Source organism: Camelus dromedarius, chromosome 1, assembly GCF_036321535.1.
Source record: "Camelus dromedarius isolate mCamDro1 chromosome 1, mCamDro1.pat, whole genome shotgun sequence".
NCBI lineage: Eukaryota > Metazoa > Chordata > Mammalia > Artiodactyla > Camelidae > Camelus > Camelus dromedarius.
In genome coordinates, this window is record NC_087436.1 from 97,094,807 (window position 1) to 97,383,164 (window position 288,358).

The window sequence follows — 288,358 nt, forward strand, 5'->3', positions numbered from 1 at the left end:
ATTGCAATATAAAAGTATATCAGATTGTATAACACTGTATACATTAAACTTACACAATGTTATATGTCAATCATTTCAATAAAACTGAAAAGAAAAAGAATAAGACATTATTTTTAAAAGTGTGCAGAGGAAGAAAGGACATTTTCAGGTATGCAAATATCAAAAAATTTGCCTCCTGTGTACCTTCTCTTGGGAAGCTACCAAGGAATGTAGTTTGCCAAAAGCAACGGACTAACAAAAGAAAAACGTCAGAAAATAGAAAACCCCAGCAAAGGAAGGAAGTAAATTAATGCCTAAAGTGACGTCCCAGGGTAGCAGCAGTATTGTGGGCCTAGAGCGCTCCTAGTCCAGACCACAGCCATCCTCTGAGGTGACCAAGAGGCTGCCCACAGGAGAGAAAGTGGAACTGAGGAACTATCTGATGTTTTAACCATTTTAAGAGAAATTGTGCAACTCTTAGAAAATTAGGGGGAAGAATTATTGGTAGATGAGCAAATGAAAAAAAAATGAGACAACTGATAAAACTAAATTCTAAAGGAAAAGATACGTCCCCACAGTGAACTGTTCAGCTCTTCTATGGAGGATATTTACACGGCCATGATAATGAAAATATCCATGATTAATGTAAGTAAAGCTGGTGATAGAAATCCATTACCAGGATAGGTGCAGAAAGCATGTGTGGGAAGAATGAGTTAGAGTTGGGTGGGTATGCGAGCAAAAGCCTTATTCCTATAGGAGGAAGTCAATATTTAAAAATGAAAATTAACAGTTAGGAATTGGGAGGTAAGTTCTAGAAGAAACTGCTAAAAGATGGAGTGTGAGTGCCTCTGGGGAAAGATGTGGGAAAGAGCAGAGCAACTCCTGACCTCTAGGAGCTAGTCCAGGACTATCAGCGAGGTCTTGCTGTTGCTGTGAGCTTGCCTGACACTCACAGCTACGTCTTGGTGTTCTCCTGTTTAACATAAACAATTTCACAGAAAATCAGTACCAGACAAGGCCGCCCTGTGACTGTGATGGATCAAGGCAAAATAAAGACCATCCTATAATCAGGTCTAAACACAGATAAGACATGAGCATGATGCAAGCCACCAAATATGAAACATCTCCTGATTCCAGCTAACAGGAGTGAGGGTTACCTTTTAACCAACAGTAACTTGAACATCTTTCTAGTCTTCCCTCCCTAGGGATAAGATTGATTGAGATACCCAATCCTGGCATCGTCCCCACTTTTAAACAGCATCCAATCTAGAGCAGAAAACTTGCCCCAGATCCCACAAAAGCCCAATCCTCAGTTCCTTTTAACATCCTTTAACGGAGACACCCCATGGCTCCCTATGGTGCAAGTTTCTCCCTCACTGAAATGAGTAATAAGCCCTACCTGTTCAATTACAGGTCTCTTCCTGGTGGCCTTCGGCTGGAGGGCACTGACAGATCCTTGGGTACTTGGGTTAGAAGGAGAGCAAGGGGCACTCATCTGTTGCTTCTCCAGAGTGTTGTCATGCTATTTTATTTTCAAAAACTATATATATATACAATATATATTACATTGAGATAAACTAAATTCACATATTAAAAAAAGAATTAAGGCAGAATGTTGCATTTACTACTGGTCCTTTGACAATGGTATTGAAGTTGATGTAACATATTCATATCGAATGGGTTACTTCAGAACAGCTAACACATATTCTATTAACTTTATAATGAGTAATTTATCATTGAAAATGCCTGGAATTCAGTGGCAAGTGTTCAAGAATAAACTAAAGTTAGAAGCAGTCAAAGAGGCTGGGCATGATCTTCAGAGGTAGAATAATTTCTACCTGGTCATGGCCCAATATGAAATACTTCATCAGGAGCATGGAGCTCTAGGTACAGCAAAAGGTCAAGAAAAGTTTGATGACTAAGATAATGATGAAATCTAATAAACAACTCACAGGTTCTTTTAAAAAATTCATCATCAAAGTCTCCTAAAAATGTAATAAAAAAATTCCGTACCATCATCAAACGCTTGATCAGGGTTCAAATTTCTAATTGTCTCATAAAAGTTTCAAATGCTTTCTTATTTTTTACATAAGTTTAAAAAATTGGACTCCAAATAAGTTCCACGTAGGTAAGTAACTTCTTGTTAATGATTTTCATGTAAATTAAGACAACTGTAAAATTCACTTGAAAAGTATGCCAACAAAAATGGGGATGGAGCCATTTAATTATAGATTTGAAAATGATTTTTTTCTTTTTTGTCATTTTTATGTGTTGATGAGAAGTAGAAGTAAAGGAGTTGATTCAAACTAAGTCACCAGATTTGAAAACTAGAGCAGACATATTTGCAGAGATGATTTCATTCCTTTGTGTTTAAGTAAATTCTCAAGTCTCTACCATTCGAGTACTGTAATTACTGTTTTTGATATGTTTTGTCATACCCGGAAGTTTAGCATTAGACTTTCTTACTGGCAAATTCTACAGTCACTGTAAAACAAAAATGGTTTGTTCAGGGTGTCAGGAACCGTATTATTCAATTATTTGGTTAGCAAAAGCTCTCTTTTTAACAGCATTAATGGCCTCTGAAATTTCTCTCAGTGTTGGATTATAGTTTACAACCCATCTCTGTTGAGTCATTGTGTGAAAACCATGACTCCGTACACAGTCATGGGCTGACGATATGAAACCGATGCAGTACATTTTCACGTGAAATGAAAACTAGACTGTCTTCTTTTCTGCCAGAATTTTCAGAGACAGATTTTCCAGTGAGGGTGTGTCAGATGCATGGCTACAGCAGACTGTATGGTATCCCAGTATTTAGAATGTGTTTCTGTACCTTTGTCACGGCTTACTTCTCCCTGGGCGAGATTAGACATTTGAGGTGTAGTTCTGGCAAAGAGAAAGAAAAACTAACCGAAAGAAGAAAAAGAATTTTTTTTAAAAAAGAAAGAAGTCAGAGAAAAGAGAAAGAGTGTGATATGTTTTGACATGATACATATCTTTAAATTCACCTCCAGTTTCCCTCCTCTCCTCTGGACAGTCATAAGGAGATCCAGCAACGGACAGGACTGTACTGTGGGAGACCTCACCTCCACAGAATGTCCCTCCTACCCACACTCTATGACATTTCTTAGAGAATTTATTCCTAGACATATCATAGAAGCACTCATCTCTTTGAAAGTTGAATTTGTCATCAGAAGTCTTATTCCTTGCACTGCAAAAATAAATTTGCAAGAAACAAATTCTTCAGCATGAACCTCACCCTCCATGTCATGGACACTCTTTTATAAACTGGGGAAAGGAAGCTGAGAGGTGTCCAATGTGCTGCTTTACAGAAATAATTGAACTCTTCCAACTAAATCTGGATGAGCTGAGACTGCCTCAGGACCCCCTCCACCAATGTCCGTTATCACTCGGAGAACAATATTGTACACATTGAATCCTCAAGTGTCTTTGTTGCTCAGAAATAAAATTCATTATAAATGGAAAGTATTAAGTTCCTTAGAACCACAGCTTTCTCCCCTCTTTCACCCTTGTTATCGTGATACATTTGATCTTATGCCATCAACCGCTGGGTTAAATTACTTACATTCACTACAGATATTAACCAGGTCTGAAATCAGAAAGTTGCTATCAACCTGTCTTATTTGTTCACTGCCCCTCCTCTCTGCTCTTATCACCAGGTTCAGGGCGCCTCAGGATCTCAGTGAGTGGCAATGGTGGGAGGAACAGCCCTAGGCAAGCGGTTTTGTTATGAAATAATCACTGGCATCTCCTTTTTGGCCCTGTTTCCCACCCACCTCTTCCTTTCAGCATATCTTCCATGCTATTCTTTTTCTTTTGCTGCCTTGCATCATCTGCCAAAAATCACTTGGGTAAACCCATTTGCACCAGAGTCTTGGCAGGTCTGTGAGTTTCCTCACCAACATTACTTGAATTTTTAAAAAATGAATCTGTGATGGTAAAATTGAAGCTTCTCTGGGATGCCCTTCCAGGTCCTTCTCAGCCCACACGTTAGGTCTGCGCAGTGAAGTGCTGTCATCGGGAGGAGGTTTTTTCTGATATTTAAAGTACTATGAGAAATGCATCATTTTTTACTGGTTGATTTCTTAATTCAAGACTAGCTATACACTGTATAGCACAGGGAAATAGACACAAAATGTTATGATAACTCACAGAGAAAAAAATGTGACAATGAGTGTGTATATGTCCATGAATGACTGAAAAATTGTGCTGAACACTGGAATTTGACACATTGTAAAATGATTATAAATCAATAAAAAATGTTTAAAAAAAAGAAAAAAAAAGACTAGCTATAAAATTTTAAGGACACTTCATTTGATTTAAAAAATTTGAGAAAAGACTCAGTCTTTGCTAGGACACAGACGATCCAAGATTGTGCCACCTTTAAAAGATGCTGTTACAGTTACTGGTAGACCCAGATAACAGCTCCAATGTAATCCCAGGTTCCCATATTGAATTAAACCTGCTTTGGGTTATTTAGGTCACACACTCCATAAATGCCCTCTCTGTGTCATTTCTCTGTAAAGAGTGAGTGTGCTTCAGTTTTCTCTATAATATACATTTATTTTTGGAGCTCATTAAACAGGTTAGGAAATTTAAATAGATCTAGTCAGTAGACAGAAGCTAACGCTGAAGTTAGAAATACTCTGTGGTATTATCTAACACAAGATGAGGGTTGTTTTTTAACTCTTGGCTGCTACTTTCAAAGACACTAAGAATGCTATTTGAAAATCAAGTCTAAAAATCAGGTCTACTTTTTTTATATGTGTAACTATTGCCTAAGAATATTTGTTTTGTTTTAAAAGCAGAACTCCTAATAAATAATGGATGCTATATGCCACTTTGTCCAGGTGGAGGCAGACGAAAGAAAGTTCTGGTTTAGATAGTATCATCCAATTTGTCTTCACCACTGCCTCTCTCATATTCTCTTTTGCTGCAAATACCTGGTTGTGATCTCTCCTTAGTCTTAAATTGGTTTGTATTTTCCTAAAGTCCAAGTTCACTCCTGGAAAATAAACTAGGTGCTTGGGGATTAATATTTAATTGCATTTCAGTAAGGGTGCCATATGAATTCATTTGATCATACAGGACGGTACAGTCAGTCAGTGTCTCTATATGGGACGCGGCTTCCTTGTGTTTTGAAGGAATGCCTTATTCATGTCCTGAGAGGGGCTGATAGTACTAGGAGAAATATGCCAGAATGCTCAAGACCAGAGGACTTCTTTTATTTCAGTGTACAAGAGAAGTGATGTATTCATCCAAGGAAGAACCAACTCTTCTGTTTGGGTAATTTTAAAAACTGCAGTTTCATCTGTGAAGTCTTCAAAATGTTGATGATAGCTTAGAATAGGCAAAAGGAGCAATTTCTAAAGAATCAATCATTACTAATCCAGAAACTGAAAGTACAAGGAGTCTTCAGAATTTAGCTTGTGGGATAAGCTGGAGGATTTTTAAATATGCATTTTTCACATATTCAAAATATTCTCATTAAGAAATTCAAGGGTTTATTTTAAAGCACTAGACTCCCAAATATTTCCTTGTACTTCACTTGCTCTCATTTCAGCAACAAGCTGTAAACTTAATACCTGGAAAACAATCTCAGCATTCCTAAGAACCCAGAGAGTGAGCGGGAGACAGGTTAGGAATTTAAAACACAAGAAACTATCTTTAATATGCTTTTTGAGAGGAAGAGGTGATCCAGGGGAGGGCCATTTATGAGTTTATGGGGGATTTTTATAGGAAGTTGAAATCTTTATCCATATCCAAAGGAAGAAACAGCAGTGTGCGTGACCTTGAAGACTGGTATTTTGAGCCATTGCTTAATCCGGCAGCTGTGGCAATGCCCTTTTGTATGATACAAAATAAACAAAGAAGCAGAATATAGTAGGGCAAGTGTATTCTTGAAGAAGTTTGCTATGTGGTTACAGCTTCAGCTTCCATACAGTGTTAACTGGTTCAACACAACAGTGATGTCTTCCCTACAGTTTCACAATTAGCTGGGAAATCTGGGCCAATAATATATATTGTGGACAGTTAACAACTTTAATCAACATCACCTGTGAGCCATGACTCACACAAGCAGCAGGATAAGGTCAAGGCTAATCTACTGAAGAGAAGCCAGGTATTTATCACCAAATCTCTGCCGAATAGATGCGAGGACAATTGGTCCATCTACATATTACAGAGAAAGGAGCCCTTATGTGAAACATTTGCCCACTCATCAATAAATATTACGGGCTTATTGTTTGCTAAGCATTGTCTTAATCCTCCGGGTGGCTTAAAAGACAGAGCTCTTGTTCCTGGGGGGTCTTAAAAATCTAGTAGGAGTGACTAAACATTGCACTTGATAAGGATCAAAGGAAACCAAAAATGTAAAGAGCAAAGTAGCCATGTATTAAGCAGGGTTTCAAAAGCCTGAGTGCTATGGATTAGACAAGGAGAGCAAAGGGACAGAACAGCAAATAACACAGGCAGGCAAGTCAAATGGTGGATGTGAAATACAAATAATTTGCTTGAGACATCCTCAGATGCAGGGTAAAACCTGTTGCAAGGTCCCCGACTTGTAGAAAGAACAGTGGGACCACAGAGGAGCCAAGAGTGCAGCAGTCAGGAGAACTTCCTAGTGAAACCATCCCCAAGGATGCAGCTGCAGCAGTGAGGGAGGTGGCTGTTTCACTCATCACCTAGTTCGACCGAGCACATCCTGTTACCGTGGGGACAAGAATTGTGAAGCTGGCAACATATTGAACTTAAAAATAAAAAGTCCTCTAGGTTGTATACCAATTTATTTTTAACAACGACATTTTTCTGCTTAGTCCTTGAACCTGTCAGGCTGGTGGCTAATTGAATTTTGTTGGTCCAGAGAAAACTTTGTGGATGTGAGTTTGGATGAAGATGTAAGCATTCTGACCTACAACATGCAGGGCACCTGCTTCTTCTCTGGGGGATCCTGGGATTTCTCACACTACTCTGTGTTAATTGCCAATGTGTCTTTTTTCCCACATGTTTACTCTCGAGTGATTTTCTGGGATGCAAAGATGGTAAAGCAGTGGAAGTATACAATATCAGGTAGCTGCTTCTAGTCCCTTTCAGCTGAATCTGCAGATTCAAAGTTTTTGGATCTCATGAAATTTCAGAAAATTGCTGTTTTTGTGCTGTGACTGATTGCATCTGCTACATAAAATATAGTCTCCATTTGTGGTTTTGAGAGATGTGTTCTTTGGAGAGCCTCAATACCAAGATAAAATAGAGCTTATAGCACTTTGTAAGATCAGACCCAAGGGATTTCCCACAAGTTGAGAGTTCATTTTCAGTATTTGAGAATAAAACAACAGCAACCAACTCAACTATACACTAGACTGGAAATATATCAGTGGCCTCTAAATATACATATATAATTACACACACATTTTAAAATGTAGTCCATAAGTTTTGCAGAAATAAAATCCATCCATTTTGGTGAGTGCTAATTAATTCAATTCTAAACCCTAAATTGAGCAAGACAACTTACAAACATGTTCATTCATTTAACAAATGTTTACTGAGCATCTATTGTGTGTTATGTCTTCTTTTAGCACTGGGGGACACACGTCCCATTCCTCACGTGGCTGATATTAAAGTGGGCTACTTACGTCCTTTTCGTATAGTTTAGATTACTAGGAGAGGCTAGCTAGCCAACTTTTTAAGATGGACTTAAATAAACAATTTCTAATGCTTAAAACTTGCCCTTATTATATATTTTTGTTTGGAGTTTTTCTTAGTGCTACAGGTAAAAGATCAGTTCCCAACCTGTTGCAGCCTGGAGAAACTATCTGATATTTCACAATAAAGTTAATGCCAAATTCTTTCAGATCTGACTGCTTTGTTTATCTTGATGGCTAGAACAAAGCAATTGTTAACAGTTATGCTTGAAACAAAACAAATGACTCTAGTTCTAAATAGTAACTCAGAGTATTCTCCATTGTTGATAGTATCTGTTTTTCACAATGTGTAAGAAAAAAAGGTGTGTTTTTTAAATGGTTATAGTTTCAAAAAAAACTACTGTAATAAAGATGTACATTTTTTTGGTATCAATTTTTCCCCAAAATGAATTAGTTCTTTTGACATGTGAAGGATCTGTTTTGATGATGTCAGATCATTGGATGGAATTTTGAGTTCTTGAAACTTCAGGAGGCTCATATGTGATATAACATTCAAATCTAATTTGAGAGGAAATGCTTCACTAAGGTCTATTTCCTGAGCATGTCTTTGTAAACAGATGCGAGTATGGAAACTTCCTTTTGCCAATGCCACCCCTCCTTGTCATTCCTGAACATGTTCTCTTAGGATAATTAAATGTTGAAGTGTCAAAATCGAATAACCTTAAACTCTAAAGAATCATACAATTCCAGAGCTGGAAGTGATCCTTTAGGCCCCACTGGTCCTCCTTTTATAAATGAGGACACTGAGAGGGAAAAGTAGGTGAAGAGCACGAGGTTTTACTACAGAGCTGCCTCTGCAGCTGGTGAGTTCCATGTTCCAGTTCCGGCACCTGCTGCAGGTGAAAGAGAGAGAATCATTCTTTTAAGTAGAAAAGCTGAGATACAAGCTTCACACACTTATTTGAATTGGAACTGTTAAAGTATTTACAACTCCCTTAAGTATTATTTCTTTCTAAAAGTTAGTCAGGAATTTGTAATCATGGTTTGAGTGGAGTCAACATTTATATATAAAAACATATATAATATATGCACATATATAGGCATATATAGTAGTTATAACCTGTGTATTTCCCACCCCCACAAATCCAAATATTTTGAGGTACTTAAACTCATAAATATATGATCATTACAAATAAAATCAGAAAAATCAGAAATTATTCAGAAAAAAAAAAAAAGAAAAGAAATTACTGAAATAGAGCTAAGATTGCTCTTAAGCATTGAACCTAACAGTGAGCTCCCTGGTCATCAAGGCAACAGCAGGATGAAGTCTACTGGTCTCATGTTTAGATGAAAGAAGGTATAACACATTTCTAATACTGAATCCTAGATGATTTTAATGTAGAGATCTTGATGTAAAAAGCACTAAAATAATAAACAAGTTCTCCAAAAGAGGCTTTGAAAAAGCATCAAACTCTCTTCATGGTTCTTGTATCAAATTTCAGTGAGAGTAGTTGAACATTAAATTGTATTACGGGAAAAGAATTGTCTTTAGGACAATAGAATATTTACTTAGATGTGCTAATTACTGATAACCTCAACTGATGCAGGAATAGAAGTTAAAGCAGGCAAAGAAATGAGGATTAGTTTATCTCTGTTGAATTAAACAAGGAGGCCAACAGACTGAGAAGGCTCCAATGCCATGGCAGCCACACAAGCCAATCCAAATTTAAGTCTGTAAAGGCCTCAAGATTATGAAAGTAAAGTGCTAAGGACAACCAATCACAAATAGCCAGCTAGGTTTTAAACTATAGCCAATCAGATCATTTCCTTTCTTTGCTTCTGCACTTTCTTTATATAAGTCTTTCCCCGGCTCTTGTTGGTGGAGTGCTTCTAACCACTTCTAACTTGACACTGCCTGAGTTGAGTCGATTTTTGCCCACATGAACTCTTAAAATGCTTAATATGCCTCAGTTTATCTTTTAACATCCCTAACAGTCTTATTTAACTATTACATTAACTACGCTTTAGGCTGGAATAGATGCGTGTCCACTCAATACTGCATTGTAAACAGCAGGATCAAGTGTCTCTCTACCTACTTGGACTCCTGGGACCTGGAAAGGTTGATACTCTTCCCAGGATACTCTCCCAGCCATAACTTCATTCCAGCCAAAAAGCCCAGTGGCTGTGGACAAGAAGGAAGGGAGGTAGGAAATGGGAGTGGCTTCCATGAGTCTGCACCAGTGTGGTCTCAGGAGAATAGGATTTTCCCCTTCTAACTGAGGGACTCCCCAGTCACAGCCTGGCTTCTGAGAGAGAAGGTAGGGTGTATAAAATATGTAAATGCTATGTAAAAATAAATAAATAAACAAATAAAACTTTTATCTTGAAACTCTCTGTAAAGAAAGAAGTTGAGAATTAATACCCAGGCAGCTATTCTTGGTGGTCTAATAAAATTATAAAGGTCAACTCTTCTGAATTAATCATCTGTTTCTTAATTTTTCCTTTTTTCACTTTTTGGTGCTAGACTTTATTTTTTTAGGGTACTGACATTTTTCCTTTACACTGAAGTTAGTCCATGTCCTCTAAAAAACAAACACCAGTACCAGATTAAACATGCTAGAAACTTATTCAGGGGAACTGCCAGTGAGAGAAAAGGGGAGAGAGCTGGGAGAAGCTTGGTCTGACCTTGGGTGAAGAAAAGAGACAGGGAAGGAAGGAAGGAAGGAGAGAAAGTATTGATTCTAGATGCACCTTGCAGCTCTAAAGAAAGTTCATCATGGTCATCTAGTAGGTCTTGAGCCAAAATCTCTACTGCCAGAGGAATTTCTGGTCTCCAGGAGCATGCTTGCCTTAGTATTGCTGCCACACCCAGTCATTGGCTGGAGGCCAACGGGAAGGCATGGCCCTAACAGCATTGAGGTGATGGGTTTCAAAGCTTAAAAGCTGGGTCCATTAGTTACACACTCAGCAGTCAGAGATCCAAGAGACACCATCTCATGGCCACCAAAACAATATACTGGGCATATAATGAGTACATAGAATGTCCTTAATTTACTTTGAGCAGAGTTAATCACACTACTTTCCATTTTTATTTATCTCTTTAATATATTATAATAATAATAATAATAATAATAATAACAACAACAACAACAACAACAATAATAATAATATTTTGAATATTCACCATGTGGCAGACACTGCTAAAATCTTTATGTGCATTATGTCATTTCATTGTCACAAACTCCCTGTTATTATTCCCATTTTACAGAGGATTACTTAATGAGTTTCTTGCATGGGCAGGCTGTGATGTACTATTACATCATTCTCATTAAATTGAGAACTATGTTTCCCAGAATCCCCTCACCTAGATGGTCCCCCTACCTATAGAGGTAGCCAAAAGAAGCACTTGCAAGAGGTTTGAAAATTGGAAGTGATGCAGCAGACATTATTCTTTGAAAGTTGTTTTGCAGCCAGATGAGATGATGGGCAGATGAAGCTGTGATCAGTGGGTTCCAGTGTGTCTTAGTTCTCCCCTTCTCTGCCAGTTGGTCTTGTAGCTTACCGGCCCTGAAGATCAACAGTGGCCTCATGTATACTCCTAAACACTTGGCTGTGGACCCAGAGCTCGTTGGTCTCCACAGAAAGAACAACTCTCCATGGAGAGAAAGCTCCCCATGGAATACCCTTTTATGGTTCTAATTTAGCAACAGGATGTACTTGGCTTCTCAGATTGGCTGCTTGCTAACTTCTCTGATGTTCTAAATGCTGCCTTCCAGATTTTCACTTCCTCAGCTCCTCCCACATTTGTAAAGTCTGTTTCTTATAATAAATTCCTTTTCTCAGAACACATAGTGACTCTCCTCCCCTGCCTGAACCCTGACTGATAAAGTAAGTGCAATAAACATCTGTTGAATGAATGGGCAAGTTAGCCTAGAACAGGGATTGAGATCTACACAGCCAGGCTTCAGAGTCCAATATTGAGCCTGTGTTTGGATTAGAGCAAGCATAATCCATTTGTTTCAAGTACCAAATATACAGAAGAAAGTGTGACCAGAAGTTATTGAGATTAAAGTAACTCCTTTGTAGTTTAAAGTTCCTCACTTGCAGTTTTCCAAGTGGTTTAACAGTTTCTGCCACATGGTGAATATTCAAAAAGTGATTATTACTATATATTAAATAGATAAACATCCTACAGTTATACAATGTGTGATATATGGAGCAAAAATTTTATTCAAAAAATTAAATAAGTATGAACACCTATAGATGTATCTGGTTGGGACCCCAGAATTTTGAGTTCTAAAAAGCAGAGGATAACACTTTAGTCAAGAAAATTTTAAGAGCAGGCATTATCACTCAAGCCCCTAATATTAAATGATTTCTAATGTGTGTAAAATTGCCCATAATATATATTTTCATGACACTGAATGGTGCAAATTTAATATTACTACCTCAGTATATAAAATTGAATGTCAAAAATATCTTTCAAAAATTATGGCTTTGCCATAATTTATATAAAACTTTTTTTCTGAGAGTAATTTTACAAGACATTTTCTATCTTTTATGCTTTTCCACTTTAATTTTGAACAATAGAGAATCAAATAAGGAAAAAGTGTCACCAAATGGTGCTGTCACATCAATCTGGGAAAAAAAAATATAGGGCCATAATTAGTCGTACACAGTTCTTTTCTGTCCTTCTCTGTTTAGCTATTGTGGTTTTGCCCCAAATGTATTCTTCCTTATGCTTCTGTATGGTACAGCTTTACCGGCTGTTGTCCTATTTGGTTCTGCCAATAGGGGTCACTAGAGGGGATGGCGGATAGGGTGGGAAGGGCATAGAGGACCTCCCTCTCTTTCTTGTTTTTTTCTTAGCACTGCCTGGAAGCAGTAATCCAGAGCCAAAGTGACTGTTTCTTCCCACTCCTTTTGGTACTTCCAGAATATCTCATCACATGCCTTAGAGAAACCAGCACCAGCCAAGGGGGACTCCCTGTCAGAGGTCTGAGCCTCCACTCTATGAGGCCCCCACCTCTAAGCTGCTACTCTGGCAACTTCCATCTTTTCCCTTTGGGTCCCAGAGCCCTTGGGGCACGTGAGTTGCTTGTCCTCATTAGCTCTGGGTTTGCCCAGTGTTCTGTTTTAGCTCTCAAGGTCTCCAAAGCTTACACCACCATTCCTTATATTAAGTCTTCCTTGTTGAAACTCTTGATGTGAATTCTCTTTTTCTCATTGCACTCTGTCTGATACAGTCACTGTTATATGGCTTCTAGCAAGTAAAGGGGGGCTAGATTTTCTTCCTTGCCTTTTTCATCCCCTCAATTATTTATGAGTGTTTCTAAGGTATGTTGTAAATTTCCTCAAGAAATGTCCTATCAGCTACCATGGGCATCTGCAGTTTTTCTCTTCTTCCTGGTTCCTAATGATGTCTGCTGCTAAGGCCTTGAAAGCTGTGAAACTTAGGTCCTGCTGATAGGCATCAAAGGTGAGGTCTTCCCTGAAGATCCAGATATGGGAAGCTACTCATTCTGCTGCTCAATCAGCTGTGCCCACCTCTTGATCCAAAATTATCCCTCATAATATAGCCTCCACTCTCCAGGACTGCTTTCTTTAACATACATTACAAGTTACTTCTGTGTTGGGCTCAGTGTCTTTTATCATGTAGGGAACAGCTCTCACTTTTACAGACTATTTTGTTGCAAGTCCTTCCCAACAGCAGAGGCCCGAGTCACGAGGCTCAGTTGCAGAGCAGTCTGTGTCACTGATAGAAGGAACTGCTTAGAATTAGCCACGTTCCCACAGAGGGGAAGAGGTCCCACCCCCACCCCCGCCTGACTTCAACCAGAGTATCATCGGTTTTATCTGTTTTATTTTCATTTCCTCTGAAGATTTCATTTGAACAGAGGAGCCTTCTGCTGCAAAAGATTTTCAAAACTGCCAGCATAGAACCTCCAGATGCACCCAGACTTAACTAAATCCAGTGATGAAAATGCCTGTTTCCATCTAGGACCACTACCATAAATGAAAAAAATAGATGCGTGGCCTATGATTCTTAGGATTCAATATAAAATTTTCTCCCAGGTTTTAGAACATTCAAAAAGCATAAATGTCTCCCTTATTTGTTGAAAATTTGTTGAAAAATACTGCTATATGTACATGATCTGCAAGAAAACTCAAGGCCTGCATTCCTTGAAACTGTGTTTGTGGGACCCATGAACTTACTAGAAAAAATGTAGTTACACTTCGTGCTTTAGAGGCTCCAGAGTATGAGAACTGCCATCGATTAAAAAGATCATATAAATCAGAAGCCCTGGATTTCACTAGTCAAACAAAAGAAAATTAAGAAAGGTGTTGAGCTTCAGAAATCTCTAAGAAAACAGTGTATTTTACATTCATATGCATTAGTTCCAAGGAGTAAACGAAAATTGCATATAAAATGGATTTGAAAGCTGTAAAGTACTAACACAAGTAAGGTGTAGACATTTGCAATGCTCTTCTCAATAAAAGTGAATTCTTGGGAAAACATCTGAAAAGGTAAAAAAGAAAAGAAAGGGAAATGAAAATACAAAAATTTAAAAGAAATCAGAACTCTGTGTAGGTGGAAGTCATATGAAAACTGGATTTTGAAAAACTGGCTTATTTCTGTCAAAGTGATAAATTCACTAAATGTTAGTGTTTATTAGTTAAAACAAACAAAATGCAGGAAAATATTAGTCTTCAAACGCTAAGCCAACTACTCATATTTGCAATAATTTCGGTGTGGTTCCATCGATTTTTCATGTATTTTTTTCCAAAGGAAAATGATTCTTAACAGACATTTCTATAGAATTTTTGGTTGTGTCCTACCCTCATGTATTTTGGAATGGATTGCTCTAATGTAGATTTTTCTCTCATTTGGTGTCCAAGTTAATCTCAGAGGTAGCTTGATGGCTTTCACATATGTGTTTATTTAGAATAAATATACTTTATTGCTTATGACGTGATTTTTAATTGGTGAATAACACTTTACTCATATTTAGTTTTCTTATTTATAATCCATTTAATCCAGTAGGAATAAATGAGACTGTGAATAGCTTTAGTGACTACTCCTTGACCCTTGTAGACATGTATTATTCATGGACTTTTCTGCATGAATTTAATGTTGATCTTTTATGCTTTAACACAGTCTACATCTTAATAGCATTGTAGAGACATGGTGAGTATTTTTGACCTCTAGATTAATAAGACAATAATTTCCAATGAATTTACAATATTTTTGGAGTTGTTGGATGTATTTTCTGTCATGATAACAGAAAGATCAACTCTTTCCCATCCTTGTGAAGAATTTTTTTTGACTCAGACTTCATATCATTCCTTTCAACTGGCCCTGCTAATTCATTTTCTAGCAGAAACGACTGCCTAATATAAATAATTCTAAGGTTAAAACACAATTTTTGAAGGGCTCTGTAATTAACTGGCTTGTAGCTAATGCCTCTGTGACAAAAACTGTTGGTATTCCCCAAGTAGGCATTCTCCCCTTATTGTTTTAATAGTAGTAACTAGAATTTTAAGTAATCACATGGATGCCCAGAATAAAGATTTCATTTCTCAGCCTCCCTTGGAGCTAAGTATAGCCATTTAGTTAACTTCTAGTCCATAGGATATGAGTAAAGTAATGGACAACTTCTAGGTCTGGCCTATAAATGGGTACATTGTGAACTTTCTTCTTCTTCCCTGCCCACCAGCTGGGATGTGGATGTGATGGTGAGTGCTATAGCAGCCATCTTCAGCCACAATATATGTATTCTACATGTTGATAAAGATGGAAAGTGCTTTATCCAGTTCTGAGCTACTTTTATGTGAACTGAGAGGAATAAGCTTCTATCTTATTTAGTCGACTGTTATTTTGGTCTTTGTTACCACATCCAAACAAGTATTCTAACTAATAAAGCCCCAATTACATAAAAATCCTGTACTGGGCTATTGAATATAGGGGGTAATTCTGGCTCAACTATTTATTACCAATATAAATTTGAGCAAATTACTTAAAGTCTCTTATCCTCAGGTTCCCTTCCCTTCTATACAATGTGGGTCCCTATGAGGATTAACATCCACATAAGTGCTCAGTTCTGTACTTTGACACAAAGTAAGCCTTCAAAAATGTTACCTAGTCTTATTATTAGAGCACTATGTCTATCCATTCTGTTGTATGTATGTATTTTTAGCATATGACTATTTCAAGAGTTTCTCTGGAAGATATGTCACAAGTTAAACTAATTAAATTAGTGATATGTCATAAGTACACTTCAGTGAGATCTTTCAGAGTTTATATCAGCATTTGTTACCATCCACTCACAAATTTTCAGTTAGATTTTTTTCTGTCATCTAGAACTTAGTGATCTTTATTACTTTTTGGTTGTTAGTTGAATCGGATTCTAGAATTGATTTTTAAGTAAAAACCCTAAACTTTATCCATAGGGACAGCTTTCATTTCCATGAAAAAGTAGACAAACCTCCTATTGAGGCCCATATCCTAGAGGCTCTGTAATTTTCATTCAAGTTTGTCAACCCTCTTTCCAGCTTGAAGTCTATGGACTTGGATCAGATGTCTAGAATAAATGCATGCTGGTAAAATTTTAAAGATTTTGTCTTTCTAGCATAGCCATCAAAACTCTCAATAGCTCTACTGCAAGAAGTAATAATCAGTAATCTTTGAGCAGTACCTATAGGACATGGGGTTCCCTAATTCCACTGGATCAGCTTAGTTCTGAAAGTGGTTCCATAAACAACTAAGGTGTTGCACAAAAAGAGTTTCCTGATCAAATTAATTTAGGAAATGCTAAATTAAGCAAGGTTAAAAAGGTTTTTTTCCTGCAGGACTCCCATGAAGACTTTAATATGATAATGTATGTCATCAGTGTCTAGGCGAGAGTATGACTGAAGCCCAGACTTACTTGATCAAGTAGCTCTTGTTTTCACAAAGCATTATACAGACCTTTTATGAAGCCCTAGTTTGGAAGTGCTAATGCTACCATTGGCTCATACAGGCCTTGGGAAAACTGAATGGGTTGTCTGTTGGCATAACCATCCCATCAGATTAAACTGTTGCTCAAACGTTTTCTTGTACCTATACTTTGCTTCTTTAACCCCTTTAGATTCTATGCATTAAAATGATGACTATTTCCAGGGCCTGTCCTCAGGCCTGATTTCAACTTTCTCTTTCAACATTGATTCGTGCCACTGAGATCCCTGTAGGCCTAATAGCCAAGGACTTTTTTTTTTTTTTTTCAGGACTTCAGTATTCTGTCTGCGTATAAAGAAAATCCACTTGCTCTGAACTCATCATGTTACTGAAGTGGCTTGTGGATGACCTGCCTGGTACTTTTATTGACTGAACCCATTTTTTTTCCACAAGTTATCATGAGTAGTAAGACTATCTGCAATGTTCAGAGATGTCACAGGGAACCTCAAAACTGGAATTCAAAATTCATAACATCCCGAAATCATAACTAAATAGACTATAAATTTCATTAACCATCAGAGGAAATTTGAATCAGGACACTGTTGACTGTATTAGTGGCACAGTATGCAAGAAGTTGTGTGAGGGAGTGGGTGGACTCCTTTGAAGACTTGGGTTGTTATTGTTTTGTATTGTTTAATCAGACGATTGCAGTCATGTTTAGGCCTGTCTCTAAGACACACCTCGCTCAATGAAAGATTTCCATCAATAACACAGAGATGAAAGCTGCCATTGAAGTCTGTTATCTGGGCAAACCTTTGGCTAAGGATGCAAGAATCCATTTTAATAGCTTCACATCAGTCACTACTTAAGCTAATAACACTCTGGACCCAAGGGGAGGTGGCCTGATGTAGTAATTAGTGAGCGAGGCCCACGTATCTGACAGTGGTGCTAAGCTTGATTTCCAGCTCTACCATTTACAGGGTGTGTAACCTGAGAAAGTTGCTTCAACTCTTAAACTTTTAAGTACCCTCATCTATAAAATGAGGCTAATAATGGAATTTAATTCATAGAGTTGGTATGAGGATTAAGAAGGATAGTTTACGTACTGAGCTTACCTGTGGGTCATTAATAAATATGACCCCAATGTTAATACATAGATTTAGTATTTCACATGACCACACATGCACGCACTCCTGCAGAAATGAAAGCCCTCAGCCTTGTTGATGTAGTGGCGTGGGCTTTTGGTCATTTGTGTCTATCAGATGGTATACTTGGCCACAGGCTCTTGTCTATTATTCTTAGTTACGTTAGCTGTAAGATGTAAATTAGTTTGAGTTTCAGCTTTGGAGAAGTAAATGCTGGTGGTGGATCTGGAACCTAGCTGAAGGCTGTGGAGCATCTGAGAGAAGTCTGAAGTAGATGATCAGTCTGTTCAAAGAAAGAAACTTAATGTACCCAAAAGGGGCTGAGGATGGTTGTCCAAAGCTGCTGGCTGAGAGGAAGAATTTCTAACATCTCAGGAGCAGCAGGTAGAGACCAGACTCCAGCAGTGGTTAGGCGGTGAGGAGGGGAGGAGGGATGGCCTTGGGGAGAACTAGCAGGGAAAGAGCTAGAAAATTACAGCTGCACCTCCCATTCAAGAGACTGCCCTTCCTCTCAATCTCCTCTTCCCATTGATGTGACCCTTGAGGGGTCTGATGCAGCAGCTAGTGAAATGAGGAGGGAAAAGTCTACCCCTTCACTCCTCTCCAGCACCCCAAGGAAAGCTTCCAGACCTGAAGCAGGCTTGTGGGAAAGGGAGTGGTGACTAAGGACAGTATGTTTTATGCTGAACAAACAACACTGGCATTAGTCTGTTACTCTAGATCAGCCTGGACATTTTTATTACATATACTAAACTGTTCTCATCGTTGACAATTCATTCATTCAAGGGCAGGAGTTAGAGTAAGTCCAAAAGCACAGTTTGGACGGGGCAATAGAAAAAAGACTAAAGTTCTTTACATTTAATTGTTCCCTATTGAATTCAGCTTGTTCAACAAAACATTTAACTATCTGATGATTGTATAACTGTTTTGCTTTTTATTTAAAAGTACACTCTGCATTTATGAAGATAATCTAATGAATTAAATCGGTGTCTTTTTTTAATATTACTTTTGTAAAAATTGTTCCTACCCAGGGCATAAAGGCAAGTAACTGCTTCCAGTGCTATTTTATTTTCTTGTTTTTCTGAAGATGAATGGAAAAAAAAAAAACCTTCCTTTTTTAGTGTCCTGGTAACTGGAATGAAAAAGCCAAGCATTCATGGCTGAATGAATGCATAAGCAGTTGTTCCTTTACAAGTGGAAGAAAGAAAAGTTCAGTCAAGCATGACTGCCATGGTCTCCTTAATATGCTTGCAAAACGGACTGGGCAGACATCATGTATTCCGACTGCTAAACCAGACCAGAGTTGCAGTAGTGTGGGTACGAGTGTTTCCACAGGAAAAAATACAAAACCATTACACAGGATGCTACAGAAGCCATGTGGAGTGAAGGAAATGCAAACTTGAGAGTTGGGTCTTTGAAGGTCTGTGCACCTGCTGTTCAGCATAACTGAGAGGGTATGTCATCTTTCACACATAGAAAATGATCAAATGGCAGATAGATATCTATTCTTTAAACGTGTTTTAAAGAAACTGAGAACACTACCTTTTCAGACAAACAGGATATATGGACGTTTGTTTCCTAAAGTAAGAACAACAGACACTGACGGCACAAAAGTCATCAATAGCCACTGTACATACTGCACATGAGGTCAGTGGTGAATGAGCTTTTAACCATGTGTCCTTGTCGGCCACCCTTAGAGACAGAGAGAGTAACTTGGTTAGCATCTTCACTGTCAGATCTACCAACACTTTTTCATGAAGTGCTGGGACATTCTTAACCTCTGTTCCCCTTCTGCCGATCTGTTTTTAATTACCTGGTTTGGGGGGGGGGTTATTAAATCTGTTTATATAATACAAAAGAGGCACTTTGTAGTTAAAAAACTAAATTTTCCCTAACATTAGAATCCAGTAGAAACTGGAAGGATGAATTGATCCGATTGTCCATTTTATTTCCTTAAGTGCAGAGATACCAAATTATAAGTATCAAATAATTTTTATAAATCCCTCAAAAAGCTGTGAATTAGTCATATCTATTATTTGTAAGTTATAGCCTACATATGGACATATACCCTGAAATCTCTACAGATTAGACTGTGTACTTCTTTCGGAAGGGAATAGAAGATGGACTAGAAAAGTGATTAAAAGGTTGGTCTTGGGAGCCTCTAAATGTGCCATCAAATAATACATTTGCAATTTAACCTCTCTGTATCTCAGTTTATTCAGCTGACATATGGGCATAATAATACCTTCCAATACCTCCCATGAAGGGTTATTTTGAAAATTATGTAAGATAAGGAAATAATTATGTTTCCCCTGCGTCAACCTTTTTGATCTTCTTATCATCCTTCCAGTAAAATCCCCAAACCTAGCCATGGCCTGGACAGTGGTACGTAACGTACCTGCTGGTCCCTCCAACTTGGTCTTGTCCTGCTTTACACACTGTCTAGCCAAAAGACCTTCTTTCAGTTCCTCCAAAGTTCCTGATTTTTGCTGCCTCTGAGGTTTTAGAAATGTTCTTCTTTGCCTGGAACATACCTCAGTCCTCCCACACACACGCACAACACACGAGCTCACTCCCACTCAGCCCCTGCTTCTCAGTTTATACATCCTTGTAAAGAGGAATCTTCAGATTTACCCATCAAAAACCATTCCTTCCTTTTATTATTCTCTTGCATAGAATTTTGTTCATTCATCCTACCTCATATGTTGGGGTACTTTGTGTGAAATGAATGAAAAGACAGAAATCAGGCAGACAGGAATCAAATATTACTTACATTACCTTTTGACAACAGGCCAGGATCTGGAAGCTATGGATACGTTCATACCTCCCACAGGTTTTACAACTCGGAAGAGCAACACGGAGTTCTGACTCCCTGAGAGAGAGGGATTGAAAGGGCAGGGCTCTTGTGACCAGTTCCCCCTTACAAAAACACCAAGTAGGTAAGTTACCACCCAATCACAGGGCAGAGTGCCCCCTCTCTGAGGGAGAGGGGAGGGGGCAAAGAGAGGCCAGGAGGGTTAGACTCACTACACAAGAAGGAAAAATTGGGACTAGGGGAAAAGCATTTCCTACATCCTCAATTAAAATGTGTTTGAACCATATTCAGTGACCATTTTTGAGGTTAAATATAGACAAATGTCAGCAAATTCACATAGTTTAAATAAAGTCATTCTTGTATGTATTCTATACACATGTACTATATAAATACAGTGTACACATCCATAAATATACTATGTAGTATATATTATCTGTACCTAAGTATGTGTATACTGTACCTATAGATATACTGTACTGTATGTTTTATGTATAGATGAGTATGTATTCGTAATACTATACATATATCACATATACATCTGTGTGATTCATTGGGTAATGGCCATCTCTGTTAGCATACTGTAACCTCCAAAAAGATAGTGACGTAGGTCTGCTTTGTTTACCTCTGCATGTCTGTGACTCATCACATCTTATAATAAATACAAAAATTAGTTGAGTGAATAATAGCTGTAAGTGTTTAATATGTTATTGACTTATTTTAAGAACTCAGTAGATGATGACACTGGCTGATGCTTTTACTGATGAAACATTCTTAACGTGCTGGGTATTAACTTTTGATCTGGGCTATATATTTCTAAGACTTCACTTCAGAAATCCACAAGGTTGCCACAAGGGTCACTCGTATAGCTTGTCTTTGAGTGATCATGATTTCAGGCAACATCTCATGGTTGCAACTTCCACAATTCCTAAGCTATACCCAAGGAGAAGTAGAGTGAGGAGAGACTATGGCAAACTAGAAGGTGTATGTCCTGTCCCAAAAGGGTAGCCAGTTTTCCAACCTTTCAGATTTGCTTTGTAGGAATGTGAATTTAATGTTATTAGACATTTTGATTTTTCAAGAGATGCTGAAAATCCATATTTTAATGTAAAATCCTCTCAATTTGAGAAACTATTTAAAAATTGCTAAACTCTGTGTGGTCTGAAAGATTCTCGGACTTCATGCTACCCATAGCCACCTAGTTTGTGACCTCTGCTTTTGTGGCAGTTATGAGATTTTATTAATCCTTTTTTTGTTGTTGTTTTCCCTTTACCTTCTTACATGGATATTAGTCTGTGCTTTTTAAATTGGTTTTGTAAAGTTTAATTTCATTGTTTTATAAGGGATCTACTTCAAGCTATTGCTTGTGTATTTCTACCTCTCCACTTTGCTTCTCTGAATCCCTCCCCACTTTTTTTTTTCTTGATGTCAGAAGAAATTTCAAGGTTAACTATCTATTATATGGGCAGCATTTTTAGGACAAAGGAAAAAAATGGAGCTAAACAGTATGTTCAAGCTACAGCACAAAGAAATGGAATTTTGTGATGTTTGTAGTAAAATCAATTTCAGAAATACAAGAGAAAAATTGATGCAACAAGGTGAAAGCAATGATTTTACACTCAGTTGATGTATTTTGTCTGCTAATCCACTGGATTTCTCTTAACATTGATTCTTCCTTAAGGAACTTTTTTCAATATAAAAATAAAATTGGATTTTTATGTTAGCAGTAGTAGAAACTACTAGATGTCCACAACTCTAAAACACAATCTATTTGGGGGTACATTAATATTTTCTATGCCATGAGAAAAAAATCACTATTAAACTATGACATAACATATTCATTTAGAATTTTATTGTGTATATATAGGAAAATGCTCTTTGAGAATTATTTACACATAAATTTTTATCTAATATCACATGGCTCTCTTGCTTTGCCTTCTGCAAAGAAACCTAGTATACTCTTTTTGCAGACATTTCAAGTGACAATTAAAGTCAATATGTGTAGCACTGCCAATGCAAGTTACTTCAATGAAGTGATGACAGCATGAACAGTTATATCAAGTTCATAACCATGTAGGCAATGACAACTATGCTACGATTGCTGCCTGGCCCACAGCAGTTCATTTTAGGATGAATCCCCACTGAAGAAGTAGTAAAGTGTTAAAATATGTATATCAGTATCAATGAAACACTCTAATCCCTAGAGCCTAAATGAGTTTCTGAGATATTAGTTCTATAGAAGAATTTATCTTCACTTTTTCCTTGATATTATTTAATGGTTTCTGAAAAAAAACTTACATTTTAAAATATTTCCATAATACCATCAACTTTTGGTCAGTAACTGAATTGAGTAAGTATTTACACAGCTCTTTTGTCCACCTTACAATAGATAGCCACTAAGATACTCCCTTGGGGTGAGAATTTTTTTAAAAAACTTTCAAAGCAACTCTTAAAACTTGTAACACTGTACCAAAAAGAGTCGACTTACTGAATGTAAGCATTTCAGTTTAATAAAACAAGCATTTATTTAAAGCTTTATGATAAGTAGTTCAGAGAATTCAAATAGGAAGATTCCAAGTATCCATTATGCAAAGCAGACTGACAAGAGAACTCCAGTAGAGGGAAGGGTACTTCAGGAATACAAATAGAAATAAGAAAAATTTCTCAATATCCATAATTCAAAGCCCGCTGACAGATTTACTCCAATAGCAGTGAGAAAACAAAATAAAAGGGGGGCAATGGGAAAATCCAAGAGAGAGTATTGTATATGCCTGAATATAAGGTATATCCTTTTCCTCCCAAAATTAAGCATCAGAAAAAAAGTTCCTTGTGGTCAAAACTTTAAAAGTCTTCTCGGACGTGTCACAGCAGAATGCTTTAGGCATAGGCTTTGAATCCACATTAGTTGGGTTCAGATCCTTTCTTCCTTATTTACTACTTGTGAATTTTATATGGGATAATTTTTTTATGTCTCAGTTTCTTCACTGGCTTAAAAAAGAGATAATGATTGTAACTACCCCCCAGCCCTGTTGAGAGAATTGAGTTCGTAATGTGTCACAATGCCTGGTACATAGAATCTATGTATCACAGAACCCCTGCCTTCCTTCAGTACGTGCATTAATCTGAGCTGCTGCCAGCTGAGCTGCGGGGATGGGACGTCAGGGTGGCGGCGTAGCCTAAAACATCCCCAGTCAGTCTTAGCTTAGGATACAGACACAGACCATCTGATGAGATTGGTTTAAAAGAAGGTGAAGATATTTAAAACAGATTAAGCAATTATTTATAGGGATGTCACCTCACAATTTTAAGTACCCCATGTTAGGACAAGCGTCCTTTTAAAAACCATTCTAAAAACCAAAAACTGGTGGAGACTATTAATGTACATGTTTGAGGTGAATGAGGAAAATCAACTTCTTAATATAAAGGAAGTGGGAACTTGTGATTTGTAATAAAATTCCCAGTGACAGAATTATAAATGGTTTCAGAAAATTAAGTACCTTCAAAAATTTAGACAGAAATGAAAATAATATGCTCTGAAAACCAAACCAAACCAAACATTGATGATTCAAAATGCGGCTCTAGTGATGAACTCATTGATGTCAAACTTGCATGTTAAAATTTGAATAAAATTATTTTTAAAATATGAGTGGAAAAGGAAGTATTTATATATTAATAAATGAGTTTACTTTTCTGAGTATCTGTTTATCTAAAATGATGAATTAAATATTATTAGTAGACATATGCCTATTTTATCTGCATCCCTAAAATTTTATGTTTGGTAAAGGTAATACTGGGTTTTCCTTTATAGAAAAATGGAGAGAGTACCTTAAATTCTGTTGTATAGATAACCCAGGTTACGAAAGATTTGGAAAGGCTTGAGAGGGAGATGTGATTTGAACCTAGTTTTGAACAATAATTAGAGAAAAGAGAATAGAATTAAATGTAATAAGAGACTACTATTTTCTGAGTGTCTTAGACATGTAATTACATTAAATGCTCATAGGTATTACTATTCCTTGTTTACAGATGGGGGAAATTGAGGCTCAGATAAGTTAACGACTTTGTTCAAAATGCCACGGCTTACACTGATCATTCATTTTGAGCACAGGCCTTTGCAATTCCAGCACTGTGAGCTTTCCCTAATAGTCAAACTGCAGAGGATGGGTCCTGGAGAAGACTGGGTTGGAATTCTCTCTGCCTTATGGAATATCTGGTATAAATTAATTAACCTCTTTAAGTTTCTTCTAGTGGGGATAATAACACTTTCTGTTCAAGGAGCTGTTGAGATAATTAAATGAGCTTTCGCAAGTAAAGTGCTGGGAATAGCAACTGGCACAAAAATTCTTTATGGGTGTTAGCCTGGATGATGTAAGGAAAAGGGGAAGGAGGCAAAGGAGGGAGGGGAGGAGGAGGGAAGGATGGCTTTCACTCTCAAATTGCATGGTCCATAAGCAGAGTGCATTCTGGGTAGGAGAGATGGGAGGAGCAAACGTTAAGTCTGGCAGGGACAGAGCTATCTCTGCTCTCCTACAAAAAAATGGAGGAAATGGGGTGGGAGTGGGTCATTTTGGAATAAATCTAAATATATATTTGGAGTAAATCATATATGGAAAATAACTGGGAATGCATACTTTAATAGACTTGGCAGTAAACAGATTTTCATACGTCAATTCTTAAAACTATTTTTCCTGTCTACTTTTCTCCCTGAATGCCTCACTCTGAGTGATGCTAAATAATGTGTAGCCTATGAATACAGCCAAGATGTGTTCAATTTATCCACTATTTGCAACTTAATCTCTTTTAGTCTCAGTTAAGCCTATGTTTATAAAATTGGGGAAAAAAATTCCACCTCAGAGTTGCTGTATATATACAACATATAATACATGTTAGGTGTTTGGCTAGAACTTGGTATGATTAATGAACAATTAATAAAAGGTAGTCTTTGCCATATTTCCTCAGAATCTTTTATTTTCCTTCATATGTTAAGGTACTTAAAACCGGAATACATTTTATAACCAATGTATAGTTTCAATGAGGGAGCATTGTTTTTCTTTTGTTTCTCAGAGCTATTTTATTAAATCATCGGTATGTCTTACAGCTCTTAACATTATTTCCCCTCAGAGAAGACTGAAAATTCTGGGGTTGTATTGTATTTGCTAACCACTGTATTTTCAAACTATCAAAAAATAAATTTTCAATACACTTTTAAACAATAAATGAATAATAATCAATGAACTAAGATATTGTTGCAAAGAGGCACAAAGCCCAATTATTTTATAACATCTACCAAGAGAAGTAACTTGAGGACTTAGTGTTCAAGTAACAATGCTTGGCGTTCTGAGGCAGACCATAACTGATGTAAGAATTTTTTGTTTATTTATAACCCACCTTGTTCAGAAAAGGATTTAAGATGGCTTACAAAGATAAAAATAAATGACAAGTATGTGAGAACTTTGAGGGAGAGGGGAAAAAAAAACCCCACAAAGAGTATGGGCTTAATATGAAACCAAGAAAGAGCCACATAAATACAATTCTACAGGAATCCAAAGAAAAGATCATTCTTGAGGTCCGGGAAATATCAAGAAAACTTTCCTGGTGGAAACAGGGCTTGCTATAAAGTATTTAGCTCAAAAAAAACTGGAAATTTGGTGTCTCTGGAGAGTGCCAGCCACAGCTGTCACAGAGTCTGCCCGGGGCTGGAGGGTGCTTTTTCACGGGCAGGTTTTTTGGTGAAGATGATACCTCCCAAGGGCCTGGGATCCTGGGAAGCCTCCCACACTCTGGACTTCACCAATTACCTCATTTTCATAATAAGCTCAGCAGTTTCCCTAATTGCTTTACTTCTATCAACAGGTACTGGGGAAAGATAAGGACGTTTCATCTTTCAAGGGAGAGAATTCCAAATACAGTCGGTAAAAAGATGTTAATTAAAAAAATAAAAATAAGGAGTTGGTCCTTGAATTCTCTTGCAAACAAGTCGGTTTTCTGGACACTTAGGTATATGGGGGCGCACTAGGGCTTTTCTTTATGGATCCCCGTATTTTCTTGCTGCCTTACTGTTACCTGTCAAGGTGCAAGTCCAAGAGGAGATGTCTTTCCCAGATCTAACAATCTCCGGTGCCCAGAGGACTAGAGCAGGGTTAGCCCTCCTCTCCGAGGGGTGGGGGCGGGGTGGGGGCGGAGACAAGAAAAGGGAATTTAAAAAAATCTGTGAGGAGGTTGTATTGCTCAGGGGAGAGAGTTAAGATCTAAATTGAAAACCACCTCCATCCCTTAAAGCTGTGTCCCCTTGGGCAAGTTGCTGTACCCCACGGACTCCTCAACTGGAAAGTGCGAATATTAATCCCTTCTTCAAAGAGACTACATAAAGGAGGATTCGATATAATGGGTTCAGCCTAATCAGCACGGGGCTTGATAAATAGATTTCCGAGTTCATTGAATGCAACTTTACGCAGAAGCAGCCTGGGAAAACCAGCGTCCTAGATGAGTCTTAAGTTTGGGAAACGCTGAGGTAACAGGGAAAGTACTTAGTAGAGTAATACTAATCATCAGTGGTGGTGAGGTTCCGCCCATTTGACACCCCCCCCCCCCCCCAATCAGAGCGCACCGACCGACCAACTGGCCAGTGGGAGTCGGGGAAGGGTCACGGGCATCTCGGTCCCGGGAGGGCCATGCCCTCGCCGCTCAGGCCTTCGGGACGCGCCCTCTCAGCTCCTCCAACCCCGCCGGCCAGGGAGCCCCGGGGCCGAGGTGCGCCAGGTGGCGAGGGTGCCAGGCGCGGCCGAGTCGCGGCAGACTGAGTCAGCCGCCCAACTATGCTGCGGAACCAGGGCGGCCGGCCCGGCTGCCCCCGCAGCTGAGCGGCGCTGCCCCCGAGCCGGGCGCCTCTCCCCGCCCCCGCAGGCCGGGAGGAAGCGGCCGAGGCGCCTCGCGGGAGCACCTGGGGTGGGCGCGGGTCGCGGGCGCGGCGCTTCCGGAGCTGCGCGCCGGCCCGCGCTCCCCGCCTCCAGGTGCGGCGGCCGCGGCGCGCCGCCCGAGTGACAGCGCCGCCAGCGCGGCCGCCGCCTGGCAGCAGACGCGGTGCGGGCAGCCGGCGGGGACCGGGCAGCAGAGGCCCCGCGCCTGGAACGGACGCGTGAGGACCGAGCGAGCCGGGCCAGGGGAGACGCCGGCGCCCGGGATCCCCTGCACGCCTTGCCGCGCCTCTCCAGCTCCGCTGCCCGCGCGTGGGGCGAGTCCCGGAGGCCGCGGTGGGCTGGGCGGCGGGGCCGGGCGGGAGGACCGTCTGAGGCCGGGCCGGGGCTTTCCGGCACCTTTCCGGGTACATTTCCAGCGCGCAAAGTGTTCGGCTCCTGTTTCTGCCCCTTGGATTTCGCTCTCGCGTGTGGGCGTCTAAAAGGAAACCAGAAGGGGGTAAGTAATACAAAAACTCCAATTACTAATGGGATTTGGCTTAGCGGGTGACAATCCGGGTAGACAACTAGACTCTCCTCCTGGAAAAGGAGCTGCCCTTTAGGGAGTTTCAGGCACCAAGTTATTTATTCTGTAGTGATAATGAGTTTGCTGGGGTTTCTGTGCTCCCCCGCACCCTGCTCGTTATACACTTTGAGACGGCAGGCCTGTTAATTAACTTTAATTACAATCATTTGGCCTCCGCCTGCCCGAACCCAACCTCATACTCCTGGACCTGTCGACAGTGAGTTTACCAGATTGATCTTTTGGAGACAGGTCTCCAGGGAGAAAGGATACCCATATCATTAAGTAAAGTAAGTTCATCCTGGCTTGTTTTCTTAAACGTTTCCCTGACCTCCTTGCGGCCATCTGGGGTAATTTTGATTTGGGGGAAGGCATCGTGAAATTATATTGTGAACTATATAACCTTTGATAATTAGAGGGAAATTAGAAACTAGTTTGTGTGGAATGACATTTTCGACTTTTGAACGTTTGTATGGTGATAACAACATTTTTCTTTGTGCAAGGTTGTCCTTGAAGTAGGCTTATATCCTTTTAGTTAAGAAAAATGTATTGAAAAATAAGCTATTTTTAAGAGTACATTTAATCGGATGTCATTGTGATTACCAATAATAGTGTTGTACTTACAAGCTCAGTATTGATTTCTCCCGCACTTAAGCGCTAGTTTATGGAACATTGCCCGAAAGTAATTGGAAGATGAAATTATGGCTGTTTTAAAAAGGAAGCTAACTTTTTCAAGGGGGGAAAAATAGACAAATACTTTTAAACTCTTAGTTGTAACTTTAATGCACTTATAGAGAAATATTGAGGGGGAAATTCTCATGACATTACACTATTTAGCAATGTTTAAAAAAAAGAGGAAAAAGTAAAACGGGTCATGGAACTAGGCTAGAGCCTCAAGTGGAAATATCTCCCTGGCTCCTTTTCAAACATATATTTAACACATAAACACTCAAGGTGGGTCTTAACACCAAGGGTGTTTTATATAGACTTGACTTGTCAGTACCGTCAGATTTATTTAAATGGAAATGTACCTAGAGGGAAAGTCAAATGACTTGTTAAAACTTATTTATGTGGGCGTGCATGTGTTTGTAGTTTTTCCTTCCTCTGGAAGCCTGTCAGATTTTATATGGATTGTCCATGGAAGGGGAAGGTGAGGGTACATTTAAAAACAAGCATATATATATTTTTTCATTTTTCCTGTGTCTTTTGAATATGAAAAAAATTGATTGAATGAAAGATTTATTAAATTCTAGTGGTTTACAATTTTCAAAAGTTTCACACATTTGATTTCATATAATCCCACGAGTCTTTTCACACCCCTTACCGATATACTGCCCCTTCCCCCTTCCCACTGGTAACCACTAGTTCTCTGTATCTGTGAGTCTGCTTCTAAAAACAAATTCTTTTTTTTTAATACAAATTCTTAATCATCTAATTTCACTACAAGTTTCTAGCAGTGTGAGGCTCATAGATACTCAGTGAGTACTTTACAATTCAACTACTTAGTTACTGTGGTTAAGTATAGGGCTCAGATTATAAAGAATTGCAATGTTCTTGGAAACTCTTAACATTAGTGTCATAAGACTGTAAAAATTTTAAAATTCTCTTAGGACTCTGGGTTATAAACTTCATGGTATTCAAGAAGTTATTTCTTTTTGTTTTGTTACTTTCTACCCCACCTCCTTGCAACTTTGAGAAAGGCTGGTGAAAGATAATATAAAAATGCTACCTCTAAATGACAGCCATTGCTTTTAACAAGTGGTTCTTTTAACAAGTTTTTCCCCCCTTCACTTGTTGACTCATTGAGTCCAATCTTTGTACTTTCTAAAATGAGGGATTTCTGGAGTTTTCTGTAAAATTAAGTTAAGAACTTCTTCTTAATATTGGAAATAATTCTTAGCTTAGACCAAATGTGACTGATGAGAGATTAGAGGCTATAAGATGTCTTCTTAATCTTTTCTGTGAAGGCCTGGACCACTGTAGTTTATCATTTTAAGTTGAAGTATTATAAGTCAGACTAAATTCATATTGTAGTGGCACCATTTTGCCTACTTATTTCCTTAATTGAGATAATAGTTGATGGTACTTTCTTTATATGATCCTTGCTAGTTAGAAATTTGACCTGTGAAATTTTGTTGAAGTTTCGACTCAGCATAACTTACTTCCTTACCCAGCCTATGGAGGGAACAGAGGAGCCCTGACTAGGGTGGAGTAGTCATTTTGAGCAACTTCAGGGTAACAACTACTAGTGAAGAGTGGGGAGAATTATTTTTCTGCCTCATATCATTTGTGCACAAGGGGGCTGGGCGCTGAGGGGATACTCAGGGAAGGACTCAGAAGACTGTGTGTCTTCCCACATGGTTCTCACAAAGTAGAATGCAAAAACAAAAAAGACTTCTGGTTCCATCACGTAGCTTTAGGAAGAGGACAGAATGGTTCAATCAGTTTGGAGTTGGAGAGGTGATCAGGGGAAAGTACAAGAGAAATGTGATCTCCCTGTCTCCATGCTGTTTATCGGGTGATGGGCTCCTGGGGGTGGTCATGGTGAGAGTAGTTGCTAAGACACTTGCATAGCATCTGATGAGAGTATCTTAAGTTCAGAATCCTTAGCCTGGCCCCTCCATAGCCAATTCCAGCTTCCTTTTTTGTCATCACCTTTTGTTACCCATCTAGCCCGAGGTCCATCCCAGCTCTTCTCATCTCCTTGATTGCCTGGAGACGTCTTCTCCCTCGTTGCCCCCTGAGTGGCATTCCTTCGACTTTAGGTGCAGCTGTCAGTGCTTGCTGCATTCTTTCCTATACATCGTGAAACTCCCCTCCACACTCCTTCACCGCTCTCTCCATCCTCAGAGGTCTCAATTTCTGCATGTTTCACTTATATTCATGGAGTTGATTTGAGATACTTAAGAGTTCCTTGGCACTCATGAAAGATGATGGTGCTACTTCTCTATGTGAGTAAGTGTAAAACAGTACTTCAAGTGTGAATTATGTGAAAGTCAAGGTCACAAAACTTGGTTTGTCTCATCATTACTCTTTCAGTGCTTTTATTGGGTACATTTGAGTCTTCCAGCTTTGGTATTCCTCTTTATTGGCACTTACTGACTAGTGAAGAACTGACCATATGCATGTCATTGTCCCTTGCTTACAGTCATGTCTAACCTGCCCCTTCAGATTTTAAACTCAGAGGACATTGCGTGTTCACTTTCTTTATAGCACTTAGCACTGTTCTCAAATAAGATAATAGGTGTTATCTTGACTTGCAAATATTTCTCAGTGTTATCGTGGGGAGAGTAGTTAGTGTTCCTTAAATATTTACTGAATGAATAAATGTAAATAAATGAGTCAATAAGTTGGGAGACATTTGCTGAGATACCCTCCATCTAAGGAAAGGAGACTTTAATGATTACAGAACCAATAGGAATAAGCCCTCAAATTCAGTTGGAAAAGAGGTCAGGGTGCTATTTATAAGTGCAGAGAGAGGAAACCATTCACAGTGGGCTATTTTGAAACATCTGGTTGTCAGTCTAAAAATGTGGCTCAAAGTCAAAGAAATAGTGGAGTATACATTTGTATTAAAAATTTAAAATCGATAGATATATATAAATGCACATATCATAAGTGTACATTTTAAAATCTTATTGTTGAAGTGTAGTATCATGCTAATTTTGACCTCAGTCAATTAAACATTAAAACTGTTCAGTGTAGCATGAAATGGAACAGAATTCTATTGTATCAAGAATTCTAAAGGGCCTGGTTTTCTTTTCAGCTGTCAGAATACAGATGTGGCTAAATGGTGGGGAGGACTAGGAGGGGGCTGGCCCAGAGGGAGGGAGCAGAAGCAGCCGCCCAGGTTTTAGGGGCTCCCCAGCAGGAGTCCCCCATGGTGATGCAGGCTGTGGCTTGTGATGCCATTTCATTATCCCCACTCCTGCTCTTGTAGGAATCCGGGAAGATGGAATCTTTCTCTGGTTGCCCAAGAATTATGGCTCCACTTGAAAGGTCTCTGAATTAGAACTGAAAATGAGTCCCAAACATTAGCCACTTAACTTAAAATCTGGATGGACAGTTTGAAAGAGAAAAGACTAACTGAAGCTAAGGCGATTTTTCAAGCCACATAACTGTTGGGGTGTCATCCAAGACACCTAACCCAGCTGTAACACTAGTAATAACTTCTCATAATAAGTAAAGGAATGATCACTACTGGCCTTCACTGGACCTGGAGGTGGATAGCAAGTTCTAGATTTTGAAAGAGTTGTGTTTTTCAGATTGCACAGCAAGTAAAATAATCAAAACATAACTTAGAATGATCTTCTCTCCTTGATCCGAGGGGTGGAATGCTTTTGCCCAGAGCCTGTCTATTTTCAGCTCAAACTTCAGTTATTCTTCATCCAGCAGACATTAATTAAATGCTTATTGCTTGCCAAGAACTAAGATCTTTATGCATATTTACTCATTTCATCTTCTAAACAGTCCTGTGAGGTAGGCATTCTTGCCATCACTGCTTACAGATGGCAGTGGTGCAGCTCAGAAAAATGAAAGAACTCTCCCAGGTTTATGCAGGTACAATACAGCAGAGCTGGGATGACTGGTACTCACTGTGCTGTGTCCCAGGTCTAAAGTCTTCAGGTAAAAAATCATTCTTGCTACTCTAACCACATCTAAATTTTACTAAGCTGCTAAAACTATGTTTACTGCTGCGTTTGGTGCTTTGTAGGTTTATGAGAAGAATAATTTACATCGCCTGTTTAAAGGAATGTAACTTTATTAGGCAGTCAGGAGAATGCCAGTCACACCAAGTGCAGTAATACAGTATGAATGGGACCAAGTACAACATGGTATGCAGCAGACGAATTAATAATCAGCAAGTGTTTTTTTACACTTCAGTTCATGTCAGGTACATGCATATTTATTCATTTCATCCTCCAAGCAGTCCTGTGAGGTAGGCATTCTAAATACCTTATATATTTTACTTGTTTAATTCGAACAGAAATCTTATCAGATATGTTATCCTCATTTTACAGAGTTGGAAACTGAGCTTCAGGGAAGTTAACGTCAGGTACACAGTGAACAGGTGGGAAAGGATGGGTTGGAATTCAGGCAGCCTGGCTCTAGAGCACTGTGCTTTGTGTACTGCTGCCTGGGTAGGAAGTAATGAGGTGTGGAAGAGGGGGAGACTCAGGGATGTGGTGGTAGACATCTGTAGGACTAGAATTGGCCCCTCAAGGAGAGAAAAAGTTCAGGTATATACAGGAATTCAGTTCTAATAAAAGCCTAGAAGCCAGCCCAAATCTTCTAGTCTATCCTGTCTCCTCCTTAGTGCAGGAAAAATGCACATAGCATAAACTTGCTGTCTTTACTATTTTTAAGTGTACAGTTCGGTGGTGTTGAGTGTATGTACATTGTTGTGAAACAGATCTCCAGAACTTTTTCATCTTGCAGAACTGAAATTCTGTACCGGTTAAATAACTGTCCCCTGTCCCTCTATTCCCTGTCCCCTGCCCCTCACAACCATCATCCTATGTTCTATTTCTGTGAATTTGATGACTTTAGATAGCTCATATAAGCAGAGTCAGACAGTATTTGCTCTTTTGTGAGTGGCTCATTTCATTTAGCATAATGTCCTCAAGGTTCATCCCTGTTGCAGCATATTACAGTAAGTCCTTCCTTTTGAAGGCTGCATGGTAGTCAGTTTTGTGAATATATTACCTTTTTTAATCCCTTCATTCATCAATGAACATTTGGGTTGCTGTTACTCTGTTTCCTTTTGTGTCACATTTAAACTTAAACCTTTAAGACCATGATCAAGTACCTTTTGAAGCAATACATCAATACCATCTATTCTAATCAAGCTGTGTTTTTGTTTGTTTGTTTGCTTTAAACCATCACCATTGACTGCTCTGGTGGGCAATAAATACTTTCATCGTATATGACTCTGGTTTCATACTGTTGTAGTATATCAGTTGTTTTAAGAAACTAAATTCTGTATTACCATTCTTTATACAGGAATTTCACTAATGTTCTCCTTTAATTTATCATTGGCTCTTAAATCTCAAGCAAATAAATGTAAATGACTGTAGGCTTCCGAATTTACCCACATGCATGGACACATAGACTCACAGACTGAAAAGGTTTGTAGACTCTAGTTGGCAAGGCACAGGATACTTAAGCAGCATTTCCCTAGTGACTCTAAGTGCTTGTGCCCAGCTCGGCAGTCAAATGAGAGGGAGAGTGTGAGACCCTTGATGCCCTTCTACTGTTAAATCAGTTGGGTAGCTAGTAGGAGGCGTCACAGTTAACAGCACCAACTGCGGAGTCCTACTCTTAGAATTACGGAATTTATCCACTGTTTATCTGCTGTGTGACTTTGGGCATGGGGCTTGCTTCCCTCCCAAGACAGCTGTGAGGATTAAATGAGATCCTACACAGATGGTTTGTGAACACTTTGCAAATATAGGCTATTACTATTAGCAATATAAGTCTGAGGGTGCATAAGAAAGGACGGATGTGTTTTGATGGGTGGGAGAGAGAGTGGCCAAGGTAGAGGGCATGAGGGAGAGGAGGGCAGAGCCTGTGGGTGACTGTGGCTCTGGGAGATGGCCAGGTTGAGGGAACTGGGCTTCCTGTGTGGGGTTTGATGGGGGGAGTGTTGCCACAAGCTAAGGTAGGTGACTGATGGTAGAGGAGAGAGGTGCTAAATTACCAATTTCACCCCGTTCTGGGGCAGTAGGGTTCTTGACCTCTGACCTTCGGTAGTCTGCTCTACCCTATGGGATGGGCTATTATGACAGCAAGCATGTTTTCTCAAAACCACTTCCTCTTCTGCATGGTTGTGGGGTGTAAAGTGAAACTATTTGTCTTCATGAATGTGTGGAGTTAATATCTTGGTGTTTAACAGCGAGTTTGCTTGATATGCAAATACAGTGATACCGATTTCTCGTGACTATTCTGTACTGAAGCAAAGGTGGAATTCTCTAAGACCTGTAGCCTAAACTAACTGGTTTGGCATGTCATTTACATGGAGCTCTCTGAGTTTTTAAGAGATTAGCTATTTCTCCACATTAGTAACGTGAAGTCGAGGACACTTCTTTTAGTCACCTATGGTGCCAGGTGTCCTATGGGGATAGCGGATTAGTTGTAGAGATTTGGAGGGATAAAAATTGTACCTGAGGTTTCTACTTTGGGTGATACTGTAGGATGTTATAATGGTGCCACTCAGTCATTATGACCAGCAAAAGCAGTTTCTCACACATTTCTGGGTTTCCCCCTAGGAGATCCACTCAGTTGGGGGGCTCCTGTTCTGGAACACAATAAATTTTCCTTGTTAGAGTCTGTAAGACTTGTACTGATAACATTGAAAAGTTTCACTCCTCATGTGCAGCCTAACTTCTTTCTATTTGGTACATACTTGTCTAAGGTTCCTTTCAGTCCTGTGATCCTGTGATTGTTAAGCCTATTATTTCGACACATTCGCAGGTTTCTAAAAACTCTAAGGTTATTATGTTTCTGATTTTAAAATGGTGTGCTTTAAAAAAAAAATGGGTTAGACTGGCGAGTGAGTTCAATTGTACTATGCTACTTTTCCCTCCCATAAGATATTAAAATCAAGCAAAGGTAATTCCAGAAGTTGCCTGCACTGAATACTTAATAACCTTATGGTTTAATGAAGTGACTCCAGGTTTTCGGTTGTTTTCTTTCCTAGTTCAACTAGTGAGTAAGACAGAGTTCTGCTAGTAATGGGTGGAGGGTGGGTGTTTTTTTGTTTTTTTGTTTAACTTGAGGCATTAGGAGGAGGAAGGCTGTCCCAACTCGTATTTTTTTTTAATTAAAGTTGACTTACAATATTATATTAGTTTCAGGTGTACAATATAGTGATTCAGTATTTTATAGGTTATATTCCATTTAAAGTTATTACAGAATAAAGGCTATACTTGCCTGTGTGGTACACTGTATCCTTCCTGCTTATTTTATACATAAGAGTTTGTAGTTCTTAATCTCCTTCCCTGTCTTGCCCCTCTTTCCTTCCCTCTCTCCATTGGTAACTACTAGTTTGTTCTCTATATCCATGGGTCTGTTTCTGTTTTGTTATATTCATTTTTTAGAGTCCTAATATAAGTGATAACAGAGTATTTTTCTTTCTCTGCCTGACTTATTTCACTAAGCATGATACCCTCTGGCTTCATCCATGTTGCTGCAAATGGCAGAATTTCATTCTTTTTTATGGCTGAGCAATATTCCATGTGTATGTATATCACATTTTTTTGTCTGTTCATTTGTTAATGGACACTTAGGTTGCTTCCATATCTTGGCTATTGTGAATAATGCTGCTATGAACATTTGGGGGCTTGTATCTTTTTGAATTAGTGTTTTTATTTTTACTGGATATATGCCCAGGAGTGAAATTGCTGGATCATATGGTAGTTTTGTTTTTAGTTTTTTTGAGAAACCTCCATACTGTTCTCTACAATGACTGCACCAATTTACATTCCTGCCAACAGTGCACACAGGTTCCCTTTTCTCTACATCTTCACCAGCATTTGTTATCTGGGTTCTTTTTGATGATAGCCATTCTGACAGGTGTGAGGTGATGTCTCATTGTGGTTTCAATTTGCATTTCTCTGATGATTAGCGATGTTGAGCATCTTTTCACGTGCCTGTTGGCCATCTGTATGCCTTCTTTGGTAAAATGCCTATTCAGGTCTTCTACTCATTTTTTGACTGAGTCATTGGCTTTTTGATATTGAATGTATGAGCTATTTATATATTTTGACTATTAATCCCTTATCGATCATATCATTTGCAAATATTTTCTCCCATTCAATAGGTTTTTTTTTTTTGTGGATGGTTTTCTTTGCTGTGCAAAAGGTTAATTAAGTTTAATGTAGTCCTGTTTGTTTAATTTTGCTTTTGTTTCATTTGCTTTAGGAGACAGATCCAAAAAAAATACTGCTACAGTTTATGTCAAAGAGTGTTCTGCTTATGTTATTTTCAAGAATCTTATGGTTTCTGGTTTTACGTTTAGGTCTTACTTCTATTTTGAGCTTATTTTTGTAAATGGTGTGGGAAAATGTTCTCATTTCATTGATTTACATGTGGCTGTCCAGTTTTCCCAGCACCTCTTATTAAAGAAGAAAATATCTTTTCTCCATTGTAAATTCTTATCTCCTTTGTCATAGATTGACCATAGTGCATGGGTTTACTTCTGGGCGCTCTATTCCGTTCCTTTGACCTATGTGTCTGTTTTTGTGCCAGTCATTCAGCAAGCATTTACTGAGCATCTTTTATATGCCCGAGAGTGTCCTAACTCAAGGCCTAGAGCAGTGAACAGGAGACAGGATCCCTGCCCTCTTGTAAAAGTTCACAGATACCAGGTAGTACCATGCCATGAAGACAGAGGAAGCGAGGGTGGGGAGGAATGAGGCACAAGGCATGCTTATCTGCATAGCACCATGAGGGAAGGCCCCTCTGAAGAGGACACATTGGAGCAGAGACCTACTAAGTGATGGAGTGAGCTGTTAGCCACGGGTATATTGACGAAGGAGATGGAAGTGTGGGAGGTCAGGTCATGAGGTGGACAGGCCAGCTTGGTGCTGACTGAGTGATGGGGGTGGGGAAAGCCGGGGAAAATGCGGTTGAGAAGTTGCAAGGAGTGATGTGGTGTGACGTCTGTTATGAAATGAATCATTCTTGCTGCTCTATTGGAAATATACTGCTTGTGGGGGCAGCGGGCCAGGACAGAAGCAAGAATATCAGGCAAGAGGCTGTTACAGAGATCTGAAATAGATGAGACGGTGGCCTGGACTTGGATGTGAGCAGGAGAGGTGGTGAGAAGCAGCTGGTGGTGCTTTCAAGGTAGAGCTCCATAAAATAATAAGACTATGGTTATTAAGTGATATTGAAAACCAGGCAGGTAGCAGGTGCTCCCGAATGCTTCTTCCCTTCTACTTTTACTTTCTCTTAGAAATGGGTCAGGATAGCACAGGCGGATGCGCATTCACGTCTGCCAGGCCGGCTGTTTGTTCCTTCTCTAAACATGCACTGCATATACGTCACATATGATGTTTCCAAACGAGTAAGTTGACTGGCAGTAATTGGGCAGCTTATGTGGGCTGGTCATCATCTTGGCAGATTTATTATTTTATTGTGGGATAATCGAAATAATTATAATGGCAGATATTTATTTAACATTTGTTGTGTGCAGTTGGTGCTCTAAATGTGTTACAACAGTCCTGTGAGGTAGGTACTGTTATCACTCCTGCTTTCCTGATGAGGAAACTGAGGCACAGAAAGGTTACATCCTGGGATTTGACCCATGTTGTTGGCTTCAAAATCTCAGCTTTTACGTTGCGCTGTCCCACTTCTGTAGGTGACTCTGGAATGAGTGGACTGTGATTAAATGCTGTAGGAATGCAGAGAAGAGAGTTTATTTCTTGTCCTGTAGGGAGCTTGTAAGGGAAACAGCATTTGAGTTAGGCGTCAAGACTAGGAAAGATTGCAGTTGTGGGAAGATAATGACTTAGTGATGAAAATAAATAATTATAATGATGGAAATGAACATATCCTAAGCCTTCACCACGGACTAAGCACCATTTTAACACTTAGGATGGATTATCTCGGTGAATCTTCACCAGCACTGAGGTACCTGTGAGTGTTTCCGTTTTGTGGGTAGGGAAACAGACACATGGACGTGTGCTGGGGTTCGCCCTGCTGGAAAGTGGAGGACGTAGGGTCTGAGTCTGACTCCAGGCTCGTGGGCGCTGTGTTGGGAAGCACATCCCTCCTGAGGGCGGAGAGCGGTGGCCTTAGGCTGAGGTGGGATGGCATAAAGCATCTGTGGGGAGTGTGAGGAATTTACAACTGTAATTACTGAATTTTGTTGCATATCCCAGTCTTCTTTGGAGTACGTTACAAAAGCAGATTCCTGCATCTGCTCTCAGCAGCTGCTGCTGAACAGTCCGACCACTGACCGGTGCCCAGAGAGCCACTAACCTAGAGCACGGCGTGTGCACCAGGTGCCCAAGTGGAGGTCAGAACGTGGAGGCTTCGATTTCATGTTGAGTTTGCACCTGGTAGACTTGTATAGAGTTGGGCATCCCAATCTCTTCGCGTCTGATGATGGACTTGGGGCCAGAAGCCTCTAAGGAAGTGGATCTGTGAACACTCATGGACAGTCAGATGGTTAAAAAGTCTGGAGATGGAGCCAACATGAAAGCGCAGAGAGCATTGTAGGGCCCGTGGGAGGGAGCCTTTCTGGGCCATGAGAAGGAATCTGGTTCATTAGCATGTTCACTGACAGTGGAAAGAGGTGGCTTGGTCAGAACATTTGGTATATCCATCCTTGAGTCAGCCGCTCTGGAGGTTTATGTGTAACGGAAGGAAAGGGCTTCTGTGTTAAAACACAAAGGCTCACACAGGCACACACACACCAAAAAAAATGAACAGAATGGGCCTCTCAACCTCTTCTACCGTCCCTGCTGGCCGATCTCCTATCTTGTCAACATGTCCCATGCCCTTTGCAGATTTCTAGAATCCTAGCTTTAGATGTATTTGGAGAAAGCAGTGATCCATTCTGCTTCAAGGGTTTGATAGGAAGCCTTCAGAGAAGTCATACCTGCCTATTCATAATTTTAAATAGCGAATAGGATTTTGCAAAATGTGTAGATTTGCCAGCAGATACAGCATATGCAAAATATTTAACAGTTTGTTGTCTGGGGAAATAAATGCTAATTAACAAAAGGAGCTAAAGTCAATGTTGTGGCACAGGTTAAACCTGAGCCTGAAGTCAGTACATGGGAACACTGCGCTGCAGGAAATACGTATGAGGCGTGGAATCTGGTGCATTATTGCCATTTACATTAATAGTAGCTGCTCTAGTTTTTATTGGTGGACTGGGACCAGACTGCGGGGGTTCACCATGAGGAGCTTGGACTGTCTTGTTCAGGATGTGGAGTGACAGGCCAAATTTGGATTTTCAGTTGTCCAGTAGTACATGGAGACTGGGTTAATGGATTTGTTCAGAGGTGGCTGCAGTAATTCAGGCAGGAGATGTAATGAGGGTCTGAGCTGTGGCAAAGGCAGGGAGGAAGGAGAAAAGCATTAGTTCAAGATTTTCTCATGGTTCTGGAGGCTGAGAAGTCCAAAATCAGAGTTCCAGCCAATCTGGCAATAATCATTTTCATTTTGTGATGTGCAAAAAAATTAGATAATGAGAGTTTTTTCTTTCTTTCTTTCGTTCTTTCTTTCTTTCTTTTTTTTTTTTTTTACAAAATAATTATGTAGAACAAGAATAGTATATCTGAGAATTAGTTGTATGTGGTGTTGAGGTTTAACTTTCTCCTTTTTTTTCCCCTGACATTTTGTGATTTTGAATGACGGAGGGATACCTTACTGACAAAAGCATTTCCTGTCTTTCATCTCTTGCTCGTACTTTGCTTCTGCAGTGCTGCCTTGAATACGATCTTTTCCCCTTTTTCACACACTTGCTTGTCAGTGTTGGCAGATGTTTTTGAATAGTGCAGGCAAGAGCTTCAGGGCGGGTGGCGTGTAACACAGGGAGACCCTGAGTTGTATCTTTCCAAGATCTACTCTGAGATGTGATTTCCAGAAATGTTGCATCAGTGCTTGTTCAGATAAATATACCTTGTTTGGGTATGTCTCATTTTATTACTTCAGTGCATGGTCCTTATGCACGTTCTCTACTTTTTTCTTTTTCTTGACGCATAACATACAGATTTTTGCACACGTTGTTCATTTTCACAGACTGAACACAGCCATGTAAACAGCACCGTGGTACATCAACTTTTAAAATACTTGAATGATGTTGTTTGTGAGAAAAATAAACCTATGTGAATCTGCTGTGTGTAAAGACAATGTGACCTTTAAACTTTTTCCTTTTACTTTCATATTCACTTACTTCCTGTTACCTAATGTATAGTTAGTTAACTAGTCTTTTCTTATGTAATGATACTGCGCATGTAATGCTGCTGCATTTTTGAAATGAAAGTTATTGACCTAAGAAATATGTTCTAACTGCTTTTTGAGAGAGTCTCTGAAGAAAGTGGTGTAAAGAGGTGAGTTATTCATATCTAGCTCTAGGTACTGTTAAGAAGAATTATCTAAAATTTGCAAGTCAGAAAGAATGTACAGTGTGTTCTTTCAGTGCCTTGTCGGGGCTGTGGTTTAAGGCTCACCAATGGGGTATTTAACTCTAAGTCTTGCGCTCCGCTTTCTGTTTACCATTTGGTTAGAGCCCAGAATGGGGAAGTGCCCTGTTAGCTTATAAATTTTTGTCCAGTAGAAAGATATCCCCAAAGGTTATGGTTTTATTGCCCTGTAGGACCCTAACCAGTTTTTTTTGTTGTTGTTGTTTTAAATCTAACCTATCTGTCTTATTCTCACACACACACACACACACACACACAAAAACCTTTTATAATGGACTGTATAAGCCTGTTGCACAGATGCTCTTGAAAGTAGCCTTACCACATTACTGGTTCCTTCATTAATCATGAATACATTTTTTTGACACGTGCTCATTTTACATTTGAGAATTATTTTTCACCTTTTTGAAAATCACAGCCTTTCTGTCCCGCTCCTTCCCCTGCTAGCCAGGCACTGACTGTGCAAAGTAACGCACAAAGATTCCAAACGCTCAGTGAGCGCAAGGAATCATCCTCATTTCTATTGTGTTTCTTCAGAGAACATTTATCATATAAAACCAGTTTTAATAACCAAAAGTCCTAAGACATTGCTTTTCTTTTTTTTCCAGGCTCAAGCACATAAAGCATTCACTGAGGAGAAAAGAACATTTTGAGATAAGCGATAGAGGAAAAGCCAGTACAGACGTGCATCCTCCTATGTGTGTTTCATTGCACTGCCTCTTTTAACTCTGCTTAGTAATGAAGCCACCATTATGTCCTCAGTCAGTGAAGTAAATGTCGATATCAAAGATTTCCTCATGAGCATCAATTTGGAGCAATACCTCTTGCGTTTCCGCGAATTTGGCTTCAACAACGTGAAGGACTGTGCGGCGATAAATGACAGCGTGCTGCTCAAAGTTGGCATATCACCCACGGGACACCGGAGGCGGATACTTAAACAGTTACAGATAGTCTTGTCAAAAATGCAAGATATCCCAGTATATGCAAATGTCCATAAAACAAAGAAGAATGATGAGATTCCAAAGGACCACCCTGCTCCATCTTCTGATCAGAACACCTGCATAGAGCTTTCAGATTCCCCTAGTGTTCAGACATCTAGCCCAGTGCAGTTGGAGACTGTTACAAACACTCTTGATCCAGATGAGGCTAGTGTGGGAAATAGCCAGCCTCTTAAATCAGAGGATAAGCTGACTCTTCCTAAACACAACTTCCCCATTCCAGAAGAAGAACCACACCTGAATTCAGATTCTTTATTTGGTAGCAAAATTACTAAAATAGAATCTTTGATTGCAAAAGGGACTCTAGACTGTACAACTGAAGAAGAACAAACAGAAAAAGTTGATTTGAGCTCAGAGAATGTGAGCAGGCTTCCTAATGCGGACCCTGAACTCATTTCTGCCCCTGGCTGCTCAGTATCAGAAGCAAATGCTGGAAATGGGACGAATGGTGTATTAGACAGACCACCACCATCCCCATTCTTTCAGTTTCAAGGAGAAATGGTTGTCAATGAGTTGTATGTTCCATCCTCACCAGCCCTGACACCTATGAGAAGTCGTAGCAAGCTGGTTTCAAGACCATCTCGATCGTTTATGCTAAGACATCGGCCTGTACCAGAGATTCCAGGATCAACAAAAGGAATGTCAGGGAGGTAAGGATTTTTACCGTGGGCCATATATATTTAATTGGGGGAATTTAGTTATTTTTAACAATTTTATTTTCACTGTTCTCTTCTAAATTTGACATATTCATGTGCCTATTCAACCAACCTTGTCTTTCTTCTAAAGCTTTTTTTTGTCATGCTGTCTCTCTGTACACCACTTCCCGGCATCTGTTTCCAACTTATAACTGCCTGGGACTCTCCTGTTTAACTGAGGGAGTTCCTTTTCCCTCATTCTACCTGGATATTCCTTCCCCAGACCTTCCTCCATGCCTGGTATTCTGTACTTCCATGAGTGCACTTCTTATATTTGAATTGTGGACTCTGAATCCCCACTAGGTTTTTTGTCTTTTGGCAGGAGCCACATTCCTAGTGATTACATCTACTGCCCGACACAATGCCTGGCATGAATTAATAATTCAGCACGCAGCTAGTGAGCACCTGCTCGGTACTGGCCACTGTGCTCGGCACCAAGGCGGTAGAGAGGTGTCAAGGGACTTGGAGTGTAGTGTAGAGGACGTGTGAAAAGCTACCGCTGAACAGTGTGAAGCCAGATCCACGGGAGACTGGGACTCTAAAGAGGGGCCCTACCAGCGGGTAGCGTCACTGGTACCCAAAGGTAACTGTGGAGTCTGAGAGGAGCTGCCTTACAGCACAGAGAGCTTTCAGCCATTTCTCAAGGTTACACCTAACATGTGGTTTTCTCCAGGGTTGTGGGGATTCTTTTTTCCCCACTGAAAGCTGACACTTGTCTGTCTGCTGGAAGTCATGAAGTGGTTTAAGTTTGACCGTTACTGCTGTGGCACTAAATTCAAGTACAGATTCCTGCCCGGGCTCTAGACTGGCATTTCTGCAAGTTTCCCCCTCACCCTTGTATCCTGCTGCTGGCTCTCTTGCCCATGAACCCTGTTGGTAATGGCAGTACAAGATCTTGGTTGTATTTACAAGAGACAATGTGGAAGTTTAGTATTTGCAAGGCAAAATGTGGCAATTTACAAGACCATGTTAAGTACCTCCCATTAGAGCATAAACTCTTTGAGGACAGAAACCCTAATTAATTTGTCTTAATCTTGGCATCATAAATATTGAGTATTTATTGGGAACTCAGTAGTGGTGTTGTTACTTATTAAAACACCCAGAAGCTGCCTTGATTTATAATTTTTCTTGGGTTATCTAATTCTCACACTGGTCCTCCGAAGTAGGTATTTTTCATCCATTTTCTTATGAGGTAACTGAGCTTTAGGTTAATTTTTCTAGGGTCACATGTGTTGTAAACTGGGGTTTCATTTCAGTATATCTGACTCCAAAAGCCACGTTCTTAACCACTCATTTAGTAAATATTCTTTAAAATGTAAATTACATATATAAGATCTGGAATATTTCTTAGGAATGTAGAAGATGACCAGTTTTTGTACGACACTGTAGCTTTAGCATATTTTACCAATTTTAAACAATTAGAGTACATGAGAAGGATCTGCCGTGAGTACACACATTAAAACTGTGTCTTTGCCAGAGCAGAGTCCTTTTGGGAGCCATAAAGATAACTTCAGATCAGAAATCCTTGGCTCATGTTTTAAACAAGATGTGCTTTTTTTTTTTTGGTAAATTTTTGAGCGTCTTTTGGTGTTCATTTAGTTGTAAGAGTAAGCTTTGTGTCATATGGAAGGCTTGTTATTCACGTTGTGACTCTGAGTCCTTGAAAATTAGAATTGAAATAATGTGAAAATTAGTAGTAAATTACGTAGCACTCACCAGTATCATAGCACTGCCAGGGAACCCAGTGTCACCTCTCTTTTCTTCTTTGATTATGGCAGTAAATGGTAACTATGTATTTATGGTGCTCAAATTATAAAATGAGAGCATAAATAATTATTTTCAGACTTCACTGTCTGTTTTTCTTTATGATCCTGGCCTGAATTGCAAATAGTAATTGCCAGATTTTACAGTTATAATGTAACTTTAAGAATAAAACTGGGGATTATATAATCTGAGAGTCCCTCTAGTCAAATATCTAAATGATACTTTAGTGCATTTCTTCTTGTATCGAATAAAGCTTTCTTTGAGGCCGGTGCTTTTAACATAATTTCTTTCTTTTTTTTAAACATTTTTTATTGAGTTATAGTCAATTTACAATGTTGTGTCAAATTCCAGTGTAGAGCACAATTTTTCAATTATACGTGAACATACATATTAACGTAATTTCTTGTTAAACACTTCATATAGCTGTTGAAAGGAACAAGATGCTAGATGCATATTTCTGATGTGAGGAGCTTTGTTTCTGTCTCCCTGGACCTGTACCCCACCCCCCACCCCCTGGCAGTTTATCTGATGCAGCTGACTCTCCAGTTTAGTGGGTTATCTTTGTCCTTGCCTTGGGCTTCATCCCTGAATTCCTGCCTACTCCTTTTCTTGGGGAGGCTGGGCTGGGTGGGGCTACACTGGACCTTGGACTTCAGGATCTCTTTTTAACTCCTGTCTCTTGAGGGCTGGGTCCGAACTAGGCTTGACGAGCCTGCTCCTTCCTTACCTCCTCAGCTGGAGGTCTCCCGTAGAGGTCTCCAAGCAGAAAGCCAGCTCCCCCACAGCTGCCCTTCCCTGGGAGTCATAGATGGGTCTTGTGATCCTTCCAAGAGCATCCTTAGTGCTCGAGGCAGGAAGGAACAGGTCTCACTCAGCTACTGAAGAGGTACTTATTCTCCTCCCCAGTTTCATGATTTTCATGCATCTTTCATGTAACTGTTTTATCCTTGGCACAAGTCACAAAGCCCTGTCTTTTAGGTGTCATGCCTTTGAATGTTTCAGGAGAAGGAAAAATAAGGAAGCAGAGGTAAAGGAGAGGAGGGTGGTCGGCAAGGCAGCACTTGATTGGAGTCCACCTCTTATAACTTATTATAAAACCCATGTGCTGTATTGACTGAGGGCTGTTCCCCAGTTTGAAATTGAAACCTGATGTCTCAGGCCTTTTGTGAACTTTTTATTTAAAGTAAGAATCTTAGATATTTTTCTCTAGATGTACATAGACATGATATAGACATTAAAAAAGGACTAATGCTATTTTAGACTTTAATGTTGAAATATATGTAAGCAGAAAATTACAGAAAATCATAACCGGTTGTTTGCTACATTGAATAAGAAAAATACAGAAATTCATCCCATCGTTTTCATGTTTAAGAAAAACTGCATTTCATGTTACAGCGGAAAAATGCTTAGCATTCTAAAGTTCAGATTTTTTTCCCTTTAAAATGGCTTTCTATAAGTTCTATGAAAAAATGGGTTCATCATTTCAATATTTGCAAAATTTTGACTTGAACATCTAAATGCTGAATCAAAATTAATAATCATTTGATGTATTGTTAGAGGATAAAAGTATCTATCTGCTTGATACTTTTCACAAGTAAAAAGGAATTACATTTGTACTCATTTTTCATAATTAAAGAAGCTCCACTTTGAAAAAAATTTATTTTTAACGGCAACTCCTGCTAGTTGATGAAAAATTGTTTCATGATAATGAGGTAGACTTTTGTGTTGTAATCCATCTGTAATTATTTATTCTTATCCCAAGGACATTTTTTGAAACATTGAAGATTGAGGTTTAATTATCTGTGCATTGTAAATCTCACATTCTTGGTCCGTGCTGTAGTTAATGCCCTCTCATGTTTTCTGACTTTGTATTTGTGTGTTCTAGTTAGACGTTATGTAACCTCAAGGCAGTTTTCTACTGCTGCCTAATGACTGTGGTGTTTTTCTTTTGAATTCAATTCTGTAATGACCTGTAGTTAGTCTGTTATGAATTTTAAGAACTGCATTTTTAAACAAGCATTCTGTGTAATGATGTGGTCCATTTATGGAGTGTTATTAATGATTTTTTGGGCATGGCTGCCTTGCCTGAGTAATGGGTGTGCATCGATCCTAAAGAGAAATCTTTAACGTTAATTAACCTTTATGCCACTGCTTTTCTTAGCAATTTTAATAGTTAAAAAAAATGTGAAAAAATAACATCTTGTAGGTATGTTGAAGATTCACTGTAATCAGAGTTATTTTTTGCAACTTGGTGTTTCATTTAATATTTTTGAGATTTGTTCACATCCATTCATGTATGTATTTTCTTTTTCATTATGAATGAAGAGTGTTGATACTTTTAAGGACTTGGAGACCATTGTGTCTACTCACTTTACGAGGAGAACCAATCATTCTTTTCTCTAATAAAAAACAAAAACAGTTGGCTGGTTGTAGCTGACTCTTGACATGGTGTAGGGCACACCTTATTCTCTCTAAAAGCATCATCTCGTTAATCCTCATAATGTTCCCAGGCTGCAGGCCCTATTTTTATTCCCCTTCAATAAATGAGGAAACTAGACTCAGGACAGTTGGGTAACTTGACCAAGATCACCAAAGCATAATAACAAAAGAAGATGATAACTACTGCTTTTCTTTAAGAGATTTTAATTTTTGCACGTCAACCATGCTTTATAGTTGAAAATTAAAAGCAATCTGCAACCTTTAGGATAATTGGTGTGAAAATAAAAGGGCAGAAAAAGGCAGAGAGGAAAGAACTTGGGCTTTTGCACTCAGGACAGAACTGACCATGAATGCTGGCTTTGCCTCCTATTAGCTGTGGGACGTGGGCTGCCACAGCCTCCTTTTCCTTACTGATAGGATTAGGACACCTGGTGCTACCTCCAAGGGCGCTTAGGAGGATGAAATATGAGATGTAGATATATAAACTTATGCTTTGGGCATAATAGGTATTAGAATAGAAAATAGCTGGTGATAATTTATTCATAGATAAATGAGAATATAAATTGCTAATCACCAGTTTTCCAAACAACTTGTTTCTTGTATGGAGCTAATCTTTCATCGACAGTAGATCAAATGAACTTGGCTGATACATTTGGTAATTGCTTGCAGGTGAATATTGAATGCCACAATCAGTAAAAATCATTGCAAACTTTTTTCTTTACATTTGTAAGACTAAGAGTAAAAACCAACAAAATATGCTTTAAAATACTGCTAATGGGTGTACTTAAGAGTTCAAAATCTTTATTTTTAAAATTTGCCTGTTTTAATCTTTTCCTTCAGTAAGGTTGAATATTGTATTAAGTGTTGTGGTTTAGAACAGGGGCTATGGAGCTAGACTGCCTGGGTTTGAGTCTCAGGCTAGTTACTGACAAGCTGTGTGCCTGTGGGAACATGAACTAACTGCTTTGTGTGCCAATTTTCTTCTTAAAAAATGCAGATAATAATAGATTTTACTTCTTAGGGTGTTTGTGACTATACACACGCACACGCATTTATATTATGACTGTGTGTAGATTTATAAAATTTTGTCTGACATATAGTAAATGCTGAATAAGAATTCACAATATTTATTATTAGCACAAGTTACTGAAAAGGTAGAAAATTTGAGTGCTGCTCTACTTGGGGTTGAAATTATTACTATGTACTTGTGTCAGTGACATGCAGACTTGAGGAAACAATTATAGCTATATAACAATGCCCAGAACCTGAAAATAATGAACAAGTAAAGGGTGAGTTATTTTGCAACCCCTTGGTAAACTTGTACTCCCTCCCCTGCCAAAGATGACTTCTATCCCGACTTTAAATAATGATTATTACATTCTTGCCTTTAAAAAATGTTTTACCTCTTAAGTATGTCCCAAACAATGTACTCTCTTGTGGACTTAAAAGTGCAATCATATAGTAAATATTCTTTTACTTAAGCTCATTTTGCTAAACTTTGAGACTCATCTATGTTGGTGTCTGTTTGTTTTCACTGCTGTATAATATTTCATTGTATGGATATACCACCATATCCATTCTCCTATTGTTATATTTCATATTCTCAACATCATCTGGTATTTTTACATATAAATGATATATGTGTAAATACATATGTAAATCAGCTTTATTTATGACTAGTTTACATATAATAAAATAGACTAAAGTTAAGTATTAAGATTTGAGTTTTGCCAAATATATGCACCCATGTGACCACTACCACAATCAAGTTACAGAACATTTCTATTCCCCCTCCAAAATCACCTTTGCACATTTGCAGTAAATTGTCCTGTCACCTGCATTGGGCAACCAGTGATCCTACTGTAAATTAGTTTTCTCTGTTCTAGAATTTCATATAAATGGAATCATACAGCAAGTGATGTTCCATGTCTGACATCTTTTATTCAGCATGATGTTTCTGAGGTGCATTCATGTGGCTGCATGTCCGTTTGTGGTTTTGGTTATTGAAGAGTGTTCTTTAGCGTGCTTCTCCCACAACGTCTTTAATGTCTTGCATGTGGACATACATTTGCGTGGTTTTGCTTGCAGCATAGCTTTGTCCATGTCTGTTGAATATACTCCTAGGAGTACAATTGCTGTCATAGGAGATTCTTGTCTTCCACATTCATAGGTAGTGCAGAATGGTTCTTACCATCCTGCTCAGTTGTGTCAACACCAGCAGTGCATGTGCGTTCCTTCTGTTTCACACACAGCAGCATTTGGTTATTTAAAAAAATTTTAGCCATATCAGTGGGTGGATAGTTCATTGTGATTTTAATTTGTATTTTCTGATAACTAGCAAAATTGAGCATATTTTGATGCATTTATTGGTCATTGACCATGTTTCTATCTTGTTTTCTTTTATGTGGTGCCTTTTAAAGTCATTTACCCATTTTTTTTTTTTAGGGGGGAGTAGGTAGGTTGTTGTTTTGAATTGCATTTTCTGTTTTTTATAGTGATTTTTAAGAGTTACTGATGCACCATGGGTATAAGCCCTTTGTGGAATAAATAGATCTTTTCTCTTTCTGCATTAGTGCTTTTTATTCCTTGATGGTGACTTTTAATGAATAAAAGTTCTTAACTTTAATTTAGTCAAAATTACCATTATTTTCCTCTAGAGTTAGAACTTTTTGTGTCTTAAGACATATAAAGATAGTCTGTTTTACCTTCTAGCTTTATTATCTGGCCTGTCAGATTGGGATTTATAATCCACCTTGAACTGATTTCTATGTATAGTTTGAGATAGGAGTGAAGTTTTTTAATACCAGTTGGGTATCTAAGTGATCTTATTAAGAACATGCTTTGCTCATTGCTCAAGACTGACATCTTTGTCTTAAGTTAAATAGAAATTGAGTTCCTTTATGTATGCTTCATTCTACTTCACTGATCTCTTATTTGTCCTTTTATCAGTAATGTAGTGTCTTTGTTACCATAGCTTTAAAAATAAATCCTCATACCTGGTGGAGCAAGTCTTCTCACTTTGTTCTTCAAAAGTGTCTTAGTTATTGTTCATCTTTCGCTTTTGTATACGAATTTTAAAATCAGCTTGTTAAATTCCACCTACACACCCACCCCTGTAACTCTGTTGATTGGGATTGCATTGATTCTACAGGTTCATACAAGTGGTATTGACATCTTTGCAGTATTTAGTCTTTCATATGTTCCTCCGTTTAATTAGATTTTCTTTAATTTTCTTGGTAATAATTTCTAGTTCTTACAAATCTTTGTTAGATTTAATCCTGGGTTTTGATATTTTTTGCTACTCTTGTATGTGGTATCACTTTTAATATTTCATTTTGTTAACTGATATTTGGGGATATAGTTTATATTTTATGTATTGACCTTATAAACAGTAACTGTGCTAAATTCATTTTTAAGTATTTTGAAGTATAATATTTGCATAATAAATGGTACCAATTCAAAACATATAATTTGATGACTTTTAAAAGACATGTAAACCTATAAAATTATCACCACAGTCAAGAAACAGCAGCTCTATCACCCTTAAGAATTTCTCAGTGTCTTTTTAGAGTCCATCCCTCTTTCAGACCCCTTATAGAATCGTGTAGGATGTACTTCTGTGTGCCTGGCTTTTTTTGCTCAGCATGATGATTTTGAGATTTATTCATATTACCGTGTTTCGTATTAGTTTGTTTCTTTTTAGTAGTTTATTATTTCCCTTACTCCAAGCTTGATAGTAATCCTTTGGGTCCCTATACCACCTTCTGTTTGTCATTCACCTGTTGATGTACATTTTGTTTGTTTTAAGTTATTGATTATTGAGGATAAAGTGCTATGAAGAAAACTACAAAAAATTTTTCCACGGGCCTACATATGTTTTCAATTCTTCTGAGTTTCTTGAGTTGGATAGCTGGAAGCTTAAGTTAACTTTACCAGAAAATGTCAAGCAGTATTCCAAAGTGGATGTATCCTTTTACCTTCCTGCTGGCAATATTTAAACATTCTAGTTACTCAGCATACTCTCTAACACTTGGTATTTATAACCTTAAATTTAGCCATTCTAATGACTATGTGGTTAGTATCACATTCGTGTATCCTCTTGTAAAGTGTCTGTTTAAACTTTTGTCCATTTTTAAATTGAGTTATTCCTGTTACTAGATTGTAAGGGTTTTTGTTTGTTTGTTTGTTTGTTTTGTTGTTTTTAATTCTGGAAACAGGTCATTTGTCAGAAATGTAACACCATAAAGTCCAACTTTTTCTTTTTCCTTTTTCTGGTTTTGGTTTTGGTTTTGGTTTTTGTATCTTATTTAAGAAATCTTTGCATACTGAAAGGTTGCAAAGATTTTCTTCTATTGTTTTCCAGAAGTTTTAGAGTTTTAGCATGAACATTTAGGCCTAAACTCCGTTTTAAGTTAATTTTTGTGTGTGGTATGAGGTAGGTTGATCCTCATGTCTCTTTTTCATTGAGCTGTCCAGTTGTTCCAGCAACACTTGCTGAAGAGGCTATCCTTCCCCCACTGACTTGCCTTGACATGTTTTTTCAGAAATCAGTGGAACATAGATGTGTGGGCATTTATGTAGACTTTTTGTTTGATTCCATTGATTTACGTGTCTATACTTTCACCAATACCACACTAATCTGATTGTTGTAGTTACTCATAAAGTATAAAGCTTCCAATTTTGTCCTTTTAAATATTCTGACCATTCCAGGTTGTTTGTATTTGCATGTAAATTTTAGACTCACCTTATTAATTTCTCCAAAGAAGCCCACTGGAATTTTGTTTAGGATTATGTTGACTCTATGTATCAATATGTGGAGAATTGACATTTCAACAGTATTGAGTCTTCTAATCCGTGAACATGGAATATCTATCTATTTAGATCTTTACATTTTTTTCTCAACAATGTTTTATAGTTTTCAGTGTGTAGATCTTGTCCATATTTTTATAAGTTTACACCCTAATATTTCGTGTTTCTGTATGCTATTGTAAAAGTTGTGCTTTCAAACTATTTTTCCAGTTGTTCATTGCTAGTATTTAGAAAGACTTAATTTTTAAATATATTTCTCCCTATCCTGGGACCTTGCTAGATTGACTTAATAGTTTGAGAAGCTTTTTGGTAGACTTTTTTTTAGGATTTTGTATTGATTAGATACAGACTTCTTATAAGAGACCTTCCTTTCCAATCTGCATGCTTTTTATTTCTTTCACTTGTCTTACTGCACTGACTGCAACCTCTGAAATAAGGTGAATAAAATTTGTGAATCCCACTTACTTGCCTTACTTCCAGTCTTAGGCAACGTGATTGTCTTTAATTGTTAATTATGATGTTAGTTTTTCATAAATGCCCTTTATTAGGTTGAGGAAGTATTTTTCTGTTCCTAGTTTGCTGAGAGGTTTTGTCATGAATGGATGTTGAATTTTGTCAGTTGGTTTTTCTGAATCTATTTTCATGAGAATGTGATTTTTCTCTTTTATTTTCTTAATTTGGTGAATTACATTGATTTTTCTGTGTTAAATCAACTTTGCTTTCCTGGGGTAAATCTCACCTAGTCATAATATATTATCCTTTTTAGATATTGTTGGATTTGACTTGCTAATATTTTGTTAATGATTTTTGCACCTCAAGTTCATTAGGAGTATTTGTCTAACATTTATCTATTGTTTTATTTTTGACTGGTTGGATATCAATACTGGCCTTACAGAATGAATTAGGAAGTGGTCCCTCCTTCCCTATTTTCTGAAAAAATTTGTGTAGAATTGGTATGATTTCTTTCTTAAATGTTTGGTAGGATTCACCAGTGAAATATTTGGGCCTGGAGCTTTCTGTGGATGGGTAGGTGATTAATTACTAAATTGAATTTTTCTAATAGATACAGGGATATTAAGATTTTCTGTTTATTCTTGTGTCATATTTGATAATTTGTACCTAAAGGAATTTTTCCATTTTATCTGTTATTGAATTAACATGTGACATAAAGTTTTTCTTTTCTTTATTTTTAAAAATAAATTTTATTTTAATTTTTAGTGGAGATACTGGGGATTGAACCTAGGACCTCTTGCACACTAAGCATGCACTCTACCACTGAGCTGTTTCTGTCCCCCCAGGGTTTCTCTTAATCATCTATAATTTAGCCCCTTTAACGTTCATAGAAATTGTTTTGACATTGTGTCTTTGTCCTGATATTGGCAATTTGTCTCTTCTGTCTCTCACTTTTATTTCCCTTCCATGAGGTTTATCAGTTTTATCAATCTTTTCAAAGAACCATCTTTTAGTTACAGTGATTTTTGAATTTTGTCCATATTCTAGTTCATTGGTTTCTATTCTTTTTAAAATATTCTTTCTTATAGTTACGTAGGTGTATGTATATATGTGTGTATGTATATGTATATACATATACATACACACACACATATATATATTTTTTAAGAAAGGTTAAGGACACTGTTCTGATCCTTACATTTAGATAGAAAAATAGAACTCGTTCATGTAGTAGTAGATTCATTACCCTCTGTTTCCACAGTGTTTTTCTCTGTCACTGCTGTTATGTTGTATTCTAATTAATTACCTGTAGTGTCTCCCTCCCAAGGCTGTAGGATCTTTGAGAAAAAGTCTTGTTTTATTTTCAAATTATGCTCATGGAGCCAGACAAATTTTTGACTCAATATTACAAACCTAATGACCAAAAAAAAAAAAAAAACTATACAAATTCTTGGGCAAATATGATCATTTACTTTTGTGAATTATAAATTATAAATTACAAGTGAGGAACAAACACTAGTGGGATCCAGTAAAACCACTTCCTTTAAGACTATTTAGAAAAACACATTTATGGAATTTGGCCATTATATTTAATTAAAATTAAACTTATTTTTGAATATTGGTTTTTTTTACCCAAAAGAATATATGTGTCTCTAATTCTTTATTCAAGCTGGTAACATCTGTTTTTATGTATGTACTTTAACTTACCTATTTTTCCCTTTACTTTAAGCTATTTCCGTGAGAGAAGAAATGTTGCTACCTCAACTGGAAGATCTGTGACACAGCAAAGTGAGTCTCAGCATTTAAAGTCTGTAAATTAGTTAGTACTTTTTTGATAGCCTTACATGTGTTAAAATCACAGTCAAGAGGGCAGCCCCCCCGAGGAGGAGTGGGAATAACAGTCTGCTAGGGTTTATAGTACTACAGACTTTCAAAGGTGAGTAAATGAAAGACAGAAATGTACACAGAGACTCCTGGAAATTTGTGCATGCCTATGGAAAAAGATTTTTTTCTACAGCCTTCATTTATCATTAGCTACAGTCGAAGGCATTTTAACTAAATTACGTGGTTTCTGACAGTCTGAGCTACAGGACGTAGATTTATGGAAAGTAATCTTGCCATGGTAACAGCAAAGGGCTTACATGGCTCTGATCAGTTGATTATTGACAGAGGCTGTTTGTTCTTTCTGAAAATTCTGCTTGTACAAGTTCAGGAATGTTCTTCCCAATGATAAGATGACAACACTTGGCTACTGAACCTTTAAAAAAATTTACCACAGCAGAAAATGCAAGTGTTGAGAGTTCTTTCTTGTAGATTGGTGTAGCTCAGGGATGGTGGTAATTCTCTTGAAGTGATTTGTTTACAGGTGCTTTAGTATTTATGGAAATAGAGGGATTATATTAAGTGGATTCTGGCATTTTGAGTGCTATTAACATCTGATTATTATTCTAGTGAGCTTTAAATGGTCATTTGTTGGAAATTATAGTAGAATTAAGATTAATTTTCTGCCGTTAATACTATCCTCTTATTTAGGGACGAACATTATAAATGTGATATGACAGTTTCCACTCTGTGTGCGCAATGTGCTTAGTTATGTTAACATGGCTCTTAGAGGTTAGCGAGGACATTTTTGACACATCAAAAATGTGACTTTGAGAAACAGTGAGTAATATGTCTTGGTTGGGAGGTGAGAGGTGTAGAGAGTGAGAAAACCATGGTAAGAGTTAGTTTGGGGGTAAGAATTAGCATATTTGGACACTCAGAGAATAAAGCTTTAAGTTGTCATATTGCTATAAAATAATTAAACACATGCTTTTTTTCTTTGAACAAAATTTCACATTATTCACATCTTTCCATTCTCATCCTATAATTCCCCCAAAAAGATTCAAATGAGGAGAATTCATCTTTCATTTTACCTTATGGAGAGACCTTTCTCTTCCAGAGACTAGAAAATTCCAAGGTTAGTCCCATACATTTTAATTTTTTTCCATATTCAGTTCTTTGCTTTTCTGCCTATATATGCCTCTTCATTTTCCTTTAAGCTGTTTGAAGAATGTGTTATATTGAAGAAAGAAATTTCCAGTCAGTGAAATTCTGTTCAATAAAATAGTAAATTTATATCTTTAAAAATATATCATCAAAACACATTTCAGTTTGGATTTCAGACGTATAGGTTGGTGGGTTTGCAAAATTTTCCACAAGATATGTTACTTTTTTTTTTTAAAGAAAAACCCCCATAAAAAGCAAAAGCAAATTAACAAAAACCCCTAGATTTTACTTTGCCTTATGCCCAAATATAGACAGACTTGTAACTCTTTGCAATCTTTGGAAACTGTAAATTATTCAACTTATTACTGAGTTTTTCCTCTCCAATACTTGTGCTATTTTGATATATTTTTTTTCTTGATCATGATGAGAGAGAAGTTGAAAGACAAAAAGTAAGTGGGAAAGTAAAAGTAAATTTTATTCTTAGTATCATCTCTGTGCTTCTTAGCTGAAATGATATTATTAGTGATTTCAATAAAATATTGAAAAAGGACACCAAAAGGCTATATTTAATACAGTCTCCCCAGTTGTTTTTATTGACAATTGACCTAAACAATTAGACATGTATTTAATAAAACTAAGCTCAGATATTGTAGATCTTTGTAGAATATTACTACCCTAAAAAAAGTATATTTTTTTTATAGAAGAAATCTATAAGGAATGAATTTTGGACTCATGAAGAAACACTCAAAAGGGAAACAACTACTGAAAGAAACTCATTTTTTGTCAAATCAAGGTACGAGGACATGATTGATGGTAATTGATTCTTTTGAATAAAACATTATGCAATGTTGAATTCTTGGTCATATTATATTTCTAAGAAAATAGTTTACATTGGTAAGTTCCAAATCCCTTCTTTCTATCACAGCACTCATTTTAATAATTGAATTTAGAGTCTGTAAACTGATCATATGTTCTATAGCAGATTATTTTTGTCTTTTCCTAGTTGAAACCACACTCTCCTCCCCAAAGTGGCAAACATGTGATGACCACGATTGCACCTTAAAAATGGAAGGTTATGTTAATATGAAGAAAGGGACAATGCACAAAATGTCAGATTTTTTTACAAATGTAACACATTCTTCTTATTAGAACTTCAGCATTGACGAGCAGCTTGAAAATTAGTTATTTGTATCACACATGAAATTAAACAGAATTCATAAGGCAGCAACTTAAATTTTATTTTTCCTCAGCTGTATTAAGACTTGGCATACTGCATCATTACCTGACATTCATCTTCTATTTTGTCCCTCATTTTTCCATGGCTAATGCTGTTGAGGGTTTCTTTAAGTTGAGACTAAATAATAGAATATCTTCAGTAAGCATTTGATATGAAGCTATTACAATGCAAAATGTGGAGGAGACAAGGGTAAATCCTTCTTTAAGGAAGCATGGTTTTTAGAACACTGTGTCCAGAAGGATGTAATCTGATGCCTAGGCATAGGCATATCTGTTTCATGGATTAGCAAAAACTTCTTTGTAATGATTTTTATTATACATTAATACATGGCTGAACGAATCTATTTTGTCATCCCTTAAATCTATATACGTAGACTTAGCGATGCCGTGTTCCAGTAAATGTTACATATTACACAGCTTTTACCTTCTGAATGTACCCTGGCCCTTTCTTGTTTTATAATTAGCAATGTGGGGCAGTTTTTCGTCATCATTGTTGCAAAATAATACTAAAGCTCTCACATGTCAGACGTACTCTTTTTTTCGTCATGTTATGCTGGAGCATAGGGTCCTTGGAGTCAGTGGGGAGCCAGAGATGGGGCAAACATGTGGAAATAAGGTCTCCAAATAGACCAGGTAGTGTTCATGATGTTGCCTATTAAGTGGCTGGCCACTTAGTGGTACGGGTGAAGATGTTTAAATTGTCATGCAAAAATATGGCCATCTCCATCCTACCACTGTACCAACCACTAGAATAAACAGATCAGATTAAATGATACATAAGAAAAAAACACACTAGTTCTAGTAGTAGTCAAATATGTCTTAGGATAATGAGAGACTTCTATTTTTCTGGTCAAGAAGAGTTTTGAAAATTATCAGATGGGTTAATTGAACTCGTTAAGATTTTTCCTGGCCTTAAATTTCTGTGATCGATTGTTTAATAAACAACAAAAGTAACCGACAGCTTAAGTCACATACAGCGCTGGGAAATACCAACACCATTCTTTTCTGTTTAGCATATATGATAACAGGACGGAGAATATAAGTGAAGACAAGGTGGAAGATATTTGGATACCTCGAGAGGACAAAAGCAAACTTCCTGTAGACTCTGCTTCAGAATCAGAATATTCAACAGTAGAAGAATGCTTTCAGAGTTTAAGAAGAAAAAACTCAAAGCCATCTAAATCTAGGACTCAAAAAGCATCGAATTTGGACCCTGTTAATAGGCACAGTTATCCTCTAAGCTCAACAAGTGGAAATACTGACTCATCAATCATTTCCTCAAATGTGATATCTCCCTATGCCTGTTTTTACGGCTCATCTGCAAGGAAGGTTAAATCAGGATGGCTCGACAAACTCTGTCCCCAAGGGTATGTATTTATTCTTTTTTTTTTCTTAAGTGGCAATTTTTTTTCAGGGGGAGGTAATTGAGTTTTTATTTTATTTTTTTATTTTTAGAGGAGGTACTGGGGATTAAACACAGGACCTTATGCATGCTAAGCATGTACTCTGTTAAGTGGCATATTTTTAAAAATTCAGATGTATCCATTTCTAAGCCTGCTAGGTTGCTGCTGCTCCTCCCCACCTCCTACACATACAGATAGAGTTTTTAGGGATTTTCAATACACTTTTGCAAATGCCATTGTTGGGACAGTGAGGGACATGCACAGTGGCTGCATGGAATGCTGGGTTAAGGTTCTAAAGAGCAAATTAAAACCAAGAGTTACAATTTCACATCTAGATCCTTAATGTTAGTTTCTAACTTTACACCAAAATGCTCTATCCTGTGTCTCAATTTGTAGCAAAGAAAAACAACACAGATGGAGTTAGTATTACTCAGTCCACACTGTTTGGCTTTTGCTCCTCTTATAACAGTGTTCTGTTTGGGAATACAAGGCTTATTGTAGTTGGGGGAAAGTACGTCATTGTTAGATTTTAGCCTTCACTGTTATTGATATATTGTTTTGATTTTTGAATGTTGCACAAAAGGTCAGAGTCCCTTGAATATTATACTTTTAAAACAGATTTATCACTTCAGATGTGTACAAAGAAACTTCTGTCCTTAAGCATTTTATAGTACTGAGAAGTCTTTGGGGAGGCATTATATTTAATTAGAATTGTTTTCTGGCATCCTGAATTTTGAATGTCCCTTTGAAATATTTACTGGAAATGTTTCTCATGAATTATTAAATTATTTGGGGATTAAATCTCTCATGTTCAAGTAGTTGGTGTGGTGAGTCCCCGTAAGGTGCTGGTTTTCTCTACTCTTCCCCAGAAAAGGTGCATCATTTTTAGAAGCCTTGTTTTCACCTAAAATAATTTTTATTAGCAAAAAAATTACCAGAAGAAGCACCAGTTGACTAGTGGGAGCAGGAATTATATTTCGTAAGAAATCAAGAAAAAAAAAAAGCCCAACACTTTTGTGGTTAGTAATTGTATGGTTAATACTTTATAGAATTGCATCCCTTTGGCAAACTGAACCAGAGTTCTTCTTAGTATCACGTATTTTGTCTCTCTGCTTTCTGCTTTCTGGTTTCATTAGGACGACAAAATAGTCAGCTGTGTCTAGTTTTCATCAGTCATCAGTGTTATTGGTAAATGCATAGTCAGATTGCAAAGGGATGTGTCAGCCCTGAATATATACACTGTTGGAATGAAACAGTGAGCTGGAATAGTCTCAAACCTTTTGTTCCTGTAGGATTTAAATGTTTAGGGAGGTCCCAGTGCTCTTGCAAAGTACCACTGGAAGGCGGAACAGACTCTGGGTACAGAGCCCCCAGCAGCTGCGGTTTCCTATGTGATTTCTGGTGGTACCTCGCTCTCGACAGAGTTAGTATGTTTATGCTTCAGGCTCACTGAGAAAGCTTCTCCATTACTGGCCTCCTCTGGGACAGTTAGAACATTTTCCCTCTCTCTTTATCACAACTCTGACTTTCCATCCTTTCTATTTTAAGCCTGCCTCAGGTTAGAGGCTGTAAGTTTTCTAGATTTATAGTTTTCCATTTGAGGGAAAATAATTGAATTTTCTGGCTTCACAGTCTCTTTCCAAGATACCAGGATGCAGATGGGAAGGTAAACAAAGGAGCTTGTTATATCACCAAAAAGTTTAAAGGCTCTTCTCTATGATTCTATTAACTACAACTTGAAAGAAGTATGTGCACCTGCCTCAGAAGCACGTATTTATTAAAGCACAAGTAGCACCTGCATCTTTCCTTTCCCTAATGAGACTCCGTAGGCCATGGTGAGAGTGTTTAAGATGCTTAGTAATTAGACAACTTGATGCCTACCCATTCCTTATGCAGAGATTGCTGAGCTTTGTATAATTCACGGTTGTACATCTCTTTGGTGCAGGTAGCACTGCTTTTGATCGCGTTCTAAATTCCACAGAGAAGGTATTAGCAAACTTTTTCTGCAAAGGGTCAGACATGAAATCCTTTGATCTGTACAGCCTTATGGTGTCTGTAGGAGATCAGCAACTCAGCAGTTGTAGCATGAAAACAGCCACAGAGAATATGTGCACTGATGAATAAGGCTGTGTTTCAATAAAACTTTATTTATCAATACATTTAAGAGGCCAGGTTTGGCTGATGGGCTGTAGTAGCATAAAACAGATTAAAGGGTTGGCTAAAATCTTACACCAGCTTCCTCCATGTCCCTTGGGCCCCAGATTGAAAATTATAACTGATTGAATACAAAACAGTAAAGCTACTTTATTCTTCTATCAAATCTAGACATCATAAGAAGCAGGGTCCCTCTTTGGGGACCTCTACACTTGTTCTTTCTGCCTTGAATACTCTTACCCGGAGAGCAACATGACTTGTACCTTACCTCCCTCAGGTTCTTACTCTAAAGTCTCTTTTGCATTGAGGCTCTGAACTCCAAATTCAGTATTATCACTGCCCCTCTCCCCCATCCCTGCAACACTCCCTTAATTGTTTTTCTCATAGCTCACACATTGGGTGACTGACTGACTTTATATCTGATCCATGGAACAGTCATGTCTATTGGCTCTTGTTTACTACAGCATCCTAAACAGCTGAAAGGTCGCCTGGCATGTGGTAGATGCTCTTAGTGTTTGTTCTTGAATGAATTTGTTAAAAATAACCCTAGCATTAGACATAGTACTTTCTTTAAATTTTTGTAAAACAGGTTGTTTTTTTAAAAAATTATAGGGATTTTGTAATAAAAACTAATTCTAAACACTGTACTGGTTAGAAATCTGCAGGTACCGTTGGTAGCACTGGTAAATATGAACAGAGCAGTGGACTCTCAGGGTCCTTATTGAAATTCTGTTTCTGTCCTAAAGACATGTCCAAGTATTGTCAAAACAGAGTTTAAAAACAAATAATAGCTGTACTCAGTTATTCTTCCTATCTTTCTCCAAATAGTGTTTGAAACTGTCCTCAGTCATGAGTGACATTAAACAAAATAATCAGATTCATAATCTGGATTTATTTCACATGACTGAGTGTCTATTTGCTTTTGAAATGGAAATGCCAATTCTGAATCAGTGCACAGTATGTAAAAACTGCCCACTATTTAGTAAGAAAATAATTTTTAACACCATGCAACTAGAGAAATGTGGAAACATTTCCAATTGAGCTTAAAGTATGAAAATTTATGTAACTGTTAGAATGATCTAATTATAATATAGCCTGATACTATTGGTTTAAAAAATTGTATGGAAAAAACTTGATAAAATGTTGGAACTCGGGTCTGTTGTTAGTGTTTCAAACAGCCCAGGCAGATATAAAACTTAATAAATGATACTTATTTTAGAGAATTCTCTGGGTTTTGCAGATTAATAAAACAAGATTCTCCCCTTTCCTACATGTAACTAAAAACCTCAAGCTCTTCAGCAAGTCTGAGTAGATGCAAATATGAAAGACTGGATAGAATTTATTCCAGCATTTCTTGACTATGTAACTCAGAGGACAAATCCTGTGAGTCGCTGTAAAGGAAAGAGAACATGGTTGATTGTGCCACATCCCTTCTAGGAGAAGCACATATTGAATATCCAAGAGTATCTGCAACTCGGAAACCCTTTCGACTTTTTAACCTGTTTTCTAAAGATGTTTGTGTGTTCAGTATTAACACACAGAGCGTAGTTACAAAAACTGCACTGTATCTTGAGGAGTTCCTGTTTTACTTGACAAGATGATTTAGAACTTCTTTCTTACTCAGTTAAATTCTTTTTTAAAAAAAGTATTACTAATTTTTTTTTAACCATAGAGAAGCGTTGTGTGCCCATGTGAGCCTGGGACAGCAGAAGCTGTTTGTATATATAATACATTTAAGAATTTATGAAAGAATATAAAGATGAGCAGGATGTGTTCCATGTCTTTTTTGTATCTTCCACTTAGGGCAGAAAAAAATACAAATAAAAATACACTCAAAGACAAAGTATGGTAATTGATACAGAAGGGTCCACAGAGTACAGAATCATGACGTTACAGAGAGGTTGAGAAAACATTTCTTCTAAGATCTTCTAGGGAGGAGAAAGCAGTTGGAAAATGGGTACCATTTTAACTGGCGGTTTTAGATGAAATACTTTTCAGGCGAGAGGGAGTGAAAGGGCATGGGTGTCGTGATATCTGAATGTCCTAAAGTCTGTGAGATATATAGAAGGGTAAGTTGAGGTTGTTTTATGGAAGATGCAGATCGGGCTGTAGGACCTGGAGGGAGAAACTGCCAGTGAATTGCATGTGCAGGTTGAAAGCCAGTGATCAAATCTCCAAAGAAAGGCTAAATCCCAAACAGTGGTTGAGAGAGCACTCTGAAGCCAGTCCTGGGACTTGGTGGGACATCAGAGCTTCTGCTGTTGGTACCTTTGTCAGAGGCTGACTTTCCAGCCAGTGCCCAGAGTCTCCAAGGCTACCACAGTGGAGCGACTCCCCATCTGCACAGAAGCGTGCAAGTGCCTCAGATCTCCTGGGAATGCTGTCCTATGGCCAGGCTTTCAGTGCAAAGCAAATGTAGTGGAAACTTAACAAGTCTTTATCTGACCAAGGTGTTGTGTATCAATCACCTTGTGGAATTTAAACATTGACTCTTAAATCTCTGATAAAGAGTGTCTTTTTGCCCATTTCTCAAATCACACATAACTTGTAAAGACTGTGTCAAGTGAATAAAAGTTTTGATATTTTATTTGCAATTTGAGGAAAAAAATTCTTAGTTTTAGTATTTATTAAAATAATATGGCTAATTTCCTTCAGTCAGTCTAGCTACAGAGAAGTGAATGAGGATTTCGAAATCAGACAGAAATTAGAATTGTTCATCTATCACTCATTCTCTCTGTGACTTAACGTCTCAGAACCTCTGTTTCCCACACGTAAAAGTGTAAGGGCAAGACTTTCTCCATGGGATCAGTTGGAAAAGTAGGTAACATTGGGCCTGGCCACAGATCCCCCTAATTGGAGCTCAGTAAACCTCAATTTTCTTTCTTTTCAGAAGAGCACCATTTCATTTCAGGTGATCTTTGATAACATTACTGAAAGTGAGTTCTAGTCAATTCTTACCGTGGCAACCATAAAGTAAAGAAATCATGTGTTTACATTGAATATTTAAAGTTTAGTTTTTTTGGTGGTTATAAAACCACGTGGTTTTAAGTGTCTGAAAGTTCTGCCTGACTTATTTTTAAAAAAATAGCTGGGGGGAGGGGAAATTGGATGAAGGCAGTCAAAAGGTATAGACTTCCAGTTCACAGGATAAATAAGTGCACGTAAACAACATGACAAATAAAATTAACACGGCTATAATATATGAACGTGGCTAAGAGGAAGTATTAAGAGTTCTTATCACAAGGAAAAAATTATTTTTCCACTTCTTCAATTTTGTGTCTATGTGAGAAGATGGATGTTCACTAAACTTACTGTAGTAATCATTTCGTGAGGAATGTAAGTCAAATCATTATGCTGTGTACCTTAAACTGATACAGTGCTGTATGTTGGTTATGTCTCAATAAAACTGGAAGAAAAAAAAAGGGCAATGTTTCCTCTCATCCCACTTCATCACAAGAGGCAGCCACTTGCTAATTTTTTAGTAGTTTCTTTCGGTATTTACTTTATCTTAATAATTCCATACTGATGCTTCCTGACTTTTCAGTGATCGGAATTAACTGCGGAAAGATTAGCCTAGAATATAATGTTTATTCATTTTCACTGCTGTTCACCCGCCTACACACAGTTCCCATCTAATCATATTTTAAAGTAGGTGTATAAAATGAGTTTTATCTATATTTACTTTAATATTCTTAGGACTGTGTAAAGGCTACTCATATTTGAGCTTTGCAACATAGAATGATGGCTTTTTCTTTCATTTGCCACCTTTTAATTTCCTTGGAATTAATAATTACTGATTTTTTTTGTTTGCTTAGTTTTTTTATGTACTTATCGCTCATTTATCCACAAATTCTTCCTCAGGACTATAAATCTGTGAAGTAACCAAAATACACACACATGTCAATTTTATCATCCTACAGCCGCCTAAGAAAGCTTATTTAGTTTATGTATTGTAACCCACTTTTGCTTTTTGTTATCTTACGTTTAATGTAGAAAGCACTTTCTTACTTTTGACCTTCTTATAACGTACTATTGTTTCACAGACACCCTATGTTCTCTTATCTCTCTGTGGCTATTCATAAGTGTTTTGAAGCTTTCTTTTCCTGTAGACTTTGTTTCTTTCAATTTTTTGGAGGGGGTTTCTTCCCCATCTTTTATCTTTGAGATGCTTTCCTCAGATATTTCTTAATCTTGGGCATTTTTTTTAATTAAAACAAACCACTTTATTAGCTAAAAAATAGAAACCATTGTCTGAGCCTTCAGCAGGTCATAATCTTTTTTGCCGGTGGAGGGTCTTGCCTTGATGTTGACGGCTCCTGACTGATCAGGGTGGTGGCTTCCGAAGGTTGAGGCCCTGTGGCAGTTACTTAACATAAGACAGCAATGAAGTTTGCCGCATCAGTTGAGTCTTCCTGTCATAACTGATTCTCTGTTTGGGCTGTTCATCTTTAAGGAGACGCCGCAAAGCTGGTGGGATCGTGCTCTGATGGACCTTGCTGTCTATTTCTTGCAAGATGATCTCGTTAGGCCTTTCCTAATATGTTTCCTTGGAGACTCCTCATGCCAGCATCTTTAAAATGAGCCTCTTTATTGAGGGTGGTAAGGCTGATTTGGGGAGCTTAGTAGGGAAAGTGGACTTTGAGAATAAATATTTATGATGTGGACTTGATTCTACTGTAATACTGTCCCCTACCTTCAGCCATATCTGAGTCTCCCAGTCTAGAGACCTGGGTTTGACCTTCTCTAGTGAATAAAACTCTGCGGTCCTGCTGAGGAGGAGGAGGTGCCGTTTTCCAGCTGTGGAGTAAGGGATGCATTCTGGGGTGGAGTGGTGAGGGGTGCAAGTTTATCTCTTCAGTAGCCTTTCAGTCAGTCTTCCTGTTCTCAGCACCCCCTCTCCTTCATATTCACTTCCAGAGTTGCTTGGTACTTGTATCTCCTGAGACTTTCTGAGATTTTGTGAGTAAATTGGTTTTCCTCTCAATTTGAACTCTTGTAGGCTTAGCAATCAGCTCTGTGAAACCTCCTGAGACAGCCCCTCTCCCTCCTTGTGCTTTCCTGGTTTCCTAATACTGTCATTTCCTTCTCTCATCAGTGTTGGTTTGTAGGTATTTATTCATTTTCATTTATTTTTTAATCTCTTGAGGTTTTGTGAGGAGTAAAGATAAATACAAGCTTTTAATTGATCATCTTAACTATAAGCTGGTTTCATGTTAAATTTTTATTTTTTTATAGAGTGTGACTGTAAAATAAAGAGGTGTCATCTTTTAACGTGGCTTTTCATCTATTATGTCGTGTAAGCACTAAGCTCTTTGTAAATAGTGCAATGATTAGTAGTCACACGTTAAATGCTTTATCATTGACTTCTAAAACTTTTTAGCACGTGGGATTTTGTGGTAAATAACATTTGTGTTTTTCTCATTTAAAACAGAGACGGAAGCTGGGATTTCAGAGAAATTTTGTTTTATTTTTTTCTGGCCCCAACTCATTTTGCTTCATAGAATCTTGGAAACTATCATTTTGGTTTGCTTAAAAGTAAGGAAATACACTTTAGAATAGAAACATGCTGACATTTTATAGAAACATTATAATAATTCCTTGGATGTGTATCTGTAAAATGCTTCATAACTAATGCTGCAGTATTTAAAAGCCTCATACTTAAGAGTAATTAAATAAATAAAGAAATAAAAAATTCATTATTAGATATATAAACAAAAATCTATACTTTTGGAAATTGTAGTAGTTCTAAAAAATATTGAGGCTAGTTAAGGTTGGAGCAGAAAATAAGAGAAAATACGCATATAATTCTTCAGGATTATGTAAACAAGGCACATGAGTCTGAAACAGCATGTTTATGACACCTTTTTTTAGATACTTCTGTTTAGAATGATAAGTATGTTTGTCATGATTAAAATACCATGATTAATAAAAGTCATAAATTTGACTTCATCACTTTGAGGTTCATTCTGGTTATGTGATATTTGAAGTTGACAGTTTGGTAACCTCTGCCTCCCTAAATTAATATTGTTGGTTAGCATGCTTGTCCAATTTTGCAGTTTTTTAAAGCTAAAAGATACAATCTTTAAAAAAAAAAAAAACCTACTGGCACTTAGGAATGAAATTAAACAGAGGTGCCTTCATATAAATACTTCATAAATAGATAATTAATTGTTTGTAATACACTGTACTTAAAAAAGAAATTTTAAGATACACAATTTTGAGACAGCAAAAACTGACACCAGGTGGTGAGGCTGTATTTATAATAGTGGTCGAAATATTACATCACCTGCCCGGCCAGAGCTCAGGGAGAGAGCTGATAGAAATCCGTTCAATAACACTGCACATGCCTTATAAAATGTTCTAAGAAAGCTTCTTAAAGAAATGTTTCCCTTTGACACCCTAAAAACAAAATAGGGTAAAACCAAGGCTAATTTTTTTCCTGTCTACTTTACCTTTTCTTGAAGGAATTCTGAAGCACTTTGCAAAGTTGAACTCACATATTAAATGCATAGAGGTCAAATGTTATCGCTACCTAACGGGATATCCAAGATGCTTTGCTATAAAATATACCAGAGTCTGTTTTGTACAGTGGTTAAGAGCACACACTTTGGACCACAATGCCTAGATTTGACTCACTGGAAAGCTCTTTATTAGTCGTGTGGCTTGGGCCAATTATTTAACCTAATGATTCCATTGTGCCTTCATCTGTAAAATGGGAGTAATAATATTACTTGCCTCATATGGTTGTTTGGAGGATTAAATGAATTAATATTTGTATATGCTTGCAACAATGCCTAGAACAAAGCACTCTATAAGTGGTGGCTGTTTTTATTACGAAGATTATTGTGCCAAAGAAGTTCTTTATTGACTGAGGCTTTAAAATCTCTTCTCTGGCTGATAATTCTTTATTATTTCAGGTCTAATTTGTGTCACGTGATAGTAGGAATAGAGGCTAGAGTGACATTGTATTTTATACTTGGTCCTTTTTTTGTAACATTTACTAAATACATCAATTTTAATTGGATTAGGGGAAGTTAATTGAAATTTAAGGAAAAGGCATCATTTATGTCAGAGAAAACTTAAAAACCATATTTACTGAAGTATAGTTGATTTACAATGTTTCAGGTGTAAAGCAAGGTGATTCAGTTACATACACACACATATATATATTCTTTTTCAGGTTCTTTTTCCTTATAGGTTATTACAAATATTGAATATAGTTTCTGTGCTATACGGTAGGCCCTTGTTGTTTATTTTATATATAGTAGTGTGTATCCATTAATGCCAAATTCCTAATTTATCCCCCTCATCAGAGAGAACTTAAAGTACTTTAGCAATCTCTTATTGAATGTTAAAGATTAATTTTACATAATTACACTGGAATTAGTTGCCTGATGTTGAGTAGACTTTCATAAATATATGAGAAAAATATTTAACTCTTGCACAGAAAAGATAACTCTTAAAAATTTATTATTCACCAACATTTTTTAATTTAAAATTGTATTGATGTTTAGAAACCAAGTACTTCTCAAGCTCTCCCTTTTATGTAGTTGAATTTTTGATTAATTTATAGAGTTTACCAATATTGAATCCAAGTTTCCATTTGCTAGAAAGGAGGACTATATTGTGAGGAAGTATCTAAGTTATCTTAAAATAACCAGTTAGTAGAATTCAGTATTGAAGTTTACATGCAGAAAATAGCTAGTTGAATACTGACACATTTAATGAGTTAAATAGATTCAAAAATGTTTATGTAAATTTAGTTCTAGAAACAATTTATTAATTTGCATTTTTAAATAGGAAAGTACAAAATATACACATCTTAAAAATGTATTTTAAAACTGGTTAACTCTAAAATGTATTTTAAAATTACATGGAAACTAATGATGAATTTTTCAAGTTTTCTGTAGACTCTACTTTTGCTTTAATAACAAGATATTTTACAAGGCTTTTATTTTGTCATATAAAAATTCTGATCTTTAGTATTTGATAAAAGCAAAAAATGAAATTAAGGGTGAAGTAGTTAAGTTAGTAGTGTTTGTATTCTCCATACATAAAATGAAAATTTGAGGAAGCATTTTTCAATGAGAAATATATATTCACTCATCACTCACTGAGTATTCAGTTTTATAAGTTAGGAATTGTGGCAGTCACTGGTTTTACCTTGATAAAAAACATAAATGGTTTTTGCACTCAAGGATCTCAATACCTAGTATGGGAGATGGAGGACACAAGACAAATATATGATTGCAAGTTCTGCTGAGTGCCATGAAGCAAAGAGATGGGGCAAGAGGCCCAGGGAACCTGGAGGACCAATGTGTTATTCAACGGTGGCCACTTGGGGGAATGACTTTTGAACTGATGTCTCAAGGATAAAGAAGCCAGCCTCATCAAGAGCAGGCAGGGAGCATTCCAAGTGGAGAAAATGGCATGTGGGAAGGCCAGGAGGCAAGAAGGAGTTTAGAGAAAGGAGGCAGGATGGCTGGAGAGTAGTGTCCGCAGAGCAGGTACCCACAGATTTGATGGTGGCTGAGTGAATAGCAACAGAAGTAACGTGTTAATGATGGGAGTGCACAGTGGCTCTCTCCAACTACGAAACAATTGATTTGTCACCTGCTACACTCACTCCGTTTTATCGTGGACTGGGATTTGTCTCATTTCCTGGTCCTTCAGTCGATCATTAGACAGACTTAATCTTTAAAAACATTGGGTTGAAGTGGCTGAACACATCAGATAATCACCTCGTGGTTGAGAAAATGAAAATGGTTGGGGGGAGTATCTTAGGAGTTGAGCCGCTCAAGAGGCTGAGGTTTTGGTGGCTTTCCTGAGTGTGTCCTTTGTAGTCAGTGCCTGAGAAAAGAAATGTAACTAGTCACATGGGAGCATCTTTGACTGATCTCTGAGCTGTCTGCCCACCCTCCTCCCCTTCTCATTTTTCTGTGGACACAAATGTTAAAACTCTTCGATGATGTCTCAGACCTCAAACTGTCTATCCAGATGGTGATGGAATTCTAAGAAAGCTTTATGAGTCCAAATTGCTACAACCAAACAATCTAAGACATGTTAAAGTGGGTTTGACAAGTTTTCAAACTTTGAATTTAATTCTGACTTTTTAGAAGTTTTTCCTGCCTTCTGCCAACCTTTCTTTTAAAAGATGCTCATTATTTGAGTGCCGGTCGTTTGAGGTTTTCTCTGTCATCTTGTCCATGTTGCTAAGGGACATGTGCATAATCTTGTCACTCATTCATTTAACAGATTCGTTTTTAGTGCCATATTTGTCTCTGTGTTAGTTGCTTATCATATAGGGGAGAATGAAACCTCCTTGGACTTTTTCCTTGTAAAGCATGAGGGTTGGTGTGGGAGACAGACATTAAGCAACTAAGCAAACATATGTAATCAGAGATTGTGTTAAGCGCTATGAGGAAAAGGAGAGGGTGCTTTGAGGGAGAATAACTTTGTTATTCTCCAGGAGAGGAATTGCAGAAAAGGAATGTCTGTGTAGGTGGCTGAGGTGGAACTCTGAAAGATAAGGAGAAGTTAGCAAAGGAAACAGAGGGATAATGGAAGGTCCTAAGAGCTTTATCGCCTACAGATGTTGCTAATTTTTATTCTGAAATGGAAGATTATAGGTACTGAGCTCAAGCTTACCACTCTTAACCATGTAAGGTAGGTGGGGGCCCAGAACAAAATCTTGATTTATAGAATTACAGTTGGGATTGTGTGGGAAGATGTCTGTTTACCTGCCTTTAAGTATTACATGAAATGAGTGCTATGTGCTTTTGTTCAATGTATAATTATTGTGTGTTTGGTTGGTACTTCTTTGCCTTTTAACTTTTAACGCTGGCAACTTGAAGAACGCTTAGGTCAGTGAAGGAAGTAAGAACCGACACTGTCGGATGTTGCAAGGTTAAGAAAACACATTGCAGACCAAGAGAAGTTAAGCAGAAGCAGAAGGATGAGGGATAAGATGTGAAGAGGGCTGGGAAGTTCGTTGTGGTTATATAATTAGAAAGTCTTGACATGTTCGTATTACTTAATGATTTATTAAATGCTTATATGTGAAAATGTGGTCCACACTAATGAATTTCAAACCTTTTCTCCATTTGATCAGATTTATTCTAAGTTTATCTTAAGCAGAATCACTTGGCTGATGATCGGTTTGGGAGGCTCATGGTGTTTCACTGGAGTCATAGGTGTGTGGCGCTCAGGAAACAGCCTGGAAGACCGGTTCTCCACACTTCCTGAAGTGCTTTTTCTATCTTTAAATCTGAAAACCACAGAAAGTTCTACCATTTTCTTATCTTAACCATGTTAGGAAACTGTGCAAAAGGAAAAGGCAGACATGGTCATTTACCTGTTGGTTTAGAAATGACTGTTTTTTCAGACCAGAAGTTAGTTTTCGCATATTATCTGTGTTCAAGGCTGAGCGTGTCTAGATGGTGTCCGTTCACACTGAGAGTCATGTAGAGAATAAGATATTCCAAACCGTTAGGATTGTCTGACTTCAGGGAAGGGGACTGAAACTAAATAAAAACAAGCCCAAGGGGAAGTGGTTTTTCACCTTTCCCTTACAGAGTCAGAACATGTTTTCTTCTCCTTTATGCCTAAATAAGGAACATGGGATACTGTCGTGTTTTGTTTTTCATGTCAGTAACCATTTTAAACTGCATTGGCCTTTCATGTGGATCTTTGTTCCAAATTGTTAATGTTTCAGTGAATTTTGGATGATTGCAAATGATTCTCTAGATTTAGACAGCTTTTTCAGCTTATTTGATCAGAATTAAAATATATAACTATGTAAATCCGATTGACAAAGCTGTTTGTTTGTTATGTTAGCAAAATATTATTCATGCTCCAAAGCAAAAAATTAAGAAAAAAATAGGATAAAATGTTATAAGCTTAATGTAGGGTAAAACTTCATGTTATCTTCATTAAGGGATTAGCCCCTTTAAGGGATATGGGTGAATGATTGTGTTTCTGACCACACTTTGTTTTCCACTCAGCCTTATAAATGTGGGTGATGACACCATTAGCAGCTACATTAAAAAAAAATACCTAGGTCACCTGATTAAAAATTGTCATTGTATGTATTTTTTCTTTCCTATGTACTGTTGTCAAAAGTGTACATTTTCATGCCTGTTGTTTTCTTTGCTTTTTAACAGCAAATGGGAACATACTCAACAGTTATATTACAAATGTATCTAAAATCCAAGTTTATGGTTATTAAATATAAAATGACGATTTCATATATTTTACAGAAAACGCATGTTTCAGAAAAGATGGGTGAAATTTGACGGCCTTAGCATTTCTTATTACAATAACGATAAGGTAAGTACATTTCACACTTTCCAAAGATTGCCCTGGGCTTGCTAAGTGAACATCAGTAAACTAAGCACGTGGCTTGGTCTTTAAGAACAGGAGTTGGACTATCAGTGTGAAAAGAATTTGCATAGGATAAAACACCTAACTCTTTCCATAGTTTAACTTCTCCCTGACAGATTAAAATTGGGATTTTTAAAAAATTTGTATATCTAAAAATTATTTGTGGAATATCTCTGACCAACTGCAGGAAATTGCCATGAGGGACAGACACCTAAACGAGAAACTGCCTTTATCCTAGACGACACTAAAACATGTTCACAGGATGACACCATAAATGAGAAATGGTGAAGTGAGGGGAAGTTATTTTGTACTTTGGACGGGCTGTGGAAAAACCCAGGAGCACTTCTTGGACAGATTTCAGTGGTCATGGATTTTAAAGAAAGAGGAATGTTTGTACCTAGAGAAACTTAGAAAGAACAGCACTTGGTAGAGAGAAAACAGTGAGAGGCCCCGATTGTCTGATTGGACGGCAGAGCGTATGGAGGAGACAAGTGGGAGAGGAGGCTGAGAAGCTTGTGTCTGGAGTTAGAGCTCATGGAATATCTGGATTGCAAGGGGTTATAATACATTCTTTAGGCAGCTGAGTTCTTGATGTGATACTGTTTTGATCACATCCTTCTCATTAGGTATGAAAATGTCTTTATTCTTAGGAGATGTATACTGAAATATTTAGGAGTGAAATGCCATTATATCTGCAAATGTCTTTCAGATGTTCCCTATCTATATATATATTGTGTTTACATACATATATTTGCACACATGCATAGTTAGATAAAACAAAAACTGACTATGCGAGCAGTTGAGTTAGAGGGTGTGAGTCAAATTGAGGTAGAGGATGGGAGTGTTCATTGTACTCATCTTTCAACTTCCATGTGCTTGAAAATTTCCTTAATTAAAAAGTTGGAGCTGGTAAATTTAGCCTAGTTTTTGTTAGTTAAAATCAGATAACTTTATAGTCTTAACCATATACATTCGTTCAATATACTCATTTAATCATGTTCTCTTACATTTGGTTTATAATCTAACATTATCTTCTCATTATGTAGAGGTTTCCATTACCTAATATTGGTGATAATTGTGGCTTGAATAGAGATTTAGACTTCCTTTCATATATCGATTCTTTAGTGCTACAAGGAAGAAGAGTATATTCTTTTAGACAGACAGTACTACACACTACATGCCACAGCACTAAGAATAATAAAAAGCTTACGAAAGTGTTAATTGTTTGATTTCACTTTGCAGTGGTCCTGGTAAAGCATCAAATAGGTTTAAAAACTCACCTTTGACATTTGCAAGACAATAGGATGAACATTTTTAAAAGCTGGTTTTCTGCCTCAGCTACTGTCTTTAGTTTGCTTGCTCATTTGAATGTTGAGGCAGTTTCTACGCCTAGGGTGGGTACAAGGTAATCTCTATCAGATGCAATCTGACCTCTGGTTTTCTTCAGCACCTGTGCCCGCCTCTGGTTTGATTGAAATGAGGAGGAGAACTATTCAGAAGGGAGACAGGCTTCCATGCCATCAGGCTCTATTGCTATTGGTGTCATTATCCACATTTCTAGTATCTCTGCCCAGCTGGACTCACTCTGTCCTTTAAAAAGCTCATCTAAATTGTAGTGAGTTGATGAATGCCTATCCACAGTAATACAGTAAAAATGATGCAGCCTTGGTTGGAAACTGAGATAAAAGTTTATCTTAAAATGAATTATTACAAATCCTTTAGCTTGACATGAAAAATTTTTTTTTAAAAATCAGATTTCCTATGGCATTTTATTCCTTTACTATTCTGTGATTGGTTTTGTGTTGGCAAAAGAACAAAAACACTGGGATGAGTATTTCCTGAAAGGAAACATGGCTTCTGTTGTGACTCTTCTGGCAAAAGGGATGGATTAGTGGACTGGGAAGGTGGCATTTCAAGACCAGGGAACAGAAGGCGTGGGTGTGGCCGTAGCTGCCGTCTCAGCTGGATGTGCAGTTTTCCTGGTCACGTGCAGTGAGTAGTCAGGTCTTTCCGTGTGTAAATGTGCACTTGAGGAACATGTGGTCGGGCTCTCGGGAAGTAGTTTGCAGGGTTGCCTGTTTCCCTCGTTTTCTTCTGCTTTCTTCAGTGTTACTCTTTGATGTCTCAGCAAGGCCTTGTCATTGTATTGCTGAAAACGGCATCCTCCCACCAGCCTTGATATCTTGTCACCCGCCAAGAAATCTAACTCACCCCCATTCTCACTCAGCTGTGGGCAACGTTGCCCCGTGGTCGCTTCATTGTCTGCAAGTGGTAGATAAGTGACAAACTTGACCTAGATATCTGTGTGTTAGGGGCTCAAAATTTCTTCCTGTAAGGAAAATTTTACACTCTGAAGAACGCAGCCATTTTGAGCCTGGTGTCATTTAGGTTTTTTACTTCTTTTCCCTGTATTGTCTTTACTGTGTGTTAGAAGAGAAATGTAAAATCAACTCTACGGTGTTAAAAATGTCGATATTTGTCTTGGAATCTCAAAATAGATTATAAATGAGCCGTTAGAGAAACTGCAACTTCCTGAGGTTAAGGTGACATCATATCTCGCCCCTTTAAGTACGTTTTGATCACTTCTGGGGTATTTATTTATTTTTCTGTTACTCTTCCATAAGTACTTACTTTTCAAACACCATTATTGTAGGCATTCAGGTGAGTTGTAATTTTTTAAGAAATTTTTTTTTAATCTCTTTGAAGAGAGCTAAAGGAAGGAAAATCTCATTTTAAAAATTCCCCTCTCTTTCCCTACAGCACTGTTTGATTTTTCTCTGCTGAAAAATGGGTTAGTGGTAACACTTCATTCCACAAATAGTTGATTATCTCACTAGAGATATATTTTTATAAGCTCCTCTAATTCGTAGGCAAACTACAATTGAGAATGGATCACCTTGGGGGTAAAGTGTAAAGAAACGTTTTTGGCTGTTCTGGACCTTTCACCTTCTGGTGTCAACCACTGCACATTTACAGCCAGAGAGGCCCTTTTGTGGTCCCCAAGGGCGCTGTGCCCCTCCCGTCCCTTGGGTGCCCAACTGTGGGGAGAAGACCTCTCCCTCCTGAAAATTCCTAGCACCCTTTGTGTCGAGCATTGCTCAGCATCGCCTTGTAACTCACCTGCATTTATTGGGTTTTCTTTTTAAGCCAATCGTGTCGTGTATTTCTTTGCAGTGACCTTTTTCAACTCTGTCTGGGTACACACCGTGGAAACCTTGAGTGTGTCTTTTCTCGTGTTTTCACTTCTTTGGTTTTGCTCTTCCATCTGAATCTCATTAGCCATTGCCATCCATGAAAACCCTGTGCAAACTTCAAAACCCATCTTGTTCTCCTCCTCCACAAATCTTGCCTTTATTAACTCCAGCTATGACATTTGAATGATAATATGCAGGAAAGGTTAGAAGGAAAACAAGCTGAAAGCAGGGAGGTAAATCAGGAGCGTGTGCGATAAATCAGACATTAATTTGTTAGGGTGTGGGCTGCACAGGCCAGCGGAAGTGTTAAAAAGTAAATTTAGAAAAATACTGAAAATGAGCTGTCAGAGTTTGTGTAATTATGATTGATTGGACATAGGATTCATTCATTCAGAAAATATGCATACAATACTGATTCTGTGAAAGCTGATGAAGAAAATACATGTAGGTCACACAGTCAATTGGGAAAGATTGTAATCCAATGATTACATGGTAAATATAAAAAAAAAATCACCATTTCAATTAGAGTTAGTAATTTCGATAGAGGAAAAGTACAGGTTACTGTTAGCTCAAATGAGGGTTATCTGCCCAGGTGAGGATGAGGAGCCCGAGAGAAGAGACTAGTCAGAAGGGCTTTTTTCAGGAGCAATATATGCTGAAATATGAAAGACGGAGAGCCAGTAAGTATGTGAAGATGGGTACAAAAAACTGGTCCTTGCAGAACAGACAGAGAACGCAGAGTCACTGGATTGAGAAGAACCATGATATGTTCAGGGAACCTCAAGAAGATGTGCCTAAAGAGCCAGGAAGTAGCGGGAAGCAAGTTGACGTTGTGGACGGGAGGAGAGTCCCACGTTGTGTGGGTGAGAAAGATCAGCACCAGTAGACGTCTCTCCTGCTTGAGGCTGATTGACTGGAAGAGTGAGTTTAAAGGGCGGATAGAGAGGGAAGGTGTGTTTTCAGGAGATAATTCAGTTTTAAAGTTTGAGGTGCTTATGGGACAGTTATATGCACTCTTGATGATTCAAAATATGGAAGTGGAGTTTATAGAAATGGACAGAGAAGGACGAAAGGGACAGATTTTAGGACTCTGCACACAAAGTTGGTAGTTGTAATAGTAAGAAGAGATTTTCTTAGAGAAGATAAAGCCAAAAAAATGGAAAATAAGGAGAAGAAAAAGTTATTTTGTAAGTACTTATTCTTTGACGTCTGTCTTCTTTGTCTATGAAGTTGCCCCCTCTTCTCCCCGAAGATTCTCGCATGATTTTGGCTGCTTGAGAGGACAAAAGAAAGCCTTCACTGGGTTGTTATTTAAGGTGGCATTAAAGAGTGAATAGGATTTTGATGGACTCATAAAGTCAGGGATGAGAGATTGGAGCAGAGCAGTGGAGGAGAAGAAACTGTCAAATAACTAAGAGGGAGTACCATGATGGTACAGTGTATCTCTTCAACTAGCAGAGGAGAAAGCTCCCAGGAGACCGCCATGTTGCTCAGAGTGACTGACTTGTACCTGTTTGCTATGTAGGGCTGGAGTTTGCTGCCGGGAGGAATATGGACTTGGCATTTGTGCTCTGCATGGGATGATTTAGTACGTTCTTCTCCTAACCAGTTGTTTCAAATTCTTGGGACCTGCTTAAAAGTGATGGCTCCATGGATGATGCTATGGAAGGGAATCTTGGAAGAAACCCCATGAAGTTGTATCCAAACTTTTTTTGACACTCAAGGTCTTCCATAATGTGGCTTTGATGTGTGTTTTCAGACTTAGCTCTTTTGACTCTACACTACAAATCCTCTTCTTTCTTTACTTTATGCTTTTATTATTCAATCTTGCCAGCCAGGAGCCCCTCCACTCCTTCACTTATCTATTTGGTTAAACTTAAGGTTTCTTCAAGTCAGGCTCAAATGTCATGATTTCTGTGAAAATAACCTCTGACCTCTTGTAAGCAGAATTGACAATCCTCATCTTTGTACTCTTATTTCCCATGGTTTGTCCTCAGTTTTAAACTTTTCTCTCCCTAGATTCATTGGTTTTTCATTTTGAGGCAACTTGAATGTATAAATACTCTGAATTTTCCTTTCAGCACAGGGCCCAGTAAATATTACACTCTTGGTAAATAGTTGAAATTGTTGGGTGATTGTTGTGCCAAATGGTTTAGGAGGGTCCAGGAAAATGAAGACTGAGAAAGTTATCAAGAGTCTTCAGAATGACTTTCTTGAGCAAAATTGTTAACATGTATATGCCAATTGCAAACAGCTGAATCCACATTTTTTCACTCTTTCACCATTGGAGTATAAAACATAAAGTAATGCAGTGAGATTAAGATCTTTATCATCAGAGCGTTGGGTAATGTGGTTAATTGATATAATCCAGCAGTCTGGTTTCTGAGATAATATTCTTGTTCACAGTGTATAGCTGTGCTTTTGAAATGGATTAGTTACAGTACCTGTTATGGCCAGCAGATGCCTGCAAACACCGTAAAATCACTTGGACCAGATTGTTTAAAAGAACACACTGCTGTTTTTTGGAACCATGGATTGCTAGTCTAGTATAATTTTTCTTATGTGATTCATTACCTCTTAATGCCAGATGAAGAGAAAATTGAAATGATATCCCACTTAAAAGGGGCACTTAATATTTTCCTTTCTGGCATATTAAGTGTATTTGAGGATATATGCTATTGGCATGTGATTTATAAAATTTAGACTGAAATGAGGAAAGAGAAAGCACTTGTAAATACTGTGCCATTCTGTTTTTGATAAAGGGGATTTTATTTTAATGTCTTCTGTTATCTTTTTCTCTAACCAATGCAGGAGAAGTATTCAAAAGGAATAATTCCCCTTTCTGCTATATCTACAGTACGAGTTCAAGGCGACAACAAATTTGAAGTTGTTACAACACAAAGAACTTTTGTTTTTAGAGTAGAAAAAGAAGGTAAGATTATTTCTTTATCCCTATGAAAATACAGACACTAATTTTTGACACATCAGAAGATTTAATAAACCAGTTAAGCTAGAAATGTCAGGCAGTCTTTAAATATGTTATTTTTTAAACATTTTATGATAATTTTTTGAATGCCCTAATATTAAAACAATCCACTTGACAAGTCATTGTTCAGTATTCTCTCATGCAACAAGTATTTAGTGAGAATCTACTACATGCCAAGGATGCCTCTAAATTGGGAGCATGTAGCAGTGAAAAAAAGTAGACAAACATCTCTGCTCTTATGGAGCTCACCTTTAGCTGTTATTTTGATGGTGCAAAAAGTTTAACGTGGAGAAATGATTTTTCTAACAATGAAAAGATTGGTTTTATCAAAGCTTATGTATGACAGGTTTTAACTGAAAACACAGGCATAATAATCATTCTAGTATTGACTTTGGAGCATCATTTATGTTTCTTGAAATTTTTCGCCTGTGTCATCTGCTGTGGGTCACTAGATGGTGAATATTGATCTAAAGATGGCATGTGGTTTATGGATGGAGCCTAAACCTTTAAATTTTCTCTGATATTTTGGGGGTGGGCAGGGAAGGGAGGCAGAGGAGTTAAAAGTTATTATAACTGTGATCGACTATCAACATATCAGAACGATAAACCTCACTACTTCTAAGTAATGTAGGTAAGGCCATCTTCATTTAGTAAAGAACTAGAGTTTTACCCTATTTTAAAGCCTACTTTTATTTTAGTATCGATTATAACGAAACTTGATTTTTAAAAGTACTTCTTGGTAGTTAATTATTTAAATAACGGTGATATGAAAAAAACTACTGAATACTTGATATCCGCTAAATGGTTCATTTTCACAATAGTCTTATGAGGCATGTAGGTATTACAGTTACTCTGTTTTACACATGTAAGTATTTACCTTTTATAAATGATGATCGTATTAGCTGTTATGGGGCAATATTTGTCTTTTTTAAACTGCTCGGTTCCTAGAACTTATACCAATGCATCATGCCACATAGAAAGCATCTAATAAATCTTACGTATCACTGACAAGCTTCCATTATTGCTTGGGATAATCAGTAAATGGATACATTCCAGCTGCTGTACCCACTGGAGCAGCTTTTTTCCAGACTAGGAGTCACTCACTAGCCATTAGTGAGATCAATTTAGTGGTTTCTGATGGTCCCCCACAAAATCCCCCAAAGCAAAAAACAAACATGAAGTAGAGTAAGAAATATCAAAGTGCATTGCTTACAGTAAGTGTAAGTAACATAGTGTGAAACATACCTATGTATATACCACCCTGGTGTAACGTAAAACGTGTTTCTTACTTCACTTGCTGTTAAAAAAAAATGTCGAGAGCTATAGCCTAGAATTGGGGTTGGCAAAGTGTGGCCTGTAACCTAAACCTGGCCCACTGCTTGTTTTTGTAAATGCGGTCTTGTTCACCCCAGCCTCTCTCATTCATTTACATTTTGCCTCAGGGCTGTTTGTGTGCATCAGGGCAGCCTTGAGTCCTGGCAGCGCAGACTGTATGGCCGGGAAGCCTAGGATATTTACTGTCTAGCCCTTTGCAGAAAAAGTTTGCCAACCCCTGTCTTAGAGTATTTTATATAGAAATATGTATTGTGAATGATTGCCTGAAATTCAGAAAGTTACCCATAGTGTATCTGAAATCACAAATTCTCTCTTCCTGTACTTCTTAAAACACATGGCATTGCCTAAAACCCTGGCTATCGGGATGGTCTTCCTAATGCTTTGGCCTCCACTGCCCCGAGGTGATTGAGGTGATTGCTTGTTTCTTTGAGGTGTTAGCTCTTCCTCTTGGCTCCTCCTAGTGAATTTCACATATGCCACATAGTCTTCATTTTAATATAGACGTACTAAATAAAGCTTCCAACTTGTGTGAAAATCTGTTTAGCCATATTTACTTGTAACAGTGAAAAATTAAACAGACACGTTTTATTTAAATAAAATGTATCAACCCACACATGTTTAAAAGTTACAATGTTTACAATTGACCAGTAAGTCCTTTTGTGGTGTGTAGTTCATCTTTATGATGTAAACTGAGTATAAGAATTTCATGAACCTTGGTTTGAATTATTGTTTGTTAAATAAAGTCTTACGTCTTTAATTTTTGAAACCTTAGAAATACTGCTTCAGTGAAAACTGAAGTTTATCCACATGGAATTACTGAATATGCTATTTTCATTGAAAGTCATTTTTACATAGTAACAACTCACATCTTTAAAGATGAGTGTAGAGGTGTGTGTGTGTGTGTGTGTGCGTGTGTGTATGTATATGAAAGTAAGTGGCATATGTGTCTATGTATTTAGTATGGAGTCTTTAACAGGATACTAAATATGTTTTCAGTGTATTTTTTTCCTCCTTCCATATATACAAATGGTTGATTATTTTTTATTTGGTGGGAACTGAGAAATCAACCACATTTGCTTATAAAAATTTTGATTTAATGAACTTAAGCCAAATTAAACTTTGCTTCAGTTTAATTAAGAAGCAAAATCAAAGTTTAGAACAGAAAGGACAATAGATTGACATCTCAACAGAGATGAATTCTTCACTTTTGGTGAAAGGTTTTGAATGACCTATATACGCAGCTGTCCTTGGTCTCCCAGAAACCAGCATCACTCTTTCTAAACTGCCGCTTCACCCGCTGGCATTGCTTAGAGAGGATGGCAATCTGGCATCTTTTCCCCACAAATTCTCTAAGGCTTCAATTCCTCTGGGTTTCCCAGTGAAATACTGTTATTTTCTTAGTTGAAAGTTAATTATATGGAAATGATAACATCTTTCAAATTCTCCTCCTCCAAAAGAAAATTTAGTCTGATTCCTTTTGTCCTCAAGCAGACCCGCTGGAATTGCTCAGAGGGTCATAAGAGCTAATGACCCATGTTCCCTTAGCACCTGTGGTCACACAGGCAGATATGTACAAAAAACAGGTGATATTTTGAGTGGGCAGTTCTCATAGTTAGAAGAAGGCTTAAGAAGTCTAAGTGGTCATTCCCTTTCCAGGACCATTTTCAGTCCCAGCCCTCGGCTGCAGGCCCTGTGTTCATGTCCATCAGCTGGCTGCAGCCCCCGGGAGACAGGCAGGTGTGTCACCCTTTCAAATCTGTTTCTGTGCAACATTGTACAGCCCTCCAGTGGCAGCTCAGAAACTGCAAAGCTTGTGTGTGTGTGTGTGTGTGTGTGTGTGTGTGTGTGTGTGTGTGTGTGTGAAAAACACTTAGGGATTTGGGATAAGAAACATATAAATTTCCCTTAGTTGTTTTGGGTGAATAGACTTACCTGTTTAGAAATCTTCCTTGTTTCTAAAAGCAGAGCATGGGACATTTGATGTCTGGAGGGAGAGCAATGAGAGTTAAAAGTTCTCTGCTGTGTACTTTGAGTGACTCCTATGAAAAAATAGGCTGCAAACTGTGCAGCCATCGTTAAATCTTCTCTCGCTTGCATCTAGCACAACAACAGATCTTACCAGTGTAACTTTGGAAATTTGTCTAGATTCTGACCAATTCTCAGTGTCTCCACCACTTTCCCTCTGGCACAGGCCACCGCTTCGTCTACCTGGATGATTGCCATAACCTCCCTGGATCGACTGTGGTCATATTTTGAGTAGAGTTATCAGAGCAGTCGTTCAGCAAGGAAGTCAGATCCCGTCTGTCCGTTTCCGATGTCCTGTAGTCTTTCCATCTCGCTGAGTAAAGTACTTGTGATGTCCAGAAGCCCCTGCATCATCTGGCCCTGGTCTCTCTGTCCTGTTTCCTTCTGTGCTCTCCCTCCTCGCTGCACCGCAGCCTCTGGTCCCGTGAACGTGCCAAACCTGCTGCTGCCTTGGCCTCAACGCCTGCTGCTTTCTGCGTCCTGGAGCGCTCTTCCTTCAGCCACCCTTCTGACTTGCTACATCACTTCCTCTTCTAAGCTGTTGCTTAACCATTGCCTTCTTTCTGAGGCTACTTGTATTACGCTACATAGAATAGCGCTTCCTGTGCCCCTCATCTTGTGCTTTAATTTATTCCCTTGCATTTGTCACCATGTAACATAGAACTACATTTTATTGCCTTCCTCCTTTCACAAGAGTGTGAACTTCCGGAGAGGAAGGCCATGATCTGTCTTGTTCACTGCTTCATTCCTGGTATTGAGGACAGGGCTTAGAACCTAGTGGGCCCTCAGTAGACATTTGTATCAATGAGTCATTATCAATTTCAAGAACAACCCTGGTGTGTAGTAATGCCTTCTGTAATATTGATCGTGGGTTACACTACACTGAGAGATCTTTAGTTCGATTATATTACATCAAAAGTAAGAGTCTATCCAAACTTTGTTAGAATCGTTTACTAATGTTTTACACGGCCCTCGTGTAGTAATCCCTCATATAGTCAATCCTCTGTTGCTAATGAAAATGCCTCCTGTTAAATCCTGTGGTCCAGAGCATAGTGAGTCTTTCCTGTCAATGATTTTTTAACAGCTGTTTTGATTTGCGCACTGTAAGTTGGCATTCCTGAAAACCTCAAGAGCTAAGCTGAGGCTGAGGGTAAGGCTGCTGTCTTTTATTTACATTCTAGCATAATCACAAGAAAGTGGCGATTTTGTTTCCCCTCTTCCCTTTTTTCTTTTTCCAACCTGGAAAGCTCTACTCTGAGCAAAGGCATATCTAGGTCAGAGCACATTCTCTGAAGGAACAGTGCTTAGATCAAGACAGGTGCTCAATAAATATTTGTTATTGGAAGGAATAAAAGTACCTTGGCATGAAGAGCAGGCAGAAGCCAGCCTAGTATCTGGCTTTGCCTTTGCCCAGGGGAAAGTCACTATTTGCTTTGGAATATTGTGACTTACCAAAGTGTGTTCCCCGTGGCCAATGTGCGCACTTGGCACAGCCAAATACCAATGACACTTGTAATCTCTTTTATTGTGTTTGAATTGTCTGTATCACTGTTTATCTCCTCTGGCTTGGGTAATTAAATATAAACTGAGTGTTACTGTACAGTCCTGTTCTTCTGCATGACTGTTTACTTCCTATTAGTAAATGAGGCCCTCAGGAGCTAGACAATTCTTTTAGGCGATAAGGGAACCATTTGTTGAGATGCAGCCATTATACACCTGAGTCCAACAATTAATGCAATTGCCAGTTTCAAATTATTTCCTGGGAAACTGATACCTACGCTAATAGTAGTCTGGAAACCACAATCACTTTGGCCCAGTTCATTAAATTATGACCTACTTTTCAAAGTCAGTGATTTATGTGGATTAACATAAGCAAACAAACAAAAAACATCGTGTACCATTTCCTTGGCAGGAATATCGTGTGTGTATTTAATGATCACAAGCAATCATCAAGTGAAGTGGAAGGTCTGTTGCTGTTACTGAAAGTAATGAGTTACCACAGCGCAGTCTGTCTATGCAGATGCGAAATGTAGGGTTGCTGCTGTGCATCGACATTGGCTTATTTACCTGAATATTTCACCTTTTAGCTCATAACGATGCTGGGGAAGTTGGAGAAATATTTCGTTCTGATATAGAGGAACAAGCACTGTTATTTGGGGATCACGTAATACCTGCCATCAAATGTTGTTGAATGAGTTTTTAGTGAATACTTGTGGTCGTTAAAGACACAACTAACTGATTTTAGTAGTTTTGAAGGTGAACAAGAGTGAAGATAATTTAAAAATTAAGACTTGTACTATAACATAACTCTGGATCCATCTTTGAATGTAAGCAAGTCTAGTCTGGAGACTTATGTCCGTCCACAATGACATGACCTCTGAGCAGACCTGTCTTAGAAGGATCTGAGATACTGGCCAGTTTCCCAAGCTTGAGGCCTGCTTACTCTCTCCTTCTCAAAAAATTCTCCTCCCTGGAATTCAGTCTGTTTTATTGGTTTTTACCTTGATAACTGTGTCTCCATTTTTCTTTTTTCTGGCCCATCTTCAAGCCTCCTAGAATTGGTTATACCTCCAGCAGGCACCGCGTCTTCTCCTTTTACGTTAAACGTTTATCCACTATCAAGAGTCTTGTGTAGACGACCTTCATTCACATACTGCTACCAGTCTGCCTAGATGCTCGCACCAGGGCACCGAAAACCCAAGGTGGTTCTGTAACTAAAATAGAGACCCTCCTGCCTTCTGTGGTCAGTTCATGATTCCAAGCTACCTTTTCTTCTGAGTAATTTTTTTTTTTTTTTTTTTTTGAGAACAGCGGTCAAACATATTTAAAACCTCAGCTATTTTACTCTGCTGAATGTCTTAACCCCTCGGAGGTTCTTTTCTTTCCATTTTCATTGTACTTTAAGTCTCTGTTGCCTTTGTGCTGACCCCGAAGCTTCCGGTTTGGTCTGTCATCATCCTAATCATGCCCTTTTCTTGCTCAGAATTGTCAGATGCTTCTCCTCGGCCTCCGTAATGACGACCAGACTCCTTACTAGGGCCCTGTAGGTTCCGTAGCTGTATTTTCCCACTATTTCTCTGAGTTCAAAATTATAAATATATTCACCTATAAATTCGTCCCTGAGCAGACGTTGGCTGTCTCTGCGTTTGTTCTTGTGTTTCCCCTGCGTAGACACTGTTTTATACCTCCTTCCCCCAGACTCCAGTTTTGTCTTTGAAATTGCTCCTCATTGTCAAGACCTAGCACAGACGCCCTTGTTTTCCCTCAAAGTGCCGAGAGTTAAAACATTTGTTTCCCCTAATTTTAATACTAACTTGCTATATGACCTTCAGCAAACCACTTCAGCAAACCTCCACTGAATTGACTCATATATTATTGGACACCATTTATATGACATTTATAGTATTCTGTGTTCCCTTATGTGTTCACATCTAACTTGACTTACAGCTTTGATTGCTCTCTGGGGACTAGATCGAATACCAAGGCCCGTAACACGGTGTGTTGTATATAGTTGAAGGTCACTTAGTTTTTGTGGAAGGAGTGAGAGAACTGAGTTTTAATTTAATAGATGAGATGCTGCTGTCAGTGACGGGTGAGTGACTCGCACGGCAAGCACCTCCTTGAGTAGGTTCCAAGTACCTGTAGAAAGTAAGCTTTTCTGGGTATTTTAGTAACTGCATTGCTGGGTACGATCTGTTAGCTGTTCCGTAGCCATATTACTCTCATATATTAAGAGAGACAATCCAGTGTCATGAATAATGTAAAAGAATGCTGCTTAGATGTTAACATGGATACGCATCATCTGGAGAAGATTCTGATTCGTTAGGTCTGGAGCGGGGCCTGGGATTGTATGTTTCTGCTCAGCTCTCAGGTGAAGCCAGTGGTACTGGTTGCAGGACAACGGAGTCCTGTAACCAGTACATACCTTCTGGTTCTGCACACAAGGGTATTTTTAACCCATGGTGGGTAGAACCCATGGTTGGTGAATCTGGGGGTGCAGAGGGCTGACTGTAAGGGACTTGAGCATCTGGAGATTCTGGCATCCACGACAGCCCTGGAACTAGTCTCCTGTGGATACTGAGGGAGGACTAGTAAGAGTGAGTTCTTTTCCCTAACAGAACTAGGCCATTAGCCCTGCTGACAGTAGCATTTAGGTTGTGGTTCTGGGAAAGAATCTATAAATTATCTGTTGCGAAGAAAGTTGATCTCTTTCCACATGGCTGTGTCTTTATAACTTACTAACTATGGATCTCTGTGCCTTCTCTTGTCTTTATTTTCAGAGGAGAGAAATGACTGGATCAGCCTACTGTTAAATGCCCTGAAATTACAGTCCCTTTCCTCCCAGTCTCCAGCAGTTGCTGCGCCTGAGAAATGTGGATATCTTGAACTGAGAGGCTATAAAGCTAAAATTTTTACTGTATTAAGTGGAAACAGCGTGTGGCTTTGCAAAAACGAACAGGTGATCTATGCTGGACTAATTGCAGATTGTGGTTCCTTGTATTACAAACCTTACAAACTACATGAGCAGCTATGCTTTGTTTGTTAGGCTTGTTAATGTTTTCACTCATGGAGTCTGGCTTTTGCCTTGTATACTCCAAATGCGACAGAGTTGCTTTGTTGCATTGGCTCCGTTCCACCTGCAGCAGGTAGGTAATCTACATCAAATTGGAGACTGGACATCACCTTCTTTAAGGAACTAAGGAAATAGAATCAATGGAAATTAAGTTTTGAAAAGTATCCTTTAGATGAAGGAACGTTGCAAAACTACACGAGAGCATAATTAAGAACCAATTAACTGTTAAGCTGTTGATGAAATAGGTCTAGTTCTGCACCTGTTGCATTTCTTTTGCTTTTGTGATGAAACTAGAGTAGGCACAAGTCCCATTTCTTGAGTTTACTGGGTTTGGGGCGAGGTGGGGGGTCCTGTTTTTTTTATTTGATTTTGGTTTCTTGGGTATTTTGTTTTTTGTTTTTGTTTTTGAGCAGGTATGTTGACTGCAAAGGAGATCATTTACTAGAGGCAAATGATTGGTGTACACACATACGCACATATGCACATGCATACATGCACATATCACATATATAAATAAGAAGGACTTGTTGGGACGTTGAATTCGGTTGATATCAGAGGATTCAGTAGAGAATTTAAATGGTTTGAGGAGACTGACGTTAAAGTTTTTAACAAATCCTGTAACTTCATGTGATTCTGTAGGCTTCTTTTTCTCTACCGTATCTGGCTTTTAATATGTATAAGAAAATTATTTTCTTATCCCCTTTTAGGAATGAATTCTTGCTTAATCTGTCAGCCTAGAATACATTAGATGCTTAGTCATTATTTGTGGAATTAAGCAGTGTGTTTTGGACATCTGATCTAAGATGAACTCATTTGTTTTTAAATTATAATGGATTACGATAAGGTGAAATGGAAATGCCGGCTGTTTTCATAACAAAAAATAGAGATAGCAACTCGAAACAAACAGGAGTTTCCAAAAAATTAACCGTAGATCTTTATCCAAGGCATCCAGTGAACTTCAGTGTGAACTTACTCATTACATTTTGGGGATAAGATTTCTTGGCCAATTAACTATGGGAGGCGTCATTGAGCACTGTTGGCATATTAATAACTTGGATAGTTAGCATCTTCCTCAAGAAGAGTAGTGATTTACAGCTTAATCATGTGTCTGAGCTGAATATGAACATTTTCAGTCTCTGAAGCAAGGTGATTAAAACTTTCTTTTAATTGGAATAAGGTTAAAAATGCATAATTTGCATGTATCAGAATGGAAGTTACTCTGCCAGATTAATTGAGGTATTCATTTTTTACTTAGGCAGACCTGATGAACTTCAAATTATTAGGTTCATTGCTTACATTAGCTGGATTGTCTGAGTTTATGTTATTCCCTAAAAGTGAAGTAGAAATTTTTAAAGTTTTATTTATACGTTCTGGCTAGCAAAAAGTTACATGAAATTCTTGCTTTAATATTAATAATTGAGCATAAAAAGCATAGTAATGACTACCGTTTGTTGAGTACCAGGTACTGTGCTGATGAATTTATAAACATTCCCTTTTAATCTTTCCCACAAATGTAAGAGGAAGATATTCTCATCCATGTTTCATAGACGGGGAGAATGAGGATTAAGTAACTTGTTTAAGGATTATAGTTCATCATGCAGAGTTTACTTTAAAACCAGAACTTTATAAGCTTAAGCCTAGCTTCTTAGCTGCTACAGCAAACTGTCTTTTTAAAGTCTATGTTGAAAAGAAAATTTCTGACTTGTGACCTTTTAGAAATAGCCTAAGAAATCTTCCCTTGAATAAGTTAGTTTCCTAGGAGGCTGGAGTGTGCCTTCAGTAAACACTGTATCCCATGTCAGACCTTCTAAAAATGATGTGCTTGCAGAGGAGGATGCAAGTTTTACCTTCCAGGAGGAAAAGTCAGGCAGCACCAGCATTTATGCTGCCTGGTGAGCTCAGTGCTTTATTAGACTTGTGCAGAAGTTACTGAGAAGGGCAAAACAGGGCATCTAATGAAGTCTGGGAATTTGAAACACTTCCATATACAAGGAATGAGTATCACCTCCTTAAAAATTAAAGCATTCATGCTGGACCCCTTTTGAGAGGTCAGCCTATTTTTGATAAATATATATTTCAAGTTTTTTTTTAATGCATTAGCACTCCTGTATATATTCTTAAAAAGTGCATTCTATTGTTTGTATATGCGGTCTTTAAAAAAAAAAAATTAAATCATAGTATATGGAGCCAGGTCTTAAGGGACTTGGTCTTGAGTCAAACCTTAAGGAACTAGTTGGCCTAAGACTGGGTGGGTAAATTAAGGAAGACCCTTTATACGTAGGCCCTGACATACCATTCCAGTTTCATCTGTTTTTACATCCTGGTGTACGTCTTTCTTTCCAGAGCAAGGTTGCTCGTTCTCACGTGCCTGACCAGATTGTGTGGAGAACTTGGGTAACAAGCACAGTGAGTCCCTTCTCCTGAATGCAGAGGGCTTTAAGCTAGTGTTTTAGGAAAAGCACTCAAAGATAGTAAAATAGTTAGATGTAACTTCTAAAAATTTTATATACACAATACATGGAGTAATCTTATGTTTTTTTTAACTGACAGAAGTGTTAGATTTGAATCTCTATATCTTAATTTGTATTGGACCTAATTTAAGTCCATGCATCAAACTTTAATTAAAAAATATTTAAAACAGCAATGTTATTGCCTATATAACTTACAGTATACATAGAATGAAAAATAAAATTGACCTACAATCCCCCTCGACATATAAACTATTTTCTTTTTTTTTTTTTTGCTTCTATTTATATATAGTTAAATACTAATTTATTTTGGAAGTCACTCCAGAGAGAGTAGACAGTGGATAGTGTTGGTTCTAAACTATAGCTACTGATTTGTTTTTATTTTTATTTTTTGGCTATAAGCTCAATTTTTGTATAAAACTTTAATTTTTCAGCTTATAAATTATATGAAAACTGTTTAATTCTTTTTTCTTAATACAGACTTTTATTACCAGAGTATGATCTATTGGAGAAATTAAAACTCTATCTGCAAAGTCAGCATAAAAGAAAGTGTTTGAAAAACAATTTGAAACCATCGTTATTTCCCATAAGTTCCTTTAACTCTGTGCCTATGTCTGGAAATTTATTCTAATTTTGTGGATTATTATTAATCTTTCCTAGAGCTTTTCCTCTGCTTCCAATAGGTATCCTTAAGATTCCATGTCAAACATGCGTACAGATATATTTTCAGTGATTCTTTCACGTTTTCTGGATCTACCTCTTCTGAGTCAAGAGCCTATACATTTCTTTAAATTAAAATAGGTATTAGAATAGACTGTCATAACAAAGCCAATAACTTCTTTATTTCTTAAGGGAAGTGGCATGATGTTAGCCAGGAGAACGCCAGTCTGCACATTCCCTCCAGAGTTCACTGCCAGCTCCACGCTCTATGCAATTAACATGGACTTTTCGTTTTGTTAGTTGCTCAGTTCAAAGATTCACTTTTATTTATCCATGTTATAAGTGTTTGTTGGGCATCTCTTCATTCGTGAGCACTGCTCTAGGCATTTGGGGCACAGTGGTAACGCAAAGGGTTACTGTTCTTTAAGATGTTACCTTCCATTGGGGGTAACACACAGTGATAAATAAATGAGAGAGATTTCTGATAGCCTTCTGTTTGTAGCCTTCGCTTTCATTTTGATGATCTTTTTGGACAAGAGTTCTTGTAACCCATTTCTAAAGAATTGTTTACATTGAAAGTTCTGTTAGGTACATGAATAGACATCAGTTTCATTTTAACCTTAAAAGCATTATAATTTTTATATTCCCAAATTAAGGCTGTGGTGATTTACTTTATTCACTGCTCTGCCATTCGGAGTTCGAGGAAAGTAGCTGACACTCAGTAAACATTTCTAGAATGAAATTGTTGAATTAATGGTCATTTATAGCTGTTTTCATGAGTAGAGAGTTTATATATGAATAAAAATTCTTTTAATACTGCTTTCTCTTTATGGAGTCTATCTTCATTTTTTTCGTATTTATTTACTGGGATTTTATTGTCATTTCTGACAATTTCTTTAAGCTTTTCACGTAATATAGATGTTAATCTTCATGTCATATTTTCTACAGCTGGTTTTCTAAGCTGTCACTTATTTTTCATTTTTCTGTTAATTTTTGTCACATAGAAATTTGTTTATAGAAATAACTTTTTAAATCAGTTCAAAGCTTATAGACTTTCTGCATTCTAGAAAAATAATGATTTTATACATTTATTTTTCTCAAAATGATGTGGCTATGGTATAAGCTAGTATTTTAAAAATTTTATTGGAGGTTATAAAATATGAACACACACCAAAGTATATGCAGTGTTTTGTATATACAGTATTGCTACTGGAATGGACTTTCTGCAAAGAGATACGAGGCAAATTTAAGATAATTGACTTTGGTTTCCATTTGTTATATTGTCCTGACAGCCCGTCTCACATCTTTTCCTGATGAGTTTTTGAATATCATGTTAATATTAGGGAATTCATTACAACCAGATGTCTTGCTTGGTAGGTTTGTGTATCCATTTAATGATAATTGAGGCTTTGAGGTTTTAACTGCATTCACTTGATTAAACATTTCTCAAATCAGCGTACAACAAGAGACTCATTCCCCCAGCATAATGTTCCCTGGTGTCTGGCATGGGAATGAGACTCTAATAGAATGTAAATAGACCTCATAGAGCTCTGGGTTGTGTGGTGCAGAAAGAAGCAGCAGGATGTAGGTGGTGGCCTCAGATTCTCTGGGTTCTGTATCTGGCCAAACTCTGCATCTGGTGTTGCCCCGGAAATCTGGTGCCAATGTCATACAATGCCACATCTGTTTTCCACAAATGTCTAAGCACCAAGTTCTTAAAATCCTGGCATGGAAACCTGGCATCTGGTATTTCCAAAAATAGGTTTGAGATTGCAGCAAATTTGTGGTTAACAAACCCTTCTTTAATTTTTCTTCTTAGGAATCAAACTTTGATTTTGTTCCTTCACTTTCTAGTTCTAAACTGTGGCTTTTGCCAGGCTCTGTTGCTCCAAATTCGTACAAATAACCCATTTCAGTGTCTTGGTAAATATTTGCCATTAATTCCAATCTGAATGTTGAGTATGGAATCATTGGTGTGACTACTTTCAGTCACTGTAAATAAAATGAAAATATCCTCATTGAAGACAAATTCTGTATTTGGAACCCTCAAATGAGAGGATTGTCTGAATGTATTAGACCCTCCCTCAACTTGTATTTGTTTGTTTAGTTTTTATAGCAGTGTTATATTTCTGCCGTTTCATCAGTGAGGTCCAGATGAATTAAGGAACTTGTCAGTAGTCATACAGCCAGTAAACGGGTCAGCCAAGATTCCCGCCTCGTTCTGACTCCCAGTGCCCACGTCTTCATTACCACCTTTGCAGGATCAAGTCTGTTCTGCCACGCGTGGCCATTGATGCTCTTTGAGAGCCCACCCTGTGTGACAGCAGACCAACTGTAAAATATAGTTTACTCCAGAATCTGTTTTTAGCTTTATGCTTTCTATAATATATTTCTACCCACTGAATTTCTATGCTCATTGTTTTTTCAGTCCAGTTTATAGCATTTTAAATGTTGAAGTTGGGCATGTCCCTGACTTGTGCCTATTTTTCAAAATGAGAATAATGCTCACAATCAGACTGTGGTTAATAGGTGGTTATTTTAAATTTTCTTGAAAGTCTAACATTCACATTCCATTCCGTTGTTAAAAATGTCTATGTGCCTGCAGGTTATTTTTTAAGCACGCATTTTCTTGTAATTAACCTTTTAGTAGGTAATAACGTTCGGTTGGCTTCAAGTTCAAGAGGTACAAAATAATAGTAATAACAAAAGCTGCGGGGCCGATGCAGTGCTTACTGCGCCAGGCATTCCTCTAAGTGTATTTTAGGTATTAACTTAATTCACACACACTGATGCAGTCCGTACTACTGTTACCCTCATTCTGCAGACAGGTGAACTGAAGCCAGAGAGAGAGGTAGTCCTGATCAGGCTGGTCTGGGTTTTGTTGTCTGTCCGGTCAAGTGTCCCTTGCGTTCTTCGCAAAGTGGCACATGAACACAAGTCTCCGGGTTGTTTCGGTGCTTACCCTACACCATGCATTTTCCTTCTGTTGCACTTATTACAGTCCTGTCTCATTCCCTACTTAGACTGTACGCTTCCCCAAGGTGAGTGCCCTGCTTCTGTGCAGACCCAGGACCTAGCATAATTTGGGGCACTTGCTTCGTACTTACTAAACATGGTTTTCTCCAGGACAAATTTTCTCATTTTGAAAATGGCTGTATCTGCTCTGCCTTCTTCAAAGAATTGTTCTGAGAATCAAATGAGAGATCATGGCTGTTTGTAAGCTTCAGAGCACTACACAGATATTAAATCAGTTACACAGTGTATATGCTTGAGGAAGAACGGTGGTTTTAAAGCCTCTGGACGCTGGCACAAGGGTTGGCACCTAGGACAGATAGTTTCTTGACAGCCCGGTGTGTCACTGTGTTCTGACCAGCCAGTCTTAGCCAGCAGTCCTAATAATTTCACGTGGTTCTTGCATAATCTGATTACGTGCTTGTTTTGCTCTGCAGAAGGCAGAGGGAAATGTTTATATCCCGATATTTAAACGCTGCAGACTCATACTGTTTAGAGCCTGCAGCTGGTTCTCCTATCTAATTCAGTGTTTCTCAGTATTTGCTACATATGAGAATCATAGGGTTGCAGTTGTTTTTAACTGAAAATTCCTAGGCTCTGCCCTCTGATTCATGGAATCGGAGTCTCGGGGTGGCAGGGTGAGATTAACACAGGTGACTTTGATGGGCATCTAGGACTAAGCTGTATTCTACATCTGTTCTAAATGCTGTCTGGAAAGATGGCGTACTGTCACCACAAATATTTTCAATCAGAAATGCAGTTGTTTCATATTTGATAGCTCTCGAGAGCACTGACGTTTATTTTGTTACTCTGCTGTACATTTTACAGTCCATTTGTGCCGGTGAGTTCAGTGGCTACTCTAATTACCCAAAACCACATGGCCATGGCAAGCAGCTGATGAATGGGTTAAAGTTTTCTCTTTCCAGGCTGAAAAATCATCCTTGCCTTGCTTGGGAGAAATCTGGGGCCTTGAGCCAACCCTGACTTATTTTATTTTTAACGGAAGTTGCAGCTTTTAAGTAGATTTTGCACACCTTCTTGTAGAAGTGAAGCACCATCTTTTCGGGCCGGAGCCATGATGAGGGTCATAAGTTTCCATAAAGGTTGTCAGTCCACCCCCCTGCTAGTCTGATGGTCTGAGCATGTGTCTCCGCCCGGAGTAACACACAGCATCTGCAGGCCAGGCCCCATCAGAGAGCAACAACCGGGCGTAATCCAATACCCAGCTCTTGTCAGAAGCTTCGCCCCGGAGGGTTGTTTGAAGGAGATGCAGGGTAACTGTTTTATTCTCCAGGTACCCTTGTATCAAGCTGGGCCATCAGAAAGTTGTTTTTAAAAAATCTTACCTTGCTACCCCTGCTTTATTTCCTCATTTTTAAGGGAGAATTTGAGTTTCCAATGACATGCTTTCGGAGTTTCTCCAACAGTTGCGTTATCCAGCAGGAGCATTGGTATGGATAATGGAGAATTTATTTAATTTAATTTAATAATTATAAGTCTAACACTATACCACTGCTAAAACTTAATAAAATGGGGTGGATTGGAATATAGAGCACCCTAAGTACTATTTTTTGTTAAGTGGGGCTTATGATACAACGTGAAAGTGTATCACATTCTTCTAAGTATTTCACACCACTTAGCATGTCTCTGTATCTTTTCTATCACTGACTCAGTTTCTGGCTTGTTCCTTCTAACAAAATGAGCCATTTGTCCTTTCATCAGAAAAAAATCGTATTCAATTGATGATTTATTTTATATATGGATCATTTCCTCATCTCAACAAAAACCTTGCACATTTTTAAAAAAATTAAGTGAACTTTTTCTGCAATTTGTGCCCGGAAACTCTTTACAAGTGGGGGAAATTTGTTATAACATTGTTTTATTCCACTTATTTTATCAGTCAGAAATACACTAGTATCAAATGACAAAAACCTGAAGGCTAACTTACATAGATAGGGAGTTATTTGTTTTAACAAGATCTCTTGGTATCACTCATGGGGAGTTGATACCACCATGGAACAAGATTCTTCTTTTTTTTTTTTTTCTCACTCTGGCATCCTTAGAGTGCAAGAATTTGTCCTCAGGCTTTTCGTCTCAAGGATCCTTATGTTCTAAAATGGCTTCTGTGTTTCTAGATGTGATGTCCCAGGAAGATGGAAAGGCCAAGGGTGGAAGTGTCTTTCTCCCCAGATTTGTCCCTCCATAGCCTCCCACCAACCTCCTGACCCCTAGGCTGGGAACTGTCTATATTTTATTGACCAAAACTATGACATATGGCCCCTCCTAGCTACAAGGGAGATGGGAAAATAGAACTTGTACTTTTAGCCTCTACAACAGGGGAGACAAAGAGAAGAAGGCCTGTGAATTGTTTTTGCCTGAAGGGTCCTTACCAAAAGTGGACCGATATTTTGTGCAATGATCTGTAGTATGGCTACTTTTTCCCAATCATAATTTAGGAATTCAGAGCACACTGAACTTGTTCACCTACATAATTCATTTTTTGAGCTACAAAATAGGTATACTTTAAGGTGTGAGATTGATAAATCAAATTCCAAAACCGTTATGACTAGATAATACATTGCAAACTTTAGTGCTTTCCGAAGGCAGGCTTTGTAGCCTTCGGAACAGTCTCTAATTTTGGTGACACAAGCTGAACACGGTGGCTGTTGAACAATTTTCATACGAAAATAGCATTAGAGGAGCTTCCTATGAATCTAATTGAAGGAAGAGGAAAGTAACAAAATGGTGGCAATGAGATAAAATTGTAAAACAAGTAAGGCTTTTGTTTGAGAGCAAATGAGAAAAATCACGTGACAGCAGAGGTGACACCGCGTACTAAGACAAAGAGCGAGCGGTCTGCCGGCTTGCGTCTCAGCCCCTTCCTCCCCTGTACGGCCAGCTGTTCTTTCCACGCTACTGTACTCCTTTGAGCCTTGGTTTCCCCTTCTTTTCATATAAATAGCAACTATGCCAACCTCGCAGTGTCATTTGGCTCCACCACCTAGAAACCTGCTGTGCACATGGTAAGGGTTAGTTCACTATTAGTTCCCTTTACTGAGTGGCTAAAGGTGAAAACGTGCCTAACTTTTAAACACAAGGCATGTGGAGTTCACGATCTCGTCCTAGTCAGCCTGTGTTTCATGTGAAAAAAAAACTCATCCCTTATTAATAGCCTGACTGTCAGGCTTCAAATGCTACCGTGTTATCATATGTTGAAAATGACTACCTAAAATAAGAAAGTCACTCTCAATTCATTTTTTAATGAATGAATTCCATAAATACAGTAGAAAATTTAATAGGATTTATTAGATTTTAGAGAATGTAATTGTACTTTCAAAATCCATATTTTTGTTTCTTCATAATTCTTTTTTCTCCAAACTAGGATTTTAAGAGTGGACTTGGTATTACCATAATTCCTATGAATGTAGCAAATGTAAAGCAAGTGGACCGAACCGTGAAACAGTCTTTTGAAATAATCACTCCCTACAGGAGTTTTAGGTAAGTTATGTTTAAACGTTTTGTGTTTGTATTACTGCAGGAAAGCTCGGGTGATCCACTCCTACATTGCCAGTGGTGATGTTATTTCTTATAGGACACTTAATAAAATTATGTTCTTTTTTATGTCCTGTAATTTATTAGCCAGTACGTAAAAGCTCCTTGTAAAAGTGACTTGAATAATCATGCAGTCTGTAAAGATACTAATTTCATGAGATCTGAGGTTTCTTTTTGTAGTATTTCTTTTTCTTAGTGGGCTTGGTGAGTATGTTAATTTTTTGATCTACAAATATATGGAAAAATGCTTCATTTTGAAGGAATAAAATGAAAAGGGATATTACATTGTCTTTAAGCTGTGTTGTTATTTTACCCACTTTTAGCCTAATCAAATACAGTGTCTCCTTTAAGATCACAATGACCTAATTACAGTTGCTCCATGGTTTCCTAAAAGGAACTCCAGCTTAAAATGATGCTGAATTTAGCTGATCTCACAGAACTTAATGATACATATTTTGTATTACGGGCATCCTAGTCATTGCTTTATTATGATGCTGAAACACAAAACTTACGGTATGTTCTTCACACATGTTAATAATCTACAATGACTCCATAGCTTTAGTGTACACAGGAGCCATAATCAGTGTCTGTTGAGTTCAACCACATTAATTCATTTGCCACAAATAATCAGCATGCCATCAGCTGGTCAGAGGCAATTGTCAGAGGGCTTTGGAAGGACCAAGAAGTACTTAGCAATTTCAGAAATACTACCAAATCTGGTACTTATTTTATCTGTTAAAACAGGCTTACTGGCTCAAATTTTAAGAAAGAAAACAAGCTTTGTTTACACAGATGGAGATTCAAGCCTCAGTAGAAAATGTAGACATTGCCTAAGCTGTTTTTATTTATAATGCTTCATATTGCTCCAGATATGTGCCGTTTTTCTTCATACCAGCAATTCTCCAACTGTCCGGGCACCAACTGGGTGTCTTAAATTCACTGTTATTCCACCACCCAGAGGGAGTAGCAGACCCCACAGGTTTAAAGGCTAGGTCCCACAAGGTTGTACTCATTTCATGCACCAGTCACACCTGTTGGGTCCTCAGGTTACCCATCCTTCTGTCCAGCTTAGATACAAATTGGGGTGCCCATTACCCTCTCTCCCCCAGGTTTGATGATTTACTAGGATGGCTCACAGAACTCAGGAAAGCAGTTCAGTTATTACTACCAGCTTGTTATAAGAGGGACTCGTGGTACAGGGCTTCCAAGTTCTCCCTGGGTGCACCACCCTGCCAGCCCCTCAGTGTGTTCATCAACTTGAAAGCTTTTTGAACCCTGTTGTATAGGGGGTTTTATGGAAGTTTCATTTCATAGGCAAGGCTGATGACATTCTTGGCGATTGGTAATTAACTTAGTCACCAGCCTTTCTCCCTTTCCCAGGGTAGGGCTGGTTGAAAGTTCCAACTCTAATCACATCTTGGTCTCAGGGTGACCAGCTCCCATCCTGAAGCTGTGTAGCCTTCAGCCACAAGCTATCTCATCAGCATACAAAAGGCTTTTATCACTCAGGGGATTGCAAGAGCTTTAGGGAACTGTATACCATGGAGCAGGGACTAAAATCAAATATCTATCTTGCATTGTACCATATGGGCTCTGACCAGTCTCTATGGAGAGGCAGGAAACCACTAAGGAATTTGTAAATATTACAGTGATGGAACATAGAGTGCTTCCAGAAATATAACCCATGTAGGCCACTCAGTTTCTTTATAGATAATGTAGAATTGTTAGTCCTCTGTTATTTTCATTATTTCTCCACGCATTGTCATCTTCAGAACAGAAAATTTCAATGTGAAGCATCATTTTGTGGTTCACTGAGTTTGGAAGCCCTAACTGTAGTGCACTTCCTGCTACATTTGTAGGTACTCAGTAAATATTTCTTGAAGGAGTGAACTGATGTTTTAATGTTTTATTCCTTTTCTCAGGCACCCAGTAAACACTAAGAATTAGAATAAATCAGAACATGGCTAAAAATGAGTTAGAATTCTGTTAGCATAGTAATCACTTAAAACTTTCTTGATTTCTCAGTTTCTTAAAGCCATCTGGACATTCTGCTAATTAAAAAATAAAGAATCTATTTTTAAGACTGAAAAAACCCCACAATTTCTAGTGGGTGTTTTTAATAATGTAGCTTCAGACTATGGCATACTTTCTTGGCAGAATAATCTAAGAGTCCTGAAGCTCTGCCAGTGTCTTAACGATTATCATGTAACTATGGCTTAGGAAACACGGCCTCTCTTAAGTTTTTGACCTAACAAGGCAATTTTTATATCCTGGTCAGAAAAATGTTTATGTTAATTTTGGTTCAAGATAATGTAAACAAAGTCATAAGCAGTGTAGAAAGTTAAAGGAAAAAAACCCAGCTTTTTCAACGAGATGATTTTTAGCAGGAAAGACTATCCAACTGCCTGGAAGGCATATTTTTCAGCTGCTATTTAATTTGTGAGTGAAATGAATATGCAAACTGAACAGGCTGCTTAATTGGCCTTTACGAGGGAGATCGATAATGCAGAAACGTTAATTGTTTCAGCTTTACAGCCGAGTCTGAAAAAGAGAAACAAGAGTGGATTGAAGCTGTGCAGCAATCGATAGCAGAAACTCTCTCTGATTATGAAGTAGCCGAGAAGATTTGGTTCAATGAGTCCAACAGGAGCTGTGCAGATTGTAAAGCCCCAGATCCCGACTGGGCGTCCATCAATCTCTGTGTTGTCATCTGTAAGAAATGTGCAGGTAATTAGTGATAAGTTTTATGCTCATCACTGTTGGGTGGCCGATTGGCACTGAATGCTCTTTATTGTCACGTATAATGTGTCCCAGCTAATGGCTGGGAAAAAGAGAAACAGAGAAAGCTTATTACATTTAAATCAAACTTAGAAATACCATTCTAAACTTCTCTTATGCATGACTTAGATATAAAAATTGATTTTTAAGCATGTAATCATTTTTGTGTGTGTGCCTACTGGTCTATGTATGGATTTTAAAAAGACATGTTGAAGTTTTTAGAACTGAGGTGAATGTGTTTCAGGAAGCACCCTGAAAACACTGGCTGTTTGTATGATTTAGCCCTTTTTCCCCAATCGTGTTTTGTAAGACCTATTTTTTACATCAAGGCTGCTCTGTGTTCTAATCTTGTTACACAAAGTCTGGTATCTCTTATGATGAGAATTTTTATACAGAAACATTTTCTAGGTATATTGAAGTTGATGAAAGTAACCAGCACTATGACTACTTTTCTTATTATTACCTTACACCTTACAGACAGTTGTCCACGTGAGTTGGGGGAGTGGACCCCAGCTTAGGTATGTGATTTTGGGCATCTTGGAGGAAGTTAGCTACAATCTAAACTTTACTTCAGCTTTGCAGCACTATCTGGTACTGTGGTGGCCCTGGGAATTAAAAAAGATCTATAAGACAAGACGAAAAGATCTATAAGACAGGATATGGTAAAGGCAAGAACAGAGTTGAGCGCAGGCTTCATTGAGAGAATACAGAGGATGAGCTCCTGCCTCAGAGCAAAGACAAGACAGTTGCTTCAAACCCTTAAGACTCTTCTAGAGCTCTGTGCTACCCCATTTCTCATCGTAAGAAAGATGTCCTCATGAGCTAATTAACAACATCAGCAGCATCAGTAACAACTCGAAGCATCAGTTAGTCCTCCCCAACTTTGTATTTTTCCCTAACCTTTTCTCCTCTTCGCTCTCATTGGAAGAGAGAGCCTTTGTGTTGCCCAAGGCTATTCTTTCTACTTAAGCTCCCTTTCTTTCCTCTCTTACGATCCTCACCCCATCACTTACTCACTCTTTATGTGAGTATAGTTGGTCCTTCATATCCACGGGTTCCCCATCCTTGGATTCAACCAACTGTGGGTCAAAAATATTTGGAAAAAACATTTCTGAAAGTTCCAAGAAGCAAAACTTGAATTTGCCTCACAATGGCAACTATTTACATAATATTTACATTGTTTAATTAGGTGTTTTAAGTAATCTAGGAATAATTAAAAATATCTGGAGGATGTGTGTAAATTATATGCAATTATTATGGCTATTTTATACAAGAAACTTGAGCATCCATAAATGCAAACCTATTCAAATTCCAGGGCTTTGTGCTCTGAGTAGTTTCTGTCTCAAAGAAGGGAGGTAAGGAACCTACCTAATGTAGAGAGAGGAATGAGCTTTCTCATGTTTATCAGGCAAAAGGTCCTTAAGATTGATGGTGATGTCTTTTATATCTTGTTTCCTTCTCAGCTTAGAGAAAAGGAGTCTGACATATGCCTGGGTGCCCAGTAATGGCTGAATGATGATCTATACAGCAGAATTAAATTGATGATCATAGGTTGCTGGGCTGTTACTCTCTTCCAAGCATAACAGTACAATAAAGAATATACTTCAGATTTTTAAGTACACATTGATTAGAGTTGAAGCTAGTTTTTGTTTAAGAGTAAAGGGATAATATCTGTATTCATATATATATGTAACTTACATAGTCCCATTATAAAATGTCTTCAGTTAACTACAATTTCTAGTTAGTTACCAAACAATGAAAAAATTCTCTCTCTATATATATATGTATGTATATACACGAGCATACCCACACACGCATGCATACACACTTTTAAAAGCGTAGTTCATCATCAACACGTGGTGATGAAGGCGGTTACTGTTGTCTTCATGATGGTTGGTTACAATTTTTGTATGATTACTACCACTGCTGTAAGGTGGAAAGTAGGTATTGGTTTAAGTGGAAAAGATACATTAATCCACACATACATGTACACATACATATACACCTTTTTTTAAGGTAAAATACATCTATATACAAAGTAAAATAGAAATACAACTGTTTTTTTACTTCAGGGCAACACAGATCTTTAGGACCAAAAGATTCCAAGGTTAGGAGTCTGAAAATGGATGCCAGCATTTGGAGCAACGAACTCATTGAGGTACGTCCAACCTGACTGGTGGTCAGCAGAGGCCCGGGAGGGGGTGTGCAGTGGGGTGATGTGGATACTATAGGAGCTCTCTGATCAAGTTCTCACCACATTATAAAAATGGCTTATAGCCTGTTTAATAGTAGTAACTTTCTGCTTTAACAATGCTTCCTAAATGAGATAGTTATTTTAAAAATAAAAAAATAAAATAAAAGAAGCTTTCATAGTAATAACTACTTTTAAAGGCTTGGCAGCTCTTTTTAAAGCCAGAATTTACTTTCTTTTTTAAGCCAGCATGGATAAAATATCAGAAAAGTGAATGAAAACTTTTGGCAAAATCGACTGTTCTCTATCACGGCCACACTCTGTCATTAACTGCGATCATGTCTAACTTGCTGTCTCCTGCATCCATTCTCTGCTAAGATTTCGATGCCACTATCAACCACATTAGCCCACCTACTAAGTCATTTTAAATTACTCTGTCTCAATGTGAGCTAGCTTTGAAAAGTAATAATGCCTTTGCTGCAATTTGCGTTGCTTGCAATTTCTTTCCTAGCTAATCTTTTACCCATTATTAAGAGCATCTAGACTATATTTAAAATAGAAATAGTATCTGCTTTCACACTCCATCTTCCTAAAAGAGTTGGGTCTTTCTTGTCTTTTTGCATATATTCTACTAGCTACATTTTAATTTGTAATGTGAGTCAGTTTCCTGCAGATTCAAACGCATTTTATGAGCTGATGTGTTTTATAATTTTTGATAATTCAGCTTTTTATTGTCATTGGAAACAAAAGAGCAAATGACTTTTGGGCTGGTAATCTTCAGAAAGATGAAGAATTACACATGGACTCACCAGTAGAAAAGAGAAAAACCTTTATCACTCAGAAGTACAAAGAAGGAAGATTCAGAAAAACATTTTTGGCATCTCTCACCAAAGAAGAATTAAATAAGGTAACCAGTGAAACATAACATATGTGGAATCTGAAAAGCCAAACTTGTAGAAACAGAGAGTAGAATGATGGGTACCAGGGGCTGGGAGGTGGGAGAATTGGGGAGATATTGTTTAAGGATACAAACTTACAACTAGTAGATAAATAAGTTCTGGAGATCTAATGCACGATAGAGTGATTATAGTCAACAATACTGTATTATATACTTCAAATTGCTAAGAGACTAGATCTGAAATGTTCTTGCCACAAAAAAGAAATGATACTTATGTAATGTGATAGAGGTGTTAGCTAAAACTACAGTGGTGTTCATATTGTAATATATAAATGTATCAAATCAGCAGGATGAACACCTTAAACTTACACAGTGTTATATGTAAATTATACATATGTTGTTGCAAATGGTAGGATTCCTTTCTGAAGGCTGAGTGATACTCCATTGTATCACACACACACACACACACACACACACACACACACACACACATACATATACACCACATCTTTATCTTTTCTCTCACTGATGGACTCTTAGGTTGTTTCCATGTCTTGGCTATGGTGAATAATGCTGTAATAAATATGAGAATACAGATGCCTTTTCGATATCCTGTTTTCATTTCCTTTGTACATATACCAGAAGTGGGATTGCTGGATCGTATGATAGTTGTATTTTTATTTTTTTGTGGAACCTTTACACTGTTTTTGATAGTGGCTGAATCAATTTATATTCCCACTAACAGTTCAACAAGGGTTCCCTTTTCTCCATGTCCTTATCAGCACTTGTTAAATCTTGTCTTCTTGATGACAGCCATTCTAACAAGTGGAAACAGTATCTTTCTGTGGTTTTTATTTGCATTTTTCTGATGATTAGTGATGTTAAACATCTTTCCATGTACCCATTGTACACTTGGATGTCTTCTTTGGAAAACAGATATTTATTTAGTTTCTCTGCCTGTTCTTTAATTGGATTGTTTATTTGTTTTTAATTGAGTTATATGAGTGTACATATTTTGGTTGTTAGCCCTTTATTCAATGTACCATGTGCAGGGATTTTCCCTTATGCTGTAGGTTGCCTTTTCATTGTGTTTACTGTTTCGTTCTGCAGAAGCTTTTTAGTTTGATGAAGTTCCACTTACTGATTTTTGCTTTTGTTGCTTGTGCTTCTCGTGTCATATCCAAAAAATCACTGCCAAGACTGATGTCAGAGAGCTTACCACTTACGTTTTCTTCTAAAGTTTTACGGTATCCGGTCTTATGTTTAAGTCTTTAATACATTTCCAGTTAATTTCTGCGATTGGTGTAAGAGGGCACCAGTTTCATTTTCTGCACTTACTTACTCAGTTTCCCAACATCATTTGTTGAAGAGCCTGTCCTTTCCCCATTGAGTGTTCTTGGTGAATAGACATTTATTGCATACTTACTAAGTGCTGAATTCATTTTAGGTGCTAAGGATATACTTGCAGTAAAAAGTAGATGTCCTTCTTTTATTCATTAGAGTGATCTCTTGTGTAGGGGAGACTGACCATAAACAGCTAAGTGCCAATAAATATAGCAAGTGCGGCATGCTGTGAAGAAAAACAATAGAGTAATGAGAGAGAAAATACCAGGAAACACATATGATTAGATTGTGAGGGCAGTCAAAGGCTATCACAATGGATGGATGTTAGCTGTTACATTTTCCAACATCCTCATTTTGCAGATGTGGAAAAAATAAGATCCAGGGAGAAGGGATGGCCCAAGATCACCTAGCAAATTAGCACAAAGTCAGGTACAAGAATTCAGGCTTATTCATTCTAATGTGAAGGAAATGCTAGAGGTCATCTTGACCATGGAGAAAAGATAAGTACTTTTTTAAATAGTATCCCCTCCAGGCTAGAGCTGTGATTGTGTCCTGGGACTTCTTGGTTGTACACTGCTCTGAGCTGCCCTTTGGGATCATCAGTGAGTGATTGTCCAGAGGTTGTATTACAGAGAGCAAATTAGCTAGTGATCACTCCAAGTGCACCATGTCAGGAAGGAGGTAAAAGGTGAACCCAAGGCTAAGAATTCAGATGGAATCAGGGTATGAAATCGGAGTTTAGAAGCAAGTGGGAAGCCAATAAAGTGAGGAAGCAGGAGGACGGGATGGGAAGAGATGAAAAGGTATGTTATTATTTCAAGACAAAACAAACAAACAAATCAGGTACAAGGAGTGTCACTGTTGGTACAGCTCTGCTGTGTAACGTGTCAGGCATGTTCTAGTGTGTCTCGCTTGCTGTTTCTCCCCTACCCATACCCTCTCCCAAAAGGAAAGATCCTGAATTTATAATCATTTTTCAAGCCCCAAATAACAGCAATAATTTAAAGATTCCTCTGAAGCTGATAAGGCTGGAAAATAGATACAGACATACATGCATATACCATTCATATGGCAAAACAAAACATAGAGTGGGTATTTCGTTACTACATCTGAAATATTTTGAATTTTCTGAGCATCAGGCATTATCATAGTATGCGAGCACCAGAATCCCTTCCATGGCAAATAAGATGGATTTGAAGATTGGGAACATCACAGCAGCAAAACAACAAATTGAGCCTTGGAGATCCTGGGTTGTAATTTAAATTCATACACAGTAGGCCTTCTGTGTCTGTTGCTTTAATTCAGAGCATAATTAGTATTAGATTTCTTTGTTCAAAAGGAATACAAACATCTCATAAATGGATTGGCAGACTCTCACTCATTTTAGTAGCTAGGATCGTATTTTCTTCCTTTAAAAGTTGCATTTTCTGTTGATGGCCAGGCTCTGTGTGCTGCTGTGGTCAAACCAGATGTTCTGGAAACAATGGCTTTGCTGTTCAGTGGAGCAGATGTCATGTGTGCAACAGGTGACCCTGAGTACAGCACTCCCTATCTGCTGGCCAAGAAGGCGGGGCAGAGTCTGCAGATGGAATTTCTCTATCATAACAAATTCTCAGGTGAGTCCCTATTCCTTTGCCTTCCTGGTCTTTCCTGATACATCCCTAAAAGGACTGAAGCATAAATCTGTTTATTTCTTAAATCACAAAAATCATCAGAGTGAAAAAATAGTATGATTACCAAAAAGATGGAAGATGCTTAAGACCTATGTTTTGTCTCCTTTCAAGGAAGACTTTAGGAAATAAATCTTTTATGTGTCTTTGATCTTATAAATGGAAGATGAAAATAGTTAATCCCATGTAATCACTTTCTCTGAAATTAAATCCAGTTTTCACATAGGAGCAGTAAACACAACTGAAGTGCCTATTTGCAAGTTTTATGCGAAGTAAAATAAATACTTCTGTATATTTAATGCATGGTATACTTGACGTAGTTTTTCTTCAACCTCAACTCACCTGCATATTCATAAGCAAAGGGGAAATTGTTCACATTTTTGATTTCAGATGTATTGTTTTTGTCCTTTTTCTAGATTTCCCTCAACATGACATTCATTCCGAAGGTGGATTAAATCAGGAATCCTCCCAGTCCACGTTCCTCTGTGACTTTTTATATCAGGCCCCTGCTGCTGCTTCTAAACTCTCTTCAGAGAAAAAACTGCTTGAAGGTATCCTTTCCGCTCCTTTGAGATTTTGTTATCTGATGAAACTTTATTTCATTATCAAAACAATTAGGGTTAAATGTTGATTTTTTTTTCCCTTAAGATGTTAGATTTAATCTTGCAGTAGAGAAATTTTTTTTGAGGATTATAAATACTCCCAGGCATAGATAGGATTTCGTGGACTGCAGCAAAGATTTACCACCTGGCTGGAATGCTCAGTGAGTTCTCAGCAGAATTCATTGACATCTACCTTAGGGCCAACCAATTCTCTTTCAGGATTTAAGGGTTATTCCAAAGAAATGTGAAACCCAGCCGCTTTCCTTTGGGGACAGACACTTTAACTGGGGAGACAGTACAGAAAAATGTCAACACATAGGAAGAACTGGCAGGTTTTCAGTACGTGTTCTGTCAGCGTACTAAGTGGTATTGAGTGGTTCAGTTTGTTTTGGTGATAGGGGTGTGTTTCTGTGTAAGGAAAATAAACCTGATGTATGGTGTCAAAAAATGATGGGAATTCACTTGATTTAATGACCTGTTCTAGGTTTACGGCAGTAATCTGAGCAGAGTCCTCGTAGGCGTTTATCCCTCTGTCTGTCTAGCTCCTTGTGTCAGACACGTGCCAGGCATTAGGAATGCAAAAATGAGTAAGACACGGGCCTCATGCTTGTGACACATACATTTGAACTAATTTTAGAAACACAGGCAGAGAATAATGAGATCTGTCTTCCCAGAACAAAGAGTTTAAGAGAGATTGAGCTGTTGATGACCAATTGGTGGTGGGTGCTCAGAGGCTCAGGGGCCTGGTGTTAATTCCCTAGGTGGTATAGTCCAGCTACCTTACTCGATTAAAGGATGAAAATCTCACGTTAGAGTCTTAATCCTGGTCCTTGTGCATTTGAAGTGATTATTTCAGTTGAAGACTTTATTTCCCCCAAAATTATATCCCTAAGCAGAATTATACTGGGATTAACTATACTTTATTAGATTTTCATATAACCTGTAGCTGTCCTTTAATGAGCATGTACTATGTGTAAGGCATTGCTTTAGGTATTTTATGTTTATTAATTGTAATCCTCATAAAAGCTCTGTGAGGTAGTTAGTATTTTGCTTATTTCATGTGAACACCTGGGAGGAAGGTGGCATGAAGCGGAGTTTTACATCTGATTTGTGTGATAATGATTATTGCAAAACTTTGGCTTTAGTCATAGTGTGATGTCCTGGTCCAGTGACACTAGATGGCAGAGCACTTTTATTCTTTGAGTTTAGATGTTTTTGGTTCTTTCGGCAAATGGTTTTTAATGTCTTCCTTTACTCAGTCTCACCAATATTAAGTGATGAATTTTACAGAGATTTTCTTATCTTCCGTTGCGCCTTAACAGTATTTAACCCTTAAGCAGTCAAAATTTGAGGGTTCATGAGGAAAAAAATAGGGGAGAGGGATACAGCTCAGTGGTAGAGTGTGTACAAGGTCCTGGGTTCAGAACCCAGTACCTTCACTTAAAAAAAGGGGGGGGGGAATAATAGAATGATCTGTGAATTGACTATAGCAGTTATTAAAATAATTAGATAATAAGGAAAGTAATGTACTTGTTAGTAAGTTTTCTGAAATGTACAAGTTTTCTAGACTGTTTCTTCTAAATTGTGGAGTAGCTTAGACCCACCCTTCAAACCACTTATACAAAGATGAAATAAGAAATTTGAAATAAAAGCTTTTCTTCTTCAAGCTTCTTAATGTATCATAAGTACTCTGCAGGCTAAAATAAGCTTTTATTTACTTTTTTGGCAATTCTGTTTATATTTATAGACTTAACCAGTTTGCTTTAATATTTCCTTAAATAGATTGTTTTTCTTAATCACCTGAGGACTGAGTTAATGTTTTAAACTTGTAACTAAATCATTCTTTCCTTTTTATCTTCTATAAATTGACTATGGATTGTTTTCATTGTTGTTAAAATTTATTTCAAAAAACAGAAACTAGTGCATTCTCTGTATATCTAATTTAACCAGGGATGTTTTCTCATTTTGGAACATTCTGTTTTAAGTAAGATGAAATTGAACTTTTGTACTTTGGCTGTGCAGTGCACAGAAATGGTTTAATTGGAAAATTATCTCCTGGCAAGGTATTATTGGATGGCAGAAATGAAGACCATCAAAGGTGTCAACAAGGGCTGTCATTTCAAACTCAAAATAGACCACGAATCCATTCGTTACTCTCCATCTTCACTAATGTCTTCCCAGCCCCGCCGCCATCATGTCCTGCCTGGGCCATAATACCCCCCTTATTGGCCTTTGTTTTCCATAGCTTCTCTTCATAACGTTCTCCCAACTGCAGACTTAATGATTGTTGAAAATGTAAATCAGATCATTTATTTCCATCCCTCAAGTACAGTAGCTTCCCATTACAGAATTGAACCCGTTTCTTATTATGACCTAAAAGGCCTTCCTGTACCTTCCCCCTTCGATCTCATATCCTTCCTTCCTGTGCCACATGCCTGGCTGTGCTCCTTCCTGTCTGGCCCTGCAATAGGCCACGTTCTTTTCTGCCTCTTTGGGACCTTTGCAACTGCCATTTACTCTGCCAGGAGGGCCCTTTCCCAAGTCAGACTGCACCTCAACTCCCAGGGATCAGTTCATTGCCAGCTAGACTGAGAGGCCTCCTCAGAGACCCACTGAAGCACGCACCCACTGCCAGAGCTCCTCTTTCGTAGTATCCTGTTTATTTCCATCACAGCACTTACCCCATAAAGATGATCCCTCCTTCATTGACTGATTTCTCTCTCCCTCTGGTGGGAAAGCTCAATGAGGCATCAGCATTTTCTGGTTTATTTAGGGTTATCAAATCTTTTGTGCCTCAAACAGTAGCCACACATGGTAGTCATGCGATAAATATTTGTTGAATAAATGGACATTTCTCTAATCACATTACCACCAGTGTAAAAGCACAGCTGGCTTGTTAATATTTTGTTTTGGACCTGCATATAAAAATATATAATTGGTGACATCAAACACATTTTGTTCAGAAAGAGCTTATTTTAAAATGAAGAAGAGAAAGTTGAACTACTAAGAAACAAAGTTCTGGGGGGGTTTTCTGTTGTTGTTCTTTTTTTTTTTTTTCCTTTTCTCTGTCAAGATTCTACAGTGGTGGCACTCCTGTTGAGCACAGGAAAAATTGAATTATTTGGAAAGATTTAGAGATGAAAGTGTGGTTGTCACCTTTGCCTCTGAACAGCAAGCATCTGGATTGCATCACTCCATTAGTGCTTGTCAGGACAGCCACAGAGCAGAATGATTAAAAACAAAGGAAAAAGTCAGGGAATAAACTGCATTCAAGTCCTTCAGAGAGTTACAGAGGCTTCAAATTGTCAGTTCAGGTTTTCAGGATTTGAAGTTCTTCTAGCCTCCGGTTATGAAGACTGATCTGTATTTTTCCTTTTCTTCTCAATTTAGTGTTCATGAAAGGAGAGATTGATACTTGTTAAACCTCCGTGGAGAGCTGAATACTAGCATCCCAATTTTGGTTTCTGTTTTTCCCCTCAACTGGATTTTTTTTCCCCTTGGTATCTTACCTTGATTTCTTGACACAGTGTTCGATTTTTAAAAAGAAAGTGGTTGATATGGTTTACTAGAAACTCTGTATTAGCTGTTTATTTAATTTTATAGATGAGCGCTGAGGAATTTTGAAGATCTTTTTGTTCTATCAATGCCTGGCTTGTATAGTTTAAAAATATTTCTCCTGGGCTAAAACACATTTATTTTAAGTGAAAAGGATTTCTAGCATGTATGCTTATTTTCTGTGGATGCTCAACACCATCATCTCAGGAAATTCATCAGGAATCAGCTTCATGGTTTCAAAAAAAACAGTTTCACCTCCATTCACTCACATTTATCGTGCACATATGTATCAGAAGGTAGGCCCTCTGCTGCACCCTGATACATTTGAAAAATGGACATAGATGCTTCAAGCCTATACCAGGTGCAGAGAGGCAGTTTGTGGAGTAGATGAGAGGGTAGCTTCCCTCACTGAGTCCCTGGGGTTTTACCCCCTGCTCTGGTGCTAAGTATGTGTGCAATCTTGGGAAAGTCAATCAACCAGTTTGTGCCTGTGGGCAGAGTATAAGGAAAGGGGTATTTAGTAATTGAACTGACCTAATAGGGTTGTTTTGAGGATTCAGTGAGTTAATGTGCATGAAATGTGTGGAAGACTACATGGCGCACATGGAGGGTGATAAGTGGAGGAGGAAGAAGAGGAGGAGGTGGAGGAGAGGAGGAATGACAGCAGAGGGGCTCTCCATCTATCTATACAGCTGCTTCCAGTTTCCGGTTAGCCTTTGACTGCAGGTACATCCTACAGGTGGTAGCTGACAACCCTGGTACCCAACTACATACAGTACCCATATCACTTCATAGCAATATTTCAGTGGGTCACCCCTGGAGTTCTGTACCTGGGCTTGAGTAGATTCCAGGAATATTTTTCTTCCCTGACCTAAATGTCAAGATTAAACAGAAAGAATGAACAGCTCCTGCAGACAACCACCATACACACAACCTCTTATCGGTTAAACAGCTTGTGTCCTGAGAGTTGTCTATTCTGTGGCCCCAGTTTTGTTCTTGTGGACATCTTCTGGTAACTGATTAACAGTCAGATTTCTGTAGTAGAAAGGATGTCCTGTCTGATTTTGCCTCAGCAGACCATGCCATCCAACATGGTTTTCTTAAATTGCTTCCCAAATGAATAGAAATGTCAAGCTTTCCCATCACAGCTTTGTGATTATGCATCCTCAGAGGTAATGTCTGTGCCTGCCTTGTCTGCCCTCTGGCCTGTTTTCACTTACAAAAGATGAAGCTGGTGAAGGGTTAGAGTGAGGATGCTACAGGATTAAATCTCAAGCCCATATTTCTAACTTACGAAGAGTTCATACTCACCTTTTTAAAGAGAACTGTCATTTGTTTCCCATTAGAATTTACATAATTAGATTCTGCATTTATATTTTTTTATACATCATGCATTTGACACTTGATGTTTCCGACCTTCCAGTGGCTCCCACTTGTCTGCTGAGAAAGGCACAAACTCCTGAATACCTGTCATGTGGGACTCCTGGGGCCTGGCCTCCACCGTGAGGCTGCAGTCTCCTTTCCCGTGTCCTGACTTCATGTGTCGTCTCTTTCTTTGGCCAGATGGGTGTTTGGCATTTCCTCTTTCTATGACTTTCCTCACACAGTTCTTTCTCAGAATTGTGGAATGATTGTAGCTCAGAAGGCATTTTTTGGCTACTTTAGAAACGTGCCTTTTCAGTCATAAATGACTATTTCAAAAGCTCTGTTTTTCTGTGAAGGTTTTTTTCTTACCACTCCAGTTTGAGGGCAGCTTCCCTCCAAGAAGGGGGTCTAACCCATGAAAGGGACCAGCTGACGACGATGATTCTGAGAGGGACAGGACTCTCAGTAAAGCAGGCAGCTACCTCCTTGTTAGGAAGACCAACTGGTATTTCCCACCCTTATTTTATTAGATCTTTTTCTGCATTTAATATTGGTAATGATTCTTTTCTGAGACGCCCGACTCCTTTTCTGTTCTGTACACTCTCTTCTCATTTGCTTCAGTGCTTTTGTGGGCCCTTCTAGGTCCTTTGTTCCTTACAGTTTTAAGTTCCCTAAGATGTCAGCCTTGGTTACTGTGTATTTACAGCTACTCCCTGTATCCTAAAGGCTTTCTGGTTATTGAGACCTTTCCTTGCCCCCAGGATGCAAACCCATAGGGTGATCTACCTAATAGGAGTTCCTGGTTGGATTTCTAGGAGATAGCTCTCATTTGGTGTATCTCAAAGGAAACGCAGAATATGTGCACTAAAACTGTTTCTACTTTATTTTCTTTTAGATAAAAGTAGACATTATTGCCCACTTTGTAATCAAAGCTCAGAATGATATACAACCATTAATAAGCTCTCCCTTTCTCCCTGCATCCCATTAGTACATATCTGATTCCTTTAAAACACACGCATGCCTGTGTGTATTTCCCTCTCTCCTTCCCCGCCCCGCTCCTGTCTCTGTCTCTGTTGTCTCCCATCCCTTCCTGTCGTCAGGCCCCCTCCTCTCCAACCCGTTATCCTTAGAACTCTCCTGCTTTTGGTGGTTTTATCTTTCCTTTACAAGTCTTTTGATAGTGTCCGAACAGGTTTCCTGCCTCTGGCCTCACCTTCTCAAATACAATTTTTCACAGTAATTGGAGTGTGTAAAATTTAAATCAGTTATATTTGTCTACCGAAACCATTTCAGTGCCTCACCGTCTGCTACAAAATCAAAGCTCAGCAAACTTTTCCGAAAAAGGCCAGATAGTAAATATTTCAAGCTTTATGGGCCAGATGGTCTCTGCCGCAAGTCATCTCTTCCCTTGTAGTAGGAAAGCAGCCCCAGACAGTCCGTAAATGGGCAAATGAGGCTGTGTTTCAATAAAACTTTATTTACAGAAACAGGTGTTGATCGGGATTTAGCCTGCATTCCCACAAGATGAATTTTAAATCCCCTCAACAAGGGCACTAAGGGCACTGTGGAGTTGAACCCCGTCTTCCTTTGGGCACTTACCTAACATTACCCCAAAATCTTACTTTTTACCCTACATTTCTTCCTCCTAGTACTCTGCACAGACACCGATCTTTGCTGCTTCAGTTGCTTTGCAGTTGTCTCTTTATGGATCTACCTTTTCTCTGGTCATCAGTGTCATAGTTATTTTTGTCTTACACGCCCAGGCTACTAGACTGTAAGTTTTTTGCGGACAGAGAGCATGAGAACTTGTTATCCCAAGCGGCAGTAGCATACTCTTTACAAAAAATAGGAAAATAAACACATTTACTTATTTGAATCTAGTCATTATTTAAAAGCACATTTTTAAAAAAATTAAATGTATGGCATAGCTCAATTTATTATTTTTTTGTTTTAAATTCCTAGAGATAAATAAAAAGTGGTGTGTTTTAGAAGGAGGCTTCTTGAGTTACTATGAAAATGATAAATCTACCACACCCAATGGCACCATTAATATCAATGAAGTTATCTGCCTTGCTGTACACAAAGAAGACTTCTGTTTGAATACTGGGTAGGTCTGTCATTAAATGGGTAGGAGTTGAAAGTATTTTCTGATATTTATCATACAAGGTAATAAGGATTTTATTACCATTTCAGTTCTTCAGTTGCTTCTTGTAGAAGAGTTGAATGGTTTCTGGAAGCCTACTCATTTTGCAGCTTCTGAAAGTTCCTTAGGGAAATCACTGAAAAGTAGGAAAATTGAAATATTATACTAAGTAATATGAAAGGCAGACATGTTGGCATCTAATTTAAAGTAAATTTATGTCATTCTATTCCTCTACATGTAGTCCCATAATTTTTAAGATTTACTCATTATTTTAAAAAATGGATTAATGAAAAAATTAATGCTTTCTCTAAATGTATCACAGTTAAAGTAATGACAAAGGAAAATATTCAGTCGTTTGTTCACAATAAAATAAACTATTAAGCATATTTAATAGCATGTTGAAAAACCAAATTCCTAAAAGATCTACTTTGGCATTTTTATGGTCTCAAAAGAGTTTTAATAAAAGAGTAAGAATTATTTAATGTATTTGGCTTACAAAATAGTTAATGAGATTTCTGTGAGGACTTTCAGAAATTGACCATCTAAGATCTTTGGTGTGACAGTTTCTTATCACATTCTGTAATGTAATAATGAAAAAGTATAAATACTAAAATGTGCAAAAATCAGCTTTATAGAAGTTTAATAAAAAATTTTATATGAGGAAGGGAAGATATTTGTGAAGCTACATTACTTACATAAAATTACATGAAACACATTAACATCATTACATAATGCTAATTGAAATAACTATTGTTTTCTAGTAAATCTAATTTGATTTTTTTGTGTGAGCATAACTGGTTATTGATTTGTTTTTGTTTTAATCTTAATAGTGCTTTTATTCTAAATGAATAATCAGTTTAAGGTGGCTTCCTGTGGAATGTTAAAATATAAGTACATTCTATATATTAAGTTGCTTAAATAACTTAAATAATATTAGTGTATGCCCATATAATCATATCCAAAAATTAAACATTCTTGATGGACTGTTAACTGATACAAGTAGGTGTGTAGGAGAAATGTCCACAAGGAGATGTGGTTAAAAAAAAATGGCTGCAGCTGGATTCTTACTCACTTTAAATAGTGTGTTATAGAACTGGAAATCAATAAAGTAGCCACTGAGGAGTCATACAGATTTGTGTTTTAGGAGGAGAACTGACTGACGTGGTAAAGAAGTGATTGGAGGAAGACAGGCTTTAAGTAATGAGAGTTTAGCTAGAAGAAGAAGTAATTAAAAACAGTGCGTTGAGAGCATCTTCAGATTGAATTGATAAGATTAAATATCTGGATGGATGCAGTGCTGACACTAAAGGGGAAGAATAAATCAGACTCCAGGATTTCGAGCTTGTTGATGAGGTAGAAGGAGAAGCTTTTAAATTGGAACATGAAGGAGCTACAGCAGGTTGAGGGTAAAAAAGAGGAATAAAGAAGATGACTTCAGTATAGGGCATTCTGAGTTACTTAGGTCCCAGCAGCATGCATGTTCCAAGAAATAGTTGGAGCTGTGGATGGGGAACCGAGGGAGAAATTCAGGACGTGGCACGTTACCCTAATTTTATTTATAGTGAGGAGATGAAATTTGGGGATGAGATGAGATGATAGAAGGAAAATTTGTGGAGTAAGACAAGAAGAGGGCCAGTTAGAGAACTGTCTGGACAATGTTTGCTTTGAACAGTGGGTCAGAGTAAATCAAGAAGGAGTGGTCTGAGAGGGAAGAGGAGGTGGAAGACGGCCCTTTGCCACATCAGGGCGTCAACAAAGTCATGCCACAGAGTGGTTAATCAGAGGAATATTTCTTCTGTCTGATCCAGTGTATTCCATTTAACTCATTTGGATAAAATACAAGCCATCGACAGAAAACTGTGATAGGTAGCAGGTGGGTAAATAGATTTCACAGCGTTATTCAGTTTTCAAAAGGAATTTAATTAAGAACTTGACCTTCATGTTATTTTTTTTTTCATAAAAGCCAAACATAACCAGTGGTATTTTTTTATTCATCTGTTCTCTAGGCCCATCTTTACCTTTGAGATCTATTTACCCTCAGAACGTGCATTTTTATTTGGAGCTGAAACATCTCAAGCTCAAAGAAAATGGACAGAGGCAATAGCCAAGGTATTTAAATATTATATTATTACCCAAATCCAGAGAATATTCTTAACCTTCAGAGCTCCATAAAAATTTTATACATGATTCTGGGAAGAATGTTCATATTTCATTAGGTTTTTGTAAGTTGTAGTCAAAAGAGGTTAACAGCTACCTTCCTAGAGCCTTAAGCAGAGAAGAAATTAATGTAGGAACTTGGAGAAACCATTCTTCAATTTAAGGCCATGCTTTGATGATTAAGATCTTTTCAGTACTGTAAAGTCATTTCTGTGTCTGCCTTTTTATAGGTAGATATCTTATTTATGATATACACAAAGGGGAAAAGAACAGATTCAATAAAAGATACAAATGAAGACAAACATTTGAAGGTTGACATTTTGAAAAATGTCACAAATCAACAGTGTCTTCCTATTTCAATTCTATATATATCAAGAATTTCAATTCTATACATATCAAGAAAAATGGCTTAAAATGCTGCCATTTGAAATCATGTTACAGGTGTTCAGTTTTTAGACCGATAGCTAGTTTCAGTAAGTTTTTTGAAATCTGTGTTATTTATTAACCTTTAGAATAGAAAAATTTTTGCACATGCTCTCATATCTGTAGCTATGTAAGGGATTTTCTATTTGCACTGTCTTTATTACTTTCTTGTATTTGTTTTAACAGCATTTTATTCCCTTTGTTGCTGAAAACTTAACAGAAGCTGACTATGATTTGATTGGTCAACTCTACTACAAAGACTGCCATGCGCTGGATCAGTGGAGAAAAGGCTGGTTTGCTCTGGACAAATCTAGTTTGCGTTTTTGTCTTCAAGAAGGTCAGGAAGACAGAATGCACTTGAGAAGACTGCAAGAGCTCAGTGAGTTTTGTTTTTTCCTTTCATCTTATGTTTTGGATACAGTTCTTTATTGCATGTGGTAATAGTAGCCTTTACATACAATGATGGTGTCTCACTCTTGAAATAGACTTTATTGTAGTTAGTGTCATGTTTTAAAAAAAAATATGTTCATGCTCTTCTTCTTTCCCGCCAGCAATCAGCACAATGGTTCAAAATGGGGAAAAAATGGATGTCTTGCTCTTGGTAGAAAAAGGGAGGTGAGTACATTTTTGCTTTATATTCTTTATTATGGCAACTCTAAGGAGTTGCATATTCCAGTTATCCTCTTGGGAGGAGAATCCATTAGTTTATTGTCTTTTGGAAATTTTCCAATAATATGTGTGTGTGTGTGTGTGTGTGTGTGTGTATTCTTTTTAGTAGAAAGAGTACACCAGTGAAGCTTGCATATTTTTCCATTTGTTATGACAAACTCAGTGTGATCAATTATAGTTTTCTACAGACCTCAGTCCATTTGGGACATTCACATTTAAGTATTTGAAAGCACTTTGGTAGTTGTAAAAATATTTTCAGTGTAGGTATATGATGACTATAAATAATACTGTGACTTATCTATGGAAGTGAGTCACGCATACCTGAAATTTGATTTCTTGAGTTTATTTGGTTTTTCAGTAAATACTAAGCGTCTAACATGCATCGTGTATTGTTATAGGTATCGAGGATACAGTGATGAATAAAAAAGATATGGTTTCTGCCCTTGTGAAGCAAGTACACTAGTGGGGAAAACAATATAAACAACAAAAAGAAATAATTGCATAGTATTGTGTCCCTCAATTTTAAATGCTTGAAGAAAAATAATCAGAGCACACCTGATGGAGCAGTATTCTGTTTTAGACAGGGTGGTAAGAAAAGGTATCAAGTGAAGAAACACACCGTGCAGTGGTGTGAATACAGTGTTCAGGTTCGAGGTCAAGGATGTTTTGAAGACCCTAAGAGTATGTCGTGCTTGGCATGTTCAAGGTCTGCAAGGAAGCTGCTGTGGCTGCAGAAATTTGAATAAGGGACAGTGGGGAGAAATGATGACAGAGATATCCCTGGGTCAGACTGTCTAGGGTCTTATAGGCCATGCTATATAAAGATGTGAGTTTTATTCTAAGCGTGATGGGAAGCCACTCAGTTTGAGAGCCAGGAAGTAGAATCATCTGACTTACATTTTTAAATGAGTCCTCTGACTCCAGATGAACAGTTTTTGGAGGACAAGAGTGAAGGGAGTTTGCAGGTGGGATGCTGCTGCAGAGGCCAGACGGAAGATGACTCACTGAATAAGGTGGTGGTAGGGAGTGGTGGGATATATTGTGAAGGGAGAGGTGAGAGGATTCCATGAGTGTAGGAGTCAAGGATGACCGCAAAGTTTTTGGCCTGAGCGTTTACATGCATGGTGGTGCTGTTTTTTTGAGATAACAAATGCATGGAATGGAGAAGTAGGATATTTGTAAGTTTAGGATAGTAGATAAAGAATGTGGTTTTGCAAATGATGATTTTGAGACGTCTGTTTGACAGGGGAGCTGGTGAGTGGGCATTTGGATTTGCAAGCCTGAAATTAAGTGGAGTTGCAGCTGGAGATGAAGATGTGAGAGTTGTCAGCATTTGATTTATTTAGCCCAGGAACTGGACAGACTCACCCAGAGAGGGAATGGAGATAGAAAAGAGATGTAAGGACATAGCCCCAGGACCTCTGCATTTCCGAGGGGGGATGACCTAGCAGAAGAGCCTGAGAGGAGCAGCTCGAGTCCTTTCCCAACAAATAGGAAGTATAGTCTTCTGAGCCAATTTTTTTTCTTTCTCTTCATTTGCTTTGAAATCCCTTAATTGCACTAATTCAGAATGTTCAGCTCTACAGGAGTACAAGACCATTTGCAAAACCATATATAATGCTAATACTAAAATATAGCTAAGTCAGCCTTCCCTCAGGTTAATTTCCATGCTGGTGACCAGGATAATGGCTTTCAGCAGTTATCTGAACCTGTCTTTTCTTGAACTTCCTGGGAAGACATCAACAGCTTTAGGCAGCAAGCATACTGCTGATCAGCCGTTTCTGTCAGAATGTGTGTTTTAACTTGCAGACATAATTAGGATGTTGTTTTACTTATTTATTGCTGGGCTTACGATGGTTAATGATGCCTTAGACTCTGATTTCTGGTACCAGATGATAGTTTTACTCTTCTCTGAGAACGCTGTCACGTACATGTTGAGGAACAATAATGAGGCAGTGTTATGTATGGATAGTATTCTGCATTAAAGCACTAGCACGAGTGTACTTCTGCCATCATCTGGTAATATTTATGAAATGCCTGCTGCCTGTGACCTACATGGCAGGAAAAAATGGTTAACAATACAAATTTGGTGTCTGAGTTCACAGAGCTTATGTTCTTAAACAATAAAAGCAAGCAGAAACTTGCTAGTGGAATTTATTGGATTTATTATATATATGTATATATATATTTGTGTGTGTATACACACAGACACACACACACACACATATTTTATTTTTTAATCAGGTTACTATAGCCAAGGTATTTTTCTACCACTTTTAGTCTATAAAGGATTTGACCAGTGGTACATAAGTTTTAATCAAAATATACCAAACATGGATTACTATTATTCAATTTGAATGTTTATTTAGTGCTTATTGCATGCAATGCACTCCCTCATGAATGCAAGATAAAGAAGCCGGAAAACTAAGTATTTTATTATTTTATAACACCTTGACCTTGACCTTGCCCTTGGGCTCCAGGAATCAGAAGGTGAACTCAGATACACTCGAAGTTCATGGAATAGTTAAAAACTAATAGAATTACAAAATAATGATCAAAGCTGCTTAATTTGTTTTTGATCATAATTTAAAGTTTTTATCTACATGTTTTATCAACTAGTTATGTTGAAAGCGTTTTTATGAATGGGGAGAATGAGGAATATGTCAGGATGAGAACAGGAGAAATACAGGGACAAGTATAAAACCAAGTTATTTTCCTTAAATCTCTTTGAATAAGCTGCCATTAAAAAAAAAAACAGCACTGTTTGAAAACAACCGTGTTATCACATACTTATATCTTGGTTTTTACTTGCTTTTCCTGTTTTCTCCAAATCGCTAATATTCCGATGGTAACACAGAGATGGCGATGTGTACAACTCACATGTACCAGGCATTATTTTACACACTTAATCAGCCTTCCAGTGCCTATGTGATATTGAGGAGAATAATCCATTTTGAAGTCAAGGTAGAGTCATTTTGTAACTTCAAAACCTAGAGACTGTTTTTGAAACAAGTGTTGTGTTAATTTCCCAATACTTTTGTACAATCACTCTCAAAAATTTTAAATTACCAACATTTAAAATTTTAGCATTTTATTAGGAAAAAAACTTTTATCAGAAAGCTGAAAAAAGTTATTTTACTACAAAAAATATGTGTAACCATACAATGCTTAATTAAAGGTGAAGCAGAAAGAAGAGAGGTCAGAAGTGTGACTGAAGAATCAGCCAGGGAGATGGGGAGTGCGTTAGGTTATAAACCCTGACGGAACACAGCGCATGCAGGCGTACCAGCATGTGACACTTGGGTGGTGCAGAACAGGGTCAAGTGTACACACTGTGTGTGTATATGCAGGCATACATGTGTACATACATGTATGTTATGTAAATAAACACACTTGAGATAGGGAATAAAGGAAAAAGAGCAGGTTTTGGAGTGAGCTTGGGAGATACTTAGACATGCTGAAAATGAGGTGCTTATAAATATCTAAGGAGAAATTGCTAGGAGGAAGCTGTAGTTATGGACCTGATGGTCATGTCAAGGTTAATGGGGTAGAGACAGAGATGTTGAAGTTACCCATATAGAGAAGGAAGAAGATGAAATCACTTAGGGAGAGTCTGTAGAATGAGAAGGAAAGAAATGACATTTTGGAGCCTTAATGAATATGTGTCATTGGAGGAGGGTGCAGTTGTCAAGGAAGAAGAACTCTCCTGGCCTATTAAGCTGGTCTATCCAGAGAGTGAGGCAGGAAACCTAGAGAGAGTGTGTCACTAAGCCCAGGAAGAGAGTGTTTCAAGAAAGAAGGAATAATCGAAAGTGTGAGGTGCTGCCTGATGAGGACAGACACCTCGCTGGGTAAGTGATGGGGAGTCTATCTTGTGACTTTGAGGAGAACAGAAGTGAGGAAGCAGAAACTGGATTAGGGTAAACTAGGGAACTGGATTAGATTACATGAGCAGCTGGTGAGGACAGTTTGTCAAGGATGTCTGGGGGTTAATAGGATTAGTGAGGTCAAAGGCATTTGACCCAGGAAGGGAGTATGTGCTTTAGATGTCTTGAGCTTGTGCCCTCTGAAACATTTTGATGGGAAAGAAACCAAAACAAGAGAGAGAGAGTGAAGGTATAAGAGAGAGGCCAGCAGGAGAGTGAGGTCCCTCAATTGTAATAGGAAGAAAGAGGAATTGATGGTTGGTTTTGGGTGTTGGTAGTTTTCTAGATCTGATGGTAAGATGTTGAGAGAAAGACTAGTCTTCTGGTTTTCAGTCTGCTGGCTTTTAATTGCTTTGTGAAGCAGGAGGTAAGAATGACTCCTGAGCTTTTGGCCTGGGTGACTTGTATCATTTTCCAAGACAGGGAATACGTCCTTCTCTCCCAGTATTCAAACAAGGCCAGTTAATTATAAATGTGACTTTTTTAAGAGCTGTTTAATGTCATGTCAAAATAAGAGAATTTCATTGCCCCGTCCTCTTTTCCATCTCTCTTTTGATCTGTTAGCCCCTTGGGAAATAATGACTGTAAGCTGCAGTAGATTGTGTTAGACTTGTCAATGATAGATAAAATTGTGGCTTTAAGAAATAAAGCAACTTCCAATTATCCATGTTGATGGCATATAAAGGTAGAATAATTGAGAGAGAGAGAAATCAGCCAGCTGTAAATTTTAACCTTTACTTTTTTTTGCTAGTAACAGCTTGAACCAGAACTGCAAATCATAAATAGACTCAAATTAATTTCACATCTTTTCTCTGTCCTTGTCTACCTTTGATTAAACTGTTAAAATATATTAATGTTTCTTAAGGGCAGGAGAATGAACCCCATGAACTACAGAAGTTCATAAATTGATAACCATCCACTGACTATAGTCACTATTTAGATATATATTTTAATCTTGATGGCAGCTTTCTCTATATACATAGCATGACTGTCTTTAGACAGAAAAATATTGCAGTATTATTTTCCATACACAGAAAATTTTTGCTCCAAAAAGCTCTAAGCAGAAGGTGTTCCAGATGGTGTCGCTTTAATATGTATTCTTTGTATACTTTAAAAATTATTATTTTGAAAAATAAAGCTTTCTTGATCACACTTAAGGCTTTCTGGCATGATATTTGTTGCTGTTATTGGGACTTAGATTCTCTGCTTTTAAGAATTAGTCAGGATTTCTGTGTGTGAAAAAAAAAAAAAGCATGTTTTTTTATCTGTTGTTAGTCAGTGAATGTTCCTGACCACGATGAGGTCAGAAGGCACTGTCCTGGACAGAAGGTTATATATCCACTGTGACTGAAACATTCAATAAATCACAACATCCTTTTCATAAAATTGGAAAACTCTTTCTGCACTTGGCCCTCATTCTCTGATAAATAAGTTACTGTGTTCACCATTCACATTCTATAGCTTCACACTCATTTGTCAAAGACACTTAATTATTAAGCTTTTACGGAAAGGCTGTTGGTTATAATATACACAGTATGAATAACTGTGCTGTGTCATCAGAAACAGAACAAACTAACCTTTTTGTTTGTTTGGTTTTCTGTTTTAATTTTTTTAAGATTGCTTAGTTGACCTACAGTAAAGTGTCATGCACTTGATGGCTCTGAAGCCTGACTCCATTTGGTTTTAACTGCAAATTCCAGACATAAAGAAACTAACACTGGGGAATAAAGACTTTTTCAGTATGTTTCACAATTATGGAACAGACTACTTGTCTCAATTTGGGAGATTAACACCCTGAGTTTAAGGTTCTTATTTCATATAAACTTACTACTTGTGATGTTTTTCCCCGTCCCTGAATTGTGTTTTATAGCGGCTGATACGTTAGCAATACTCTCCAGGGTGAATTATCTTAAAGTGGTTTCTCAATTGTGCATGTAATTGCAAATTAAACAGTAGCCAATTGCCCACAATATTAGCTTGACTGCTTTTGTAACTTTCTGATGATTTAATTCGTAGAGATAGTTTAATCTGCGTGTTGCCAAGACACACGAAACACACTTCTCTCACCACCCCCACAGGTTTGCAGAAAGAAAGGGACTGTTCAAACTTACGTTATTAGGTGATATATTTTTTGTTTTGTTTTGTTAAAGAGAATTATGATAAAGGGAATAGGTGACTACTTAAAAAAAGGTGGATTTTAAAGTGTATGTTATTTGCTTCCAAAATTTATTTCATTCAATTCAAAGCAACTTCTGAACACCAGAATGTAGGCTTATGAACAAATAAATGCAATGTGGTGCGAAAAAAAACCCATAAAAGAGTGAGAGGACCCTTCTAGATAAATGGCATTGAGGTAATAATTTTTATTTTTAAGTACAAAAGTATATTTAAGTGGCTTTGGAATCCTAGATAGGATTAGAGTAGGAAGAGATAAGAGGTTAAGACACTAAGTTATTCCAAGAAGTGGGAACAATAGTTTCCCAGAAATCGGATGGGCTCGGGAACAAGTTCAGTTCAGGCTGGCCTTAACCTTCAATTTTTGAGGAGGAAGCCTGAACCGAAGGGCCTGGAAAGATAAGTTGATCCCTTATTAGTATTACCAATTCAAGGTCATTTATAACTTACCTTGTTCTGGAAAGGACTGCAGGCTCTTCTGTACAAGGGTACAGAAGCCTTTTTTTTTTTCATTTGTTTGTTAGCAGACTTGAAACAAGACTGTCTCCCATTACTGTAGGTGATTGCCTAATCATGTGTAGAGATGAAACTGAAAAACTGGAGGCTTTGCCTTCCTCAGAGAATAGTGTGCCTTGCTTGACACTTTACTGAACTGTTGGCTTCAGAGGAAACAAGCCATTTAAGCTAATACTTCTTTCTGCATTATTCTTGTGATACTGTCTCTGCCTCTGCAGATTTTCTTAATAATTGTTTGCCTGTTTCTGGCAGAAATTCCACTTCTAAGCAGCAGTTTATTATCTGAAGGTGTGGGGGAAAATACTGTTTCTTTATAAATTAAAATGAGGGTGATTGATGGATGCAATGACAAAATGAAGCGTGCCAGACTCTCATTTCTGTCCATGAAAAATAATTGGCATGGAACACACCCTCCCTCTTCAAATAGCTAGAGACCCAGAAAAAACATATGGGATGAACCATTTTCAAACTTGGAGACAGTAGGCATCCAGGTTGGGGATCATGGAGAGAAAGGTAACAAGTGACATAAGGCTTAAGATCACCTTGGCTTCCTATCTGAAGGCACATTTCAGACCCTGGCACAGGGAATGGGGACACCCATGTGCAGTGTGGTGGTTCTGCTCCATTGAAGAGGTAGAGATAGGATTTGGGGAAACAGTGGTAGCTAAAAGTTGCAGGGTAGAGTATCAGAGCAGAGGGGGAGATGTGTAGAGATGGAGTTCCAGAAATCTTCATAGGCATTCCCTTTTGTCTTCAGTGCAGTACTAACCTGCATATTTGCAGGCTGAATCTCCAGCACACTCCCATGATGTGCTATGAGTTGAACAATTCCAGAGCTTAGACAGTGTTGGAGTGGGTTCAGATTTTATCCAGCCAGGTTAGACAGCCCTCATTAAACACACAGAGCATTGTAAAGACCCAGAAAGTAATTAAGCCTACACTGGCTCTAGGGTAAAGGCTGCTCCATTTTTACCTTACTAAGCTTAAAAGACCTCTCCACAAGTAATTTAGTTACCTGGGGTCAAATAGGCAAAAGATGCCTAAACAGACATCAACACCTTTTAAAGGAAGACAACACAATCCTGACACTGAACTTAACACTCATGATGTCTAGCATACAGGTAAAATGACTAGTGATGTGAGGAATCTGCAAATCAGTTGGTAAGAACAGACCCAGAAATGAGAAAGGTAATGAAATTAGCAAAGAATATAGACAGTAATTTGTAAATATTATAAATATGTTAAAAGATGTAAAGGAAAACATAAATATAGTGAGAAAAAAATCTAAAGAAAGAACCAAATGAAACGTTTAAAGCTGAAGAATACATTATCTGAAAAGAAGATTTTATTGTATCAGCTCAACACAAGAGTAGACTCTACCTAAAAAAATCTTAATGAACTTGAAGCCATGACAATAGGAATTATCAAAACTTAAGCACAGAGAGAAAAGACTGAATAAAATGAATAGAGCCTCAGTGGCCTGTGGGGCAATATCAAGTATTCTTATGTAAGTATAATTAGAATCCCAAAGTGAGAGAAGAGAAAGATGGAGTAAAAAAGAAAAAAAATTTAAAGAAATGTGGCCATTTTCTTAACTTGATAAAAAAAACTATAAATTCACGCACATATACTAAGATCAACATACCTCAAGCATGATAAAGACAGTCTACATCAAGGCACATCATAATCAAATTCCTGAAAACCAGTGTGAGGAGGGAAAAAAAAGTACCAGGGGAAAAAAGACATTAAAATAGGGGACAAAGAAGAGAATGTCTTGTCAGAAGTAGTGCAAGACAGAAGATAGTTTAATGAAATCTTTTAATGTGCCAAGGGGGAGGAAGGGACAAAAAAAATAAATAAACAAAACAACAGCTATTAGCCTAAAATACCTTATTAAGCAAAAATATCTTCTAGAAGTGAAAGTAAAATAAAGTATTTTTTTGTCCAGACAAATGCTGACTTATAATACAAGACTCAGTGTTTTTATTTTTGTATGACTGCCTAGGATATTATGTATTTTAGTCATATTTTGGGAGTGTGGTGTTTGTTTTCTAGTCGTGTTTAAAATGTTCTTCATATAGGTGAATTTATTTTTATACAGCCAGATTTATAGATACTATCATTTGTTCTGATTCTTATCAATAGACTAGGCTCAAATACGATAGTGTCTACTTTGTGGTTATTATATTGCAATTTTGAGAAAATTGTTTTTGTTAGTTTTGGGACTTGGTTTCTAGGTCTTATTGAGCCGTCTTGATTCATTATAGGATATAGGGATATTTCTTCATAGGGCTTTGGAGTCCCCTTCCCCTTTAAAATTTATGCTGGGGGATTGGACAGTTAAGAAAATATATTTATCTATAATTAGAGTTCTTCAAAATAACTTTCGAGATTTTCAAGATGTAAGTTCATATTTCTTTGGAATCCTTATCCTGAAATGTAAAATCATTGTTTGCTAACACTTGAAATCACCAAGTTGGCCAGCATTCGTGTTGAAAATCTCCTTTAAAGCTTTCTGCAGTGTGCGCAGAGTTTAGATGGCTCCGGAGAGGAAAGCTGTTGAGCTGAAGCTACTGAATGTCAGACGTCTGCTGCACTCGGTGATGTATTTTAGGATTCAGTCTTTGACAAGTTGACTCAGGAGTTAACTTGTCATTACTCATTCTACCCTTCACTGGTTCACAAGGAGGCAGCTAAACTTGTCATCACAGGATTTCTTCTGACTAGAAAGAAAATTTGAAGTTTAAAACATTTACAGTTAATGGCAGAATTATACAGGTAATGTAGGAGGGCTGCTGCCTTTTGGGTTTCCTTTACTGCTTTCTCAAATCCTCATTGTAGTTGTCTGTTTATAAGCAAACCTTTTCAATGATTTTATGTTGTATTTAGAGCTTAATTATCAGATAAACAAACTAAGGCTCAAAAAATGATACAATTTTCTCTTTACCTAAACTCCTGAATTTAGCAAGTGGTAATTTTGTTTAGGTCTACGTGAAGTAGGGGCTTGATATTTCTCAGGGAAATTACCTGAGTTATATAGTTTCATTTAGACAAATAAACCCAGCAGTAAAATGTTTTTGAGTTAAAGATGATGTAAGATAAGTGAAAATGCTTAAAAGACATGACAGGAGTATTAGAGCAAGTGTCAGAAATCTTCAAAAAGAAAATTACAAAACTGGAGGTCAGGGCTGCAGTGGTGGTGTGGAAAATAAAATCCACAGATAAAGATGTGCAGAAGCCAGAGATGAGGATTAGGGGCACCGGTGTCAGTGAAGGAGGAGTCGTCACAGCGGGTTCAGAACGTGTTAGAAGTGAGTGGAGTGTGGTGCCAGCAGCTTTATCTTCTTAGAGGAGCATCTCTTCTTCTTCAAGAAAAGAAACCAAAGGAAAGAGAGGAGCACTTTTATTTTCTTTTAAATCAGGGCCAATGAATTATTAGGAATGTGAAAGATGACCCCCTCCCCTCCCCTCCCCCTGCAAAAACAATCCAGAGTTCATACAACTCATTCCTTTCTCTTTGGGTTGAATCCAAAGTAGCTGTTCCACAGTCTGAAATTAAAATTAAATAGTTTTACTTCGCTGTAAATATACTTAAATACATCAGCGATTACTTTGTGTTTCAAATCGACTCCTGTCGATGTGATAGAACTTTGAAACTATTATATACCCGCTAAATACCTGGCACTATGCTAAAGTCTGTTGGTACTGAGGTGCTTTCTTTGTTTGCACAAAGTTTGGGGTGTAGCAGCTTAAACATCCACACAGGTACAGTAGTTGCTATGATGGACAGTAGAGTGGATATTCTGCATTAAGAAGGGACACTTTTTTTTTGCTTTCATCACTTTTTTTTTAACATTTTTTATTGAGTTATAGTCATTTTACAATGTTGTGTCAAATTCCAGTGTAGAGCACAATTTTTCAGTTATACATGAACATGTATATATTCATTGTCACATTTTTTTATCTGTGAGCTACCATAAGATCTTTATATTTCCCTGTGCTATACAGTCTAATCTTGTTTATCTATTCTACAATTTTGAAATCCCAGTCTATCTCTTCCCACCCCCCACCCCCTTGGCAACCACAAGTTTATATTCTATGTCTGTGAGTCTATTTCTGTTTTGTATTTATACTTTTTTTTTTTTTTTAGATTCCACATATGAGCAATCTCATATGGTATTTTTCTCTCTCTTTCTGTCTTACTTCACTTAGAATGACATTCTCCAGGAACATCCATGTTGCTGCAAATGGCGTTATGTTGTTGGGTTTTATGGCTGAATAGTATTCCATTGTATAAGTATACCGCCTCTTCTTTATCCAGTCATCTGTTGATGGACATTTAGGCTGTCTCCATGTCTTCGCTATTGTAAATAGTGCTGCTATGAACATTGGAGTGCAGGTGTCTTTTTGAAGTAGGGTTCCTTCTAGATATATGCCCAGGAGCAGGATTACTAGGTCATATGGTAAGTCTATTCCTAGTCTTTTGAGGAATCTCCAAACTGTTTTCCACAGTGGCTGCTCCAAACTGCATTCCCACCAGCAGTGTAGGAGGGTTCCCCTTTCTCCACAGCCTCTCCAGTATTTGTCATTTGTGGATTTTTGAATGATGGCCATTCTGACTGGTGTGAGGTGATACCTCATTGTAGTTTTGATTTGCATTTCTCTGATAATTAGTGATATTGAGCATTTTATCATGTGTCTATTGATCATTTGTATGTCTTCCTTGGAGAATTGCTTGTTTAGGTCTTTTGCCCATTTTTGGATTGGGTTGTTTGTTTCTTTCTTGTTAAGTCATATGAGCTGCTTATATATTCTGGAGATCAGGCCTTTGTCGGTTTCATCATTTGCAAAAATTTTCTCCCATTCCATAGGTTATCGTTTTGTTTTACTTATAAGAAGGGGCACTTATTACACAGTAAGCTTGGGAGGAAGGGAGGGAGATGGGAATGGAGTGTCAGGGAGGGTTACCTGGAATACACCAATGGGGAGGAGTTGAAGTAACCAGCCAAAGGGCAGGAGATATTTGTTGTAAGGACAAGAATATGTGAATTTCTTTCTTTCTTTCTTTCTTCCTTTCTTCCTTTCTTCCTTCCTTTCTTTCTTCCTTTCTTCCTTTCTTCCTTCCTTTCTTTCTTTCTTTCAGTATAAAGGAATGGCAGAGTTGGAGGAGAAGGTATGGGCCAGATCATAAAGTTCTTTTAATCTTGAAAACTCCAGAGTTGCTGCAGAAGGACAGTGATCAGGAAGTGATACCATTAGCTTTGCATTTTAGAAAGACCATTCCAGCAGTCTTGAGCAGTAGGGACTAGAGAGGTGGAGAACTGGGAAAGAAATTTTGTTTGGAGCGGCTTTAGTGACCTCAATGAGCAATAGAAATACATGAAATAAGGCAGTTTTGGGACAAAGAGTGGGCAGAGCAAGTATGTCAGGGAATGGGAATCAATGGAATGTCGTGATTGAGTTCATGGGGCAATGATGGGGTGGGGGGCAATCCACACACTAATCCTAGATTTCTGGTGTGATAAGTGCAGGAAGTAGGACCAGTTTGGTAGGAGGAGGAACAAAGATTTGACATGCTTGTGACACATTAAGGTGAAGCTGTCTGAAAAGTCACATTAACTAGTATTATGGTTTATTAGTTACCAATATTTTATTTATTGAGTGCTGAGGTAAGTACTGTTATTATCTTAAATTTGCCAGTGATGAAACTGAGAACCAAAGAAGGGTGATAACTTGTCCAAGGTCATAAAGGAAGTGAGTGCAGAGCTAAAACTTGAGTTCTGGAATTGACTGGATTTCCACTCTCTTAGCTGCTTTGTGCTCTTGCTCTTCAATCCCTTGGAGATCTGATCTGTGAGACACTTATCTCCTGGAGACAGGGACTTGGGAGTTACCAGCTTAGATACAGGGGACGAAACCACTGACCTGGACCTGGAGAGTCTTTGGAAGTTCCTGTGAGTGCACTGAGGTTACAACTTCATTTTCTTTTCAGGAAGAGGAAGTGAGCTTGGGAAGAAATTGAGAGACCAGAAAGATAGGAAAAGTCAGAAAGAATTGTGCTACATAAGCCAAATTGGGTGATAATCTTTTTCCTTTTTTTTTTTTTTTTTTTTTTTAAGAATTGAAATCATCAACAGTTCTAAAATCTTGAAAAACATAACCCCAAATATCCATTAGAAGTCACGGCGATGCTTGCCAGAACAGTTTCAGTTCAGTTATTCAGAAACAGAATAAAAAGGGGAAGACAAGTGAGACCACGAGTTGAGGGGACTTTCTGGACTCTATGGAGAGATGTGATGGTACAAAGGAAAGAGGGATTGAGTGAGTGGAAGCTGGTGGTAGACAGAGGATTTTTCTTCTGAGGGATGAGACAAGATCACACTTAGAAGGATTTACGGATAATTTGTGTAGAAGTAAGAATTTTTTTAGAAGCAAACTTTTAATGTGGAATGCTTTTTAAACCTTACAGAACATTATACATCCGCGGGCATACCAAGTTGGATTTCACAGTCTGGCATACTGCAATTGAAAAAGCAGCAGGTACAGATGGTCGTGCGTTACAAGATCAGCAGCTCAGCAAAAATGACGTCCCCATTATCGTGAACAGCTGTATAGCGTTTGTTACACAGTATGGTAAGTAGCACAGAGTTCCTATTCAACCCCCAGAACTCGTAGTACCATTCGTACAGTTTTTAAGTTGTACCTCCATCGGGCTGAATGAGAGCCCTTTGTATCTGTAAACCCATCAGTGAAAAGTAAACATATAGTCACTGTTCAGCTAAATGCCATTCCTTCTCCCAGTAATGCTCATTTAAATTATATTACTTTTACCTTTTCCTTCTTTTATTTAAGTGACATATTAGAAAAATCTGTATTGTAAAATGTATATTGAAAACTGATCGGGGGTTGTACTTTACAGAGGTTACAATTCTACGGTGAAGTCTAGGGACGCTCAGTGCTGCCCGGGTGTGTTCCTAGAAGTGGTAAACCTTGGGACAATGTGTAAGAGAACTTAGTTTTGTTGGCTGGCATACAAAGTGTGTGTGTATTTATTCCATTCAATATGCTGTTGGTCACATGTTTTATGTTAAGAATCTTGGTTATTAATTGTAATAGTTTGACTTACTTGTGACAGATATTTTTATGAATAGTTTGCAGGTTAAAACCAACTTGATTCATATCTACATGGTACAGCTTCATTTTAATTTAATATGCCGTGATAGTATTTTAGATATGCCTGAAAAGTAAAGTATGCCTTTATGGTTCATTTCTATTTTCAAATTACTATGCACGCTTCAGATTCCTTCTGGCTGTTCCGTATTTCCTTAATACTCTAAACGGTAGGCATTTCCTAGCTATATTTTGATAAAAAAAAAAGTTTTGTCCCTTTTAAATTGTAGATAAATGCCATTAATGTAGATTGTACATGCAGAAAAAAATGAAGTGATTTATCTGATATTTTGGAAGCTATATTAACATTTCATTGTTCTCCTAATATTAAAAATATCTTTGGTTGGTTTTAATTTGAGAAGAAGGTGTAATCAGTGAGAGAGCTGTAGTAAGACATTGTGTTATGAGTTTGTTACTTATTTATTGAGCGTCTGTTGTGTGCCAGCTGCTGAACTTGGTCCTGAAAATTCAGCAGTGAGAGTGAAGGGCAAAGGATGAAGCTATAAATCATGCATTCCAGTATGAGAACTAACAATGAACTGATGTGAAACACAACGGCAGAAAAAACAAAGCCTATAAAGAAACTAATTCTGGGAAATTACATTTAGAATACGTGTATGTTAATCTCACTTTTTTCCTAGGGAGAGTGCCCTTTTAAGTACTTCACAATTATCATTAATATTCAGATCTATCAAGTTTGACTTCTGTATCTATTGTAAATATGTATGTAATCACATTGTGTGGGATTGCTCTATGAAGTCCCTTCCTTTGATAGTATGTTTATATTTTTCTTATCAACTGTAATCATCTATTTGAAAATGGGGGAAGAAGAGGGTTATCATCTCCATTTGTTAGTAGTTCCATACTAGTGCACTTGCATTTTGCAGGTATAAATGAACTGCATGCATATTATGCTTTAGCAAGAGCATAACCTCATTGAGAAGTTTCACATCATGTGAGTTTCATAACGGCATAAGGTCTTTCTTAAGCTGACAAATGATTAAAATAACTTGATTAGCTCCAGTGTATCCAATTTAACGTTTCTCTAGGGAAATCAGAAGTTTCTTTGTGGTGTTTATTTGAACTTAAAATCATTAAGCATTAGATTGTTTTCAGCTAAATTTCATACATTATAACTACTTTGTAGCTCTAGCTTAAGGTACATTAACTTGCATATTAAAGTAATAAAACCAATAAAAAAGACTATTTATTTATTTATTTATTTATTTACTTTTTAATGAGCAAAACCTGGAGGAAAACCCCAATTTACCAGCATGTGTAGAAGGGAAGACTTGATACGAACTTAGAAAACACCCAGTGATTATAGGATGCAGGTGGTTGGCTCAGAGCCTTTATGGTCACAATTTGAACTTCCTGATCTTTGGGTTAAAATCTAAAGGCCATTTTTTTTTGTGCACATAGTGTCAAGTTTACCATATAATTCTTAAGAGTTTCATTTTTTTTTTAATGAGTTACAGAAGTTGGTTCTTGAGGGAACTTAATTTATGTAAATAAAATTTAATTCAAATTCACAATCATTTAACTTATGCACCAGCTATTAGAAATTCATTCAACTAGGAATATAATATCTCAGAAACTTAGTCACATATTTTTTGGTAGAATTTACTTATTCTTATATTGTGGCCATGTATTGAGTACTTATTGGGTTCTTCTAGGCACTGTGTAGCTGCTGTATACAGAAAATAGGACATGATCTTTGCCTTCTAGGAGTTTACAGATTGTGGATCAAAGACAAACAAATGGGCCAAGAGTTACATCTTAAGTGTACATAATTCTACGGCAGAGAGGTTCAGGGGTTGATACAGGTGTCCATGGTTTAGGGATGAATTTCCCCCAGTGTCAGGGTGGTCATGGAGGGCTTCATGGGTGAGGCATGGAACCTACCATGAGTCTCAAAAGAAACGGGGGCTAGTTAGGAGAAGGAGAGACTAGGGATTCTGGGAAGAAGAAACTGTGTGCCCAGCTGTGGAGTCATAAAGGAAGTTGCCTGTTCAGGGAACTTTGGGTAGTTAAATGTGGCCAGAACTTAGTGTAAGAAGAGTGGATGGATACAAGAGGCAGGAGTGTTAGAATAATTTATGTAGGCTCTTATGTATCACATTGAGATCCTCAAAACTTGCCCTCGAGGCAGTGAGAGGTCTGTATCCATATTTTACGTGAGAATTTGGGTGCACAAAATAGTCATAGCATATGAGATGGGAAAAGGGGACAGTTTTGATAAAGAAGGTGTGATGAACAATATATGTGGTGTAGTATTTTTTTAATACAGTAAGTGAGAAAGAAAGGTTCTGACTTATAAAGGACTGGGGATAAGGCAATACCATAGAAACAACATATACCATATAAATAACCATATAAATAGTGTATAAAGACCAGTTGGGATTGGGAAGTGAAGTAGTAAATAGGGCAGGAGTTAATTTGTCCATATGTATAAGTATTGCTTGTGTGTTGCATGTATTGTATGTAGCATATGTGTATTATAGTACATGTATGTGTTTGAAATTTTAGAAATTAAAACCTGAGTGGAAATGTACATGCAGTAGTTGAAGTGACCAAGATGGATGGGTTCATCCAGAGAGTTTTGTAGAGGAGTGGGAAAGAGAAGAGAACTGAGGATGGATTCCTGGAATCATCAATAAATACTAGATAATAGAGTAAATGGAGGACTGGAAGAGTAGTCATAGAGGAGGAGGATAAAAGATGAGATCATAATATCATGAAAGCCTTGAGATTAACAGAATTTTAACAGGGATTCATTTAGAGTGTCAGATCCTGCAAGGGGTTCTTATTACATAAAAACTGAAAAGCATCTAGAAAGTAGGCTGTGTTGTTGATATTCTTGATGAAGATGGTCCCAGTAGAGTGGGAACTGAGCACTGACGCCAGATAATGTGGTTAAAGTATATTATTAACAGGGATTTGAAGTGGGGGAAGGAGTAAACATAGGAAACTCAGATTAGTTTTGGAATGAAGAGAGATAAGAGAGCTGGGAGGGGCCAAGAGAGGACTTAAAATTTGGGGGGGGGGGGGTTTGTATCATCATTCCTCCAGCTAACCACTGCTACTCCTCTTATTTTGTATGAGGAGCTTGATGAATCCATAATTTTGAAAAGGACATGACCCAGCTTTTCATCTAGGAGGAGGTGAAGGTGGGAACAGACAGAATTAATACACAAATCTGAGTGCAGAGAGTTGAGGAAATTTATACCAGAGAGCCTCACTTTTGTCGGTGAAACTGGAGGCAAGTTTATGTTCTGGGAGTCTAAGTGAAGGCAGAGCACTTGAGGTAAAGGAACGTTTGAAAATTGTGCTATCAAGAACTGGGGGAAGGGCTGGCAAGGGCTTGCTAAAAGCTGGGGATAGGATAGTGTGTCCATTAGGTTTACATTATAAATGCTAAAGTTGGGGGGGAGCTTTTTTCTCTCATACATGTTTATATCAGGTCTTGGATAATGACTCTGTCTTGTGCATCATCCCAGTGCAAAAATTGGTTCTATTTTTAAGATATCAAAGTGGATTTTGACTTGAGCCTTTTTTTCATGTAACTTTTTTTTTTTTAAACAAAGGTTTAGGGTGCAAATATATCTATCAGAAGAATGGAGACCCTTTGCACATAAGTGAACTCCTCGAGAGTTTCAAAAAGGATGCAAGAAGCTTTAAATTGAGGGCTGGAAAACATCAGCTGGAGGATGTGACGGGCGTGTTGAAAAGTTTTCTCTCCGACATTGACGATGCGCTTCTCACCAAGGAGCTCTATCCCTACTGGATCTCTGCCTTGGGTAATACATCTGTTTACATATGTTTATTATGTTTATCCTACAGAACAGCATAAAGGCTTGCCTTCTCATTTGATAATAGATTTTTAAAATCTCCTTTGATAATCTGAACATTTAATTGAAAGGAACAACGGACTTAGTGGCTCAGAACAGAAATTGTGCAAACATCAATAGTTGTTTCTATCTGCCTCAAAAGAAATTTACGGTGATAATTGCTTAACAGTGTTTTATGGTAATACGTTTTCTGTAGATTTCGTAGTGCTTACTTTGCCTTAACTTTGGAAGTAGTATAGTCAAGTCCACATGGGTTTTTCATTTCTCATTAAGATTAAAATGAAAAGTTTAATACAAGATTTGTTTTCCATGATTTTCCCATATGGCTCTTTGACTTTCCTTTTTCATTTATTCTACCTTTTTAGAGTTACTCAACTTTTTTTTTTCTTTACCGTTTCTTCATTATCTCTTGATTCTGTCTAATGAAATAAAAGAAAAAGAAACTCTTCTACACTGTAAGAGAACTTATTTAAGAAATGATCCTAGGAAAGTAGTTTATTAAATCAGTTAATCAGACAAATTGATTTCAGTAAAACCTATATTTACATCAGTTAATTCAGAATAACTCCTTTTATAGAAACATTACAACAGTAAAGACTTTTAAATGGAAACGTTGCCTTAAATCCCAGATTTCTAATAGAGGTATTTTTACTTTTCAAATTATTTTATAGTCTTTGTCCCCACACCTATGATTTATGTGTAATCTTTGTTTTGTTAATAAACTGAAGACATTTCCCAAATATCAGCAATGCTTTCAACATGATGATATTAAATCTTCATTTTTTTCAATTTTTAAAATATATCATTGAATTATACCATAATTTAGTAATATATTTTTCTCTTGTACATTTAATCTGTTTTGAGATTTTTTTTTTTTTTGGAAAATGACTTTTGAATTTGACTATACGATGTTCCTCTGTTGAAAAATTGATTTTTTAATTGAAAGTATTTGTTTAATCTAAAACATAATATATTTTAAGGGCTTGATTTTGAGATGATGTCACAAAATATCCAGTTTGAAAAATAATCCCAAGAATGACCCTTTTCTGTGTCAGCAAAAAAGGGGAGTATTGTTATTAAAATAAAGCTTTTCACAATTTCACTGCCTAGTTCAGAGGTCTTTTATTTGCTTCTTAATACTTACCAAATCAATAGGTTTAACTGTCATCACAAGAAAAGTTGATTGTATAATTTTCTGGAATATAAAATGTGGAAATAGATAAAATACATCTTTGTAAGCCCAGTTACCTTGCCACCCTCATTTTTGTTTGAAGAAGTTTTTATTGTAATTTATAATCACAAAGTTATTTATAGTATCTCTATTTTACAAAGAATTAAAAATTTGTCTTTATTATAAAATCAGTTATCAAAAAATCTGTGACAAATATATGCTTGTACTGAAGTTGTCAAATTTAATGACAAAGATGTCTTTACTGTTGTCAGTCTACCGGGGGAGGCAGTTGGGAAATGTTAGCATATGTCAGAGAGGAATGTGTTTCACCTTTCGTTGGGATGTGAATCCTTGAGAATTTACTTGGAGAAGGATTTGAATATTGGGTCAAAGTGTTAAAAGTTCTATGCTTTTAGATCCGACGTAGCTCACCCTGACCTGTCAGAAAAGGGCCTTTTGTGGGATCTGACGAGAATAAACCAGAACTCTCTGGGTGACCTCACAGGAGAGCTCTCTTGGGTCCTGTGTGCCCAAGGCAAAGAATGCGTTACAGTAGCATCTCACCTATTTATATGATATATGATCTGTTCTTAAATTGTCTGAAGTCTGTGGCTAGTTGAATAGCTCATTGTATTTCCTCTATGACCTGAAATCTATCTTCAGTTTTACTTTCCAGTTACTTAAACTTTATTTTGAAAATGTCATCTATTTTATTCTTGTGAGATTTGTGAAAATGCTCTGTACTGGCATGACTTGTTATGAGTGTAGTAGCATTCATGACATGTTGCTAAATAATGCAGTTACTTCCATAGTTAGAAACTGGATGACACGAGGGAAAATATTTGGATTATACCAGGGATGATAGGTAATTCTTAATTTACTTCTAGTATAGTCTTTGGTTTTTTTAAATTATTTTAAAAAAGTTTTTTGGGGGGGGGAGGTAATTAGATTTATTTATTTATGTATTTTATTTATTTATTTATTTATTTTAGTGAAGGTACTGGGGATTGAACCCAGGACCTCATGCATGCTAAGCACACACTCTATGCCTGAGCTATCCCCTCTCCCCTGCCCACAGTATAGTCTTTGAATGTCATTTGGGTGTTTTGCCCTTCTGGCTTTTAGAGAGTCATCTGCAAAGCACATTTAAGTCAGTATGACCATGTTGACTTTTACAGATCTCACGTGTGGGCTAAATCAGTACAAAGGAGCCATCAGTTGCAGTTTTGAATAGGAGTGTACATTAAAAATGTGTCACAGAGCTTATTTCCTCCCCAGGGATCCAGACACTCTTTACAAGAGACCGTGTACTTTCAAAGAATCTTTAGTGTGCTGCTGGCCTTCTGTGAATAGAATACGTAGGGCAAAGCAGAGAATGAAAAATCCTTATTCCAGAGGTAGTTGGGAATCGCAAGGATCTGTACAAGTGCAATACACTTGATTTACAAAGTCAGCGCAAGTTATTGATGGAAGAGAGGTCCTTTATCTCCCCTGTGAGGGAGTAGGTTAGACCCAACCACCACTGCACATCTTCTAGAGTCTAGGACTCTGGGCGTCTTGTGTAGTTTCCCTAAGTATTTGACTTCTTGGGGTTTGGAGAGTGGAGGAACGTTTTTCCTTCTCGTCCTCCTCTCTGTGATTAACTAAGTCCTGTCCACACCAAAGGCAGAGGGTCCTTCCTCCTCTTAGTCTGCGTCATAGTGACCAGGGCCTGCACGTGCCTTCTTCCCCTGTGCCCTTACCTTCTCCGAAGAGTCGAAGGTTCCTGGGCTGGGGAAGGGCCCTTTCCGTGGATCTGGGGGTACATACAGTTCATAGCTCTGGGGTGGTTCATAGTTTGGGGAAGATTTTTATGATTCCACAAGGAAAAAAGATCAGAAATGTCATTTTCAAATAACCAAACAGTGAAGTCTTTCCATAGCTACAGTAAAAATCTTTTGGCGTATCTCTCCAATCTGTACTTTACTGTATTATTAATTGAATATATTCCTTTTAGTTGAAGTTCAGCAGTCCCTAAAGTTGAAGGCAAAATACAACCCTGGGTTTTGACAGTGCTTCATTTTTAATTACAGAGTGTGAGAACTGGAACGTACAGGCGTGGAACGTTCACGTAAATGCTTTTCCAGAATGACAGAAGTTTGAAGGTTTTTCCTCGAGCTTGACTGCATCAGTGAAATACCATTGTGAATGTTGTTTTAAAATACTGATATAATGCACATTTGTAATAGAGATCGTTTGTCTAAACCTAAAATTTTGTGTGTGTGTGTGTATTTAACCTCCAGACACCCAAGATGACAAGGAAAGAATTAAAAAGTACGGAGCATTTATACGCACTCTCCCGGGGGTCAACCAAGCAACGCTGGCGGCTGTAATTGAGCACCTGTACAGGTGGGTGGATTCGTGAAATTTCTTGACATTTCAAACATGACACTGAGTAATCATTATTTCTTAAATTTAAATTACCATGGTTAACCTTCTACTTGTGACTGTGAATCTCTCGCCCTGTCTTAAGAATGGTTTCAAAATGGAATTGCCATCAACTATCACTTTAGTGTCTCCTTCTGGAATTAAGATACATGTCAGATAAATGGCACTGGAGATTGTCTTAAATGAATTAGAAATAATCATGTGCAGCGTCCTCAAACACGTCTGGTACATAAGCAAGAGCTTCTCAGACACTTAAGAGGGAAGTTGGAGAAAGGAGTACAAGGACCAGAATTTGACGGCAGGAATCTGCCTGTGAGCACAGTACATGCTTCTTTCTTCATTATCAGTTTGTATCTAACCTGACTCTAATGTTTTGGTGTCAGATTGTTGATTAGATGAGGAAATTTTAAATGACAAAAACGTTTTCTATATCAGGGCATGTAGTCCTCTGCATTTGGGAGGGATAAGAGGGAAGGGATAGGAGGGCAGGACATCTGAAGGATGAGGTTTGAAAATAACCTTTTAAGTGGAAATGAAAGGTTTGTTGTTTTTTTTGCTATCAGCAAGAATTAATTACAAAAACTTAAATCAATGTAAATATTCTTAAGGAATATACTGTGGCTTCCTGCATGGATGCAATATTCCTTTGAATAAATTTCTATGACGCTGAATTCTACTCAGCTTACCTTATTTGGAGTTTAGATATATATAAATCCTCCACAATTTGCCTTTTCTCTTAATCTTTCCTTTCCAGCCACCATTTATGCATGCAAGCTCCGTTACTGTAAATCTGATTTTCTTATTGCATCACACAAGTATAGCCTGTAATTTGTGTAGTCCTATCTCTATGCCTATGAGACATTGGGTCAGATTTTTTTTTTTTCTTTAAAGATTTTAATAGGTCACCAGGCTGATACAATTTAGAATGTTAATATTTTAAACAGTGAATTACACATAATTCTTAAACTTCTAATTCATGTTTGAATTTCACGTGAGTTCCTTCCCATCCTTTTCTTCAACTAACATATATTTTTAGCTTCTACTCTGTACAATATAATGTCCATTAAGATTTCGTGTGAACAGAAGTAGTTGATAATACATGCGTGACAAAAATAGTCTTACGTCCACAGTTCCCAGAGAGCACCAAGGACCCTGGGACATCACAGTGTGAACTCACAGGGATGCTGCAGGTCCTTTTATATATTTCTTAGGAAAACACAGCACCATCAGAACAGACTTTAACATGGAGAATTTTAGCATAAGACATGGAATTATAGAGGAGGGTTTGAGAGCTCCATTGTGTGTTGAGGTCCAGGTGATGCTTCAGATTTAAAGGGTTAGATGAACTGGGCATGAGAGAAAAATAAGTAGAAGACGTGAGTGAAGGACATTTTCTAGGAAACAGGTGTGCTTGGAGATGGGGTGGTTTGTAGGTGGCTGGCAGGAGGTTGTGAAGGCGCTTTTGGTCATGCAGAAACATTTGGATTGTATTCCTTTCAGTGATAAGGAGTGACTGATCCAGTCTCTTGTAGGATAATCATGCCTGTCATCAGGAAGAGGTTAGAACACAGGCAGAGAAACTGTTTAAGAATCAGTTTCCTTGGGTTTCTGATGAGAAGTCCTGAGTGAGAAGAGAGTAAGCTGGTGGAACATGGGACACTTAGGGATGCTAACGTAGGGGCAGAGAAATGAAGAAAGAAATGGAAAATACATAGTGTATGTACTTGATGCAGAAACTGAAGAAAGGTGAGGAGTATTAGAGGAGAATGCCATTGCAGAAGGAAGTCTCAGAGAGGTGGGAATGTTTGATAGTGTCGTCAAAAGTTGGAGAGGTCAATTTGGATAAGGTCAGGTTGATTTAGCATTTACTTTCATCCCTGCCCTAGATAACAGATCACTTCCTCCATGACTAACATTTACTTAATTCCATTCATCAGATATTTATTACAGACTACAGTGTGATTAACACGTCTCTCACTGTGAAATGCTTAGATTCTAGAGGCAGACATGCGGATATATTTTCCAGATGTTTACAGTCTAGTATGATGAAAGTACAGAAGTGGTTTTAAAAGGGATACCCACAATTATGACATCCTCCTCTATTAACTTGCAATTCCTTTTGCATCTTGTAAATCATATATGATGATTGCACTTGCTCTGTCTCCGCAATGCAATTTGGCATTTCACTGTGCGTTTCTTACATTATCATATATATTGCTGTCATATTTGTTTATTCTTCTTGTACCTACTTGATTCTTTACTCTTTATAGCCAGCTGTACCTACCTTAGTCTTGCTTTATTCCTTTGATAGAATTGATCTTCCTTTCTCAGTATGCATTTAAGAAATTTGCAAATGTAATTAGACAGGCAATATGCACTATATGCTGCTATATGCACAGTCAGGGACAAATAGCACTAACAGATACTTTCATGTGAGTTACTCAGAGTCCACGTGCATTTTTATCAGTGAAAATTTCCTTTTATTGGGGTGATGGCTGTAGTTTTTGTTTCCAATCACCTTGAACTTAATTTGTGAGTACATTAAATGCTCTTTGTAAAACTCAAGTGTTGTAGTTTACTGATGTACTTTACTACTCAGGTCTGTTCACTGTAAAAAGCCATTCTTAGTGAAATCCAAGAAAAATGTAATTGTATTTTTAAATTAAGTGATTGCTTTTTGCATTTTTGATTTGTATATTATTCTATTTTGAATAACCATCTAAACACATGCTGCCAGGCTTTTTCTTGCCTGATATGCACTTTCTGGGAAGTTGAACCTAGTCCTGAACTTTGAATTTAGAACTCCCAGCTATCTGCCTCCCAGCCACCATTCTGGCCTTGTTTTCTGCTTACATACTGCCCTTCTCCCTCTTTTATTTATGCTTCAGTCCCACAAGTCATTTGACGCTGTTCTACAAACACACCTTTCTGCTTTAGCTGCAGGTTGTCCATTACCTGGAATTGTCTGAATATGGGGGGGCTCCTTCCTCTAAAGCGACAATCAAGTACTGCTCTGTGACTTGTAGTAATAGCTCCTCTGACTTATACTCTTAACAAACTGTAAGCTACTTGAAAGAAAGAACTGTGTATTTTTCTTTAGATTACCACTGCGCCTTACATATCAGAGACCTTCAATGTGTGTGTGTGTGTGTGTGTAAAAAAAAAAAAAAAAATAAGAGGATAAATGAGTATTAAGACTTATAATTTCTATGAAATTTTCAAATAAAAATGTGTTGTAATAAGCTCTGCTTGTCTCTTACAGGGTTCAGAAATGCTCAGAAATCAATCACATGGATGCCCATAATTTGGCCTTGGTCTTTTCCTCCTGTTTGTTTCAAACTAAGGGACAAACTAGTGAAGAAGTGAATGTAATTGAGGACTTAATTAACAATTATGTTGAAATATTTGAGGTAAATATTTTATATCCTGCCCTTGTTAAAATAGTTTTGATGTTACTGTTTGCAAACAAAAGTATGTATTTTAGATTGAAGAAAATAAAAGTTGTATGATCCTTAGGTTTTTAGATATAACTAGCTTTTTAAGCTATAGCCATTTATTTCAATTTGGCTACTTTTAAAGCTTTTTTACCATCTGGTGTTTGTTGGACAGTGTTTCTATTTATAGTGTTTTTATGGGTTTTTTTTTTTCCTCTTCCATATATGTATGCATTAAGTACATGTACTTAGAGGTGTGAAATTATGAATGTCACAAATTCGGTAACAAACGCCAGGCTGATCAGTTTTGCAATTGAAAGCATTTGATGTTTTCTTTTAATTATGCATGAATTGGGGGAAAAAAGAAATTCTGAAATAATATTCTGTGGTTTTTATTGTCATCTCTGTTCTAATTATTTGACTCTTCAATTTGCTATTTTATGAAGTTAGTATTTTCATGTTTCATCAGAAAACTGTTAGGAAAGGGAGGATTTCTTAGTTCAAAGAACTGAGAATAGAGACAATAAGCCCAGGATTTGAATAGGGGGATTACAGGGGGTCTGGGTCAAAGGTCAGCTCCAGGTGCTTAACTGCTTCTGCCATCTCAGTCTTGTCATTTAAAACCTTTTGAGGCATTCTGTTAAATGTTCTTGAATGAGAACTCTCGCTTTCCATGGCTATGTATATATACAACCAGATGAAATCAAATAGGTGAATGTAACAGGTTGCCTTTTGTAGAATTCTTACATTCTTCTAATAACTGATCATGAGATTCCATAGCCAAGGGAAAGAAACTGTATTTTAATAAAATAACACAGTTTGTGTCTTAATTTTTATAGGAATGGACATGACAATTGTTGGATTCCCTTTGCTCTTGTATCTCCTTTTTATTTCTTTCTGTATGTGTCCCCTGTTTTTGATCAATAGCAACTTCTTTGCAACAGTTCTGATGCTGAGAGATGAAAGACTTAGGGGAAAATGTGCGGCTTTGCATGCTCTCTTTATTTTCTATTTTTTGTACTGTTAATAATGTTTATCTACGTAGTTTTGTTAAATCGAACTTTAAGCAAACAGTGGGAATTTCATAAACACTTACTGAACATTTCTGTTTGAGCAATAAGTCTTGTCTCTCAACCTCCGTAAACTCTAACAAACTAGTCATCAGCCCCTTTGCTTATTAAATTGCCTCAGCCAAGGGAATTCCACTGATGGAACCTGCAGCCTGATGTGGAATCATCATCAGAGGTTCTGAAGTTGAGGCTGAATCGTGTTGGCTTTATTTCTGCTCATGCCGTGTGGGCCTGTGCTGATTAACATGGCCATTCTCATTTAGTTTCAACATGTTGGTCTTTAAATTCCTGAAGAAGGTTATGTGAGGATGAGTATCATCACTCCTTGTATTTTATTAGAATGTCCCAAATTATATTTTAAACAGGTTACAGAAGACCAAGTCAAACAAATGGACGTAGAAAATAGCTTTATTACCAAGTGGAAAGACACTCAAGTGAGTAGCAATAGTTAGACTCCAATAAATAAAAACATAAAAAAAAAACCGAAAACCTTTCATTGTAAGTAAAGGTATTTGTTGTGTTTATTTTCAAATTCGTATTTGAAGCACAATGAAAGAAATGGGGGAAAAGAGCCGAGGTAAAACAGTTGTGAAATTCTGCAGCTGACGCATACATGCAAAATGCCAAAGCATGGTAATATAAATTTGCCAAAACATAGATGGAAAAAACAGTTTTAATCATAGCAGAACGTCCTTTATAAAATCAGCTTTTGTTTATAAAAGTGCTACTGAGAAAAATAGTGGGTTTCAGAGGAAGCATTTAAAGTCAAAAGAAATACTAGAATAAACTGAAAATTCAGTCTCTCTCATGACTCTTCCCATTATGAGTTCGAAATTATAAGTTATTTCCTCTCTGCTTTTGCTTTGCATGCTCTTGGGTGATTGCACTAGTGGGAATGTTTCTGAAGTGCTCTTTGTAACATATGTTAATTCATGTCTTGAGTTGACTTTTCTAGATCTTCTCTTGCTTTCCTCAGTCGCATCATGTTGGATTTACGTGTTCAGGTGGCGCTGTGCTTTTCTAGGGTACTTTTCCTCCTTTGATGAATAGTCACTGGACCTTCTTAAAGTCGGTCTTTAATCCTCTTTTAATAACTAGGAATTGTGGTAGATTCAGAGTACCAATGTCAAGAATAAAAATGGGTCAAATATTCTATTTATAGATGCACTCAGGGGATGAGACAAATGCTTTCTTACTAGTCAAACCCTAAGTGCGCCTCATTCCTGAAATATACACTACTAATTAGAGAAGTCGTGGGAGCTATCGCTCCATATGAGGGAGATGAGGAAAGTCTTTCATCCTGGTGCCTAGATCCCCAGGTACTAATACTGTGACAGTAATTCCCTAAGAAAGTATTTCCTCCGTTTTGACCCAAAGGAATTAACGCAGCATCGAGAGGAGTAGCTGTAACACTAAAAACTGTGGCTCATTATCAGTTACTTCTTGTGTTCTTTTTGGGGAAAGAGTTTCAGTCATGAAATAAAGGAGTGTGTGAGCTCAGGAGATAATCTTTGGCAACACTATCTATATTGTTATTGGATAAATTATGAATACCATTCTGCAGTTTGATCATTTGTATTCATACTACAATAAATGAGTCTTGAATGCTTTCTGATTAAGTAGAAGTAAAAATAAGAATTGCCTATAAAATAGAGTAATTGGGAGAGAAAAATAGAAGAGTTTGGAAGAAAGCTGTTCTTTGGCTGGAGTTTTTCTCTAATCCATTCAAAACTCTCCTCTGAAGTATTTTTCTGACAGTCTCTATGTCTTATTCCTGTTTGAATTTCTGAGCTATTCTCGTTTTTGGCTGCACTCTATGAGTTCTTCGTGTTTGCTTTTTTAACTTTTAAAATGTGTCTTCCCTGGAGAGTTGTTTATGCAAACACAAGGAAAAGTAAAACTGTCAACTGTATCTTTTCTTCCCTAGAATTTTTGTGTAGCTTCAAAACTGAGGAAGAAAAACTAGAAGTATGTTTTTCTAAGCCTGTAGTGTCAGAATAACTAAGAACACTTCTTCAAAGTACATTTTTAATGTTTTCCCCAGAAATTTACTCATCAGGTTTTATTCTGAGGTAAACTTAACTTCGGAATGGTTGTTCCTCATTTATGATCTTTTTTAAAAAATAAACGACAGATATTATTTCTGAGTGGTTACATAACTTAAGGGAATTTCTGGAAAAAGCTATTCAGAATATTTTTCATAGATTCATTCGTTCCTTTGTTGATCTGCTCCATATGATACTGTCAATCTACACGGTGATATCTTATGCTTTTTATTTTCTGGCCTGTGTATTCGTCACGGAGTCTGTCGTCTTGGGTAGAATAGTGTCCAAAGTAATCCAGCACTTGCTGCTTGGCTAAAGATAATTAAAATTGAAACTTATCTTTAATATCTCCTTATTCTGTCACTTCACTTTTAATTTGCTTTGCTAAATATACTTTTTGTGATTGTGGTTGCAGATTACATCATTTGGGTAGCTTCCTTGTCCTTAATCAACCACATCTGGAAAATAGGTATCATTATGCTGTTAACAGGGGGACTGATTTCATTTCATTATTATAAAAATCTTTAGAAATATGATTAGGACTTTCTAACTGTCTTGAGTATATCATTTGTGTGCTCTTGCAACATACTTAAATTTGCCGTCTTCACATCTGCCCTTTTCTAGGTTTCCCAGGCTGGAGATTTGTTAATTGAAGTGTACGTAGAAAGGAAGGAGCCTGACTGCAGTATTATAATTCGAGTGAGTCCTAAGGATGAATGTAAAGAGTACTATTAGAAATCATAAGTGTTAGTATTAGTTTGCATATCTTGAATTTCCCATTGCTGCTTACATTTTATTCTACGTGTCCGATTCAAATCGTGACAAGTTTGCTTCTTTATACCAATATCCTCCAGGAATCCCGTGTTTTAGTCATTTGGAGAGAGACTATCCTGTATTTGTTAGGTTATGATTAGGATGTTCTGTAGGTTCTGGAAAACAACCTGAGTTCTAATACTTCCTCCTCCCGTTCCTCCTTCTTAACATTAGGCAACTTACTCCACCAGAGCCTCAGCCTTCATACCTATAAAATGTGAGGAAATTTCAGTATTTACATCATAGCTTCGACGTGAGGACCCAACAAGATACTGCATGTAAAACACTTAGCAAACTGCTCAGTACATAAGTGTTTGATAAATAACTAGTAGTACTACTATTATTAATCCCCACCCTTGTAACCTAGACTTTTCACTAGTTTAGCTTCTTAGTAATTTATTATTTTAGGAAAGGACTACACTTCTTAAAAAATTGTAAAGTCATTCAGATGACAGTTATCACTGAAATGATTCATCTACTGATGTTTCTACTGCTTAAAGTCCTCTACAGTTCCCAGATGCTATTTTGTTTTTTCTTTTATGGTTGTACTACATTGGGCTTTTCTAAGTAGAAAGCCATGGACTTCACTGTGTCATTAATGTATTCCAAAGAGAGCAATAAATTCCATAGAATTCAAGAGATAGACTGTGTGAGTTACCTGTAGTGGAAAATGTTTTATGGTATTTATATATTTGCAGGATGCTTATGATCAGTAATGGACAGGAAAAATGGAAATGAACATATTCCTTTTCTAAGAAATTTTTTACTAGGTGTATACTTTTACTGAAAAGACATAAACTGGGTTGCAGTTGCAATATTCTAATGCTTAAATCACTTCTGACTGTTAAACATTAAAACTAAATTCTAATTGAAGAAAGCCAGCTTGCTTTTGGCCAGCATGCCCTTAAGACTGGTAAAAACAAAAGTAGGAAGAAACAAATCAAAATCCCAAAAGTCCCTGAAGAAGGTGGACGGGCCTGTGCTGTGGCCCAAGGCTTTGGGACCCTCGCAGAGCTGGCCCCCAGGCTGACACAGCAGACTCTGCCCTGTGCCCTGAAGTCCTGGCTCGAGCATACTTTGGTACCCCACCATCTGTCACTTGGCATGGCTGGGCACGTCACAGACCACTAAAACCCTGGGGCATTTTGTCACAGCAGACAGCAGTCAATTGTGTATGACTGAGGGTCTGGGCTGAATAAACCAAGCCGCTTTAAACTCCTAATGATAGAACTGGCGAGTGAAAAGTTTTACTCCTACAAGATCATTGGATCCATCTGCTGTCTATTGAAGGTCTCTCTGAACAGGTACCTTCTTCTCTTTTGCGTGATCTCACTTTTCACTAGGTGGGGAAAAAAAGTTCCTTAGCTGATGATTTTTCTTTTACACTCACATGAAAATGTATGGAGAACATCTGAATAGGCTGTTCCTTCCATGTGCTTAGAGAAGCTAGTTACACGTACTAAGAAGACACTTGGAGTATGTTGAGATGGCGGTGGGGGAGTGTTACCGCCTAGCCCAAGGCCGCTCTGCATCTGACACGTGTCCTGAAGCAGTGTTGCTTCCCTTGCAGATATCTCCCGTGATGGAAGCAGAAGAATTAACTAGTGACATATTAGCAATAAAAAATATAATTCCTACGAAAGATGATCTCTGGGCCACATTTGAAGTGATAGAAAATGAAGAGCTAGGTAAGTGATTTTCACGCCCGGCGTTCTTCAGTTCCTGATAGTATGAAGAAATACTGTTTTTGCGACAAGTCATTACATTGTATGTTTTTCTAAAGCTTAACCTCTCATTATGAATCCCCTTCTTCCTCAGCACATGTGTTGATCTATGTTAGCGCCACTGGAGGTTGCCCTCCTGTGATATTACTCATCAAAGTAATTAGACCGTTTTATTGACTATAAACATAGTGCAAAGCGTTGGGCATGTATGTTGCTGCCTCAGGAAATAAGGCCTTATTTACAAGAACACACAATTTGATTTGTAACAACACCCTAAATGTCACCACCATCATCCACTATTTCACCTAATTCCTGTGTGCTGCTTATTTAACAAGAACGAGAATGCTGATTTAAAGGATTATTATTTTAAAAACAAAATTTTGTTTTAAGCCTAGCAGGAGCTTATTTTTTGTTTTTTTTTATTTTTCTTTTTCACCTATCTTTAGTGGAGTGGATCAAATATTTTGTCATCTTTTCTCTCAGATGTAGGATAAAGAGAGCTTTTAAAACACCTTGACTACCCCAGTAGTAAGAAGCCTAACATTCTAATGACACCATTTGGTTTTAAAGACCTCTAGGAAAGAAAAAAAAATTAGATGCAGGATGTCTTTGTACCTTGACCATCTGTCTTGCTGATACCTACTAAGGTTTTGGGACCCTTTCAAGTATAGCTGTCAAACTGCCAAATGTAAAATCTTGCCACCTGCAAGCTCAAGGTAAAAATTAAAACTGGATGTTAAACTGCCTCATCATGTATTATGAGGAGTGTTGTAATCAGTGTTAGAATGGAATGGGATTATCAAATACTTTGTCCTTCGTTATTCCATCTTGGTTTTGTTTCTTTTTATCATGCACAATTCTTTAAAAATCTAATTTGTATAAAAACATTGCTTTTCAGTTTTCATTGCCAAGATTCAGTGACCCTGGTCCTTTGATGTCAGTTCACACTGTCACCCCACAGTCAGGCTCCGTCTGCCCCACTCACAAAAGATGCTCTGGCTAATCACTCTTGCAACCCCCCACCACCACGTCCAGTGGATTTGCTTCCGGCTCTACTTGCCTTGCCCTTACCGTGCCATCTATTGTTAATGATGCTGTCCTTTGTCTTTGAAGGTGTTCACTCAGTTTTCATTGCTGCCTGGATTCTCCTCCTGGTGCTCGAATCATTTTGTCTCATTTGTCAATTCTTCTTCCTGTGTCTGTCCCCTCTCCAGTGGGTTGCTGCTGCTCTGATCTCTTACCATCTTCTCTCATTTTACATGTTCTTTATAGACAATCACTTCTACTCTTGTGCTTGACTGATGTGTGAGTGGGGTGTTTCCCGAATGCACTTTTATTCTTCCCCCATCTGACCCACCTGTTTACTTCCGTTAAAACCCAGACTAAAGGTTCCATTGCATTCTGGCTTATATTTTTCTATAGTGCCTATCACTTAGATTTATTTTTGTATTTCTTGATGAGAGCTCTTTAGAAGGAAGGAGGAACTCACTTTTTTCCTGTCTTTAGTGTCTGGCACAGGGCCTGGTACATAATTGCCATGCAATTAAAATCTTTTGCATAAGTGAAGCACAATTTTGTATTACTATATGGTTCAATGGTGGTAGAGTCTTGATTTCTGTTGTTTAATGTTAAGGAAAGCAGCTGGGTTACCAGTTTTACCATATTTGTGAGTAAAAGATAACTGTCAGCATTACTGCCAGAGTTACCTTTCTAAATCACAGATAGGATCAAATGGTTCCACCATTTAAAACCCATCCATTTTTGGAGAAAAGACAGTCTATTCAATAAGCTGTGCTGGGAAAACTGGACAGCCACATTTAAAAGAATAAAATTAAAACATTTTCTCACATCATATGCAAAAATAAACTTAAAATGGATTAAAGACTTAAGTGTAAGACCTGAAACCATGAAACTCCTAGAAGAGAGCATGGGCAGAACACTCTTCTGTATAAATTGTGGCAATAGTTTTTGGATCTGTCTCCCAAGGCAAAAGAAACAAACCAAAAATAAATAAATGAGATCTAATTAAACTTAAAAACTGTGCACAGCAAAGGAAACCATTGAGAAAACAAACAAACAAAAATAACCTACTGAATGGGAGAAAATATTTGTAAATGATATGACCAATAAGGGGTTAATATCTAAAATGTATAAACAGCTCATACAGCCCAATACTGAAAAAATAACCCGGTTGAAAAACAGGCAGAAGACCCAAACAGACATTTTTCCAAAGAGGTTATATACAGATGACCAACTGGCACATGGAAAGATGCTCAATATTGGTAATCATCAGAAAAATACAAATCAAAACCACAATGAGATATTATCTGACACCTGTCAGAATGGCTACCATCAAAAAGTCTACAAACAACAAATGTTGATGAGAATGTGGAGAAAAGGGCACCGTAAGTACACTGTTGGTGGGAATGTAAATTGGTGCAGCCACTCTGGAAAACGGTATGGAGGTTCCTCCAAAAACTAAAAACAGAACTACCATATGACCCAGCAATCCCAATTCTAGGTATATATCCAGAAAAACCTCCAAAACACTAATTGGAAAGGACACATGCACCCCAATGTTCATAGTAGATGGAAGCAACCTAAGTGTCCATCAGCAGATGAACAGACAAAGAAGATGTGTATACACATGGAATATTACTCAGTAATAAAAAATAATGAAATTCTGCTATTTGCAACAATGTGGATGGACCTAGAGGGTATTATCCTTAGTGAATAAGTCAGAGAAAGACAAATGCTCTTATCACTTATATGTGGAATCTGAAAAATAAAGCAAAAGAATATATATAACAAAACAGAAACAGACACACAGGTATAGAGAACAAACTAGTGGACACCAGTGGGGAGAAAGAAGAGGGACAAGACAGGGGTAGGGGATTAAGAGATACAAACTACTGTGTATAAAATAAATAAGCAACAAGGATATATTGTATAGCATAGAGAAATGTAGCCATTATTTTGTAATAACTTTAAAGTATGATCTGTAAAAATATTAAATCACTATGTTATACACGTGAAACTAATATAACTAATATAATATTGTAAAGCAACTATATTTCAGCACATACCTGCATACATACATAGCCTTTCATTATTTCCTCATAATCCATCCTTCGAGATCCAGCTCAGAGCCCCTTCCTCCATGATGATAATTAGGTGAACATAGTTCTCATTCATCTTTTTCGGATTATTTGCATAAGGATCTATATAATACTGCATACTAATCTGACTTGTAGAATAGTGATCTGGCTCCTAGATTCTGTGTTTTTAGGACTTACATTTTCTACATGTTTTAGACCTTCACGTCTCTCACTACCCCTAGCATAGTGCGTTGATGTGTAACATACCTTTCAAGTACCTTGCTAACTGAGGTGGAACAAGATACGGGTGCATTTGAACCTGAGCGACTGGGATTGCTACTCCTTGGGTAGATGTATCCAAATGTGTATGCCACATGAAAAATGATTCCTGCGTGTAGATGAGGAACCACTAGGAGATCTCAAGGCCCGAGTTAGCTCTTGGACAGCTGGTTGTCTCCTGCTTCTGTTTCTGTTGTGTCTGTAGGAGATCCAGAGCAGAAAAATGAATAGTGGATTCATTTGGGGGCAGACATCCTCTCCCTGCCACCCTTGTTTTCTCAAGGGTTGAGTCAGAACGTATCCTTGTGTCACAGGATTGGAGCTCTGTGCCTCTGGGCATTGGTACTCTGGCCTGAACTGAGAGGGGCAAGCAGAATGGATGAGATTGGGAAGGAATTATGTGTAGCTAGAGGAGAGACTGCAGTATATCTGGAAACACTATTTTTAGATTTCATCTGGGAAAATGAAAGGATGCCCACCCTGAAAATGACTAATTATCAACTTGCATGTGCCAATCAGTACATCACAAATGGTAAGCTTAAAGTTGGGTGTTTTTTTTTTTTTTTTTTTTTTGATTCTTTCTTGCTAATTTAAAAAAGCTATCTTGATGAAGATATAAAAAGACTAGGAGACCTCAAGTTGTTTTGACTTGTGAATGTCTAAATATGTAAAGGAACACCCCATGTACATCAAGAAAGAATACATTTGAGGGAGTTAAGAACTCACTTTTGGCATGGTTTTAATGTTTGATCAACCGTTCAAGTTGAAATCACCAGAAGAGAAAACTAAGATTATCTTTACCGCTTTGAGAGGAACAAAGCTAAGAAAGGAACAAAGGGTTCTGATTATGTTGGCTTACTGAAGCAGATGGAACCTCTGTGTTCCACCTGACCTTCTGAAATGTTAAAAGCTTTATTTCTAGTAACATGCAGGGAAGATAAAGTGAAATGTGAAAAGAAGATAAAAGTGAAGGCGTTGGTAGTCACAGGATTATAGTTGGTAGGAAGGACATCAGCAGGGAATTGGGGCTTTTTCTAATGTAAATAGAAATCCTCCAAGTAACCCCAACATAAATAAATAAATTAACGGATAAATAAGTAACTGAACCACAAGTGATGGGTTTTATTTTAAGTGCTTGTAAATTTTAAAGCAGTCGTTCTCTACCCTGTCATTTCCAATGCCCCCTTTGTATAGTAAGTATTTTGTTCGTTCCCTTTACTCACCTGAGATATGCTATTATACCCATTAAATAATGTTATAACCTACTTATAAAAATAACTAAAAGGAAAATATATATTATAATATATAAATGCTCAGACACTCCTGTATGGTCAAAAATAATGAAAATAGATCCTGAAACCTATAAGTGGAATTATCATGGAGGTGACAGCTATAAATTCAGACTGATACAAGCATGTCAACTTGGGACTCATTTATCATCAGCAGAATTGCCATCATGGGTGAAATGGTGAACCACAGCCTGCTATAACAGAATTCCACAGTTTATAAGTCTAAGCTCAATTAGATCAGTTAGTTTTGAAGTTTTCCTTCTAAATGAATGTCTGAGGGACATGGGAAATTTATACTAGGTAGAGAACAAGTCTTTTTTTTTTTTTTTTTTTTTTTTTTGTCTCATTCTTTGAAAAATGCCGGGCATCCTTGACCCACTGCCACCAGTCATCAGGACAAGCTGAAACCCACCTTATCCTAAGAGGAGATACCACCTTCATCATACATCTAAAGTACTTTGTTGTTTTAATGCTTCACCTTAAAAATGAACCTGTCCTCTGCCAGTGTACCCTTTAGGTACTTCACATGCTGAAAAAACAACACTGCCAGAGGGGCCTCATTTAAGTCGGCTTATTCACAGAGAGGTTCCGGTTTGTGAAGCAGTTACTTTTTACAAAGCAATGAAAGGTTTCCTTGTTTCTCCTCATAGCTGCTATGACATGGAAGATCAGTTCATTTTTAATCAAGGTCTTTCTAGCCCTTCTCTTGATTGACGCAAATGCTGCCACCCTTTGAGTATGTGAAGAGGACAGAGAAAGGCATACATCTCTAGGCTCGGCACTAAAAATGTAATTATTAAGGAAGTCATACTTGGCTCTGGAAATCCTGTGTCATTACTGCCAAAAGTTGAAGGAAAGCACCTGTTATTTCAGGTGGAAATGAATAGGTCTCTATTTAACAAAGGAGGCCAGGTTTAATTCTGTGAACAAGATTTTAAACTACTGATAACATGACTTATCTAGCTAAAAAAGCACCTCCATACCCTCTTCTTAAATAACTACACTGCATTTTCAGCAGTTGTTATGCTAGAGTATGCAAACTAGTTGTTTATTTCTAGTAATGTCCTAATGTCAGCTGACTTAGATCCATATAATCCATCATGACAGATGGTTGTAAGTGTAATTATTAATAAAAATTTGTAAATAAACAAATAAGAATTTTTATTCCAACAGTGATGACTCAGTTTTTCCCATCCCTAACCTCTTTTATAATTGTATGATTTGACAGTCTAACAAATTTATGTTTTCATCCCATTTTCAGCTCTATTTTTATGCAGCAACCTGGATCTTCAGGATTTTCATTCTCCTAAAGTATTTCAAACTTTGATACTGGTGTGAAAAACATACCTGACTGATTTTTTGCAAATCTCTGTTTGCCTCTGTGATTTGTTTCAGTATAACTAAGAACACTTTAGAGCTTTCACTATTGTATCTGTTTGTAATAGTGGAGCTCTTTCCGATATTTGGAGGTCTCATTACCAATTTAATCTTGTAATAAAGGAGAATAAGCTTTTATTTCAATGTAGATACTGCTTTCCGGTTAAGAATATCAGTCCCACCTCCAAGTCCACTGCAGTATCATCAGTTTCTTTACATGCAGGACGTTGAAATTGTCCTATTCCCTGACCATCCTTTCACAACGGATAGGAAAGTGAGGGGGAAAGTGTGAACTCATGTTAGTTTTCACTTTGCTTATATTACCTTGTTTAGTCCTCAGAAATACCTTGGTGAGTTGATACTTTTCCCCTCAAATTACATGTGTAAAAATCATCATGGGGAGATCTCCACATTTGTACAGAATAAAACCAAGTTGTAGTAGTTAAGATATTGGGCTCAAAGTCAGATTTGAAATTCATATCTCTGTTCCTCATTTGAACCAGCTGTTTGACTTTAGGCAAGTGTCTGAACCTCTCTGATCCATGGGTTCTTTTACATGTGAAATATAAATAATGACAATCAGTAATCAGGAGTGTTGTAAAAATTAAAAGCAGTAACTGATGTAAGATGTCCAGTGTATATGACATCTGAGACATAATTGTTATTCCAGCAATGGCAACTGTTAATGGGATCAGTGGTATCCTAGAGCTTGCAAGTAGTAGAATCAAGAATTACATACAATAACAAATGTAAAGATAGTGCCTGTTCTATAGTTTTATATTAAAATAATGAATTCTAATTATCATCTCTTAATAGAAGATAACCAGTTTATGGGTTAATCAACAATTTAGTTATGACATTGGCAAATTACGGACAATATGGTTTTTGCTAAACCTTTTAGAAAATTATTTTTAAAAAATAGGATTGATGTAGCACAAAAGATTTTGTCTGATTTTATAAAGAATTATATTTTGTCTCCTTATTCATTTACAACTATTTTCTGTTAATTTATATGTCACCGTAGACATTCGTAAGATATTTTATTTCTCAAGTATTTATTGAGCATCTATTATGTACTCAGCACTCTGCTTTGTGCAGGAGGTATACTTACAAACAAGAAGTAGGTTTGTCTCCAGGATGTCTGGGCTGGTTGCTCTGTTGTTGTTGTTTGTAATTGCCATCGTAATGAGTAGGTTTGCACCAGTGTGCACAGAATGCCCGACTGCATTCCATTGCACTGAATAGGGAGCAAAAATCTGGTTATTTACACTGGAAGCAGAAAACTTGTTGTCTTCTGTGGACCTGGGATTATTGATAAATTCTGGAATAATGTATTCAGAATAGAGGAGATCAGTATTAAGGAGGATGTGATATATTTGGTATTTTTTACTTGTGATTTTATTACCAAAGTGGCATGGGTCATATACAAGTGTGGTAATATTAACATACTTTTTCTTGTTTGTCATTAGCATTCCTACTTTAACCAAAAATAAAAAGCGCCAGTACTATGTGTTTTACATGTAGGAAGGGATGGAAGTGTTGAATTGACTTACATGTGGCTGTGGTGCCAGGAAAGTTACATCAACATCTCCATGTTAGAGCTTGTGTTCTTGCTTTTTCAATCATGCTGTTTTCAGTGTACTTTGAAAAGGTTTGAATTTCCTTTTTCCTAGCATATGCTTCCATTGTAACATTGTGTTAACTGATTGGCATATTTTGATCAGCAGAATCTTTCCTGTGAAACTTATAGTAATTTTAAAAAACCTATGGGTTTTTTTTTGTTGTTGTTAACTCTATGCTAAGAACTTTTGATGCGTTTAAATATATGACTGCAGAAAACAGAATGTATATATGGATTAGTATTTATCAAGAAGAAATCTTTAAGATGTCTTTAAGATTAGCTTCTTGCTTTTTGAACTATTTTATATCAACATTTAATGTATGATATTATTACATATGTTTCTGATTGATATTTCCACTAACAGTTAAACAGAGATTACTCAGTAATGTTTGGTAATGAGTATCATATGTTCTCATTGAGTGTTGTATTTTATAATTTCATATAAGTTAACTTTATCAACTATATATAGGTTGTTCACTAGTATTGATGAGAAATTACCCTAGTTTTGTTAGGATAAACAAAGGATTAATTTATGTTATTAGTGCTGGACAAGATTAATTTTACGAGTCCTTTTACAATTATTTAATTGTATATGCAAATAGGCAGCTTTCCATAAAGGAAACCAGAATGTCTAAATTAAAAAATAGAGTAATTCACTAATTCATTGTACAAAGAGGTAGCTTTATATCTGAGATTTTTATCTAAAGGATAGCACCTCTGATTTTTTTTTTTAACAGTTGAGTAACAAACAAATGCCTCTGCACAGATTCATTTATACAGTAAATCTTACTATGTGCTTAATGATTTTCCAAGTCTTAGGGTCTCTCGTATATAGTCCTAGAACTATTCTTGTGTACCATAAGCTACAGTTATGTCTATTGTTAAGTACAGATCTTTCTAAAAGGATTTTTTTATGTATAATTTAAAAAGATCTTAATTAGAAAAAATTGATTTGGTTTTATTTTTTGCAGAGCGCCCTCTTCACTACACAGAAAATGTGTTGGAACAGGTTCTTCGGTGGAGTTCGTTAGCTGAACCTGGCTCTGCTTATCTTGTGGTGAAGAGATTCTTAACCATTGACACAATTAAACAGTATAATGGTAGGTGTTATTAAATCACATTGCAACTACAATGGAAGATTCAGTCGCCTAAAGGATAATTATTATGGCACAAGTGTTATTTGAAAATGTAAAAAATGCACAGGTAAATGTAGACTCTACTGACATATTGTTGTAAAATAGAAAGAAGACTATATAAACCAAGTGCCACAGCCAGATCTTCCTGGTGGGTGGCACTGTGGTGGTAGCTGGTTAAGCTGATGGTATCAAATTAAAGATTTGGAAGGAATTGTTCATCTCATTAAGTTGGTTTTTTGTTTTGTTTAGTTGTGTGGTTTTCTTTTTTCTTTTTTTCTTTTTTTTTTTTTTTTTGCCATGCTTACGTGTTTTTTTAACTTTTAGATAGACGGTGAATCATCTTTTTGAATTATGTTTACATTTGAAAATTCTCTGGGCATTCAAGAAGTGCAGGCTCTGAGAATGCATGATAATAATTCTCGTCTATTTTGCAGTAATATTGGGAAACATACAAAGTAAAACACTTCCAGTAAGGACATTAGCCATCCAAGTGGGGGAAGACATGTACACGTGCCAAGTTACATCAGAAGTTAGCTAGCACAAGGGAACCATATGAGACAGGTTCTGAACTGGTACGAGACATCAGAAAACTTTCATTCTGAAACTTTGGTTCTTCTGTTATGATGACATTAACTGACAGATTAGACAAAGGTTTCCTGCCCGCGCTATCAACCAATCCCAAAAGCAGAGGGCTCAGGTTTTATAAGATGAAATTTACCACAACTTTTGTCATTTGTATTGCTAATAACCATTACTGCTTATTAACTGTGTATCATTAACTAAGCTCTCTCCACACCAAAACTCATTTAAACCTTTTTTTTTAACTTTTCCGTAAGTTATATTGTCATTTGAATTTTACAACTGAGGAAAGAGAAGAACCTCAGAGAAATTAAGTAACTTGCTCCCAGATTACACATTTATTTACTAATTATTGGATTTGAGTACAGATTGGTTTTACTTTTAATTATTAAAAAAGAAAAAACAAAAGATGGGCAGGTTGGTACAGCTCTTAAATGCTGTAAAGCTACTTGGTGTGATTGCAGACTCTAATTAGTAGCCATAAGTCAGCAAGCTCTTAACTGTACTGGAACTAACCTGATATGTTTCTGATTTCATAATGTTTTAGTCTGTTCTGGCTGCTCTCACAAATTACAATAGACTGGGGGTCTTGTAAACAACAGAAGTGTATTTCTCGCAGCCTGGAGACCAGAAGTCCGATGTCAGGGTGCCAGCATGGCCAAGTGCAGGTTGCAGACTGGGGACTGTTTGTATCCTCCCAGAGTGGAGAGCAGAGAGGGGAAGCCAGCTCTCTTGTGACCCTAATAAGGGCACTAATCCCTTTCACGAGGACTCCACCCTCACGACCTCATCTAATCCTAATTCCCTCTCAGAGACCCCTCCTCCTAACGCCTCCTTGTGCAGCGTAGGAAGGTTTCAACATGAGAATGGAGAGAAACATTAACATTTAGTCCATAACTCTGCCTTTCATATCTTAATACTTACAGGAAAGCATTTTTACAAAATGCAAGCCGTATAGCAACTTGGGTGATGCTGGTCTTACTGACATCTAAAGAAACAGAACAGCTATTCTCTTGGCAGTGGAAATTTAGCCATTTAAAGATGTTCTTATTTTAAATTTCTTTGTTACTCCTACGTATGATTTTGACCACATCCTCTGTACACATGTAAGGAATGGAATAGGAATTCTCTCTAGCCATATGAAGGCTACGTGCATCCCAGTCATAGAGCGATGGTTCTCAGGAGGGAATTTTGTCCCCTGGGGGACACATGGCAGTGTCTGGAGATATTTCTGACTGTCACACTGAGTGGGGCAGTGCTGCTGGCATTTAGTGGTTTAGAGATCAGAGATGCTGCTGAACATCCTAGCATACACAGGAAGGTTCTTTACCACAAAGAGTAAACTGGCCCCAAATGTCAGGGCTGTCATGTTGAGAATCTCCGACAGATAATCTGTGTAATCTCTTGTAGCTCTGAAATTCTATTTGTCTTTCATTTTAACATTGAGATAAAGAAAACATTGAGCTTATGAACTAAGTCCTGTCAATAGTATGAAATGAAATATATTAGAGGTTCTTGAAATGAAATATATTGGAGGTTCTCATGACTTCTTTTCTTTTAGAAAGTAAAAGTCATCTTTTCAGGTAAAAAAAAACTATCTTTCTGGTGACAATTTTCCTTTTCCTTTTCCTTTTCCTAACATTCTGAAATGTCCCTAATTCTCCACATTGCAAAATACTTGAAACCCACACCTGGACATAATAACTTAGCTCTTGTTTGAATGCTAGTGGACTGGCTATCTGAATAAAAACAGACAAGAATAGGATCTTAAAAGGCTGTAATATGAAGGAAGGTTTTGTGCAGGTGGGCCTGAGTGATAACCCAAAGCAAGGATACATTAAGTGCTGTTTATCTTTGGAAAAAAAAAAAAAAGATCAGCAATGTTATGTTGAGCGGATTTAGAGCAATCACATATGAGCAAAATCTTTCTTCACATTGTTTAAGGGCAGGAAGTAGCAGTCGGTGACAAACTGTACGTTGGCTCTACCCACAAACTGGGTGGGAAGACTGGGCATTAAAACGATGCCTCACACATTTGTACAAGTCCTCTTTAGGGGGTTGCGAGCGTGTCCTTCTGTGGGGAAAGCATCCGACTCTGTAAGGTCCAGACAAAGCATCTTGCATGAAAATTGGGGAGCCCAGCAGTGGAAAGCAGGCTTCCGTGACGGTTTGAGGGATTTGGATGAAACATCCTCTAAAGTAAAATGGCAGTAAACTTCTGTGTTATTCTTTTATCTGCTTCCTTCCTCTAACAAGGTGGGAGCTGTGAAACATACCCCCGCCCCAGCACTCTCCCACCTCCACTGGCCAAACCAATATGCAACTTGTTAGTATGATATCTATTGTCCTTTCTACCAGGACATTATGTCCCTCTGCCTGAAGGGAAAAAAAATCAAGGTTTAGAGTGACTCCATCAGCAAATACAGTAATTGGACATTTCATATTATTAGTTATGTATTTTTGGTCAAAACTAGGAGTACCTATGAAATCAATATTTAACTTTTGTTTTTCTCCTAGCCAATGAAAATTTTATAAACGTTTTAAATTAGAGCCTGATTTATATTCAGATTGTCAAAGTAAAATAATCTTTGTCATTATACTTGGTCCTGCTTCTGTGCGAATTTAAAGTAGCACTTAAAAGCTCCAGGTTGCTGTAAGACACAACTGTAAGAAAAAAATGGTGACTTAAGGAATTTGATTTAAAAAACGACCACCAGGCCAAAGCTTCTTTAAGTACTTCTTAACGGGGTACACTTTGTGATAGATTTTAAGCTGGTTAGGTGTTCAGTCTCCTTTGTCTCTGTCTTGGCAAATGTCTCCTAAATCAATCACAGTGACCACCTACTCCAGAATTATTGCCCCATTCCTGACATGCACTGCTCCTTCAAACTGGGATCTAAAAGGACAATAATGAAAGCAAATCAAATGTGATTTCTCTGTCAATTCATTAGCAGAAAAGCTGGAATCATCTCAGAAACACATTGTTCTTTACAGCAAGGAAACACTGTTAATGATTTCCTTTCCTTTCTTAAGATTTTTTTATTCTAACCTGGAGGCAGAGTAGAAATTAGCCGAGTTTGAAACAAAGGTGATTTGTCTCAGTAACAGATAGGGAATGTGTTAATATTTTGTTAAAACTTGAAGTAACACTTCCACATCCTTTGCACCCTATCTTGTCATACCCGATACCTAGTTGTCATAAATTTTACTGTCTACCAATCCCTGTCTCTTCCTGTCTCGACCCTGTATCCACTTACACACACACACATATGACTTGCATTTTGGTAATTGTATGATAGCCTTTCTGATTTTATGTAACATATTCTAAGCCTGTACTTTTGTTTAATATTGTTTTCACCACCTTCTTGCTAACTGAAGAATTTTCTCAAATACCTTTACGAGTTTAGGGTTGTTCAGGGGCTTCAATTCTCTCAGTGTTCTCACTTTTTCTAAACAGTTTAAAATACAGACATTACAAGAAGGAATAGATTCGAGAATCATCCAGTACTTAATTTCTGTTCATTCATTTAAGGCAGTGTCGTAACATACTTTACTTTCATGGAAGTGTATGAGAGTAAATGAATTTTCTGTCGTCTCTACTTAAAAATCAATTCTGTTTTTCAAAAGCCACATTTTATTTCTTAGAGACATTTTGGGCTATTGTCATTATTGTAATGAGGAGTTAACTAACTTGAAAAGAAAAATAATAGTCCAAATTTCTTTTCTACCCCACGGATTATGACTGAGACATTGAGAGAGGGGAAGTAAAACTTCATTTAAATTGCCATTTAGACTTTGTCATAGCTAATCATATTCGAACATCTTGTATTATCGTTATCTCTTGTATTGAGTTAACTTTCAACATCTCAATCTCAAGTAAGCCATACATGTATAGCTTCTGTAAGGTTCCAGAATATGTGATTTTATGTCACAGATCTCTTATTTTAAGCACTAAAGTTCTTTAATATTATCCCAACAGAATATGATACAATGGAATCAGGTTGTAATGATCTCAATGGGGAAGAACTACTTTTAAGATAGAAGATGTAACTCAAATGCAGATGCCTGGGGGTTTCTAAATTTAGATTGCCGCATATGACAGATGCTTTGGAATTAAATTTGCATTAGAATAGAAGAGTTCAAAATGCAACTGCTTCCGGCAAATTCAGACCTGGAAAGCTGAGCTGTCCTCTGTTGACTGACTTAAGAAAATAAAAGAAAATTCCAGCAAAAATACTGTGAGTTCATAAATCAGAATCTAGCTGAAAGAATTTATATTCCACTCTGCATCAAATGTCTTTAACTCCAAAGATGGGTATAAGTTGAAGGCAAGACCTAGTCCTTCCACTTCAAGTGGAAGTATTTTCTTAGAAATTAGTGATAGAATAGAAAAGTAGTGTTCTACTTCCTGCAGTTTGCTGCATTGTCAGTAAAATGGCATGGAATCTGGCACTTTTCTAGTCAGTTCTCCAGTAGTAACGATATTTACAATTGTGCTATTTATGGGTAATCTAATTACAGGAGGAGGTCATCAGACTGCTAGTTCTGTTGAGCGTTGCTTCTTCAATACAAGTAACATAAAGGAAAATAGACTGAGAATGGGGGGAGGGGCGCCCATTTGACTTTTCCTAAGAAATAGATTACTGTCAGGCAGCTGTTGTATCCAGTTTGATTTCTACTCAGTTGTAGAACTAAATTTTAGTAAATGCATTTTGAGTGAATGTCATCCAGTGAGTGAAATATATCAGAAATTCTTCCTCCTCCAAGTTATAAAGAATACATGTGTTCTATACAGTCAATATCAAACAAAAGAATATGCATAATCTTTAATGTGGGAGAAAATTTTAGATGTTAGCCTGTAAATATTGCCAAATACCACTTGGTTGTGGCATATTTTCAGGAGAATGGCTCTCATGGAAACTGTCTCCTCCAGCACTTGGACTACACAGGCAGGGGTGAAACTTGGTTTTTCAGACAATGTACAGGCCTGAGGAAATACGTTTTGGCAGCAAAAGAAGGGAGACACACAGAGACCATGAGAAATGGACCCATTGTCGTGTAGTGGCTTGTCACTGCTCAGATCGTATATAAGAGAGAGTAGCTCGTAGTTATCATGAATTCACTGTGTTCCAGAGGCTGGGCTGACTGCCCTGCGCACACCATCTTATTTAATTCCCTCGTAGTCTTCGGAGATTTTATAGTGCTCACTAACCTTTTGTAAGTGGGGAAGCTGGGACAGGGAGGCATTAATAACTCCCTCAAGGTGATCTGCTGGTAAGGGAAGGAGCAGGAATTAGTCAGAATCTCTCCAAATCCAGGCCATGTATTCCCTCCTCAACCACTTGCTGTACTGCAATCAAGGATAAGTCAGATTTTAGTTTTTAAAACTTATAAATTCAGTCTATAAATCATCAAACCTTTGGAAGGGTAATTTTTCCTCTCTTACTACAGACTCTGCAGTGCAGGAAAAAAAAAGAAAGAAAGTGGAGGGGGGAGAGAGAAAGAGAAAGAGAGAAAGAGAAAGAAAGAGAAAGAGAGAGAGAGAGAGAAAGAGAGAGAGAAAGAAAGAGAGAGAAAGATGTCTGTCCTCCATAGATAAATAAGCAATTATTTTCTGCTTGGTCTGTACCAAGCACTGTTCTCAGCACTTACGTACCAAATGTACTGGTTGATGACTGTATGGTCCCCATTTTGCAGGTGAGGAGACTGAGATTTAGAGATGACTGCCTGGGAGCCAGTGGAGGGTGTGGTTGTCATTCAAGCCCAGATGGTCCAGCTCCAGAGTGCGCTCCGAGTCACTGGACTATGTCAGTTCTCACATAGGTTGGGGAGGAAAATCCAAAGTCCGCATGGTTTTAAAAGGCAAACAGGAAATGATTATGTACTTGAGAGCTAAATTATGAGGCCAGTGTGACTTTCTACGTGTCATTGCCTAATTTTTCCCTTAGAGTTTTGAGACATAAATAACAAATGTGGACTGAAGTAGTTAGAAAAAAATTGTCATGGCTGAGTTGGGTGCAGAAGTCGGGCTAAAACAGGTGTAGAACCAAGGAGAATGGGAGTTCCTTCAGATTCAGTCCACTGATCCACTTGAGTCACGCCAGAGACAAGGACTGGTTTTCCAAGCAAAGTATTATGATCAACTGAATATAAATAAATATCATATTTTAACTTTTTAGTTTATGGAGATGCGTAGGAGGAGTCTAGTTTCTTTAACCCTTCAAAATTCAGGGAAAGAAGTTAAGGCTTTTAATGTTGGGTGGGTAAGACTTGAGATAGTAGAAAAGTAGAGCTTTGGAAAGGGGATTCATGTGCTAGAGCATTTTTGCATAACATGAATCTGGAATCGTATGGAGCCATTAGAAAAGTAGAACATGGAGTCACAGGGTCCTGGAAGCTGGGTATTAGGTAGAAAAGGCAGGGGTTAGACGAAATTGAAAAAAGAAGCGGAGGTGAACCCCAAAGAGAAATTCTGGAAGAACAGTGGCTGCAGTGCTAACTGACTGGACATGAGGGATAAAGGGGGGATATGTATCTTATAGTCATCATTCCCAAGTTTATGTTCCCCTCTGTCTGCCCTTCCTCCTCTCCCTCACTTCCTTTTTCTGTTTCTTCCTGTCTCTGTCATCAGTTATTTAATTGGGATTAGGGGCCGCTAGTTAGGAATTACTGTGTTTGTATGAAAAGTTGAGATTTTCAAATGGTTTGGAAAAACTTTTTTTGGGGGGAGGGTATCAGTTTCATAGTCCCAGAGTCCCAGTTATATGACATCTATTCTGTTTAAATATATTTGTTCATTTCTGTTTTGTTTCATACATGCAATTTTGAAGGGCTTTTCTTACTAATACAATTACCACACACTATAACTAAGAATACCAAACTATCACTTCACCCAGTATTAACTCTGAAGACCCCTCACTGAACTCCAACTGAGCTTTCCTTGCCCTCTCAACCACCAGGAAGGTGGGAGGAATTTATGATTCTCTAGAGATAACAGTATACTGGAATTTGACTGGAATGAAAGACAAAAAAGGTAGTAAATGCAACTGAACCTACAGGGTATATCCCAGAATCTTGCTCTGAAGGAATTAAATGCTTTGGTTGTACATTAAACCTTCTTATCTGTTACACCTGTAAAAGAATTAGATGGCTTTCCCAAGTCATTTACTTAATGGCTTTATTTATTATGTGCTGTAGATGGTTTTTTTTTAATTAAAAGCAAATATACGTGGTGTGCCTTTTTTTCTTTTTAAAATTCTTATTACATAGACGTATTCCATGCTTAGTAACTTATATTACACCATACCTAAGATTTATATCGTGGACCATATGATATGTAAAATCATTCTTTTTGATTGGATCAGAGGGACCCAATGGATCCCTCTATGACTGTAAACTGACTATATGACTGTATAGAATGATGTAACAAGGGGCGTGGCCAGAAGGACTGCATATGTGCTATTAGAAATTTAAGAATACTGCTCTGAAGTTAGGAGCTGAAAAAGCTTGACATCTAGAAAGACCAGTGTGCTGGGAAGAACTATGAAGATAGCAAGATTCAAAGAAAGGGGGAGGCCCAAAGCATAGTATCGGACCAGAATTTCAAGAATTATGAAGCAGAAATCCCACTGCAAACATCCAAGTAGCAGAAATTTGAACTCTTCGTCCAAAGGGACATGCAAGGCATGAAACATATTCTGACAAACTCAAGATGAACTCAAACCTGGACAGGGTCTGGACAGCAGGTGTGGTGGATACAGCTGGTATGAACTTTGTGCTGAACTATATTCTTCTGGAACAAAAGATCTTAAGCTTTTTACCGAGGATGAGGTGGAGGGAATGAAAATATGAGAGTGAAGTACCCTGAAGTCAAGGGACCACGCAGAACTGGAAGCATTTGGAAAAGTGAATTATTAGAAGCCCTTTAATTCATAAACCTTGGTTTTGTTACACACTAAGTCATGCATGTTCCCCAAAGTAGGCAACTTCATTTTGGCCCTTAAGCACTGGGTATTTTTCCTACTTATTTTAACATTTTGAGAGCAGACAGAAATGTTATCATGAGAGCTTTTAAAAATTCTTTTAAGTCCTTGATATTTGTAATCAAACTTTGTATTTCAAAATTCTTTTCATTCTTCCCTCCTCCTTAACATATATTCCTCTCAAAGCCTCCTTCTAAGTTCCTTAACAGTGTATGTGTGAAGATTTAGCTAATATACTTAATTATATATAATGATTATTAAAGTAAATTTTAATAAATATGCACCAAAGATGGAAACAATATTTATTCCCCAAGCATCCTGTTTTCTCTTTGACCTATGAGTAATTTACTTAGACACTGAACTCATGATTGTTTCTTACTGGTCAAATTAAAAAGCTTTATTAAATTGAACAAAAATCTAAATGAAAAAGGTACAGTCAGAAGGTGTGAATAGAATTGGTTTGGCTTAAACAGTATCTATATCTTACAACTTGATTGTAATTTAATGCTTTTAAATGCTTTACCTATTTCTAAATCACTAATATGATAAATGCTTTTCTCCACTTTCTGGCTCTAAATCAGCGGAATCACGAAGCTCACCCAGTGTTTTCTAAATTGCCCACTGTACTCTATCAGGATACACAAGCATTGTTGGTTAGCACATGTTTATCTGTGTCTCCAACACTGCACTACAAGTCCAGAAACCATCTCTATCTGCGTTAATGTTATTAGAACCAAGTGCATACTAGACCCTTAATACTCTGTGAAGAAATGAATGATGTCGTGTGAATTTTGCTGAATACTAGTTTTATATAATGTTTGTTTTTTTCTTGATCTTCTCATTGCAGTAAAACGTTTTCTTTCAAGTCTTTTAATTGAAAAAGTGTTATTTGTAATTCAAATAGAAGTTATTTAGCTATTAAAGATTATTTAAAATATTTTTTATGGAATTGAATATTAAGGGATTGTTCCAGGAGACATAATTCAGCAATATATTTTTCACAAACTAGTTTTAAGTCAGAAACTACCTGAAAAGAACCTATTTTAATATGACAGTGTGATTAAAAGAACATTGTCTGTGACCAGCAATGTACATCATGGAAACTATTGGGTCTTGTTAATTACCTTTGTTTCTGGATAGGATCAGTGATGTGATTAATCCTGGGGATTTTTGCTTCCAGGTCATCATTCTGTGGAGTTATTAAGAACGATTTTTTTTAAGCTCTTGTTTTCTTATGCTAATTGTAATTGTGAACATCTGTGTATTATTTGCTGTGTAAGTTAAGGTTTCCCCAAACCAAGGAATTACTAGGTTTAAGACTAAGAGTTCTTTCTAAAATCATTCAAGTTATCTTGTAAATTTTAGAAACTATGCATAAATATTTAAAAACTGTGTCACCTTAATACCAGGAAATTACTAAAGGTCCTCATCCTGATGGAGTGTCCTGCCCTACATTTTTTGGGGATGCCATTTAATATGAGGACCACAACAACCTGCAGGATGAGTGCCATTACTCCTGTTGTACTGGAGAAGCAGGAGCTGACCCCACAGTGACCGTGTCATGGCTGTTGGCCTTCAGGTTCCTTTTCTTTCCACTGTTCCTCAGTTCTCATGGAGACAGTTGGATATTGTCAGGATTTCAAGAAGAAAGTTGTGTACTGGAGATACAGTGATACATTTATACAAATACAACATGGTTTTCTTACCCCAGAAGTGGCTTTGAATAGAATTGTTGAGATGCTTTCCAAGTGTGGGACACCGGCAGTATTGCACAAGTGTTATTATCAGTTCTGTCTTATTTACCCTTGCTAGTTTCACAGGTACAGAAATTTCTCAAATGCCTTAAGAATTTCTGGATTCCTGACTCAGAAACCCAGAAGAGGTTTCCCTTTTATCTGTGCATTTGCATTGTTTATATGAGTGCTGTTCAAAAGAAATACAATGCAAGCTGATTATATAATTTTAAATTGCCTAGTAGCCACATTTATACACACACACACACACGTACACATGCACAGGTGCAATTAATATTTTGGGCATAAGTTTAAATAGAATATATTAGTAAAATCCCTTCAATATATAATCAATATTATAAAATTGTGATTTTTGTGGAGAGGGTAACTAAGTCTTCAAAGTATGGTATATATTTTATACTCATAGAACGTCTCGATTGAGACTAACCATGTTTCAAGCACTTATTAGCCAGTAGCTAATTGGACAGCATAGACAGGCCTATATATTGTAAATAGATTATAAATAGATCTAGATCTGTGAGTTGCCTGACACTCCCCTGACACAGGGTGTTCCCAGAAATTAACTGGAGGCTTCTTAATGGTAAGACACAAGTTATTACTTTATATTATCAAAACTGAAGATACACAAATGTTTCATATTCTATTCCAAATAAATGAAAATGTACCTAACTTACAAAAGTAAAATTTGTATTTTACAGAGAGGAAGGGCCTGGAAAGTATCAAAGAGGGATTCTTGAAAATCAAAGAAGAACCATCTAAAATACTGTCTGGAAATAAGTTTCAAGACCGGTATTTTGTTTTACGAGATGGATATCTCTTTCTTTACAAGGATCTGAAGGTATTTGTATATGTAGTATTTGAATATGTATATATTTTTGTGTGGGTATTAGCATTCTTATTTCATAACTCTCAGCCCTCTCTCTTGGAAGTCAAGGCCTGTAGTAAGTAAAATGCATAAGAAACTGATGATTTCTTTCGGCTTCTGGCATGACATTAACACACCCAGAAACACAGTAAAGAATGTATATGGCCTTTTTGAGCACCTCATATTTTTTAGTGCAGAGAATGATTAAAGTCTTAGAGAAAACTCTAATATGTGTTAAATAGACTAGCATATAAATCAGCATCTCAGTCAATAAAATTAAGAGACTGTGTCAGGCCTTAAGGCAAAAATAGCTTGAGTTGAGCTAATGGAAATTAATAAAATATGGAATAAAAAGGCAAAACCCAAATATTAAGTCTGATTAAAAATTAAATCTGATTAATAGATTCCCTATTTTTTTAATGAATTGACTCATAGTATCATATTTACTAATTGAATCTTAATGATATATCCCCATAAGTTTGAATTCCCTAGAAGCTTTTATTAAAGAATTGAGGGATGGAGAGAGGAAGGAGATGAAAAGGAGGGCATAAATATAAGAATATTGAACTTAGCATCAGAAAATCTCAAATCTGCCAAGTTGGTTGTGTGAATAAGAAACGTAAACTCTCAACCTCAATTTCTGGGTCTGTAATATGATGATGATAGTATGAGTCCCGCACGCCAGATTGTTGTAACGTTGAAACAAGAATATATGTAAAAGTTGTTTTTCAATTTATATACATATATATACACATACATATACATATCAATACATATTTATATATTAGCATGCTCATCAAAAGACTCCACTAAGAATATGAATAGGCGTGTTCCAGACTGAGAAAAATATATTCATAGTACATATATCTGAAAAAGGCCTCATATGCAGAATTATAAAGAACTCCTCCAAATCGACAGTAAAAAGACAACCCAATAAAAATCTGGGCAATGTATTAGACAGACACTACAGGAGGGGAGACGTAGGAATGGCCAATAAGTGATTGAACCAAAAGTGCTCAGCATTGTTATCAAGGAAATACAAATTAAAACCATAAGATACCTTATTAGTATAACTAAAGTTATAAAGAGTGACAACACCTAACATTGACAAGGTGTTGATTAACTAAAACCCCCGTAAATTGTTGGTGGAAGGTAAAATCACACAATCACTATGGAGAGCTTTTTGGAAGTTTTTAAAGTAAAGTTGCTCATACATCTACCCCATGATCCCGCAGCTCTATTTCTAGGTATTATGTCCATTAAAGCACTTGTTCAAGAGTGTTCATAAGCAGCTTTATTCATAAAAACTGAAACGTGGAAGCATTCCTCATGTCCTTCAATAGGAAAATGATATAGTCAGACAATAGAATACTAGTTAGCAATAAAAGTGAATGAATGCAACAATGTGGGTGAATCTTCAAATCCTTGTTGAGCAAAAGAAGCTCAACACAAAATAGTACCATATGAGTCTGTCCATGAGACGCCTGAGAACAGCCAAAACTGTTTACCGTGATAGAAGTCAGAAGGTGTTTGCCTGGGGTGTGGAGAAGGGTTGCCACAGAAGCAAGCAGGTGGACTCAGTGGGGGTACTTCCTAGGATGATAGAAGTAAGTGTTCTATCTCCAGTTTTGGATGGTGGTTACATGGGTATATACGAGAGCATCTCCACTTCCTTGAGATTCAAGAGATACCCACGCAGTTATTTTAAATGTGGAGTAACAGTCGGACCTCAAGATGCTTTTTTCTCTTGTATTACAAAATTCCCTTGAGTAATCATTGCTTGCATACTCCGAGTGTGCAGTGCTTCAGGATGTTTTGTTGTGGACATCTACAAAGAAGGACCAGAATAGTGACATCCGTTAATATGTTATGAAGAAGGAATGATTAGGCAGTTTTCCAAAGTTCTACCGCCCATTTTATTGTGGCTTCTATTGAGCTTTCCACCCATTTTGACCACTGTCCCTGTATGTTCCTCCAGCAGGGAAGCCTCCAAGTGGACACAACTAAATCTTAGTAGCATTCCTGCTTTGTGTATACATCCCACATTCACTTTCTTCAAAATGGAATGTCCAGGAAGGGAGCTGACAAAATGGCACTGAATTCTGCAGCCCTTACCCCTCTATGCAGAGAGCTGCATTATATTAGGTACTGGATCTCCCGCTGTGTTGTTCCATCTGATAGGCCTAGCGGGGAGTCTGTGTGGGTATCAAGTGATTGGTATCGTTTATTATCCTGTGTTATCATTCTTCACTTTTCCCAGTAGAGGAAGAGTAGAGTTTGCAGAAATAAGGCACTGAAGAATTTGGGGTTATGTGAACTTAACACACCAGATTTTAAGGTTCATGAACTTTAGGTTTGTGTTTGTGAAAGGAAATGCTAAACTTCACAGCTGATGATCCTAGCCATCTGGAACTGGGTCGGATTGGATTTTCTTTGGTTTTCTTCAGTGAGTCACCCATCCTGATCTTCATTAGACTTCCTTCCTTCATCCTTGTCCTCCTATTTACATAATATGTTGGTTAAGGGTCACTTTTGTAGTTGGATGTTTTCTTAGAGTATTTAAAAATCACCCTGGACTTTTTAATCCTACTTAGGAACCAGCACTTCCATTGTGTAGCAACAGAAGTTTGCTAGAAACAACTAGTGGTAATCCCAGTGCAGTCATAAAGGAGCAACTGACATTCGAGAGGTTAATCCATGAAAAACAGACTTCTATACATGTCACTTCAATGGTCTCATTTTATCTTTACAATAACCCTGTGAAACTGTTACTGTAATTATTCCCACTTGACAGACAAAGAAATGAACCTACAAGATACTACATAACTTGTCCAAGATCACATAGCCAGTAAGTGACAGAGTCAGAATTCTTTCCCAGGTGTCTGATTCCAAAGGCTTTATGCAGGGACTTAATAAAGAAAGAATAATTTTGTATTTAGTTTGGTGTTCTTGCTGACAGAATTTTATTTAAAGAAGATGGTTCTTCATTTTAATAGTACCAAATATTTTCAACTATGACCCTCCATACAATTCAATTTTTTATAATGTTTTCCCCAAGCTAAGGTGCATTTTTAAATCTGCCAAAGGAAGCCTCTTCATGGAGAAATTTTTTTTTTTAGATGGAATGATTTGTAATTGAGCTGAAGAATCTCTTACCTTAATGGAATATGTTTTAAGAATTTGTATCTTTTAAAAATTTTTTTTTATTGAAGGGTAGTTAATTTACAATGTTAGTTTCACATACACAGCAAAGCAATTTGGTTGTTCATATATATATACACATATATTTTCAGATTCTTTTCCGTTATAGATTATTACAAGAAATTGAATATAGTTCAACCTGTGCTATACAGAAGGTCCTTGTTGTTTATCTGTTTTGTATATAGTAATGTGTACCTGTTAATTCCAAACTCCTAATGTATCTCTTGCCCCTCTCCCCTTTGGTAACCATAGTTTGTTAAGAATTTGTATCTTTTTGAAAGGATCATCCTGCTTAATCAAAGGTAATTCATATAAACTGGGAGGCAGTGACAGTACCAAGAGCTTGGCTAAAAGACAATGTTCTCTTTTTTTAAACATTTGTAATATTTATTTTTCCCCACATTTATTGAAGTATAATTGACAAATAAGAATTGTGTATATTTGTTACACAGTGTGATGCTTCTGATATACATATACATTGTGAAATGATTATCACCATCTAGGCTAATCAACATATTCATTACCTCACATATTTTGTGTGTGTGTTTGTGGTGAGAACATTAAGATCTACTCTTAGCAAGGTTCAAGTATATAGTACAGTATTACTAAGTATAGTCACCATGCTGTACATCAGATCTCCAGAACCTATTCATTCTTCATAACTGAAACTTTGTACTCTTTGATCAACATCTCCCCATTCCTCCCACTCCCAGCCCCTGGAAACTAGCATTCTACTCTATGCTTCTGTGTGAGTTTGACTTTTTTAGATTCTCCAACTAAGGGAGATCATACAGTATTTGTCAGATATTTTCTTTAAAGACACTGAACACATTTTGTTTTTATCACAGTGACCTCAGGTTATGGAATTATAGTCTAATTAAGTGTTTGAAAGTTGTATTTATGCATCTATCAGAATCAATTAATGTAACTGATACTTTAATTTGCACATTAAGGCAAACCGATGAGAGACTTAACAGGGTTTCCTTTAAACTCAAACTACTATTATTTTCAACACATGATGTTATTTGGCTGGTTATTTCTGCATGTTGTTGATCCTTCCCCTTTGATATTGATGGTCCAGTCATTGGCAATTATTAGCTTTTCAAGTGACTTTACAGTAAATTATCAGTAGTAAAAATCCCCTGATTTATTTGAATAAAGATTTGACTATGGTTTTGACAGTTGTCCTTAATGTAGGTGTGCCTGTATATACTTAGAAAATGATTTACTGAGAAGGGAGTAGAAATTACAAGTTGAAAAGTGTATTTAAAGAGACTATGTGTTAATTAGAGATAATTTATGAATGCTCATTAACAACAAATTAGGGTAATCCACGGGGGAAGCTATATTTTGTTTTGAGAGTTTTCCCTGCACAGAAAATGTTAATTAAAATGTTTTCGGACTTGATTTACATAGAAGGTGAGAAGTTTCAAAGAATATTACCATTACACTGTTAATGGTGTGAAAAAAGCAAATGGGGAAGAGGGGAGGTCGTTAAAAGTTGCATGCAGACTCCTCTTAGAAACAAGAATAATTTCTTAAGCACACTAATTTAATTGGCTTAGTTAAAATTCTCTTTTGAAATATAGTGCCTGAAGCCACACATTACGTACTTCATAACACTTGAACTTTTTGAAAAAATTCCCCAGAAAATGCATATACCAAAAGAGTTGTCATAAACCAACAGTAAAATTATCTTGCCAAACAAGATTTCTTTTTATAGAACTTCCCATGAGGATCCTTACAGTTCCTGTTTATGCATATTCAGTTTAAAGATTTAAGCTGAAAAAGGTTTCTTTTCACCAGTGGCTGGTCTCCTCTCAAATTATGTCATCTGTGTTCTCTTAGGACAGGATAGGGAATAAAGTCCCAAGCTTGTGTGTCTGGAGTGGCTTGGGAATCAGTTGTATTACTGCAGACTCTCAGATTATTGCCAACAGTGCTGCAGAATGTAGGCAGTCCTGGACTTACCAACGTCCTGTTTAAATGAAGACAGCCTCATTTAGGCGCAGTGCATCTCACTCTCAAATGTGCATCTAACTCATCCTGCTGGAATTGCTGCCTCCCACCCGACCCTGCGGCTCCCTTTATTGGGACTGAGTCCAAGGGAATGGCAGTCTGAACTCTGAGGAGGGATATGAACCTCAGCTATAATCTGATTTAACCTTTGGCAGAGGTGGCCCGGGGTCTCTGCTACTATGTACACTTCTAAGCTCTCCTCTCCTTGACTCTTCTGTATGGAATACTCATTGCTACCTCACTGTTCCATGTTAGACTTCAAGTGTTTTTCCTTAACATTCAGTAAAGTAGCGAGCTAAAAAATCAATACCTCGAAACCAAACTACCAGAAAATGGCCTAAACAAGAAAAAGAAGCTGATTTGAAGAAAACTCAGAACTTCACTGATAGAAATCACAGAAACTTAAAGTCTACTAGTATTGATCTGTAGGTTTAATGTAATTCGTTTCAAGATCCCAAAGGGAATTCTTTTTTAGAACTTGGAAAAAATGACCTGATAATTCACATCAAAGGGTAAACAGATAAGAATCCTTGCAAACATTTGGGCGGCATAAAAAGTAAAATAATTGTCAGGTATTTCCCATCCAACTATTTATGCATACGATAAAACTAAAATAGCTTAGATAATATCCTGGCATAAAAACAAACAGGTTTAGCAATGGTAACATAAAGTGAGGTAAATATGTAATTGTTTATTACAATTTATTTTTGATAAATATCCTAGCATAAATCCATGTCTGAAGAAAGATTTAATAAACAGGGCTGGGATCATTGTTAACAAATTTTTTTCAACTTGAATTCTCATCTATATTGTATGTAAAATATATACTCCAGATTGATAAAATAATTAAAACTTTAAAAACACTAACCCATCAAGCTGCAGGGCCACGCAGTTGAGTATTTATCAGCTATGTGGGAACCCTTTGTGAAGTGGTCGTTAAGAGAGTCCAAAAGAAAAGATCAGTATATTTTTGACTTCATAAAAATAAAGAAAGTAAGCAGTAAGCAATCTGGGTAAACTATATTTCATTTAAAAAGATAAGGCAGTTTCCTGTTTGATACATAAAGAACTAATGTCAATAAGTAAATGCATGGATAAACTGTTGACCAAAGCAAAACTGAAAATTGCTGGTGGATTCAGGAATATGTTTTAATTGTAAGTAAACATAACCGATCAATTTTGCCAAAATCTTCTTAATCATGTTCCTAGCCTTTGACCCAGTGGTTCCATTTCAAGAAATCTAGTCATACAGGAAAAGTGTCCAAAATATTATTTTTAAGTTATGTACCATGATGGTAATAGAAAACTTATTGATAAGGGTGTCTAGAAGTAAATCCACCATGTAAATTCCAGGCCTTATCATCGCTGCCACAGGGAACATTGGTCCCCAAAGCTTAATTCCTGACCTTCTTCCTGCCTACTTTTTCCTCTATATTTCCTCTATATTCTTCTACCTGTTTCCTCCATGGAAACCAATTTTTAATTTTATAAACATGTTTTCTCCCCTTTACTTTTCAAATTCAACTTCTTTCATAAAGAAAAGACTTCACAGGGATAGTTTAACTTTTATAGAATTTAGGACTGATTTGAGCTACGTATTTGCTAAATGGGCTTTTGTGCATTGTCCTAGGGTTCTAACAACTTGTCTGTCTTCCTATTTCTATGGAGCAGTGTGTCCTAAATTTATAATAATAATAGCTGTTAATTTCTTATGCACTTAGTATATGGTCAGTTAGTGGCCTAAACCCTTTAAAGGCAATTTTTCTTGTTTAATCTGTACAATAACCCTTCACAATAACCCTTTACTTTCTCATTTAATCTTCACAATAACCACATGAGATAGTCAATATGTTTATCATATAAGAGCAAAGAGCAGTAATGTGTGGTCACAAGCTAGCCAGTAGCAAGCCAGATTTGTACTCAGGTCTCTGACCCCAGGCTCCTTGCTCTTGGTTGTAAATGCTGTCTGTCTACCAGACTGAAAAAAAAGATTTCCTTGAAAATTTTTAGGATATGGGGAAAGCTTGTTTTAATTATTATTTCCATGGCTATTGTCTTTATAAAATCTTTTGCAGGGTTACCAAGAATAAAGAATGAAGTGTGTGTGGTTTGATAATAAGTTTTTAACTTAGAGCATAATGATTTAAGTTTTGCCTCTGTCAGATAACTTTCCTGATGGTTCAAGGATTTAAAAACAATTTTTAACATTAATCAGATAAATATGTTTGGATGTGTATGGAGGATATATAACTGATCTAGAATAAATGTAAATTCTTTTTCATAGTCAACTTTCATGAGTTATTCATGAAAATTTTCATTAATATGGATATTTGATGTAGTTCAGTATATACCCATATAGTTTCATAGTCTGTTTTTTATAATTCCGAAATCCAAAAAGTACAGAAAGTCATAACCCATTTGGTGGCAAAACCTGACCTAAACCAACATGAAGATACTTGTCTTAATCTGTTCAGGCTCCTGTAAAAAAGTACCATAGACCAAATGGCTTATAAATAGCAAATCTCTCTCTCACAGTTCTGGAGGCCAGGAGTCTGAGAGCAGGATGCTAGTGTGCTAGGTTCTAGTGAGGCTCTTCTTCTGAACTGTAGACTACCACCTTCTCCTGGTATCCTCACATGGCAGAAAGAGAGTGAGCTAGCTCTCTGGCCTCTTTTAAAAGGGCGCTAATCCTATTCACGAGGGCTCCAATCTCATGACCTCATTACCGCCCAAAGCCCCCACGTCCCATCACACTGGGGGTTATATTTCAATTTGGAGGGGATATAAACATTCAGCCCATAACAATATTTTAGCCTTTATTTATTCACACTGTATGAAATGTCATGCATCTGTAGAGAAATATGAATATATTTGAATCAGGGTGCTGCCCCAGACAACACGGGTGGTATGGTTGAGTTACAGAATATATTGCATATACATTATATTGTTCTTTTTTTTAAATATGAAAACACTGAAAAATTATCAATTCTGATATAACACTGGTCCCAGATGTTTTGAATAAGGAATTATTGTGTATGCATGTGTTTGTATGTACATATACACTTATTTATAAATATATATATATATCCAAAATTATTTAAATTTGTAATATTGTAATCAGGACAATCTTTGTTTACTAAAAACTTGGTATTGTGTTCATGAAACATTCAAGAAACTAAACAATTCTAAACATGATCATTAACACTCAAGGAAAATGTAAGGATATTTTGAAAATGTGTTTCCTTACAAATTATTTTGTTTTCCTTTACAGAGCAGTAAACCTGACAAAATGTTTTCTCTCAGTTCAATGAAGTTTTATCTTGGAGTGAAAAAGAAAATGAAGCCTCCAACAAGGTAACAGCTTGGAAGGGAAGGGTTGTTGACAAAGTCACGGGAGAGTATGTCTGTTCAAGAGACTGGGGATCCGTGGCACTAGTCTAACTTCGTCTGAATTAAGTTTTAGACAGACAGGTGGCCGGGGATCTGTGGCAGATCAGGGAGCCTGTGTGGGTGGATAAGGAAGGATGATGTCTCTACTCAAGTCAAGCTCCTGGGTGGATCCATGTCCTCTGTGTAGAACAGGAAACCCCCAGAAGACCCCGTCTGCTGGGAAGCATATGGGTTTCTTTATGTCCCATTTCTTGCTCAGTCACACCCTCGTGGTGTTAAGGAGTGTTGCAAAAAAGTCTACCCACAGAAGGACAAATGCTGCCCTCCAGCTTCCTTGGCTTTTAGAACATCTTGGTCCTGGCTCTACAATTTGCCCTTTTGGCTTTGCTGAATTTGGTAATAAATCCATAGCACATAGATGGTAGAAAGAAGACCCCTCTTAATCCTGGCTTCACTTTAACACCTGAATCAACCCAGCATTCAGGTTATACTACACTTTCTTATCACAGATTACTTTGATTAGCTAGTTGATGTTGGCACAAATATTTTTAACATCATAAAACATCGTTTTAATGGACTGTATATGATTTCAGATTCTATCACTGAAAATGTCCTCACTTTTGCCTCTGTGCTTAATTTGTAAGCCCAGCACATATAGCTGTGTTGCAATGGGCACATTCTTTCATCTCTCACAATATCAGTAAATCAATATGTAAATTATTGTCTTTTGGCCATTTTCCTGGACATCCGTCCTTACTCAGCCCAGAATATCCTCTGAGAGATTTACCCCATGCCCCATAACATCATAAGACTCCTTCTGTTTCTCTTCAACATATTTAAATTTGTAGTCAAATCCCTCAGTATTTATCTTTATCTCTAGATAAATGACACCCAATGAATCATCAATTGTGAATATCAATTCTATTATGCATTCCCACCATTAAATATTACCTCCTTAACATCTAATTGTTTTCAGTCTTGTAAAATGTATCATTTTTAATATGTATGCATGTGTTTTTTTTCCCACATGATGCAGTTGGGGATTGACAGCGTATTCTGAAAAGCATCACTGGTAAGTTAACAGCTGGCAGGTTTGGATTTGACATACTGATGATAACGTCAGTAAATGAATAACATTATTCTTTCTTTGGCAGATAGATCTAGAGACAGGAAATGTTTCACCTAAGTTAAAGTCTTTTCTAGATACTTTGAACCTAAGAAGGGGAAAATAGATTTGTTTCAGGGTGTAGGTCCATTTCAGTCCCATGTATCCTGTTTGTCAATGCCTCTTATGACAAATTACATGTGATTTCTTCCTAGTTATCATATAAATGTGGAATCCCTGGTTTTATGGGATAAGCAGGCAAAATTCAGTTTTAAATAAAGGATAACAATTTGCCAAAACTCAGATTAAAATATATATATTGGTTTCAAATCTGTTCTTTCCATAGAGGTACTTTTTTCCATTGATGTCACCAGGATCTAGCCACTCTCTGTAGACATTGTGCCAGGTGATGATTCCTCCTCCCCCACCTCCCTGTGTCTAATCAGTCTCTGACCTGCAGGGGATCTGCCTCTTAATTCTCTCTCTGATCCGCCCAGACCCATTCTGTCCGTGGGGCCACTCCTTCATTCATCTGCCTGGATGATTCCAGGAGTCCTAAATGCTCTTCATGCCTCTGACTTTGCTTTTGGTTTCTGGTACGTTCTCCACCCAGCACCAGAGGAGATTTTCTCATGCTTCTTTTCTGCTTTAAAACTCTCCTGTGAATCCGGCACCTACAGGATAAAGTACAGGATTGTAAGCACAGCACACAAGACCCTTTAACATGGGGCTCCATCAGCTTTATCTCCCATGACTTTCCCTTTTTTCCCTAATGATAAAACAGTCATCTGTCTTTAGTTCGCCAGGCATGCCTTGCTGCTTCATATCTGCATGGTCCCTTTACTATACCTTCTTCCGTAGTGTTTGCTACTCACTTTTCTCATCACTTCATCCTCCTGCTGATCTGGCAGACACAACTGTCATTTTGTATTCAAACCCTAGCCAAAATGCTCCAAAAGTCTCATCAGAAAACTCTCAGCTCTAATCATTATTTGTTTATTCTTTGCATCTATAATATTTTGTACCCGTGGGTGCATAATTAAAATGATTTGTGGAGAGAACAGTTTTCCTGATGTGGTAATGGGAAGGGACACTGTTTTTAAGAGACTCTAATGAAAGAAGCAAGAATTATTTTTAGATGTTTCATTTTAACATTTTTCCAAATAAATTATCTATAATACAGGAATAGAAATAATATAATTACACTGAAATATCCATATACCATTCTAACATCAGTTACACTATTTTCCTCTGCCAGGAAACAACTTTCAAGTCATCCCCAAGTGTGCTGTTTGTTTCTATGTTTGTGTTTAACTTCACTTTCTCTTTTCCTCACATGTTATAATTTATTTGTTTACATTCCTGGCTCCTTTAATAGACTGTGTGAACCTTGAGGGCAAGATCTCTGTTTTAGGTAGGTTTTCAATAAAAGGTTACTCAGTCAGTGTTATTGGACATGCAGTGGTTTTTCATTCAGTTCATTTTTCGCGAGTCTGGTGGAAAGTAATGTTTATAATCATAATGATGGAGACTTCTAAGCCTTTTTTAAAAAATCTGCTCTTAAGAAAATGTGCACATATTTTTCTTCTTAGGCTCAGAGTTTCTGGGGGAAAATATTTTACCATTATGTACCTGAAAAAGCAAATGACATTGACCTTTTTGCCTTTCCAAAAATATTGCTGATCATTTTTCAACAGCTCCCTTTACCTATGTCTTGCTTAAATGAACATATTTAAACTATTATTTTGGTAATATACACTCAACAGAAGCCTAAAGCAACTTGTACTGAAATACTCCCATTTTGATTACATTACATCATTGATCAGAAGAAACTCCAAGAGGTATGATCACTTACCAAACAAATACACTGGAGAATCCCATTGTCTTCTTGAATTATATATTTTATAAACCTTGTTTTGCAGGCACCTGTGTTGTGATAGTTCACAAACTCAGATGGAGTGGATGGCCAATGTCTTTATTGCCCAGGTATGATTATCTGTTCCAACCATCAATTATAATAACTGTTTAAGGAAAAATGTCCATGTGGTGGTGCTTTTCAAAGAATTCTTCATGAGTTTTATGCACATACTTTTTTTTTCATTCATTTTTTAAAACATATGAGAATGCAGACTTACCCCTTACTCCTTGAAAGAGAGTTTACTCTTTGTTGAGGCTTTGTTTTGCCAGCCCAGCAGCTCCTTAGCTTGCAAGAGGTGCTTCAAGATGGTCATATAAGAACGAGGGGCTTGTCTAAGCTGTCATCCCATTGACCTTTGTTTAGAAAATGTGTTCTTTTCCTTCTTATTCTCCCCATGGCCTCCTGATTTTCCAGAAACAAGGACAGGAATGTCCATTTCTTGAATACATACTGCATGCTAAATACTTCAAAAGAATTAATTTGTGTACTCCTTGCAACAAATCGTGCAAGATTATGCTTATCAGGGAACAGGATTAACGGAGGCTCTGTGATTTGCTCAGGACCGTACATTTAGTTAGTGCTTTAAACCCAGGGGCGCCAGGGGCCGACACCTGTTCCCATTCCCATTTGGCCTCCCTAGAGGAGGACTCCCCCTTGGAGGGACAGTTAAATAGTCCCCTTAACAGGGGACTGGTTTCATCCCCAGCCTTGTCTGGCTGAACGCCCAGCAATGCTTCCCCCACAAGAGCACTGAAGTTCACTGGTGACAATTAAGTTGCCACTCTTTATTACTCGGGATGTACTTCCCTGTTTCTCTTACAAGTGAGAAGTTAATTCACCCCAGAATCTTGTCCTTGTTTTGAAAACCATTTTCTCTGTTCATTTAATTTATTAACCTTTCCAGTGGTTAATAAACACTGCTCTTCACAGCCTAACTGTACTATTACTGCCTGGGAATACGTTGCCAGAAAAAGACCGGCTGCTAACTTCTTAGAGGCTTTTCTTCTTTTTTTGTGAGATTTTTTAAAAATTCAGATATTCAAGTCCTACTTAAAAAAAAAAAAAAAAAGGTAGATTTGAAGTATTAGTAAAATTGGAACCAGAGAGTCTAAAACTGTTACAGTGTCGATTTATGGCATAACTAAATTTGATGTTTTTGTTTTTATAATTGAAGTCAGTAGACTCTGTAGTTGAAAAGAAAGGTGTAAATAGCCAGAAGCAGAGGTTACGCTCACCACCAAGTTATTTCTCCCTGCCTCACCTGCCCTCCCTTGTTGTGTTCACCCCAGAGACTCAGCGCAATTACATTTCTTCTGTTCATTCCACTTCTTAAGATTAAGGTAAACACAAAGGTCCTTTTGGATTTGAGGATTTAATGGTTCACCTCCATAGGAAAACAGATAGGAAAGTAGCAAATGTTAATAGTTAATATGTTAATACACACATATCAACAGTGAGTGCCCCTTACAATGAGTTCTTTGTGGTGCCTGAAATACTTTTCTAATATCCATCCCCATCCTCCCCCACTGCCTCGAAAGTCCTCAGCCTACATGTCACATTCTCAGAGAAACCTTCCCTGATCTTTGGACCAATTAGACCTTCAGGCTGCAGGACCCCTTAGCATCCTGTACTTCGACATTGTAGCTCTAGTTTAAAACCATTTGCATATTCAGGTTTTTCAAGTCTGTCTTTCCTACTAAAACATAAACTCCATGAGAGGAAGGACCATGTCAGCCTTATTAAAACTACATGTATATCTGCATCACAGAGCCCAATGCCTCCGACAAAGCACATGCTCACATGCTCAGTTAGTGTTTCTAAAATAGGAACAAGAATAATCTGATACAATTTCTAATAGGTATTAGTGTGATGAAATGATAAAAATAAGCTAGGGAAGGGAAAGCCAGCATGACTGATGTAAGGAAGGCGCTAGTTGAGAAAGCCTCTCAGGGAATCCTTTCTGAGTAGCTGACAGCTGTGCTGAGACCTGTCTGAAGTGAGGGAGTCAGGTATCCAGGACAGAAGAGAACACTCCAGGGATAGGGGCCAGCAAATCCGAGGTCCTGACATGTCATCCTCTTGACTCATTCCATGCACATCAGGAAGGCCTGAGAGAGGACGTCAGAGATGAGGAAGGCAGGGGGCAGTTGATGTAGTCAGAGATTGGAAGTCTGAGTGGGAGACTAGGGAATGATATAATCAGCTTATATTACTTAAAAAAAAAATTGTGGTTCCTTTGTTGAGGCTGCACTGGAGGGGGTCAAGGATGGAAGCAGGAAGAACAGCTCTGTGGAAGATGGCAGTTCACACTAGGGTGGTAACAGTGGATCTGGTGAGACATATTCAGATTCAAGAGTATCTGAAGGTAGAGCCAGTACGGCTTACAGATTGATTGGCGATAGCAGTTTGGGAGGAGTAGAAATCAAGGAAGAGTCCTAGCTGTTTAACTTGGTCAGATGGTGAACGTAGGTGACATCATCAGAGATGCAGAAGAACATTGAATGTTCTGTTGTGGCCATGTGAAATTTGAGATGCTTATTGGACATACAAATGGATAGGCTGATTAGCAGGTTAGGTGTCTGAATCAAAAACTCATAAGGCAGAAGTTTGGAGCCGAAATGTAAGTCTGGTGGGAGCCAGCATTTGGGTTGTACTGAAATGCCGTGAGGGGATTGGGCGAGATGAGAGAGAGAGAGAATATAAGAACGAGGGAGAATAAGAATGCACAGTTGCAGAGGGGAGGCTGTAGGGAGAGAACGTGAGGAAAGACAGATAAGCCCTAGGACACTGCAAACTTTCAAGGTCAAACAGAAGAGAAAAAATGAGCAGAAGAATGAGAAGCATGGAGGAAGAAGGAAATCAGGTTTTGGGTGCTGAGAATTCTATCAAGGAATTGAAGGAGAGAATGTTAAACCAGCAGAGGCTCTGAGCAGACATAAAGCAACGTGAGCAAACACATATGTTCATTATTGCTGAAAAAGTCATTATCCCAAAGAGGGTGTGACCCCTTTGTCCTCAGATTATTGACTCAATTCTGGTCCACTGAGCAATTATAGATATGACTGGAGAAGCGTTATTTGTAATCAGAGAAAATACTGATTGGAAGAGATGTTTATATGGCCTTAGATGTACATTTCGTGGTGGGAAAATGAAATTCTTGAATGATTACTAATAATTTGTTGTTGTTTTTCCTTTAGTTTTTTATTTCTTATTGATAGATAGTTGGTGTACAAGATTATATGAATAACAAGTGCACAGTATAGTGATTCAAAATTTTCAAAGGTTGTATTACATTTATAGTTACTATAAAATACTGGCTGTATTCCCTGTTTTGTATGCTATATCCTTGTAGCTTGTTCATACCTAATAGTCTGCACCTCTTAATCCCCTTCCCCTCTATTGCCCCTCCCCCTTCCCTTTCTCCACCAATAGCCACTAGTTTGTTCTCTATATCTGTGAGTCTACTTTTTTATTATATTCACTAGTTGGTTTTTTTTTTTTAGATTCCACATATAAGTGATATCATACAGTATTTGTCTTTCTCTGTCTTAGTTATTTCACTTAACGTAATAATACCCTCCAAGTCTATCCATGTTTGTTGCAAATGGCAAAATTTTATCCCTTCTTATGTCTGAGTAGTATTCCATTGTATATATTTGCCACATCTGCTTTATCTATTCATCTGTAATGGACACTTAGGTTGCTTCCATTCTTGGCAATTGTAAACAATGCTGCTATTAACATTGGGGTGCATGTATCCTTTCAAATCAGTGTCTTTGTTTTTGGTTTCTTTTCGGATATGTACCCAGGAGAGGAATTGCTGGATCATATGATAGTTCTGTTCTTATTTTTGTTTTCCATGGTGGCTCCCCAGTTTACGTTCCTACCAATTGTATGAGCCTTCTCTTTGTCTCCACATTTTTGCCAACATTTGTTATTTGTGTTCTTTTTAAATTAAATCAATGAGTCAGGGAGGGATATTAGAAGTGTTGGGGCAGAGTAAGAGATGAGCAGTAACCTTCAGAAGGTCGGGAACCCAGTGGTATGGGAGTAGAATGTCAAGGGAATGCTAAGTGCTCACTTGAAATTTGAGGGTAAATTTAAAAGTGAGATGAATCTCCAGACTGATCTTCATCATTTTGGAGGCACCAACAGAGTAAGTTAAATGGGGTTTAACTAGGGCTTGGCCAGGCCAACATTATAGAAAGAGAAGCAGCAAACGGCTTGAACATATTGCAAGGAAGTGAGCATACTGATTGACTGTGAAAATCCAAGGCAGGCTGTGAAGGAAGTAAGAAAGAATGTGAAAGGAGAATGGTGGTAGAGAAGAGACTGAAGATCTCAAGAAGTCTAAAGAATATTTAGAGCAAATGAAACTAAACTAAACTAGCTGGAAAGTAAGGGTCAAGGTCAGACAGTGAGCAGCAGACCCATGTCTACTACAGCGTTATCCACCACAGGCAAGGTATGGTTAGCACAGAGTCTAGCAGTATGCCCCTCAATATAAGTTAGCTGCTATTATGTAATGAGCACACAATCAACATCTGTGAAATTAAATTTTTTGGCTGTATAAAATGTGATATTACAATACAGATTGCAACCTAAGAGTAAAAATTTGTTCTATCTTAACAGAAGAAAATAACGAGTAGGTATTCAGCTATATAATTTACTAGATGGTTTTCATTTCATCAGTAACATCTCTAAGCTTCTCAGTATAGTTGGTATTCTGTATTTCTTTCATAGGTTGTCATCTGAAAATCAATTTGTTTTTCCCAACTTCTGAAAAGTTAATCTACCCTGAGAGGTAGAAAAATTCTTTAAAGGTTTTCCTTTCATATGCATATCTTCAGGATTTATCATTTAAGAGCTTTCATTTTTACCTGTGGGTATTTCTCCACTTCGCAAAATTAACTCTTCTCCAGTCATATCTATAATTGCTCAGTGGCCAGAATATGTAGTCAGTAATCTGAGAACAAATGTACCACATGTTCTGTTGCACAATGTACAGTGTGAATGTCTTGGTATAAGGTAGCAGTTCTTTGGAACTCAGTTAGATGAAAGAGTAACATTTTCCCAAAGATCACAAAGATACTTGTACTGACAGTCATGCCTTAGGTTGACTTGGGGGTATATGTAACATCAAGTTATTTTTACACGAAAGTTGTCTTTGTGGGAAGAGAAGATGAATGTATAGTCATTTTGACTCCAGGGCCTAGAAATGTAGGCAGGTGTATTACATTTGTTGGTTTCCTTAAACATATTCCCCCTCATGGTTTTGTAAGTAGTACAGAAGGCATGTATTTGAAACCTAGAAATTGAACTGAGGCCTCAAAGCTCAGTTCACGTAAGAGTTTTGCATCCTGGAGTGGTTCCGCCACCAGAGTTAACATCATAATTACAACGGGGCGCCTCATGGAACACAGAGCATCTGACTTGGACGTATGGAAAAGGAGCCAAGTGACTATGTAACCTGGTGTACCACATGGTATAAATCACACACCAACAGCAGGAAATTGTGTTTCCACAGCATGAAAATGATATATGGCCACCAGCTGGAAAGGAGCGAAAACGTTCTATCACCAAAAATCCCAAAATCGGAGGTTTGCCTCTAATTCCCATCCAGCACGAGAGGAATGCAACCCAAGCCCGGAGAAATATTGAGGTAGGTTAGGATTTTATTTGTTTTTCCATTAATTATAGCATTTGTTTTCTTTTGTCATAAGGTGATTCAATGCATTAATTACTGCATTGGTTTCAAAACCACAGTAATAATTACTTTGGAAAGCGTAGTAAAAATCATATCCATCAAGAAAACTTTATGAATAACCCTGTGCCACTCTTTGAAGTTTTTTATTTTATTAACTTGTCTTAAATGATTAGTTTTAATAATGTCATTGACCACTCAATTACATATGCACAGTACTGCTTTTTTTTTTATCCCTAAAGTAGCCAAGAATGTCAAGTATGTATACAGAAGTTCTCGTGAAAATTGCAGTCTCAAATTAGTCTTCCAAGTTCACATCTAACCTCCTTAGAATAAGCCTGTGGCAGAATATGTCTGGAGACACTGTGACTAGACATTCCAGTAACACAATCAAATTCCAGTGGTTTGGGAACCCATGGGGTGTCTCAGTTCATTTAAGGGAACCACAGGATGACCCCTGAGCATCAATAAAGGAAATTTGGCATCTTTCATGAAAACTGCTATTTGTTTTCCTTCTCACCTTAAGGGCAGGGTGAACATAAAGAGCATCAGTCTTGATTCAGGAAAGGACGCAGGCTGTTTACACTCAAAACTGACCCTTCGGGACTAGCGCAAGTTTCGATGCCTTAGATGAGTTCCAAAAGAAAAGCACATAGAAGATATTATTTCTTTTTAGAGCCTCTGTTTGGGATTAAGCTGTGTGTTTCTTGCTTTCCAAACAGGAATAACTTTTGAAGGATGAAAGCCATTTTAATTTAATGATCAGATTTTTTTTTTTAAATGTTTTACCATTTCGAACATTTATTCCACTGTAATATGCCTCTCCTCTAAAAGATAAAAGCCTTGAAAATAATGGCTTATTTCCTTCGCTGCCTGCTTAGGCCTGTGCTGATATAAACACAGGGAAGAGGAAGGCTCCCAGGAGCCCAGGCGCTTGTCCCTCCGGATGTTCTGTGCTTACAGGTTTCTCTTGGCAACTGCTCTGCAGAGCTGTGGCCTCCTCAGCTAATCTAGAATCTTCCCAGGAACCCAAGCTGAACCAGTGAAGAAAAGTAGGGGAGTAGATAACCCCAGCTTCTTCTACCATTGCCTCGTGATCGATTATGGAACAAAGAGAAAGATAAATTATTAGAATCAAATATATCAACCAGTATCCAGTATGGAATTGAGACGATGATTTAATATACAGTAGTTTGTTACTTAATCCCAAATTCAGAATTTCAGAGACAGTTTTTTGTTTCGTTTTGTTTTGTTTTTTTAGCATACTTAAGATCAGAAATTTGGTCAACTAAAACTAACAAAATTGTTAAAGGCTTTTAAAACAATGCCATGAAATACTAGTTGCTTGAAAACATATGTGTAGTTAAACTAAGCCAAACTTTTTTGTAAATTTGGTAAATGTGGTAATTCAACATATTTGGCAAAGAAAATTTTTTAATATTTAGTATTTTTCATTGAAAAACATTGAAAGTTTAAAAGGAATTAAAATTACAGTTTTTCATATGAACCATTAAAATATTATAGAATTAGATTAGATTTATGTAAATGTGTAAGAAAATATATTAATAAAGTAGCTTAAAATATTATTAAGTAGGTTATATTCATTAGAAAAATGTAGTCTTTATCAATGGATATATTCAAGAAAGATTGCTTTTCAGATTGTTGCCATACTGGTGAAGTTGGTGACTTCCCATTCTGTGATCTGTCTTGCTTTCATGAGGCTCAGTGGAAGGTAGAATGAGGATACTTCATCTGGGCATGGAAGGCTTCCTGGAGGAAGTGACTTCTAAAATTAACTGAGTAAATTAGTAGTGAGCTAGCTGAATAAGCCAGGGGAAGTAAGATGTTGGCAAAGGAAATCAGATGAAGAGGCCAACAGAGTGCTTAAGAACATACAAGCTAGATGCTACCTAGAGCCCTCCTGCTTACTCTTGGGTACCTACACTTTATCATTGTGCTCAGCTTTTATCTGTAAGCCTGTAGGGATAACAGAAGCCCTTAATTCGTAGGGTGCTTGTGAGGATTAAATGATACCATACTTGAGAATTTATTAGACTAATGCTTGGCACAGAGTTAACACTTATTGAGACAAAATTAGGACCTTGGAAGGAATATGGAATAATTCACTCGTTTCCAAAATTGCCTTTCCTTTCAAGAATGCCTTGAAAGGAATCTGTAAAACAAAAATTATGAGTAAAGAAAATGATGCAGTTGAAGCAGAAAATGGTGACCTAGAATCCTGCCCATTAAACACCTCTCTCCCCTGTCATCATCCTGGAGCACAGTTTGATGTGGTGGAAAGAAGACTGGTTTCAAACAGGCCAGCCTCGGATCCGTTCTGAACTCCCACCTGTGTGACTTTGAGCATATGGTCATTTCCTTGGGTTTCTATTTCTGCACGATATATTCTGTAGTGTAAATAATCATATAAAGTATAAAGCATTTAAAACATTATCATGAGAATAAATTAGTGATATATACTTTATAGCAAAGAGATGATATCAACTAATACAGTGACTTCAGTAGTGAAAGTCATTTAAGAGAGTTTCTGCTGTAATCGGTACACTGGTCATACTACGTTTTGCTATCATGAGACCTCCATAACCATTGGCCCTCATCTAGATATAAAGACAAATACATGTGGGCAGAGTATAGAGCCTTGTGAGAGATTTGCTCACCCATTCCTGCATCTTGCTCTGACTGTGATAGAGGAACTTTTTTTTTCTGGTGGGAGACCGACTCCTTTTCAGATCCTCGTTCCCATTCAAACAGTTTTCTCTAAACGCCCCCTGACACAATCTAGTATCGTCTGGACCAGGCTACCTCTTGCTTTCCCAATTTCATACCTTGTCTTTTAAGAACAGTGCAGCACATAAAGGATGTCCTTCTTTCCACAGCATCAATGCCCTTGGCTTTCTTTCCCCACAGCAGGCTAAGGCCCTCCACACACCGCATTGTTCATGCATATCACTCCCTCTCTCATCTTCTTAACAGTTCTCTTCATCCCCCTCTCCCCACTTCATATAAGCTTATGTCATTTAGGCTAATACTATAGTTTTACTTGAAATTTCAGCATTACATATATTAATATTTGTCCTCTAAATTCAACATCTAAGAGATTCTTAAAGTCTTTCAGCTGATAGTTGAAAGATAATGAGAACTATTATTACAGTATATGTAAAACCACTCTATATCCCTGATTTTCCCTAATAGATGCCAAGTGAAACTGTTTAATAAGATTATATTTTTTATAAAACTCCCTGTCACATTCCTATGCTAATAGTCATCATTTTTACTAATCTCTCATTTTTTTATATATTGTGATAAAATACACATAACAAAATTTTCCATCTTAAGTGCACAGTTCATTAATTACATTCACATGGTTGTGCAGTTATCAACACTACCTCTAACATATTCTAATGAAACTTTGGAATTAAGCTAGGAACTAAATAACTAAATGTTTCTTCCTATCGATTTTAGTGTAGAAGAAATACTTATCTATAATGCATAATCCTAATCTTATCAGAAAATTCCAAATTACAAAATACTTATAAATTACATTGATGAAATTGTTTTTATTCAGCTTGAATTTGTCTCATAATTTCCTCTTTTGATCTGCTGGGATTTAGGAAAATAGAACAGAATATTATACATCTGAACTTTTTTAAACCTTTCTTCAGTCACTATTCAGAAAATATTTATTGATCATTTCCTGTCTGCATGCTCTGTAATAGGGTGAACAAATCAAAAGTGAAAAAATAGAAACCCTTCTTGCAATGAGTTGACTTTATAGCAGGGCATTCAGACAATCACAAGAGATGAGTGGCTTATATAGTATATTAGAAAGTGAAGGGGGAGGGTAATAGTTCAATAGGAGAGCATATGCTTTGCATGCATGAGGTCCTGAGTTCAATCCCCAGTACCTCCGTTATAAACAAATAAAGCCAATTTAGCGGGGGGAAAGTATAGCTCAGTGATAGAGTGCCTGCTTATTAGTATGCACAAGGTCTTGAGTTCAATCCCCAGTACCTCCATTAAAAAATAAATATAATCACACCCCTGAAAATAAGAAAATAATAGAAACCATTTTTTAAAAAAGTGATGAGTGCTATAGAGAAAAATTAAAAGGTGAAGTGTTGCCTTTTGAAGCATGTTATTGGACATCCTTAGTTACTACACTGTTGATGCTACTCAATTTCATTCTTAATATTATCATTTTCATTTCACCCTCTCTCTCTCCAACATTTGTAATGTAATAAAAAAAAAAATAAACTCCTTGAGATTTCTTCTGTCTGTGCTTTGCAATTTTTACTAAGGAAATTACGAAGACATTTCTTCAACTCTTGCTTGTGAAAAGAAAGATGACTTTCCCTTCCTGCCCCCACCTCCACCCTGACCCAGTTTGAGGGCGGTGGGGGGTAGCCTTTAGCTGGGGCTCCCTACCCAGTACATGCTGGATTCTCTGTTGTTCATTTTTTTAATCTCACATTTGATTAGGGTGTAGTCCCCTTTGCCCAGTCACGAGACGCCCTGAACGCTAGTGAAGAAAGTGCAGCTCGCAACCAACGCAGGTCTTGTCTCAGTGGACCTGGACCCTGGGACCTGCGGGCACTTAGAGTTCACCGAATGAATGTGTACTCTAATCCACTGATACCAAAGTGGGCTTTAATACATAACTGTGTGTACCTTCCAGTGTCTTCTGAAATGTGTCTGTGGGATTCTAATAGGCATTATATGAGGAAAAGATTTCACTAGTCAAATATTTGGGGGAAGAAAATAAACAGAAAAAGAAGTCAAACAGGATTTTCCGCTGTAACATCTCTCAGCTTCTTTAACATGCTAACATGTATTGTGAATCGCAAAGAGGGGCCTGTAGTGCAGAGCATTTCTGAGACTCGCAGGCCACAGAGACCACCTTTTTTCTCTGTGCTTCGGGTACAACACTAGGAATTATAGATGCATGAACATGTGACACATCCAAGCAGAAGTGAATTGGAAGAGGCAAGTTTGAAATGAGAGTCAATTTGAGTACCTAACTTGAAAGACACCCTTGAAGTGGTACGTTAAATGCTTGTTAAAATGAATTTCCATGGTCTATATTTCAGTTGATTTTGTAGCTCTGAGATCAGTCTATAAATTCAGACATGCTGCTTGTGCCAAAGGAGAGTTAGAACCTAAATCACAGAAAGAAATTCTCGTGTAAGAAGCATCAACTTTTCCGTGCAGTGTATTTTTGAAACAAAGTGTGCCAGATCTTGCTTCCCTGTGAGATGTTTCGTTTTATTTTTAGAGTGCAAGAGCAGAACTCGAAAGGCTGCGGATCGGTGCAAAGTGTGTTCAGGAGCCTGGGGACAGCACCTTGAAGGGGAGAGCTTCCCTTGTGGCCCAGTGCCTGGAGCACAAGGACGATAAACTTCGAAGTCGAACCAGAAAACATCGGAGTTTCAACTGTCTGGAGGACACAGAGGCTGAGGTCCTCCAAGGGCAACCAAAAGGCCATAAAGGGCTAAAGACATTGAGGAAGACCGAGGACAGGAATGGCAAAGCTACTTTGGACACTAATAATAAGTTACCATCCAAGGTCATTGAGGAGCTGAGCGTGGTTCTGCAGCGGTCAAGACCCCTTCCAAAAGAGTTACAGGGGGAGCAGGTCGTGCAGAAAGAAATAAAATGACTTATATTGCAAATTATTATTTTTTTTAAATATCGTGTACAATGTTTGCAAACCGGAAACCAAACTATAAGATAATTCCTGGTTGGTGAGATCGGTCTAGCTATCCTTAACCATTTAAAGAGCATTTTAAGCTATATATGTATATATGTGATAAGTGTAAGATTAACCATTTTTTGGTCTGAACAAAGCTTGTACAGTTCAGCTGTATTAATAAACCTTGTGTAGGAAGGCATTGGGTTACTTTGAGTGGCCAGCCTTTTGCAGTACAGTTGACCCTTGAACAACAGGGGATGGGGGTTGGCGGGTTAATCTGTGTATAATTTATAGTTGGCCCTCCTATCCAAAATCCCTCTGCATTTGTGGATTCGACAAATTGCAGATGGTGTAGTACTATAGTATTTACTGTTGAAAAGTATCCACGTATTAGTGGACCTGTGCAGTTCAAACCTGTATTGTTCAAGGGTCAACTGCAGCTGTCTGTTAAGTGGTGTAATTTATGAGCAGAAATTGCAAACTGTACTGTATTGTATAAAATGTGGTGTTTAAATGACGCCTATGAAACTATATGTAACACATTTTGCACTTTGAGAAACATTGTAAATAAAATTGCTGTATGTCTTTAGGTTTACATAGGGTCCGCCTTAGGGAACAGTCAGGGAAGGAAGTTGAAAAGCAGGTACGGTTGGTTTTAGCGGCTGCCTGTCAAACAACACTAGGGTTTTTTAAAAGAGGCAGAGAGTTAACAAATGTCCTAAAAGTCAAGGAGGCTGTTGAGATTCATTCTAGTTCAGTGTTGACTGGAACTTGTTCATGAGAAAGAGTTCCTTACTATGGTTTTGGTACGCGCAACATTCATCATCACAGGGTTTTATTGTTTTTGTTTGTTTTTTGTTGTTGTTATTGTTTTACTTTGTATGTTCATTTCTTATTATTTTAAGTAAGGTTGTAATGTCTTTTCTGCAATGCCAGAATTTACTGGACGTGTACAACATGTGGCCATTTTTGAGTTGGGGTTAACTTTTAATCTAGTCTGGGTTTTTTTTGTTGTCGTCGTTTTTGGGGGAGGGGGGGGTTGGTTTTTTTTTTTTAATAAAGCAGCAGTCTCCTCCCTGTGCTTAATGATAAGACAAAGCCCTCTATTTTTGTTTCCACATAAAGAGCAGCTACTGAGTTGGTTATTTTCCTCAGACAGACAATACTACCTAATTATAGTTCACATTAAGGGCATCACTTTTCATCAGTTTCTTTAGAATTTTATTAGGTCTGGTGAGTTTTGATTAACATTATTTTATGTAGCCAAGCTTTACTCCTCCCATTTCTTTTTGCCCCCTCTGTCATTCAGGTGTCTTATCTGAATTTGTCTTTGTTCAAAAGCCCACACTTCAGTCAGTCCAATCATAGTACAGTAATGTGCTGTTAAATGCTATGAGTTGCTTCATTGTAAAATACTGATCACTTGTATTTGGTGGTGATAAGACAGTTTACCACGGGTTTGTGACATCTATTCTTTAAATCCACATAGATTGGAATTTTTTTAAAGAAAGAAACTGCTGGTCAGTTTATAAAATAGGTGGCATTATTGGGCAGCCTTCCTTTGAAGCAAGAAATCATACTATTTAATGAAAAAAATCTAAAACTATTTATGTTTTATGAAATAAGCAGACATGAAAATTATGTTTGACAGTGTTGGACAACAGGAAAGTATCTGGATATTTTTACCTGCCTTATCTGAATACTTTTGAAACTTGAGCTTAAAATCTGATAACTTTGGTTTCCCATCCATTCCTGTACAACTGTCTCCATTTTTCAAGTGTAAGATAAGGGCTAATGATGACATCTCACATATTTTGAGTAAAAATTAAAATTGTTTTACAAGTCCACTTGAATGTGTGACTGTTTTTCAAAATAACCACCTTCAACTTTTGAAGACAGAGAAATAAGTCAAATAGATTGCCTTTCCTGTTTTCCTTTTTTAAAAATCTGAATTTAACATATACTTCAAGCTAGCTGTCATTTTTTCAAGCACATCAGTATGAATATTATTCCTTTTAAAATGATGAATATATGCAAACATGACACAAACAAATTGATGGTACTCATTCACTTCTAAAGCCCTAAAGTTACTTACTAGACATGGCTTTTAAATATTTGATTTCTAAACAAAGCATTAACTAATGATTTATCAAAGTGGCACTGAAAATTCAAAACTAAGCAAAAGTAATTGAAGTAAAAATATGTCTGCATAACTAAATTAGCTGCCAATTTGCATTGTTCATTGGGCAATTTTTAATCCTAAACTACACAAACTGTATTAGGAAAGAAATATTTTTGAAAATACATCAAATTTATTTGGACAGATTGTAGTATTCATATATTTGTGTGTTTTCTCAAACTTCTGATAATCACTCTGGGGAGATGATGAAAACATTCATCATCTCATCAAAATTTACACCAAGACTTTCATATTATTCACGCAACAAAAGACAGAATTAGTTTCATGTGAACAATATCCTGTTGTGTGTACATCATCACGTTTATCTCTAATCATTTGGAAATACAGAGCATAGAAAGGAGTCCTGTGGGTAACTAAAATTCATCTGCTTTACATCCCATAGTTATTATTTTTAACAAGTTTTTGTTGAAAATGTTCTAAATTATGTTGTATATCCCTATATTCTCTGCCATGACTGCTATATGTTGAATATAAAGGTTTTAATAATTCAGATACCTGTACAGATTTAAGACTTTTTTGTGACATACTGGATTAAAGTTCAGAATCTAAGTGTCCTTATCCAAGAAGTGGGAATAACACCTGTAGACTTTGTGATGACTAATATACACGTGACCCTTGAACAACCCAGGTTTGAACTGTGAAGCTCCACAAATACTCATATTTTTTTCAACAGCCAGTACTACACAATCTACCACTGGCTGAGTCCACAGAGGGAGCCAATTATAAGTTACATGTGGATTTTCAACTGGGCAGAGGTCAGTGCCCCAACCCCAATGCTGTTCAAGGGTTTGAACTGCACAAGTCCACTTATCCATGGATTTTTTTTTCAATAAATATTCAGCTGGCCCTCAGTGTCTACACATTTCACATTTGCAGATTCAGCCAACTGTGGACTACAGACTTAATACACTACCCGTGGTTGGTTGAATCTGCAGGTATGGAACCCGTGAGCAACTATGGGACTTGAGCATCCTCAGATTTTGGTATCTGCAGCAGTTCCTGGAACCAATCTCTTGCGGATCCCAAGAGACGACAGTATGTATATATATATTTATGTGTGGGTGTGTGTATATCACATACCTAACCCACAGTAAATGTTATTTATTAGTTTTTTTTAGTTCTCACTTGGTCTAAGTTGACACTTTTTACTACTGGTTTTCAGATTGCTTCTAACAGTTTTTTTCTCATTCCTTTAAAAATGTTTGTTATGCACTAAGAGAACAGATTACCACAGGTCATAGTCTGAATTGTGTTCCCCCTAAATACATATGTTTAAGCCCTACCCCTAGTATTCCAAATTTGGAGTATTTGGAGATAGAGTCTTCAAAGAAGTGATGATGTCAAAATGAGGTTAATGGAGTGGGCCCTCATCAAATCTAAGTGGTGTTCTTACAAGAGGAAATGTGGATACACAAAAACACCCAGGGCTGTGTTCACACAGAGGAAAGACCATGTGAGGACACAGCGAGAAGGTGGCCGTCTGGAAGCCAAGGAGAGAGAGGTCTCAAATGAGACCAAACCACCAGCACCTTGATCTTGGTCCTCCACCCTCTAGCATCGTGAGAAAATCCCTATAGTTTAAGCCACCCAGCCTGTGGAATTTTGTTACTAGAAGCCCTAGTACACTTTTATATTAATCTGTCAATAAAGATATCAGATGAGCAGAATCCCCCCTTGAATTTGCTAGTATTAGTCTGCACTACTGTTACTCTATATCTCAGAACATCTTTGTAATATTACATCAGAGTTATAGCTATCATAATGATAGATGGAGAATAAGAAAGGGTTTTGAGGTGTATCTACTTAGAAGTCCACTGCCTAAATAACTTGAACACTGAAATAATATAGCACAAACAATTCAACATCGTGGTCCAGCAAAAGTATAGTTGGTGCTGATTGAAAAGATTTAAGTTCTATGACAAAGATTGAAGTTCTCTGACATGAAGAACCACTATTCCAGCAGAGTGAAGATACTGATGCTTCACAACACCTGATTGATAGAGAATCTTGTTATTCCTTTCAAGAACAACACAGAGAGGTCTTCAGTTAAATAACTGAACATTCACTAAACTAAGGAGAGACAAAAGTTCATTTCAATCAACCTGGATATGCCACTCCATGATCCCGAGATCAGGTAAACATTAACAGTGACATATCTCACGGGAGGGAACCTCATCTTCCCCTCCGGCTAAGGCCTCATTTGACTTCTGTTTGCAAAAAAAGTCTTGGTAAAATTTGTCTCACTTCTTGCCTTCTATTTTTTCCTTCCCATTTTCTCTTTGAGCCCTCTTCATTCAACATTTTGCTTCCCACTCTTCTATAATATCTGCTCCTTGCAAGGTCAGAACAAACTTGTTGCCAATTTAAATGATCAGTTTTCAGGGAGAGGGTATAGTTCAAGTGGTAGAGCACATGCTTAGCATACACAAGGTCCTGGGTTCAATCCCCAGTACCTCCTCTAAGAATAAATAAATAAGTAAACCTAATTACCTCCCTCCAAAACAACAACACAAATGGTCAGTGTTCAGCCATCGTAATCAACACATCACCCACTATTTGTAGCATTTTATATAGTTGGTCACCCCTCCTTTGTGGAAATCATTCTCGGATTGGTCTCTAGGACATCATTATCTTGTAGTTTTTCTCCTTCCTCACTGGTCAGTCTTCTCAGATCCTCTACAGGATTTACTCATCTTTATATAGTCCAGTCCTAGAGGAATTCATCTAATCTCATAGCTTTAAATATAGTACATCTTCTGGCTATCCCATCTGTTTAACTTCAGTATGGACCTACTCACTGAGTTTCAGAGTGTAGTTTACATCTCCACTTGAGTGTTCATCTGTCATCCCAAATATGCCATATCTAAGGCACCATCAAACATCTCCTACCAGACAGACCTCAGAACATCCCATATAAAATGGCATCATCACCTTCTATCCCCTTTATCTTTTTTTTTACATCACAGGACTCATCACCTGGTAATTTACATATTTAATAGTATATGTTTTAATGGCCTAATTACTTCCACTAGAACATAACTCAGCCAGTGCAGAATCTTAAGTTCACCACTGATTTCCAGTGTCTAGAACAGTGCCTATACCATAGCCTATAGTCACTACTGAAATATATATTGAATAAAGTCAACATAATAAAGTAGCTTGAAGAAAAACGATCCCAAAATCCTAAAAGCTATCAACAATGGGTTAAAAATCTGTGCAAAGGTTATTGTTGAAATGAATAGAAATAAAGGTGGCAAGATTTTGAGGAAGTAGCAACATTAGAGATGTGGGGGGATGCTATACAGTTGTTCTTTTTCCTGGGGCAAGATTCAGAGAATCTAAACACAGTGCAAGAAGTTAAAAATACTAATCTGGTATTTGATCAAGTTGAGAGATGCTCTTTGCAGACAGATAAATCAGCACAGCTTTTGTACCCTTGTATAGCTAAGGAGCCAAATTAGAGCATCAAGGGACTAAGATCCCAGGGAGAAGGGAAGAATAGAAAGTTGACTATAGCTAGTTTTCCTTTTAAAACATTTGCTGAATACTGATGCCACAAAGGGCAGTAGGCTAATAAGCTCAGTAGAAAGTTTCTACTAGCAGAGTTGAGTTTTTTAGAGAGAGATCCTTGTGAATATATAGGCTTTCAGGTGGAAGCCTTGAAGAGCCATGGGTCAGGATAGGTATAACTTGAAATCTTGACAGATCATCATCAAAACTGCCCACAGCCTCTTCAGCTCTGTCCCTGACTGGGTCAAAATCATCAACCTCTGCTCTACTAAAACATGAAAAGATGAGTCCTTTCTGGAGAAAGATAATATTGCTTATAGCCTTAACATTTTTTCCTCACTGTCTGGCATTGAAAAAGAATTCAAGAGACAAGACCCTATCACCAAAAACCAAGAGAAAAAATACTAAGAAAAACAGAGATTCACAAATGATCAGGATACCAACCAGGGATACAATGACAGCTACGGTTAACATTATCACAAAATACAGGAAAAAGAAAATATAGAAAAAAGTTGTATCATTCTGCCAGAGATTGAAATTTAAACAATCAAATGGAAATTCTGGAGGTGAAAAGTACAGTAACTGAAGTTTAAAAAAAATGGGTTTAACCAAATAATAGATGTGAATCAAAGAATATTAATGAATTGGAAAACAGATTATTTTAAAAAAAAAATTGGGGGGGAAGTAATTAGGTTTTATTTATTTATTTATTTGTATGGAGGTCCTGGAGATTGAACCCAGGACCTCATGCATGCTAAGCACATGCTCTACCACTAAGCTAGCTATCCCCTCCCCACAAGACAAATTTTAAAAAAATACATCCAAATTGAACACAAAGAAAAACAATTGGAAGAAATAGAAAAGAGAGATATGTGGGACACTAAGAAAAAGTCTAACATACATGTAATTTGATATCCAGAGGAAGAGGAGACAGAAAACAGGGAGGAGGCAATACTGGAAGTGATAATAACCAAGAATTTTTGAAAACTGATATGAGATGTCAATTAACAGATTCAATAAGCTATCCAAACTCTAAGCAAGGTAAATACAAAGATAACTTCGGGTAAGTACATTATAGTAAAACAATGGAAAATTTAACAAGGAATTCTTAAAATCAGAGTATCAAATAACACTAAATTAAATTAACAATAAGAGACTGACAGTGACCTATCATCATAAAAGGCAAAAGCTAAAAGGGAATAGAATACAATCATTAAGTGCTGGAATAAAATATCTACCACCTAGAATTCCATATCCCTTAAAAACATCCTTCAAAAAAGATGGTAACCATAGCCCCACAGTCTGTAGACCCAGCCCAGCCACCAGTGAGCCTGCTCCAGCCTCAGGCCTAGGCTCATTCACCAGCAAGTAGATACCAGCCACAAGAAAACCACAGCTGCACAGCCTACAGATGTTGCCCACCCACTAGCAGGTCAGATCCTGCCCTGGAAATGGCTGGGCCCTGGCCACACCCACTAGCCATTCAACACAACCTTCAGGACAACCCAGTCCCCACAATCAACTGTGTCAGGAAACAGCCCCACCCACCAGTGACCCAGCACCAGGTCTGGGATTCCTGAGCCCTGTAGCCAGAACCCAAAACACAGCTTTGCCTACCAGCAGGCTGGCAGTGGCCTCAGGACCTGGTTTCACTCACCAGTGGCCAGGTAGCAGCCCTAGAGTCTCCTAAACCCTGACTCCCACCAGGAACCCAGATCTAGCCCCAGGGTCCCCTGAGATTCCACAATCAGCCACATCATGACCTGGTTCCATCAACCAGTAGTAGGCAGCCTCTGCACAAGGCAAGGCCTGGCAACCAAACAGACCAGGAGCCAAACAAGGCTACGAGACTGCCTGCATAGGCAGCCCACCACAACAGAAAGATACATGCAGCCTTCATAGTGGGAATCCCTAGAGTACACAGCTGATGGTGAGAGAGGAGTGTGCTGCTTGGACACACAGGACTTCTCCTGCAGAGTGTCACTTCTCCAAGGTAGGGAAATGTAACCAACCCACCAAATACACAAATAAAACAAATACAAGAACAGCAAGTTAGGCAAAATGAGGTGACAGAGGAACATGTTCCAAAAGAAGGAACAAGTTAAAACCCCAGAAGAAGAACTAAGTGAAGTGGAGATAGGCAATGTACCCAAAAAAGAGTTCAGGGCAATGATCATAAAGATGATGAAAGAACTCTGGAGAAGAAAGGATGCATAGGGCAAGAAGTTAGAAATTTTTAACAAAGAGTTAGAAAATATAAAGAATAGCCAAAGTGATGAAAAATAAAACAACTGAAATGAAAAAAATATACTAGAAGGAGTCAACGGTAGAGTCAATAATACAGAGGAACAGATCAACAAGCTGGAAGACAAAGTAGTGGAAATCACTGATGCTGAACAGAAACATGAAAAAAGAATGAAAAGAAATGTGGACAGTTTAAGAGACCTCTGGGATTACATCACGTGCACTAATACTCACATTTTAGGAGTCCCGAAAAGAGAAGAGAGGGAGAGAAGGGGACTGAGAAAATAATTGAAGACAAAATAGCTGAAAACTTTCCTAACCTGGGAAAGGAAACAAATACCCAAGTTTAGGAAGCACAGAGAGTCCCATACAGGATTGACCCAAAAAGGAAGACACCAAAACACATTGTAATTAAATTGGCAAAAATTAAGGATAAAGAAGAATATTAAAAGAAGCAAGGGAAAAGCAACACAAAACATACAAGGGAACTCCCATAAGGCTATCAGCTAAGCTTTTCAGCAGAAACTTCAGTAGACCAAATGGGAGTGGCATTATATATTTGAAGTAAGAAAGGGGAAAACCTATAACCAAGAATACCCTATCCAATAAGGCTGTCATTCAGATTTGATGAAGAGATCAAAAGCTGCACAGACAAGCAAAAGCTGTAAGAGTTTAGCACCACAAAACAAGCTGTACAAGAAATGTTAAAGGAATTTCTCTAAGTGAAAAAGATCACAATGAGAAACATGAAAATTACAAAAGGAAAAAGCTCATCAGTAAAAGCAAACACATGGTAAAGATATGAAAACATCCACGTACAAAGCTAGTAGGGAGGTTAAAAGACAATGGTAGTAAAATCATCTATATCCACAATAAGTAGTTAAGGGATATACAAAACATTTAGATGTAAAAAATATCAAAAATAGTCATCATGAAGGGAAGAAAGTACACATGCAGGGCTGTTAAAATGCATTTGAAATTAAGAAATCAGCAACTTAAGACAATCATGTGTATATATAGATTGCTATATATAAACCCCATGGTAACCACAAACCAAAAATCTCTAACAGTATACACACAAAAAAGAAAAAAGAATAAAAACATGAAACTAAAGATAATTATCAAATTTCAAGAGAAGAGAACAAAAGAAGAAACGAACAAAAACCACCTACATAAACAACCCAAAAACAGTCAACAAAAGACTAATAATAACATACATATCAATAATTAATTTAAATTAAAAGGACTAATTGCTCCAATCAAAAGACAGAGTGGCTGAATGGATACAAAACAATACCCAAGTACGTGCTGCCTACAAGAGATTCACTTTAGATCTGAAGACACACACAGACTGAAAATGAGGCTATGGAAAAAAATATTCCATGCAAATGGAAACTGAAAGAAAGTTGAGGTACCAATACTTATATCAGATTTTAAAATAAAGACAGTTAAAGAAACAAAGAAGGATGTTACATAATGATCAAGGGATCAGTCCAAGAAGAAGATATAAAAATTGTAAAAATATATGTACCCAAAATAGGAGCAACTAAACACATAAAGCAAATATTAACAGACATAAAAGAGAAATCAACAATAACACAATTATAGTAGGGGTTTTTAACACCCATAGACATCAATGGATAGATCATCCAGACAGAAAATCAATAGGGAAACACTGACATAAATAACACTATATATCTATATCTATATACCTATATATCTATATCTGTATATACACACACATAAATACAGAACACTGCATCCTAAAGCAGCAAAAATACACCTTCTTTTCAAGTCCACATGAAACATTTTCCAGTAGAGATGACATTCTAGAGCACAAAACAGGTCTATGTAAATTTAAGAAAATTGAAATTATAAGAAGCATCTTTTCTAATCACAATGCTAAGAGAACAGAAATCAACCACAAGAAAAAACCTGAAAAATGCACAAACACAATGAAGCTAAGCAATGTGCTACTAAACAACCAATGGGTCACTATAAAAATCAGAAAGGAAATTTAAAAAACACCTGAAAACAAATGAAATGAAGACATGATGATCCAAAATCTATGGGATGCTGAGAAAGCAGTTCTAAGAGGGAAGTTTATAGCAATACAAGCTTACATCAGGGAGCAAACAAAAAAATCTCAAATAAACAACCTAAATTTATACATAAAGGACCTAGAAAAAGAAGAACAAACAAAACTCCAAGTTAGTAGAAGGAAAGAAATCATAAAGATCGAAGCAGAAATAAATGAAAAACTAAAAAACACAGACACAATAGTAAAGATCAATAAAGCTAAGAGCTGGTTATTTTAAAAGATAAAATTGATAAACATTTAAGACTTATCAAGAAAAAAAACGAGTCCAAATCAATAAAATCAGAAATGATAAAGGAGAAGTTACCACCAATAGCACAGAAATACTAAGAGTCATAAGAGACTAACAAGAACAACTATATGCCAATAAAATGGACAATCTAGCAGAAACAGACAAATTTCTAGAAATGTACAAGAGGAAATGCAGATGGCCAACAAACAGATGGTAAGATGCTCAACATAATTGATCATCAGAGAAATGCAAATTAAAACCACAATGAGATATCGTCTCACACATATTATCAAAAAGAACACAAATAACAATGTTAGTGAATATGTGAGAAAAGGGACCCTTGTCTACGGTTGGTGAAAATGTAAATTGGTGCAGCCACTGTGGAAAACAGTATGGAAGTTTCCCAAAAAACTAAAAATAGAACTACTGTATGACCCAGCAATTCCACTTCTGGGTATGTATCCTCTCCCCTCAAAAGAGAAAAAAGAAAACACTTATTAAGAAAGATACATACACTCCAATTTTCATAGCAACATTATTTATAATAGTCAAGAAATTCAAGCAACTTGCAACCTAAGTGTCCAGCAACAGATGAATAAAGATGTTATATCATATACATAGACATATGCGAACACACACATATATAAACACACACACACTCATACACAATGGAATAGTACCCAGCTATCAAAAGGAATGAAATTTTGCCATTTGCAGCAACATGGATAAACTTGGAGAGTATCATGCTAAATGAAGTAAGTCAGAGAAAGACAAACACTGTATGATATCACTTATACTTGAAATCTAGAAAATAAAACAAACTAAAGAATATAACAAAAAAGAAACAGACTCACAGATATAGAGAACAAACGAGTGGTTACCAGTAGCAAGAGGGAAGGAGGTAACAGGCAAGATAGGGTTGGGGGTTAAAAAGTACAAACTACTATGTATAAAATAAATCAGCAACAGGATATATTGTACAATAAAGAGAATATAGCCAATATCTTATAATAATTATAAGTGGAATATAATCTTTAAAAAATTGTGAATTACTATGTTGTATACCTGAAACTTATATAATATTGTACATCACCTATACCTCAATCGAAAGAAAGCAGAATAAAGACTATTTCAGATAAACATATAAGCTTTCCCCAGCAGATCTGTACTGAAAGAAATACTAAAAAGAGTTCAGGCAAAAAGAAATTGGTCCCAAATCAAGTGCCAAAATACAGGAGAACTAAGGAGCAAAAGAAGGGGAAAATGCAGATAAATATAAATCTATATTTATTATACATTATAATGATATACTGTCTTGGCTGATATATGTAGGATTAATAATAACTATTCCAAAGAGGTGTTAGGGGTTATGTGGACTTAGAGTCTTCTTAGGTCCAAGCATTATCAGGAAAGAAGTGAATGTAATAAATTATAATAAGTCAAGGATGTGTGTTGTAATTTCTAGAGTACCTGCTAAAAGAAAAGAATGTATGGCTCTCATGTTTATACAGAAGACAAATGTAAAAATAAAATCTATTTAAATAATCCAAAAGAAGAAAACAAACAAAAAATGAACGTAACAGGTCAAGCCAAAAACATTTAGTAAGGTGGTAGATATAAGGCCAAATACATCAGTAATTACCTCAAATGTAAAATAACTAAACTTCAGTTAAAAGCAAAACATCAAAACCTATATGCTGCTTCTAAGAGGCACACCTTAGAAATAAAGACAGATATTGAAAGTAAATGATGAAGAAAAGATATATTCTGCAGACACGAATCGAAATAAGTTGATGTCCCAATACTAATATAAAACAAAGCTGACTTCAAGGCAGGAAGCATTACTTCAGATAAAGAGAGACATTTCTTATACAGGAGGATATAAATACGTAAAATCATTATATTTACCATATAATTGTAACCTTCAAGGCTCACAGTCCAGAATCACATTCCCCTCTAAGAAGATGCCATCTGGACAGCTAAGAGCTCCATACACCTACTGCATGTAACATGAGTGCAGACACTGCAGGAAGTCTACAAGTTTTCTACCAGCCACAATATCTCCTCTGGTGCCTGCTCTCACAGAAGAGTCTCTTTGCTTCAACTTGTAAGCAAGGATTAGAGATTACAATGATAAAGGAAGACTTTTTACTATTAATCTCTCCACTGACAGAAAATGTATGACTATTAGGAAAGGGTGTCTGGGACAAGATCTAACTGGGGACCCACCTGAACAAAGAAAGAATAATTAAACAAGTTAACGTTCCTCTTTTGATGCAATCATCCATGCACTGTGATGAGCAATCACCTTAGTGGTTGAAACTCTCTTCTTCCCAAACACACACTATCATGTCATCATTGCCTTTAGAGGCTAAGGAGTGATTTCCCACTCCAAAAACGTGAAAATTTCCATTCCAAAAATAGAGAGGACTGGTTGCAACACTCAGAGTTATCAACCATCACCAAAATCATGGACCTTCGGCTCATTTCTGCTGAATTCTTTTTATTTATCAAATCCCAGCAACATAAGACAACGCTTTCTTCAACAGTCCACTTAAACTTCATTCTAAATGTTGGATTTTCTGGGTCCTCATAGCACTCACGGGGAAGTATCCATGGCCCTCGTTCCTGTAAGTGCTGACTACAACACAAGTCAAACCCTGCATATGTGCCCTAGCTCCAGTGCAACGGTTTACCCCTCCACACACTTTCTACAAATGGTGACCCCAATGAAAGGTTTTTTATATTTATATTTTTATATTGCAAATGGTTTGGAAACTATTGGAAGTAACTCATATGCTTGAGTCAACCTGTATTAATCCTAATATTTCTTCTTTCATATATACATATTTTTCTTGAAGCATATAGTCAGTTTACAATGTTGTGTCAATTTCTGGTGGTACAACATAATGCTCCAGTCATACATGAACATACATATATTTGTTTTCATAGTCTTTTCACCATAAGTTAGTACAAGATACTGAATATAGTTCCCTGTGCTATACAGTATGAAATTATTGTTTATCTATTTTATATATATTAGTTAGTATCTGCAAATCTCAAACTCCCTTTTATCCCTTCCCACCTGCTTTCCCTCAGTAACTAGAATCCTGGGCAAATATCCAGAGGGAACCTTAATTCAAAAAGATACATGCACCCCAATGTTCATAGCAGCACTATTTACAATAGCCAAGACATGGAAATAACCTAAATGTCCATCACAAGATGACTGGATAAAGAATTTGTGGTATATTTATACAATGGAATATCACTCAGCCATAAAAAGAATAAAATAATGCCATTTGCCTCAATGTAGATGGACCTGGAGAATGTCGTTCTAAGTGAAATCAGCCAGAAAGAGAAAGGAAAGTACCATATGATATTCCTTATATGTGGAATCTAAAATAAAAAAAAAAAAACTTATTTACAAAACACAAACAGACTCACAGACATAAAAATCCTAGTATTTCTTAATCACTTTCTGCCCAACTGCTCAATTACTTAAGAAGACTAGAAATCCTTTAGTGAGATATATTTCTTCTTTGACAGATGAACTGAGCCTTTGCTTCCAAGGAATTTGTCTGGCTTGTGTATTCTTATGCATTATTCTAACTACACACCAATTCTTGTCTCTCCATAAAATAAAATTGTGAAATTACTTTACACAAGTAAATGAAATAGAATGGTTTAATCAGTAGTCTTCAACTGTATGGAGTTACCCAGTTGAGTAAGGAAATTAGACAGCTAACTAATATTTTAGAACAAATTAGAAATTACACTTTGACATGCTAGATCAAATTTCTAGAGATATGATGGTTATTATGAATATGATTTTGCAAAACATAATGACCTTCTCTTTTACTCCCTGTCATGAAGAATAGTGTTGCACATAGACAAGGAATGCTATACATTCATTTCAGATAAATCAGATCTTATCTAAGATTTTATAATCATCTTACAAAATTACCAGAATTGAGGCTTCTTTAGAGGATTTTAGTGGAATAATAAACCTAATTTAGTGGCAGATGTGCTCATGTCTACGGAGGGGCTCACTTTTTAAATATTTTGAACATGCTCTTATATAATTAATGCAATTCAAATACTCGAAATATTTCAATCATTTCTATCAGTTGACTGTTTAAGTGACAAAATCAACATCAGTACTTATTGCATATTTTAAAAGATATAACCTGCCAATCAGTTAAAGTCATTAAACTTGAACACTAAATTTCTGGCAATATACATTTTAAATTACTAATGCAAAACTAACTCCTGTCCTCATCTGTAATCAACCATCATTATAGAATGTCCTATAAACAGCCTGCGGCCCCTTAGAGGATTTCCTATTATGCTGCAGGACAAAGTGCTTAATAAATATTTCTTGGATGACTACAGGGGTAAGAGCGGTCATCAACCTTCTACTTAGTGAAAATTATTTCCAGATTTTGATAAATGTTTATCTGGCAGTTTGTGGTAAAGGTTTAGTTTTGGTTTTTGGTTTAGTTATATTCTTGCCTATTCATTTCTTTATTTTTCCTTTCTGTTTGCTTTTTTCCTTCCTTTGTTAATGGTATTTAAATGGAAAATTGGTGAAGGCTCTTCCATTTGTTCTATATAAACATTTTATACTGGAAGTCTAGATCTGGTCTCCCTCAATTTCGATTAAAATTCATTTCCCAGCTTGGTTTTTGAAGATATATACCCTTATAAATTCATACTGCACTTCTGAAATAGATTAAAATGTAATTGCTTTTCATATGGAGTACTTAAAATTTAAATGTCCTACTTATCAGAAATCCTGTAGCTTTTTCTACTTGCCAACTATAATAGAAAAAAATCTGACCCTGAAATAAAGTTGCTAATTTTTCCAGTTTTCAGAATAATAGAGAAATAACTGATTATCAAATGTCAATGGTTTATATTCATAAAAAATCTCCTGAGCTACTCCTTCTGGTCCAAAGAGAATTGGGGGATATAAAAAAGGTCAGTGTTAAGCCTATTGCAGGTGAGTAATCCAATTGCTGCTGTGATGTTTCTGGGGATTGAAACCCCTAAGTCCATTAGAGCTGGCACATTTTAACAGTTAGGAGTAATGCGTGTTAGCAATTACAGTGATATAGTGAGCATTTATGACGTACAAGGCATTAGCAAAGTATACCTAACTTGCAGAATTGTTTTAACACAAGATAATCTATTTAAAACATGTAGCTTTTTACTAGTCACATTCCCAAATACTTAGCAAACATTAGTTTCCTCCTTCTTCATTCTGTTTTCATTCACTCTTTTATTCCACTTAACAACAATTTATTTCGTACCCACTTCATGGTTGGTACTGAGCTAGTCAGCAATTTTGTAATTGGATCTAAATTTGTAAGACAATCAACTAGGTGAAGAAGAAGAAATGGAACCAAGGTTCATTGACAGTGCCTACTTGCCAGCTCTCTGAGATTTGATGGAAGTTGCCTAATGCTCCACTTAATCTCCAAGTAAACCCAGCCTCCCCTTTACATAAATTATATTTAAACACTCTTCAAGCTTTACTGAACCATTTGAAAGGTGCATTAAGTATTCTACAAGTAGAATCTGAAATATTTGTCTTTTAATGAGAGAGACATTATTGTTAATGTCTTTAGAAAATGGAAGTGCAGTTAGTTGAACGTATGGTAATTCCTTTTAAATTGGTGGATCGCTTTTAGAAACATACAGCACTGTAGTGGGAAAACGTCATTAAGTTAAATGGGCATGGAGGACTAATTCCCAACGTGTGTGTGGAAGGCTTTCCTCCACATCAACAGGAGATTCTCCAACACCACCTGGTTGTCCTGCAATTCCACTCAATTCTGACACTATTTAGCCAAAGAAGCTCACTTCAGATCCCACAGGTTGAGGGCTCAGTCCCACAAGACTGCTCCCCACTCCCTATGCCAGTCACAAGACCAGGCTATCATCAGTGCTTCTGACCCACCGGCTAAAGTTTAGAAGTTCGAATGACCTGCTTCCCTGGATTCTATTAATTTTCTAGAGCCCCTCACAGAGCTCAGAAATGTTTTACTCACTAAATCACTAGTAATTTGGATTACTTACTTAGTAGAGTAGGTTATTATAAGAGGTTTGTTATAACTCAAACAGACGAAAGAGATGAATGTGGAAAGGGAGCAGAGTTTCCCTCTCTCTGGGAGCATTACTCACCCCAAATCTGCACATGTTCACCAACCTGGAAGCTCTCCTTTGTGGTTTTTATGGAGGCTTCATTACATTAAGTACAACTGATTACATCATTGGCTATTGGGAACTGAACTCAATCTCCAGTCTCTCTCCCCTCCCCAGAGGTCAGGGTGTGGGACTGAAAGTTCCAACCCTTTAATCACAGGGTTTTCTCCAATCCTTCCATGCAGTCTGAAAGCCACCTCATTCACATAACAAAAAATACTTTTATTTCTTCATCACAGAAATTTCCAAGGGTTTTAGAAATTCTGTGCCAGAAATGGGGAAAAAGTCCAAATCTATAGTTATTATAAATCATCATATTACAGTAGTTGTGTTGGGTGGGGACAGAGGTTGACTGGGATGATAATGAGGTAACTTTCTAGAGTGGATGGATTGTAATGTTCTCTCTTCTTGACAGAGGTTTGGGCTACAAAGATTTATGTATCTATCAAAACTCAGGGAAGGTATGCTTAAAATATGTGCGTTTCACTTTATGTAAATGTTATATAAAAATGCATGCTAAAGCATTTGAGGAAGTTGTTGAGATGTTTGAAACATTCTTTATTTGTTTATTTATTTTTTATGGAGGTACTGGGGTTGAACCCAGGACCTTGTGCATGCTAAGTACACACTCTACCACTGAGCTATATCATCCCCCACAACATTCTTTAAATGAGTAGGAAATAAAATGATTTCATGGATGAATAGAGAAGAATACAGATTACGGTTGAGCAAGTGTAGCAAAATGGAAAAGGTAGAATCTAAGTGGTAGATTTTAGGGGGTTCACTAAAAAGTATTTTTGACTTTGCTGCATGTTCAAATGTTTCCCTAATAAAGTGTTGGCAAAATGCATCATAAAGGGCATGTATAATTTATTCACTTTATCTAGGATTTTTGATGTTAATAAAAGTATCTGAGACTGAATTAAATTGTATTTAATTTCAATTCTGCCTTTTCATATGTACCCACTGTTCATAACAGCGAAAGCTGTTTCCTGCATGTGTTTCTTTTAGAACTCAATTAACATTGATTTGTCCATTGCTGCAGACTATATTAACACTAACAACTTAGAATAAATTAGTGTTTGCTCTTTATGAATAAGTTCAATAATCTGCTTCTTTCATTCCTACTTCCTTTCCACTGTGTTCCAATTAAAAGCTATTAATGTTTGTATTTCCTGGCAATTTTATTTTTACATTCATATTCAAATTACCACATTACTGAAATGTATGTATTTCCTAATAAATGTCAAATTTTATTGTTTGTTATTTCTATTTAAGAGTTTAATGACTCTACTTGGATGCTCAACATTTAACTTTTTTTAAAAAAATCATAGTTCATAAATTTAACATGCCCTATTTTTCAGACATGAACTGTTCTAATAGGAAGCACTAGGTAATAGTCCAGAAAATGGTTAGGTTCATTGAAGATGTCAAAAGAGCACATGAAAACTACTATCTGAATTACTTTTATTAAAAAAAAAAAACTTTATTTATATTTAACATATAGATTGACCAGGATATGCTCACTTGGTCTTCATCAGTCACATATCACATGTGACTTAATTTCCTTAAGAAAGAGTGATTTGTGATGTGAAAGGCTTAGCAGCTATGCTCATTGTCTTACGTTGTAACCCATACTCGACCATGGAGGTGGATTTATAAATATTTATTAATTTCAACTAACCCCTGGAAAAGTACACTTGGTTTAAAAGATTTCTAAAAAAGCAGGCAAGAAACAAAGAAATAAAAGTAAAAGGAAAAATGATCTGTGAAATGAAAGTAATACTAGTAATGTGAACATCAGAGAAAATGACAAAACCAACTTACCTTCCTGACCACAAAACTGGAGCACTTCAAAGCCTCATTATGCAATGAGGATAATGCTCTAAAGCGATCTGACCAAAAGTCACCTAACGCTGGAGTTATCAGGAAGAAGACTATTAGAAATTATATCTACTACCATTAATGATCGGCTTAGCCCTAAAGGAATTTTCATGTCTTGAGATGTTAACTAATGATAGTATGAAGTCTTCTTGGGAGCAAGACTTTTTAAATCTGGAGATAATGAAGACAAATCTCTGCCATTTTAAAACAGAATTTTAAAACTCATTTGATACTTAATATTGTACTTCATAAAATTTTACTAACATAAATTATAAACTTTTGGAAGTCTCTTTTGAGTGAAAAATATGAAAATCAGGAAGAGCTGGACAAAGACTTGTTCTTCCCATAGCAGAGGGATGGAGTATTACGGGATAAAAAACACAAATGCATTTAATTGGAAGACAAAAATAAGTTGCCAGAAGATTTGGACAATCAAGTGTAGTATTCAGTTGAGTGAAATAACCATATTTCAATTATGTCTAACGTACGGTATTTTCTAAATTTCACTTCAGTAAGGAGGTACATAAAGAACTACCTTTTTGTGATCCTCTAAAGAAAAATATAGGGGAGAAACAGATTTTAAATAATGCCTCCAATAAAATTTAAGTTTCCTGAAACACCTATAAGTGCGCATGGAGCAGTGTCTTTGATTAGAATGAAGAGAGAATTCTAAGATGAGAGAGTATCACAAACAAATTCAGTCCATCCTTAGAGACAAGATTTTGCACTGGAATGTGTTGTTTTAGGTTTATGTGCTTCAGCTGGAAATGTTGCCAGTGAGTAGGTTCTTATCACAGAAAGACGAGACAAGACACGGAGGTTAAGGAAGTAAAGTGAGGATTTATCAAGGGATGGACAGTACACTCTCAAGGGGAGAGCCGGCAGGCTCAGGGGAGCAGCTCTGCAGTTTCTTTGGCAAGTTGGTTACATAAAGCATAAAAATGAATGGGCGGAATATTCATTGGGGAGGAAAGGGTTTGGGTTATATTCCCTGGTTTTCATCCCAGCTCCACCTTCCTGAGCAGAGGAAGGATTTTCGTCCTTATTTAGTCTGGGTCAGAAGTGTCATGGGGTTGGTGCATGATGGGTACTTCTAATGTGCAAGGCTAATTTTATTGTAATGAAGGCATAATGAGCAAAACGTTACACTTGGACACTGCAAATTCCTGCCTTTTTTCACCTTTATTTGTGTGGTCTCTTATCAGTCCTGAGGTTCCTGCTTTTCTCTTGTCTGCTCAAGGACCCTCATTATTTACAGGATGTATGGCTTCCTGCATTTGGTCTGTGCCCCTCCTTGTTTTGCCCAATTCCTGCCATTTGACCCATGCCCCTTTCTCTGCTCATATCTAGCCATCTGCCTGCTCCAGCAGAAATGCTCTCGTTTTGTGAGGGTATTCCAAAGAACTACCGCAAAGTTACATTCACACAAATTTCACACTAATTGGCTAACTCTAAAAGTAAAAACATCTGACAGAGATTAGCAGATGCGAGGCTTTCTGACTGGAGCACAACCCTGGAGTCTGGTGGAAGATACTCTGTGTCAGAATCTGTGTGAATACAGTCATGTGTGTTCATGACACAAAGCCGTTGAGTGATTACATTGCTGTGGTAAAAGCTACAGGAAAGAGACATCTAAGACCTAGCACTTCTGTCCACCTACAGAACAAAGTGTAAGAGATTCCTTTCCAGGCATGGACAATAAGTCTCAGGTCATTTCCTCTAAAGCTTTCGTAAAGTACACACTGAATTAGTCCATGCTAAATAAATAAATGAATAAAATAACTAACTTAGAGTTTCAAATATAATCTAAAAATTCCATTATCTCCTCTCCATTAACTTTGTTTTAATTGTGCATAATTAATTCTAAGAAGAGCAAAGTTACTATGAAAAAGTTTCTAAGATAAACTCTATAATCAGGCAAGATATTTTATTCATATATCTGTCTGCACTCAAATGAAATATCAAGCATTATATGTCATGCTCATTGACTCTTGTAGCTTTTTTTTTAAACATTGAAAAGAGCTTTCCTTTTCCTTTCAATTCTCATTAATGGACATTTCTGGAGCTCCCAATGTATACTAGGTTAGGCATTACATAATTTCACACATTCTATCTCATTTTACTTAGAGCTGAGTAACAATTTATAAGGCAAAGACAAAGCTTTGAAATTTTAAGATTTAATCTTCAAGCAGTGTATTTTGCATTAGCTGAATGCATGAATTCTGAAATGGAGACTTACTTAAAACAATTGCAAGAACTCTGTAGCAATCAGCTACTCTTCAAGAAAATGGCCTAATCACAAGTAAAGGCAGCTTCTTGTTAGACGCCTGTGGCAGTCATTTTTAATATGGCCTGGACCTTAGATCAGGAAGCCAGGTGATGAAGACTGTCTCTGCATTATTATTGTCACCGAGTAACGCTGGAGGAGGCCATCAAGAGGAAATGACTGCCTGTTGACCCATAAGCTGGACCCGGACCATCAGAGGCTCCTCATCCCCTCCCTTGTATTTGGAGTATATGTTCTGCCCCCCATTCCTACTGTGAGCACCATGTTCAAGGATGCTGACTTGAGAGAGCATGTGTTGTTGAGACTATCTGCACAGCATACACGACTGAATACATTTAAGGCTTCTTTATAAATTTCTAAGACCCTGGTGGGTGAGTACAGAAACCTACTCTTCTTTTGGCGGCACAAGATAAGCCTTGCATGGAAGTTTCCTTGCTTATTAAGCTTGTCCGCTACCAATCTGGAGTGGCCTGCCTCTTTCTTTGGTCTCTCCCTGCCTTCTGTGTATGGGGGTGGCAGGGCACTTTCAGATTTCACCCAGGGAACTATGGAGGTTGTGAACCAGAAACTGGTGAACCATTCAGCAGAAAGAAAAAAAAAATAAAGGGTCTTGGAAAAGAGGTATCCATTGGGAAATCCTAACTGGCCATTGACCTCTATGTGGGGAGGGGTAGGCATACGTTAGATGCTTGTGGACCGCTGAGTATGAGGATGTTCTCAAATGCAGGCTGGTCTGATGCACTGCTTGAGAAAGTGTGCAGAGGGCACTGTGGCAAAGAAAGGAGACAAATGGCTGTGCAGTGGGTGGGTCTCTACTGTGGGCAGTTCCGCTGGACACCGATGCCCAATTAGAGGCTGAAGCTTGAGTTAGAAAGTTGAAATAAGGGCTGAGGTTAGAGAAGCATGTGCAGGTGTCCACTACTCTGCTAGCTTTGGGGCTGGCAGACGAGGCGGGAGAGTAGGATAACAGGTTGGAGACCCTGGCATGCCACTTTGCAAATGCAGAAGGACACAAACTGCCACAGTTTAAGGTCCAATCACTTTTGACAAAGCCTTATTGACATACTAAGAGGTGAATTCCCTGGGAAAGTGAGGAGAGTAAGGGGAGGATGTTGGAGTGATAGACAGTGAAACAGGTGAAGTACCCCATTCTGTCTAATCACTAATACAAAAGAACAATTTAAATAGTAATTACCCTACACTTCTGATAATAAACAAATACACACTAAACTCCTAGGAAAAAATTTACACTCCTTCTCTGTCCCTTGAAGATATAAATCTTACTCTGTCTTTGAAATACAAATACCCCAGGAGATATCTAAAATACTGCCCATCTTTGCTTGAGACTATATTAAAAAAAAAAAAAAAGAGAGTGAAAGAGGAAGAGTCTTTCTAAAATATAAACTGCTATAGAAGTTTCCTTGTCCAAAGTATCATCCACAGCTTCCATAAGATTACACATCAAAGGCAAATACAAATCTTAAAAATCTCTTCCACAGATATTAGTAAAAAGCTTTAGCTATGTGAGCAGGGAACCTTAACTTGTTATATATGCCATACACATTTTGGATTCAGCTATTATTTATAAACTAGTTAGTTTTATATTGTTGTGCCCAATTCATGGCAAAAATTTTAAAATGAAATCTATAGGTTCTCTGTGTCTGTATGTTTGTGTGTGTCTATTAATGTTACATATATGTGACATTTGTATACTTTCAGATGGTATTTTCAAAATTAATTTGTAAAAGAGCTCCCTAGCAGCTGCTGCATCATTGTGCTCCCCAGCTGAGCTAAGAAAACACCCCAGCCATGCTCACTCCACACCACACTGTGGCACTGGATCTAAGTCAGCCAGAACTCAGGAAAATACATGATTTAGGGATGTGAAGGAAACCCGGGGTCTGAGGAGTGGGCTGAGTGGGGCAGTGGCAGCCATTGCTGGCACTTACTCAAACAGCTCCCCAGAAACAGCCTAGACTTCTGATGGCAGCTCAGCTGCTTCAGTTCCAGCAACCACCACACTGTGATCTCCACTCCCAATTCAGTGAATGCTCTGGGTCTGCTCACACCACGTGACAACATAGCACTAGGTCTGGGATGAGCACACAGGGGAAAAGACACAATCTTGGGCTGCATCTGAAGATACCTACATAGACAGTGCGCTGGACCTCTGTAAGCACACGAACCCCACTAAGTTCAGTACTCCACTCTTTTGGGGCAAAGGCCCCAGTGTGGGGAGAAGGAAAAACACATACTTCATGGAAACAGTGCCAGCTTGAGCCCAACTCTCAGGGTTTTGGCTCCAGCAACATAGGAGTAGGTCTGTCCCTGACAGGTAGGTACATGCTGTTGAGCAGAAAGGCAGTCCCATCTCACATCATGCAGAGACTCTTGCTACTCCAGCATCAGCCACACCACTTACCAGAGTGAAAGTGGCCAGCACACCCTGAGGAAAGACGTGATTAGTGTCCATACCAAATCCAGCCCTCACACCAAAGACATTGGGTACATGCAGCCTACATAAAGAAGCTCCCATATAAAAACACCCCTTTAAGACCACAAAAGATAACTGTTTCACCTAAATTCATAGAGCCAGAGAAAGTTATGTAAAATGAAAAAGCAGAGGAACTACTCTCAATTGAAAGAGCAAGAGAAAATCCTTGAAAAAGTAAATAATGTAACAGAGATACTTGGTCTACCAGACAATGAACTGAATTAGGAAAGAGAATTGATCTAAGCACAGATCATTTTAAAAAGGAACTTTAGAAACTATAAAGAAGACCCAATCAAAAACAGATTCTTCAATTTCTGAGATAAAAAGCACACTAGAAGCAATGAATAGCTGACTAAATGGCACGGAAAAACACATAAGTGGCTTGGAAGATAGAATACTGGAAACCACCCAATCAGAACAGCAGACAGAAAGACAATTGAAAAAAATAAATAAAAGCAACATACGAGATCTATGGAAAAACATAAAATGTGCCAAAATTCACATTACAGGGAATCCAGAAGGAGAAGAGAGAGAAGGGTATTGGAAATGTATTTGAAGAAATTATTGCCCAAAACTTCCTAAACCTAAAAAAGAAAACAGATACCCAGGTACAGGAAACACAGAAGGTCTCAAACAAGATGAACCCAAACTGACCTACACCAAGATATGTCATAATTAAAATGGCAAATATAGACTTAAAGAGAGAATTCTAAAGGCAGCAAGAGAAAAATAATCATATACAACAGAATCCCAATAAGGCTATTAGCTAATGTCTCTACAGAAACTTTGCCAGCCAGAAAGAAGTTGCATGATACATTCAAACTCCTGCAACTTAGGATACTCTAGACAGCAAGATTACTACCTAGAATAGAAGAAGAGATAAAGAACTTCTCAAACAAGAACAAAGTTGATAAACATTTAGCCAGAGTTACCAAGAGAAAAAGAGAGCGGGCCCAAATAAACAAACAAACAAAAAAAAAAAAAAAGAAAGAAAGAAAGAAAGAAAAGAAAAAGAAAATGAATGAGAAGAAACAGCAAACAATACCACAGAAATACAAAAAAAAAAATTTAAGAGAATAATATGAACAGTTATATGTCAAAAAGTTGGACAACTTAGAAGAAACATATAGCTTCCAAGATGAGTCATGAAGAAACAGACAGTTTGAACAGACTGAACACTACAAGTGAAACTGTATCTGCAATTAAAACAAAAAAACAAACTTCCAGCAAACAGTAGTCCAAGACTGGACAGCTTCACAGAGGAATTCCACCAAACGAATACTTATGCTTCTCAAATTATTCCAAAATTATTCCAAATTACTCTCACAAATTGTTCCCCAAAAAAGCTTAGAGAAGGGAACACTCCTAAATTCATTCTATGAGGCCATCATAACCCTGATACCAAAACCAAACAAAGACACTTCAAAAAAAGGAAAATTACAAGCTAATATTTTCAATGAATGTAGATGCAAAAATCCTCAACTATGTATTAGCAAACTGAATCCAACAATGCATAAAGGATCATACAGCATGATCAAGTTGGATTTGTTCCAGAGTCACAGAATGGTTCAACATATGCAAAATCAATCAATATGTTACACCACATTAACAAGGAAAGACAAAAACCACATGATCACCTCAATAGACACAGAAAAACATTTGACAAAATTCAACATTCATTCATGTTAAAAACTCTTATCAGAGTGGATATAGAGGAAACATATTAACATAATAAAGGCCACAAGCCCACAACCATCATAATACTCAATGGTGAAAAGCTGAAACCTTTCCATTAGATTCAAGAAAAAGACAAGAATGCCAACTCTCACTGCTTCTATCTAACATAGAATTGGAAGCTCTAGACATAGCAATCAGACAAAAAAAAAAAAAAAAAAAAACTATCCAAATTGTTAGGAAGAGGTAAAACTGTCACTATTTGCAGATGACATCCTAAAATCTCTACCCAAAAGTAGTTAGAACTTTCAAAAATTAATTCAGCAAGTTTGCAGTATACAATATTAATATACATAAATCTGTTGCATATCTATACACTAATAATGAAATATCAGAAATATAAAGGTAAAAAAAAAACTTTCAGAATCACATAAAAAGTATACTCAGGAATAAACTTAACCAAGGAGGTGAGAGACCTATACTGTGAAAACTATAAAATACTGATGAACAAAATTGAAGATGATTCAAAGAAATGGAAAGATATCCCATGCTCTTGGATTAGAAGAACTGATATCATTAAAATGGTCATACTATCCAAAGAAATCTACAGATTTAATACAATATCCATCAAAATACCCATGATACTTTTCACAGAACTAGGCTAAGCCTAAAATTTATATGGAATCACAAAAGACCTCCAATTGCCAAAGCAATCCTGAGAAATAAGAACAAAGCTAGAGGTATAACCGTCCCAGGCTTCAGACTATGCTACAAATCTACAATAATCAAAACAGCATGGCATTGGCACAAAAACAGACACATAGATCAATGGAATGGAATACAGAGTCCAAAAATCAACCCACACACCTATGGCCAATTAATCTATGGTAAAGGAGGCAAGGATATACGATGGAGAAAAGACAATCTCTTCAACGGGTATTGCTGAGAAAACTGGACAGCGCATGTAAGACAATGAAATTAGAGCATCTCCTCATGCTATATACAAAAAATAAACTCAGTGGTTTAAAGGTCTAAATGTGATACTTGTAACAATAAAATTCCTAGAAGAGAACATAGGTGAAACATTTTGACATAAAACATAGCAATATTTTCATTGATCAGTCTCCTAAAGCAAAAGAAATAAAAACAAAAATAAACAAATGAGACCTAATTAAACCTAAAAGCATCAATAAAACAAAAAAACAGCCTACAGAATAGGAGAAAATATTTGCAAATGATGCATTAGACAAGGGGTTAATATCCAAAATACACAAAGAGCTCATACAACTCAACATCAAAAAAACAAGCAATCCAATCAGAAAGTGGGCAGAAGACTTGCTTAGACATTTTTCCACAGAAAGATATACTGATAGCCACAGGCCCATGAAAAGTTGCTCAACATCTCTAATAATTAGAGAAACACAAATCAAAACTTCATTCTTGTCAGAATGGCTGTCATTTAAAAGAACACAAATAACAAATATTGGAGAGGATGCAGAGAAAAGGAAACCCTTATTAATGGGAACCATTATTGATGGGAATGTAAATTGGTGCAACCACTATGAAAAACTGTATGGAAGTTTCTTAAAAAATAAAAATAGAACTGCCATGTAATCCAGCAATTTCACTCCTGCGTACATATCCAGAAAAAACAAAAACACTAATTCAAAAAGATATATGCACCCCAACGTTCACAGCAGCATTATTTACAATAGCCAAGACATGGAAGCAATCCAAGTGCCCATCAACAGATGATTGGATTAAGAAGAAGTCGTGTACATGCCTCATATAATTATTTTACATGTTCAGTAAAAACAAACAAACAACAACAAAAAAACCCACACACACACAAAAACTGTTCTCCTTGTAACAGGAAGGAACCACAGCAGTTAGTTGGCTGAACTCAGTGTGGTTTGGGTAATGATTGATCACTCATGAGCCCTGGCCATTAACCCTTTGCACTGCCATGTGGGCTTTTCTAATGAGGTTGATGCCATGGTTTGAACAATGTGTAGCAGAAGGGTGGATGATCATGAATAAGCCCTTATGAGTTCAGGACATGTGGAAAGACATTTGGGTTCACCTGCCAGTTCTGTCTCTCACATCCTGGCTCATATGGCACTGACACGCCTTGGCAATCGGGAGGCCTGTGCCTTAGCCCAGGAATGAGCCCTAGCAGCCAGCCCTTCCGCAAATACAGCAGACTGGGTGCATGGAAGAGCAGCTACCGTATTTCCCAGGTGGGATGGGGTATTGCCAAGAATGCCAGATTGCCCTTGAAATACAGTGACTTGGCCAATGCAGTACAAAATGTCCTGCATGTTCTAAACAATGCCCGGAGTAACTACCAAAGGAGTCTGGGGCCATTCACTAGAGTTCCCAGTTGGTGTGGCATTGACAAGCCTATTTTATCAACCCCTTCCAAGTGAGGACCCTGAATATGCCTTGGTTTGTGTGGACACTGTGTCTGGCCTAACCCAAGCTACACCCTGTCTCTGTGCAAACCAGGTGGCCACTACTGCTATGCTGCTGAGAACATCAAGCCTCATCGTGCCTGGGAAGGGTGTTAGCTAGTGAAATTTATGATGGAACATCCCTCCAGGATAGGTGAACTATTTCACACCCCTGGATAAGGAGGAACTACCCAATTTCCACTAGATCCCATTGTCCTGCTGCAAGCGGACCTGTTGAAACACACTATACCTGAAATGGAACACACACCACTGAAAGAGGGAAGAGGTGGGGATCCTGGTCTGGCATATCCCACCCTGAGTCCATCTCTTCACCCCTGACAGTGCTGCCTCCCATAGTGGACATGTATGGTATACACAGCGAGGTCAAGTTCCTAAAGCTGCTAACCTCCCTCTCCTAAAGGCCAGGTGGGCTCGTTCTGTTTTGGCATGGTCTGACTGGTATGATGTTCTGATTTGTATGGTCATTTGGATGCCATTTTTGTTTCCTCCACTGGCTTTAAGGACATTATAGCACACATAGAAGCCCTCACTAAAGTCTCTCAACAAGTCTTAACATTAAAGCCTGCAAAAGCTTTTCTTCAACTGAATCCTGAAATGTCTAATTAAAGAATGTAAGTGAAATATGGAGAGAAAAAATGCAATTTTCCAAGGTTTCCTTTAGTTTTTTCTCAGTATTACCAAGGATTAGTTGATAAAATTATAGATTATTTTATTGATTACAGAGACCCAAATCTTGAAGAAGTCTCAGGGGATCTTTTTCAGCATCATGAGGCTACTTAATCATGAGTGTGACCTGACTGCAAAATCATGGAGGGAAGGTGTGAGCACATGGCAGTCCATAAAAATGTTTAAGAGAGAAGGATGAACTGAGGACCATGCATTTATTGATTAAGTAAGTGGCCAATAAACTCTTGACTAGAGGAGGCCATTAGCATGAAATCCTCAAAGGAGACTTTGAATAGGCACCTACTGAACCATATTTAAAAGGCATATTTGAAGGGTTGTCTTTTTCCCAGCAAAATAAATAGTTCTCATCACATTTGATATAATCTTCCCAAGCATCTAAGGAATGGAAAGCATGTATGAAGTGGAAGAGAGACATTATGAAGTATTTGAGAGCAACAAATGATCTAAAGAGTTACAAATACCTAATCTTTCGAGAAAATAAATGCAAAAGAGCAAGGTACACTGAAAAAGTCCCGTAATTGTGTTAAGCCCCTTAAGGTTCATGTCCAGCACATTAGGCATGTTGTAATTGAACAGTTGAGAAACAAATTAAAAATTTAATGATCTCTCCTCCCTTTGGAAGTAAACTTAGTTCCCTATTACCGATGCTGCCAGAACTCATATCATTGTCTAATCAGCACTTAATGGCTCACTCTTAGTGCCTCTAATTTTAGATAATTAATGTGCACGTAATAAAGCCTCATAAATGTTTTATTTTCATACGCCACATGTTGGAAAAATATAAGCAATCTACTGCTAGATCCTTTCTTTGGAATCTCCCAAGATCTTGGTCTGTATTTTGCAGAAATATGAGCAGTATATGCGTTTTGTGTCTACATGGACAAATTTGTACAACACAACTATTTTCTTCTGCTTACCCTCAAATCTTCCCCCACCTCCACTCTCTTGGTCACCTCTTTGGCTGTCACTGGAGAGAAGAAAAAGTAAAAACACAGAATGAAAGTTTATTTTAAGAGGATGATAGGATTCAACTCACAGATGCTCAAATTACTCACTGATTTTAACTAAATGAAATTCTTTTTTTTTTGGTCCAAGCATAATCACAGGAGTACGTTTGTACATTTTGCCTCATCTGCTTTCTCATAACATATCTTTCTAGCTATGAGTCTACAACTTCTGCTAAAATAGCCATCTTCTTAAACAAGTTTTCCTAAATGGAGAGTCTATTATCTCCTTCATAACTCACTGTTTTTCTTCCTTGTCGCCCATCTCTTGGTAGCCTAGTTTGTCCCCTACACAAACTTCTCCTGAATTAATATGTTTTAGGGTTTTAAGTTTGTCCTTAGAGCTGCTCCATCCTTATCTGCTACCTGGCATCCGTGCCCTCTTTAAGGCACTTCTCTCAATGCCTGCTGATTCTCTTTAGCACAGTGACTCGCTGAGTCAAGAATTATTTGGGAAGACTCAGAATAATTTCATTCCATAGGCCTCAGACACAGGACTCATGTTATAAAAGGAACTTGTTTTAAGGGAAGGGAGACAAAAGATTATCACATGACATGGACATGAATCAAGATTAAGAGTATGGGGAGAGGGTTATGGTGACATAGGAAGATTCTGGGCTCCCCTCCTCCCGTGGACACACTAAATCTGCAACTACATATGGCACAACTTCCTCTAAAAAAAAAAACCCTAAAAACCGAGCAATTCCTATGTGCCTGGAGAACGAGAGAGGGCCCACGTCAAAGTGGATAGGAGAGGCTGGCACCCAACCTCACCAATAAACTGCACCCCCAGTGTGGCAACTCACAACTGGGAGGGAACTCAAAACCCAGATCTTTTCTCCGAAGAGCAAGGGTTTGAACTCCATATCAGGCACCCCAACTTTTAAGACTTGCACTTGGGAGATGAGCCACCAAAACATCTAGCTTTGAAAACCATTAAGACTCGAGTCCACAAGACACTCACGTTATAGCAATCTGAGAAACGGTCCTTAAAGGGATCTTGTGCTCCTCGGACTCGCTTGCCCCAGGGCCCAGCGCAGAAGGAGCTGACCAAGAGGTACCCGGACTATATGTGAATGACGCTCATTTGCTCATCTGAAAGTGTCGATCTGAGGGGCAGGCACCATCTTCACACTCTCACCTGCCTCATGATAGCCAATGGGTGCCAATTTTTTTTCTTGCAGGTGCCATCTATAAACCCTCTGTCTGCCTTGTTCAGGCAGGCAGGTGCTGTCTTTTTTCTTTTCTCCTGTAGGCACCATCTATATGTCCTCCCGCTGCCGTGTGCACTATCATCCTGACCTCCCTTTGCTGAGCTCCAGAGCACCAGTGTCTCCCAGATGGGAGCTCTGACATGCGTCTGGTGCCCAGTTTTTGAGGCTGTCCGTGGGATGCCCTCTAACTACCTGGCTGTGGAGGCAAAGAGGGCTTATAATCCTGAGTCCTGTGAGACTCTAACAGTCAGAGGGACACTTCTTGGCAGACGACCACCTCCAGGGCACTGCACAGACAGCAGAGTGAAACACAGTCAGTCCTTCTGTGAAAGAAGCCTACTTGCTTGTCCCGGAGCTTCAGTCTGAGGGACAGGTTTCCAGTCTGGCACACAGCTAGGGACCTCTGGAAGTGCTCCCAGGGCATGGAGCCTGGTGAATGCAGTCTTGCCCACTCCCTCTGCCTCTCTGCAGTTCACCATTATCTCTCAGAAAGGAACTTGCACTCTTGTCTGTCACTCTGACTTCTGAAGCTGCAAAAACCTACCACCACCTAACTCTGGTGGCCAGTGGGACCTATGCTCGTGAGTCCCACGGGACTGTAGCCAACAAAGAGTTAACCCTCCCCCTCCCAACCAGCCTCATGCCCCAGCACAACAGGAGATGACAGAGTCAGGAGGGCCGTCTTTCTGTGAAAGTGGTCGGTTAGCTGACTGCCATAGCTGTGGTCTGAGGGGCAGGCTCCTAATTAAACACACATCTAAGGGCTGACCCTAATCCTTGTAAGAGAAAAAGGAGTGTGGACACTATCTCGATGCTTTCCCCTGGCTGTGCTCCAGAGCGCTAGTATCTCCTGGAGGGGGGAGCTTTCACATCATCTAGCGCTACAGTTTTTATGTCTTGTGCCTTGGTCTTTGTGATTGTTGCCCAGGGGACCCCTTGATTGCCTGACTCTGGAGACGAGAGGGGCTTGTGTTCATGGACCCCATGGGATTACAGCAACTGCAGAGATAGTCATTGTCAGGTTACCACCCTCAGGGCATGGTACAGACAGCAGACTGGAAAGCATCTCCAGTCTTTCTGTGAAAGAGGCCAATTTGCTTGTCCTGGAGCTTTGGCTTGAGGGGCAAGCTTCTGGTTTGGTACACAACTAGAAGCCTGTGGAGGTCCTCTCAGGATACATAGGTTGGAGGACATAATTTTTGTGCTCTCACTCCGCCTCATTGTACTTCACCAGTATCTCACAAGACAGTAGCATATACCCTTATCTGATGCCCTGATTTTTATAACTGCTACCCAGGGGACCTACAGATCACTTGGCTCTGGTGGCCAGCAGAGATTATCCTTGCAATCCCACAGGATGGTGTATATTTGCATACTTAAAAAGCTCCTGACTGAGGGTCTGGTTTCCAATCAGCCTGAATCTAGACTCTGACTGAGAGCCTCCCTTTTAGGACACTGACAGGTCTTGGCCTACTCGTATCCACTGAGAACCATTAAAAATAAAACAGGCTGCTTGCACAATCAAAAAAGGTTGAGGGATAATCAAGAGTTAGGGCAGGACTGAAAGATAAGTTTCATCTCCTACACAAGGAGGTAGTTGTTCATCTAATGCATAGAAACCAACACAGAGAGTCAAGCAAAATGAAGAAACAGAGAAATACGTTCCAAATGAAAGAACTAGATGAAACCTCAGAACAAAACTGTAATGAAATGGAGATAAGAAATTTACCTGATAAAGAGTTCAGAGTAGTGGTTATAAAGATGTTCACAGAACTCAGAAGTATGAAAACACTGAGAACTTCAACAAAGAGAAAAATATTATAAAGCACCAAACAGAAGTCACAGAGCTGAAGAACACAGTAACTGAATTGAGAAATACAATACAGGGGTTTAACAGCAGACTAGATGAACCAGGAGAAAAGAGCAATGAACTCAAGGACAGGGTGGTGGAACTCACTCAATCAGAGCAGCAAAGAGAATTTTATTTTTTTTTTAAAGTAAAGACAGCTTAAGGGACTTATGGGACAACATCAAGTGAACTAACATTCACATCATAGGGGTTCCAGAAAGAGATAAGAGAAAGGGACAGAAAATTTATTTGAAGAGATAATGGCTCAAAACTTCTCTAACTTGGGGAAGGAAACAAATATCCAGATACAAGAGAAGTCCAGAGAGTTCCAAAAATAATAAATCCAAAGAAACTCACACTAAGACACATTATAATTAAAATTTCAAAAATTAAAGAAGAGAATCTCAAAAGCAGCAAGAAAAAAAATGTTACGTACAAGGGAACCCCCCCATAAGGCAATCAGATTTTTCAAGAGAAGTTTTGCAAACCAGAAGACAGGAGCACAGTATATTCAAAGTGCTGAAAGGGGGGAAAAAAAAGAAAAGAAAAGGAAAACAAACAAACAAAAAAACCCCCTCCCAACCAAGAATACTCTCCTGGCAAAATTATCTTTCAGAATTGAAGGAGAGATAAAGAGTTTTCCAGACAAGCTAAAATTAAAAGAGTTCATTACCATTAAACTTGCCTCACAAGAAATGTTAAAAGGATTTCTTTAGCTAAAAAGAAAGTGCTCTAAATAGTAACAAGGAAACAAATGAAAGTATTTGGTAAATACTGGTAAAAGTAAATATATAGTAAAGATAGTGGATTACTCACTTATAAAGCTAGTATGAAGGTTAAAAGACAAAACTAGTAAACATTATTATAACTACAATAATTAGTTAAGGGATACACAACATAAAAAAGATGTAAAATGTAATATCAAAACATAAATCATAAGGGGCAGAGAGTGAAAATGTAGAGCTTTAGAATGTGTTCAATCAAACTTACATTGTTATCAACCTAAAATAGACTGTTATAAATAAGTAGTTGTATATAAGTCTAATGGTAACCACAGAGCAAAAACCCATAGTAAATACACACAAGATAAAATGAAAGGACCTAAGTATGCCACTGAAGACAGTCATCAAACCACAAAGAGAGTTTAGAGAACTACAAAATAGCCAGAAAACAATTAACAAAATGGCAATAAGTACATACCTATTAGTAATTACTTTAAATGTAAATGGACTAAATGCTCCAATCAAGAGACATAGAGTGGCTGAATGGATTAAAAAAACAAAACAAACAAACAAACAAAACGGGACCCATTTATATGCTGCCTACAAGATACTCACTTCAGATGTGAGGACACACTGATTGAAGTACAAAGAAGGGGAAAAAAAAGATTTTTCATGCGAATAGAGACCAAAAGAAAGCTCTGGTAGGTACACTTATATCAGACAAAATAGACTTTAAAACAAACATTGTAATAAGAGACAAATATGGGTATTACATAATGATAAAGGGATCAATCCAAAAAGAGAATATAGTATTTGCACATATTTACGCACCCAGCATAAGAGTACCTAAATTTATAAAGCAAATATTAACAGACCTAAAGGGAGAAATAGCAATATAATAATAGTAGGGGACCTTAATACCCCACTTACACCAACAGATCATCCAGATAGGAAATCAATAAGGAAAATATTTTCCTTAAACTGCACATTATACCAGAAAGAATTAACAGATATATACAGAGAATTCCATCTAAAAGCAACAAAATACATATTCTCAAGTGCACACAAAACATTTTCCATGACAGATCATATGTTAGGTTATAAAACAAGTCTTAGTAAATTTAAGAAGATTGCTCATTTCAAGCATCTTCTCTGACCACATTGTATGAAACTAGAAATCAATTACTAGAAGAAAATTAACAAATATGTGGAGATTAACTAACATGCTACTGAACAATCAACAAAACCAAAAGGCAACCTACAGAATGGAAGAAAATGCTTACAAATCATGTATCTGATAAAGGCTTAATATCAAAACTATATAAAGAACTCAAACAACTCAATATGAAAAAATCTGATCAAAAATTGAGCAGAGGGTCTGAATAGACATTTTTCCAAAGAATACATACTGATGGCATACAGGTATGTGAAAAGACGCTCAACATCACTAATTATCATGGAACTGGAGATTAAAAACCACAACAGAGATATCACCTCACACCTGTCAGAACGGCTACTTTAAAAAAAAGCAAGAAGTGTTGCTTACAATGTGGAGAAAAGAGAACACTGTGCCCTCTTGGTGTTAATTTAAACTGGTTCATTCACTATAGAAAATATCACAAAATTTCCTCAAAAAATTAAAAATAAAATTACCACGTGATTCAGCAATTCCACACCTCTAGGTATTAATCCAATGAAAACAAAGACAAAGTCAAACAGATAGGTTTGACAGCGAATCCTCATGTTCACTAAAGCATTATTACAACAGCCAAGACACTAAAAACAACCTAAACATTCCTTGATGGATAAATGGATAAAGAAAATTGGTGTATAAATACACAACAGAATACTCTTCAGCCACAAAAGAAATGAATAAAATTTTTCCATTTACAACAAGGATAGGCCTTGAGGACATTATGCTAAGTGAAAAGTTGGAAAGAATAAGATAAATACCATATGATCTCACTTATATGTAGACTCTAAAAACCAAACCAAACCAAAAAAAACCCACTGAGCTGATGGAAAATTGAACACATTGGTTGTTGTCTGAGGTGAGGGTGAGGGATGGATGAATTGGGTATAGGGGTCAAAAGGTACACATTTCCAGTTATAAAATGAATAAGTCATGGGGATGAAATGTACAGCATGGCGAGTATAATAAGACTGATCACATATTTGAAAGTAGCTAGGATACTGGAGCTTGAGAGTTCTCATCACACACACAAAAATTTGTAACTCCGTATGATGAAGGATGTTAACCGGACTTACTGTGGTTATCATTTTGCAACATATACAAATATCAAATCATTACATTGTTCACCTGAAAATAATACAATGTTATGTCAATTATACCTTAATTTTAAAAAATTACAGATATGAAGCCAGTCTGGAAACATTGCAGAATTTTCAGGCGTGGCATTCAGGCCAGGGATTACTTCCAACTGTGCGGGCCAGCCAGGGCACATAAACAGAAGTAGATGAAAGCTGCACAGGCCAGTGCTATACAGATCTGAAGAGGTTAACCTCCAGCAGCCCCAGGTGAGAAATAAGGCTTAGGCAGAAATAGCCCCAACACACAGGCACTGACCCCACATTCAAGCTAGCTCGGAGGAAATTGCAGAAAGCAGTTGTGGTTTTTCGGTGGTTGTTTGGTTTTTAACAAAATGACTAGAAACAGCTGTTTGAAATCTGGAAGAGATGTGCAGATCTACACAAAGAGTGCAGGGCTAGTAACTCCAGAGCAGGAAATAGTTTATTCTTTGCCATTATTCTAGTCACTTTTCTGAGTGTGTGTTGGAGGGCGTGGGTGAGTGGCTAAGGGATGGAAGGTGCAAGATGCTTCCGGAGGGAGAGAGGCAGAGCCCAGCAGGTGCTGCTGCTGTTCCCAGCAAAGCCTGGATCCCTCACACGGAGCCATTTTTCCCTCTGTATCTTCCTATCCTTGGCAAATGCCCTGAATACCCCTTTTACTCCTTCACCTGATTCTTCCTTGTCTGTATCTCTGCTGAAAAAGACAGTGATAATTATTTAAATAGTATGACTATTTGTCATAGGCATTTAGCCATATTATTTTTCCCCTTTAATGAGGTAGGAGTGATATTGGGGAAATTTTACGTTTAGTTGGCATAAATGTTCTTGGAAAATTTTTAAAAATGTAAAAAGATGACATTTTACAAGATTGCTTTCCATTCTTAACATAATGAACAATTCAGTCACTGTTGAATAGCGCAATCTATTTTACTTCTTTGAACAAACTCCACTGTAAGAGCCAACATCACCCATGTGCTTCCAAAGCAGAAAGTAATTATCATCACAATTGCTTTTACAAAGATGCACATTTTCTTTGCGGCATCGCTTCTCATCTTCACCTTCCTCCCCCATTTGTATTCATATGTCCAAAGCGGCTGTATAAAAAAGACTACCTCTTCTGCATCTTCTTATCTAGCTCTGTTGAGATATTAAAATAGAGCTAACTGTTGCCCACGTCACCAAAGGTATGTTATAGGTCAAGGCAAATTGTCAGGGTCTTTTGAGATTCTGAAGGAACTTCAAAAATACACATGTTACCTCCTAAGGAAAAACATGCAAAAGTATTTCCATTTGGATATTTAAGAAAAACACAAGGCTTTTACATTGCTACTCTGATCTTCTTTATTCCTGGATCCTTTATAATCTTTGTTTGTTTGTTTGAAGTTTGAAAATATTCACATTTCAGAGTCTTTTGAGGGAGCCAAGTGCTTTCAACTATAATTGAAAATGCTTTAGAAAAAATAGGAAGACAATGGAAAGTTGGATAGAGGAAACCTTTTGCCTTCTCTATACAGCTGTGCAGGCAGAGAAGGTCCAGTCAGAGATATTAGTGGTCCTCAAAGATATGCCAGAAGATTGATATCCAAAGGGCTAATGTTAATCACTGAATTCTCATAGTCAAACTGTCCAGAATCTGCTAGAGCTCCCACTAAATGGCACAGAGGGAGAAGGAAGAAAAAGAACAGAAAGGATCTTATGTACTCATGTGGCTAAATTTTTATAAGACTAGTTACTTGGTCACATAAATTGACCTGGGTGATAGGAGCTCTCTTAGAATTTGGAAAACAGAGAAACAAGACTGTTTGATAAGAATTATAAAATCCACCCAAAATGATGAGATTCAAAGTAACCTTGAAGAAAGAAGTTGGCCTCCTGGGCAGAAGAAGATGAAAGAAGATATTAATGAATCTAAAAAAGAATTATTTATTAGAAACAGGGATTAATTAGCATAAAATATAGAAAAGCAAGAACATTAGGCAATCAATGACAGCAGCTTCTCGTCCTAGTTCTGTCCTGGGGAGAGAGTACACTGATAAAAGATTCACCATGCCTGGTTTTGGTAGCAGGTATCTCTCGACTCTGACAATGGATGTAACTGTCAGAACCCTGAAGCAATTAAATATTGAAATGCTGAACTAATTCTCTTCGCCCTGATTTCTGTGCTCACCAATCAATTTTAGATTATAATTTTATTTTGCAGGAGGTGGTTTTCCTTCAGGGAGAGAAGGCCAGCTAGAGTACATGCACGGCTAATCTTATCTTTTAAGCTTAGTGTGATTGTATCTCTGAAGCATAGGTCCTTACTGCCACCGAAGTCACCAGGCAGGCAAAACTCGGGAATGACAATGATGAGATCAATACGGTAAATGCCAATTTGGAGGCCCTCTGCCTGCCTGCCAGTCAGCTTTCTGATGACAGCATCATTTCAGAGTATTGATTGAAATAGAGAACTTAGTTCCAAGTGAGAAGATGTTCCTAATCTACTCTCCCTTTCAGCCTACACCCGGAATAATGGGCACCAAATGAAGAGTGTGGGGCGTGCGTGAAAGTCTTGGAGTGCGTTCAGAGAAGAGAGACTGAGATATTGAAAAGACTAGAAATCATGTTTTATGAATGGGGGAAGACACCTAGCCAGGAGAAGGAAGAGGAAGAGGATGAGGACACAGAAACGGATCTTATAATCTGAAGCACTCTCCTGTTGAAGATGAGACAGATCACTTCTGTATTCACAGTGAGTGGATCATTATAAGGAATAAGTCTTTGATAGGTTGAACTTCCCGATAACTGAAGGAGTTGTTCCAAAAGGAAAAATAAATTTTCTGCTTTTGCAAGTATTCTAACAAAACCTGTACAACAGCAGCTTGGTAGGGATGTTGAAGAATAGGTGCCTGGAGTGGATATGTTTTCTAGTCACATTAATGTCTCACTTAAAAAATGTTCTGCATTTAAGGATATAGTTATAGGACTAAATTCTGAACCACTGAAATATTTATATAGTGTGGTATATGGGAGAATTGATTTTATTTATAAGGTGGTATTTTAAACCATATTTTCACAGAGTTAATCATTTTTCACTCATGACATTTTGACTTATATCACATGGTGCAAAACCTCTACTCTGAGAACGATATATGCTGTTGAGACAATGAAAATCCAAATAAATGGAGGTATATGCCTTGTTCATGGATTGAAATATTCAGATTAGTAAACATGTTGATTCTTCTCAAGATAATCTATAGAATCTTTCCAATCCCAACCCAAATCTCAGTATCTGTAGGGCATGTTTTTGTGTGAGCACGTGTGTGTATATGTGTGTATGTGTGTGTTGACAAGTTGATTCCACAATTTTTATGGAAACTCAAAAGATAAAGAAAAATAGCCAGTGTAATTTAAGAGAGAAGTAAAAAGATGAGTAATTTACAAGATAGCAAGACCTATTATAAAGCTGAAAAAATTAAGACAGTGTAGTGTTATCAAAAGTAAAGAAAAAAAAGAATAGAGATTCCAGAAACAGGTTCACACAGACTTAACCTCATTTGTGACAAATATTGTGTCACAATATTCAAATATTGTCTAGTAGTTGGGAGAGGACTGTCTTTTCAACAAATGTTACTCTGTCATTTGGACAGCCACACAGGAAAAAAATCTAATGCCTGCTTTGCACCACACCCAAACACCCTTACCCACCCTAAAATTTTAATAGACTCAAATCTAAACCTAAAGGCAAAACAATAGGAGAAGACAGAATCTCTTTAGCATACTGGAATAAATGATGATTACTTAAGCAAAAAATTAAAAATTACTGTTAATGAACAAATTGATAAATTGGACTTCATATTATTTACAATGAAAATCACTGAAAATACCAAGTATTGGTAAGGATATGAGCAAGAAGAACTCTCACAGACTCTGCTGAGAGTGTAAATAGCCACAAACACTTAGGGAAATTGACCCAAAAGTTTCATTCCTAAGTATACATCCTACACAAATGCAAAGGTATGTACTAGAACCTTCATAGCATCATTGCTTGTAATAGCTAAAAACTGGAAATATACAGAAATATATAGAATTGATAAGTATATTCACAAAATGGTATAACATACACCAATTAGAAGGAACGATATGAGTGAATCTAAGATAATGCTGAGTGACTCAAGATCAACAGAATTTGTGCTGTATGTATAGTTCACACAAAGGATAAAAAATAAATCAAACATATATATATATATATTCTGTTAAAATTCAGGAGAATGATTGTCTTTGGTGGTAGCTCAGGACTGGGAGGGAGCACAAGAGAAACTCTGGGATGATAAATTCTATTTCTTAATCTGGGCACTCTCCAAGGTATGGTCAACATTTGAACATCTGAATTGTTCACTCATGATAGGTGCACATTTCTGGATGTTTATTATACTCTGAAAATAGTTTGAAATCATAAAAAAGAAAAATGTGTTTGCAAAAATATTCTTAGGTATTTGCTGTTTTCTAATACTATTTCAAATATTTTAAAAATTACAAGTCTGTAACATGTTCGTTAGGGTCTAGGCATGCACTTCTGCCTCTAAATCTTCATTCCAGCCACCTTGCTCTCCCCTTTTCTTCTTGTAATTTAACTACAAAACTTCATTTTCATTAACTCAAAATAAATGTATCCTCTTCAAAAGTGACATTTTTTACTTACTCCTCTCCAGTCTGCATGACTCTAATTTCCTTACCTTGTTTTATTATATTGATAAGAGATACATTATGAAAGAGCAGCAAGAATGGTGGTTATTTTAGTGCTCAACCTGATTTTAAGGAGAATGCATGATGTTTACTATAGGACCTGTATGAATATCCTTACTTAGGCTAAAATTTTCATCCTACTACTAATTTAATAACAGGTTTTTAAAAATGAATTTATTTTGAGTTTTATCATTGCTTTGTCTTCATCTAAAATGATTTTTTCCCTTTAATTGGTAGAAGTCATGATTTATGTTTCTGCATTTTCTAATATTAAGTCATTCTTGCATACACAGAAGAAAAAGACTCATTCATGGAGTATTTTATATAGACTGTTGGATTTTATTTTAATTAGTTAAGGACTTTTTCATTAATATTCATGAGTAAACTGGACCCAAAAGATTCTTTTATTTCCGTATTTGTTGACTTTCAAAATCATGTTATGCTGGTCTTTTAGAATTACTTGTGGAGTTTGTTTGTCTTCTTTTTCTATGAGAGTTTTGAAAAGACTGGGATGGCAGTTGCTGTTTTGAAAATTTGATAGAACTTGTAAAATCATTTGAGTAAGCTGTGCTTTGGGAGGTGTGACTTTAAGCTATTCCTTCATTTCATTTAGTAGTTACAGATTTATTTAGATTTTTTACAATCTTTTGTTGTGATTTAAAAAATGTTAAGTGGACTAAAACTGTCTTATAAAGAAACTGTCACACTGTAAAAATATTTAAAATTCAGATATATGCTGTTTATAATATAATTAGATAAAGCAAATACATATGCAGAGATTGAAAGTTAAGTAATGGAAAAAGGTGCATCAAGCAAATAATTATCAAAATAAAGACTGCATATCTATGTTAATATCAAGCAAAATAGACTTTTAGAAAAGAAGCATTACTGGGGGAGCATAAATGTATAGTAACAATACATTCTATTCATCAAATGATACAGCAATTCTAAATGTGCATGCTTCTAGCAAACTGACCTCAAGCATTAAGAAGCCAAAATAATAGAACTATAGGGAGAAATTGATACATCTTCCATTATAAAGGGAGAATTCAATAAACCTCTTTAAATTAATGATAGCACAAGTCGAATAAAAAGCCAGCAAGAATCTGTAAAATCTAAACAATTAGAAAGTTTTGCTGAGTTCAAGCATATTGAACTCTGTACATCACAGTTAGCAAATATATATTTTTTCATGCACACATGGATCATTTAAAAATCGATCATATATTAGGCTGAAAGCCTCAACATATTAGAAAGTGAAGATGTCACATATATTTTCTGACAGTGCAATTAAGAAGTCCATTTCTAAAAATAGCTTTAAAAACTTATAAATATAAATTCAAGTATACATTGCTAAATAATTAGTATATTAAATAAAAATTACAATATGAATTTTAAAACATGTAGAACTAATGGATAATGAAAAACTTCTATCTCAGGACATTTGGAATTGAACCAAAGTGGTGAAAATCTATACCTTTAGATACTTCTAGAAAAAGTTGTTTAGAGAAAATTATTGAAAAAAAAAAACTTATTTAGAAAAAAGCATGAAAATTAGTGTGTTGTGCCTATCTGAAGCACGAAAAATAAAATAAATCCAAAGAGATTAAAAGAAATATGTAATAAAAACAGGAGTGTAAACCAATGACAGAAAATAAAAATACCATGTGGAAGAATAAAAATATGAAAATTTATTTCTATAAAAATATATCAAAAAGGCACACCTTTGGTGACATCTAGAAAAAGAAAAGATACAAAATACTGTAATTTTAAAAGTGGATATAAGGGATAAAAAGGAATTTAAAACATAATGACACCACTGACAACTATTTGCCAACATTTTTGTAAACTTCAGTAAAAGACACAAACCCATGAAAAAGGCAGCATATTAAAACTTTTTAAGTTTTATAGCATACTTTATATCTGTATTCTCCTTCCGACGAGTAATTACATAACTATGTTTTTTACTAGTTGAAATAGTCTTTCTTATACCCTTAACCATGTACATAGACAATGTATTTTTGTAGAACCCAGTAAGTGAATTTCTACAGCTTTGTTAAAAAAAAAATCCTATTTAAAATCTAGATTTGAGTGTATCAAAGTAAAAGGGAAATTACGTACAAGAATCAATTTAGTATTAAAAGAATTTCTCTTAAAATTATCATGAAATTGTAACATTAACAATGTTGATTGTATATGTGAGGGTTCATCTCTGGGCTCTTGATTCCACTCCACTGGTTCATGTGTCCATTTTTATACCAGTGCCATGTGCTTGGATTGCCATAGCTTTGTAGCACAGTCTGAGGTCTGAAAGGGTGATGCTTCCAGCTTTGTGTTGCTTTCTCAAGATTGTTTTGGCTATTTGAGGTCTTATGTAGTTTCACTCAAGTTTTAGGATTGTTTTTTTCTCTTACTGTGACAATTGCCTTTGGGATTTTGATAGAGATTGCATAGATGGTTTTGATTAGTATGGCCATTTAAACAATATTAATTCTTTCAATCCCTGGACATGGGATATCTTTGCATATACTTGTCTCCATGATGAAACTTTAGTTAGGTTCCTCTGAGCTCTCTTCTTGACTAAGCATTTTCATTGGCTTGCCTGTAGCAAGAATCCTTTGAGACTAGTTTAGCGAGAATCACCAACCCTTAGTATAAAATCAAGTTCCTCATCCCCCACACTTCATACCCTCATCCTTTACTTTCCCTTGTTGTGTTTGGAGTTAAGTTCAATCTCTATACTCCATTGCAAAGTCTTCTCTACTGGTTTCACAAATGTCCAAAAAATGTTTCTTCAACGTTTTTAGGAAAAAATACTAATTAGCAGTATAAAATTTTGATTTTACATCTCTACCTATGAAACAATTTTCTTTAATGTATGTCAGATTCCTTTTTACTTACCAAATGTGAGAGCTGATTTAGTATATTACTTAACACAAGAAACCTGATACAGATACAGTTATGTTAACTCTGATCTTGGGCAAGATTTTCAACCTTTAATCAGTATTTCAGTTGAAAGAAAAACAAGAAAATATACTATTTTCCCAGTTCAGTTATAGGAGAAGTGAGAGGTTTGGGTTGATTACTAGGATTTTTGGTATAAGAAGTCCTTCTATCAGTATAAATAAAGCGCAGTTTTATTCATCTGTGGTACCTATTTACTAGGGGAGGGGTTGTATGTAAGAAAAACAGAATATTTTCAAATAAACAGAAAGTGGCAGACAACATCCATACAAGGGAAACGTAAGGAGAATTTATAAATTGAGATGATTTCCGGTGAAAATTCATCTACAAAATCAACCATCCTGCAGATGAAAACATTTTGAATCAGACATTCAAATACTCAGAACAGAAATAGTTCTCTGGAGTCACTCAGGACCAGGAAGAATCTGTGTCCCTAGAAGCCAGAGTGTAAAAAACCCTATTCAAGGGGATTAAAATACAGTGCTTAGAAGGGCACTGGCCCAGTATTGGGACCAAATTATCCATCAGCTGAAGCCTATTCAGTTCCCAACTACCAAAGACTTTAAATAATCCTTCAAAGCATCAATATGATTCCAAATGGCTTAATGGCAACCCAAAACAAAGCCCAACATTATTCACAGGAACAAAAATATCCAGCAGGCAACAATGTAAAATGAAAAATGCTGGTCTCCTACCTAGAGTTACCAGGTGTATAATGATACAGTGGAATAGAATTCATCAGTAGCAAACAAATCCATCAACAGACCCGAAGCAACACCAATGGTTGAACTGGTACAGAACGACTTTGAAACAGGCAGGGGAAGTGGACTCTCTATGGTCAAGCCTGGAGGGGAAGGGGAAGGAAGTACTAGAAAGACAGCAACCTCCACGGAATCTCCAGAGATGGAAAGTGCAGTAACTGACATAAAAGGCCGACGCAGACACACAGTCCCATTAAAGTCAGGAATCCGTGAAGAGGGGTTCCGTGGAGCAGTTGAGAGGCAGCCTAGAACAGCTTTAAGGTCATGGACCTTAAAGGAGCTGCAGTTTCAGGTTCTCACTCCCAGCTCTGAAGTTACAACTGTGGATCCCTGTGTAAGGCTGTTATCATGCTGTGTCTCAGTCTCCCTCTCTGTAAAATGAGTATGGTAACAACACCTTCCAGCCGGCTTGTCTAAGTATTAAAATATTTACTATTTGTAAAGAACAGAGACGTTTGCCCGGCACAAGTTTTAATGGCTCTAAAAATACCTGTGAAATAAAATGAAAGCCAACCCAGCTATTGTCCCACAAACACACAGAAAGCAGTTTCCCTCTTAACTTACCTTCCATTTTATTCTTCAGTTTTTGTTTTGTTTTTTTTTTTCCTGCAGCCACAGGGCCTGCAGAGAGCGGGCATTTCCTCTTCCCTGCTGGAGTTCGAGAGTCAGGAGCTCCCGGAGCGTAGTAGAAGCCTGAGCTCCTCGCTGCTTCGTGTGGTCTCTGAAGCCCACAGGAGGGCCGGTCACTATTAAAGGTCTTGGAGGTGATCGCTCCTCTCCTATCACTCAGCAGTGCTCGTCATCAGGCTGCTCATACTCCTGACGTGGGTCTAAGGCAGTCACTCAGCGGATAGGGTGACTTTCTAGACAAGGATACCCCTCAGAGGTATTTCCCCGTTATTCTGCCCTCGACCTTGATGGACACTTTCAACAGTTTAACATAACTTCCAGGTCGAGCGAAGCTCTTCCGCTGGTCTATAAGCTCGGTGAAACTGCAGATCCTACAAGTGAATTCAGCGGCAAAACAGCGTCCCAGCCCTGATTCTACAGTAGAATCAGCTGGAAGGCATTTTGAAGGCCAGCCTCAGTGATTCAGACTTAATTATTTTGGGCTGGGTCCCAGGCATTTGTGTTTGTGGAAATCTCCCCCGGCGATTCTAACAGCCACCCTGGGATGAAATCTGCTGGTCCAGAGGAACATCCTGCACTTTGCCAGGAGCTGCACTCAAGTGCCTGGGGCCTCCTTGGGCCACTCCTACCTCATCATGCTCCAGGGAGGCCGGGACTTTAGTAACTGAGTCGCACCCAGGCTGCAGTAACTACCTGGAGAGGGTTTAACTCTCCTGATGGAGTTGCTTTCCCGAGATTCTCACGTGATGATAAAAGTTGGAGCCGGGGCATGGGAGTTCTGAAGGCCTCAGGTGGTTCTAAAGCACAATCAACGTGGAAAAGCTCCTCTTCAAAGGGTGAGATGAGTGCAGGCCTTTGTTTTGCCCCCTAAGAGATGATGTTTCTCTTGTAATGACTAAAGAGCTTTCAATGCTTCCCTGTTATCTACAAATACAGGTCTTCTAAGGCCATGACTCAGCAGAAACTCTCCTTGGATTCCCCTGTGGATCCCACACACACCCATGATTTCCAACTTTTCCTCATACCTCTTTTCTGGTGACAGGTCTTTCCACCCAGAGATGCATCACTACACGCCTGCTGAAACCTCAACCATGTCCCGCTCTGTTCCTCCAAATTCACTTTAATTCCAAAATTCTCACTGTGTGAACTTTCCTAAGTTGTACTGGAACTTTTCCTATAATGGTAGTGGAAAACTTTAATTTATTTTTAATCTAATTTTTTAAACTATTTTATTTTTTAATTAAAATTTTTTATTGAAGTATAGTCAGTTTACAATGTGTCAATTTCTGGTGTAAAGCATGTTTCCGTCATCTCATATACGTACATATGTTCATTTTCATATTATTTTTTATTATAGGTTACTACAAGATATTGAATATACTGCCCTGTGCTATACAGAAGAAATTTGTTTATCTATTTTATATATAGTAGCTAATATTTGCAAATCCTACACTCCCAATTTGTCTCTTTTCAGCCCGTTCCCCACCAAGCAACCGTAAGTTTGTTTACTGTGTCTATGAGTCTGTTTCTTTTTTGTAAATGAATTCATTAGTGTCTTCTTTTTTCTTTTTTTTAGATTCCACATATGAGTGACATCATGTGGTATTTTCTTTCTCTTTCTGGCTTACTTCACTTAGAATGACAATCTCCAGGTCCATCCATGTTGCTGCAAATGGCATTATTTTATTCTTTTTTATGGCTGAGTATTATGGTATTGGAAAATTTTTAACTGGCAATTTTCTATTAGCTTATAAGTTTCCTCTCATCCCTTTAAAAATATAAGCAGCCCTAAATCATGGTGAAATGTACTTCCCTTGGACTCATATTGACACTGAAGGAGGAAAATCATGAGACAGGGTGGGAAGCTTTGCTCCTTGTTTATGGAGAGGTCTCCACTTTCATTGTTCTTGGTTTTCAGACCAGTTCTCCCTACAGGGGTTACTGGAAGAGGACATTGCCTTAGGGGATGTGGGGAAGGGCATCTGAGCCTAGGGTGGTGGTGTTCCAGTCCCATCTAGATGTGCCTGACTGATGCCAGTTGGTGAAGGATGGGTTGGATTTCAACATATGTGGGTCCTGTTACTGAGCCCAAGCTTGTACTGCTCACCACACGACAGGTCCATAAATAGAGATGAGTTGTTGGGGTGAGACATAGTGACTTTATTTGGAAAGTCAGCAGACTGAAAAGATAGTGGACTAGTATCCCAAAGAACCATTTTACCTGAGTTAGAATTCAGGCTTCTTTTATACTAAAAGGGGAGGGGGCATGGCTGGTTGTTGCAAACTTCCTGGTGCCTGGCAGACCCCCGAGGGCATGTGATAATCCTTTGTTCTTGCCACTGTCCATGTAGGTCTGGTCACGATATTCCTGTAAAACTCCAAGACAAATATTCTCTGTTCTGCAACTTATGATCTCTATGCAAATGAAAAGTGTTATACCTTTCAAGGTCAGAGCCTTGAGAGTGGGCTAGCCTGTATATTTCAGGCTACAGGAAACATTCTCAACTTACAGCAAAAGCAATAGAATACAAAGGTTAATGTAAAAAAACAGATCCAATATGGAGTCAGATTTGTTCTTCCCTGTTACTGTCCTAGCTGTGACCCTCTGCCTGAGATTTAAAACACAAGCACTGGTTCTGAACCAATCCTGCCCCCAACTGCAACTGTTCATTTCCATCCCATAGTTGAGATCATGGGGGCCTTGTAGTGACTCATCAGCCCAGTGAGTTCTCACCAAGCTTGTATTCTCCATGGTTGCACAATATTGTGCAAGGGCTCGCAATGTTAGTTATTTTGCCCTATTTTAGTCATTGTTAGAAAAGTGAAAAAATAAGTTTGTGTGTTTATGTAAATGACAATAAAAGCTGTTCAAGAGAAAAGATTTGTGAAACTGTGACCTACACAAAAGAGAAGTAAAATAATGTTTATCAATTTGATCCAGGAAGTGTGGAGAAACAAGTTTGAGACAGAATTTGATTGTATATTTAGAACAGTTTACATCTTATGCCATGTATTCATATTATCCAAAAGTGAGTGCTGAAGTAAGAAGCCTCAGCTGCAACCTCACAAGGAGTGAATTGAGGTCCAAGAACACTAAATATTAGGACTCTGCTCCCTCATACAGCCAGAGAATGTTGATGGCTGCATACCAATCCATACGTTCCCTTATCTATAGGTTGTCATTATGGTTAATGACCCTGCATGCAGCAAGAATGTTGGGGAGAGGAGAGTGGGAGGGATGACAGACCCCAAGTCACCAGGATGCTGAGCTCCCTCCCTGCCCTTTGCCCTCTCTCCGTATCGTTGGGTCCCATCCAAGCCCTGGACACACGGCAGAGCTAGAGGCTCCTCCAGCTCAATCTCATGTTTAATTTTCATTGCACTGGGATTGAGAGAGAGAAGGACTCATCCATTCTCTTATTTCTTGAGGGAATTTGGATCAAGGTTCACATTTTAAGTTTAGGATTTGGATCAGAGACAGAGGAATTTGATGACTGCTTCCGGGAGTGGGGTTTGCTGGGAGAAAGGCAGGAATGGGGCACGGAGGGCCCATGGAGGGCTCTGGGTACAGAGCTCTTATTAGGGGACAGGATGAGAAGAAAAAAAAAAAGAGTTAAAAAAAATAGGAGTAAAAAAAATACACTCTTGTCAAACAAGAGTGTACTGGACATAAGAAATTACTGAAGGAAAAGGCAAAATAATGTTAGCAATTAAGATTAAATTAGAAGTAGATCAACTGAAAATATAATAAATGGATTTTCGGCAAGATATGAGAATATTTATGAAAACAAAACCTTAAAAATAGCTAAAAAGATCACAGAGAGTAGTAATTTTTAATAAAGAAAAAGTCAAACATACTTGAATTCAGTGCAGAAAAACCAAACAATGCAATGGAATTAATACTTAAAACTATTTTCCAAGAAAACTCCATGAAACTAAAAGACTTGCAATTATATATTAAAATACCTGGTGTACCCGGAAAGATTGATTCAGATTTGTCATCTCAAAGGACATAGCAGAAGTATTTGGTTTTAAAGATAACATATTCCCCCAGAACATCAATAAAATACAGAAAAAAAACCAGAAAACCAAGTCACTTACATAGAAAAAAATCATTTAACTGCAGATTTTTTGACAATAACATACAATTGAAGACGATCTTACAATAGCATTAAAAACAAAAAACAAAAAACAAAAAACGCGAGAAAAGCAGTACGTGAGCCAAGGATTTTATTTCCAACCAAACTCTCCTTCAATTATCATGGTTATAGGAACAGATATAAACATGCCCAAACTCAAGAAATACTGTATCCAAAAGCCCTTTCTGTGTAATATACAAAAACATTGAGTGTCATACAACCAAGAGTTGACTCTGTAATGTTTGGCAAAAGAATTTAGAGTGACTATTGAATATATTTAACTGTATATAGAAAAAAGTCAAGGGTAGAAGAATAGAATATAATTGTTATCTGCCCTGATATTAAAAACTAATAATGCTGCAGAAAGGAGAAAGAGAAGGTAAAGGAGCTGAAATAAGCTCGGAAATGGTCATGTAAAAAATAGGTGGAGACAGTGGGTACCATTGTAAACTGATAAACTAAGTACAGATTTCCCCACTATCTGAAAGGAAGGCATGCCTATGAAATCTTTCGTAAGCAGAAGTGGTGTAGAGCAAGAAGACATTACCTTAGAACACATGTTGCTAAGGGATGCACAGATGCTCACAGTCACAGTTCAAAGCTATGGCGGCTTGATGCTGAGTGCAATTCCTGGGAAAGGAGCTGGGTGGCGCCACTCTCACTGCTTGGGGTGTGCGCTGCCTCTCTACAACTGCAGCTGCAAAGCAAATACTAAGCACTGTTTTCGCTTTTCACCTTTTTTCATAAAAGTGAAAATTCTCTTCACATTTCTTTCAGGTAATGAAAACAGGTACTAACGTAGGTCTTTCATAGACGAGAGGCAGCAGAACTTCTGAAAAGCAGGGAATACCTGTAGGGGAAACTAAGTAAGGGAAGGAGGACCAGGAACGTTAGCAATGTTATTAAAAAGGTAATCTCTGGAAGGAAACCCCAAACCTTCACACGTGACAAAAGAAACAGAAAAGGAGAGAATAAAACAGAATGCATTTAGATGGGAAAAGTAGATGTAAAATGTTAGACCCAATTAAGAAGTAACATATCAATCATCAAAGCACAAATGCGCTTAACTCACCTATTGAGAGAAAGAGCATTTTAAATTGCCTTATTGACCAAAGATCAACTCTGTTTTAGACAAAAGACATAGTAAAATAAAATTACTCATTAAGACTAAAAATAGAAGGGTGGGCAAAAAATGTATGGGACAAACGTACACCATAAAGTGAAGCTAACTAGAAACCAAGGGTTCTAATCTGAATACAGATGAGGTGGCATTCAGACCAAAAAGCATTAAAAGTGACAATGGTGAATACCTCAAAATATTGCAGAATGAAATGTATAATGTTGATGTGAATAATTATGTATATGCATCAAATAACACAATTACATAAAATGAAAGCTGCAGGTGGTGCAAGGAGAAATAAACAGAAACACATAAATAATAAGAGATTTTAACCTTTAGCATCTTTAACACACTATGGTTAGTCCAAGAAAAGCTGTCGACAAAAAATAAGGATATAGGAAATCTAAATAATGCAAAGAATAAAGTAAGTTTTATTGATATGTGTAATATGTATTTATATATGAAACTTTACATGCTAATAACACAGAATATACCTTATTCTCAAGCACTCAGTTTTCACAAATTGATTACGTGTTAAGTATCAAATAATGCCTCATTAACATCCTTAAAGTAGAAATAATCCAAACATATTCCTCAATCACAGTACAATAAACTAGAATTATTAGTAAGAAAAAAGCAACACTTCCATCTGGTGGGAAATCTGTCTTACAGCTCTAGGGGAAAAGATAAAATAGAAACGAAAATGATAAAATTTATGAAAAATAAAAAGAATTAAGGAGATAAGGCACTAAATAAATTCATACTTAAAACCTAGTAAGAGAAAAATGAAATAAAAGTAAATGCAAAGATTTAAGAAAAAAATAGGTACACGATTAGTGAGAGAAAAGAGGACAAAATTAGAATTAAAAAAACTGATTCTTTAAAAAAATAGACAAAATATTAGGCAACCTAATAAAAACATAAAAGGAGAAAGTACAAATTTATAAGTAGAAAAATGACAAAATGAAAATAACCAATGAAAAAAAATTTAGAAAAATCATGAGAGATTACTGTATATAAGTACATACAAATTATACTGGAAAATTTAAAGGAAAAACATACAATGAAAATAAAATTTACCAAATTTTACTAGAGTAGAGATAGAATGGTTAAACTAAGCTATTTTCATGAAAGAACTTTTTTCAACTAATACTATTCAAAACAGCACCATATGTAGCTGCTTTCATGGAGGAATTCTTACCACATTGCAGAGACTAGATAATCATAATAATAATGCTAAACAAATTTTTCCAGAGAGGGAAAAAGAAATTTTTGAATGCTTTTAATGAAGCAGATGTAACTTTAATATTTACAATGATAATAATAGCACTTAGAAATATAGATGTCAAATTATAAATAAAACATTAGCAAGTAAAATCCAGTACCACCTTAAAAAAATATACATTGTAGACCAGTGAGATTTAATCTGGAAATGCAAGATTAGGTCAATATTAGCATATCCATTTAGTACCTCAGTCCTAAAGCCAGTAACATACCCAGTGATTTACTAAGTAAATATTTAGTGGCATTCCCACTGGTTCCTTCCAGGGATGTCTTAATGTGTGTGCATTCAGTTCAGTCACAAGGTACTCATGCTTAAAAGAGCCCACACTTGTTTTAACACTCTGCTGTAGCCATCTTGAAATTCTTACTTTTTTTCACAAGTGGTCCCACATTCCGCATAGGCAGATCTGGATTTGAACCTTAGCTCTGTCACTCATTATCTACCTGTCCTTGGGCAAGCCACTTAACTTCTCTGTGGCACGCTATTGTGCAGTGCGCTGGTGGAGACTGAAGTTGGTATATGACAATGCCAGGTGCATGGTAAATACCACAGTAAGTGATAGTTACATGGTAATTGTTATTGCTGTTGTTGTGGTGGTGGTGGTGGTGGTAGCTGTGGTTGTGGCTAATTTTTTTTGCCAAGGTTTAGTCTTGGTTTCAAAAAAAAAAAAGAGTAGGCAACTCCATTTGAAATATCAGAGACAACTTTATAGGGAAAGAAATTCTGTAGCTGAGTCTTGAAGACTGAGCCCAGTCAGCCATGAAGAAGAAAGTCATTCATGATGGAGGGAATAGCAGATGCAAAATCAGGAGACTTGTAATCAGATGGGCATCTACAGAAGTAGCATGGGCATGGATTTGGGTGGATTTGGGTGGATTTTGCTTTGAATCTCCCATCCGCTAGATGTATGACCTTGGGCAAATCACCTCACCTCTCTGTGCCTTTGTTTCTCCATCTTTAAAAAGTTGAAATGACAATAGTATCTATTTCATTGGGTTATTTTGAGAATTAAGAGAGTTCATATATGTAAAGTACATAAATAAGCACTTAGCAAATTGTAAATGCTAAACTGGTGATATAGAGATATTTTTAACCAAGGAAATCTGAGTCAGACAAGAAGTTTAAAAGAAGAAGGCCAGGGCCACAGAGGGTTAGTCTGCCATGCTAAAGACCCTGAATGCAATCTCATAGGCAGTGGAAAGTCATTAAAGTGTTTAAGCATAATTGTGACAGGATCTGACCTGCCTTCTAGAAAATTTGCTATGACAGCATTATTGAGACATGAAGAACTGTGGAATGAAAGCTGACTTCCAGTTACTGTTGCTCTCCCTGCTGGCACACCTGACAAAGACAATTTCCATCTCTAGTGTAAGTGATAGTCAGCATTGGGCAGATACATTTTCAGCTCAAGAAGGTGCCTTCCGGCCACAACCTTGGTCTTGGGAGGCACCCTGGTGGAGGCCCAGCCATAATTCACGTCCTAAACACTGCTTACATCCCGCAGCCAAGAAAGAGTCAGAATGTGCTCTAGATTATCACTCTTCATTAATATCTTTTCCAAACCAACTCCAGGCTTGTGGAGTCTGAGTCAGTCCCCTGCTGAGGGCTTTAACACTTCCAGTCCCCTGTTACCCAGTAGATGTCCTCACCACTTGCTAGAGCTGCCAGCGGGTCCTTGGACGTGCTCACTGTCGCTCACTGTGTAACGGCAGCCAATAAACCATGTTTACAGAGCATCCACCGTGCTTAGAGTGCGGGAATGTGGCTACAGAAAACTGCCACAGCAAAGAAAGCAATGGGAGACGCTTGTACCTCTTGCGTAGCAGTCTGACACCCTGTCATTGCATAAGCTCTTCCAGGCTAGTAAGAATTATTCAATTCAGCTAAAAATGTGACATGTAGACGACCCCCTCTACCTGTTTCTAAGGTGTTTGACAGGCAGGGAGTCACCAGGCATTGGACAATTCAGAGAGAATATTAGAAATTCTCTTTATGAGTCAAAGAAAATGTCAATGTTTCACACATGATTAATCATCTCTGGTTTCCAATTTGATTTATTTACTCAGTCTTGACCAGCAACAATGGTTTAAAATAGTGAAAAACACATTTGGAGTATTATTTTTCATTTAAAAACTTTCAATAGCATCAATACTAAATATGTTATTTCCTCCAGCGGCTTGGGAGGTTTTGTTTTGTAAGATAAACTCTCTGAAACGCTTTGAACTCTCAAAGAGCAAAAAACATGGTGAATACAATAAAATTGCATTTTGAAGATTTATTTTTTTATAATGTATCCTGGCACCACCCATTTCATTATTTAAGGTATTCTTAAGATAGTTTGAAAGATATTTTAAAAAGTCATTAACATTTAAAACCAAGCTTCTTTGTTACATGTAGAGATAAATTATCTTTTTTGGGGGTAATATTTTTCCTGAGTATATAAAAACCATTTTACATAATATCATTACCTCATTGTCAATCACTGAGTAATACTGAGCTGTTGTATGCAGTTACATTTGGCATTTCAAGTTTTTGTCTGCAAAAGATAATTCCCCACAACTATTCCATAATTGTATTTACAAAGATAGAAACTTGTTACAGGCCTCAACCTTGTCCAGAAAAAAATGAGATTGAACAGAGTGTCAGATTGTTCATCTCTTCTGAAAGAAAAACATTCTGGAGATCCGGTTTGTGGGACAACAACATGCATTTAACAAAACAAAAAATAATCAATTTCATGCCAGTGACAGGAGGTGATTCAGCTAGCTGGCTGGCAATAAAGGTTGTTTAGCAGGTTTCAGACTCCTAATTGGGTGTCTAGCTTGTTAAGTAGCATCTGGTCTTTAATTAGTTGAAAAATTATTACCACTAAGAGTTGCTTTAAAAAGAAAAAGAACAAAATAATTAAAATGTTAGAATCCATATGGCGGGTGCTTAGCCGCACTTGTCAATAGCTGTTTTCCTTCTTTATCACTAATATGTTTAAAATATTCCCATGTTACTTACTTTTTAAAGTGTACCTCACATAAATGTAAAATCCCCAATACACCCAGAATGGAATAGCAAAAAAAAAAAAAAAAAAAAAAAAGCTGCTTGCCATTTAAAAATTATTTTTGACTATGAAATTATCTCCAATATCCCACACCTCATGGATGGAATATGTAATTGATAAGTAAATCTTATAGCAGTCCTCATTATTGAAAAGATTAGGAAATCCCCTATTTGCTTTAAACACGACACTGGTGAAAGTGTGAGTGCCTCACAGATGACAGGAAAAGTGCCTGTGAACACAGATTCCATTTAATGATTAGCAGAAATTTAATATTGCCAGCATTAGAGGAAACCCCAATTTGCCATGGTTTTGTGATTATATTTCTACTTTACTTAGAAATACATTTTTTAAAATATAATATGCTATGTAGTAATAAACCAGTCTACCTACACACTGTGCATGCCATGCAAATCTACAGTGAATGACACTCATATATGAGAATGCTCTTAACTCCTGTGTTGACAAAGCTGTGCTGCTTAGACCAAATAGTTCAAAAAACATTTTGCTTTTTATTTTTAATCTCTTTTGGTTGAGGGTGGTGGTATAGTAGAAAGCGTATGTGTTTTAGTGCCAGCAGAACTGGATTCAAGTTTTTTCTCGCCCTTTTACTGACCTAATGTACCTTAAGTCATCTTTGTCTCTATTTTTTCTTCTGTGATAGAAGAATCATGAAATCCAACCTGTTAGATTTTAGTGACCTCTACAAAGTACACAGCACGGTTTCTCAAATGTATTACCCACTTCATAAATACTTTTCTTATACTTATTTCTAAATTTGTGTAATGCATTTCAGTAATCTGTGAAAATCAATTTGGGGGTTCACTTCATGCTCTTATGACATAATATCAATGAAGAATGAATTATATAAGATCCAATGTCATTCTAAACAAGTATATCATTTATTTACCAATCTCTGAGACTTGGATACTTTTTGTAACATGAAATTTGATTTTTATGCCATTTCACCCCCTGGTTATTAGAGGTAATGAGATTGATTTGAATGGAAATTTCAGTATAATATTTATTCTTCATCCTCTGAAACTTCTAACTTGCATGAAGGGGAAGCATTCTCATAAAGGTATTCAAATCAATTCTTTACATGTATCTATGTTTTAATTTGCAGGTGCTTAATGAACAGAATCACAGTCATGCCCAACATGGTGGTCTTTTGTGGCTACTCTGGGACAACAAGTCTTCTCTCTTGACAGAATGAGAACCTCATTCTTTAATTCTTCTTTAAATCACTTCTTCTCCTTGTTTTAATATTAGTTCTTCAAATTCATTGCAGTATATTTCAACGAATCCTTTCCAACAAAATGTTATGAATCAACATTTGTCACCACTTTCCTGCTTACTTTTCAGCACTCTCTGTAGTCTCTGCCCATGAAATTTCTCCATCACTACCTTCTGCCTGTTGCTGACTTCACTGCTGATGCTCTGCAAATATCAAATTATCACGATCAGGCAATGCCAATTGGGAGAAACCCTGACATGTGGTATAGTAAGATGCAAATCAGGCAATATAGATTAATAGCAAACATTTGGTTGACATGTCTAATTTCACTTGGGTTGAAACTAAAACTTTATTGCTCTCCTCCATGGTCTGCTGTACTGCCAGCTGCCTTTTCTACAGATGCTCTCAACATATGAGATGGAGGCTGAGCATTAACCCCCTGCTGCTTATCAACAAGATGCCAGTGATCATGCAATAATTTGCTCTCTTTTCAAGACCTAACTTGATATGACATGATGGAAAACCGCATCGCCATACACTGTTACAAGTGTCTGTAATTACCACTGCTATACAACTAAAAGATTCAGCTCACTCATCCCATCGCTCTTGGAGGATCCCCGAGTGACATTTTACTTTTCCCTGCCCCTGGTTTTCCCGCATTCGTGACAGCTGGGAAACTCTTTGGCGTAATCATGAACAGCCTAAGCAGGACATTTAAAGTTTCACTATTCTGGTCTGTGGGCTCATGGTGACTGTTTCTTGAGCTAGTTAAGAACAAGATATAAACAATAGTGGAGGATTCCCTGACGGCTGTGTCCTGGCGGGACTGGAGAGGGGAAGAGAGCAGTGGCAGCCTGCATTGGACTCTAGGATAAACACAAATCTAGAGGGGAGCTTGCCTCAGGGAATTCTGTAGAGTTTCTTGGTTTTTCTCCTAAAAGTGTTTTCTGATTTTTGCCTAAAGACACCATTCTTACCAGAAGCTCCCAAGTTCTGAGTTTTTTCTCTTACAACCTTGAAGTGAGTTTAACACAACATGCCAAATCTCTGTTATCCTTGCTCAACAATCAAAATAGACTATCTTAAGTTGTCTATGCTTTCTCCCCTGCCCCCTTTTATCTGAAAATAATGTTTTTTCTTAAACTTTCATTGTTCCTTTTTAGAACCACCTTTCCATTGTGCCCTCTGGAACTTGACTCTCCTCGGAAGTTAATGCTTCCTGCAACTTTCTTGAGAAAAGATTATTTTTCTGGAAACTGTCTTGAGATGTAGTTGATGTCCTTATAACTCTCCACTGTTAATCTAAACCATTACTTCCTCGCTTTCAAGTAAACACATTTGCTTTTGCTTTTTTTTTTTTTTTTTTTTTTTGCATCAGCCTTAACCCCTGTCCCAGCTGCCATCCTTGTTTTGTTGCTGACTCCCCACTCACTGAAAGCATGGGATAGGTGTCAGTCTTCCTTTTCAGGTGAAACCCTTGCAGATTTCAGCTGAATCATTTAGTTGCGTAGCCGTGGTAATTAGCATAGGCCAACAGTCTTCCTTTTCCTGCCAAGTTCAACCATCATCCTTGATAAGATTTATCCAACATCCTAGTCTCTTGTTCTTTAATCTTCTAATGTCAAATGATCTGATCTTCCACTTTACAACAGCCACCTACATGTATGACTATAATCCTTAAACATGCATGTCTATAATCCTTAAATATGCATTTAGCTAGAATTATAAGCCTAGTTTTAGATAATACTTTAGTCTCCTTCCTCCTGCCCCTCTCAACTATTTCCAACATCAACTCCTCTGCCTCACTGATATGTTTACACTTGGGTCTCTTGTCTTCCCCTGTCTACTTGCAATCGCCAGTCTTGGTTTCCTTTTCAATATAGCATATATTGTATGTTGTTTTAAAAATTTGTACTCTTTGTCTTTCAATGCCCTCAACATTCTTGCCCTATTAAACTTCTGTTTCGCTTGACTGGAAAACTCAAAACGTGGTTAAGTTTGTCCGATTGCCTGCTCCTCATGTGCATCTGGATGCTGAGTGATGCTGAAAAAAGTGAGAAAAAAATTTTGTGCCACCATAAACTCATAAACATTGAACTCCTTTCTGGATAGCCCCACGGCATGTTTCACAGGCACCTCTAAGTCAGCATGGCCAAGAGAACACATCGTCTTTGCTCCCAAACTATTCCTTGTTTTCCTAGTAATTGAGCGGCATTAACATCCAGCAAGTTTCTCAAACATCTAAATTCTCTCTTTCCTTCACATCATCAATCAGTCATCAGTTGCCTCCTCACTGGTCTTCCTGCTTCCACCCTTTCTTCTCTATGCTCTATTCTTCTGCTCAGAAATCCTTCTTCAACAATAGCTAAAGTACTTACAATGGCCTTTTAAAAATGTCTTACAAGGTCCCAGTGTGAACTCTTTACTCTTTGATCTTTTCTCTACATTTTTCCTTTACTGTCTACATAGCATGCAGTGATTCCTTGGGAACATCAAGCATATTTCTGCCCAAGACTTTTGCACGTGCAGTTCCCTCTGCCTGGAACAGAACAGTTCACAGAAAGCTCTTATCAGTTTCTTAAGTCTCTGTTTAATATTAGCATATAAATTAGATATTTCATGACATCAACTTGCTACTAAGTAGCAGCACCTCCCATCTTCTCACTCCTTTTATCTTCGTTATCCTGGTTTGTTTTACTCCATATTGCTGTCACAGTCTGACGTATAATAGTGTGGCTGTTGTCTGTCTCTCCCCAGTAGTGTAAGATGCATGAGGGAAAAGACTTAATTTTGTTTACTGCTATATGCCAGCACCTACAACAATACTTAGCATATAGGAGACTCTACAGTATTTGCTAAATGCATGAATGAATGAGCCTACCTTATTTAAAATGCACCAAAATTAATGATTTGATAAGAAGCATATCAATTTTTCATTTTTCTTTTGACACTGAATTGAATATATATTCAAAAGTTAGTTTCATAAAAATTTATAATTTTTTTTTCTTCTTTAAGTTTTTAACTGTCACTTTATGTCTTGGGCTTCAGGCTTTTCAGGCTTGTGTGTTCAAATAACATATGGTAGAACAAATGAGCATGGGTTTGACACAAGCTGACCTTTAAATGACAATGAGAGCGAAAGGGCAGAATGCATGTGACCTTGTCAGACACTTATGAGAATAGAAAATTTCCAGCAGCCTCAGAACAGGTCAAAAAAAGTGTTCAATAAATATAGTGGGGAACCAACTGAAAGTTTTTCATCGAATGAGGGTGATAGACAGAGGTCTCTTGAAGAATATGTAATGAGGATCATCCAAATCATTCAAACTGAAGACTGGCCAAGCTTTTGTGTGATTTATTTCACATTTTCAAGGATGACATGATCATTATGGAGAAATAATATATTTTTAAAGGTAACTCATGATCATGTTATAAAAAATTCAAAGAGTATCAAAGAAATAAAGCTCCAGGTCTTCTTTACCCTACGTACCCCTTAGCTCTCTGATTCCCTTCCTCAAAGACACCCACTGGCGCTAATTAATTTTATCAATTTCTAGAGATCTATGTGGACACAATATGAATTATATTTTATTTAAAATTTTCTTAACTATGAAAGATGTCAAATAGGCAAGAATTGTAAAAGATAATAGAACAGACACCAATGTACACATGAAACAGATTTTATGAATATTCATATTTGTCCAAATTGTTTGGTATATGTAAAAAACCCCAAGATATTACAGATTCAATTAAACCATTCTTACCTTTGCAGTCCCAGAGATAACACTATCCTGAGGTTGATCCACATCTTTCCTAACAATAGTTCCCGTATTCTTACTTACATATCCATTCATAATAATATATAGTATCATATTACGTCTTAAATTTACTAAGTCCTAAAATACATATGTATCATTTTGTAACTTGATTTTTCATTTGACATTATAACTTCAAAATTAGTATGTATTAATGCATATAGCTCTAGTTCATTCATTTTAACTAACTACAGTTCCCCATATGTAAATGTATTCCAATTTATGTATTCAGTTGATGGACATTAAATTGGTTTCTGACTTTTCCATTTATAGACAATTCTGTCATTTACATCCTTAAACTTGCTTTCCTGTACGCATGTGCAAGGTCTTCTTTAGACTATATCTATGGGTGAAATTGCTAGTTGGGAAGATACATGTGTATTTGATTCTGATTGATATTGACAAACTTTTCTTGAAATCTATCAAACTTTTTACACCACCAGCAGCACTCTACATATTTACACATATTCTTGCCATTCTCTATCCACATATTTGGATAGAGATTGAAAACATGACAACAACAGTTTGAAGCTACTCCCTTCAGGAAGTAGAGTCTATTTCCCACCCACTAAATTTGGGCTTGCCCTGTAATAGGATTTGACCAGCACAATATGGTGGAAATTACATTATGTGAGCTCCAAAGCTTAAATCTCAAGAGATCTTGCAGATTCTGCCTTCCCCTATTTGGAACATATATAATATTATGTGATGAAAACTAGTCTGTGTTACTAGAGATAGACACAGCATATGAAGAAGAAAAGAGATACCACGGCCAACAGCCAGACATCTGAGTGAGGCCACCTTGGATCATCCAGCCCCTTGAAACCATCAGAAGACTGTAACTGCATGAGTGGTCCCAAGGAAGACTAAAAGAAGAACTGCCCAGCTGAGCCTAGCCCAAACTGCTCATCCAGTATTATGGGTAAAACAACTAATGGTTGTTGTTTTAAGCCACTGAGTTTGGAGATGGTTTGTTATACAGCAACAGATTACTCAATATCCTTGATGTTACCAGAATTTAATTTTGCTAACCCAATTGGGATCTTTCTGTTAATATGGTATTTCTCATTTATCTAGCATCGTTTAATCTCCTTCACATCAGAAGAATGATTTCAGATATCAATCAATAGAATGTGATCAATAGAGAATCCACCTAATTGTGGCTTACACAGAGGGAATAATTTTTCTTACATAACAAGAAATCTGGATCCAGGCCATTGCTGACACATTTTGTAAGTCAATGTCATGTTCAGCATCTCTGTGATTCTCTTAACTTTCCCCTCGTGGTTGAATGTTTAATGTAGGAGTTTCACATAGCACATCTGCATGCATTGGAAGGCAAGAAGTCAGGGGTGGCATGGGATAGAACATTTTTCCTTATGTACCATGGCCTTCCTAATTTTAATAGGAAAATCTTTCAAAGAAAGTGTATCCAGTTAAGGACTACACAACCCTTTGAGTTGATTCTTCTGATCCCTTAGGATCTGTGCATGTTGAAACATATGAATGGATGAGACTTATATTGTATATCTCAAATAATGCAGATTCAATGTGCTTTATAAACCGATTTTATAAAATTGTACAGGCTAGAATGACGATATGCAGGACAAATCAGAAAATATGTCATAACATATTAGTAGAACAGACCCATTTATATGGATATTGATGAAATAAGGGCACACCCAACACCAAATAAAGACGAAAAAAATCATTACTATGAAGATATCAATGAAGAAAACTGGTTGGATGGGATATTTAAGATAATATGTTTAGCAATGAAGAAATGGCATGTTTTCTATTAAAGTAAGTGTATTTTAGTGACCTGAGGCCTAAGTTGTACCTGACAGAAGTGAAATGTTCTGAGGTCAAGAGACTAACACATTTTGCCTCTGCAAAATTTTACATCTACAAAAACAGCTTTCAAGTCAAAACCACAGCCTTTTCTAAAGAGGCTACATATCATAATTGACATTTTCTGAAGAAACATAGAAATTTCAATTCACACATTATAAAAATTCCTTTGTAATTAATTTAATAATGATAAATAACTTGAAAATTCTATTCAGAGGCTACTTTGTTATCATTCCATCATACTTTAGATATTTTGCAATTATTGACACATTTAACACATTTTTTCTTTAAGTGGTGAGATAATAATTTATTACTATCACTTTTAATTTTAAAAATTACTTTCATTCCTATTAGTTAATTTAGGAAATACTATAAACCTACCATCATGGCTTTTATTTCTGTGAAGAGTAAAATGTAGGTCTCAAAAATTTCTTTCTTGTGTTTGAGATTTCCCTAATTCCACTAATGTGGTTCCATGGTAAAATAGTATTGGGAACTCAATGCATAGGCCAGATTTCATGGCAGAGTTTGAGAATTCACAGAGCCCTAATGTCTTAAGGAGCACGTGAATCTACATGTAATTTTACTTTTGCAAACTTACATTATTTTACAAATTACTGATCTAGGTATTTTACCAAACTTTTGTGTTATTCTTAATGAACAGATGGTACAGACATTTCTCTGTAAGACTTGAAGGACCTTTGATGGAAACAGAGTCTGTAAGGTGGATGAACAAGGCATCCACCAAGGCAGGAACTAAACTCAAAATCTCAGGGGCATTAAAGAGCAAAGGTTTATTTCTCATTCACAGCATGTGTCCATCATAGATTGGCTAAGGGCTCTGTTCTGAGCATTCTCCACTTGGGGCCACTCTCCCTTGGACAGTTCTGATCAAGACACTTCTACTCACAGTGTACCGGGCAGAGCTTGTCAAATGTCTCCACCCAAACACAAGAGGTCCAGGAAATGCTATGTGAGAAATATTTGGGGAACAGAATTAAATTATTCTCAGAGACTGAGGGGCAAGGCCACTAGTCTATACAAAAGGTTGAGTTTGTTTGATAGGTAAGAACATGTATTATGTCATTCACTTTAAATGAAGCCTTAGGTCTCACATGAATACGATGAGGGACCATTAGAATAGCATTCAGGCTCAAAACTCTTGTCTTTGATACCCTGCCTTAGAGACTGGTGTTTGAGTATGAATCACAGTGTCATTTCACATATGGAGGTAAGACTGGGACAGGGCAATAAAGTACTTGCACAAATCCAGAAATGTTGTATAACCAATCAATTGATGACTCAATTGTCATGTGGAATTGGTCAAGGTCACTCAGGAGAGCATGCTAACTAATGGTAGGATAAGGACACTGTCCAGAATGAGCAGGCTGTTTCTTCTGTGTCTACCCTTTTCTTCATTTCCTTTTTATGATTACACATGTATGTAATATATGTGTTTATTATGTATTAAGTATAATTTTTCTGAAAGTGCTCACCCATTTCAGGTGTTATATGTAATATACAATATATAATATATACCGATATTTAACATAATATATAATAGGTTATATTTAACATGTTTATATATATATATATATATGTAGAAGTAATTTTTAAATCTAAAAATTCTTCTCCAGCAAAGGAAAAAGCATCTACATTTGGACCAAAGGGTGACAAGAGAAATCTTGAAGACAGTACACTCTTGAGGATCAGTGTGATGGTGGCAGCAAAATTAACAGAAGAAAAAAAAATCTCAAAGGGAAGATAGACAAGTATTGTGAGAGAGTCTGTGCTATTTAGAAACTGTCCATCCATGGTCCAAAAAAAAAAAAAATGGAGCTCCTTATTCTATTTCAACAAGGGTGAGGAAATTTCCTGTACAGAATTGCCCCTAAGGATTTCCTTTATTTATTCCCTTGCATCCATCAGAACAGCATTTAGAGTTCTCAGACAGATAAGAATCTACCAATTTTTAGATATCCTTTTAAAAAACTCTTTAATACAACTTTTACACAATTTTTAAATGTTACTCTCCATTGACAGTTATTACAAAATATTGGCTTTGTTCCCCATGTGGTACAATACATCCCTGCAGCCTTCCACCAATAGTTTTTACCCCTTACTCCCCCACCCCAAAATTTAAGACATTCTTTTTCAAGGTTTTGATTCCTTGTAAGTGAACTTACAATTGGAGTCTATGGTATCTTTATTTATTACTTTCAATGTCAAAGTTTCTATTAAATGAAGTGATGAATATTTTCTATCAGTCTGTGTTTATGTGAACACACAAATTATTATTTTTAATATTCCAATACTGCTATTTTTGCTCATTTAGAAAGCATAATATATTTATGATTGATGACACTTAATTTCATTGAGATTCAACTGCCCATTGAAAATGTCCTTTTATCAACATATTGAAACAGCTATGCAGATAGGTAGTGTGTCTATATTAACCACATGACCTTAGGTTAATTTCTTAACCTCATTTCTTACCTGTAAAATTGCATAATAATCCCATCAACCCATGAGTCAGTGTCCTTTAAGTGTTTAAGACAGTAGTAACACTCAATTAGCACTCACTAAACACTCATTATAATGAAAATGATTACATTTAATATATTAGTATTATAATTATTAAAGACACTAGTTCTTAAAGTCAAGAGATTGCAAACTTCCTTCTAAATAGTCCAGTTTTCTGTTAGGGTGGTTTAAAAATTATTTTGTAAGAAACCAGTAGCCCTGTAGGAAGTATTAACCTGATTTCCCTCTCAGAGGAGTGGTAAACTGTATCATTTATAGGGGAAATTATAAATCCTCTTTGTATTTTTATAAATCCTTCAAACCATGATATGCAAATCATGAAAACATAATTAAAACAGAACTACTTAAATGACAAGCTGAGAAAGTTTAAGATATTCTAGAGAAAGATGCAACTCTAATTTATAGGTTCTATTAAAGAAACAGTGAAAGATGCCAACCATTTTGTTTATCAAATGTTAGGTTTAATATTCATTAGATGTTAAAAATTATCCATACAGAACATCTTAAAACTGCTTTGAAACAAAATGAAAGAATAAAATCTATATATTGGTGACATTTGGGTTTTTTCCATAAAACTTTATATCTTCAGAACTTATAAAATGTTGCTGGACACTTGCAAATTTTTCTACAGATGTTGACTTAGGAAAAAAATCTCTACATACCAAGTGGTAAAAATATATAGGATAAAACAATCCGTTACAGAAATTACTTTTCTTTTATAAAGCATATCTTTTCAATTAGATTTTGTGGTGCAGGATTTAGGTTAATACAGAAGATAAGTTAAAGTCCGCATGTAAATAAGAATATTTTATGAAGAAACCAGTAAGTAAAGACTTATCTTTTCTTCTTACCCATTTTGACAAAATGCTAAATTAAAAAACTGAAGAAGATATGTCTTATCGGAACTATAATTATATAAAGTAGCTATGATAGTCTTCCTCCAAAAATTATGGGTAGATATCACTTAAAAAAATACATGACAAGTAAATCATTGGAAAAAAGGAGGTTTCTTGTGTTAACGTACATTTGTCAAAAGAAATGATCTCTTTCAGATCTTGCTCTTTGAGTGCTCAGAAGTGACAAGCATTTGTTACATATGCTCAGCTGACAATGAGGCTGTGTCTCACGAAAGATAAATGAAAAAAAATTGGATTAACTTAGTTATAAAGAGATTTACATTTTGCCGTTTCTAACATGTCTTTTGGAGATTGATGAATAAGAAATGAGATAAGAAAGCCCTTCAGAAGCGACTATTGCTGAATATGGTAGAAAAATTGTTCTTGCTGGAAGATGAATCAAATTTCTGTCAGGGAAAGCCAAGGAAAATGCTCTTGTGTTATCAACTAATCTTACCCGGGAGGGAATATTATGTGAGATGTATGGTCCTGCTTTCTCTCTCTGTCTCAGAAGCCAGGTGGTTGTGCACTACAGCAATGTAAAGAGATTTCCATACCTTCACTTTATTTATTTACTAGCTTAGCCATGAGTCTAAAACAAATATTGTCTGATCTTGCCTGTCCAATAAGGTTCTTCTGGAAGGTTTTCACCCTTTAAAATTGGTTATTAAATCTTCTATAACAGCAATAAAATTCAGTTTACTGAAGTTACTTACCTTGCTCTATTTTTTTCTGATTAAAATATATACCGGTGAGCAAAAGAAAACAAAGTATGTGTTTTGTTATTTTACCTGATTACAAGCTTTTAAGTACATGCTCGTCTGCCAACCAGTATCTTAAATTTCTTTTTTCTCAGTAACATTATATTCAGCATATATAACACAAAATCACAAAACTGTAATTCTGTATAATTCTAATACTATATGGGGATTTCACTAATGTTTTGCCAAGCACAACAGTTGCAATAAAAATCAGCTTAGTGTGAAAACTCATTCCAAGAAAAACATTTGAGTTGCCTAGAATTAAGTATTCTGGAATGAACGAGCGTGAGAAAGCAAGCCCCTGTTTCAGACGCCTAGGATATTTCTCAGTCCTCATAAGAGCTATTTAACTTAGTCCTTCGGTGTCCTGAAATAAAACTCTCGGAAAAATTTGGAAGACCTTTGGATACTTGTAATAGCTGATCCAATAGTGGTATTTCAAGAGGGAAAAAAGGAGAAAATGCATGATTCAAGCACCTTTTACTGTCAAAATCGATACAATTGATTGCAGTTAGGTCACCTCATTTTTGATGAGTAGCCTGAAGTGGTACCCTGCTGTACCTTGGATAGAGCCCGAGGTCCTTACAAGGTTTTCTACCCTGCCACGTCCTTCCATTGGCCTTCCACTGGGTCCTCATTGTGAAGCCCTCTCCCTGACCCCTACTCCGTCCTCTTGGGGTCACACTGGGCCTCCTTCCGTTCCTCTGGTGTGCTGAATTCCTGTCTTTTGCTTTGCACTAGCTGTTGCCCTGTTGGAATATCTGCCTTGAGATTCTTTACCTGGCTGTAAAGCGTTACCTCTCCAGCAATTCCTTCCTTAGCTGGTGTTTTTCGAAATGCACGTGTGAACTACCTGTTGCGTCCATACTTGTTTATGCTCATCTCCTACTTTTGTAACATAGGTCTTCTAATAGCAGGGCCCTTGTCTACATCACCCATGGCTCAGTATATTGTTTGTGCTCACAAAACATCTGTTTAATGAATAAATATAATCTCCAAATTATCAGAGATAGCTGTCTTTACAGTATATGGTTTGCAGGTAGAACCTCACTGCGTCTCTTTTTTAATAAGTTTAGTCTATGGATGAAATTATTGAAATTTCTCAGTTATGACTCAATATGGAACTATATTCAAGTCTTTGCATATTGCTGGGATAAACATTGTTTGACTACTTTAAGTGGTAGTGGAATAGAATCACAGTTTACTGTCTTCTGATTTAAACTTTGAGTCCATTCAGTATGTTCTGTGTGTTTCAGGTTCTGCTTTTCTTTCTTGAGTTTCTCTTACATGGTAGCTATTGGCTGAAGTAAGTCCATACATTTCAGTTCTGCCCAGTAGTTAATATCATTTCCATTTCACAAATGAAGAAATGAAATCTCAGTCCACAAAAATCAAATGCAGGTCTCCTGATTTCAGTGTCAGTCTCTTTCCACAAGATCACTCATTATTTCTTAAAATTAAGGCACAATAAACATCAAACATGTTTTCTGTATACTCTTATGACAATGAATGTGACAATAATGTTCTGGAAAATTTAAAATCATTGGTATAAACTAAAATGTATACTCAGGCACATACTTCCTAAAGTTAAAAATCAAGGTAAAAGGACAATATTAAGTTAAATATTATTATAGTTTAGCCAAATAGGAAATTTTAGTTTTCAATCAGGAGGCAAGAAGCAAACTTACTCACTGGAAATAGAGTTAGAATGAGGAGAAAAGTAAAAACAAAACAACAACAAAAATCTAACCAACAACAAAGAAAAGGAAAACCAGCTTTTATTTTTGGATCTGAAGTCAATGTTCCGATGCTAAGTGCATGATTATATTTATGTAGCTTATTTTCTTCATTTGTGAGGTAAAGAATTATCCATTTTTCAGTAATCATTTAGTCTCGCTAAAGGGAAAGTTTGAAGGAACATGAAATTTACTTTAATAAAGGCAGAAGCATGATTCAGGTGGAATGGCAAGTACAGAGAAGCAAAGGGATGCATTACCTTAAAGCCTGCAGCCTCCCTTAGTGAACGTCGGGGTTCACACCTTGGAAACTGTGCAGTGTCCACTGCAAGTGAATGTTTAATCAAATCTCATTTTGTTTTAGATGTGGAAAACCTTAGAATTAGGAATATTTTAATGCCAAGCTCCTTTCCTTTCTCCTGGTGTTTCTTATGTGCTTATGTTGAATTCAATTCTTTTATATTAAATAATAAAAGAAGTTAGTAAATCCTTAAACAATGTGAGTCAAGGAGTAAAGAGTGGGGTAACATGGCTGAGACCCAGTCATATACTATTTATATTCTAAAGCTGAATGTCTGAGCATGAATTTTCCTTTGTTTCAGGGAGATAGCTGATGGGGACTCAGATGCTTCTCTTAAAACTATTTATGGTCAGAGCAACCATGTTGATATGATTTCTCATATACTTTCCCCGCATTGCACTGTCACCTATGACTTCTTTCCTACTCATACTTCTTTACATTGTTTTCCTTAATAGAGTGACTTCTCCCTTGAGAAAAACTTTTAAAACCATATAAATGAGCACTTCAAGGGGCAAATATTGACACAACTGTGTTTGATAGGACTCCACAAAAACTATGACTCAACAGTCTCTCTACAGTTGGCATCATCATTATAGAAAAGGTCTCTCTCCCCATTATTCAGAAGTTTCAGTTGTAGCCCCCAATACTTAAAGCACAGAAAATAAAATAATGGTTTCCATGGAATGAATATAATTAAATGTAATTGGAATCGGTCAGATTATAAATGTATAGTTTAAAGTGATTTGCTTATGGAAATGAGATGCTTTATTTGTCAACAAGCAAACTCAGTATTTCCAAGTTGGCCATTTCATTTTATATTTTAGCATATGACAAAGAAAGAGTTTACGTATCCAGAAAGGTAATATTAAAGAACACAAATATGAAAGTAGATATGAAAAATAAGTTAGAAAGATTCAATCTAGCATTGGATGTATTTTTTATATATATTATAATTAAATATAAGCTTATTTAGATCACTTAAGGCTCTATTTTTCCTGTTTCATACTAGTCATGTTACCTTTGAGCAGTGGTTCTCACATTGCGTGTGCACGAGAATCACCAGAAGAGCTTGTTACCACATGGATCTCTGGGGCCCATCTCAAGAGTTTCTAAATTTCTAGGTCTGGGTGAAGGCTCGAGAATTGCCTATCTAACAAGTTCTCTGGATATGCTGCTGATGCTGGTCCAGGGACCACAGTTTGAGCAACTCTTCTGGTATCAACTATTTAAGTTCTTGTTCTTCATTTATTCCATCTGTGAAATAATGGTATTCTATCTAAATGGCCATTCAACGAACGTGTATTAAGACTTACATGTGTTCAGTGCTTCCTAGTCATGGTCCCTGCCATTGTGAAAATCACGGAGAAGAAAGTGGGTGATTCTGCCTGTGGTAGAAGAGTCTGGGAACACTTGAGAGAGGAGATGAATTAAAAGTCAATAAAGCTTGTTGCAAAAAATTAAAACATACAAAAATATACACATTTGGGAAAATATTACCCCGTCCTCCATCCTCACCCCCGTTCCACCTAATTCCCACTTCATAGACATAGTGATGTTAGTAACTGATGTGAAATCTGCCAAAATGTTTCCAAGTTATCCAACCCTCTGGAGTGATTCATTATATATTCATGCACAATAGGGCAAATATGTCCTAGGACCCTCTAGTATATAGGGAATGCTTTACTTTTATCTCAACTCCAAATTCCTGGTACGGATTCCATCATTCTCCTCACTCTTAGTTCCTAGTCCCTCGGCTGCTGTCCCCTTTGCCCTTCATTGCTTAACCCACAGACACCTTTATACCTTCCTTCTCCTTCCCTTCAATGAAAAGTAATGGTTTGCTGTCTAGATAAGAGAAAAATTAAGAACACAAACTGTTGGAGGTTCATTCTTAATTTTATCTAATTCAAATCTCTGGGTATTTTGTTTTGTTTTGACTGAGGAAAATAGGGGTCAGAATTTTCAAGTGACTTGTGATGGGTTAAAGTTGAAAATTGCAGGAAAAATGTAGGATTACACTGATATTATAAAGCAGCAGTTCTTAACTGTTGGAGTGTCCTCTTCTGCTGAACTATAGTCTCTCCTCAAAGTAATGCATGTGTGTAGATAGATATACAGATTTGAAAGCTCCCTAAAAATACTGCTTATCAAGGCTATTTCTAACTATGTATACTAGTAGTATACTATACAGATAATTAGGCATTGAAACATCATAGAAATAATTATAACCTGCAGCTAAGGTGTTTCATCACATGGTGAAAGAAAAAAAATCACCTTGAATTTTGCAAGGCTTTTTTTTTTTTTTTTTTGGTTATAAAAATATACCATTTCTAATACCTGCACATAATGTAATGAGAAGACTGCTATGCTTTGGGGTAAGTCTCCACAGATTCAAATGCTTCAAAAAGGTTTAGGACTGTCTGGATTCAATTTTATGCTCTAAAATCCAATCTCTTCAGAATATTTCCCCTATCATGAGATTGACCTCTCAAAGTTGCTGTTAGCCTGAAAGAATCTATAGAGATTTTTACAAAAATGGACTTCACTTTGGCTAGCACACCGACATTCCTTTTAGGGAGTCAGACCTATAAATTATTGTCTTTGCCAAAAATACATATGTTTTTGTTTCTGATTTTTTTTTATCATTTGTGTAAAAAGAGTTCACTTATGAAAATAAAAAGGCTTGTTTACCCTAAGGCTTAATTTCTCCTCATACTACATTTTATTACACGTTTAGAACATCTTTATTGAGATAAAATGTACATGCCATAAAATTCACCAAAGGGTACAATTTAATGGATTTTAGTATATTCAGAATTGTGCGATCATCAACACAATCTAATTTTAAAACATTTTCGTCACTCGAAGAAGAGATCTCATACTCGTTAGCTGTCACTCTCTATTGTGATTCTCCCTCTCTCCCTTCCTCCCCGGTCATAAGCAAGCACTAATCCACCACCTGTCCCTACAGATATTCCTGTTGTGGACATTTAATATAATTGCAAACATACAGTATGTGACTGGCTTGTTTCATTTAGCAGAGTGTTTCCAAGTTTCATCAACATTGTAGCATATATAAATACATCATTCCTTTTATTGCAGGTAATATTTTTTTACCCATTCATCAGTTCATGGACATTTGACTTTTTGGTGTTGAAAATAATCCTGTTTTGAACATTTGTATACAGGTTTTTGCATGAAAGTGTTTTTATTTCTCTTGTGTATGTACCTAAAATTAGAATTGTTGGATCATATAATAACTCTATGTTTAGGCTTTATAGGAACTGCCAAACTGTTTTCCAAAGTGTCTGCACAATTTTGCATTCCCATAAGAAATGTATAAAGGTTCCAGTTATTCACATACTCACCAACACTTGTTATTGTGTGTCTTTTTGCTTATGGCCACTCTATGTGTGAAGTGGTATCTCATTCCAGTTTTGTTTTTTTTAAGTTTATCTGAATTTCCTCATTCCTAAACTTCCAGCTGGGATTGCATAGGAGGGAGGCTGAGGCAGAAAATACGAGCATCTCAAGCACACCCAGTCACTCTGACCAAGTTAGTCTGTTTCCTCATTGACAATCAAGGGAAGTGGACCACATGGTCTCTGAGGCTGCATTGTGTACTGCCAGCTGCCAGCTGTCACTGCGGTTTTGATCTGCATTTCCTTAATTTGTTTATTGGTCACTTGCATATCTTCTTCGGAGAAATCTTTATTCAGATATTTTGCCCATTTTCTATTTGGGTTGTCTTTTTATTTTTAATTCATTATAGTTCTTTATACAGTTTGCATACAAGTCCTTTATTACATACATGATTTATAAATGTTTTCTCTCATTCTGTAGGTTGTCTTTTCACTTTACTGATGGTATCATTTGCAGCACAATATTTTTTAGTTTTGATGCAGTCAGATTTACTTATTTTTTATTTCTTGTGATTTGATGTCATATATAAGACACCATGGCCTAATCCAGCATCATGAAAAATCATTAATGTGTTTTTATCTAAGAGTTCACTAGTTATAGCTCTTACCATTAGTTTTATGATTCATTTTGAGTTAATAGTTTAGTGTTTTTTATTGTGTCAGATAGAAGTCAACTTTATTTCATGTGGATATACACTCATCTCGGCAACATTTGTTGAAAACACATCTTTTCCCATTGAATTGTCTTGGCGCCATTAATGTATGGGTTTATTTCTAGACTCTCAGCTCTATTCTATTGATCTATGTTTTAATTCTTATATAAGTACCATGCTGTATTAATTACTGTAGTTGTGAGGCAAGTTTTAAAATTATAAAATGTTAGTTCTTCAACTTGATTTTTCTTTTTCAAGATTTTCTTTGTTTTTTTGCTATTATAGGTTTTCTACATCTCTATATGAATTTTGGTATCACCTTGTCAGTTTCTGGGAAAAAGGTAATTGCTAATTTGATAGGGATTGTGTTGAGTCTGTAAATTAATTTGTAGAGTATTGTCATCTTAACAATGTGTGGCAAGTTTTTACTTACTAATCAATCTTTACTTGTTATAGTCTATTCTTTTTCTGTTTCTTCTTCATTCAGTTTTGGTAGTTTGAGTATTTACAAGAGTTTTTTCATTTTATTAGGTTATCTAATTTATTGGCATACTTTTTTTTTATAGTATTCCCTTTTTATTCCTTTAAGTTCAGTAGTAATGTTATCTATGTTATTCTTGATTTTAATAATTTGAGTCATCTCTTTCTTTTTTTATGGCCAGAGCAGTTAAATGTTTGTCATTCTATTGATTTTTCAAAGAACAAACTTTGTCTTTGATGTTTTTTCTATTTATTTTCACTCCTTTATTTTATGTATTTCCCCTCTGATCTTTATTTCCTTTCTTCTACTTTCTTTGGATTTAACTTACTCTTCTTTTCCTAGTTTCTTAAGGTAGAAGGTCAGGTTATTGAATTGAGTTCATTCTTCTTTTTTAATGTAGGCATTTGCAGCTACAAATATCTCCCTGTGTAGTTACAGTCCATAAAACTTTATATGTTGTGTTTTCATTTTCATTCATCTCAAGGTATTTCTGAATTTCACTTGTGATTTCTTCTTTGATCTATTATTTAGGGGTAGTGTGTTGCTTAATTTCCAAATATTTGTGCATTTCAAAACTTCCTTTTGGTATTGATTTATAATTTAATGCAGTTGTGGTTGGAGAACATACATTGCATGATTTCAATACAATAAGCTTCATTATTGAGGCTTGTTTTATGTCCTAAAGTATTGTCTATCCTGAGACTGTTCCATGGACAGTGGAGAAGAAACTTCATTTTGCTGTTTTTGGGTGAAGTATTGTATAGATACTGGCTATGTATAGGTAGTTTGCAATATTATACAGGTCTTCTATTTTCTTGTTAATCTTCTGCATAACTTCTTTATCTATTGCAAGTGGAGTGTTGAAATCTTTAACTATTTTGAATTATTCTTCCTTCAATTCTGTCAGTTTTTGCTTCATGTATTTCGGTGCTCTGGTGCCCATTTAAATGCATACGTGTTTGTGATTATTATATATTCCTGACGAATGGACCCTCTATTCATTATGGAATGCCACTCTTTTTCTCTTCACAGCATTTTTGTTTTAAAGCTTAGTTTTCTGTATAGCCATCCCTGTTCTGGTATGGTTGCTATTTGCCTGTTGTATGTTCTCCTATCTTTCTACTTTCAAACTTTTTATTTCTTTGACTCTAAAGTGAGTCTCCTGTTAACAGCATATGGGTGGATATTGTTTATTTATCAAACCTGATCATCTATGGCTTTTGATTGGATTGTTTAACTCATTCATTTTTAATGTTATTATTGATACAGTTGGATTTACATTTGCCATTTTTTTATATTCTGTGTATCTCATATCATTTTCATTTTGGCACTCCTGTAGCTGTGTTCTTTATTATTTAGTGGATATTTTCTAAAATAATATTTTAATTTTTCTAATAATTTTTATTATATTTTTGAACCATTTTTGTGGCTATTCTAGGGCTTAAAATATACATATCAATTTATCGAAATCCATTTCAGATTTAAAATTATTTTATTGAAAGAAACTCTCTCTCATATACCTCTATTTCCTTTCCCTCTTTTTTGGTGCTATTGTTGTTATACAGAGTGTGTAACCTTAAAAACCCAACAATAAATTGTTATTATTGCTTAATATAATCCTATGTCTTATAAAGAAACTAAGAGAAGAAAGGAGAACAAGTATGTACTTACAGAATTTATTATATTGACATTTTTATTTACCATTTCTGGTTATTATATTCATTTCCTCCTGTGGATTATTATTACTGTCTTACTTCATTTTCTTACTCTTTACAGGTTTCTTTCTGCCCACCTCTTTCTGCATTTAATCAAATACATTTCATTTTTGTATTTTAAGTCTACACAATTATATTTATATTGTTTTATGCAATTACTTTTAAAAACAATTAAGAGAAGGATAGAAAAATGGGTAATTATAGTATCTTTTATAATTATCTGTATAATTACCTTTATAGGCACACTTTTTAAAATGTGGATTTTAATTTCTGCCTGGTGTTATTTGCTTTCAGTTGGGAGAATTTCCTTTATTATTTTTTGGAAGGCAGGTCTGCTAGCAACGTATTCTTTCAGCTTTGGTTTGCCTAGGGATTATTTTATTTCACTTTCATTATTACAAGATAGTTTGGCTATATGTATATTTCTTAGTTAATAAGATTTTACTTTCAGCACTTAGAATATGTCCTCTCACTGGCTTCTGTACTCCATTGTTTCTAAAGAAAAATCAGCTGTTTATCTTATTGAGGGGGGAGTCCCTTATAATTGATGAAACAACTTTTTTTTTTAACTGCTTCTAAGACTTTCTCTTTGGCTTTCAATATTTTGGCTATGAAATGTCTGGATGTTGGTCTGTTTGAGTTTATCCTACTTATAGTTCATTGGGCTTCTTGGATATTAGTGTATTCAGCTGGGGAAAGTTTTCAATCATTATTTCTTTACAAATTTTTTCTTCTCTTTTCTCTCCTCTCCTTCTGATAATCCCATTATATTTATGATGGTGCACTTAATCGTGTGCTACATTTCTTTGAGGCACTGTTCATTTTTCATCATTGTGTTTACTCATTGTTCTTCAGATTGCATCATCTCGAGCTTCAAGTTTGCTGATCCTATTTTTTTTTTTAATGCTGCTGATTCTTTCTTTTGACAGCTCAACTATACTGTTTAGTCCCTCTAGTAAATTTTTTATTTTAATTATTACACTTTTCCACTCTAGAATTTCTACATAAATTGATGTTGACCAGTTGAAAACTTGACATTTTATACTTATTTCCATTCAGGAAATAATTCATATTTGATAAGAAATAGTGTTTAAATTTATATGATTGTATTTATAGAAAAAAAAGTTAAGGAGAAATATTTGGAGTAGTGAAACAAGATTGTACTCTGGTTACTAATGGTAATCTCTTCTGAACTGCTCATAGTTTCCACTGAAATACATCAAATATCTAACTTATAGTATAGGAATGTGTTAATAGCTAACTGGGTAATTTAGAATACATTGTCAAAATCACCATGTATTTAATTGTTTTATTAACATTTTCAGATATTAAAAATATAAATGTCTACAATAAATATTTTAAAGGTATACTTAATAAACAAGAAATACAATTCTTTAAGCTGGAAAAATTTCAGCCTTTCACATTTTTTTTTCCTATACTTCTTTTTCAGTCTACTGTAATATCTGAAATTTCACCCCTCCCATAAATGTTTATTGAAGCTAACTCTCTAATTAATATCTACTTTCCTGTGTTGCATCACTGAATGTCACAGAAAATCCGAGGAGAAGGTTTCTTAATCCCCATTTTATAGATGGGAACTGAGTTTCAGAGAGATGAAGTAATCTGATGAAGGTCACATAAATTAAGTGATAGAGAACAAGTGAGGAGGGGGCACAAGATGATAGATAAGAAATGCATCACCAGAAAGTCAAAGAGGTGATGGGGAAATAGAAGGAGCAACCTAATCAGGTTTTAATTAAAATATATTTAGTTGGAAGAGTTAAATCCATCAAAAGAGTTAAATCCTCTGTGGTCTAAAACTTTCCTATTTCTAACTGCAAATCAAGCTGTTCCGGCAGGCACACACTAATGGAAAGAAAACTGGGTTAGAAAGAAAAACAAACTACTGATGTTCTGACTTTAGTTTTATCCTTATTAATAGTATTTACTAATTTTTCTAAATTTTAGTATGCCTGGCACTGTTCTTTATTCTTAAATACTAACTCATTTAACCCCAGTAACAACCACTGGAGGTAGGAACTATTATTATCATTCTCATTTTGCATGAAATTTTAGGCTTTGTAATACAGCTGGAAAGTTTTGGACTTCTGTGATTCACCAAGTGAGCACCTGAGCAATTAATTGGAAAAAGTATGAGTTGTGACTGTGTTTATGCTCTTGAACACAAATACTTGGGGAAGTTCTGTTTTCTACAGTGTATCATTTTCCATTTTGTTTTAGAGTATGCGAAAGAGCTTTAGAAATCACAATGTGCTGAACAACTGTATTTTTGTAAGGAAGCGTGCTGGAATGACATTTTGGATTCTTTTTGTTGGAATTGCTCAAGCCTGAAATGGCACTCCAGAATCTCATTTTAAAATAAAAATAAATTCATATGTTGAATAAAGAAATACATGCTATATAAAAATGAAGGTTATTATTTGAATTAAATACAATGTTTATATGCATTTGCAAAGTTTATCTTCCTCATTTACTCAGGAAGCATTTGGTACCCAAAACAAACTCACTCAAATTAGTTTATGTAAAAGAGATAGCTTTATAGGAAGAAAATAAGGATATTTTATAAAACTGTTGACTTAAAAAGTATAGTGAAGCCCAATGAAGGAATGGAACTGGGAGCTGATATTTACAAACCTGTGATAAAGTGACAATTTGGCAGAAACTTGAAGAAAGTGAAAGAGGATTAAAATGTATTCCCTAATTTTTCACTCCCATGATAATTTGTGCTTTCCAGTTTCTAGCAATGGAACTTATAGTTATTTAATTCTTTTGAATTTAAACAAAAAATGTCAGTTTTAGTGCAGAGTTAAATCTCCAGGAGAGCAAGAATCATGCTCATCTTTTCATTACTACAGCAGCTCCACTATCTTCCTGGGGGCCAGACGTAGGGTAGGTGCATTAAATATTGCTTACTGTTTCTATTATTGAAAGTGTGGCATATCTTGTTGGTACTAATTTAATGATTTTCCCTTTTATTTTATAAGAAATTATAGATACCATGTTGTTAGGGAATAGGCTAAAATTTTCTTTAAAAACATAAAAATTTAGTGGCTTAAGCAGTATCTATGCTTATTTCCAGGAAAGCAGGTGGCTCAGTACAGGGGGCAACATCCAGAGATGCTCTCTGCCTGGGTGGTTCTGCTATTCTCATTGTATTGCCTCTTCATCTGGTTATAAGGTGGGTGTACACATCATTGTGACTTCTCAGCTAAAGAAAAAGAGTAAAGGAGATTCCAGGGCAGGTTGCTTCCTTTTTAAGGAGATGAACTGGAAGTTTTATGTATCACTTCTCTTTGCATCCTTTTAGCCCCAGCTTAGTCATGTGACAACATCCATGGCCCAGGCGGCTGGGAAATGTGCCATCTCTAGGGCTGCTGTTATTAAAGGGGTGAAAGAAGGGACACTGAGAGAAAAAAAATATATATATACACACACACACATACATGTATAAAAATATGGCTTTTGTGTTTGTGTTGTTTAAAGTATTGGCTAAGCTGTTGTAACACACACACACACTTGCACACACACACACACACACAAATCTCCATTGTCCAGTGAATGGAGATGTGAAAATTTGTTTATTCATTCCCCTATAGGTGAATATTTTATTGTAATTTATATGCTTTGAAAGTTCCCAGGTAATTTTGAAGCAGTCAATCTGTTCTTTTCATGAAACAGCAATTGAGGTGAGTTTAGAGGATAACTGAGAATAGAGAAATGTAAAGAAAGAGAAGATGCAAGGGCAATTAAAGGATCAGGCATAAGGTGATTTAGTTACATCTCATCTTTGTATATTGTTGTGCAGTGTTAAAAGCGTTGTCAACATACACTTATGAAGTGCCGACTCTACATCAAACCAAATGTTAGATGTAACAGAAAAAGTGAAGAAAGGAGAAGAGAAGGTTTCCTTGGGGTACAGAGGTTTTCTTTGGTTCTGCTGTCTTTGCAATAGGGTGGTCCAAGTAGGAATTTTTATTGCTATTTAACAGGTTAAAAAACCACTAACAAATTAATAGCAGGTGAGCAAGTTGGGAGCCCAGCACTCCTGACTCCTAGTACAAGGCCTACTTTACATTACACTGCCTTGCAGGGGACTATAGGTGAGTAACATCACTTGTATGTACACAGTCAACCACATGCTTAGCCTCCAGAACGATGCAACCGAGTGACTATCAATGATAGTTTATTTTGGTAGTATGTGTTGAGTTGAGGAGAGATCTGAGAAGAAACAAGTGGGGAGCTTGAGTTTCTCTGCAGAAAAAGGCTTCCTGTACTCCATAACTGCCCACCAAATATGACCCCTTGACTAACCCTCCTGTTGGAGCAACTGTTGTGGTCTTGATGAAATATTAAGAATGAAATTGCAAGTAATGGCCGCTGGGAATTCCATGCTCGGGTGTCATTAAGGATCAAACACAAGGACCATAATTATTGTGAGTGTTAGATGATGGCCCCAGGGAATAGATCCACTGGTTTAAGCCCTGAAAACTTTCTTACATCCTATCAAATTATTTGAGGATTCAGTTCAGAATCGAAGGTCACTTCTAGGGTAAGAGAACTTTGGAGAAACTGAAGGAAGATTCAACACTGAAATTATATTTTTTATGCTGTTATAAACTCTTTGATACATTTAATGGCTTATCTAGCTCAGTGTGTGTCTTTGGTCTGATGATAAATCACATGACATTGGTAAAATGAGGTTGCCTTTGTCTAGATTTGTCTCCACTGAAATGTGGCAGTTAATGTAAGAAGACTTTTTTTTTCTGTAAATCATTTAAGAATAACATTTTTTCCTTCCCATTTGTATAGATTGTATCCTTTCAAGTGTTTCTCATCAATTTCTGTCTTAAGCTAATCTCACACCATCCTCCTGTGGTTAGTTAAGCAGGTATTGTCACCCTGTTTTAACAAATGAGATGAGTGGGTATCAGAGAAGTTGAAGCACTTCAAATAAGTGGTACAACTCTAAGAGTGGAGAAGATAAGAGGGAAACACTGAGTTTGTCTCTTCAATAAATAATCTCTCCTCTACTCTAATAAAATCAGGTGTCTGGCTCCACAAACTCTTGTTTTCCTCTTCTAACTCCTAATGCTGCCTGGCAATGGGATGAGTGTTTGAAAGCTCAGCTTGCTAAGAAATGGCCATTTGTTGAGCCCTTTTTATATGCTAGGCAGAATGCCAAGCACATTAGAGGCATAATTAATGCTCACAAACACCCTGTAACTTAGGTGTTCTTATCCCCGTTTTACAGATAAAGAAAATTGAGGCTTGTAGAAGTGAAGCGACTGGGGCTACATGGTTACCCTCAAAGGAATACTAGAAAATTTCCAGCCTCTTTGGAAAGTAAGACTAAGACCTCACTCTACTCTTTATAAGTGAGGCCAATTAAAAAAAAATATTATTTCTGATGTTTGGAGAATGGAGTCTCCTATGGAGAGGAAGAAGGAAAGAACGAAGTCTGAGACTTACGGCAGTGTTGTCTACCCATCACCGCTTTAACTGGGCTGTTAGCTCATTGAATGAAAGAGCCTTGCCTGATTTATCTTTTAATTCCTCTTAGTTTAGTGATTTGAGAAGAGTAAATGCTTATTAAATATTTTTGGAAAGAATGCTTTCTGAAGAAGAATTCTAAACAAATTGCATACGTGTAATTGACATGTTCAGGGATCTGCCCGTGTCCCCTTGGATCTCACCCATCTTGTGCACACCTTTGTCTTCCTGTTACAAGTTCCCGTACCTCTCTGCCTTGGGGCTTTCTCCTGCCATGGGCCTGGCCCTGGCCCTGTGCAAGGCAGGTTGAGAATACTAGAGAGTTAAGATCTTCAAAGCAATGACAGATGGGGTATGTTGGAAAAATACCCCACCATCTCATGCTGTGGGTCAGATGACTGAGGAACTCCAGTGTTACTGAGAGGTCCCCAGTTGATCTGCATCCCAGATGCCCATATTGCTCATTAACAGATTCAGTCTGGCTTCCATTTCCTCCCTGACTCAATTTTCCACATTCTATCTGTGCTTCTCAGAATTACCTGCCAAAGAAACTCCTTGCTCCATATCCTAGTTTCAGAGTTTGCTTCTTGGGGGATTTGAACTAAGATATCTTTCTCAAAGTTCTAAAATGAACCATACAAAAGGCTGTATGCAATAGATAATAGTAGCATTTATTAATGAGCATTTTCTATGTGTAACACCTAAATCTTTTATGTCTTACAATCCTATCATACATATACTACTAAATAATTGCCATTTTACAGATGAGTATACTGAGGCACAAAGAAATCAAGGAACAGGCTCAAAATCATGGCCATTCATCATCAGTGTTAAGATTGCAACCCAATAACCCAATCAGCGTTTCAGTTTAGAAGGTCTTGGCTTAATTATGACCAAGCATAATTGGTTTCCTATCAGAATACTTGCTGAAGACAATACTTGAGAGACTTGATTGTACTCTTTTGTTTAAGTGATGCAAATATGTGTATTTATTTTTCAGTATGTGTGATTGTAACATTTATTATAAAAGCAACTTGCATGCAGGAGTGCTGCCTAATAGCTGGGAAACCTGAACTGGGGAGAACTAGCTTTTGAAGCTGCAGATTCCCTAAAAAGCGCAATGGACATGAACTATTAGAGTCGAGTCCCTATAATCTGTGATCACTAATTTTCTTCTTTTTTCTTACTCTTCCTCTGCTTTTTTCTCCTGCTCCTCATTCTTCCCTCATTTTCTTCTTTCTCTCCTCTTTTTACTCCTCGCCTTTTTGCTATGGTTTTGTAATAGACCCAAAGAACTTAGCTTCTTTTTTAAAAAATTTAAATGGTTAAGTTTCAACAATTAATTGTAAAATCAAGGAAAGAATTAGACAGCTATTAATCATCACTGATTCAAATTGCAAAAAAGGCTGCTGTACACACTGAGTTTTATTGAGTGATGTGCCTGAATTGGTTTTTCTTTTATTTTGCCAAAGGTAGTAGAAAGACAGGGTATCATTAGCTGAAAGAAAATCATATAAGCACGAAATGATAAACTAGCCAACTGTGGACAAACATCGCACATTTAAAATATTACATTTTCAGAGCCAGTGGGAGAGATGTTTTTCTAAATGCCAGAGAGTCAAATGTGAACATAAGCCAAATAAGTGTAAAAAATGTAGGCTGAAGGGAAGAGGAGGAGTGTGGGAGAACTTTTACAACAGTGAATATCTATTCCTAGAAACAAATATTTTAAAATTTGAGTGAGTGCACTATCAAATAAAAAATTATTACTTGGAAATAGTAGCTATTTAAATGCTATAAATAATTTTAATTAGACAAAGAGGTTATGAATTTATTTCTAGACTTAAAATAAGTCTACTTCAGAATTAAAGTATTTAAGAGAACCCATCATAGAATTTCAGAAAACCATCACAGAATTCCAGGAACATAGAGTTTTGGTCTAAATCTGGACTATTTGAACTTTCCCTAAGTATATGAGGATTATTAAAAGATTTCTTCACTGCTTCTCCATTCAATACCCATTCTTATGTTAATAAAGCCATGAAATATGTTTTTCTGAAGTAGCATTTTACAAAGAATTCTTTAGCATGAAGAAGCAAAAGTTTGTAGTTGTTTTTTGTGGAATATATGAATATATGAAGATAAATCATGTCTAGTAGAGAAATTGAGTTTTTGCCAACTCAAAGTTAATTTCCAGCTGCATATATATTCTGGAAGAGCGTTTCTATTTATCTTTCTATATTGCTTTTTGTAGTTCTGATAGATAATCTTGTCACCAAAGTCATACTTCCAAGTTTCACAATATAGACACTGATGTGCTGCATTTTGTGGTTTGTAGGGAATCCAGATTCATCCTTATGGCATTTCAGCCTAATTGGTTTAATTTCTATGGAGATGAAGTAGAGAGGCTTAAAGGTTAGACTTCAACTGCAAAAGAGGGATGTTACCTCCCACCACATAGTCAAGTGTGGTTGGTGTCCTAGAAACCCTGATTGGAAGATAGACTCAGATCTCTAGTTAAGGTTTGGCCAAAAAAAGGATAATATAGTTTTACTATACATAGTATATATGCACTTTAAGGGACAGAGAGTATGCTGCATGTCTGGAGGAATCTAGTCTGTTCTTTTTCATTTAGATGTATGCTTTATGGAGCCTACTATATTTTCAGTTTGTATAGTTTTTCAGTTTTTCAACGGGTTTCTTCCTCTGTGCCTTTATCATTCTCTATTTTTCCCTCTTCTTAAGACCCCTATAGTCACTCCTCTTAAGATCCTTAGCATTTTTTACCTGGTATTAGATTCAGTGAAGTTGTATCAATTTCTGTACTAGACATGATTTGTCCTCATATATTCCACAATGTATTAGCACAGTTTCTTCTAAACATTAGACACTCAATGTGTATTGAGATAATGGATCAGCAAAAGTGTTGATGACTGGGTTACCTGTTTCAGAGTAGGGAGAGTGAGCCCTAATCCTTACTCTGCCACTCTGTTCCTGTTGACATGGCGAGTCCTGGCGTATCTCTGGGTTAGACTTTCCTTTTCTATAAAATAAAGGTATGGGGCTAGTTCCCCTCGGAGGCCCCTTTTAGCCTTGACTTCCTTTAATTTATGAGATGGGGAGAGCCAGAGGACATTACTGCTCCTTTTTTTGAGCTGATACTGAGCTCTCTAGACCTGGGAGGTTCAACACTCTCTCTTGAGAGCTGTTGTGAGCTCTTTGAATTCCCCCTGCTCAACATCAACCCCCTCCCCACCACTGTGGCCGAACATCTCTCCTCTGTAGTTGCAGGGATAATGGCCAATACTTTCTGTTCCTGCTGGCTGCTCATGCCTCCCACAGTTCTCTGTGGATGTGGTCTGTTCTGCTAACAAGAATGATTCTGTAACATGTATTAGGTTATACATGACTGGTAAACAGCAGAACGATATCAATATAACACAGAAGTCTCAGGGGGGTCACATGCAGTTTTGTTTAGTAGCATGTTAATATTTTGGACCACCAGTACCTGCAGTTGAATGCAAAGAATACTAATAAAGTCAATCACAGCAAGCTACGGAACTGTGCACTCCTGGGCCTGGTGCCCAGTCACCTTGCTTCTTCCCTCTTGGCCTAGGTTGACCATATGTTCTGCCTACAAAGTGCTTATTGCATTATTCTCTCTGTTCTGTGTTTACTTTACCCTTTTCTCCATAACTTAGCAGCAACAAAACTTCCCTATGTGCCCTTCCATTGAGATACCTTTATTTTTAAGATAAAATCCCTCATTTACTATAGTATTTATTTGTCCACGATCTAATATGTCTTTTGACATGTTAGAATTACCCAGCTCTTGGAGCTGTGTGTGTGTGTATGAATTTTTAAAAGTAAGATTAATAAGTTGCATAGGTTTTGACTGGTCTGTCCCTAATGTTATTCCATAAACTCAGGTTATTTTTGCAGGTTTATCAGGATCACATGTATCCTTATTTGAAAATACGTGTATTCTGGTTTCATTCTTACGAGACCAGTTCCACCTTCCTGGTAACCCTTTTGGACAGGACCCAAGATGAGTTCATGTGGATTCTCTTATCTCCCACATCTTATCTACAGAAAGAGTGATGGCATTCTTCTCTTCACAAAACTTTGGGAGAAATTTTGAGAGTGTGGATGGTCACAAATTGAGAAATTTGTCTTTTGCTTTGCCATCAAAGTAGCCAGTAATCCCATATTTTGCCTAGTTTCCCAGGTAGGTGGCAGACAAAAGTGCATTAGGTTTACCGATAGGCATGCATATTAAGCATTCTAGGTGGTATCCTTAACACTTATTCCTTCCTTGGAGTTAGGAAGAGAGTACAGCTGATGCATCCTTCTTGGGGATATGCATCTCCCAGCACATCTCTCTCCAAAGAACCTTCCCCAGCATTGCTTTCTTTTGCTGTCTGATCTCCTGACTATTTATTATATTCTTGATGTGGCACGGGGTTTAAAAGTCCTCTACCATTCCTGTCCATATACTTTGTTACCTCTAGACGACTTTGGGAATAACTTGCTAATGTGTTTTCTGAAATTTCCATTTTTAAGTTACTGTTGCATATATCTCTATATTGGCACATATCTATATCTATTTTGAACCATATTGCAGAACAAGCTGGCAAATTAGTACATTTCATTTAACTCAAGAAACATGTAAAGCCTATATTTCTTTCCATTTTAGGACTGCTTTGATTTTTAAGATACAGAATGATTTAGTTTAATCCATGGACTTTTAATTTATTTGAGGAAGTATCATTGCTCTGAAAACAAATGGAGATACATTACTTGGCACCATGACTTATGGCCACGTCACACAACATTGCAGAGTGGTTACAAAAGGATGCTTCACATCCTTCAGAGTGTACACATTTCTTGATCACATTGGTCAGGATAAATGCTGCCAGTAATCATGGACTGTCTCCTTAAATATTTACCATGTGATGTTTTTTCACATTTCTCTTCTTGTTGGGGCATACTTCTCCTGGAATCCATGGCTTCAGCTTATCATTCTTGGTTTCTGAAGGAGAAAATGCTGAAAAGTACCATTGATAACAGCCTATGAAACTTGTGCAGATTCTAAATCACTCTTAAAAGTATAAATAACACCAGTAGACAGAAAGACTCTAACTGATTTAAGATTATTTTATTCACTTGTTAAAGGATAATTTTTTAAGGGATAAAATCATGACTCTCCTACAGATATAAAGTGAACACATGTCAAAGAATTTATTTGACTTATTATTTAGTGGGAAAACCAGTGGTTCAAAAGGTAACTCAAAGAGCCCCACATTTATAGTCAGATAAGGGATGCTGAAAATACATTTACAAATAAATTATGTTTACCAATAGGCATGCATATTAAGCATCTAGATGGTATTCTTAATGCCACTCATTCCTTCCTTGGAGTTAGGAAGATAGTACAACTGATACATCTTCCTTAAGGGTATCACAGAACTGGCAGAACTCTTGACAATCTATACGCCCATAATCAATTGCATTTCAGTAGACATAATTTGCCTTTATCTGGATAAGAATTATTGGCATCAGGATCAGTTCACAATAAGTTAACTTCTATCTGTGCAGAGTAGTAAAAGAGCCTAGTCAGAGACAAATGAAGATGATAACCTGGATGAATAAGCTGTTTAGGACAACCACTACATTTCAAAGCTTTTCACAATTTTTAGGAAAGTATATCTCAGATACTTTTTAAGCACAACTATACACATTTAGTGGAAATGCTAAATGCTTTATATTCCTACATAGATACTATTTGTCACAGCTCTGGGGTAAACCACTACCTCTGTAGAGGACCATCTGAACTGGCTTTGCAGCTTGCCTTGTCTGGACAGTAGTTCCTCCTTATTTGCACAGGATACTTGCAAGACCCGCAGTGGATGCCTGAAATCACAGATAGTATCAAACCCTACACACACACACACACACACACACACATACATATATATATATATATATATATATATAAATTTATACATTTATATATTATATATAACAATTATAACAATATCCTATAACAAAAGTTATATGAATGTGGTCTCTCTCTCCCAACATGTCTTATTGTATAAATTTAATGCCTTTTCCATCTTGACCAAGCACTCATCATGCATTGTGGCCATACTTTTGCTGTTTAAGGCACAACAGCAAAACTAACGCAGATTTCTTTTTCCTTCTTCACAATTTCATGGATGAAAGATTTGTTCTTACTGTAGATCTTAGCAACCCCAGTACACAATTTTTTTTCTTTCCTTATTAGCTTGAAAACTTTTACCTTTTCGCTTAAAGGAAGCACTTTCTGGCTTGTCTTTGGCATATCCAAATTGCAAGTATCACTGCTCTCTGGGGCCTTTACTAAGTAGAAGAAGGGTGATTTGAATACAAGCACTGTTGAGGGTGACAGCTAAGCTGATAACGAGGTGGCTACTAAATGACCAAGGGTGAAATATGCTGGACAAAAGAATGACTCATGTCCCAGGCAGGAAGGATTAAGAGGGTGTGAGATTTTGTTATGCTACTCAGAACAGCCTAAAGTTTAAAACTTGTGAATTGCTTATTTCTGGAATTTTCCATTTAATATTTTTGGACCACAGTTGACCTTGGGTAACTGAAAGCTTGGAAAACAAAACCGTGGATAAGGGGAGGGAGTTAATGTATAGCTGAGTTCTGGTTGTCTTCTTGACTGGTCCCCCATTACACTGAGGGCTTTTAGGGGCTAATGACTGCGCTGTATGCACCACCTCACCTGATCCCTGGTTCACACCTTGTTCTTAGTTAATGTTGAATGAAGGCGCGAATGGTTTGAGAGACAATTTTCTGAAGGTCGTTTCTTTCTCCCTCTCTAGAAAAATTTAGTTATTCAAATGAAGGTACCAAAAAATGGACCTCAAGACATCTTTTGCTTATTTATAGGATGAGCAAGTGTTCAGTTCATTTTTTAAAATTTTCATAAACATTTTTGCTTAAGAAAATAGGACTTGGAAACAATTGTGTACACTTTGTTATTGTCACATTTCTTGTAGGGTTCAAAGTATTCTTTGTCCTTACCTTGGAGCATTTGGCACTTCTGCTCCAAGGAGCAGCTCTGGTAATGAGAGAATATGTTTTGTGCACTCTTGGTGCTGCCAGTAATGCTTTCAAACTAAAAATTAATTTTTAAACAGTAGGCTTCTGTGACCATGACACTGTTATTAAAATCTCTTTTTGGCACAATCTCCAGCTTTCTTTAGTCATTGTTGATGCTTTTATTTTTTAAAAGCTACATTTTATGTTACATTGGTAACTTTTCCTCAAAATTAATATTTAATCCAAAGTATATTGGAAAATAAAATAGAAGTGCATTAACATTACATAAGCCTGAAGTTTGTAGGGTCTTAAAGTTTTATTTAGCATGTTGAAACAGGGCACTTTTTTTTTTTTATATCTTCTCTGGGAACAAATAAGAAGTATGGGAAAGAAATGTGCTAAGGACAAATAGATCAGGACATTCTACAATATTTGGAGTCAAAGGTAAAATAATAATTTTTAAAAGTATAATATCCATACATTTCTAAGTCAAAATAGACTATGTTAGGAATTGGCATTTATATTATTTTCATACATAATTATAATTTATGCTTTAGAAATGTTAATATTTTGAAAGGGAGGAAAATAGAAGAATTGTTTCTGTGAGTTACCTTGAAATGATTCTTTATTGAAAATCTCTTTCTCATTTTAGTTTTAGAATAGTAATACTTGACTTTTAAAAACCAAGAGTAAGAGCACTTAGTTATAGATGGTAAGCCCTTTTAATAATAAAGTCAGATTGTCAGGGGCATTTGCTGCCACTTCTTTGAATTAATTTGACTCCCTGTCTCCAAATGGATTCCTTCCCTTTGGGAAAAAAAGATCCTCTAATCTAAATGTGCTTCTGCCAGAAACAAAACTGCTGGTCAGTTCCGTTCAGGCCAGTTTATCATCTCTTGACAGTCTATTATCTATCAGAACTTATTTTTAATTAGAAGGGTACAAAAATGAATGGCACTTCCAGACTGGTGGGAGAGAGAAACAAAAATATTATTTCCCGTTCAAGAGAATTGCTGAGGAATCGCTTAAAATTCCCATAAATTCAAGGAAATCTTGGAGTATATGGATCCCTAGCCTGAGAATTGAAGAATAAATAAGTTAAGGTGGAAAGGCCCGTGTATGTGTGCCCATCTTTTAGTTCTTCCTAATTACTAACTAAAAGGTTAAATGATGACATGGGATGTGGCAAGAGACGTGGTTGGTGAGATGGATGTGGTGTGTTTCTAGCAAAAAGCTGGGGTCCCACCCCCTTATGTAGAACTCTTACTCTACTGGGGACATAAAAGTTAAAGAGATTAATTGTTTGACAGAAGCGTAGGGTGCCCGAATATTTAGGAGGGGCTCCTAATTTGGTTTAGATTTAGAGCAGACTTCTTGGAAATGTGTAATATTCCCAAGGATAAGTGTGAACTAGTCATAAGGGAAGAATGTAGAGGAAAGGGATCACAGAGTCAGCACAGAAGAAAAAGGAAGTGCTTGGTGTTGGAGGAACTGTTAGAAGTTTGTTTGGTGTTTTTGAAAGTTGTTGTGTGCAGAGAGAAATTGGCAAGATATGAGCCTGGAAAGATACGTGGGGTCTTCATATACATACACACATACATATACATACATATATACATACTTCATATACATACATATATGTACACATTGTGCTTATATGTCTAAATACAAATTTTAAATTAACTTTTACTTTCAGAACATTTTTACATTTGTAGAACCATCGTGAAGAGAGTATAGTGAGGACTTCACACCCCACATTTAATATTATTAGCATCTTATATCACCATGGAATATTTGTTACAATGAACCAATCTAATACATCATTATGAACTCAAGTCCATACTCTATTCAGATTTCCTTGGTTTCTACCTTTCTGTTCCAGGAACCCATTCAGGATACATTACACTTGTTCCTCAGGGCCCCTTAAGCTCCCCATTACTGTGACAGTTTCTCAGACTTGCCTTGTTTTTGATGACTGACGGTTTTGAGTAGCACTGGTGAGGCATTTTGTAGAATGCCCCTCAGCTGGAATCGGTGTCATGTTTTTCATGAGTAGACTGGGGCGCTGTGTGTTGGGGGGGAATACCAAACTGCCTTTCTTATCGCTTGGTATCAGAAGCACATGCTACCAATATAATTTATCACTGCTGATGTTAACCTTGATCACCTGGCTTGAAGTAGCGTCCGCTTTGTCCACTGTAAATTTGCCCTTTCTTGTTGTCCCTTTTCGTACTTTACTCTTTGGAAGGAAGTCACTGTACACAACTCGCAGGAAAGAAGTTGAAGTGTGCTCTGCCTCCTGGAGGGAGGAGTATCTACACAAATTATTTGGAATTTTTCTGTATGTAATATTTGTCGATTTCACTCCTATATATTTATACAAGTATTTATTCTAATAACTATGACAAGTGGTATATTTGCCTTATCCTTTGGGTTATAATCCAATTCGACCTTGTTTATTTTGTTGTTGGTATTATTCCAGTTCTGGCTGTTCAGAGCTCCTTCCATTATCTCCTGTGTCCTTTTGAAAACCCCCCAGCATTGTGGTTTTTGTTTATTTATTTCTGACGGCTTTCTTTCTGGCACTACAGATTCTCCAGGTTCATCTTCTACATTTTCTACCCCAGTCCTGGAATCAGCCATTTCTCCAAGGAGCCCTGATTCCTTTTACTGGAGGATGCTATTAAAATCAAGGTCTGGGGACCAGGTGTGCTCACGGCTACTGGGGTGTGTTTGCTTTTAGACCCTTTGAGAGACACAGAAAGGAAATCTTTATTGTGGCTTCTATCCCTTAGTGTTAGATAAAATCATCCCATGACTGAGAGCCAAAGCATGGAGAAGATCTCTCATGGATGGCTTATTCCCTTTGAGAAGCCCACTCTTCTGTTCTGCAGGGAGCATTGGAAGGACGCCATTCTGCTGCTTCTGTTCACCTTGGGGCACAGAAGTCTTGGGAAGGCTGGTAGTCTGCATACCCTCGATCCAGCCCTTTCTTTCAGATGCATTGCTGTCCCTCCTACACCTTGTCAGAGGCAGGATACAGGGTGTAGGGCACAGACCATCGTTGATCATAAAACACACCAACTTCCTTCTCTTCCTCATCTCTTTGCATCTCAGCCACATTGCTTTTCTAGCCATTCTTTTTTCTTGACTTTCCTCTCCCTTTTCTCATGGGAAACACTCTTCATTATGGTCTCAATATATTAAATGTTTAAATATCTCTTCAATATATTAAATATCTTTGAGAAAATGAAAGCCAGAAAGAGAAGTGTCTTCCTGAAGAAAAATCTAAATTTCCCCTGGGCTATATCTTTAAATTCAACAGATCTGATATTTTCTCAATATAATATGTGCCCTGACACCAATAGCTTTGTGTGCTTGTGTGTGAACACACACTTGAAAAAGCACGTATATAGGAGAAGAATGAAAATGGGAAGAATATTGGGAAATATTGACATTTAACAGTAATCACTGGTGTTTTTTTCCCTTACATTAACAACTTTAATCTAGACTTAAAAAGTGGGAGGGGGGAAAAAAACCTCCGCATGTTCTATTTTTGTATTTCAGCACAGAGACTTCTAACGACTGCAGCCCTGATATATTCTGGGAATTCAAACCCAATTTAGTGTGATCTACAGATTAAAATGGCTTAATTTCAATGGTCTCACCTCATTATTTCCTGTATGGATTTTTAAAATGAAACTTCTACAACTGTGTTAAATAAATTCCTAAAGCATTACTTTACGTCTCTAGTATTTAAGACAGACACGGACACATTAAAAAGGGGCGCTCTGATTAAGAGTACAATACAGGATCCAGAGTAAACTGAAGAGATTTATTTGTAATCTTCGAAGCTTGTCAATGTTTTAGTTCTGGAACATAGAGAAACTGGCTGCAAAAATATTGGGAAAGGAGCGTGTCAAAAAACCACAAACTGCACTACAATGGTTTCTGCTGGTTCTGGTAAATGAACCCTAAGCCTCTGCTTCCAGAAGCAATGCTCTTCACGATAACTCTTCATTTCCAAATAACCCTCAGAGCACTTTTATTTGATATGTGTGTATATATGTTTGGGAAAGAGCATGTTTGTGTCTGAGGATATGTGCAGACATACAAATTAAAAGCAAACTTTTTTTTCCATTATAACATACTTGTTGTGCATATATTTACTTATTGCAATTTTATAATAATCTTAGCAATATCACTACTATTATCATTCCATTTTTACAAATTGGACATTTGAAGTAAGTAATTTGCCAAAGCTTGCTTAGAAATAAACAACTCAATGCTTATTAAATCCAGGATTTAAAATCTAGTTAATATGGCTCCAGAGTCCATGTTCTTAACTTCTTCTCTGTGTGGTTCACCGTGCTGGGCTCAATGCATTACTTTATTAATATCTATATGAGCAATAGCACAAAATGAACATAATATTTTATGTTCCAATTCATCATTATTTTTCATAGTGAAGTAGTGATTTAAGATAAAATGACACAAGATTGTTTTGCTTCTCTTCCAAAATACTTTTCTGTACTCTTTTAATTTCATTTTCTCAAAGCTCTGAGATAATATCAGATTAAAGGATCAATATAATCCTAATATTCAATTTGATTAATATACCTTATATTACTATTATATATTGTGTTATGTATTTTATGTTGTTACATAATGAATATTATATACTATTATTATCTATAGAGAGAGAGCATACAGGGATAAAAAGATTTGATTAATAACACATGGGGTTGATTTGAGGAACATGTTACGGTGCTTCATGCACTTGTACAACCTCTAGATGCCTTCTCATAGTTTCTGTTAATTCATCATTCAAATTGCAGAGGAGTCAACAATTATTCACAATGGTTGTAATATGAGAAGAAACCATATTTCTTAATTCCGGGACATCAGTGTGTCTTCTGGGATAAATGGTATTTTGGATACGTTCACTGTTAACTTTCCCACCAGAACACAGATTGGGTTTGCTATCAGTGATATTGATGAGTTGTCCTCAGATGGCTGAAAACGGGGGCTGCAGGAGTGATTGAGCTCTGTGGGCGGGAGAGACAACTGCATCCCCGGGAGGTGTGAGGCGTCTGGGGAGTTTTGGAGGCCTGGTGCTGCCATTTATACTTCTCTTCCCTGGAACTCTTTCTTCGTAACAGATTTTGAACTAAAAATAAAGAAAATATCCCATACTCTGCTGGAGTTTAATTTTTTCAAAGAAATCTTGCCACCTCTTCTGAGAAAATGTCTAACGGATTTTACACCCTTTCCTCCTTTTATTATTTCTACCAACCTGGCTACATTTTTCTTTTAAAATAAAAAACATTAAGGTCAACATTGCCTTTACTTTTTAATTGTTTGTTTTCTTTCTACCAAGAAACTGGAAACTTCAAGATCTTCATTAATTTTATGTTATGATTTAAATCTTGATTTCTATTTGATCTTCAGTAAAAACTCAAATTTAATCACTCAGTATATTAGATTGTGGTGTGGTGTGTGTGTGTGTGTGTGTGTGTGTGTAAGGCACAAACCGTTGAGATTTTGTTTGTAAATAATGTAAACCACTAAGCTACAAACAAGAAATGCTGATATTTATTTTGCCAGAGACAAGTTCAGGAGCTTTTTGATGGTTTTGTATTTTCTCACTGGAAGTGTATTTTGCATACCACCTGCAAAAAGGTGAAATTATAAATGCTTTTTCAGAAAGCGGGTGGACCTATATTAAAACTACTTCTGAGAATCCATCAGGTTATAGGCAAAAATCATTTGATTAGGAAATATTCATATTATTAGAGATTTATTTTGATGATGTATAGTCAATATATAGTTGTAACAACCTGAGTCCATAGTTTCAAGCCTCTGTACCCAGATCTTCTGCAAGTTGGAGATGAATATTAACAAGCAAAAGAGTTAGATGAAAAAGACAAGCTAATAAAATATGCCCTACTTCTGGTTTTAAATGGACAAATTCTAGATTAACTTGGGCATTTTGAAAGTTACTGGTAATTTTTTGAATGCTAGCATAGTATCTTTTGAAATAAGAGACACTCTCTACAACTTTCTGAAGAGGCTATACTGGGCTTTGGACATAATTTCCCCGGGCAAAATATTTTTGATACAGAAGATTGTATCAGCATCAAGAGGAAATCATATAATCTTAAACTGGGAAGGATCTTGGAAATCACCTGATAAACATTCAAACAAGTTGGAAATTACCTTTGTCAAATGCCTGGCCACATGGTGGTCAACCAGTTGCTCTTTGGAGTCACCTCTATGAATGGTGTCTTGACCTCTCTTCAGAGTGGTTCTAATTGTTACTTACTGTCTTTTGGTCATTTCATTAGATAAAAATTCCACTCTAAGTTCTGTTCTTCCTTTTGAATCTAGAAAGAGTCTTATTGCTCACTGACCAAATGTCTTTTATTGAAGACAGCCAACCTGTCCATGTTATCTCTTCTTTTCTACCCTAAATAAACTCAGCTTTGTCGTTCAGATAAAAGGATACTAGAGAGAACATTAGTTTCTACTATTTTGAGTTCTGGTTCCCAGTTGTCTTCTTAGGCCCCCTTTCCCCCTTATTTCCTCTCCTCCTTTAGTTCTGTGAGTTACTGTGTCTTATTCTGTAAGTTTCTTTTTTTTTCTCCTGAAATTATCTGCAATTGGATTTTGTTGTTTGGGATCAACAAACTCTACAGTAGGAGAGTTATCATGTGTAAAAAAAAAAAAGTATAAAAATGTATACACATTTTGTATTTCACTCTAATTTATTGATTTTATCTTTTAAATATTGTCTTGGATTTCTTTACATTGCAAATTGAGAAAAATGACACATTCCTCTAAATGTTTGACTGCCCCATGGCCCAGCATTGTTACTCTTAGGAGTAAGGATACCACCATTTGATAAACACAGTCATGGCCTCTTTGGTAAGAGGCAGAATTAGATTTTAGCAGGTAGTCAAAGATAGTAGATTTGATTTAACTCCTATTTCAATGATTTAATTGTTAGTAAAAAAAAAACTTAGATTTTAGCAGTTAAAACATGGGTCTGTTTGTCTTGTATGTTTTCCTTAACTTGAAAATACATCACTATTTAAGGTACTCAGTAAAATTCACTAGGTGACTCATTCTGGCAGTGTGCTTGACAGCTAGCTTAGAAGAATGACAGCTTCAGCATTTATAATTACTGCCAGATCGTTTCATCTTCAGAAACACCACATGCTGGCTTACACCTGAGAAAGGACAGTCTTACTTCATATACATCAACAATTTTAATACAATAACCTTTCCAGTATCCTCTAAGCATCTAAGAAATAGTTAAGCCTGCCTGGCAGGCACATTCAACCTTGCAAGCCTGACTGAGCTCAGCTGGATTCCAATGGAATGATTCGAAGCAGGATATGAAAAACAGAAAAAAAAATATTTAGTTAGAAACAACATGATCATCAACATTTGGGCACTGCTGAGGATGGACAATCTTTTTATCAGTTTTGTTCTTTATTTCCCAAAGAAAGGGCACCTGAGGCCCCTGTCTAACAGTGAATATTTTACCCAGCTGGAAGGACTTATAAACAGCTTTATCATTATAGCTTAGGTAGTTTTTTTTTCTTCTCTTAACAAGTTCAGCAATATTCACTTTAGTAAAGCAAGTATAATTGACCATGCAAATGCAGTTACCAATACACTCAATTTTCTCTTCTAATTTTATGCGGAGGCAGATTATATTGCAAACAGATAGATATTTACTAGGCTCATATGTCTTTCATTTTCTCAGTGGGTAAATAACCATATGCAATTTATTTTATGTTTTTGTTAAATATTTTCCACAAGGTCAAAAGAAGGGAGTTGAGCATCGTCTTTCAAGATGTTCTCCCAGGTATGTATGTATATATATGTACCTCTGTATATGTATAATATATATGCCCACAAATGCATACACATAAACATATATATTATATTAGGTATCACTGAGAGGCGGGATGACAAAAGATGTGGCAAAATGTTCACAATGAATGTATCTGTGCAAAGGAGGTACAGAAGACCTCTGTATTATTCTTGTTACTTTTTGGGGAATTTGAAATTCTTTAAAATAAAAAGTTAAAAATAAAACAATGTATTTCAGATGTGTGACAAAAAAAGAGGCGCATTTGAAAATAGTTTGCATGTACAATGATCTTTTTGTCCCTTAACATTTTCATGTGTATTTCCTAGGAATAAGAATATTCACATAAGAAATTATGTGACCTATAAAGTTATCAAATGTAAATAATTTAACATGGATACTTTATTCTATGAATCATACCCTGATTTTTGTCCCAATAATGTCCTTTGTGGCATTTTTTTCCCCATAAAGGGTGCGGTGTGGGATCACATAATGCATTTACTTGTCAAGGCTCCTTTTTCTCCTTCAATCTGGAAAAGTCCCTTAGTTTTCCAGTACCTTAGAGGACACTGACATTTTTGAAGAATCTAGGCCAGTTATTTTACAGAATGATTCTCAGTTTGGGTTTGTCTAATGTTTCCTCACGATTAGATTCAGGTTATGCATTCCTGGCTGAAAAACAACAAAAGTGATAAGTCCTTCTCTGGATATTGGATCTGCTGGGAACACAATCTAACACTTGGTTTTATTTTTATTGTTTTCTATTGTGGTACATAAATTTCTCCCCCAAACCCAAAGGAATTTAAAAAGGTAAACACAAGAAGGGGAGGCAGCTGGAAACGGATTGTTAATGGTGCCTCGTAGGAGGTATTCTCAATGGAAAGGATATTTCAGCATCTGATTGGTGAATCCCTTTTCCAGCAGAGAATATTGAAAGCACCTCTCACCCAGTTGTGTACCTTTTTCCCAGCAGTGATAAAACATTGATCAAATGATGCAAAAAGCCTTAACACTGAGACAGCTGACTAGCATGCTCAGAGAGAGAGAGACCAGGAGGGAAGTCCATGCAGTGTCCAGGCCTGGATCATCAGGAGACACACCTTTCCTACAGTGACAAGCAGTCAGCAGCAGACATGGGTGTCAGAAATCAACAGACTGCTGTTTAAAATCTGAATGGTGAACAGCAGTGCCCTGAAAAGAGAGAGGTAGAGACAGTTTTGATTTGACCTACACTGTCTTGAGACTGGGTGCTTCTGCCTTGTGGTTTTTCCCAGTCTCCGGCATCTGCAAGAGAACTGAAGCAGGACGGAGCTGACCTGGAACTCTAATTAGCTCGATGCTGACTATCTCTAACACCACCTCTAGCTTTAGCTCTGTTTCAATTCAAACACTGATTCAATCTAACTCAAATTTCTTCTTGTTTTTTACTCTTCTTTCTCAAAGACTGGGTTTATTATGTATGTAGATTATGACAGCAAGTTTTATATAGCCTTTTGGTTTCTAAATAAATATGATCCATACTGAAAAGGAAAAAAAAAAGATGGCAAGTCAATCCATAGCTCATTCTCTATTTCTCCACAAATTCTAGATGACCTGAAAATTGTTTTCCTAACCTTTTTTAGCTTAACTCCTTCATGCCTTCCCTGCCTCCTTTGCTAGATTTCAGCACTGTCATTAATTCCTACTGAGCACATCATAGACTATTTTTCTTTCTGCCATGCATGGAAAACGGCCTTCATTAATTTCTTAATGAGACGTTAATTGAAACCACAGTACCAGAAAACATAGTGCTCATGATCTGTAGTTTGTGGTAAATAGTTCTGCAGTGTGGCAATCCTTTGTTTTTCTTGGAAACATCTCTAGATAGAGAATACGCTAGAATTAAACATGCATCTGAAATGAGATGGATTCTCTAATGCTTACCATATGCACAATAGGATAAACAGAACTCTTTCAACAATATCCTCATTTTTTTTGAGTTGTGACAAAATATGGGTGAAATGAAAACAAGTCATCTCTATGGTTCAAGTTTAAATAAAACTATAAGTGGTTTAAAATAAACTGGACAAAAATAAGAATTATTAAACATACACAAGACCGAAACAGTTAATGACACTAGATTTCAATACCACAAGACTGTCAAGCCTTATTGGGGTTGATGCATCACATTTTACTGTTAATATTAATATTTATCTTCCTCAATCTCACACTATCAAAGAGCCTTTAGAATAAGACACAGAGTAATTAAAAATGTAAGAGACTTTACAGGAAATGGAAAATTGTGATAACTTGAAATCTGTCTCTAAGGAAAGCGGGCAATATTTATGACAGCTGGGTTATATATTTTTGAACTGAGTATTGCAGGATAGATTTTAGGGCACAAGTGGGTTCAGGTAACTTGGGTAAGAGTGAATCTATAGCCGTTCTGTACAGAAAATACAATCTTCTATATAATGTCGGAACTTGGGAAGCAAAGTGCATCCTTTTAATATGCAATGCGAAAAAGCCTTACTGCACTCATCCTTGCTTTTAATGGCTTCAACATCTTATGTCAATGACTTTAGAGGGAACAGGGTAGGATGGTGGTTTACCTGTTACTGACAGCATACGCTGCTCTGATCATCAGGAACAGGACTTGAAATATGAAATTGATGCTCTTACTTTGTTGCGACAACCTGGGTGGCCTTGATGAAGGCATTTAAAAACACCAAAAATCTGTCCTTGAATTTCCTCATCTGCAGCATAAAGAAGTGGGACCAGGAACACAAGCTCTGCTGTAATATGATTCAGGGAAACGCTCTGGAAAATCAACTGCATGTGTGCTGCTTGTTAGTCCCTTGTTGAAGCTGATCGTAGCAGAGTGACAGTGGAGGAGTGATTTTCCTATTGAACGATCATCATGGTGGTCACCCGATTTCTTGAATTCCGTTATTGGAAATTCTGCCATATACATGCACTGTAGGAAAAAAATGCAAATCTAGCAACTTACAAACTGAAAATAGAGCAAATTGCTCCTGAAAGACATTTTCCATTTAATCCTACAATTCTGAGGCAATATTCTTCTTTCTGTCTATTCTATTTTGCAAGGCTAATCTGTTTTAAAAGGTTCACTGCCTGAGAATATTAAGTGATATTTATATAGGCTCTGAGCACCTTCTTGCAATTTGGGGGAGGTAAGCCCATCAGTTCAGTGGTGATACTGACAAAACTTGAGCACATTTCAAAATGTTGCATCAAATGCTCATTTCTGTTTCTTATGAAGCCATAGCTTTCATCTTGGACTGTTCAATTAGAAAAAAATTATACATAGTGTAGTCTTGCTTTATCTTCTGTAGGTTGATCCTATGTCAGAAAACTCAAGTGCTACTGAGGTAAGAAGTGTGACCCAGCTGGAAAGGGCAGGGAGGACACACGAAAAGAGAAAGTGGAAACAGCGTGAATGATTAAAAAATGAGCCTGAGTGTCTTTGAACCAGAATCACTGACATAGGACTTTGCTCTGTGTTTCCATTTCTTGGTATTGCCGTCTGTCCTTACCACAGTTCCCCCATCTTCCTCCTACCTGAATTCTCTGAAATTAGCAAAAGCAGCCTGACAAAGATTCATGGAAAATATATATAATACTTAAAATAATTTAGTACATATTTTGATGATTGCATGATTTTCTTAGGTTGGCTATTACAAAATGCCACAAGTGGCATGGTTTCAAAACCAGAAATTTACTTTTCTTACAGTTCTGGAGGCTAGAAGTTCAACATTAAGGAGTCCACAGAGTTGGTTCCTCCCAAGGGCTGTGGAGGGGAGTCTGTCACATGCCTCTTGTCTGGCACACGGTTGTTTGCTGATGCTCCTGGGCTTTCCTTGGCTTCTGCTGATCCCCTGATCTGTGTCTTCATCCTCACACGGCATTCTCCCTGTGCACCTGTTTATGTCCAAATTTGCCCTTCTTGTAAGTTCTCCAGTCATTTGAGATTAGTGGCCCACCCTGCTCCAGTAGGACCTCATCCTAATTGAACTAATGACATCTGTGCAATGACCCTATCTCCAAATAAGGTCTCATTCTGAGATAATGGGGTATAGGACTTAAACATGTGAATTTTGTGGGGAACACAATTCAACCCCAACAATTATATTTTAGAAAATACAACTTGGCCAACTCTGCTGTGTCTTGTCTCCAAGATGCAGTGACACCTCACATCGCTGATTGTGCTGTTCACTTTTGCTGTCCTAGTTTTTCTGTTTTGCCTCTTTTATTGTGGTTATGAATCTCCAGTATCTAGCACAGTTGCTGATACATAGTATGTCTGTGAAATTGAACTGAGCTAGTTCATACTGTTGAAATATATCTTTCTATTTCCTCTATTTTTCCCTCTATTTCTAAGACCATCCTGCCTGGTCCCTGGGCTATTAATCCTTTGCCGCCCTTCCAGAAGCCTTTCATTTTGGTAAATGAAAAGCCTATATTATTGCCAGACCCAGCATCTAAATATTCAAAAGTCTGGGTAATTTTTTTTAAAGCATGGGAAATGATTCCCGATTTATGATATAATTCCCATTTCCCTAAACATTTATAAATCAAGACTAAATATTCCTTTTGACATGAATAATTCCATGACCACATTGATCATAGCAAATAGACTTACTTTATATTAAAGTATTTCAAGTCTGAAATAGATTTTTTTTTAACCTTGTGATTTAGAGCAAGACATTTTGTAGACTATTAGTTCTTCATGGATTCTTGCTGTCAATCGCTCAAATAGCATAGAAATAATTGCAACCCTCATCAGGTTGTGAGGGCCAGTATTTCATATGACATCTCAATTTGAAATCAATATACTATTGATGTTCTGCAATGTAATGGTTTGTGGAGGTGCTAAACTGGAAGATGAAATGTAAAATCCATTGATGGTGGCAGTCATCAATTGATGGGCTGAAGTCACTCTTTATTTCTTGAGGTGGTCACAGCAATATGAAGACAATTCACTCTTAAAAAAAAAACAAACCTCGATATCGTGGTCAATAGTATGTTTTTCAATTATGTAATTTCAAATGGCCAAGGCAGTGTCAGAAATACTTTGGAATGAAATGAGATGCATTGTCTTCCAAATGACAGTACCACCTGCGGCCAGGCTTTAGAGTTACTTTCTCTTGGCAGCAAACCCATAAATACCTCGGCCCTAGACACACAGGCCAGGTGCTCGCTTGGTCTGTGGGATCACTCATGAGACCGATAGTAGCTGGTATTATTTTTCTTTCTGAAGCAGCTTTTATTTAAGTAAACTGGAAAGGATAAGGATTTTAATGAATGTTCTAAAAAAGTGAATGTTGCTATTCACACTCTTAGACAGAGGATATATGAAACCCAGGGGTTTTCCCTAATCCCTGATTGCTATTTTATTTCTCATTTATAAGCTAACCACTTAAGAAGGATCCTCTATGTTTAAAAGATAGATAACACTTTCCTCATTAATATTACAGAGACCCTGTACCTATGTAAACAAATGAATCTGAAACAAAACAAGAAAAACAAAACACTGAACTGAGCTATTTGTAAAATTTCAACAGACGTTTGTAATCTTAGGATTTGTCCTAAAACCTAATTCATTTCTGATTTTGGAGCTCATACTTAATTTGTCTGACATTTATTCATCATCAGAATGTTTTCATTTGTCCCATATATAGGTCATAACATTTCCAGTTCTGTAGAAGATACAGTCTCCAGTTATTTGTCTATGAACCTCAATTCCTCATCTTTACAGTAGGAATCACAGTGCCTCATAGCCTATGGAGTTGTTTGAGGATAAAACAGAAAAACATACAAAAAATGCCCAATGGCTATAAGCTGATAGTTAGAGTCACCAAACACATACTAAGCACCTACCATCTTCTGGACATTCTGAAAATAAAAAATATATTATTTTATTTTTCTGAAAAATGATTTCTTTATGTGCAGCCTACCAACTTGGAAAAAAAAACTGTTAAAACAGTGATTCTGGTGCATTACTCTATAAATTGAAACCACTTATAATTGCACGGAGGATTCACCACAGCCATTGAATGCAACCAAAAGCTAGAAAGTAAGCAAGATTCAGTTTTCATTTCTTCTCCCTGGTTTTCTAGTTTATTAAAACTGGCATTTAGAGTTGCTCCCTGATTTACCAAAGCAGAGCTGTTGGAAATGCTTTTAGTTCTTTCCCAAAATTTATAATCAACATTATACCATAATATATCTTGGGGGAGTTAAAACATTGACTTATAATC

At 37.1% G+C, this 288,358-nt stretch overlaps 1 protein-coding gene across 4 annotated transcripts; it reads left to right on the forward strand.

The window, feature by feature from the left end:
• Window positions 1–27,588: 27,588 nt before the first annotated feature.
• Window positions 27,589–191,113, forward strand: ARAP2 (ArfGAP with RhoGAP domain, ankyrin repeat and PH domain 2). Of its 4 annotated transcripts, none has more exons than XM_064487557.1 (33): window positions 27,589–27,945; window positions 41,774–42,813; window positions 54,053–54,111; window positions 55,206–55,282; window positions 56,013–56,104; window positions 57,561–57,914; window positions 71,363–71,432; window positions 77,492–77,612; window positions 85,307–85,485; window positions 95,122–95,237; window positions 97,819–98,018; window positions 100,142–100,227; window positions 100,985–101,167; window positions 103,944–104,118; window positions 104,589–104,723; window positions 111,657–111,801; window positions 113,844–113,946; window positions 114,604–114,796; window positions 114,969–115,032; window positions 128,173–128,336; window positions 132,461–132,673; window positions 136,178–136,283; window positions 139,585–139,732; window positions 141,192–141,260; window positions 143,496–143,570; window positions 145,255–145,372; window positions 154,044–154,172; window positions 165,222–165,361; window positions 173,880–173,962; window positions 175,035–175,070; window positions 177,026–177,089; window positions 182,549–182,683; window positions 188,019–191,113. In XM_064487557.1, the coding sequence occupies exons 2-33, from the start codon at window positions 41,918–41,920 to the stop codon at window positions 188,400–188,402; spliced, it is 5,112 nt and encodes a 1,703-aa protein (XP_064343627.1). In that variant the 5' UTR covers window positions 27,589–27,945; window positions 41,774–41,917; the 3' UTR covers window positions 188,403–191,113. The 4 variants fall into 4 exon arrangements, with proteins under 4 accessions (XP_064343627.1, XP_064343636.1, XP_031292101.2 ...); XM_031436241.2 differs by lacking the exon at window positions 27,589–27,945 and adding an exon at window positions 27,991–28,298; XM_064487565.1 differs by lacking the exon at window positions 27,589–27,945 and adding an exon at window positions 41,057–41,075.
• The last annotated feature ends 97,245 nt before the right edge of the window (window positions 191,114–288,358 follow it).

Bases quoted from the DNA above. Each gene is read 5' to 3' on its own strand.
- ARAP2 (XM_064487557.1), top strand. From the start codon at position 41,918: ATGTCCTCAGTCAGTGAAGTAAATGTCGATATCAAAGATTTCCTCATG. The intron at 57,915-71,362 runs GTATGTATTTAT...TATATTTTACAG, and splicing joins GACAAACTCTGTCCCCAAGG to AAAACGCATGTTTCAGAAAA. The intron at 115,033-128,172 runs GTGAGTACATTT...TAAACCTTACAG, and splicing joins CTCTTGGTAGAAAAAGGGAG to AACATTATACATCCGCGGGC.